This window comes from Leopardus geoffroyi, chromosome B2 (genome assembly GCF_018350155.1).
Source record: "Leopardus geoffroyi isolate Oge1 chromosome B2, O.geoffroyi_Oge1_pat1.0, whole genome shotgun sequence".
In the NCBI taxonomy this organism is placed as follows: Eukaryota; Metazoa; Chordata; class Mammalia; order Carnivora; family Felidae; genus Leopardus; species Leopardus geoffroyi.
In genome coordinates this window covers 17346730-17635087 of record NC_059332.1, presented here as the reverse complement: position 1 = coordinate 17635087, position 288358 = coordinate 17346730, and the positions used below count along the sequence as shown (strand labels likewise).

At 43.6% G+C, this 288358-nt stretch overlaps 2 protein-coding genes and 1 long non-coding RNA gene across 5 annotated transcripts; 1 reads left to right on the top strand and 2 right to left on the bottom strand.

Annotated features, from left to right (window-relative positions):
* Positions 1 to 26086: 26086 nt before the first annotated feature.
* On the top strand, positions 26087 to 51831 carry SMIM13 (small integral membrane protein 13). The gene is made up of 2 exons (XM_045497404.1): positions 26087 to 27941; positions 51483 to 51831. Exons 1-2 carry the CDS (start codon positions 27866 to 27868, stop codon positions 51668 to 51670), a joined length of 264 nt encoding a protein of 87 aa, XP_045353360.1. The 5' UTR covers positions 26087 to 27865; the 3' UTR covers positions 51671 to 51831.
* A 45815-nt stretch (positions 51832 to 97646) lies between these two features.
* NEDD9 (neural precursor cell expressed, developmentally down-regulated 9) lies at positions 97647 to 283957 on the bottom strand. 3 transcript variants are annotated; one of them, XM_045497402.1, is made up of 8 exons: positions 283784 to 283957; positions 217177 to 217362; positions 126835 to 127281; positions 106527 to 106628; positions 105672 to 105773; positions 103475 to 104710; positions 102061 to 102150; positions 97647 to 99979 (listed from the first exon to the last, which is right to left on the bottom strand). In XM_045497402.1, the coding sequence occupies exons 2-8, from the start codon at positions 217186 to 217188 to the stop codon at positions 99470 to 99472; spliced, it is 2499 nt and encodes an 832-aa protein (XP_045353358.1). In that variant the 5' UTR covers positions 217189 to 217362; positions 283784 to 283957; the 3' UTR covers positions 97647 to 99469. The 3 variants fall into 3 exon arrangements, with proteins under 3 accessions (XP_045353358.1, XP_045353357.1, XP_045353356.1); XM_045497401.1 differs by lacking the exons at positions 217177 to 217362; positions 283784 to 283957 and adding an exon at positions 147307 to 147494; XM_045497400.1 differs by lacking the exons at positions 217177 to 217362; positions 283784 to 283957 and adding an exon at positions 127460 to 127495.
* On the bottom strand, positions 210580 to 212908 carry LOC123608039. Its single transcript, XR_006717060.1, has 2 exons — positions 212208 to 212908; positions 210580 to 211967 (listed from the first exon to the last, which is right to left on the bottom strand). It is a non-coding gene; the product is annotated as an uncharacterized LOC123608039 (long non-coding RNA).
* Positions 283958 to 288358: the final 4401 nt, after the last annotated feature.

The window sequence follows — 288358 nt, the reverse complement described above, 5'->3', positions numbered from 1 at the left end:
GCTGAGAACTTCCCTAATCTGAGGAAGCAAACAGGCATCCATGACCTAGAGGCACAGAGAACTCCCTTCAAAATCAACAAAAACAGGTCAACACCATGACATATCACAGTGAAACTGGGAAAATACAAAGATAAAGAGAAAATTCTGAAAGCAGCTAGGGACAAAAGGTTCTTAACCTACAAGGTTAGACACATGAGGTTAGTAGGAGACCTGTCCACTGGAACTTGGCAGGCCAGAAGGGAGGTGGCAGGAAATATTCAATGTACTTAATAGGAAAAATGTGCAGCCAAGCATCCTTTATCCAGCAAGGCTGTCATTCAGAATAGAAGGAGAGATAAAGACCTTCCCAGACAAAGAAAAACTAGAGGAGTTCATGACCACTAAACCAGCCCTACAAGAGATTCTAAGGAAGACTCTGTGAGTAGAAAGCAGCAAAGACTACAAAGGACCAGAGAATATTACCACAAACATGAAATCTACAGATAACACAACAGCCCTAAATTCATAGCTTTCAATAATCATTCTGAATGTAAATGGACTAAATGCCCCAATCAAAAGATATAGCATATCAGAATGGATAACAATAACAAGATCCATCTATATGCTGCCTACAAGAGACTCATTTTAGACTTGAGGACACCTTCAGATTTAAAGTGAGGGGATGGAGAACCATCTCTCAAGCTAAAGGAGGTCAAAAGAAAGCTGGAGTAGCCATACTTACATCAGACAAACTATATTTCAAAGACTGTAACAAGAGATGAAGAAGGGAATTGTGTCATAATTAAGGGGTCTATCCATCAAGAAGAGCTAACACTTATAAATATTTATGCCCTCAACTTGATAACCCCAAATATATAAATCAATTAATCACAGACATAAGCAAGCTCATTGATAATAATAGCATTCTTGTAGGAGACTTTAACACTCCACTTACAACAATGGACAAATCATCTAAACAGAAAATAAACAAGGAAACAATGGCTTTGAATGACCCACTGGACCAGATGGACTTAACAGATGTATTCAGAACATTTCATCCTAAAGCAGAAGAATACACATTCTTCTCACGTGGACATGGGACATTCTCTAGAATAGATGACATACTGGGTCACGAATTAGCCCTCAACATCTACAAAAAGATTGAAATCATACCATGAATATTTTCAGACCACAACACTATGAAACTTGAAATCAACCACAAGAAAAAAAATTGGAAAGCTCCCAAATACATGGAGGTCAAAGAACATCCTACCAAGAATGAATGGGCTAACCAGAAAATTAAAGAAGAAATTAAAAAAATACATGGAAGCAAATGAAAATGAAAACACGACAGTCCAAACCCTTTGGGATGCAGCAAAGGCAGTCCTAAGAGGAAAATACATTACGATTCAGGCCAGCTCAAGAAGCAACCTAACCCGAACCCTACACCTAAAGGAGCTAGAAAGGCAGCAGCTAAGAAAGCCCAAAGCCAGAAAAAGAAGGGAAATAATAAAGATTAGAGCAGAAATAAATGATATAGAATCCAAAAACAAAACAAAACAAAACAAAACAAAAACAGATCAATGAAACTAAGAACTGTTTTTTTGAAAGAATAAACAAAATTGACAACCCCCTTGCCAGAATTCTCAACAAGAAAAGAGGACCCAAATAGATAAAATCACAAATGAAAGAGGACAGATCGTAATCAACACCACAGAAATACAAATAATTATTATAGAATACTATGGAAAATTACATGCCAACAAACTAGACAATCTGGAAGAAATGGACAAATTCCTAGACACTCACACACTACCAAAACTCAAACAGGAAGAAACAGAGTATTTGAACAGGCTCATAACCAGCAAAAAAATTAAATAAGTTATCAAAATTCTCCCAACAAATAAGAGTCCTGGCTCAGAGAACTTCCCAGGGAAATTCTACCAAACATTTAACGAAGAGTTAATACCTATTCTCCTCAAAGTGTTCCAAAAGGTAGAAATGGAAGGAAAACTTCCAAACTCATTCTGTGAACCCAGAATTACCTTGATTCCAAATTCTCTCACTAAAAAGGACAATTACAGGCCAATATCCCTGATGAAACTGGATGCAAAAATTCTCAATAAGATTCTAGCAAATTTAATTCAACAGTACATTGAAAGAATTATTCACCATAATCAATTGGGATTTATTCCTGGGTTTTAAGTCTGGTTCAGTATTTGCAAATCCATCAACGTGATACGCCACATTAATAAGAGGAAGGATAAGAACCATATGATCCTTTCAAGAGATACAAACAAAACATGGTATCCTTTCTTGGTAAAAACCCTCAAGAAAGTGGGGATAGAAGGAACATAACATGATAAAGGCCATTTATGAAAGGCCCACTGCTAATATCATCCTCAATGCAGAAAAACAGAGCTTTCCACCTAAGGGAATATGACAGGAATGTCCACTCTCACCACTGTTGCTCAAATAGTACTAGGAGTCCTAGCCTCAGAAATCAGACCACAAAAATAAATAAAAGGCATCCAAGCCAGCAAGGAAGAAGTCAAACTTTCACTCTTTGCAGATGATGTGGTACTGCACATGGACAACCCAAAAGATTCCACCAAAAAATTGCTACAGCTGATACCTGAACTCAGCAAAGTCACAGGATATAAAATCAACATACAGAAGTAGATTGTACTTCTAGACACCAGTAATGAGGCAGCATAAAGAGAAATCAAGGATTCGATCCCATTTACAATTGCGGCAAAAACCATAAGATACCTAGGAATAAACCTAACCAAAGAGGTAAAAGATCTGTATGCTCAAAACTATAGAAAGCTTACGAAAGAAATAGAAGAAGGCACAAAGAAATGGAAAAACATTCCATGTTCATGGATTGGAAGAACATACGTTGTTAAATGTTGATATTACCTGGGGCACATGGGTGGCTCAGTCGGTTAAGTGACAGACTTTGGCTTGGGTCATGATCTCACAGTTTGTGAGTTCAAGCCCCGTGTCGGGCTCTGTGCTCACAGCTGGAGCCTGGAGACTACTTCGGATTCTGTGTCTCCCTGTCTGCACCGTCCCTGTTTGTGCTCTCTCTCTCTCTCTCTCTCAAAAATAAATAAACAGTAAAAAATTTTTAAAAATGTTGATACTGCCCAAAGCAATCTACATATTCAATGCCATCCCTATCAAGATAACACCACCATTCTTCACAGAGCTAGAACAAGGAATCCTAAAATTTGTATGGAACCAGAAAAGACCCTGAATAGCCAAAGTAATGTTGAAAAAGAAAACCAAACCTGGAGGCATCACAATTCTGGACTTCAAGCTGTATTGCGAAGCTGTAGTCATCAAGATAGTATGGTATGGGCACAAAAACAGACACATAGATCAGTGGGTTAGAATAGAAAACCCAGAAATGGACCCGACAAATATATGGCCAACTAACCTTTGACAAAGCAGGAAAGAGTATCCAATGGGAAAAAGACAGCCTCTTCAGCAAATGGTGCTGGGGAAACTGGACGGCAACATGCAGAAGAATGAAAATGGCCCACTTTCTTATTCCATGTGTAAAAATAAATTCAAAATGGATGTGAGACAGGAAACCATCAAAATCCTACAGGAGAAAACAGAAAGTAACCTCTTTGACCTTGGCCACAGCAACTCCTTATTTGATACATCTCTAAAGGCAAGGGAAATAAAAGCAAAGATGAACTATTGGGACCTCATCAAGATAAAAAGCTTCTGCACTGCAAAGGAAGCAATCAACAAAACTAAGGCAACCAAGTGAATGGGAGAAGATATTTGCAAATGACATATTGGATAAGAGTTAGTATCCAAAATCTATAAAGAACTGACCAAACTCAACACCCAAAAAACAAATAATCCAGTGAAGAAATGGGCAGGAGACATTAATAGATGCTTTTCCAAAGAAGACATCCAGTTGGCTAACAGACACGTGAAAAGATGTTCAACATCACTCAACATCAGGGAAATAGAAATCAAAACCACAATGAGATACCACCTCACACCTGTCAGAATGGCAAACATTAACAACTCAGGAAACAGCAGATGTTGGTGAGGATGCAGAGAAAGCGGAACCCTTTCACACTGTTGGTGGGAATGCAAACTGGTGTAGCCATTCCAGAAAAGAGTATGGATGTTCCTCAAATAATTAAAAATAGAATTACCCTACAACCTAGTAATTGCACTACTCGGTATTTACCCAAAGGATACAAAAATGCTGATTTGAAGGGGCACATGCCCCCCAATGTTCATAGCAGTGTTCTCAACAATAGCCAAGTTATGGAAAGAGCCCAAATGTCTATCAACTGATGAGTGGATAAAGAAGATGTAGTATATACCTACAATGGAATATTACTCAGCAATGAAAAAGAATGAAATCGTGCCATTTGCAACAACATGGATGGAACTAGGGGGTATTATGCTAAGTGAAATAAGTCAGTCAGAGAAAGACAGATATCATATGATTGTACTCATATATGGAGTTGGAGAAACACAACAGATAAACATAGGGGAAGGGAAGGAAAAATAAGAGAAAAACAGAGAAGGAGGCAAGCCATAAGAGACTCTTAGATACAGAGAACAAATTGAGGGTTGCTGGTGGGGACGTGGGTGGGAGGATGGGTTAAATGGGTGATGGGTGTTAGGAGGGCACTTTTTGGGCTGAGCACTGGGTGTCATACGTACGAGATGAATCACCGGGTTCTACTCCTGAAGCCAAGACTACACTGTATGTCAACTAACTTGAATTTAAATAAAATAAAAAATTAAAAGAAATGAATGAATAAATAACAAAAAAAAAAAACCCAAAATGTCTTTTTTTTTTTTCAGTGACCTTGGCACCCAGTGCAGAGCCAACATGGGGCTTAAACTCACGCCTATGAGATCAAGAGTTGGACGCTCATCCAACTGAGCCACCCAGGTGCCCCAAAACAAAATATCTTTTATATTTTACTTTCAGTTTAATCACTTCTGGAGATTTTCATTTCTTTTCATAGATCCAACTTTCTGTTCCTTTGCCTGTGGAATTTCCTTGACCTTTCCTTTTGGGGGAGGTCTTCTGGTAGTTACTTCTCTCTTTTCATTTGTCCCATATTTATGTGACACTTTAAAATATTTTTCCTGAAGATGAATGCCATCAATCCCTTGTTTTTTCTCCTGTCAGCACAGCAAGAGGTAAAAATCTAGTTTCTGTCCCCTTGAACCTGGGCTGATCTTGTGACTTATGGTGACCAATGAATACGGCAGAAGTAATCGTGTGCCAGCTCTGAGCCTTGCCTATAAAAGGATTGGCCACTTCTGTATTTCTTGAGGAATCCAGCCACCCGGATGCAAAGAAGCTCAAGCACACACTGTATTATGGGACACCAAGTAAAGAGAAAAAAGTCACATGAACACCAGGCACCAGACGTGGAACTGAAACCATCTTGGACCTTCCATCCCAGCCCAGCTACCTGCTAAATTGAGCTGAGAAAGTGACTTCAGCTGATTCTACGCACAGCCAGAGAGCCACCCATCTTATCCCTGCCTGGCTCTCAACCCCTTCACATAGCGATGATAAAAGTCAGACAGATGTTTTAGTTCATTTAAAACATGTTATTACATTCTTGTCAGACTATACACCCCTTGTGGCTTGCACCCAGATAGAACTGCTCCCCCACTCCACTGACAGACCATTGAATAAGAGTGAAAAACCTAGGAGCGCCTGGGTGGCTCAGTCAGTTGGGAGCCCAGCTTCAGCTCAGGTCATGATCTCACGATTCGTGGGTTCAAACACCGCATGGGGCTCTGTGCTGATAGGCCGGAGCCTGGAGCCTGCTTCAGATTCTGCGTCTCCTTCTCTCCCTCTGCCCCTCCCCTGCTTGCACTCTGTCTCTCTGTCTCCCCCGCCAGAAAATAAACATTTAAAATTTTTTTTAAAAATATTGCAGCAGAAGAGAGGAAGGATTGCTTTATCCTTCGTTGAAACTGAGTCACTGCTCTCTGGCTGCAAGTTTTAGCTGGTTATGCACACAGAAGGGCTGGTTATGCACACACTTGCCCGGGCTTCAGCGAGAGAAGAGTCCCTAGTGAGATAAACCAGACATCTGCCACGCAGCCTTTGTGGAACACAAAACTGGCTGCAATAACGTGTTAACGAATGTGGCTCTCTAGGAGTTTTCTGTATTTTTATTTACCTTCTCTAGCTGCCTCTCGAAGGTGTCTGGAGGAAGCTACTCATCAGCCGGGAAGAAGCGTGTAAGTATCTCTTCTATGGAAGGACGGAAAGGTCTTCCTCGAGCTATAACTGGTAGACAGCGATGAAGAGAAAAACGACTTCCTGAAATATATACAGAAATAAAACGCCTGCTTTGAGGCAGTCTTTGTTGAGGATACGAAAGATGGAGATAATGTACTTGAAATGGAACAAAAAGGGGTCGGTTGGTTGGTTTGTCGCTACTGACCAATATTTATCCTTGTCCACGTTCGCTTACTCTCCCGGTTGCTGTGAGTGTTGGCTTCAGATAGTTGAGCGTGTTTCTGGACTTAGTCTAGGCCGGAGAACCTTGCTGCTTGGCTCAAAGTTGTAGCCTCTCTTTTGCCCAGGATACATCTAAGGGACCGGTCACGTGAGGATATAAGGGCTAGTTCCAATGATGTGCCATCCCGGCCTGAGCACCCATAGGATCAAGTGAATCCTCCTTCCACTGCCTGGGCTTCCTGCCTTCACTCCCTCACAGATGCTGATCCCAAGCGCATTCCCCAGAGAATTTTCTCCGTCTCTGAGACTGCTTCCCAGGGGAAACCCAACCCGTGACAAATATATTCAAGTAGCTGAGTATTTGTGGAAAACTTCAAAATTTCCAATGAATGGACTGCATGTACCCATCACCCAGCTTCAACAAGTATCAACCAACAGCCAATTTAATCTCATCTGAGCCTTTACTTGGTTCCCTTAATCCCACCCTAGCTATTTGTGAAGCAGATCCCAAATACTGTAAATTTTAACCTGTAAATGTATCACGCTTGGTCTCTAAAGGGTAAGGATTCTTCTTTTTAAAGACCATAAGTACAATACCATTGTCACATTGTAAAAAAATTAACAATAATTCCTTAATACCAATGAAGTCAGTGTTCCGTCAGATTCAGTTAGGATCTATAGAATAGACCCCCTACATTACACCTGATTGATATATCTTTTAATTCTCTTTTGGTCTATAGGTTCTCTTTTTCCCTCTTATCAGTTTTTATTATTTATTTATTTATTTATTTACTACTGATGAGTGGAAAAAAAAATTTTTGTTTTTAGTTTTCAAAAAAATTTAATTCCAGTGTAGCTAACATACAGTGTTCTATTAGTTTCAGGTGTACAATATAACGATTCTTATCAGTTTATAAACAATATACTTTTTTTAAAAGTTTATTTATTTTGAGAGAGACAGAGATAGCATGAGCAGGGGAGGGGCAGAGAGAGAGAGAGGGAGAGAATCCCAAGCAGACTCTGGGCTTCTAGTGCAGAGCCAGATGCGGGACTTGAACTCATGAACCATGAGATCATGACCTGAGCCAAAACCGGGAGTTGGATGCTTAACTGACTGAGCCACCCAGGCATGATGTTTGACCACTGCCTTCCAAATGCTCACAATCCAGAAGCTGGGGTAGAAGGCGACAGACACAAGTAGGTGCAATGACAAGGGGACTGTGGTGCACGGTATCACAGAGCTACGGGTGAAAAGTGATACAGAACAGAGAGAGAGAAAGAATTCTGCTTTGGGGGATTAGAAAAAGCTTTTGGAGAACCTGGGAGCTTCAGGGTCCCTGAATGATGAGTAGGACATCAGCAAACAAAGTTCAGGTGACTGGAGAGTGAAGATGATGAATATTGAAATATAATACTGCATTCTTACGAAGTTTACTTGGGGCGTCTGTTCCCCACTGTTGATTTTGCAGAAATGCACAAAGCATTCCTTGCAGCTTTCCCCACAACTCAGCAACTTGCACCTTAGGTAGGTGGGAGCTAACTCCTCACCTGCCTCCACCCCCTTTCCAGGCAGGATCTAGGTCGGGGTGGTGAGAGTAAGGGCATATTGATCATCCATATCCACTGCTAATCGTCTCTTTGCTGGTCCCTTTAAAAAAGCCGAGGATCGTGTTTGGATTGCCAGTGGCCGTGGTCCTTGTGGCCTGCTTCTGACCTAAAACTTCCTTCCACTTTGTTGAGGTCAGGCAACTTGCCAGCTCCATCTTGGCGGGAGAGCCTTGTTCCCCAGATAACAAGTTTTGTGCCTCTCTGATTACAACCTGATTACAACCCTGGATTGTTCCTGGTGAGCAGTGACAGCTGTCACTGCAGAAGGCGGTCAAACTCCCTGCTTACTGGCACAGCCACCTGAGATTCCTTTAAGTTTATTACATTAAGCAATGAAACTTGCGGCACCTGGGTGGCTCAGTCGGTTAAGTGCCTAGCTCTTGGTTTGGGCTTAGGTCATGATCACATGGTTCGTGGGTTTGAGCCCTGCGGCGGGTTCTCTGCTGTCAGCTCAGAGCCTGCTTGGGATTCTGTCTCTCTCCCCCTCTCTCTGCACCATCCCCAGACTCCACATGTGCTCTCTCTCTCTCTCTCTCTCAAAAATAAATGAGTAAAAACTTAAAAAATAAATAAATAAAAGGAAATGAAAACTCCTCTTTTCAGTACTTGGAAGGACTACTTCATTTTACAACTTTTTTTCTTTTTTTTGAGAGAGAGGGTGCAAGTGAGTGAGGGGCAGAGAGAGACAGAGAGGGAAGTGGGGCTCATCTGGGGTAGGTGTTTTACCTGAAGCAGGGCTCGTGCTCACTTGATGCGGTGCTTGAGCTCACCCGATGTAGGACTCGAACTCACGAACTGTGAGATTATGCCCTGAGCCAAAGTCAGATGCGTAAAGACTGAGCCACCCAGGCACCTCCATTTTACACCTTTATTAAAGAAACCTGTTTCTCTGACTTCATGAGGTTAAGCGAAAAGGGAATGCTGGCTAGCAAAGTTTCGTTTCTATTTTGTCACCCATCAGCAGCAAAAGGTTAGCTTCCAGCTGCTTGACCCTTTCTCCCCATCCTGGTTGTATCTCTTCCATCCTGTCACACCCACAGCAGCTATTGTGTGCTCAGAAAAGACAAGTCGGTTTCAACATTAATCAAAGCAAATCCTAAGTAAAGAAGTAAATCTACACTCCACCCCTCCCCTCCAAATCATATGTGGCAATGAATTTAAAAGCCAAAAGGAGAATAGCTTAATTATCCGTGCTAACAGTTCCTATCATTAAGGAAGAAAGTTAGCGATATAGCCTACAATCCCTTACTTGGAAGATAAAATAACTTCAAAGTCAATGCTGCTGTATTATTTCTGATGACTTTTAATTATTAGCGCATTTGTAGCATGTGGTAGTGACAAAGGCTATCAGCCAGATATTTCTGGCTTTCTTCCCCTATGCATGTGTTGTATTTCCTAAACTCTACATGTTAGGTGACACGGCCCCGTGATTTGCTTTAGTGAAGACAGTGTGAGCAAAGATGATGGATGCCACCTCCGGACAAGCCTTGAGAGCCGATGCCTGGCTGCCCGTGCTTTTCTTTCCCTCTGCCATGGTGACTGGCGACTTTCAAGATGGGGGCTACTCCGTCAACCTGATTCCCCTTGTGAGGACAACACTGGGCATTGCCCCCGGACAACGAATGATGTGATGGACACAAAGCATGAGCTAGAAAGAAATCTTTGTTGTTGAAATCACTGAAACTGAGAGTGTTATGGCAGCGTTACCCAGTCTTGCTTGACTGATCCTAGGGTTTCTTAAAAAGCTTCTGAGGAGTAAACAAATAGGCCTCCAGATAACCTTGAAGATAACCTCCGCAAAGCTTTTGGATTGATGAGTGTGATAACACGCCCTCTACAAAGTTGAGGGACTGATGATAATTTTGCCAACCTTTCCAAAAAGGCTCATCTTCCAATCTTCTGGTAACTTACCTGAGGTATACTATACATGTAATATATATTGTATTATTTGTATGGCACCCTACAACAAGTTTGACCCCCTTGAACGTTAAGTATTTTACAAAGTGACAAGATAGCACAGAGGAAATTACCTTTGTATTTCATTCAATATTGAAAAAAACCTTATAAAACTTTTATGAGCTCTTATATCCATATTCTACTAGACTAGTCCTTTTTAGATATGTTTGCTGTATCTGACCATTAGAACGGAATAGGCAAATCTATTATGCAACTAAACAAACTTATGTTAAGCAAGCTTCACTGTGCCAAAGTTACATTTTAGCACCCTCTGCTGAAGAAATTATGTGGCCCTCTTGATAAATATAGGTGATTCCTCCCTGTGTGAGATTTTTGACTTGTGCTTTTCAAATATAGGCCCTGGAGCATATATTTATACTCCATACTAAAAGAAGTTTCTCCTTTAAACAAATACCTTCTGATAAACTATTCATCGACCAATGGTATGTGTCTTCTATAGATGCTGTAGAAAAAAGAAATACGGATGCATATGTCATTAAAGTGTTTATAATTTACACATTTACAATGCAAATATATACCTGGTGAAAATTAGACATTTGTGATACTATACGTCTCTCTCTAGCAACACCCTTGCCTCCCATGCTCACACAGGGCTCTCGAGCCTCCAAACTCTCCTTATTGTCTTCTGAGTTTTTTTGCCAAAACCCAGTACAAATTATGACATTAGCAACTACTCATTCAACAGACTATGTGATAGGCATAGTGCTGAGGGCAGGAACTTCACGTTGAGCTCAACAGATGTGAAATCTGTCCTCTGGGAGTTGACAATCTTATTGTGGCGCTTTCGCCAAATGAGGAGATCAGCAAGCGTTTAATTATGAACTGTAACATGTGATTTGAAAGGATACAACTCTGTGAATATGTAGCAGGGAGACCTAACTTACATCCACTAAGTCAGAAAGCAGTGATTGAGTTGAGATGAACGGAAGTCGATGGACAGGTGCCGACCAGCTAAAGAGCAGGGTGGGCAGGAGGAGGAAGAGCATTCCAGGCACAGAAAGTAACAGTGTGGCACTCTGGCGCCTGGATGATTGCAGAAGCGAAAGGCAAACAAGGTTCCTGTAAAGAGATCAAGGGGGAGAGGGGAGGGAGGGGAGGCAGGGTCAGATCAAGGGCCTGTGGGTCATGGGTGGGAGATTTGCTCTTGGACTCAAGAATGCTGGGAGCTGGTGAAAGGGGTGGGGGTTAGAGTAGATGCTGCAGACAGGGCACCATCAGCTCTGTGTCTGAAAACAATATTACTCCTGTTGGGTTTTGGAGAAAGAATAACATTTGCTATAACAAGAGTGTTTTCCCTTAGACTCTAGAATTGAACCTAGTGCCTGAGCATGACATTAGAGTTCTCCATGACTAGGCACTGTCTATTTTTCCAGTCCCACCCATTCATAGGTGCTATGGTTGCTTATTGTTCCCTGAGAACGCCCACCATGCTCATTTGACATGCTCGTTCTTCTTCTTCTGTCTTCTCCACTTATAAAAATGCCAATCATTCTATTTTTTTTTTTTCAAGTTTATTTATTTAAGTAATCTCTACTCCTGACACTGGGCTCAAACTTACGACCCCAAGATCAAGAGCCACATGCTCTGCTGACTGAGCCAGCTAGGAGCCCTGAAATGTCAATCACTCTTAAAAGACCAATGCAAGGGCACCTGGGCGGCTCAATTGGTTAAGCCTCTGACTCTTGATCTCAGTTCAGGTCTTGATCTCAGGGTCACGAGTTCAAGCCCTGTGTTGGGTTCTGCGCTGCGTGTGAAGCTTACAAGGAAGAGAAAGAAAGAAAGAAAGAAAGAAAGAAAGAAAGAAAGAAAGAAAGAAAGAAAGAAAGAAAGAAAGAAAGAAGGAAAGAAAGAAAGAAGGAAAAAGGCCAATGCAAAACTACCTCTTGGGGAACGTTTCTCTGAGTGTCTCAAAATGAATTCTGCTTCTGCTTCCATAACATAGGATCTGCATTTCTATACAACACATTTCACACTTCTCTCTTCACAAGATTGTAAAAAATATGATAGGAACAAGATCCCCTTCATCTTTGTACCTCTTCCCCATATTTCCTAGATCATAAACTCAGTAAAAGCAATTTAAAACTGAAATTTCTTTATGCATTTCATTAGACCCCCTAATAAATTTTATTAAACCTACCATAGATATAAACGAATAAGGCTATACCTACGTACATAAAAAATTTAGGTGTGCAATCCTAAGAGCAAAGTGGACAAAATGTTAATGTTGTTCTTGGGTTGAGAGAGAACATAGTAGAAAGTAGCTAGAGAAAAGGAGAGGAGGTGGGAACGAATAGGGAGGTGAGTTAGAGCAGGTGGGCAAGCAGAGGAGATGGTGAGTAGTAAGTGAGGTGACCAGAGAATGAATGAGGACATAAATAACCATGCCTATTTGTAAAGCTATATATATATATATATATATATATATGTATATATATATATATATATATAATTTTATAAGTTACATCTTGCCATAAATACACACACACATACACACACACACACATGTATGTATATGTATATGTATATGTATATGTATATGTATATGTATATGTATATGTATATATATATATATATACATACATGTGTGTGTGTGTGTATGTGTGTGTGTATTTATGGCAAGATGTAACTTATAAAATTATAAATATGTGGCGAGAGGCAAGATATAACTTGTGCCTACTATTCTCTCTTGCTGTTTTCTAATTTTGGGAAAAGCTCTATTAGATCTAAATCGATGAACATTCTCCCTTGTAGTATCTAAAAGTCCCGATTTATAGAGAGGCAAAGGATGAGATTAGTGCATACCCATCAGCTGGGGGTCTTCCAGCTTCTGACTGAGGAGGCCTGAGGTTGGGCGTGAGATTCTTCTTCAGGTGATGCTAGTTCCAGGGGTCTATGGACCACACTTTGAATAGCAAAGAACTGGAAGTTCTTGGGCAGTTATTTTGTTGGAAAAACTCTCCACTTTTTGGAGGCATTTACCTATAAATCTCTTCTAGCTTAATCTATATAGTTTTAGGTAAAAACAAAATAGAACATTGCAAGGTTCAATTGCAAGATTCAAAGGTTAAACAACAGTCTTAAATATAACTCTAGAGTTATTCTTTTTTTTTTAAGTTTATTTATTTACTTTGAGAGAGAGAACACAAGCAGGGAGTGGGTGGGCAGAGAGAGAGAGAGGGACAGACGGAGAATCCCAAGCAAGTTCCATGCTGTCAGCACAGCACGAACCCTGAGATCATGACCTGAGCGGAAATCAAGAGTCGGACACTTAACCGATTAAGCCACCTAGGTGCTTGTAAATCTAGAGTTATTCTGAAGGCAATAAAAACTGCCCAAGTAAGTGGTAAGTGCTAGGCCTGAATTTTTAAGCGTGCGCTTCAGTTCAGATGGACAGCCACTGCTGAGTGAAGATCTGCTTCTAGTCTCTCGGGAAAGGGAATATATCAACTACTGGATCAGCAGATATCAAAGTTTTTTTGTTTGCAACCCACAGTAAGAGAGATCTATTTAGGCTGTGATTCTGTACAAAAATAAGTTTCATAAGTAAAATGATACCTTTACTCTATGAAACATACTCCGACATTGTTATTCTATTGCAATCCATTAAAAAAAAAAAAAAAAAAATGCTTCTCCCAACTTGTGAATGACTGGTGACCTGAAAGTTTGAACTGGAGGACACTTTCAGCTTTCTGTCTTTTTGGTTTTGATTACTATTCACCAACAAAATGTCAGAAGACTGTATTGCCTTTAGATTCCTAACGCATGTACTTTTTTTTTCTTTCTTACTGTGTGAGATGGAAAGTTGGAAGGTGGGACCGCAGCATAGCCTGAATGGCAGACAGGACCTGTCCCGTCTTTCAGGAGCAATTTTATATGATAGGTCCCAGTTTGATTTTCTTCTCCATCTACAACATGACTACATGTCTGATTCTTGGAATTTTATGGAGGCAAGCTGGAGTGTTCTTTCCGCCCATAACCAGACACCCCTCCTTTACACAGGCAGGGTAGTAGAGTGGTTAAGAGCTCAGACTTGGAGCTCACTGTCTGGCCTACACCTTGGCTCTTCCATTTATTGGCTGTGCAACTTTGGTCTAGCTAGACATTTAACCTTCCCTGCCTCAGCTTCCTCATCTATAAAATGGGAATCATAATAGTTTTTGCCTAGCAGAATAGAGGTGAAGATTAAATCTTAAACATCGTAAACAAGTACAATAGGAATGTTATCAGCTACTGTTAGACTTCAATTAAGTTACAGTGTAAAGAGTTTGAGCCTAATTTTACATTTTCACGATAGGGTAAAAAAGTACTGTACTGACAAGTGCTTTTTGTTTGTTTATTTGTTTTTTTTTTTTTTTTAATTTTTTTTTTCAATGTTTATTTATTTTTGGGACAGAGAGAGACAGAGCATGAACGGGGGAGGGGCAGAGAGAGAGGGAGACACAGAATCGGAAACAGGCTCCAGGCTCTGAACCATCAGCCCAGAGCCCGACGCGGGGCTCGAACTCACGGACCGCGAGATCGTGACCTGGCTGAAGTCGGACGCTTAACCGACTGCGCCACCCAGGCGCCCCTGACAAGTGCTTTTTGAACAATGGCTTGAAAATTGTGACGTGAGCTATAACAAGTCCAATAAAAGTGTCTTCGGTCATCACCAAAGGCAATTCTCCCTGGTCTTGATTCTAATGGACCTTCAAAAACTTCATCAACTGATGGACAAACTATCCTGGGGAAAAAATATTCTACTAGAAATGAAAATTTTTGTACTAGAAAAGAGAGATCCAGTAAAATGTCACATTTCTCTGGCAATGCAAGTGTTGGGACTTTATTGTTCAAATTGAAGAATGCAAACTCCATTCAGTGTATCACCAAGGAAAACAGCATGTGATTTAGGAATTCATTTCTTTTGTATTAGTGCCTCTCTCTGTTGTTGCCCATTTTTCTGATAGGCAGAAATAGCTGGGGTATTTATAAATAAGATAGGCTGAGCTGTTACAGGAAAGAAGCGTGATATGTTATGAACTGAATGTTTATGTCCTCCCAAAATTCATACCTTACAATCCTGCCCCCAGGGCACCCGGGTAGCTCAGTCGTTGAGCATCTGACTCTTGACTTCAGCTCAGGTCATGATCTCACGGTTCATGAGTTCCAGCCCCGTGTTGGGTTCTGCGCTGACAGTGCGGAGCCTGCTTGGGATTCTCTCTCTCTTCCTCTCTCTCTGCGCCTTCCCTGCTTGCTCTCTCCCTCTGTTTCTCCCTCTCTCCCTCTCTCTCAAAATAAATAAATAAACTTAAAAAAAATCCTAGCCCTCACTAAATGATGGTATTAGGAGATGGGGCTTTTTGAAGGTGATTATATCATGAGGCTGTAGCCCTCACCAATGGGATTAGTGCCCTTGTACAAGGGACCCCAGAGATCTCTCTCTCTCTTTTTTGGACATATGAGGACACAGTGAAAAGACAGGCTTCTATAAACCAGAAAGTGGTCCTTCACCAGACACTGAATGTCCTGATCCCTTGGTCTTGGACTTCCCAGCCTCCAGAACCGTGAGAAATAGATGTCTGTTATTTAAGCCAGCCGGTCTGTGGTATTTTTGTTACGGCAGCCCAAACAGATTAAGACAGTATCCATTACAAATGTTCAATCTATTACCTTGTGAAAGTGAGAGTATCTATCTTTAAATTTTTTTTAACGTTTATTTATTTTTGAGAGAGAGACAGAGAGCAGGTAAGGGAGGGGCAGAGAGAGAGGCAGACAGAGACTCCAAAGCAGGTTCCGGGTTCTGAGCTGTCAGCACCGAGCCCACCTCGGGGCTGGAACTCACCAACCCTGACATCATGACCTGAGCCGAAGTCAGACGCTCAACTGACTGAGCCACTCAGACGCCCCCTCTCTATCTTTTAAAGTTCTAAACTGTTTAGCCTATCCTTAAAAAAACCTAACAAATTGACCTAAACAGCTACAATATCATCTTTTCATCTGTACAACTGAATATTCTATTTGTCGTGGGAATGAGAAGACCAAGAAAGCAAGGATCAGCCACACGTACCCTCTTGCTAGTGACCAGCTGCTACAATCTGTATAGATAAAAATCTATTACTATAGTTAGCTAAGTTGCCATAGAGAAGCTGGTGTGTGTTCCATGCCTAACTATAACTTAAACCACTTCTAAAAATGGAAGCATGCTTATGTGGATTTCCATGAGGTCAGAATGAGAGGAGGAGACAGTGTATTCGAAATGAAGATATTTTTCCAAGGAAGGTCTAGAGGGAAAATTTGAACTCTTACCTCTCCCTGGTTCCCCACATTCACAGAGCTTGCCCTTCTTAGTGATAGCTCTTGATCCCATCCTCTCCGTTCCCTCCCTGCCTCCTCCCCATGCCCTCGCTTTGGACTTCATTAACCCAAAGCTGCACCTCTTTGGCCTCCTTGATGTCACCTTGAGGCTTGCAGGTGAGGTAAGATTCCTCCTCCACTCTCTTAGGGTCTCCAGATCGGCCTAAGAATTAAGCTGACAGGAGGCAGATTAACAGGAGAAAAGCATACAAGTTGTATTTAGAGATTTTACGTGTACATGGGAGCCTTCGCAAGAAAAACGAGGATCTCAAGAAACAGTCAGGGTCCATGCTTATAGTTTGGACAAAGGGCAGTCAATTGTGAAAACGGGACAAGACAAAGGCGCTGGTCCAGGGAAGTTGATGGTGGAGAAGTGGCTAGGAAGATAAGGGTTAGTTTAACCAGGTTTGTTTATACAGATCTCTCTTGACCTCAACTCTCCGCTCTGGTGGTAAGAATGCCTTCCTTCCTCCTGGTGCAGGGAGGGCATCTTTCCCATGGGAATTTTATCTTCTGCTTTCATGAAGAAAAGGAAGATCAGTGTGTCTTTCCTGTATATGCTGTCTCTCCTGCACCTTTAATTCGAAATACCAATATGATATGCTGGGGCGCCTGGGTGGCTCAGTTAAGTGTTGGACTCTTGATTTCGGCTCAGGTCAGGATCTCACAGTTCATGGAATCACGTCTTGCATGAGGCTGGGTGCTGACAGCACGGAGCCTGCTTGGAGTTCTCTTCCTCTCTCCCTCTCTCTCTACCCCTTCTCTGCTCACACTCTCTCCTTCTCAAAATAAATAAATAAACATTAAAAAAATATATATTAATATGCCAAAGTGGGCCTGCTGGGCCTAATCTTCCTCCCCCCCCCCCAAGATTTCCAGGTATAATCTTTTATTGTTTTAAAAATGTTTATTTATTTTTGAGAGAGACAGAGTGCAAGTGGGGGAGGGGCAGACAGAGAGAGAGAGGGAGACCCAGAATCTGAAGCAGGCTTCAGGCTCTGAGCTGTCAGCACAGAGGCCAACACAGGACTCAAACTCACAAACAGTGAGATCATGACCTGAGCCGAAGGCAGATGCTTAACCAACTAAGCCACCTAGGCGCCCCTCTAGGTGTAATCTTAAAAACGCTACTTTGATCCTGTCACCTTCTTTTCTTATACTTTCATCCCTTCCTTCGCTTTCACATTCCCAAAGTGGCCTGACTGCTCTCGTGAGCAAACTCCACACACCGCACCCCTCCCCGCCCCCCCCCCCCCCAGCCGGCCCTGGAGCTCCTCCTCTGAATGTCTTTATCTAGACGTCCTGCCATCACGATCCAAATCCAGCATGGCAAATGTCACCTTGTTCCCCAAGTCAAAGATTTCTGTTCAAGGTGCTGACTTTCATTAAGTCACTTGGGGTCACAATCTGGAAGTTATCATCAGCTCTTTGTGTGCCCTGAGCAGCACAGACAACTCATGGGTCCTGTCTCCATAGTGTTGGGCCCTTCTGCCCTTCCTTTGCTATATCCTCTGTTCAGTTCTTGTGGCTTTTTGCCCAGAGGAGTGGAATGTGAAATATAATACATTGAGAACGTAAAAGGAAAATATAAGAAAGTAAATATTTTTATTTGAAAAAGAGAGTAACCTTTCCTAATATTTACTACTATAAGGACGCTGAGGCCCTCACTTGTGCTTATGCTATGTGATCACATGTCAACTAGACAAACAGGCAGTAACCTGAGGGCATAGTAGGGGCTCCACTTTTGGCGATCACTGTGTGCTACGGTTTCTTTGCTACGAGTTGTTTCCGATGGGCTTCATTTTACTTAAAAACAAGACTTAAAAAGAACATGTCCTCATCAGAATGGCCGGCAAATATTTTGTACCACACAGGAGTTTTCTGATTTTCTCTTAGCAAAGAATTATGCATTATTTTCTCTTAGATGTTGGCGTCCAGGTTGGGTTCCTATGAAGGACATTCTGAGACACAGCCCGCAAGATGGTAATGAAGGGCATGCCCTCGGTTTGCAACATGAGTAGAAGGCAGAATAAGAAGGAAGCAGGACTGATCAGAAGGAGAAGTCAAGTTGCACCGCAGGCCAGTGACTTGGGCTGACCCCACAGGAGCTCTGGAGCTAGAACGGCTCTTTCAAGTTGTCTTGAGTTGTGCTCAGATGGCCAGATGTTTGTATTCGTGTGTGGATTCAGTCGCTGGTTGTGGACAGCCTAGGAAGGGGTGGGCAAGCCAACCCCTGAAGTGCTCCTTACAGCTGGAGCTACAGTGTGGCACCGTGAAGGGGGTACACACGGGTGGCAGGTCGGTGTCATCCAGAAGCCAACAATACAAAGTTTGCTGGTCTTTTCTGCAACGAAATGATAGAGTGGCTGTCTATAGTATAGTAGGTAGCTGACAGTTTGGAAAAACAGCCACATCTCATCTGTTTCCTCAAGATAAAGAGGATGTCTTAATAAAGAAGAAAGTAGTTACTTTGAAAAGAAGTGCGCATCATGGACAGAATATTTTGAAAACACGTCCACTGTTCTATGACTTACTTGTCAAAAACTACACAGTTGCATCACTCACAAACTTGAAACCAGAATTTTTTTCACTTGTCGCCAATTTTCCAGAGTCCTCACAGATTTTTAAGTTATTTATAAAAATAATAAAAATGCACCATCTCCCAATGAGTGCTCAAGAACAACTCACACGGGAAGGATGGAAATTTACTAACTGAATATTTACGGAACTCTTTGTATAATAAATGGATGGGGTTGACAAATGTGTATCCCCATTCAGAAAGTCAGTCAGAGATGCTCTGCTTTCATTTGGATCTCCAGATCTTTCTGAGGCATCTCTTACAATTATGAAAAACCATTAGAATGAATTATAAGGTGAACGGAACTTAGATCATTGAGCTGCTGAATCTAAAACATTAACCCTTTCAAAAGATCTTCTTTATTGTAATGAGGACTGGTGATTGTTAACGGGTTGAATTGTGGCCCACAAAGAGATGAGTTGAAATCCTCACCCTCGGTATCTCAAAATGATTTTATTTGGAAATTGGGTTGTTGAAGATAAACTTCAGTTAAATTAATGACTGGGTCCTTACAAGAGAAGACAGAAGCACAGAAGGAAAACAGCCTTGTAAAGAGGAGGCAGAGATTAGGTTTACACTTCCTTAAACCAATGCATGCCTGGGGCTGGAGGAGACACTAAAGGCGTCTGAAGGGGCATGGCCCAACCAACTCCCTGATTAGGCACTTCTAGCTTCCAGAACTGTGAGAGAATATATTTCTGTCATTTTAAGCTACCCAGTTTGTGGTACTTGGTCATGGTACTTGGTCATGGTACTTGGTTACTAAACAGTGGTGTTAAAATGTTTTCTTACCATTAGGCATAACATTTTGAAAATTTTAATATTTTTTTGGTCTCTATCATATTGTAAGCAAATAAATATGTATTAAAGGTGTGCTAATTTTTTTTTTTTTTTAATTAAGAATGGCAAACAACAATTTAAAAAAAGCTTGAGTATGTGCTGGAAATTGTGTTCGAAAATTTATTTGTAAAAATAACTTGAGGCCGAGAATGGTGAGTTTCTTAATTTGTTTCTGCCAGGCCTTGGGGCTGTAGTAATCCAGGATTTCCTTAATCCAATTTCAGGATTTGAACTTTTCTGGGTCAGCCAGATCAGGCAAAGCTGACCCAGGCTGCCCGTTTATTTTTGGTTCCCTCTCACTCCTGTGGTGTGGCTTTCTGATTTCTCAGCCCCACGGGCCTGGTAGTCCTCCAGCATCCTGAACCCGGGACTCCAGCTTTGCTCTTGTCCCCAGAGCTCTGGGAAGAACTGCTCAGCATTCTCTGCAGGACCTCCCCGTTGCATCTCTGGGTAAAAGAGCCCTTAAACGCCAGCTCTTGGTTCTGGATTTCCATTTCTGTCTCCTCTCTGATCTTGGACTGGTTATTCTTCATTATGTTATTAGTGTTTTTGACATTTAGAGTTTCTCTCAGTTCAGATTTTTAAGTTGTGTTCTGCTAGACGGTCGGCCCTATTGATCTTGTTGGAGAAATGAATAAAATACTGCACCAAAGATGGCCGATGGGACTAAAGCAAACTCTGGTCTCTAGCTTAGACACCCTTCCTCTGGTTCTTCCTTTGTTTGCTGTGCACCTGGAAACCCCCACAGATATGGACGCTAACAACTATAAATTACCCTCCCCACTTGCATTCGGTGCTCAGATCTTAGGAGAAATGGTCTCCTATGAGCCCGCCAGTGTTAAATAAATCTCTGATCCACCAAGATCTCCGAGTGCCCCTTGGTTTTTCCACCTGTGTTCCAGCCTGGTTCCGTAACATGCTGTCTACCATTACCAAAAGGACAATCAAAAAGAGTTTAGAGACCACTCTCCTAGACTATGCCCATGATCTCTTAACACCTTCAATCCCCTTCACCCCCAATCTCTCCTCCACTCGGCTGCCAGATCAAAGTTTTTAAGCCATTTCCATCAGGTTATTTCCCTGTTCGAGAAAAAAAAAATCCTCAATGACTTACTGTACTGTGGTTTAGCTAAGCTGGAATTTCCTAGAATTCCCTTTCCTGTACGGTTCTGGATCAGTGTTGGCCAACAGAGACATTTTTTTGTCCTTTTGTCAAATTGTATTTAAGTTCTAGTCATTTAGCATACAGTGCAGTATTGGTTTCTGGAGTAGAATTCAGTGATTCATCACTTACATACAACACCCAGTGCTCATCACCACAGTACCCCCCTTAATGCCCATCACCCACCTAGCCCATCCCCCACCCACATCCCTCCATGAACCCTTAGTTTGTTCTCTATCTTTAAGAGTCTCTTATGGTTTGGGGTGCCTGGGTGGCTCAGTTGGTTGAGCGACCGACTTTAGCTCAGGTCATGATCTCACAGTTCACGGGTTCGAGCCCCGTGTCGGGCTCTGTGCTGACAGCTTGGAGCCTGGAGCCTGCTTCGGATTCTGCGTCTCCCTCTATCTCTGCCCCTAACCCACTCGCATTCTGTCTCTGTTGCTCTCAAAAATAAACATTAAAAAAAAAAAAAAGTCCCTTATGGTTTGTTTCCTTTTCTCAACAGAGACATTTTGAATGCTGTTTGGGAGGAAGAAATGAAGCAGCTGCCACATTATTTTTTTAATGCTCTTATGGCTAGTGGTAGGTGCCAGGCACACTGTCTCTGACCTGCAGCTAACCCACCTATTGTCATGGGGAAACAACCAGCTGCAGTTCCTCCACCTGCACAGTTTAATGGTGTTGTCCCCTCTCCTCTCCCCAAATTCATGTCCACCTGGAATCTCAGAATGTGACCTTATTTGGAAAGAGGGTCTTTGCAAATATCATCATTTATACTAAGATGAGGCCCTTCCAGATCAGGCCCTGCATCTGATGACTAGTGTCCTTTTAAGAAAGCCACCTGAAGACCCAGAGAGACAGACACCTAGGGAAGAATGCCTTGTCCAACCCCTAGATGGCTTCTCTTACCATCATGGGTGGCCCTGAGGATGGAGGTAGGGAGAGGAGGATGTGGGTTCTTGTTAGTCCTTCTGGGTAATAGATGTCGGTCCCGGTTTGCCCTTGCCCTCATTCACATCCAATTTTCCTTCTCAACTGCTGGGCTAGCAACTGTAGGATCAACACTGGACATGGAGGCAACTGCCTGCACAGATGGTCTACCACTCACACAACTGCCTTTAATTCTTATAGTAGTTGCCTTATTCCATATCGCCACACATGGTGGTTCTGCTTCTCTGATCAAACCCTCTTCCAAATTAAGTAAAAATGAATTGGATGAAACCAATCGGGCTGCTCTGTTCCTTCTATTATATTAGAATACGTTAGGTTATTCATTAGAATTAATAGCTAACATTGACTGAAAACCTCCTAAGTGTAGGGCACTATGCTAAGTAAGCTCTTTGTAGCAACACATTCAATTCTCAAAACAACCCTATGAAGAAGGCACTGTTAATATGCCTATTTTACAAATGTTCACAAATATTACAATGTTTACCAACGTGGAAGTGGTTTAAACTTTTAGAGAGATGAACTAATCCAACCAAGTCAGATTTCATACCCAGAGTCTAATTACAGAACAGGAGTTCTCAGCCACCATATTATACCTCTACTCCCAGGTCATTAGAACTGAAAGGAAATGTATATTTTCCGTGGAATCTTAAGGACCCTGACCCTCCCCTGTATATACTCACAAAATGCATTTGAGTGACTTCAAGACTTTGCTCATGTCTTTTCCATCTTCCCCTCTTCCTGAGAACCTGCCTGATGTCATCTCAGTCTTGTGGTTCAATGGAAACAAAATTATCTTTTAAATCAGACTGACCTGAGTTTGGATGTCGGCTCTACCATTTACCTACTCCTACATTTTTGGATTCCCTGAGCCTTGATCTGATCTGTAAAATTCCTGTTACAGGTACAATAATATTTCATACAGTCACAAATATATATGTCTGGCTTCCTCTGCTAGACTGTAGGTCTTCAACTTTTTAAAAACTATAACCCACAGTAAGAATGTATTTTGCATTGTAATTCAGTTCACACACACACCCACATACATAGTTAACTAAAACAAGTTTCATGAGTAGTGCTTGCCCTTAGTACTTGTGATACACAGTGGTATCTTCTATTTTATTCTATTTTTTAAGGTACCTATCATGATTCATTAAACTGATTTCATGACGCACGGAAGGGTCAGTGTTGAAAAAGGCTGAGCCAGTTTCAGTTTTTTATGTAAGGGAGCATATTTTATCTATTTTTTAAAGTTTATTTATTTTGAGAGAGAGAGAAAAGGAGCAGGGGAGGAGCAAGGGTGGGGGGGAGAGGGAATCCCAAGCAGGCTCCACACTGTCAGCACATAGCCTGATGTTGGGCTTGATCTTACGAACCGTTAGACCATGACCTGAGCTGAAATCAAGAGTTAGAAGCTTAACCAACGGAGCCACCCAGGTGCCCCATACATTCTATTTTTGTATGGCTACTGGCAAGCACAGTACCTGGCACAAGGAAGTCTTTGGTAAACACTTAATTTAGAACTAGGTTTTCCTTGAGGGCAGGAATCTTAGTTTGTATCCATTGCACATTTAGCATAATCCTTTCCACAATACTTAGAAATCAAATGACTAAAATTCAGGCTTACTGCCATGCTTTAGAGATAAAAAATTTGGACCAATCAATATCTGACAAGCACCTACTAAGTGGTAATACATACATGCTGAATTCATGACTCCTTTTCTTAGTTATCTTAAAAACAGCATGGGATTGCTGAGACGGAACAATGAACAATGTGGTTCAACTGAGAAATTAGAAAAAACAAAAAACAAAAAACAAAAAAACAACAGTAAGACATGTGGAGGCCAAACGTCACCTTTACTAATAATAAAGACTAGGTCAGAGAACACATAATAATGTGAGAGCCGGTCAGGCCTGCTAATTAAACCCTAAGTCGAGGCAGTGCTGAACTAGTGTGGCCCTCCCTATGCTGAAAACCTACACAGTTATGAGGCTTAAGGCAGCTCACACCCTAGAGGAATGTGGGAGGAGCCAAGCTCAGCAAACCCACTTTATGTCTCCTAAATGCACCAATTAGATAAGTCACTTCTTCCTGGACCAGGGACACAGGGAATAAAAGAGCACAGAGAGACTGGACCTATTATTACCAATTGAGCTTCCTCCCGTATGGAAGGAAATGGCAGGGGAGGAGTAAGTGTTCTTTTCTAAGCATCAGAATGTATATATGCATATGTGAAATATTAAATACTATATATGTATACTTTAAATGCTAAATATATAATAATATAAACAATCCAAGGAATATCATAAGGTAAGTACTTAATGTATTTCTGAATATAGTTTATGCCAGTGTTTCTCAATGCTGACTGTGCATCAAAACGTAGAGGATGTTACACAGTTACAGACCCTCTGTATCTCCCTCCCCACCTTTCATATGCCTGACGTGAAACCAGAGAATCTGTTCTTAAAACTTCCTGGATAACTCCAACGTGTAAGTAAGGCTGAGAACCACTGGCTTAGAGGAGCTAGACGGACAAGTGACTGGAATAGGAAACCAGGAGGTCTTACTGCATAGACCTCCTCTTACTGAGGAGGAAAGTGGACCGACATCTAAGGATAAGTAGGTCAGAAAGGAAGGGGCGGAGCATTTTATACAGGGATGAGAACAGGAAGTAGGAGGGCTCCAGAAATGACTGTGGCTCAAGAGTAACCTCAAGACCCTATACCTGAAAATCCTTACAGAATTAATCCTTGAAAATACGAATCAATGCTAATATAGCAAATGAGGGATCCATGGCAGCATGATTTGGTGGAAAAGCCCTTGGATTTTTGAGAGTTAAGAGACTGGTTCTTGGTTGTGTGATTTTACCCAGTCACCAACTACAGCCTTTGCCCAGGCAGTTAAGGATTTTTGTAAAGACAAGAGTCTGTAAAGCATTCTGGGGAGATGGCTGCATTATCTGACCTTTCAAGAAAGGGCACAGACATTCACCTAGAAGCCCAGGCTACAAACCCAGAAATCATGTTTGATTTCTTTTCCTCACCTGTTTTCACATCTAATTAATGTATCAGCCAATCCCGATGCAGTTCTCCTTCTAAAACATATCCTAAATCTTTCCACTTTTCACTGACTCCATTGATTATGACCCTAATCCTATATATGTGTGTGTGTGTGTGTGTGTGTGTGTGTGTATATATACACACACATATATATATGTTTATTTTTTTTTCCCTGGGATTACCCCAGAGTTTTGGGTTAATAGGTCTGGCTGAAGTAGGTCCTGAGAACTTGGATTTCCAACAAGTTCCCAGGTGATGCTAATGCCGCTCTCATTCTTTGAGAGCTTTAGAGCAATGGTTAACCATGGGTGCACATTAGAGTCACTGGGGAGCTTTTAAAAAGTACTATGCTTGGCACTGACCTCTAGAAATTCTGAGTCATTTGGTCTGGCCATTTGTAAATTTTTTTTTTCCTTTTTTTTTTTTTTTTCAACGTTTATTTATTTTTGGGACAGAGAGAGACAGAGCATGAACGGGGGAGGGGCAGAGAGAGAGGGAGACACAGAATCGGAAACAGGCTCCAGGCTCTGAGCCATCAGCCCAGAGCCTGACGCGGGGCTCGAACTCACGGACCGCGAGATCGTGACCTGGCTGAAGTCAGACGCTTAACCGACTGCGCCACCCAGGCGCCCCTGGCCATTTGTAAATTTTAAATCTCCCTAGGTCATTCAGAATGTGCACCTGGGGTTGAGAAATACTACCAAGGTCTAGAGGAATGGCTGTTTGTTTGCTCCTTGTGGCTTCTGTACTAGTTGCTCCTGTTACCTAGTACACTCTAGGTATTTCCATAGCTGGATCTTTCTTGTCATTCAGGTCTCAGATTAAATGTCACTTACTCAGATAGGGCTTCTCTGATGCCCCCCCAATCTAAAATAACACCCTTATCTTTACCCCACTGTCCTGCTTGTTTTCATTATAAGAATTAGCGGTTTGAGATTTCCCTATTTATGCTTATTGTCTGTACCTTCCAATATAAGCATCTTGAGTATAAACACCTTGTCTCGTTCACTGCTGTGTTGCCAGCATTTACAAGAGTGTCTGGCATCTACTACATACGTATTCAATACACGGGAATGGAAAATAAAAAGCTTTAAATTCTTCCAGTTCTTGTGTTATTTTCAACTATTTAATTGGATTTTAACACATAAAATGTTTTATTTATGCAATAGAATTAGACCATCTATTTTTTTAAAAAAGCATTTTTTTTTTTTTTTTGGCAAATGCATAATTGCACTGGATTCATTTTCTTCATAGGAACCTTGTATTAAATCTTCCGCAAAGTCATTATCCCATAATGTATTTTCATATGCAGTATTTGTTCATAATACTGCTGCTTAGGGCATAGTTTACAGAGTGAGACAGCTAGGTTATGGCCAGGATATATATTTTTTTTTATTTTTTTGGCCAGGGTATATTTATTAAATCAAGAGATTTCTGCTCAGATTTTGTCGGCTTGTCTTTGGAGACAGAGAACAACAGGAAAGGAATTCGTGGAATGGAAAGGTACTGCAGGAAGCGACAGAGTGGCAGGAAAACAGGAAGGCTATTTACGGTACCCTCTAAAAGTGGGCTACGTATTTATCCTCTCCTCTTCGGGGGGCACCTCTTTAACGAGTGAATATAATGGGGCGGAATTGAGGAGTTTTGATTGCAGGCAGAGACAGAGTACTTGAGATGATTAAAAACTGTCTTGTTTCCCAGTGATTTGTTCAAGCCATTGCGGCAAAATCTTCAGCTCTGGGTCCTACGTCGCTTGGTTTCAAGGAAGCCCCTGAATTAAATTTACAACTCAGGTGAATTAAGGGCTAAGCAGATGTACTGAAGTCCCTCGCGGACCATTTTTGAATACATTACTCATGAAAACATAGACCAACATCTGTTACAGGAGGAAAAGGGAGATTCCGTTCTCTGGCTCGCCTGTCTGGCACTGACGCGGGTATTTCCTCAAAAGCCCAAGTATCCAACGTTTCCTCCCAGCACTAGGGCTAGGTCCACCTGCAACCAGTTTTCCAGGCAGCTGCCACCGCTTTCTTCCCTTCTTCGTGCTTTGTCGATCATGGCTTTAAGGAAAAACGATTTCACGTGTGGAGTAATGGTTGCGATGACCCTGGCGCTGCGCCGGAGAGGCAGCCAACTACTCGCATTCCGAGAACACCAACCCGCAGTCGGTAGACGGAGGCGGCGGCTCGAGAAAAACCGAAGGCAGAGGGGGCGGCAGGGAGGGTGAAGCGAAGCTGCCAAATGGGCGGTGCATTCTGGGAGTTGTAGTGTCCGCGGGGCGGCCTCCTTTAGCCTCCACCGGGCTCTGCACTCCATCTCCCAGCCGGCCCCGCGCCGCGGAGGAGACGAACGGTGGGCGTGCTCGCTGCTGGGCTGCTGCTGGGGGAGGGGACTGGGGTCGAGAAGCTGCAGCGGCCGCCTTCGGGAGACGTTAGGCACCGTCCGCGCCGGCTGAGGGATTCCCCCTCCCCCCACTCCTCTCGAACCACTCCCCGGGCGGGTGACGACGAGGGTCGTGTGTCCGCCGCGCGTCCCCGTGCTCACCCTCTCTCCTGTCCCTGGGCGCGCGGCGTCCGCCATGGAAGCACATCCGGCGGTCGCCGGAGTCTCCGGGCGCCGCGTCCTCGGCTCTCCCGAGCGATGAGAGGCTAGAGGCGCCTCTCCGCGCGCTCCGCGGGCCGGGGAGCGAAGGAGGGTCCGCCGGGCGGGCCGGCCGCTGTGCCCGCCCCCGCGCCGCCCCGCCCCGCCCCCTGGGGGCGCTGCCGAGGGGCGTCCGCCGCCCATGCCGCCCCGGCGCTCCGCCGCCCCCGGCGCCCGCCGCTGAAGCCCAGCACGCGCCGCCAGCCCGCCCGCGCCCGCCGCCCCGCAGCCCGCCTCCGACCGCCGTCCTCTCCCCAAGATGTGGCACAACGTCGGGCTGACCCTGCTGGTGTTCGTGGTCACGCTGCTGATCGTCCTGCTGCTGATGGTGTGCGGTGAGTGGGGCATCCGCCGCGGGGCAGTTCCACACGGCGGTACACACGCCCGCGCGACTCGGGGTGCTCGCTTGTTTTCTCTCTCCCTGTCTCTGTCTCTCTTTTTTTGGTTTTAAATGTCGTGGATGGACAAGTGTCTTAAAATCATCCGCTGCCCACGTCGCTCGGGGGAGATGTGCCCCTGACCCAGGACAGGCCCTCTGGCATCCTGGAGAGGGAAAGAACAGGTTCCAGGGCTGGGCATCCTGACTCGGGGTTAAACCAGATACTGCTTGCTTCTCGGGCAGCGTCTGCTCCTGATTGCCGTTCTTACCACTGTCTGCCCAGATTTTAACCTTGGCCTGCATTCGAAGGTGAAGTGATTGGTTATTCCTTGTCCTTTTTTTTTTTTTAGAGGTTCGGGCCCTGATGATAATGAGAACTTTCCGTTCTTCATTGAATCAGGGGGTGGGGACAGAGTTGGGTATGAAACCCTCCGTGAAATTGTTTACTTCGAGTTCAGGCTCAAACTAGATTCCCGACAGAAATGTCTAGGCTAGGCAGAACTTAAAAAAAACCCCGGCTATATTAAACTTCCAGGGTCAGGTAACCTAACTCTCAGTTTTGTAATAATGGTGTTTTGTTTGCTGTGATTTTTTGACTTTCTTGGGTTGAGACGACATAAAACTTTCTTCTCAGGGTAATATTAGCGTCGTTTTAGATCTTCTTGACTTCTGTATGTACAGTAACTGATAACCACAGGTCTCTGAGCAAAGTGGCTGAGCAGTTGTGAAAATTTGGGAAGTAATTGAGAACCAGATGTCAGTGAGCTTAATTTTTCATAATTCCAATATATTGAAGAATGGGTTCAGGTTGATGCAATAACTAAGCAGAAATAAAAATAAATACATTCATTACATGATGTACTAAATGCTCAGTATCAACTGTGTTCGGAGAAGATATGTGTGCACTTATGCAAATGCCTATATATGTATTTGTTTTTATATATGTGTGTGTATATTTTTAATTTTCTTGCTTTAGGAAGGAACCGGAGTTAACAGCCTTTCTTTTCTTTTTTTTTTTTTTTTTTTTTAATTTTTTTTTTTCAACGTTTATTTATTTTTGGGACAGAGAGAGACAGAGCATGACCGGGGGAGGGGCAGAGAGAGAGGGAGACACAGAATCGGAAACAGGCTCCAGGCTCTGAGCCATCAGCCCAGAGCCCGACGCGGGGCTCGAACTCACGGACCGCGAGATTGTGACCTGGCTGAAGTCGGACGCTTAACCGACTGCGCCACCCAGGCGCCCCCAGCCTTTCTTTTCTAATGATAAAACAATTGAAAAGCCTTTCTCGGTTTCCTGCTTGCGACGTCAGGATTTAGGGCTAATTGTAGATATGTGAGACTCTGGAAGTAAAGAAAAGCAGATCTGTGTGGTTTGTTTGCATGTGGGGAAGGAAGAAAGCATGTAAGCATATGCTTTCTTTTGCAGTCTGAAGATGTGAGCTGCCTGGAGGTGGGGATGTGACACATAGACTGTACAAAACCTTGGGTAGAATGTTTGCCCAACTGCGGGCATCAAAATTCCCGATTGTTACTACATCATACTTGCTCTCTCAGCTCCGGAGAGCTATTTAACTTTGATTTTACTCATTTTTCTGAAAATATCTTGCCTTTGGTTTCAGAAAATATTGTGGAATGAGAGGTGAGGTGTGGTAAGTAAAAAAGAACATCTTATTTTGATTGGAATGGTCCAGAACTAATAATAGCTTTATGAAGAAGTAATTCAAGCACTTTTTTTTTCTTGTTGTTGAGAGAGCTAATGATGCTCTAGCTTCATGGTTTGACTAGGATGGACCTGGGGGGCTTGGGGAGGGATGAGAGGTTGGGGGGAAGGATCTGACCAGATTTGAGGCTCGAGAATCTCAGGCCTTGTATTAGTTTGCAGGGATGCCATAGCAAAATACCACATACACTAAACAACAGAAATTTATGTTCTTACAGTTCTAGAGGCTAGAAGTCTGAGATCAAGGTGTCAGCAGGGTTGATTTCTTCTGAGGCCTCTGTCCTTGGCTTGTAGACGGCTGTCTTTTCCTGGCTGTCTTTTCCCGGTGTTCTCGCGTGGGCTTTTCTCTGTGTGTGTCTGTGCCCTAATCTTTTCTAGTAAGAAAGCCAGTCATATTGGATTAGGGCCTCACCCTTATGAATTCTTTTAACCTTAATTAAGTCTCTAAAGGCCCTATCTCCAAATACAGTCAACATTGGAGATTAGAAACCTGTGACTGTCCCAAGAAACTGGTAGCCTACTTTATTTTAAAACTCTGACTGGCTCTTTCACATAGTGAATTCTGATGTTCAAATTTCAGGTTCCTGGGGAGGTTTTCTTTCTCTTGTCTGTATTGGTTGTATGTACTTTTTTTCTTTTTTTTTTTTTTTATTGTTTTTATTTATTTTTGAGACAGAGAGAGACAGAGCATGAACGGGGGAGGGTCAGAGAGAGAGGGAGACACAGAATCGGAAGCAGGCTCCAGGCTCTGAGCCATCAGCCCAGAGCCTGACGCGGGGCTCGAACTCACGGACCGCGAGATCGTGACCTGGCTGAAGTCGGACGCTTAACCGACTGCGCCACCCAGGCGCCCCTATATGTACTTTTTTGCCTCTCATCCACGCTAAAGTGTTTTCCACTGCCACTGTTCACTGAAGTGGCCCTTGTCAAGGTCAGCAACAAATGGTCTCCATATTACCAAGCCCATGGTCACTGGTCACTTAGTCTTAATTGTATTTAACCTCTCATACTCATTCCATATAGGTGAGCATTTCTTCTACGAAGTATTTCTCTTGGCTTTTGTACACTGTACTTTCATAGTATTCTTCCGACCACAGCGCCTAATTGTTTACCTTTTTCCTGGCTTCTCATCCCCTAGAATTTCTTAAATATTTTGGATCACAGTCTCTGATAGGAAATACATTTTACATTATTCCCAGTACATTTATAAGTATACAAATTACATATACCAATCTGTTTATTTATATACATTTATCTCTCTCACTATCATCTTTCTGTCTCTGAAATAAAAATTTTATGGACTAGTACTTGCCCTTCCTCTGTGAAATAATGCATGCTATTTTCTATTATATTTCTGTATTATAATACAAGTATGTATTTCTATTCCTTTTTCCTTCTGGTCTTTCCCTCTGATAACCTTATCTAGTCCTGGAGATTTAAATATTAACTGTAGCTAATGATGAAAATTGATTATCTCCAGCTCTCACTTTTTCCCTGCACCCAAGGCTCATGCATCAAATAGTTTTTCTTAAAAAATTTTTTTTTTTTTAATTTTAGAGAGAGAGAGAGAGTGAGCTGGGGAAAAGGAAAGAGAGAGAGAGACTGAGAATCGCAAGCAGGCTCTATGCTTAGCGCTGAGCCTGATGTGGGGCCCCATCCCACGACCCGTCATGACCTGAGATGAAATCAAGAATCAGATGCTCAACCAACAGAGCCACTCAGGCACCTCAAGTATTTTTTCTTTTCTTTTTCTTTTTCTTTTCTCTCTTCTTTCTTTCTTTCTTTCTTTCTTTCTTTCTTTCTTTCTTTCTTTCTTTCTATTTTTGAAAGAGAGAGAGCAAGCATGAGCTGGGTAGGGGCAGAGAGAGAGAGAGAGGGAGACAGGATCCAAAGTCAGTCATGACCTGAGCCCAAGTCAGACTACGTGTAACCAACTGAGCCACCCAGGCGTCCTCCCCCCGCCCAAATGTCTTTTCTTAATAGCACACTTGGATGTCTAAAAAGAATCTCAAACTTAATACATCTAAAACAGAACCCTCCCCCCTTTTTTTTAAGTTTACTTTTGAGAGAGAGGGAGGGAGAGCATGCCAGGGAGAGAAGGAGAAAGGATCCAAAGCAGGCTCTGCGCTGTCAGCACAGAGCCCGATGTGGGGCTGGAATCCACAAACCATGAGATCATGACCTGAGCCGAAATCGAGAGTCAGCTGCTTAACTGATTGAGCCACCCAGGCACCCCTTCTCAAGTGTTTTTAACAAAAGAAGCAGTTTCAAAAATAGCACTAAAGGCATAAAGTAGTTCCCTTCAGTCCTCTGTTTCACTGTTTTGCCTATTTACTTTCATATTCGTAAATAATTTATTCATAGCTAGTTCTTGATTTTGCAACGTAGGCATTATTTATTAACCATGGTAGAGTCCCCACTTCTTTCCTTGCATGCCATTGGTAACGACAGCCTTTGGCTCATTTGAGAGTCAAGATTTATATTTTAACTGTGTAAATAGTCCCTGCTGGTCAAATGATGTAATATGACTTCACTTCCTTTCTTGTATGGTTCTTCATTTTTCCTGAAGTTAACAGTTGCCTTTTCAGTTTACCTCCTAGTCTTACTTTTTTCCTGTGTGCACACTGTTTTTGCCCCTTGGTCTCGCTCTGCCATCCAACCCCAGAGCTCTCCTTCCATCTCGCCTCCCCTTGACTTTCTCTGCTGGCACCCTTGTTTTCTGGATCTCATGTCATCATCATTCTCAATTTATAATCTTGTTTTGCAGGAGCACATTTTCTGGTCGCTTTCTGAGAAAAAAAAATGCATGGAAAATAACCTTTTTGAGCTAATAATGCCTGCCTGAACATATCTTTCATTGATGTCAAAATGTCTTTCATTGATGTCAAAATGTGTAGAAAAACTTCCCACCTTTATACGTGATTGATAATTTGAATAATTGTCAGGTGGTAGATAATTTTCATCCACATTTGCAAAATGATTACTTCATTGATTTCTAGCTTCTTAGGCCTGATTTTAAGAAATCGAATGCCCTCTGTGTCTTTGTCTTTATAAGTAACTTGGTTTCTGTCTCTAGATACTTTCTGGTAGTTTTTTCTATCATTGTTATTCTGAAATGTCATAATTATATGCCTTGGTATATTCTCTTCCTTCCATTTTTTCTGGGTCCTTTCAGTTAAAAACACTTTTGTTAGTTGCATGTTGGACCTCATGGGCTGGTTCTGTAGTGTTACCTGTTTATATCCTATTTTTTTATCATTTCTCCTTTCCCTTCTGGGATATGTTTTGGGTTTTATCTTCTATCTCTTATGTTTTTATTTCAGTTACCCAGTTTTTAATTTCTGAACTTGTTCTCTGATTGCTTCTCCAGAACCTCTTTTTGCTTTATGCTTTTATATTTTCTCTTTATAAGCATGTTAGTTATACAGTTGACTCTTGAACACGAACCCCCACACAGTTGAAAATCCACAGGTAACTCTTGACTCCTCAAAAACTTAACTAATAGTTCCCTGTCGACCAGAAGCCTTATTGAGAACATAAAGAGTCAATTAACACATATTTTGGGTATGTATTACAACTGTATTCTTTCAGTAAAGCAGAAAAGAAAATGTCATTAAGAAAATCATAAGGAAAATACATTTATAGTGCTGTATTTATTGAAAAAATTCTGTGTGTAAATGGACCCGCACAGCTCAAGCCTGTATTGCTCAAGGGTCAACTGTAGTTTTTAATGAAGTGTTTTTCTTCTCCCTGCATTGTCTTTGTTTCTTCCATATCTTTTCTTTTGGTTTGTTTGCTTTGGATTCTTTCTGCGATTGGAGATTTTTACAAATGTCTACTGCTCTGTTCTGTATTCATGTTTAAGGGTGAGGAAGTAAAAGTTGGTAATCAAGTCTTAGTGTCAGTTCTGGCAGCAAGTTCTTCTTCTCTAGGAGAGTCCCCAATTGTTGGTGGCTGGAGGTCTCTTCTCCATGGGTATTTCGTGTTTTCCGAGGAGCATCCTCTCGTTTTCTGCTTGGGTGCTTTACACTTGGCTGCCTGCGTGTCAGCTTTGCAAATAGACTTTCCGCCAGTCCTTTTTTCTTTCCTCCTCAACCCTCCCGTCTTCCCATCCCAAGTCCTGATCTTTTCCATAGTTCTTGAGTGAATTTTGGCTCCATTTGATATTCGTCTTTCCAGCCGTCCAGACTTTTGTTTCCTTTGCTCTGCCAGATCATTTTACCACCCTTTAGAAAATGTCACTCCTTGCTTAAAACCTATCCTCCTGTGGCTTCCCGTTACCCTTGGAATACAATCCAGATCCCTTACTGTGGCTACAAGGATCTGCCTGATGTGGCCCCTCCTGCTTCTCCACTCAACCTCTGTTCTCCTCCCCGCTGCTCTCACCTTTCTACCAACAGGCCAGCCTTGTACTCTCCCCAGGGCCTTTGCCCTCAATCTTCCTCTGTCTCTTCACGTGGCTGGTTCTTCATCCACGTTTCACATCCGCTGCTGTCTCAGAAGAGACCTGCCCCGTCCGCTTAGGGTAACTCACCCAGTTACTTTTTATCTCGGTGATCCTTGGTTTTCTGAGCTCTTAGCCCTTTCTGAGGTGAGCTGTTTTATGAGTTTGTTTTCCCCAATTAGGGTATAAGCTCCATGAAGACAGGGACCTTGTTTGGCTGGTTCACGGCTCTGTCCTTGGATTTGAGAGTAGTGCTTGGCCTGTAGTAGACCCTCCTATATTTGAAGAAAGAACAAAGAAAGATGCCCCAGTATAAATTATTAAAACTGTTAGCAACCAGTCTTCAGGGTAGTACAAACCAAGGTGGTCTCAAGATGGACAGCCCTCCTATTACTCAAAATGCACTGAAGGAACTCATTCATGTTCAGGTGCTGTGGCAGTGCTTATGGGTATCCACAAATTAATGAAGCATAATCCATGCTCTTGAGGGCCTTTTACTCCAACGGGGAAGACACTCATACAAGGTAACCATATTAGGGAAAGATAGGATAAAATAGGCAGAGAGGGAAAGGTCAGGTAGGACGTGAGGTCTCTGGCTGGGGAAAAACACAGATTTTGGGACAATTATGGGAGGGTCTGACCACAGCAAACTCCTTCGGGCATAAGGTTCCTCTGAAGAATGTAACAGACCACATACTCCCCCTACCAGGAATTTGACAAAAAGACCTAACTAAAGATAAGTAGTAGACCTTAAAACCTTATGACCCACAGGGAACAGGATGGCCACAGACCGCCCCTCATACAATAGAAAATAGCCAATCAAAAAGGAGTGAGTAGGCTTTTAGAGTTACCCAGGCAATAAAGGTGGCACCTGAGAAGAAACTCAGTGGCCTGAACAAAACCCTGTAAAACAAAGCCCCCTGCTATCGTCACAGGCATTCACTTTCAAATGCTCCTTCTCTTAGCTTTCATACTATTCTTACTTTCTTGCACCCTAATAAACTTTTCCCTGCTGTTCATTTTGTGTCCACCTCTTTATTCTTCGAAGTGGCAAGACCGTGAATCCCAGGTGTTGAAGTTACAAAAAAATCCTGCAGTGTAACTTGAGTAAGATCTAGGCTTCTGAGCTCCAAGTTCACATACATGACTCTGCTCCTTTTTCTTGTTATTTAATAGAGCCCAGAATCTTTACCCAAAACAACTCCTTATTTTCAGTTTATGCACAAAACCTTAGGCATTGTTTTTACCTTTCTCATTTATTCCCATTTATGGTCAGATGTCATATGCCCTTTCTTCCCTCAAATATTTGAACCTCTCTTATAAGCATGGTTCTGAGATACAAAGATAACTACCAAAAACCTGGTTCTACCACTAAATCACAAATTCTGGAAGAGGATACAAATTAGTTGTTACTTTCAGCAACAAATTTGTAAGAATCTAAGAAAAGGTCTAAGGTAGGCACAGTGTATTTTACATGAAATTCATCAAGTTGGGTGTGTGTACTTATTCCCTGTTGTTACCTGATTTTCAAAGAGAAACAAATGTTTTCTTTGTCCTGTGGCTTGAAGAGTAGTCATCAACTAAGGAGTTCAACTCCGTGGGATAATAATATATTTGGTCTTTGTCCTTGGTCTCTAGCAAAAAGTTCCCCAAACCCTTAGAATTTTGGGGGGATAAGAGCATCTTTCCTTATTCATAGCATCTTTGGACCATTGCAGGGGGGTGGCTCGGGGTGGGGCCTCTGGGTGGTTTGAGGCCAGGGGCTGGTCATTAAGAAGAACAAATGGGATTAGAGGGTGGCATGTTTCAGCTCCACCCCCTGACCTCCCCACCTCGAGGAGGGAGGGGGCCTGGAAATGGGGTCATAAAAACTCTCGAACAACGAGTATAACAAGCATATCTAAAAGCGCATTCTTGATCTGGGAGCCTTCTCCATCTCAGTAAATGGCAACTTTGTCACTGTCCTTCTAGTTGTCAGCGAGGCCTCCCTAACCTCTCTCTGTAAGATACCTGCCTTTCACACACCTGCCCCTTTCCCTCACAATACTTTATTTTTGCCTAGATTTCCTTATTGGGCCAATATGTTTCAGTAAAGATGGTATTTGGAACATGGCAGGTGTTTCACCAATATTCGAATGAATGAGTAAACGAATGAACGCTTAGTCCTTGAAGCACTGGCTAAGATGAGGTTGTAGATGGAGGCAGGAAGCACCCAGATTGTGGCATTTTATATGCATCGCCTGCAGAATTTATGCTTTCTGATAGACACTGGGGAGCTGAGAGTTTTTTAGCAGGAACTCAGAATTTTATAGGCTGTTCTAGCTACAGTGTGTGGGCTGGGGAGGCTAGAAGCAAGGAAAGCAGGTAGGTCAGTATTTAGGGTTGATGAGAGTTTGAAATCAGGAGGCCACGGTGTAGGGGCTGGGAGTGGTCGTGGCCTGACTGTGGCACGGCCTAACAACAGTGATGCCACTTCGTCTGCTCTGTCTGCCTGTGTCTGAAGAGCGTTTGAGATTTGTAGCCGTTAGGTCACGGGAGAGCCTCAGTGGGGGCCTGCAGGAGGAGAGAGAAGCAGCTGTCTGTCTCCGTGGGCACGTTCTCCCTTCCCTAGGGGTTGGCGTCCTTGTGCTTCGTGGTTGAACCTGGCTCAGCAGACCCCAGACGGACAAATCTGCAGGCCTGTCTAGTGCCCAGTCCCAGCTTCCTGCTGTGCTGTTCTCCCTCGTCAGGGAGCTAGTGAGCAGAGTTGGACTCTGGCTGATCCAGCTTTAAAGGCTACCAGCACTGCCACGTGCTTACTAGCTGTGACTTGAGCAGTGCACACAACCTCTGCTTTTAGCCGAGTGCAAGTAAATAGAATCTGGGAATACGAAGGATCGTATTCGTGAAGAAGTATGAATTAACTGATGTGTGGAAAATAGATTTTCAAAGGTTAAGTCTGGTCTTAGACAAACTGTCCTTAGATTGAGATGGATGATAATACACATTTCAAAGATAGTGAGAGAGTAAGGTAAAACATGTCCGTTGGTCACAGAAAAGGAAGGACAAAATTTGTTGAGTTTACAACAACAACATGTATACAGCAGTGTGACCACCACCACAACCAAGATACAGAACTTTTTGATCGCTCCAGAAGGTTCCCTCATGTCCTTTTGTGGTCAGTTCCTCAAGCCCCTGGGAACACTTGCACTGCTTTCCATAACCATAATTTTGCCTTTTCTAGAATTTAATGTAAATGGAATCATACAGCATGTCTTTTGTGTTTGACTTCTTTTCCCTTAGCACGATGCTTTTGAATCCATCTGTGGTGGTGTGTATATCAGTGATGCAGGTTTTCAATTGATGGATAATATTCCATTGTATGGATATACCACGATTTGTTTATCCTTTTGCTGATTGATGGATGTTAGGATTTCCAGTTTTGGTTGATGCAAGTATTACTATTATTATTAACATTCATTTACACGTTTTGGTGGGGTATATGTTTTCATTTCTCTGTGAGAAACTGCCAAACATTTTCCATTGCCAACAGCTATCTTGTCAAGTGTCTGTTTACATTTTTTGCCCATTTAAGAAGTTGCATTATCTTTTTATTATCAAGTTGTAACAATTCTTGTGTATTTGGGGGGACAGTCTTTTATCAGATACATGTTTTATAAATATTTTGATGTGTCTTGCCTTTTAATTTTTTTTTTTTTAACATTTATTTATTTTTGAGACAGAGAGAGACAGAGCATGAACGGGGGGAGGGCCAGAGAGAGAGGGAGACACAGAATCTGAAGCAGGCTCCAGGCTCTGAGCTGTCAGCACAGAGCCGGACGTGGGGCTTGAACTCACGGAGCGCGAGATCATGACCTGAGCCGAAGTGGGATGCTCAACTGACTGAGCCACCCAGGCACCCCACCTTTTCATTTTTAAGTATCATTAGAAGAGCAGATGTTTTGTATTTTAAGTTCCATTGATCAGTTTCTTTTATATTTCATGCTTTTTGAATCCTAAGAAGTCATTGCTTACCCCGGGGTCACAAATACTTTTTCCTATGAGTTTTATAGTTTAGGTTTTACCTGTTGGACTGTGATCTTTGAGGTGATTTTTTTGTATATGGTTTTTGAGTTAAGGATCAGGGCTCTTTTTTACATAAGGGTGTTTTAGCATCATTTGTTGAAAATGATGTTTCAGCGTCATTTATTGAAAAGGCAGTTGTTGACAATCAGTTGATCCTATATATGAGTTTATTTCTGGACTATTCTGTTTCAGTGACATATATGTATCTTTATACCAATTGTGTAGGTTATGCAGTGTTACTCTTTTCAAAATGTTTGCTATTTTAGATCCTTTGCATTTCCTTAAGCTTCGGAATCAGCTTGCCAGAATAGACCTATTGAATCTGTAGGTGAAGGTAGAGAGATTTGACATCTTAAGGTTGAGATCCATGACCATATTGTATCTCTCCCTCCTCCTCCTCCTCCTCCTTCTCCTCCTCCTCCTCCACCTCCTCCCCCCTCCTCCCCCCCTCCCCCCCTCCTCCCCCCTCCACCTCCTCCCTCCCCTCCTCCCCCCCTCCTCCCCCCTCCACCTCCTCCCTCCCCTCCTCCCCCCCTCCTCCCCCTCCACCTCCTCCCTCTCCTCCTCTTTCTCCCCCCCCCTTCTCCTTTTTCGGACTTTAATTTCTCTTTGCAACATTTTACATATTTCAATATATAATACAATTCTTGCATTACTTTTGTCAAATTTAACTGTGAAGGTTTCATATTTTTGGTGCTATTGTGTGTGGTACTCATTTAATATTTGCTGCTGATATGTAGAAATATAAATGATTTTCGTATATTGACAGTGTATTCTGCAATACTGCTAAATTCATTTAGTTTTTGTAAATTCCATAGGATTTTCTACCCAGAGATTCGTATTAAGTGCACATGAAGATTATTTTACCTATTCTTTCCAGTATCTGTGTCTTTTTTAGTTTTTGCTTCATCGTACCTCTCTAGTATAGCATTGGAAGAGCTGAGAGCAGATCTTTCTCCCTGATCTTTCGGAGATAAACATGTAGTCTTTCACTGTACAGTGTAATGTTAGCTGTAGGTTGTTTGTAGATATTCTTAACATTTTTTTTTAACATTTATTCAGTTTTGAGAGACAGAGACAGAGTGTGAGTGGGGGAGGGGCAGAGAGAGAGGGAGACACAGAATCCAAAGCAGGCGCCAGGCTCCGAGCTGTCAGCACAGAGCCTGACCCGGGGCTCAAACTTCCCGGACCGTGAGATCATGACCTGAGATAAAGTCAGCCACTTAACCAACTGAGCCACCCAGGCGCCCTGTTTGTAGATATTCTTTATCAGGTCGAAGAAGAAAACTTTCCTTCTTTTCCTAACCTGATGAAATGTTTTAGAAATCAGAAATGGATGTTGGATTTTTTTTCTGTGTTGAGATGATCATGTTCTTTAGTGTTTAAGTGTTTAAGTCTTAAGTCTTTAAGTGTTTAAGTCTTTAAGTGTTTACATGGTGTCTTACACTGAGTTTTGAATGTTAAAGCAACCCAACAGTTCCTCAGATAGACTCTTTTTATATGTTGATGGTTATCCTTTTCATACGTATCTTTTTTGTATATTGCAGAATTTGTTTCATGAGGAATATTTGTAGCTTTCTTAAATGCTTTTATCTGATTTTGTCCTGAGGGTTCTGCCAGACCTCATCAAAAGTGAGTGGGGAAGTGTTTCTCTTTTATTTCTTGGAAGGAAGAATTTACTTAGAATTAGGGTATTAGTTCTCTTTTGCTGCATAACACATTACCACAAACTTAACGGCTCACAAAAACATAATTATTTGTTCACAGTTGCTGCAGGTCAGGAGTGTGGGGATGGCTTAGCTGGGTCTTCTACTGTCCATGTCACAAGTGCAGTCAGGGTGTTAGCTTGCCTCTTACGGCTGTTGGCAGAGTTCAGTTCCTTGTGACTGTAGGACTTGTGGTGGCTTGCTTCTTTAAGCCAGTGGGCGAATCTCTCTGATACCAAGGAAAGGCTCAGTGTCTCTTTTAAAGACTTAACACTTAATTCAGTTGGGTCCTCCTAAGATAATTTCCCTTTTCAGTAACTCAGAATCAGTTGATGGGGACCTTAATTGTCCCTGCAGAATCCTTTTACATGTGTATTAAAACCTCATAAAAGGAGTAACTATCCCATCACCTTTGCTGTATTCCGTTGGAAGTAGGACACACGTTGTGGCCACACTCATGGGGACAGGTCACACAAGAGTTACACGGTGGCTTGACTTCTTTGAGGTTACTAAGCTGTGTGCCACAGTTCATACTTTCTTAAATGTTCCGTAGAATTAATCTGGGCCAGAACTTTTCTTTTGGGGAAGGGTTTAACTACAAAATCAATTTTTTAAATAGACATTGGGCTACTCTCGTTGTCTGTTTCTTCTCAAGTGAGCCTTTATAGATACAAAGTGGACATTCATAGAATGAGTATTCTCTCATTCTTTTAATATCTGTAGCATCTGTGATGATGTCTTCTCGTTCATTCCTGATATTGGTTATTTGTGTCCTTTCTCTCTTTTTTCACACGATTAGTTTGGCTAGAAGTTTATAAACGTTATTGATCTTTGCAGTGAATCAACTTTGGTTTCATTTTTTCTCCCTGCTATTAGTTGTCCATATTCTATTTCATTGCTTTATGCCGATATCTTTATTTTCTTCTACTTATCTTTTTTAAAAAGTCAATCAGACTTTTTTAAAAAAGTTTTTTATATATTAATTTTGAGAGAGAGTGAGAGAGTGTGTGTGGCATGAGTGGGGGAGGAGCAGAGAGAGAATCCTGACCGGGCTCTGCTCTGTCAGTGCAGAGCTCTACGTGGGGCTTGATCCCACAAACAATGATATCTTGACCTGAGCTGAAATCGAGTTGGGTGCTCAAAACTGAGCTACCCAGGTGCCTCTCTTCTACTTACTTTGAGTTTAATGTGTACTTCTTTTCCTAGTTTCTCATGGTGGAAGCTTAGATGATTGATTTTAGGCCTTCCTTTTTTTTTTTTAATCATGAAATAAATTTCTTTTTGGGTATTGCTTTTGATTAAAAAAAAGTATTCAGTTCAAACTAATTTTAGTTTCGCCTGTGAATTCTGGTTTGAATGGATAATATTTAGGAGTATGTTGCTTAAATTTTGAATATTTTGATTTTTTTCCATATATCATTTAGTCATCCATTTCTACTTTAATTTTTGTTATGGTCAGAAAATACATTTTGTATAATAAAATTTAAGAGAGTTTACTCTTGGGTGCCTGGGTGGCTCAGCCGGTTCAGGGTCTGACTTCTGCTCAGGTCATGGTCTCGCGGTTCGTGGGTTCAAGCCCCACGTTGGACTCTGTGCTGACAGCTCAGAACCTGGAGCCTGCTTTGGATTCTGTATCTCCTTCTCTCTCTACTCCCTGCTCGCGCTCTGTCTGTCTCTGTCTCTCAAAAATAAATAAATGTTAAACAAAAAATTTTTTAAGAGAGTTTACTCTTAAATTTATTGAGACTGATTAATGGTGTATTTCGGTGAATGTTCTACATACACTTGAAAAGAATGATTATTCTACAGTTATTGAATAGAATGTTCTGTGCGTGTTAGGTCAACTTGTTCGATAAGGTTGTTCAGTATCTTTAAGCAGTTCTGTCCACTTGTAACTACATTATGTAGTAGGCATCTTCAGAACCGTGAAATGGGTTGATTGGTGAAAGTCATTAAACCCTTAAACTCATGGGTGGTTTTGTCTGTGTGTTGGGTGCTGAGAGGATGGAGGCTGGTTGATTTGATTTGTGTATCTACTCTTTGCCAGACATGCTCAAGACATAGGGAATAGAGTGAAAGACACTGATAAACCATACCATTTCCTTGTCTTAAGAAACTTGTGTCTTGGGGGGAATGAGAGACAGTCAGTTATTAATGCAATGAGGACGGGAGTGAGCACCCAGTGTTAAAGCCATCACCCAAGATAGCACCACACTGAAGAGACAGTGCAGTAGAAAGGTTTAAAAGTTATGTATCAATGATGCTTAAAACCCTTAATAACAGTGGTAGTAGTCCTGTATCTATAGAGTTTGCCCTAGAGAGGAAGAGACTGGAGCCTAGGCAATAGTAACAATGGTAGTAACAATTCATATACGTTTGTTACGTGCCAGGCATCTTTTTAGCCTATTATATATATTCTTTTTATTATCAGTGTCACTCTCTGAGAGTAGGTACTGTTATCTCCACTTCACAGAAGAGGAAACTGAGGCACGTAGAGGTGAACTGGCCCAAGTTGCAAGTAAGTTGTTGAGTTAGGATTCATGGCCAAGCAGTGCGGCTCCAACATGCATATGAGCTATAGGAGATTATGCTGATAATCCAGTTGGCAGATAATAAGGTTTTGATCTGGGATAGAAAATGGCATTGGGAATGTAGAGAAGGAAACAGATGGAAGAGGGTTTATTGAGGTAGAATATTATATAGCACTGAGGTAAAGTAGAGGAGGGACAATGTGCTGAAAAGGAACTACTGCTCACCAGAGAGAGGGGGAGAGGATATAATACCCATTACAGAAAGAAGAAAATCAGAAGGAGCTGTTGTTCAAGCCAACCATTCCTCCCTCGGGTTCAAGAAAGGTGGAAGGCATGGAGGGAAAATTTGGTTATCATTTGTAATAGAGGTAATATTTGGATCTGTGAGAGTGTTGTGGTCACCAACGAAGAAAATAGGAAAGAGGAGAGGTTTTAAAAGGCAACTTTAAAAATGTTGTGTTTATTGGGTAAAAGAGTTTTGAATGTGGAGGTCTTGGTGGTTCAACCTTGTGTTGATTCAGTAGTGGTATTTCCAGGGGCTTATAACTTAGTGTTGCCCAGTGGGTCATTACCAAAGGGGCGGGCGGTAGAGGGAGTATTGTGGTAAGAGGTGGAAGAGCATGGCTCTATTTTTACTTAGCCTGTGTCCATGGCCTTGACTATATTCTCTTAGAAGTGAGCCTTAGCTACCTTCAGATTAAACTAAAAATCAGTCATAGGGTTGGAAGTGGAAAAAAGCTTTGTACAAATTGAGACTGGTATTGAGCCAGGTAGTTAACCACTTCGATACCATCACGAAGGTGAGATTATGTAACTCCATTGGAATGATTCCACCAAGACAAGAATTTGTGATTGTACTGTAGCTGGGCTTTTGACCTGAAAAGATCTTGGGTGGTGATATCAAATTCTCATTCTCTAATTGATGTTTTTGTGTTTAAATCTGAACTGGTGATTCTGTCCTTCAGCCATATTTTCACCACAAAAATCTGTGATATTTGATACACTTTTAAAATTCATTGCTCTCTTTTGCCTAGCTGGCTTTCTTCAGTGGTTGAGTCACTTTCTCTTATTTTCTTATCTGGAAAATAGGGATAATGATTCCTAGTCTCATTAATTCAGAGTGTAATTGGGAGGATTAGAGGAGACGTTGAATAGAAAAGCACTTTGTAAAGGGAGAACTCTATAATTACAACCGTCCCTTGGGTTTGTGGTGTGTTGATGGTGTTGGTTCATCACTCAGGTTCATCTGCTATCACCACCCTTCTGCTGCCAGCACGTTTATCTTGCACAGGAAAACAACGTACGATGTGTTTCATGAAATTCATCCTTTGAGCTAATAACGCTTAATTGTTGGCACACGCACGAGAGTGCTCATTTGCTTGTCCCAGAATATACACCCTGTGTTGCCAGCCAGTGTTTCTGACATACAGTGCTTACCAGTGTGAGACCAGCAAGGTGCAGACTTGCCTTTGAAACTGTGAAAAACTGCCGCACTCGTTTTAACATGTACACATCTAATTGTGGGCAATTCTCCTCCGCCTCTTCTTTTCTCCCTTCCTCCTTCCCATTTCTCTCTTACTAAATCCCAGGACAAGGCACAAGACACGCATCCCATAGAGTAAGGTTAGGGTAGGGAGTTTGTGGTACCTGCATATCAGGTCTCAGTGGGAGGGATTATATGAGCTGTACTCCCGGGAGACTTCCTGAGAGTTCCTGTCGGCTGTAGGTGTGCAGGGTACAAGGGTAAGTCCTTTTCAGTAAAAGATAGCCTTCGTAGTGATTATTCTTCCTTTTATCCCACTCCTCCACAAAGATACATACACGTATCTGGTAGAAGTTAGTCACTAGGGCCCAGAGTCCAAATTGAGCTGGTCTATTAATATGGAAAGTCACAGTCGTAAATCTGAACTGTCGATTCTGTCCTTTGTGTCTGTGATGCCTTTCCACCTCCCGGCACACACTCCCCTCTCCTATTCGATACTGTCTTACGTCAGTAACACGTAGATAGAGTGTGATGCTTCATTTTATGTTACGCAACTTCCCATTTGTTTTCTCTTATGTTCATAGTATACAACAGAATGAACTTCAGATTCGTAAGTGTTTCATTAAGTCATTCTGTTAACCGGGTCGTAACCGAATTCTACTTGGAGCAAAGGTATGATTGTTCTTTACGTCCAACTTCTGACCATCCGTTACATCCTTCATTACACATCCATCATCCTTCTGCAGCATCGCCCCCCTTACCAGCGATGCCTGGGAAAGTTTCTTTGTAGCTCCCCCTCCTACACTTACTTTGTCCTATTAACGGCTAATGTGGCTCTCGTGGCCTTTTCTCAAGTGGGATCTTCTCTGTTAGATGGCCTGGTCAGCTGGTTTCTTGCCTCCTCCCCACTGCTGATCCACTGCTCATCTTTTTTTTCCTTTTCCTCGGCTCATCTCCGTATTTGAGCTGCAGCAGCACTCGTGTGTCTTCTTCATTTCTTTTTTCCAAACCTGCATGTGCATCAGAATCATTTGGGGAGCTTTAAAAAAAATGAATAAGCACAGTCCTTGGAGTCTGATTTATTTGGCATGAGTCTTTGGGAAGCTGTCATTTCTCAAAGCTTCCTAGCAGAGTGTGATGAGTGGCCAGTTTGAGTGATTTTGTTGTGAATGGCTGTAACGTGGTAGTCACCTATCGTTAATGAGGCTCATCCCATTGTATAATGAATGCTTTTGAACTTGCCTTGCATTTACATGTGTTCTTTTCTGTAAAAGGGAGAATACGACTCCCAGCCTTCTCTGATCTCACTCACCCCTCCTTAGGTAAGTAGTTTCTCATTTCAAGAGGTTGAGGACTTCTTGCAGTGTGGACATTCATGAAAGGTTGCACCGTGTTGCAGTTTTGAAGGAATCAGGGTGAGGAGATTGAAGGTTTTGAAGGAATCAAGGCAAGACTATTGAAGGTTTTGGCTAGACTTTATCCATCAGAAGAATTGTCTGCCTAGCTCTGGGATGTTTTGTTTTGGAGTGACTCATTAGTGGAGACTGTCCTCCAGGACTCTGTTGCTAATGGAAGTAGAAGAGACAGCTTTACTGGCTTCTTTCTCCAGGCTATCCCATCACCCCCCGGCTGCCGCTAAGATCACACAAATTCTACGTGGTAGGCCCGACAGCCACATTCACAATACCCACCAGAGGAAATGTGCACTGGCCCTGGGGCTGGCATGTGACCCAAGTTGGGATAGAGATTCCAGGGTTTTATTTTATTTTCTTATTTTATTATTTATTTATTTATTTATTTTTCGAGTGTATGAACTGAGAAGTCTTTCATAGAACTGGGAAGAAGCAGCTATGTGCAAGATAAGCCGAGAAGAAAGTGAAGCAAGTGTGTAGAGGGAAACAGATAATGCTGTGAGAACTACCTCAGTTCACAAGAGTCTTCTTGTTCTGTCACCAGTAAGGGTGCTTCTTCCCATGCATTCTGAGGCTCTCCTGTAAGCTAACAATAAATTCCCTCTTTTTGGTTAACATAAGCCAAGGTTTCTGTTACTTCAAGGAAAAGCTGCTTTATTAACCTAAGAGGAGAGGAACGTGTATATGCCTTTCTACTTTGTATTTGTCACAAGATCAGTACAAGTAAGGTGCTATAGATGAATAGGTCAGGGCCCCGTTAATCAGCTACCAGGAATACGTGAAGAAACAGTTTAGTTAAATTGAGTGACAGTTTGGCCATTAAATATGTGCAAAGCGTTTCCTTATAGTACCTGTCCCCAAGTCGGACAAAAAAAAGTTAGCTAATATGATTTCCATGTCCAATTAACACAGTCAGTGACTGTCTTGTTAGTTTTATCTGGCACTGTGATAGTACCTCTCTTAGTTTTTTGTTTGCTAAGTCATGCTTTTCCTGGTATATACCCACTGGGGTTTTAATAATGGTTCTTTTTCTAAAATAAATTACAGCCTGTGTGATTGTTTTTTTGTTTTTGATCAAATTGCCTGGAATTTTTGGTGTCATCCTTTGTTCAGACTACTAATACTCTATGTAGAAGCATGAGATGTTACTATTCGTAAGTACTGTGATATGGAAACTCCCTTCCCCCACATCTGTCTTCAACAAATTCTATCTCTGTAAGAACGTACTCATTTTACTTGGAGAACAGCTTGTTGAACTTCCCTCACTTTAGTGAATACCACTGCAGTTCTTATCAACACTGCAATTTCTCTCTTAGCTTTGCATTCCTACCCTGTCATTATAGTAGCCCCTGAAAAACAGGCACGGTGAGTATTTGTTCTTTGTGGCCGGCCAGCAGAGGAACTCCGTATCTGGAATTCTCTACCTCACGATTTTTTTGTGGGAAGCAGTGTCACTACCCACATGCTCCCCCCTCCACTGCCAGCCCTTGCATATCTTCCACCCAGACCAGAGTGGGGAGTTTTCTTTTCTCCAGGTTGGGGGATAAACATTAGAGGTGTGAAGTTGGATGGCTTAGCTGGTGCGGGTGAGGAGGGGGTGCTGAGCCGTAACTTACTGCTGTGAACTCAAGCGTCTCGCTGGCAGCCACATTCTGAATTTTGACTCGAGATTGGATCCCTTACATAGGTTGTTGGCAGAGATTGAAAACATTTTTTTGTTTTCTTAAAGTTGAGTTTGTGATCTCGCTGAATGCTTTTGTAGCTTCCCGAACTGACTGTGACAGCTGTCTTCAATTCCTTATTTTGTAGATTTCTGTGCTAGGAGACTTTGCTTTGTCTTAACCGTCGCAAGGGCACTGTAGTGTTTCATGGTGGAGCTCCAGTCATGCCAGCCCTTCACTGTAGTCTCTTTTTAATAAAAAAACTTAAACCTCCCTTAACGTTTCTTTATGGTCGTTTTACACCTTGCAGCCACTGTTGGAATCTTTGTGTTTTATGAGGTCAAGACTGTCATCTTTGATAGTCACAACTAATCCAAGAGTTAGGGGTTTTCCTTAGTATTTATTGAAATGAACTGGCTCTGTGATGGGCATTGAGGAGGGCACTTGTTGGGATGAGCACTGGGTGTTGTATGTAAGCGATGAATCACGGGAATCTACTCCCCAAACCAAGAGAACACCGTATACACTGTATGTTAGCCAACTTGACAATAAATTAAATTAAAAAAACAGTTTAAAAAATATTGCAAATAAAAGAAATCAACTGGCTTTAATAACTTAGGCCAATTAATGGCATTGGCGTGTTTAAACCTACACATCTATAGAGTGTTCATGATTTACTTACAGTTTCTGACTTGTTTTTCCCCTGATTTTCCTGTTTGTCAAAACCCATGTGTGTCTGTTGTAGAAAAATTACGTTCAGTACAGGGAAGTATTAAAAAACTGTGTAGGGCCCCCATGTTAGTCTACAGATTCACTGTAACCCCTATTAAAATTCTCACGGCCTTTTTTGCAGAAATCAACAGTGCAATTCTAAATTCACATGGAAATGCAAAGAACTCAGAACAGCCAAAACGACCTTGAAAAGAACAAAGATGGTAGACTTTCACTCTCAATTTCAAAACTTAATACAAAGCTACTGTAATCAAGATGGTGTAGTACTAGCATAAAGATATTGTACATCAATCTGTGGCCGTTTGACTTTTTTTTTTTTTTACCACCCCACCTCCTTATGGTCATTTGATTTTTAACAAAGGTGCCAAACAATTTAATGGGGAAAAGAACAGCCTTTTCAGCAAATGGTTCTGGAACAACTTGGTATCCATATGAAGAATGAATGAATTTGAATCTCTCATACCAAAATGAACTAAAATGGATCGGACCTAAAACTAAAACTTTTAGAAGAACACGGGTGTAAATCTTTATGACCTTGGGTTAACCATTGGTTCCTTAGATAGGACACCAAAAATAGAAGCAAGCAAAGAAAAAATAAATAAGTTGGATTTCATCAAAGAAAAAAAATGATAAATTAGGCTTCATCATAATTGAAAACATTTGTACTTCAAATGATATTGTCAAGACCGTGAAAAGACAACCCACAGAGTGGGAGGAAATATTTGGAAATCGTATCTAATAAAGGCTAGTATCAAGAATACATAAAGAACTCTTACAAGCTAAAAAGACAAACAACCTGTTTGAAAAAGTAGGCAAAGGAATTGAATAGATATTTCTCCAAAGAAGATATGCAGATGGCCAGTAAACACGAAAAGATGCTCAACGTCTTAGTCACAAGGGACATGCAAGTAAAAGCCACAGTGCTACACCCACTAGGATGACCGTAATGGAAAAGGTGGACAATAAAAAGTCTTGGTGAGGATGTAGAGAAAGTGGCACCTCATGCGTTGCTGGTGGGGATATAAGGTGGCACAGCCACTTTTTGGAAGACGGTTTAGCAATTTCACAAACGGTTAAGCACAAAGTTACCATATGACCCAGTAGTTGTACTCCTAGTTGGACTGTTGGGTGTCCAAGAAAAATGAAAACACGTCTCTTCAAAAACTTGTACGCAAATGGTCCTTGCACCCAAAAGCAGAAACGCTTTTGTGTACCAGCCCCAAAGTAGAAGCTACCCAGATGTCCGTTCACTGTTGAGTGGTTAAACCTAGTGTGATGTGTCCATGCACTGGAATACTATTCAACAATAAAAAGGAATGGAATGATGATGCCTGTAACAACGTGGATGACGAACCTTGAAAGTATACGCGGACTGGAGGAAGCCAGACAGAAGGCTACATATTGTGATTCCATTTATATGAAATGTTCAGAATAGACAAATCCGTAGAGACAGGAAAAAGGAGACGAGTGGTTCAGAATAGACAAATCCGTAGAGACAGGAAAAAGGGCTGGAGGGAGAAGGACATGGGGAGTGACTGCTGATGGATACGGGGTTTCTTTTGGGGTCGACGAAAATGTTCTGGGCGGACACTGACCACGGTGATGGTCGCACAACCATGTGAATATACTATAAACCACTGAATTGTATACTTTTAGAAGAGGGAATTTTATGCTATGTGAAACATATCTCAATTAAAAAAAAAAGATAATTGACAAAATAGAAGGCACCTCAGATCCCACTGCCCAGGGCTTAGGTGCTACCACAGCTTGGTGCACGAAGCATTTTACAGAATGCTTAGTGCTGGACTCCTGAGCCCTGTATGTACCTTCTCATTTAGTTCTTACAGCAGCTTTGTGAGTCTTCTGTCAGAACTGGGACTCCTGACTCCAGAGTTTTTTCTGCTAATTCTCTGTGCCTGTGTTTACAAAGAATTTTGGGTAAAGACAAGAGCATGCTACTTTGGAATTTTATTAAAATACTGTTTTACAGAGTTCAGTGCTTAACTCACAGTTGGCCAGAATATATTTGTGGTGTGGTTTGGTTGGTTAGCATTCAGCAGTTTAGGAAAGCGAATACTTGGGAAATAGGGTTAAATCCCTGAAGTTATTAGTCTCTTAATACCAAGGAGCTTAGGTTGATCTTTTTTCTTTCTTTCTTTCTTTCTTTCTTTCTTTCTTTCTTTCTTTCTTTCTTTCTTTTTTTTTTTTTTTTTTTCCTTCAGAGATTGCAAGAAAGTAACAAGTAGAATTAGAAATTTCCTTCACTGGCCATTCATCCTGGTCTGGTGTAATGCTGGGGGTAGAAGAGGTGCTTGGATTTTGTTTTCATAAAATGCTCCTCATCAGGATATGCTGTGATCAATTGCTTTTCTGCTAGAGTGTATAAAGTGGAAGGCACAGTGAAAGGCACTCGCATGGAAAGCTTTGTTACAGTGGTTACTTTTGTTTGTTTTCATATACTCTTAACATTTCAGAGCAACTATCATGGGTTCACAGGTTTTATCCTGTGGACTCATTTATTGATTGATCCTTATTCGTGGGCACCTAAAACGTAGTGAACTTCAAACTTCTCGTAAAACAAACAAAACTTGGTTAGTGATTTTTTTTTTTTTTTATTTGTAAGTAGAGTTGTTCAGACTTTTTAATGACTCTGACATGAAAATGCCATGTTTTTAAAAACCTTGAGCCTCGGGGCGCCTGGGTGGCACAGTCGGTTAAGCGTCCGACTTCAGCCAGGTCACGATCTCGCGGTCCGTGAGTTCGAGCCCCGCGTCGGCTCTGGGCTGATGGCTCAGAGCCTGGAGCCTGTTTCCGATTCTGTGTCTCCCTCTCTCTGCCCCTCCCCCGTTCATGCTCTGTCTCTCTCTGTCCCAAAAATAAATAAACGTTGAAAAAAAAAAATTAAAAAAAACAACAACAAAAAAAAACCTTGAGCCTTGATAGTGGTGCTCTGGCTTTATTCTTTTGTCGTGTAATGAAAGAAAATGTATTAATTTTCTTTGAAAGTTTATTATTTCTAGAAACTTATGAATAGCTTGAGTCTGACGGAAGTTCATTTTTGTTTTATTTATTGATTTTGAGAGAGAGAGAGCAAGAGAATGAGCAGGACGGGGCAGAGAGAGAGAATCCCAAGCACACTCCCCGCTGTTTGTGCAGAGCCTGATGTGGGGCTGGAACTCATGAACTGTGAGATCGTGACCTGAGCCGGAACCCAGAGTCGGACGCTTAACCTACTGCTGAAGCCCCCAGCGCCCCTGACCAAAGTTCCTACTGAAGTGCGGGTGCCCCTGCCATGGCATGGCCTTCACCTTGCAGTTGAAGGAGACTTGGTTTTAGTAAATATTAGCACTGAGATATGAATGTCCAAGGAAACGCAGAGTGTATTCTTTTTTCCCCAGAAAAGTGCTCTCAGAAATTTGACTCTAATAAAATAAGCACTTGGACGTAGATATCATAATCTCATCATAATTTTAATGTAGATGGACCAAGCTTGGATTCTAAATTCCACGAAGGCAGACACTTTTTACCACCCTTGTATAATGTAAGAGTTTATTCTTACTCCTTGTCTGTAGTAAATGCTTAATAAATGTTTGTTATATAAAAACATATCTGTAATCACATATATATTGGTATTTTACATACTGTTTGGTGAAATACCCCCATGCCTATACAATTAACTAGAATGTTCTCAATTGATAAAATTGCTTGTAATAATTTTTCGTAATGTTTCTGTCTCTTTTTAGGTTGGTATTTTGTATGGCATCTTTTTCTATCGAAGTTCAAGTTTCTGCGGGAACTGGTGGGAGACACAGGATCTCAGGAGGGAGATCATGAGCCATCAGGCTCTGAAACAGAAGAAGACACTTTGTCATCCTCACACAGGATCAGATCCGCTCGCCAAAGGAGGGCACCTGCTGATGAAGGCCACTGACCCCCAGCCCTCGTCTTGTACTAGTGAATGATGAAAGGCAGTGAGGAGCCTCTGTCTTTAATGACTTGGCTTTGCATTTTTTTTTACTTGGATTTTAAGTCCAGTTGGAAAAAAAAAAAAAGATTTATATGTAAGCCATATGAAAATAAAGGGAATTAAAACCAAATCAGACCATTGCAAATTCCATCTGAAAGAATAATCTTATGCTTCACTAGCTTTCCACTTACATACTTACTACTCTTTGCCTCCTGGGCTTATTTTCTTGCACTGGTGTGAATCTGGTAAACATTACAGGCTTGAAAAACCATATTTTATTAGTTCTATAATGTACGTTGTGTTTTTGTTTCTGTTACCACATGTTAACCTTGTCTGAAATTGGGATGTAGCTCGTGAGTACCGTCAGCCAGGAGATGGTTATGATGGAGTTACCCAACCCGTGCATGTGTGCGCGTACTAATAGCTTGTCCTAGACAGCGTCATCACTGTATTATTGGTGTCAAATGCATCAGGTTTAAGAGGCATTTAAAAATGTCTTCAAAAAGATTGCACTATGATTCAGCATTGAAACGAAAAGTTATCGTGTACGCAGAAAAGCATGGAAACAGGGCAGCCGGGCGCACGTTCGGTATAAGCGAAGCCAACATCCGTCGCTGGAGGAACGACCGTGCTTCCATATTTACTTGTAAAGCGACAACAAAATGCTTCACGGGGCCTAAGAAAGGAAGATACCCACAAGTGGACGAAGCTGTACTATGTTTTGTTGGTGAGATGCGTGCAAAAGGATTGCCTGTCACGCGCCAGGCAATGCGATCGAAGGCGGGAGAAATTGCCAAAACCCTGGGAATAGATGAAACAAAATTCAAAGCAACGAGAGGCTGGTGTGATCGATTCATGCGCCGAGCAGGACTGTCTTTAAGGCGTCAAACATCGTTTTGCTCCAAGCTGTCTGCTGACGTGAAACAGAAGGCCACGGTGGAACACCCTTTCAAGAAACGCTGCCTCCCCAGTGCTCTGGGTGACACCAGGGGTGCTGTTCTGTGGAAGCGAGCAGACCTCCGCGGCTGTGGTTGGAGAAGTGATTCAGAAGAGTTGGACTCAGAATATGAAGTTATAGTTATAACTTAACCAGTTAATTCATACACTTTCTTCAGGTATGTGCAAGATTGGTGTGATAAAAACCCGTTTAACTCTAGAACAACGTTTCACTAAATACCAACATTCTACATGCTAGGAAGGCATTGTGTCGGTTTAATTGCCTGTTTTTTTGTAGTGGTACACATGGTGCCTCCTACAGTTGATGGTATCTTAGGTTAAAAATAGTTTGTAAAGTTATTTTTCTTTGTTGGATAGCGGTTATTTATTGGGGAACTTCGTCCTGACTCTGAGGCTGTTACAGTGGTCCTCTAGGAGATACAGTTTTTTTTTGCAACCGATTCAAGGTTTTAGAGTAGTAATTTAGGCATCTAAGAACTGTCTTCTACTTCAGGAAGAGGATTAGTTTCTCCCTTTTGTGTGGGAGGACTTCATGCTCAAGGCGTGCGTTGTGGAGAAAGTACTTCTTCACAAACGATTCAGTGACAAGACCTCAGAGGTCCTGGGCGGTGACCATGCCCGCCTCACTGGAAACTGATCTGCCGGGTGCCCGTGTTTGTCTTCACTGGACTTTGGACTGGGTGTTCACCAGGGAAGAGAGATAGGAATTCAAAGACCCTTCCTGGTCAGTGTTACCTGCTCTGTACAAGAATGAACTGCAAAGCCGGTGTCTTGTATTAATCCAAGTTCTTGTTAGGTTTTTCCCCTTTTTTTTCTCAAGAACTAGTCATCGTAGACGCTCCCCTCTATCTTACAACCGTGTGGAACCACGTCTGATACCTCATCTTTCGCGCCCATAGTTGGTTTGTTTAACAGGCACACTTGCTGCGCCCCAGCTTGTGTTCCTGAGGTTTGCCTCTGCCGTCATTGTAGCCCTTTGGATCAACTGAAAGGGAATCTACAGACCGTAAGTTTAGTTTTCAGTATTTGCTAGGGGAAGATCCCCAGCAACTGAGAAGGGGCACATACTCTTTCTGTCATTTCCTTATTGGATGTAGTTTTCTGTTGGTGACTGTGGTGATGAACAGAACCGTGACACAAGTTGCAAGCATTAATTTTTGTGCTTCATTCTAGCTGCACTATCACGTTAAAACGGTCATCAGCTAGAAAAGAATTAATGCCTAAAAGCTTCTTGGTTACTGGGAGGATATTTAAAATAGGTCTTTCATAGTCTAATATTTTGAGCTGTGGATTCTGCTTTCTGGTGTGTACCTTAGGTTTAGATACTAATCATAGTTGCTGACAAACATTAAGTAGCCAGTGAGCTTCTGTACTGTTTCAGTATTAAAGAACGATGGCTGGTGTAACTTCATAAAATCTGCAAGGGTCATCCACAGGTGACTACAAATGAATCCATGTGAAGGTGTACATGTTGGTATTATTTACATTTATGCTTCAGGGATATCTTTTTTAGTAGGATTTAGGGAAACGGTCTGTTGAACTTACTTAGGAAATACATCCAAAAGCATATTAAGTAGCTTACACCCTACCACCTTTTAACTCTTCGGAGTGCAAAAAGAAATCACTGATGCCAATATGAATGTTTTGCAAACCAATTCCTTTGTTTAAAGCTTTTATCTTTTCTTGCATTCCTTTTCCCCTCGATACACTCACCGTAGTACGTATTTCTAAGGCCGCCGCTAAGATAGGCGAGAGGAGTGTTAACACACAATTATTTGTGTGGGATAATGTTTCTGTTCCCATTTCTCTGTTAGTGCTTTTGTAGCTGTGCTTAACCATAACTTCATAAGTGCATTTTCATTTTCTCAGTGGGAGACTGACTAGCCTGTGGTTAATTTTGAAGCTTAGAAGGTTCCGAGCATTAAGAGTGCATTCAAGTATCCATCTGGTCTGAATACTCACAGAGATGGTGACCAACTATGCCATCTTTTGAGGATTAATTCTAAGATTGAGGACTCTGATAGGTTGTTTCATTTCCTTCCCAATCAACCATTCCCACATCTTTTTTGCCTCTGACACTTTTGTGAAAATTGCCTATATCAAGCGTACTGGTTTGCATTGCTCCGATTCCAATGCCAAAAAACACTAGATATTTGTGTGGCACTGTTCAGTGAGGTTTTTAATATTTACATCAAGCTAAAAATAGAATTCATCCGATGGATTTTGTAGTATTGTTTTCATGGTGGAAACATTAAATACCTAGTTTTTGGGTGGATAGCTAATTCACCTATGTGCTGACCCATTTCTTTAGATGACGCTAGACTTAAAAACAAGTTCAACTGTTATTTTGCTGAAAGGTGGGAATATATTTTGCTGGAAGATGGGTGAACCATATTAATGGCTTCACAAAATGTTACTTTAAACCAAAACGTGTTGAAAGATTTGAAAGTAGTGCTCTTTTATTTTTAGGAGCGACGTAGTTTGAAATTACTTTAAGTCAACAATGCAGTATTTTTTAAAGTCCGTTTTTCTTAAAAGTTGCGTTTTAGTGTAACATGTAACCAATGTAACATTAGATTTTTGACTGGTAAACTTCAGGTGCTTTTATATTTGAAGTTGACTTTTAAAAGCTAATGAGCAGTACTCAAAGGTTGTAGGCTTTGGAGCAACTGATAAGAGTCTAGAATTCAAGCACCTAGTATCGTCTGCTTTTAAAGTATCCTATAGCTTTTAACTTAAAGCATAAAGAATAGCATTTTATCTTATATTACTAAAACTTCCATTTTCCATTTCTTAATGTACATGGGCTGCCTGCCTTATGATCAGTGTTTAACAGTAAGTACCCTTCCAGGTCAGTTCTGTGCATAACCATCCACCAAATATGGCTTCTCTGGTTTCTTAAAGGAAACATTTTGTGCTGTGCTATGATGCATTGCCATCCTGCTGCTTGGCAAATAGGTCTACGTATAAGGAATTAGAAATGTGTGCATCAGTAGTACCATTATATAACGAGATGTAAAATTAGAGTTAAGGAATGTGTGTAAATGATCATTCACTGTTTTTGTTTCAAAACTGGTCAATACTATATACCTAAAGCTTCTGTGGTTTGTTTGATGTTTTAACTTTCACTTTAAACTGCAAAGAATAATATCGCTTCTCGGCCTTTTGGCTAAGATCAAGTGTAAACTGCAAAGAATAAATTAAACTGAAAACAAAAGTTTGGTATGTGTCATTGATAAAGTATAGTAAGTATGAAGGGTACCTGGGGCATGAAGGGAGTTGAAAGCAGTCATTTTTCCTAGTGGTCCACGCTTCACCACATTTTTCACACTCCAAGAGTCTGTAAGAATTAAAGTAACCACGGTCCTAGTGCCATGAAAATAACTGACGTAGAACCCAAAGGACATAGGGATTTGAGCTAAATTGCTTTGCCCATGTATAGCCTTTGGCTCTCTTCTCATATTTTATCCAACACCCTCAAGATTGTTTTGATATTCTGTTTACCGTAGGTCATGTCTCACATTTTTGTTGGTATTAACCACCCAGAGGACTGAGTGAGGACACGGACCAAAGCCCAGTAAAAAGATTGAGGAATGCCTTTGAAAACCAGTTTGAGATGGGAAATCATTAATTGTAGAGGCTAGGAGTCAGGTTTTTTTTTTTATTTTTCCTCAGTGATGCTTAGCTGCCAAGAAGGTAGAGTGGGGAAAAAGTGGATTTTGCCAGGGTCAGGCTTCATAAGGTAGGAGTGTCTGAAGGGCAGGGCCATTAGAGATTACTGTAGATTGGCTGTGGATTTGGGCTGGGTTGTAAGAGAAGTCTGATCAGTAAGACACTGATAAATTGGGTGAATGGGAAGGGGTAGAGATTGAAGATAAAATGAGTGTGACATTTGTGTATAATGGATAGAAGGAAGTTAGGGGTGGAGATCAGAATTTTAGAGGTGAAGCAGTTCTGAGCAGTGTCAATACAGCCATCGAAAGGGAATCAGAACTGGGACTCATTCTAGGGGTTCTGTGGACTGTCACCACGGTCACTGTTACGTGCTGGCTGGAGTTGGGATCGAGAAGAGGGCCATGAATTGGGGATTAGTTCAGAGACTTGGGGGACTGATCTCAAGGTCTAGGATGTTAGATGGCTCTCAAAATGTTTTTGGAGAGCTCTCAGAATGATTTCTCTTCACTCTGGCCCCCCCTGGCAGCTCCACAGGCCAGTATATGGTTGTTGCCTACAAGTTCAAGTGAGTACTTCAGTTATAAAAAATGATGCTATTTATGGAGAATATTAGAGGGTGGGGGAGGAGCATGGAGGAAAGGACAGCAAAAGCTTCTCTAAAGATCTTGGAGGAGTGGGAGTTTTCTGGGTAGAGGAGGAGACGAATTCCAGACAGAAGAAAGCATGTGCAAAGTCAGAGTTAGGGAAAGCTGCTTTGTTTGGAGAACTGGAGATGGTTGGTTATTCCTGGAGTAGAGAGTGGTTAATAGGGCACAGTGGTTTTTCCCACAGAAGTGGGAAAGGTCTAAGTCACAAAGAACCTTGTATGCCAGGGCAGGGGCTTTGAAGTGCATGCATTTGTGATGGACAACGTTGAAATACTTGGAATTGAGCGAGAGCATTGATTCACTTGTTTAATCGTGTATTGAGTGGCTATTTTTTTTTTTAATTTTTTTAATTAAAAAAAATTTTTTTAATGTTTATTTTTGAGAGAGAGAGAGACAGAGTGTGAATAGGGGAGGAGCAGAGAGACAGGGAGACAGAATCAGAAGCAGGCTCCAAGCACAGAGCCTGATGTGGGGCTCGAACTCACAAACCACAAGATCGTGACCTGGGATGAAGTCGGACGCTCAACCGGCTGAGCCCCCGCTTTTTTTTTTTTTTAATATGAAATTTATTGTCAAATTGGTTTCCGTACAACACCCGGTGCTCATCCCAACAGGTGCCCTCCTCCATACCCCTCACCCACCCTCCCTCCCTCCCACCCCCCATCAACCCTCAGTTTATTCTCAGTTTTTAAGTCTCTTATGGTTTGGCTCCCTCCCTCTCTCTTTTTTCCTTCCCCTCCCCCATGGTCTTCTGTTAAGTTTCTCAGGATCCACCTAAGAGTGAAAACATATGGTATCTGTCTTTCTCTGTATGACTTATTTCACTTAGCATAACAGTCTCCAGTTCCATCCACGTTGCTACAAAAGGCCAGATTTCATTCTTTCTCATTGCCACGTAGTACTCCATTTTTTGGAGTGTGTATATAAACCACAATTTCTTTATCCATTCATCAGTTGATGGATATTTAGGCTCTTTCCATAATTTGGCTATTGTTGAGAGTGCTGCTATAAACATTGGGGTACAAGTGCCCCTATGTATCAGTACTCCTGTATCCCTTGGGTAAATTCCTAGCAGTGCTACTGTTGGGTCATAGGGTAGGTCTATTTTTAATTTTTTGAGGAACCTCCACACTGTTTTCCAGAGTGGCTGCAACAATTTGCGTTCCCACCAACAGTGCAAGAGGGTTCCCGTTTCTCCACATCCTCGCCAGCATCTATAGTCTCCTGATTTGTTCATTTTAGCCATTGAGTGGCAGTTTTTCCAGGTACCTGGACTAAGTACAGATGACTCAGGAAGCTCATGCTAACTGTCAAGGAGGGCTACTCTGGAGGCGCAGTGGAAACGGCATATCTTACTGTAGTCCAAGTACGAAAATAGGAAGCTAGTGGAAAGAAGTGACAACCATGGGAGTCAACAGGACTTGAGATTGGACTGTGAAGACAGGTGAAGAAGAAAGGTAAGTAAAGGATGGTTTCAACGTTTGAGTTAGTTTGAGCCTGGTGACATTGAGGGACGCACATGGAAGGAGCAGGTCTGTGGTTGGCCACGGGGAGATCGAAGACGAGAGTCCTGTTTGGGGTGTCCGTACTTGAGTTTGATGTGCTTATGGGCCATTAGCTGGACAGCAATACTGAGCAGTTGTAAAAATGGCCTGAGGGGCTGGGTTGAAAACATAGGCTGTGATCATCAGTGTGAATGCAGTGAAAGCTGTAGGCAAAAATCGTATCTACTGGGGGAGGAGGCTAGCGTAAGCAGAGACAAAGAAGTGGCCCTTGAAGAGCACCGAGATTTAAGAGTCTGGCCGAAGAAAAAGAGACCATGAGGACATGGAGAAGGACTGGGGAGAAAACCAGGAAGCTAGCTGGAGGAAAGTAATGTGCTGGAAGCAAACCAAAGAAAGAACTGGAAAGTAGTGCAAGCGTTCAACTGATACATCTATGTAGAATGACATTGCTCAGATCTGCCTATTAAGAAATTGTGGCAACAGGAAACTTGCAGTAATCCACGCAAAAGATGATGTGAATCTGTGCAAGGCTGCTGGTAGTGGAGACAACTTGAACAAATACCCATGGGAGTTGATTTGCCTGGGGTCGGTATGTGAGTAGATATGGGAGGTGAAGGATAAGGATGAACCAGTGGTGGGTGGCTGATGGGGGATGTGGATGGGGCCCGTTTGGGGAAGAGTCCAGGTACATGTAAGTCCAGTGGAAATGGCCCATCTGGAACTTAGGGTACAGTCAGGAGAACTGACTTTCTACCCCAATGCTTTATCTTCATAGTTGGTAGTTTATTTAACCTATTTCCTGATCTGCTGAATAGGAATGATAACATCTAGGATTATTGTAAGGAGTACATTTTTAAAAAATCTGACTCTCTCTCTCAAAAGTAAATAAACATTAAAAAAAAAACAAACAATATTTGGGGCACCTGGGTGGTTCATCGGTTAAGTGTCCGACTTCAGCTCAGGTCATGGTCCCACGGTTCGTGGGTTCTAGCCCCGTGTCGGGCTCTGTGTTGACAGCTCAGAGCCTGAAGGCTGCTTCGGATTCTGTGTCTCCCTCTCTCTCTGCCCCTCTCCCACTTCTTCTCTGTCTCTCAAAAATAAATAAATGCTAAAAAATTAAAAAAAAAATCCAAGCGAAGCATATTCATTAATGTATAGTAAGCAACCCATAACTTAACCTCCCTCTCTTCTCCCTTCTTATTCATTTTGTAACCATAGAAACCTTCTGAATGTCAGCTTGGTCTAAGAGTTGGTCAGTCCATTGAAGAAGTGAGTTGAAACGGGAAATCATGAAAACATATACATTCATCCTACAGTGTATAGGGTAAGACTAAGGCGCTTTTTGTTTTGTTTTTGTTTTTTAGTGATTATTGATCCATTAGAGTTTCAAACTCATTTTCTTTCTTTTTTTAATGTTTATTTTTGAGAGAGAGAGAGAGAGAGAGCGCACAAGTGAGGGAGGGGCAGAGAGAGGGAGACAAGAATCTGAAGCAGGCTCCAGGCTCCGAGCTGTCAGCACAGAGCCCGATGTGGGCTTGAACCCACGAACTGTGAGATCGTAACCTGAGCTGAAGTGGGATGCTCAACTGACTGTGCCACCCAGGCTCCACAACCTCATTTTCTTTGTAAAATCTTAGCCTTAATAATTCTATGACTTCTCATTTTGTTCTCTTAAAATTGGAACAAGAACAGAACCTTGCAGAACAAAGATTTTTACTATATTTTCCCATCTTTTATAATTGCCTCTCTTGTTCTAGATGGACAGGATTTTTAGCATCTTGGCTTTATCAAATTTTCATAAAACATTCAACCAAGCTTACACAGAAATAGCAATCCTTCTTTTACACTTCTATTTCATTGCAGCATTTAATTATAGAATTACAATATCAGAGACAACTGAAATAAGCAGGTAGACCCCTCTACCTACCTGGAATAATCCCTCCTCCTGTGCTTTGGATCCTATTCTCCCCTTTTCAGCAAACGGACCCTGTAAATTACAGTTGACTCTGGAGCAATGTGGGAATATCCCCCCCCCCCCCCCGCCATGCAGTCAGAAACCTGCTTATAACTTTTGACTCCCCCAAAACTTAATAGCCAACTGTTGACGGGGAGCCTTACCAATAACAGAAATAGTTGATTAACATATGTTTTGTTAATATGTTATATGTATGCCATATTCTTATGATAAAGTAAGCTAAGGAAAAGAAAAGGTTGTTAAAATCATAAGGAAGGGCCACCCTCGGTGGCTCAGTCTCTTAAGCACCTGACTTCAGCTCAGGCCATGATCTCACGGTTCCTGAGTTTGAGCCCCACATGGGGCTCTCTGCCGTCAGGACAGAGCCCACTTAGGATCCTCTGTCCCCTCTCCCTCCCTCCCCTTCCCCCGCTTGCACTGTCTCTGTCAAAAAAATAAAACATTAAAAAAATTAAAATCATAAGGAAGAGGAAATACATTTACAGTATGGTACTGTATGTATTAAAGAAAATTCATGTGTAGGGACACCTGGGTGGCTCAGTTGGTTAAGCGTCCGTCTTCGGCTCAGGTCATGATCTCGCGGTCCGTGGGTTCGAGCCCCGCATCAGGTTCTGTGCTGACAGCTCAGAGCCTGGAGCCTGCTTCAGATTCTATGTCTCCGTCCCTCTCTGCCCCTCCCCCACTCATGCTGTCTGTCTCTCTCTCTCTCTGTCAAAAATAAATTAAAAAAAATTCCATGTGTAAGTTGACCCACGTAGTTCAAATTCATGTTGTTCAAGGGAAAACTATTTCTTCTGTATATTCAGTCACTTTGTCAACTGGATCATTCTCTTCAACATTTAAACTTACTCATTAAGCATATTATGTCTCGGGAGAAGAAAAAGCCTATTCTTTCTTCCCTCAGCTGCCAGCCACCCTTCCCTCTCAGCAACAGACTTCTCTGGGCAGTTACCTCTAGGACCCCTGACACAAAATCTGAAGGGCATTTTCCAGTCCTCAACTTTGCCTGACCTCCCAGGAGCATTTGTTGTGGCTGCTCATCCCTTCCTTGAAACATTCTTCTGGTTTCCATGATACTAAATTCTCCTGGCTTTACAGGTTTTAATACTGTCTGTCTGCCCCCACCCCCTTTACCTCGTTTGCAGTTAGTCTGCAATTAAATGTCCGCGTTCCCCAGGGCTAGGTTGTAGCCCTCTTTCCTTACCTGTGCTATTTCTTTACTTGTCACTTCAGTTATTATCTCTTCCACCAGTGGGACCACATTCCTGTCTCTTGAGCCAACTGCCTTCTCAGTATCTCCTCTTGATGGTCTTAAACACTGGTCAAACTCAACACCTGCAAGGTCAAATCTGTAGTCCCTTCTGAGCCTGTGTTTTTCCAGTGTCCCTCTACAGTTGCCCAAGTCTACAGCCTAGGTACACTGGAGCTCCCTTTCCGGCCCCCTATTTAGCACATCATGTCCTGTTGGTTTTACTTCTGAAATAGTCCTGAAACCATCTGTTTTTCTCCATTTTCTTTTTACCATCTGTAGGCATCATAGTGTATTGATCATCAGGATGGCTTCTGGAATTAGACTTCTCTGTGCCCCATTTTTTTAAAATCTGTAAAATGGGTGTACTCATAGTAACTATCTCATAGGGTCTTTGATAGGAATGAGTGAATCCACACGAAGCATTTAGAAAAGCTCCCAGCGTATACTGCGTGTTTCCTACCATTGTAATGGTCACATGGATCAGTGCACAGTGGTTGTCTTAAATCCATTATAACTCTTCACAAGTCTTTCCCCCTTGTCACCAGAATGATCTTTCTGAAACTCAAATATGACCCTGTAGTCTCCTTGCTTATAACGTGTAAATGGTTTCCCATGCCTCCTTCTAGAAAATGGGTTAAGAATCCTTAACACTCCCAGTGATATGTTGCAAGATCTCATTTACCAGCCTCGTCTCATAACACAGCCCCCTCACTCTCTATCCCTGTGGCAGTGTAGGCCAACCCCCAGTTGCACAAATACCCACCTCCACCCCCACTGTCACTGGACCCTTGTCAGGGCTCTTTGCCTTGACTTGAACACTTGCCTCACTTCCCCTTGTCCCCTCGTCATTCACCAGATTTCAGCTCACAGGTCACTTTCACAAGGAAGCTTCTCTGAACACCACCCTTCCCCTTTCCAGGCAGGTCATTTGATACATAGACCATCTTCCTCTCCTTCGGTGGCCCACGGAGAATTAAACATTCACTGGTGGATTGATTTGAGTAAGCAGCATCATCCTCACTGAGTTGAATTAGTATTTCAATATAAGGCAGAACCTCCATCGAAATACCATTCTAACCCACAGGCTGCATATCCCATCTTTTAGTTATAATCTGAGTCTAAAATCAGAGGCCTAATTCCTGCCTTATCTACATCTCCTGAAAATGGTAACTGTTTTCTTTCAGGGAGAGCACCAAAGTGTATGTTAATGAGATGCTTATTTCGCAAGCCCCTAATTCTTTCCCGGATTCTGTGTGGGTTTGCTCCACAGTCCCTTCTGAAAAGGTCAAAAGATCTTGTGGGTGGAATGGCTTTTGACCACAAGATGGCGACAGATTTCAAGCATTCGGTGAGTATTTTCTGTTCCTGTTAGGGGTGTGCTCCTTTAGACTAGTGTCCATGGGCTTGGTAATTATGTGACATCCTGTTTTACAGCACAGGTATTTTACTTAATCCTCTTTACCTAAAGCAGCCAGGGTGTGAACATAAATTAATCAAACTGGAACACTTTAGAGAGTGAAGGGGAGAGGGCAGTTTATTCATCATTGGGCCAGGACCACAGATACAAACCAGGACTGTTCTGGCCACACAGGGACATCTTTTCTCTCCATCTAAAGCTGAGGAAACAATATTTATAGTCCCTCTGATTCCTACTTATAAGGACTTGAAGTCAGAGAAAAAAAAGCGCTCACAAATTTGAACTTCATTTCCCAGTGTCTGACCCCAGAAATAGGACCATTTTAGAAAGCCAGTGATGGATTGGTGAGATGTTATGGAAACACTAAGCCTTTGTGTTCATGGTGCCTTCGATGCACACAATCCTTTTTTTATATTTTTGCTTTCCTCGAACCCCACAGCTTTGCGGGGCATGAGGAAGGCAGGGGAAATATTACCTTTACTTCACAGGTAAAGAAATTGAGGTTCAAAGTAGCTTGGCCATGGGCATGGTGAACACCACACCCCAGGCTTCTGCCTTGTTGCTTAGAGAAAGGAAACACAATTTCTTTGTTACATAAAGCACCGAAACAAAATGAAACAAAACAAAAACCGAACAAACAAACCCCAATCGCCTTAGGTCATTTACCACAAAGGGAAATGGATACATGTTTGAATGCAAACACTAGGTGAAGCCCTAATTTATGTGAGCATACATGGCGGGATAAATTGAGAAAGTCATGGTGTCTGTTTTCTCTGGTTACCTCCCCAACCCCCAGTAGCGCAACGGGCCCCTGTGTCCTATAGTGCTGGGTTTCCCTCGCTGTAGGAGGGATTCAACAGGTGTTGGCCCATGGGGGTTCCAAACCTGGATGGTCTGCTAGGGAGCAGCACTTTGCACAGGGTTGGTAGGGAAAAAGACATTTAGGGAAAGTGACCCAGGGGCCGGTGGAGAATGCAGTTGGATTGCCAAGGATTGGGAAGTAGAAATTTCACCCTCTTCTTCCAGGGCCCTGGGAGGTGGCTTGCAGCTACTTGGGATTTGATGGGGATGGCTTGCAGCTACTTGGGATCTGAGCTCTAAGCTCTGGCTTTGAAAAGTGCAGCCAGGTTTTCTGTGGTCCAGAGAGTGATGCAAGGGAGGCAAGGGAGGGGCAGAGACAGAGAGGGACAGAAGATCTGAAGCCGGCTCTGCGCTGACAGGAACCAGCCTGATGTGGGGCTCAAACTCACGAACTGTGAGATCAGGACCTGAGCCGAAATCGAGAGCCGGACTCTCAACTGACTGAGCCAACCAGGCACCCCAAGAATCTACATTAAAACAAAAAAATTTTTTTTTAACATTTCTTTTTGAGAGAGAGTGAGCGAGCAGGGGAGGGGCAGAGCGAGAGGGAGACACAGAATCCAAAGCAGGCTCCAGGCTCCAAGTTGTCAGCACAGAGCCTGATGTGGGGCTGGAACCCATGAACTGTGAGATCATGACCTGAGCCAAAGTTAGTTAAGTGTCTGACTTAACAGGCGCCCCAAGGATCTACATTTTTGACGGATTTTCCCTTTAGGGTTTTTTTAAACCCCCCTGTACGGGGTCAAATATTTCTTTCCAAAATTCCTGTCCACCTGGAGCGTGCACATGAGACCTTTTTTGGAAGTGGAGTGTTTGCAGATGTAATCGTGCCAAGATGAGGTCATACTAGATGAGGTCGGGGCCCTGGTTCAATGACTAGTGTCCATGTAAGAAGAGGGACATTCACACACGCAAAGGTGCAGAGGCAACACCATGGGAAGGTGGAGGCAGAGATTGGAGTGATGCATCTACAAGCTGAAGAACGCCTGGGATTGCCAGCAACCTCCAGAAGCTAGCAGAGAGGGAGGCATGGAACAGCTTCTCCCTCCGAGCCAACAAAATAAGAAATCAGGCCTGCTAACCACTTCCTTTCGGACTTGTAGCCTCCAGAACCTTGAGAGAATGCATTCCTGTTGTTTTGAGCCCTAGGAAATGAATAGCACCCTCCCCTTTCCTACCTTCCATTGTCTTGATGAAGTGGCCTCGCTTCCCCTTCCCCACCGCGGGAAGTTACACTTCTCACGCAAATGATTTTTGTGTTACGGTGCGCTTATGTGAGGTTGTTCATCGGGCCCGTGGGGGCATCTCTTGGGGGATCTCAAGAGCCCAAGTCTCTCTGTAAAAGTGAAAGAGCTCCCTGCCCCCTGTGCAGTTTTCCTGTGTAGCATCCTCACCACCGGGGTGGGAGCTCGTGGCCCCATGGAGCCCAGGAACCCCTCGCTCTGGGTCAGCGGTGTGACTCCCCCCGGAGCACCGGCAGGGGCTCCGGGGTGATGCAGGTGATGCCACAGTGAGGGCAGCAGTGTTCTCACCCGGCCGGCTCTGCCTGAGATCAATCTCTTTCCTGCTCTAGTCAGCCCCAGTTGGTTTAGGTGGGCATCTGTATTCTTCTTTCCTTTTCCTTTTTTTCAAAACAAGGATGTTTGTTCAACAGATTCTAAAGATAGACAGTAACATTCCCTCCCCAGGGGCACGACCTTGGTAAGTGTTCCGTCCCATCCGTCTTTCGTGTTATTGTGGTTGAGTAAATTACTATTAGCCACTCATTAATCATCATCGTTATTATTTTAGCTCGCAGCGTTTATGCGACTTTGGTTATACCGACATATTTACCGATTTCTTTAGTCTTCTTGTTCCTTGCAATCCATTCTTCTTTCTGGCTTCAGTCTTTTCACCCAAGACCTTACCTCCCTCAGAAGCTTCCTCGGTGAAGGTCTTTGCGTGGTGCACGCTCAGTCTTTGTCCGAATGTATCTTTATCTTGCCTTCTTTCATGACGTGAACTGGATATAGAATTTTAGATTGGAGGTATTTTCCCTGAGCACGTTCAAGTTATGATTCCATTGTCTTCTGGCCTGTATTGTTGCAGGTGAGAAATTAGGAAAGTTATCAGTGATCATCCCTTTATAAGTTATGTGTCCCCACCTCCCCCAAACACACACCAGTTACTGTGCTGTCTTAAGAGTTTTACCACCACGTTCCTAGGGGTAGATGTGTTTGATTCATGTTGCTTGGGAGTTATGGAGCTGCTTAGGGCTTTCTTATTTCTGGAAAATTCTCATCCACTGCCTTGAAATCATTTCTTCTCCATCCTCTCTCGTCTTTCCTGGGCCTCTAAGTAGACCGATGCTTGATCCTTCAAATTTTTCAACTCTTTATCTATGTGCTCCTTTTTACTGGATTTCTTCATAGTTCCCCGTGAGTTTATTAATTCTCTCTTCAGCTGTGTCCAATTGGTTTAACCTGTCAGTTGAGTTCCATTTAAGTTGGACTTCATTGTCTGTTTATATGCATACACAAAATTATATTTTATATAAATACATAAATGTGGCCTTGTCAAACGTATGTCTGTGTGTGTGTGTGTGTGTGTGTGTGTGTGTGTGTGTGTGTAATCTTTTTTCTTTCTCTCTTTTCTTTGGCTCTTTCTTCCAGTCTTCCACTTTCTTTATCCTCTCCCTATTCTATGTAACTCAGGTTAACAACGCAGTGTATATTCTCTCATGTTTTTGCCTTGGTTAAATCATCTTTTTAAAAAAAATTTTTTTAAATGTATATTGTTGAAAGAGAAAGAGAGAGACAGACAGAGTGTGAGCAGGGAAGGGTCAGAGAGGGAGAGGGAGATACAGAATCTGAAGCAGGCTTCAGGCTCTGAGCTGTCAGCACAGAGCCCGACATGGGGCTCAAACCACGAGCTGTGAGATCATGACCTGAGCCAAAGTCGGATGCTCAACCGACTGAGCCCCCCAGGCACCCGTCATCTTTTTTTTGTTTGTTTTTAGGGAGACAAAAGTTTATAGTTACATTACCTTAAACTAAGCCTTTATATACAAATATATATGACATATAGATTGGTTATTGTTTATTTCATGAAAGTAGAATTGTACGTATGCTTCTTGATATATTATTCAAAGATACCTCCTGGAAAACCTTACAAATCTACTGGTAAAATGTTAATTCGTGGTTTTATTTTTTTAAATATTCATACTGTTATCTAATAGGTTTTTAAAAATATTTATTTATTTATTTATTTATTTTGAGAGAGAGCAAAAGAGAGAGAGCACATGCACACAAGCAGGGAAGGGGGAGAGAGAGAGAGAAAGAGAGAGAGAGAATCCCAAGCAGGCTACGTGCTGTCAGCGTAGACGCGGGACTCTGCCTCATGAGCCATGAGATTGTGATATGATCTGAAATCAAGAGTCAGTTGTTTAACCGACTGAGCCACCCAGGCACCCCCAACTCATTGCTTTTAAGACTTACTATTCCATGGTATGGACATATTACAATTTATGCAGACACGTTCTAACAACGGACTTTCATTTTGCTTGTCCTTACAAGCGGTGTTCCAATATGCAATGCTGTACAAACAGCTCTATAGACTTGTGCTTTTATTTCCATGGGACGGAGCAAGGGTCAGCAAACTTGCCCTGAAAAAAGCCAGATAATAAATATTTTAGCCTTGATGGGTCATGCCGTCTTCTCTGACCCCTGCTTTTGCCCTGAAGCAGCCATAGACAATATGTAAACAAATGAGTGGCTGTGTTTCAATAAAACTTAATTTGTAAAACCTGGTAGTTGTTTGGATTTGGCCCACAGCCATAGTTTGTTGGCCCCAGGGATGGATTATCAGAAGTGAGATATGAAGTATAGTTTTAAAAATTGTAATAGTAACTGCCAGATTACTTTCCAATAAAGCTGTAATAATTCACATGTTCCTGAAATCATCTCTTTTCCTGAATCCCAGCAACAAATAGGTATTATGAATATTTAAAACTTTTGCCAGTCTGGAGTAAATAGCTCACCGTCAATTTAGTGGGCATTTCCAATGGTATTAGTAAGTTTGCCCATTTTTTCATACGTTTGTTGGCCATTTGAATTTTTGTCACCTGTCAGTTATCTCCATATTATGTGTCATTTTTCTAGTTTTTCTTCCGTTCTTGTTACTCAATAAGGAATGTTTGTATGCTGCAGTTACTAACCTTTTCTTCTCTGTATTGACAGAGTCTATTTTTGTTTATTAATTTTGTTTATGCTACCTTTTGTCATAAAGCATTTTAAAAGACTAGAGAGCCAACTGTATATCAGTCTTTATTAAGTAACTTGTGGGTTTCCAGTATTGGTTAAGAAGAAGATCTCTGCCATCCTTACTCTAAATGCATAGTTGCCTAGGATTTTTCTTTAATTTTTATATTTAAGCCTTTAATCCATTTTGAACTTATTTTTATATAGTCGAAGATAGTGCTATGGATTATGTTCTTTCATACCCACATATGGAAGATTCCTGAGGTTTTTGATTCCTCAGGGTACTATTTTCCCCTACCCAAGATGCATAAATGACCAAATTTCTTGTCTCTTTCCCGGGCTGATGTGCAAAAACTTCTAGTCCCCCTTTCAGAAATGAGGCTTAGTGATTCATGCCTCTGCTTGGTTCCAGTGCCTCTGCCCCCTGCCGTTTGGAGCCCACGTCTGCTGCCCACATTGTCAGGGTCCCAGGGTCTTTGTCAGGATCCTGTCGTTGGTGGGCCTCCATACCCCAGTGCTGCCTCAGCTCCTTCTCACTTCTCCAGTTTTGATTTCTGTCTTGGTTCCTGGCTCCTAGTTATCTCCCCTTCTTTCTTTGAGGCTGCATTATGAAATACCGCAATTAAAAACAACTATTACATCTGACTGTTCTATGTGTTTGCAGTGAAAAGGAAGGCTGGTCTGCATCACCTAGGTAGTCTTTTGTGTTGCCAGAAGAGATCCCTGGTGATGGGTGTACATTTTGAACCTTGGAAACCAAATGTGTAGCACCTCTGGGCCCTGCCTGAAATGGGTCCATCTCTCCTTCCCTCCCTAGGTTCCCTACGGTTGCTGCCTTCAAGGGCTGTTTTCTGCATTGCCAATTCTCATTCAGTGTCAGATCCTATGCCAACTATATTAGCCAACCTGCCCAAGAGACTCGTAATCTTCTGGATAGTTGCTTTTTAAACTGTTACAAAAGTATTTGGTTCAAATTCTTAAGTATGGTTGTTAAACCAATGAGTCATGCTTTTGAGCGCCTGAAAGAAATGAGATCGAGGAACTTGGGGATAGAGTCCCACCGAAGTACATGATCCAATCGAGAGATCTCACGTCACGTTGTATTTGGCGCAGTGGTAAAGGAGCAAAGAATTAGAAATGCCTTATGCTTTTTCTGTTGTTGTTTTTTGTTTGCTTATTTTTTTGCTTGTGCGTGGGAAGAGAGTGATTTCCATGGAAGAATTTGCTTAGGCAACAGATAAGAATCAAGGAAGAGCTCGGCATTTTCTTTCTTTCTTTTTTTAATGTTTATTTTTATTTTTGAGACAGAGAAGGAGCATGAATGAGGGAGGGTCAGAGAGAGAGGGAGACACAGAATCTGAAGCAGGCTCCAGGCTCTGAGCTGTCAGCACAGAGCCCAACGCGGGGCTCGAACTCACGGAGTGTGAGATCATGACCTGAGCCGAAGTCAGATGCTTAACCGACTGAGCCACCCAGGTGCGTTGAGCTCAGCATTTTCTGAGCATTAAATGTTTTATGACATCTCATGTGCCTTAAGATAAGCCTAGGAGAGCTTAGAGGATGTGTAAATTACATAAAATGTAAGGTATGACTATGAGGTTATGCTACTTTGGGGGGCATGTTGTGGACGTAAATTTTGTTGTTTTATTACTTCTTAGTCATAAAAGGATATCACAACTGTGAGATTGTGGCCTGAGCCGAAATCAAGAGTCAGATGCTTAACCACCTCAGCCACCCAGGTGCCCTTAAATTAATTTTTAAAAATCTTTTAATGTTTATTTATGTCTGAGAGAGAGACAGATCGCAAGTGGGAGAGGGGCAGAGAGAGGAAGACACAGAATCTGAAGCAGGCTCCAGGCTCTGAGCTGTCAACACAGAGCCCGACATGGGGCTCGAACCCACGAATCATGAGATCATGACCTGAGCCAAAGTTGGACGCTTAACCCACTGAGCCACCCAGGGTCCCCTAATTTTTAATTTGTTGTCATCAACTAGGTGCGCTGCTTTTGCTAACAGAGAATGAGGTGATTCAGACCAACCCTCTTGCTAAAGATAAAACTAAAGCTAGACAAAATATAAATTCAGTTTTAAAATCATCAAAGAATTAAGGTAGTGAAAAATTACTGGTTAGGATCTGGGAGAAGACAGAAATCAAGAGTGAGCTTAGTGTTGGGGCTACTCTTGTCTGGGGAACATTTGCAGATCTTGAACAGGGAACTGAAATATTGAGCTACACTTTTAAAAACTTCTTGAGGCTATGAGAAAGAGTTCTGGGTCCAGAGCTTGCCAAGGTTGGAGGCCTTGGGACATACCCTGTACTTTGGATCAGAGTCATGAAGAGCTGCCCCCTAAAAGTAGGGTGGACTAGAATTAAATGGCCCCCCTTATGGAACACAGCCTCTTTTCAAGACATTTGAAAGGGCTAGAAAATCGAAAACCTAAAATTAGAATAGGATTAGTCTGGATTATTAATAGTGGCCCAAATTATGGCATAAGCCACAAAAATTCTCTCTGGAGCAAACTATATCATCTTAGGCCTCATTTCTACAAATAATTTTTCAAATGCAAATGTCCAGCGTATAATGAAAAAAATAGCATGGCAATACTATTTTTAACCTAATAAAACTGTGTGTGTGTGTGTGTGTGTGTGTGTGTGTGTGTGCATGTGTGCGTGCATATCAGTCCAAAATCCAGCTTCCTATTTGATTGTCAAATGTCAAACACTTTAGGGAGGCATCTCCTCAAAGTCAGGAAGAAGAGGAGGATACCCACTACTTCTCCACTTGTTTAACATTGCATTGGAATGTTAGTGACTCCCATTAAATAAGAGAAAACAATTAGATTTCTGAGAACTGGAAAGGAAGAGGCAAACCCTTTGTTGGTAAAGTCTGGAAAAAAAACCAAAGGATACGAATCAATGGACAAGTGCTACCAACCATAAGATAATAAACTAGTACGATATAAAATGAGCATACTGGAATCAATAGCCTTCAAATATATGAATGATAAGCAGTTTGAAGATACAATGGAAGAGAAGACCCTGTATACAACAAAAATTTAAACACCTACACAGAAACCTAAGAAGAAATATGCAAAAATAGTAAAACTGTAAAACATCCTTGAAAGATATTAAAATAGCTTTGAACAAATTGAAAAAAATACCTATCCTTCAAAGGGAAACTTAAGATCCTAAAGATGCTATTGTCTCCCTAAGTTAGTTATTTAATTAATGCAACCTCAATAAAAATTTCCTCCAACTTTTTTTTTTCCAGAACTAGGTAAGTCGATTATGAAGTTTATGTGGAAGAATAAACAACTGAGAATAGCCAGGAAATAGTTGGAAAGAATATCTAATGCGTAGCTAATCCTCTTAGAATATACCGAGACACTTAAAATCCTCTAAATTAAAGCAGTAAGGTACTGGCTCAGGGAAAGACTTAAAAACTAACAGATTGCCCAGAAATGTAATTAAGAAAAATTTAGTGTATTACAAAAGAGGCTCTGAATCAGAGGGGAAAATTAACTTTAAATTGTGGTGGAGCAAAGAGGTAACAGCAAGGAAAAAGAAAAATATTGGATCTTTTTCTCATAAGTAGTCCAGGATAAATTACAACTGTGTTAAAGATCTAAGTGAAAACAAAACAAAAATGGGGAAAAAAAAAAACACCCAAGTACTGGAAGAAAACTATGGGTGAATCTTATTTTATAACCTGAATGGAAATTTCTAACTGAAAAAAAAACCAAAATAGATTCAATAAGAGAAGAAATTTGACAACAGTGCAAACAAAACAAAATAAGTGGAATCACAAGATAATTACAAATTGGGAAAAATTTTGTAACTTACACTAATATGCTCAATGTAATAAGGATTTCCTAAAAATTGAGAAGAAAAAGATACACAACCTGATTTTAAAAATAAGCAAATGTATGAATAGAGAGTTCACAGAAAAAGTACACTAATAGCCTTCATTCTCAATAAGAGAAATGCATGTCAGAACTACTGGGAAACTGTCTCTTATCTCTCAGGTTGAAACAAAATCTCCAAAGTTTGACAATGTAAATTTTGGCAAGGCTATGTGAAAACAGGTGCTTTCACACAGCGTCGGTAGGGACACAAGACAGTACAACTTCTGTGAGTGAAATTGGGAACAGCTAGCAAAATTTTATATGCATTTGTCAGATACTCAACTGCATATATATGGAGATATATGCAGAAGGCTATTCACTGTGAATATTTTGCTTATTTGTTATAGCAAAAGGCTGGGACAACGGAAGTGTTTTTCAACAGAGAACTGGTTCAGTAAACTACAGCATATCTACAAAGTGAAGTACCACACAGTTGTCAAAGGAAACGGAGGGGCAACTCCCATTTCCAGATATGATGGAGTAGGTGGCGGAAAACTGCTGATTTCCACTGAGAACAACTGACAAAGATGGACACAATTGAAATGGATCTTTTTGAGTTTTTCAGGGAGCCACTGGGACAGCCTGGAGTGGAAGGGTCAAAGGATCAGAGAGAGGGAACCACACTGAAGTAAGCCCAACATCCTGAAAGCTGCTTTTCTCCTCTTGGCATCGATGATCCTTGGCATTGAGAAAGAAGCCGAGAGATTTGGTCGAGGGGGGCCGCTAAGAGGCACAGAAGAGGCAGAGCCCTTGGCAGTCTCACAGGTCTGAGGAGCTAATGCTTGGAGTGGGTTCCCAAATCAACCAAGACTCTCCAAGCCCAGGTTCCAGAAAAAAGGGGAGGTGCAGAGAAGTGAGCCTGATATTTGGTGGTGTTCTCTTTGAAGGACTTGGGGATTCGTAGTCCATAAAGTGAAAGGCTATGAAGGCAAGAAAAGCAGCTGGAGTGCAGAGTGGAATTTTTAGGTTGTTGTGGAGATACAAACTGGAAATCAGGATCTAAGAGGCAGCAAGCATCTAGTAAATGCCCTATAGACCCTTATGAGGGGGCACATTAGGGTAGAGCAAACCTTGTTGCAACTCAGCCCCCCATCGCGTTGAGATAAACTGTCCGTACTCTAGCTGCCTGCCAGACCATAGATTGAATTCTTCCTGTAGGAAAATCACTTCATCTGGAGCCTCTACACTCTTTCAGGCACAGTGATTAGCGTTCAATCTAAAATTAGTAGGATCTAAGAAGTAGGGCCAAGAGGAAAACATAATAGAAATATACTCAGAGGTGTTCCAGATGATTACAGTTATCAGACACAGATTTAAAATAGTTCTAATTAATGTGATCAAGAAAATAAATGGAAAAGGGAAGAATTTTGTCAAAGGACAAGAATCTAGACATTTAATAATAATATAGAAATTTTAGAACTGAAAAATATAGTAATCAAAATTAGCATGTTGGTTTAACATGCATGTTGGACACAGCTGAAGAGAGAGCTGGCAAGCTGGAGAGAGGCTAGTAGAAAAATCTTGACCGAAGTACTAAAAGGATAGAAAATACAGAAAGGAGTATAAGAGACATGATCTATCATATGAAACATTCTAACACATGTAATTGGAATTCAAGAAGGGAAGAAGAGAATGTGGCAGAAGTAATATTTGAAGGGACAATAACCAAGACTTTCCCAAAAATGATAAAAGATTTTGAGTCACAGAATCAAAAGTTACTAAGAACCTTAAGCAGGATAAAGGCAAAGAAACTACACATTGGCACATCATAATCAAATTGTTAAAAATCAAAGGCAAAGAGGAAATGATAAAGGCAAGTAGAGAAAACAAGATGCATTATTTTCAAAGAAGCAACAAGACCGAAAGTTAACATCTCAACAGAAATTATGAAAACCAAATGATGGAATGACACCTTTAAAAGGCTGACAGGAAGTAATAGTCAGTCTAGAATTCTATATCTGGTGATAATAACCTTCTAAAGTAAATAAAGGTATTTCCAGAAAAACAAAAGCTGAGGGTATATATTACATATGTCACTGGTAGACTTAGAAGAAGTATTAAATGGAGTTTTCATGTACTGCATCACAATTGTGGTGGTGCATACACGAATCTATGTGTGCATTAAGACTCAGGGGCTCCTCAAGTGGCTCAGTCGGTTAAGTGTCTGACTTCGGCTCAGATCATGATCTTGTGGTTCGTGGGTTTGAGCCCTGTGTTGGGCTCTGTGCTGACAGCTTGGAGCCTGGAGCCTGCTTTGGATTCTGCGTCTCCCTCTATCTCTTGCCCTCCCCCGCTTGTTCTGTCTCTCTCTCTCTCTGTGTCTCTCAAAAATAAGTAAACATTAAAAAATTTTTTTAAAAGATTAATAGAAATATACATCAAAAAATCAATAATTATTTTTTAAAAAGAGTGCCTTCAGCACAAGGAGAAGAGTCCCAGATGGAAATGAAGATATGTGAAGGATTAAAGAGCAATAGAAAAGATATATAGGTAAATGAAAGTGACTATTGACTATACAGCAATAATAACATGACTTTAAAAATTTACATTGAATCAAAACATAATAAAACATAAAGAAGGATGGGGGTAAATAGAGAAAAGTGTTCTAAGGAATGAATATTTGGGGGGAGCGTGAATACTAATTTACATGTTGCAATCTTTAAGATACTCAGTATAAGTATAACCTGAGAAATACATTATGTAAGAATAGTAGAAGAAATGCTTAGTTTAAGAATAGTAAAAGAATGTATGACTGAAAAGCTAATGGAGAGGTAAAAGTAAATGATTCTTTAAAAGAAGGGAAGAAGGGAAAGAAAAAGAAACATAAAACAGGTAAACTACATAAACAACAAATAATTAGTGATTACAGTAAATATAAATGTACTAAACACTCCAGTTAAAAGACAAAGATTGTCAGAATAGGTTTAAGAACAAAACATAACTCTACGCTGTTTTGTTTGGGTTTATTCCACAAACAATGCTTGGTTATTATTTTTAAAATAATTAGTTTAATTCACCACATAAAAGGAATGAACAAAGAAGAAACACTCATGAACTCTTTTTATGAAGCGAGCATAATTTGGCAAGAAAATTGCAAGAAAGGAAAATTACAAGTCAGTCTGTCTTATGGATATGGATGCAAAAATTCTAAACAAAATTTTGGCAATTTGAACCTAGTGGTGTAGGAAAATGGTAATATAATGCAACCAGTCTATTGGGTTTAGACAAGAATGCAAGGTTGTTAACTATTGCCTTTTCTATACTGTGTGGGGATAATTTTCAAAGGAAAAAAAGTTACTTACAGGGGAGTGAGGGAGTAGGATAGAGGGGAGATGGATGGAAGCAAACCTTCTGTGAAAATATCTTCTTCAGTAGTTTTGATGTTGGAGAACTATAAATGTTCTATGAAATTAAAATACAAAAATTAAAAAGGAGTGAAAGCAAGCAATAAAAATAGTAAATGAGTGGAAACAAATAAACCTAAGTGTATATCAAGTTGGTACCATAATCACAAAGAGAAAAGAATCTCTAAGTGACTTTACATTATACTAATTTGTCTGTACATCTCTCATGGGATATATTCTAGCGACAAAAATAACTACCAAAAAACCTCAAAAACCTTGAATGGTATTCAGTATTTAATTTTCAGTAATACTATTGATGTTATTACTTGGAAGCTGTTATATTAATATTATAAGATAAAACAAATATCTAATTATATCACCCTTCAAAGGGATCAAGATTTTCAGTGTAAGTGAAATGAGATAAAAGTGTACAAAGAATTTAAGTAAAACCTTGGAATTTTATATTTAAATTAAAAATATAAATGTGAATTTGTGACTTTTTCCTTTATTACATAAAAAAATCTTATATCCTAGTTCTGTCAACTATAGGGACTAGAAGAAATGATGACTCATAGGAATAGTTACCCCTTATGCCCAGATTGTGGTCTCTAAATATCATTTCCCACTTAAAGGAGAGCATTTTTAGAAAACTTGATGATTCCAGGACCAGGGAAACACTAGTTGGATCCGGGACATCTTCTTATATCAGAAAGTGAGAAAGCAATCAAAGGCTAAAGCAATCGTATTAAAAGTTCACAGGAATTAAGTAGAAATAGACCCCCACTGACCAAAAATGGGAAAATTTTAGCTCAATAAGAGAATAATGGCTACAATTGACAGAAACACATCATATAAAAATGTGTAAGTTCAGAATAAGACAAGCTTGTCCACTCTTGCCTCTTCAGTATTGTACTAGAGATTCTAGCCAGGGCAAATGGTGGGGAAAAAAGAAAGAAGGAAGGAAGGGAGGAAGGGAGAGAGGGAGAGAGAGAGGAATGAAGGAAGGAAGAGAAAGAAAAAGAAGAAGGAAGGAAGGAAAGAGGGAGGGAGAGAGGGAAGGAGGGAAGAAAAAAAGGAAGGAAGGAGAAAAGCATTCCTGTTGGAGAGAAAGAAGTAAAACTATTTTTATTCACTGCTAAAAAATGTTAGAACTAATAATCAGGTTCAATATAAAAATGCATTTTTATATAGTAGCAATAAACAATCTGAAAATGAAATGAAGAAGATAATTTCCTTTACATCAGCTACAAAAACAACAAAATACTTAGGAATAAATGTAACAAAATGATGCAAGAATTGCACACTGAAAATTACAAAACAATGTTGGAAGAAATTAAAGAAGATTTAAATAAATGGGAAGACATCCTATGTTAACAGATTGGAAAAGTTAATATTGTTGAGATATCAATATACCCATTTTATCTATAGATTTGACACAATCCCTGTCAAAATTCCAGGTGGCTTTTTTTTTTTTTCCGGCAATTGATAAGCTGATCCTAAATTTGTATGGCTATGCAAGAGAATCAGAACAACCTGAACAATCTTGAAAAAGAACAAAACTTGTGCACCTACATTCCCAGATATTCTCAAATCATATATCTGATTAGGGACTTGTATTCGGAATGTATAAGGAATTCTTACAGCTCCATAATAATAGACAGCCCAATTAAAAAATGGGTGAAGATTTTGAGTAGACATTTCTCCAAAAGAGATAACGAATGGCTAAAAACATGTAAGACAATGCTCAATATCATTAGTTACTAGAAAGATTTAAATAAAATTCATAATGATATATCACTTCATACCCACTAGAATGGCTATAACAAAAAGGACAATGATAAGTTGATGAAAGTGGGGAATCTGGAAACTCATATGCTGCTAGTGTAAGTGTACAAAGTGCTGTCACTTTGGAAAAGAGTTTGACAGTTCCTCAAAATGTTAAACACAAAGTTACTGTATAACCCAGCAATTCCCTTAGGCAGTTATCTGCCCAAGAAAATTAAAACATACGTCCACATAACATCTTGTATGCAAATGCTCATACTAGCATTATTCATAGAGCTAAAAGTGAATACAACCCAATGTCCATCAACTGATGAATGGATCAGCAAAACGTGGTATATCCTTACAATAGAATATTATTCAGCAATAAAAGGACTGAAATACTGATACAGTATTGGATACAGTACATGGATGAAACTCAAAAATATGTTGCTAAGTGGAAGAAGCCAGTCACAAAAGACCACATATTGTATGATACCATTATATGAAATACCCTAAGTAGGCAAATCTATTGAGAAGAAAATATGTTAGTGGTTGCCTAAGGTTTGGTGGGCAGAGACCCAGCAGAATGTGAATGATTACTAATAGGTACAAGGTTTCTTTGGGTGATGATGAGAATATTTTACAATTAGATTATGGTGATGGTTGCACACCTCTGTAAATATACTAAACACCCTTGAATGTTGTAGTATAAATTGTGAACATTATGGCATATGAATTTGTCTCAAGCTGTTTCAAAATTTCGTGAGTGTATATAATGCTATACATTTAAAAACAATGATTAGCGTTGGAGATTGCTAGGGTATCAACTCTTACTCTAGGAAGAATAAAGCATTTTTCCTGTTTTTCCTTTCAAACTGAGTTTTTAGGTAACAAAATAGTTGGTGAAGGGAAAGTATTCATTATGGGAGAATTACAACTAATAAAGGCAGAAAGATACAGAAATAGAAAATCACCATATTGAAACTCTCATCAGCAATTTCAAGAACTGAGGGGCGCCTGGATGGGTCAGTTGGTTAAGTGTCCCACTCTTGATTTTGACTCTGGTCATGATCTCATGGTTCATGAGGTTGAGCCTGTCCTCAGGCTCTGTGCTGATAGTGCAGAGCTTGCTTGGGATCCTCTCTTTCTCCCTCTCTCTCTCTGCCCCTCCCCCACTCACATTCTCTCTCTCCCTCCCTCTCTCTCTCTCTCTCTCTTTCTCTCTCTCTCCCAAAAATAAACTTAAAAAAAATAAAGAAGGAACTGAAAAAATTAACCATATTTTAAATTCACAAGAAAAATTAATGGAAATTACAGAACTGAAAAATAAAATAACTAAAATTCAGAACTCAAAATAGTATAGATAACAGCTGAAGAGAGAATTAGCAAACTGAACAGCAAGGCAGAATGGTGCATAGAAAGACAAAAAAAAAAAAAAAAAAAAAAAAAAAAAAAAAAGAGAAGTACCTCCCAGAGGGTAAGAGACATATATGATCAAATGAGAAAGTCTAACAGACATTTAAATGGTGTTGCAGTAGGAGGGGAGAGAGAGAATGGTGCATAGCAATATTTTAAAAGATCATGGTTGAAAGGTCATACAGTTTTTAGTGCTGAGGCTGCCATTTGGAATAAGCATTGTGGATCATATAGAAGTAGATGAGGTAGTAGATTTTCTGAGGACGAAGAATGAATAAAATCTGGGATCATGCTGCTTCTAGAGAGACAGGCAGACATTTAAAGACAACAGTTCGGTACAGGGATTTTTTCAAGTCTTACTTTTAGTCCCTTGTGATGTCCATCTGTATTTCCTATTCTTTGGTTTCCTTAATCTTTATAATAAATCGCCTTTCACTTAAGCTTTTCTTGTTTAAAGTAAATTTTTAAACTCAAAACGAGTATCTTCTTCCTGCTTTATTGCACTGGTTAGACATCCTTCTCTTGTTTTGTACCTTTGTGGAAATGACACTATTGTTTTATTAACATGTATGCTCTTTGCTTTTGGTTTCAGATTATGGAAGCATCTTTCTAGTCCAATATACAAAGGGCTTTTGTATGTTAGGAATGGATGTGGGATTTTATTGGATATCTTTTTTGTCTTTATAGAAATGGTCATATGGATCTTTTTTTTTTTAACTTCAGCTTATTTTTATGGTGGTTTACACCGACAGATTCTCTACTGTTATAGTAGCCTTATCTAACTGGACTAAACCTTAGTTATGGCACATGATTCTTTTAATGCACTAAGGTATGCATGTCTTTCAATTTATGAATATCCTTTTAGGATCTGTGTCTGTTTCATTCGTTTGGACACTGGTCCTTATTTCTCTTTTTTTCTCTTGTTTTGGAATCAAGATTATGCAAACCTTGTAAGATGAATTAGAAACTCTTCATCTTTTTCTCTATTCAGCAATAGTTTTAATTCACATCAGGATTATATACGTCCTCCTCTGGACTCTGATAGGACTTTCTTCAAAATCTATCTGAATGCAGTGTCTTATTTTGGAAATAGTGCTTTGAAACTTTCTTATTTTGTTTCTCCGAAGGGTCATTTTTCATGAAGTTTTCTATCTCTTCCTGGTTTTGCTCTGATGATTAAAATTTCCAGGCACTGTCCTATTTCATCCAGATTTTCAAACCCACTCACATAGAATTGTATTTAGTAGTTTCTCCTCTATGCTATGATTATATATCTCTTTTCACTTCTAATGTTATAGACTCATGGTTCTTTTTTTTTTTTTTTCTTTTTTTCCTGCACACAGGCACTGGGAATTTGTGTTTTTTGCTGGACATTTGAAAGCCAAAAATCTTGATTTTACTTATCAATTCTACATTTTGTTTGTTGTTTAATTTTCATTGCTTTTTGCTTTTATCTCTATAGAGAGATGAAATCCTCTTTCTCCACTTCATTGTGGTTTATTTTGTTCTTTTCTTCTTATTTTTGAATGCAAATTTTAGCTTAGTTAGTTACTTAATTTCTAATTGCTTTATTTTGATGTTGTTCTTTATTTAAACATAAGTATGAAGACAGACACCTCCTCCAGAGAACTGAAAATTCTAGCAGTGGCTAACATAACTGTAGTATGTTATCTTATTCGAGGAATCAATCTGAGAGAATTCATATGAATATACAGTTAGGGGGCGCCTGGGTGGCTCAGTCGGTCAAGTGTCCGACTTCAGCTCAGGTCATGATCTCGCAGTCTGTGAGTTCAAGCTGTGCATCAGGCTCTGTGCTGACACCTCAGAGCCTGGAGCCTGCTTTGGATTCTGTCTCCCTCTGTCTCTAACAACCATCCCCCCACTTGCACTCGGTCTGTCTCTCTCAAATATAAATAACATTTAAAAAAATAAAACAAAATATGCGGTTAGATCTGCAAGAGAGAAAAGATTGGTGTTAGTCTCGTAAATTAAAAAGATGTCTTTCTATGAAAACATAAAGAAATTTGATGACCATGTTTCTCTTTCGTTTTTGCCACTTGAGCTTAGGATTATCCAAATTCCCATTTCCTAAAACTGCTAATTCAAAAAAGGTATGTTCCCCCAAGGAGCATCTTTCTTTTAAAAACCTCACCCTGCTTAACCAAAATCTTTATTATTAATATTACTTGACAGCTCTCATTCCTTTCTGACCAACCAGTTCTCCAAGTTCAACCAACTTTCTGCATAAACATTTAAAATTTTTCATAATGTGGAAAAGTGATTCATTTTAATTGAAGAGAGCTTGTTCAGAATTTCCAAAATGAAACTTGAGCTTACACAAAGAAAGCCTCAGACTGAAAGGCTAATTTTTCATAAACTACTGAAAAGCGGACACAGAATGGATGTCTGTCTGTGACCTTAGCATTTGTGGTTTCTGCTGCTGAGCTGAACAGCCATTCTTTATTGTTCTGTGACTCAGCCCTTGTGCATGAATACTTACATAAAACAGAGGCACACAGCAGGGGAGTTCTTCACTAGTTTAAATTGTTTATGGTTTCTTTTGTACCTATAATTCACAATTTAAGTATTCTAAAGTGCATTTGTTTATATGTTACTCAGGCTCAACAGTGAGGCTTTTGAGAAATTCCTATGCATTATTACCCTATGAAATGTCTACTTAGCATGGAAAAGAAGGCAGTGGGGGGATGGAGAATGTGACTTTATGCCCCCGGAACATGTTCAAGAAACTCAGACTGTTGATGGGAATCTGAGGAAAGAAATGATTCCTGGAAAAACTGAAAGAGAAGTGTGAAACAGGTGCTCCAGTAGTAGAGAAGATGTGCAGGAGGAAAGAGCCTGGGCTTAGGAATTGGACGGAGGCACGAGTAACTCCCGAGTAATGAAGAATGAGCCCAGTGAAGAAACGTGGCAGTTGTGTGCTTGGTGGAGAACTGGAGTGAGCAAAGTTAAGAAGGTGTAAAATGGCGTGAAGAAGGGCACGGCTGAGGCACGTGTGGGCAGGACAGGGTGCAGGAGACGAGGCTCCGGTCAAGGAGGACCTTGTATGCCACACCAGGAGGACACTGGGGTGTCCCCGAGAGATGACATAATCACACTGGAGTTGGAAGAAAGTTACCCTGAATGCAGGACGGAGCGTGGATAGGGACGGGCAGGGTGCACGCAGGCAGATCATTTAGGGGGCCCTTACCGCAGTCTAGCTCATCAAGATGGTACCTGGCAATGAAGGACTCGCCATAGGAGTGGCAATGAAAAGCAGACAGGTTCTACGATACTAGAGGCCAAATCACTGTTGGATCCGGAGCTTGAAAGAATGGAATGGTTTTTGGCTTCTGGCTTCACCAACAGGGTAGGTGGGAGGTAATGCCATCACTGAACAGACCGTGTCTACAGAGGCTGTCTGCAAAATGCAAGCTACGTAGTTACGCATCATGGAAGGCATGAGGCAAGTGGAGAAGGCCTGAGCTAGCCACCTGCACAGTGAGTGAGGAGGCTGGCCGGAGGCTTGTTAAGCAGTATTTGTGTCCACCTGCAGGTGGGAACCACGAAGGGAACTGTGTACGTGGTTGTATGATTTTTTTTTTCCCTGACCTTGTGAAAGAAATGAATGCTGACCAGTGCCCTGACGTGGTCAGATGTCCCTTAGACCAAAGCAGGGAACACGTAGGTGCAGAAGTGTCCCACCTGACGATAAGCAAGGGACGGAAGAAGCCCAACTGGCTTTACCAACGGATGAACAGATAAACAAAACATGGCATATACATACAATGGAATAATATCCAGCCTTATGAAGGAAGGGAATTCAGATGCATGCTACAACATGGCTGGACCTTGGGGACATGATGCTGAGTGAAATGAGCCGGCCACAAAAAAAGAGAAATTCTGCGCACTTCCATTGATAGGAGTTTCCTAGGGTAGACAGATTCATGGACAAAAAGCAGAAAGGTGGTTGCCGGAGGTTGGGAAAGCTTCAGTGTGAGAAGATAAAAAGGTTCTGCACAATGTGAATATACTTAGCACTAGTGAACTGTGCACTGAAAAATGGTTAAGTTGGTAAATTTTGTGTTATATGGTGTGTTTTGATGTGTGTGTGTGTGTGCGTTTGCCACAGTTAAAAAAAAAAAAAAGACATACCATAAGCAATAAAAACGTTTAGCCTGATTTACAATTTAAAAAAAAAAAAAAAAAAGGTTGCCTCATCTGATGAGGCTGAGCAGGGTCAACCCACCCGTTCCTGTCACCTCGTTCGTATCGCTGGTCCTGGGGCCAACTCAGCCTGGTGTCTGCTCCCTTAACACCTGGGAACTGACATCGGCCATGACCTGAGGATTCACACTGGCTTTCTGCAGCGCACTTTATTTTTCTCATGGCCTCCCCAGCACCGACTCAGTGAGGAAGGGTGTTGGGTTTTGTTCTCAGCAGCTTGTGGTTGGTGAATGACACAGGTGACTGATTCTTCTTGTTAACCACACAAACCTATCTTGTAACATTTAGCAGAAGTCCACCTCCACGGTTCATTTGCACACCACCACATTTTATTAGGGCTTGAGGGAAGCTTAGTGGTGCATGCAAGCCCTTGACACCTACTGTTTAAGATGAGCAAATTGGTGCCAGAGGAAAATGAGGAGAGAAGCATAAAGAAACTTCAGAGTTAAGGATGTTTCCCCGAAGCGCATGCCGGAAGGTCTGGTGCGGGTGGGAGTGCGCCTCGCCTTTGACTCTGAAAGTGCTGGGGATCCCAGCTGTGAGAAAAACACGTGGTCGCAAAGTCTACCGCGTTCCTAAGACTCTTTCAATAAATACTTATTGGCAATTATTGTGCTACAGCCGCCATTTGGCTCTGAGAACACAGCAGTGGACAAGATAGGAGGGGTTTCTTCTCCCAGGGGATCCCATTTTAGGTGGAATTAGAGAAAAAAAAAAGGCAAGAAATAGAAAAGCTAGTAATAAGGGTTCTGAGAGGGTTAAGAGAAGTGAATGTGCTAGAAGGTGGCTGGAAGGGAACATTCGTTTGGAAGGTTAAAGCCGCTGAGCTCTGGGCAACCACAAAAAGCCTGATCTCGACCATCCGGCAGGGAGCCTCAGGGCAGCAGGACCGATGGTACCAAGGAGTGACTTTAGCTTATTTGAGGAACAGAAAGGAGGCTCCTGTGGTTGGAACGTGGGAGGCGAGGGTGAGTGCGGTCTGAGCTGAGGTCAGAGGTCAGCACTGGTCATGAAGGGCTTTATAAGTCAAGGTTTGAATCAAAGGGCAAAGAGGAGGACTGCAGGGCACTGAGCAGGGGGAGGGGGTAACAGGATGTGATTTATGTTTCTAAGAGGCCGTCCTGGCTGCTGTGTGATAATTGCATTGTAAAAGGCGAGTATGAGAACAGGGAGGCGCATTCGGGGGGCATTTGCTACCATCTAAGAGAGAGAGGACTCTCGCCTGGATTAAATTGATGGGGCTGGGTCCAATCCCTTAGGGAGAAGGGTAGGGCATAGGACCAAACCCTTGGGCCCTCCAACAACCAATCCCTTATTCAGGAGACCTTAACCATTTCTAGGTCTGAGACCCAAGAGAGCAATTTCTCAGGGAGGCCTTATGAAAGGGACACTTGGGAACAGCAGAATTCTTCTCAAAAGCATCACTATGTTCTCCCTTCTTCCCCCGGCCACCCCCCGTCTGCCCCTCCTGGAGCCTCTCTTGTGCCACAGCGACTGGAGAGTGTCCAGCACCTGCCATGGCCGATGCAAAACCCAAGGCAGGGTCGAGACAGGGAACGGGGAGGCAATTAATTTAAGGAGGTGGGGCAGGTCGTTCTGTTGGGGATTACAAGGAGTGAGCACTAGCCAATGCATAAAAACCTGTGAATGACAGGGTTTGTCACTGAGGAAGGTCAAATTCCAATTTGATGGGCAATCCGCGAAACCAATGCACCTGTGCAGTGGAGACGAAGGATGACAATATTAAGTGATGTGCTACTTCCCTCCAGAACTCAGACGAGAAGCCGTTCTCAGTTGGAAAAGGGCAGTTCGATTCCACCACACCCTGACTTGTACTCGGTCCTTTTCCCATCTCCTTTCTTTTGTCCTACGTCAAGTAACTGGCTTTTGTGACCACCAGGTTTATTGTGCTATTATTATTTTTTTTACTAAAGGGTCATTGATGTATTCTGTTGACATCCAAAGGAAATGGAGGGGAGAAAAAGGTTTCTGTAAAAAGGCTCATTCAACTTTATTTATTTATTTATTTAGTGTTTTTTAGTGTTTATTTGTATTTATTTGGAGAGAGAGAGAGAGCAGGGCAGGGGCAGAGAGAGAGGGAGACAGAGAATCCCAAGCAAGTTTCATGCCCAGCTTGGCACCTGACGCGGGCTTGATCCCATGATCTCAAGATCATGACCTGAGCCAAAATCAAGAGTCAGATCCTTAACCAACTGAACCAGCAAGGAGCCCCACAACTTTTTTTTTTTTATTTTTTTTTAAACGTTTATTTATTTTTGAGACAGAGAGAGACAGAGCATGAACGGGGGAGGGTCAGGGAGAGAGGGAGACACAGAATCTGAAACAGGCTCCAGGCTCTGAGCCATCAGCACAGAGCCCGACGCGGGGCTTGAACTCACGAACCACGAGATTATGACCTGAGCTGAAGTCGGACGCTTAACCGACTGAGCCACCCAGGCGCCCCAACTTTTATTTTTATATGCCATTAAATTATTTTGCTTTCATTTTTTGACAAGCAACAACAACAACAAAATCCTTTGCATACTTTATCTGCTTAGAGAATTCCAATGGATTTCATTTATCATTGTAAAACCAAGGACAACTTAAACATTTTACAGTCTTTTGTACATAGCTGTTACATGCAGGGAATCTGTTTTTAAGTTGGAACACATTTCTCGGAAGGAAATGAATCCTGAGTAGCTTTTCTTTTAACTCAAGTGTCTTATTTAAATGAACTTTTTGTTGAAAATAATATTAAAAAGCCCATCATTGCAGCAGGAGAACGGTGAGGCTGTTTTATCCTGGCTTGACCAGGATAAAGTTTGGCAAAGTGGGAAGTGTGAATAAGCTGGTTATCTCTGGGGTAGCCCAAGTGAATATTCATCACCGTCTCCACGCTGCAATCACCTTGACCTGCTGGGTTGGAGGCACGCCATCCCTTGGTTGCTGTAGGTGATCATTGTTTTGGAACCCGGAGGATGAACCAGGTGGCCTTTTGAGGCACCCTGGAGCCCAGGGATGGTTGGAGAGAGAGCTCACTCGGGCCCTGTTGACACGAGGGCTTCCTGACAAGAGTCTTGAGGAACTTTGCAAAAAAGTCTCCTAGTTGCCCTAACTCTGCTGTCTTCCAGGAGAAACAACAGTAGAGGCTGAAAAGAGGAGATTTTTACCTTTCCTTCATTGGGTTTTTGGTGTAATAGGGCATTCTCCTATGAAGTTTGAAACAAGTCATGGCTGTGAGGAGACGATTTCTGACTTTCTGCTTACTTTGTGGCCCCGAACAAGGCTGGACCATCTAAATTCTTTTTTTTTTTTTTACATTTACTTATTTTTGAGAGACAGAGAAACAGCACACGTGGGGAGGGGCAGAGAGGGAAGAAGACAGAATCCAAAGCAGGCTCTGAGCTGTCAGCAGAGAGCCCGATGCAGGGCTTGAACTCACAAACTGTGAGATCATGACCTGAACCGAAGTCAGACGCTTAACCAACTGAACCACCCAGGCGCCCCAAGGCTGGACCATCTAGGATGTTATCGTATTTCCTCTTTATGTATTGGAATGTACATATGTACATTTATGTATTCCTCTTTATGTATCGTATTTTCCTCCCTTTATGTATTGGAAACTCAATATAATACTCAAATGTGTTCAGTTCAGTTCAATGAGTACTTATTTTCTCTGTTTATTTTATTTTATTTTATTTTATTTTATTTTATTTTATTTTATTTTATTCTATTTTATTGTATTTTATTTTTTCACTCTTTTAAATGTTTATTTTTGAGAGAGAGAGTGCAAGTGGAGGAGGGGCAGAGAGAGAGGGACAGAGGATCTGAAGCTGGCTGTGCACTGACAGCAGAGAGCCCGATATGGGGCTCGAACTCGCAAACCATGAGATCCTGACTAGAGTGGAAGTCAGACGCTCAACTGACTGAGTCACTCAGGTGCCCGTCTCTGTGTTTATTTTAACTGAATATCTGATTTGTAATATATTTCACTGTTCTTATAAAAGCACAGTTACACAAATAGCTTAAGCTCCCCCCACCTTTCTGACCTTACTCGATGAACCATATCTGTCTGATTGGCCACCTAGCAATTAACACACAGTTCGGGCTAAGTCGTTGAAAACACTGATGTATTAATTTAGTCAGTCAATGGATCCTAAGAGGGGATTTTTAGGTTTGGAAAAAGCTGTTTTGTGTGTTTGTTTTGTTTTTAACTTCAGAATTGTGGTGACACATTTTTCAACCAATTGCATGATGCGGACTGTATGCCACAACCTGTTCTAAATGCTTCATAAATTGGGGCGCCTGGGTGGCGCAGTCGGTTGGGCGTCCGACTTCAGCCAGGTCACGATCTCGCGGTCCGTGAGTTCGAGCCCCGCATCAGGCTCTGGGCTGATGGCTCAGAGCCTGGAGCCTGTTTCCGATTCTGTGTCTCTCTCTCTCTCTGCCCCTCCCCCGTTCATGCTCTGTCTCTCTCTGTCCCAAAAATGAATAAACGTTGAAAAAAAATTAAAAAAAAAAATAAATGCTTCATAAACATTAAGTTTTAATTTCAGCTTTGAAACAAGCCTCCTACACAGCAACTATTATTATGCCCATTTTACTGACGAGGAGATCAAGCTTTGCAGAGAGTAAGATCACCGAAGATCCCACAGCTAAGAGGCAGAGATAAGATTTAAACCCAGGTTCTTTTGCTGAGACCAAGATTGAGGTATTGTTGTTGTTTTTAAAGTGTTTTACTTGGAAATCATCCCAAATTTACAGAAAGGTTGTAAAGGAAGGTGCAACAAGGAATATCACGCTTCTTGAGATTCTTTGTTGTTAGCGTGTGTAACGTTCTTCTTCTGAGACGCAAATACCCACACGGTGGCCCTTTACCCTAGAATACGTCAGTGCGTATTTGCTAGGAATAGGGCCGTTCTTTCACGCAATCAGCGCATGTCTATCTTTAGTAAATGTAGGACTGACGAGATACTTCTATTCATTTGCTGTCTATATTTCAGTGTTGACAGTTAACCCAGTAATAAGGTCTTTTCTCATTTCCGCCAGGATGGGATCCAGACTAGTTCTAGGTATTCTTGTTGTCAAATCTCTCTTGCCTCCTTCATCTGGACACATTTCATCCCCTTCCCGTGTCTTGTGTGACCTTGATATTTTTTTTTGCTGAGTATGTTTCCCCTCCTGCCTTTAACAAGATAGAACAAGCGTTCTTCATCTTGTGTTTGATGCTTTGTCGTGATTAGGTAAGGAGATTCAGTCCTACATAGGAGACGTGGTGACCGGTTCAGGATCTTATCTCTGGAGACACACGATATCTGCCTGCCCCTCGCTGGTGGTGGTGGCTCGGATCACCATGCTCCATCAAGCGGTTGTCTGATTTCTCAGACAAAATAATTACTATTTTTCCCTTGCCGCTAATAAGCCGTCTGGGGGGGAGGCTGAAGGATGTTTCTCTGCCACTTGGAGGCACCAGTCATAGGGAGACGCGTATGTGTGCGAGGGTGGAAGCAAGTTCTTCCCTTCCCTTCCGCGGGAATGTTACAAGCGGGGAATACGTGCTCCTTCCACCTGCAGCTGGAAAGTCCGCACATCTTTTGTTGTGATTTCCAGTCGTCACAGGGCATTTCGTTAGGGCTGAGTTACTGCTCGCAGGTAGAGCTTTGGGGCTTTGATGTTTCTGGGCCCTGATGAGTCAAGCTTGCATCTGTGAAATGATAAAGCGGCTGAGATGCCTCCCGAGAGAACAAGGAATGGGATCCTCACCCGTAATGTCTGAGACCACATTTCAGGAAAGGGCACCGGTTCCTTGAGGGAAGGCAGACAGCAACAGAAATGGAAATCTGGACTGGCTTCACATCCAAACCTGGGAGACGTTGCAACGAAGGATTGATTTAGGGTGTCGGAAATCGCCAGTGGAACTGGTCCCAGCCCAGAACCCTGGGCAGTAGGCAGAATGGCTGTGAGCCCAGTAGGACTGACCCAGCCCATCCTCCTAGAGAACATCTTGACCCTGCGGAAGGAGAAGCAGAGCCCTGCTTCTTTACACACCCATGAGCATCTGAGCTCTTACACAGCCAAAATATTTCCCACGAATACATGTGATATTAAAGATAGTATGCTAAAAAGAGAGGACAGCGAATAATCTAGGTAGAGAAGATTAGGCGAAAAGTTAGAACCCATATACTCAAGCCGTAGGTTACTAAATAGTTACTAACACTGGCATCGAATTTGTCTCAGAACTTCTCTATGGGAAAGGCAAAAAGGAAAACGTGATCAATTAGTTACAAAAATCTCACTTCCATGACAAAAAACTGATCAGTTACTCAGAAGAGACAAAACATTCCCGATGCTTAAACGTGAATACGTCTGTCTTTGCTTTGCTTTGCTTTGCTTATTGGTAATAGAGCTTTTCTTGAACACTTAGCCTCTTGTCAGTTTTCTCTGTAATTGATTTTTACGTCCAGGTCCGTAAATGCTGTGATGTCTAAAGATCTGAGTATCAGGATGGGGAAGAAACAGAAGTGGCGAGTCCCATCGAGAGAGCACATAAGGTAACGTAACAACACAGTTAATCCAAAGCCACGGATTCTAAATCCAGGGACAGAAGGTTTGGCCTCATTACACCAACTTGCAAGGGAGTGCCCTGGAGCTGTGCCCGCAGGGAGCTAGGAAACAGGAAATCCCACCTCAGGAGGTTGCTGGCAGCGAAATGGCAGTCACCCAGCAACAACAACCACCACAACAAGAAGGCACTAAAAGGAATGATGGAAAATCACTTACATGAAGGGAAACAATGCAACCGGAACTTATGAGTACTCTAAATCCTGCCCTTTGGAGGGATTTCAGATTTTATTTGTTATCTTTAAGGATCCTGCAAAGTCCTTTTGGTTCAAAGGGCTTCTCCAATGTGGGATTGGTAGGAGACGTTCGGGGAATAGATTCATTCATGTGGTCAGTTAGCCAGTCAGCAAACATGACTTGAACTCCAGGCCATGAGATGGAGAAGAAGAACTCCAGATGCCCTATGTCTGAAATATACAATAGAATAGGGACAGGTGCAGGCAGAGAAATAATGGCAGTGCTATGTGTTTCTAGAGCACTGCAGAATTCTTTTAAAAGCTTTATATTTGTAGGGCGCCTGGGTGGCTCAGTCGGTTAAGCGTCCGACTTCAGCTCAGGGCATGATCTCCTGGTTTGTGCGTTCAAGCCCCGCATCGGGCTCTGTGCTGACAGCTCGGAGCCTGGAGCCTGCTTTGGATTCTGTGTCTCCTTCTCTGCCCCTTCCCTGCTTGCTCTCTCTCTCTCTCTCTCTCAAAAATAAATAATAAAAACATTAAAAAAAAGCTTATATGTGTAACATGGAGCGAGGTCTGCGTTAGCATCTCCTGCAAAAGCAGGGTGGTGGCAGAATCTGTCAGAAAAGCCAAATTGCCCTTCCGGACTTTTTGTTTTCCCAACTCACCACAGGGGGGTGCTGTGTGAGGCTACCCTGAGGGCTCCCGAGTGAACTCTGCTTTAGATCAGCAAAATGGTAGGCACTAAATGAAAAGCTTCAGAACCATCCTAGGTGGTGTCCAGATAAAGCCATTGTTACCTGGAGTGAATGAACGTAGGCCATTTGCAGTGGCAGGGACATAAAGGACTCTTGGAGGGCCCTTTCCAATAAGGGCGGCTGCCTGGGAAGTGTAAACACGCAAGTCTGGTCCCCTTTGCAAGGGACAGGACATGCTAACTTTTCTCCAGAACGCTTTCCTCCACACAACAGGCCCCCACAGGCCCTCTTCTGAAGGTTCTTTGCAGACCTTTTGTTTTCTTGCTTGTTGATTTTCCTTTTGCAAACAAGACCGGGGGACCTATTATTCAACTAAAACCTTCTTTTGTCAACTCTTAGGTTTTCTCCCTAGTGTTGATTGGATGTCTAGACAGATAGGTGGAAATAATTGCCCAGGGGGAAGGACAACCTTAACTCAAGCGGTCCATTTACATTTTTACATCCTCCTAAAAATACACCACACCAACCCCTTTGTCTTGGTAGTTCAACGTTGTGCAAGACTCTGGAATATGTTGCTTCTTTTTGCAGTGTTTAAAATGTCCCGTTCAGAACCATTGTTCTTCAAGACTTCAACTTCTTTGATAGGGATTTAAATCACAAAGGGCTCAGGCAGTTCTGAAAAAACCCTCTGTTATGCTCCCTGGGTCATAAAGGAGACTCATAAACTGCTTTTGCGTGGTAACTGCTGTGGGGGAAGGGTAGATAGTGTCTGATGTCTGATGGTATCCTAACTGCCAGGCGGGCCGGAGAAAATTAAGGGTATGTTTTCATTTAACATCATTCCTTGCTGACTCTTGTCTCCCTGGAAAATTGTCCACGAGGAGACAAACGAGGGTGCCCTTTCTGTTAACTCAGTTTTCTTAATTATAGTTGGTAGGAGATGGGCTTAAATCGTGTTGTGAGGTATGGGCTCTGTCTTCCCTCCAGGCGGTGGAGGAATTTGTGTCAGAGACTGGTAACAGTAAACCCTGAGATAAAAGTCAGCCTGCCCAACTTTTTCCGTTGCCCCTTTTAAAGGTTTCTCTCCGGTGTTCTGGCCTCTACTCATTAAAACCCTTTCAAGGTTGTTTTTTTCTTTTCTTTTCTTGCTTTCAAGCACAAAATAAGCGTGTGCCTACACGTTCAGGACCTGGGAGGAAAGAAGGGTGGGCTGAACGGAGTCTTCCCGTGGTACTGTTTGGGGTTTCTATGGCCTTGTTTATTCCCTCTTTTGCCTAGCCTCGGGGTTCGGTGCCAGGCTGGGATAGTGTTCACCCCAGGCTGCTTTCGTGGAGACGTCCAGAACTGTGGTGCTTCCTAGTTCAGAATGGGTCCACATCTGTCCCGATGCCCAAACCAGAAACCCTCAGCATAGCTACCCCTGCATCAGGCGCCATGTGCAATTCATCAATCGGGTTGATTCCCTCTCCTATACGCCTGGAGTCTGTCTGCTTCTCTCTCCTTTTTGGCCCAGGCTCCCTTCGCCCTTTCTCCTACAACGGACACGAGGGCTTCCTAACTGAGCTCTCAGGATCCTCGAGGCCCGTCCTCACCGCCTTCCACCCTACCAAGTGCTGTGTTCAGAACACAGCATTTGTTATCATGATGGCCGCCTTTTCGAGAAGACTTTCCAAGCTTTAAGCAAATGGGAATCCTTCGAGCAAATCCCCGGGCAGGCCAGGCAATCTTTGACCATTCTTTCTCTTTCTCTCTGTATGGATTTCATTGTCCTCTCACTTTCTTGGGTCCCATCTAAAACGTACTTGTATTTTAAAGCTCTTCATACAAGATTGACCTTCAGTTGGGCTTTTGTCTGTAATCTGCCTTAAATTGTTTCCAAAGCATGTTTACTTTTGGCTTCAAACAAAGCAAAGCAGAGAGCAGGACTTCCTTTCCTTCCTGCCCCCGCTGGGGCACCACACATTTGCTGAGCAGGTAGAGACCCTGGCTGGGAGGCTGGACGACTCCTCGGGCTGGGGCCGCCCTTGGCTTGATGGGCACAGCCGATCCGTGCTGTGGCGGCCAGGCAAGAAACGTTCAATGAATGCACGAATCCTTGTTTTTCATATCCTCTGGTGAATGGCAATTTCTTTTGTCATCCTTCCTCAAAAACTGTGAAGAATGTGGATGTGGTATGTGGGGAAACATCTAAAGCCCAGACAGATTTTAACTGACTAGGGGAGCAGGAAACTGTCTTTGTCTTCCTGGTGAGTCTTGAACTAGCCCGGGGTTGTCGCTAAAAAGCTGAACTTTCTGATTTGCCCTTTTTTTTATTTTTGGGGGGGGGGGTGGGGGGGCTGCCAGCGTTTCTGGTGAATTCATTGGCAGTATCGGTTTGACAAAAAAATGGAACATTAGAATCAGTTGGGAAATGCCTTACCTCTTTTGAAAATCAACTTTATTAAAAAAAAAAGAAAAGAAAAGAAAATCAACTTTATTGAGCTAGACGTACCTGTGATGACATGCACCCGTTTTGAGTAGATATTATAATTTTGACAGATTTCTGCACTTGCGTAATTAACCTAAGGCTCAAGATGTAGACACAGTACTGTCCACTACCATAGCCACTAACCACATATGGCTACTTAAAATGAACTAAAACGAACTGAAACTTAAAACGGTCCCTCGGTTGGGCTAGTTACCTCTCAGGTGCTCCGTAGCCGCAGGTGACTGTTGCCTACTATATTGGACAGCGCAAGTGATAAAACATTTCCATCGTAGAGTGCAGATATAACACATATGTATGGCCCTGAAATAAAACATGTCCGTCACACCAAAAAGTTCCCTCGTCCTCTTTTCCGAATTATTCCCAACTCCCACCCTTGCAGGAAATCACTGATTTGATGTCTGTTAACTGCCAAATAGATCTATGTTTTCTAGAACTTCGTATATATGTACTCTTTATTTGGGTGGCTTTTTCTCAGCAAAATGTTTCTAAGGTGGATCCATTCATGCTGTTACATGTGTCGTTAATTCACTCCTTTTTATTTATTTATTTTTGTTTTGGTTGCTTTCTTTTTCTAGAGTTAACATCGCACTATGTTAGTTTCGGGTGTACAATATGATGCGGCAATTCTGTACGTTACGCAGCGCTCATCATGATAAGTGTGCTCTTAATGTCCTTTGTCTGTGTCGCCCGTCCCCACACTCATCTCCCCTCTGGTAACCATCAGTTTTTTTGGCTCGTCTCGTTTTTGATTTGTTCATTTGTTTTGTTTCTTAAATTCCACATATGAGTGAAATCGTACGGTACTTGTCCTTCTGACAAGTTTCTGAAACTGAAACTTTGCTTCCCATCTTGCTCTCTAGCTCCATCCATGTTGTTGCAAATGGCAAGATGCCATTCTTTTTTATGGCTCAGTGATATTCCTTGTATGTATACCACCTTCTTTATCCATTCATCTATTGATGGACATTTGGGCTGCTTCCATAATTTGACTATTGTAAATAATGCTGCAATAAACATAGGGGTGTATATATCCTTTTGAGTTAGTGTTTTTGTATTCTTTGGGTAAATACCCAGGAGTGTGATTACTGGATACTATGGTAATTCTATTTTTAATTTTTTGAGGAACCTCCATACTGTTTTCCACGGTGGCTGTACCAGTTTGCATTCCCACCAACAGCGCACGAGGGTCCCTTTTTTTCCACATCCTCACCAACACTTGTTCCTTGTGTTTTTTATTTTAGCCATTCTGACAGATGTGAGCTGGTATCTCATTGTGGTTTGACTTGCATTTCCCTGATGAGAAGTGGTGTTGAGCATCTTTTCATGTATCAATTTGTCATCTGTATCTCTTCTTCAGGGAGATGTCTGTTCATGGCTTCTGCCCACTTTTTATTTGTTTTGAGAGAGAGAGAGAGGGAGCAGAGGAGAGGGACTGAGGGAGAGAGAGAATCTTAAGCAGGCTCCATACTCAGTGCAGAGCCTGACACAGGGCTCAATCCCACAACCCTGGGATCATGACCTGAGATGAAATCAACAGTCGGGCGCTCAGCCAGCTAAGCCACCCGGGCACCCCTTGTGCCCATTTTTAAATTGGATTATTTGGTTTTTGGTATTGAGTTGTATAAGTTCTTTATACATTTTGGATACTAACCCTTTATTGGATATGCCATTTGCAAATATCTTCTCCCCTTCTATAGGTTACCTTTTTGTTTTGTTGATTATTTCCTTCACTGTGCCGAGGCTTTATATATTTTTTTTTTTTTTGAATTTTTTTTTTCAACATTTTTATTTATTTTTGGGACAGAGAGAGACATAGCATGAACAGGGGAGGGGCAGAGAGAGAAGGAGACACAGAATTGGAAACAGGCTCCAGGCTCTGAGCCATCAGCCCAGAGCCTGACGCGGGGCTCGAACTCACGGACCGCGAGATCGTGACCTGGCTGAAGTCGGACGCTTAACCGACTGCGCCACCCAGGCGCCCCCCGAGGCTTTATATTTTGATGTAATCCCAATAGTTTATTTTTGCTTTTGTTTTCCTTGCCTCAGGAGACATAGCTAGAAAAATGTTGCTATGGCTGTTGTCAGAGAAATTACTGGTGTTCACTCCTTTTTATTAATGAACAGTGTTCCATTGTATGAATAGACCACAATTTATTTATCCACTCACCTGTGGATGCCATTGGATTGTTTTCCTTTGGGACTATGATGAATAAAGCAAGTTAGTTTTTTGTGTGGACATACATATTTTAATTTCTCTTGGGTAAATACCTATGATTGGAATTGCTGGGTTATATGGTAAGTGTATATTTAACTTTATAAGAGATTGCCAAACCATTTTCCAAAATGGTGGCACCATTTTACATTCCTACCAGCAGTGTAGGGAGTTCCAGATGCTCCCTGGAATAATCTTTAGCAGTTATTACTGGTAATTGTTTACTTGTTCTATTAATTACTGAGGCAGGAGTATCTAAATCTCCACCTTTAATTACAGATTTCCCATTTTCCCTTTCAGTTATATCAGTTTTTGCTTCATAAATTTTGAAACTTTGTGATTAGGTACATACAAAATAAATAATTTTTTTTTATGAGTTGACCCTTTTATCTTGCAGTGTCCTCCTTTGTCCTTGTTCTCAATTCTTTGTCTGCTTATGTAGCTGCTCCAGCTTTCTTTTTAAATCAGAATGTGCACGGTCCATCTCTTTCCATCCCTTTGCTTTTAAACTTATATGTATATTTTCATTTAGTGCAGGTGTCTTTTAAATAGTATATAGCTTAGTCTTGCTTTTAAAAAAAAATCCAGTTTGAGAATCTGACTTTTAATTGGTGCGTTTAGATCATTTAGTTTTAAAAAAGTCATAACTAACAAAAGAATAAATCGTATGTATTTCAGGTGTACAAACTGATGATTTGACAGGTGTATACCTGTGAAGCTATCACCATGGTCAATAAAATAGCCATTTTCATCATTTCCCCAAAGTTTCCCTGAGCTCCTTTGGAATCCCTGCCACCCCTCCTCTTTCTAGGACACCACTGAGTTGCTTCCTGTCACTATAATTTGCATTTTTAGAATTTTGTGTGATTGGAAACATACCGTATGTAGTCTGTTTTGTCTGTCTTCTTTTATATGTCACAATGGTTTTGAAATTCAATCATATTGTTTTTGTTTCAATTTTGTCGTTCCTTTTTATTTCTGTGTAGTATTCCACTGTGTAGATACACAATAGTGGTTTTATTCATTCACACAGATGGAGATTTGGGTTGTTTCTAGCTTTTGGCTATTACAAATAGAGCTGCTATAAGCACTCTTCTTCAAGTCTTTGTATGGACATATGCTTTTATTTCTCTTGAGTAAATACGTACGAGAGGGTTTCCTAAGTAATACATTAGGCATAAATTTAATTTTTTAAGGAACTGCCTATGTATTTTCCCAAGTGTTTGTAGCATTTTACACTCTCACCGATAGTGTATGAGGGTTCCATTTGCTCCCGTCTCGTCAACAGTTGGGATGGCTTGCCTGCTTAATTTTATTGACTCTGTTTGGTGTGTTTACATTTCATTTACTTATTGCCCATTCATATGTCTTCTTTTGTGAGGTTTCTGTTCACATTTTTTGCCCATTAAAAAAAATTTCATCATCTCTTCATTCTGATTAATGTCCCTGGTGGATTTATGTGATGCAAATATTTTCTCCTGCTTCGCGGGCTGCCTTTTTGTATTTTCAATGGTCTCCTTAGAAGAGCAGAGTTTTTAATTTTGGTAAAGTCCAAATTATCGATTTTTTTCTTTTATGATTTATTCATTTATTTAGTTATTTGATTACTTATTAATTTTTTTAACATTTATTTACTTTTGAGAGAGAGACAGAGACAGAGAGACAGAGCATGAGTTGGGGACGGGCAGAGAGAAAGGGAGACACAGAATCTGAAGCAGGCTGCAGGCTCTGAGCTGTCAGCACAGAACCCAAAGTGGGGCTCAAACTCATGAACCGGGAGATCATAACCTGAGCCAAAGTCGGACACTTAACCGACTCAGCCACCCAGGTACCCGTTATTTACTTACTTATTTATTTTTCTATCTAAGGAACTTTTATCTACCTGAAATCACAAAGATTTTCTCCTATGTTTTCTTCTAGAAGTATTACATGTAAGTCTATGCTCCATTTCAGTGTTGTGTAGGCTGTAAGGTAAGTCTTCGTTTTTTTCCATGGAGAGATCCAGTTGTTCCTGTACGATGTTTTCAAAAGACTTCATTCCCCATTGAAGTGTCTTGACACTTTTCTTAAAACTCAGCTCATGTTTATAGATATGGACAAAATGATACAAAATATATACAAATAACTTCATCTGTTAATCTCACAGTTAGGATACCTGTGTGAAAGAGGGGGCTAAACATTAAAAATAATTTATGTGCATATGAATGTCTAATTTTCATCAAATCTAGTTTTCTTTTAACTGTTTCTTTATGTCTCTTCCAAAATGAATTAAGCAATTCTCTTCGATTCTAAAACCTCACAAATGGTATCATCCGTATTATGATGGTAGAAATCATCGTACCCATGATTTAAATGGACAGGCTTTCTGGGGAAGCCAAGCCTTGTTCCAGATATTTGGGTTTGGCAATGTCCACAGATCGCAGAATTTTCTTCATATGTAAATACACTCTGAAGTGACACCAAGTGAAAAAATACACAACTCTCAATTCTCCTAAAAAAATCCAGATCTCTAGTATTGCTCTGTGACAAAGAGAAATATGGAAAAGAAAGCCCAGTGCCTTTGGAAATCGAGATCTAAAAATTTAATGTTTTAAAAATAACCTTTACATACAAGATGGGAAAGAGTAATACAGACTGAATGTTTTGGTTTCGAAAACGTGAAATGTCACCACGTAGCTTAGAACAAGTCTGTCATCTCCTAAGAAATACACATTATTATACAATGGAATCTATGGGGACACTTTTGAACTCCTGCTTAGTTGATTTTCAGCAGTCTCCTTCCTCCCTACAAGCTTACTTGTCATATAACCATACAACTTGTAATCATCTTTTGACAGAGATCTTGGAGAGCTACAATCACGGCTGTTTTCAAAAGCACCTTCTATGATGTTTCACTGATTTTTTTTTTTTTTTTTCCATCACACTTAGATCACGCATTCTTCTCTCTTAAATCCCTTCCTGTTCCAATGATTTGTTTTTTAAAACAAGCAAGCTTAATTAAGTCAAGGCATATATTGCAAAATAAAAACGTTTTCCAATAGGCTAGACTAGAACCATTAAATAAGAACGGGACCAAAAGCCCATAGATAACATGCTTCCTGACTTGGTAATGTGAGAATACCTTTACCCATTGGGTAGGAAAGGTCTCATCTGCCCCAAGATGAATCTGATGGCTTGTGTTGTGTCTGTACTGTGCCAACACCAACAGGTTTAAGGGGGAAGACTATGGAACGGACTTTGCTGAGCTGTGAGATGGCAATGGGCTGTTTACACAGGGCCATGGGCCAGACAGAAGACTGGATGGGCTCAGTGTTGGGTCAGCAGCTGGATGTTTGAAGAAGGGTGCGAGATCAAGCAATGGATTCTCATAGAATAGGATGTGGCCTGGAGGCTCTTAACCTTTAAGTGACTAAGAAACTGGTCAGTTTTCCTCAGGTACTGACAGTGGTAGCACCCAAGTGAATATTGAGAGTCCAAAAAGGCCTCTACTTAAACCTGACAGAACGGAACCATCCCTTCTTTTTGTGGACAATCATAGTCTGATATGTCTTTATGAATTCCTGCTGCAAATAATCTGGTCTTTGCAAATTTAAAACACCCTCTGGAAAGCCTCATGGCCAAATCACTCATAAACGCAGATGATCAAAAAGCCCCGGGGAAACATGTGCTCTCCTTTTATTGTGATGTCCTCTCTGTTTTGAAACAACCCAGCCCCAACTGGGGATATGGCCTTGAAATACTTCGGAAATATCGGTGCTTGAATCAACATACACTTCCTGAAACTTCTAACAGGGCTTCCTCCATCAGAAGTGTGGCATTTTGCCACAACGTGCCCGAGAAGGTCGACTTTGAAAGGGGCCTCAAAACAAGAACAAGTCACATCATGCCTCATTATTGGAAGGTGAACATTTGCATGTATACGTGCTTCCCAGACTTGGAAGTGACAGGCTCAGGATAATTGCTAGTATACATATAGCAATATTACAACTAGCTGGTATGTTTTCTAAAAAAAAAAAGAAAAAAAAGAAAAAAAATGCAGCATTAGGAGGTGGTTACTAAGGTGCTTCTTAATTCATGTTTTCTAATGGAATGTCTCGGACAGACGTCTACAAACGAACGTGCATACACAGGCATACACACGCACATGAACACGATTCTGTACAGCTGATGCCTTAGATGCTTACGTGTTTACATAAGAACCACACGGGAAAAAAAAAAAACTCCCCCTCGAGCTCCCTGAATTTCTGAATGTCATCTAACCCCATCAAATGTTAAAATATTTCATTTTCATATAAAATTATCTACAAAAATAGATAACATTTACAAAAACCAGATAGCATTTCCAGTTTTCCCTGGTGGCGCGCTCAGCTCCCCCTTCTTCCTGCCCTTCTCAGAAGGTTGCCATCTCCAGCAAAGAGCGCTTGAAGAGCTGGGCGTTCCTGGACAGGTCTGTCACATGGTGCACCATCTCCTGCAGGGCCGTGGTGCTGGGGTAATGGAGGGCGGCCATCTTGGTCGCCATCACTATAGTCTTGAGCTGTTCGCAGAGCTGGTTGCTGGAGTTCATCACTTTGTGGCGAATGTCCTGGGTGGCCACCTGCCTCGTCAGCGTGTCCCCAATGAACACCAGTTTGTGTGCGCTCAGGATGACGAACTTGCTGTGGGCCACGAAGATGCGCGGGGGCTGCGCGGAGCTGACGCAGCTGAAGAGGGCATCGATGGCATTGAGGAGGGAGATGTAATGGGTCTCACACTGGTCATAGTAGAAGTAGAGCAGCTGCCTGTCCTGAGAGCCCACGCTGCTGTTTGTGGTCGGGAGGCTCTGAGAGGGCTTCCACTTGGAGATGTCGTTCTCCACGGGCTTGGTAATTTCCTGTTCCAGCAGCTGGAACTGACTTAGCTGCAAGGAAGCAAAAAGCAGATTTCCTGAAGGGCAAGGCAAGTGCGCTGTGCCGGAAATGAACCCCGGGGCTTGGAGTTCAAGGACAGGGATTTTAATCCCCAACAAGAGTCAAGTGCTCATTAGATGGGAGGCCTCGGTCAGGTTGTCTGACTTTCCTAAAGTGTGAAACGTAGAGGATCCCTAAGGAATCGGCCAGCTCAGGCCCCTGTGACTGCGTTTTGGTCCCTTCTGCCCTAAGGCTGGAAGGCAGCTCGCGCTTAGACTCAGCTCTGTTACCTGCACCTTTATGAAGGTTAAATGAGTTAAGGTTTACAGAGTGCTTAGAATGGTGTTTGGTTTATTGTAGCCTCTGTGTAAATGTTTATTGAACGTTGAGTGGTGGCGAGGGAAACTGAGAGCTGGTTCCTTCTCTGGGAAAGCCTTGACTCTGTCCCTTCCAGACTCTTAGATAAATGACAGTCTGTGACCCCTTTCCATTTCTCCTACTCTTTCAGTCAAGATCCGTGAATGTTATTAGCCAGCACTGCAGGAGAGACTAATGCACGTAAATACATGTACATTGTGGAGAAGAGCGTCTCTAAGGGAATCTGAATAATTGTGCATCATACCATTTAGCTGCTCAGAGCTGTTGAAAGAAAAGCTCCTCACACACAGACTCAATGAGCGTTAGCTTTCTTCTTCCCTTCCTGCGTCCAGCTGGTGTATTATTTAAGCTGCGGTGATAATAATTTCATGCTATTTCACCAAATCTCAGGAAAGACCCTTCTTTTGCAGGTGAGGACTATTTGTGACCTTAGCTTAGGACTCAGTGATCTGCTCCAAGGTGGGGCTCAGTCAGAGTAGGGATAGCCTCGTCCAGCTTCCCCCACAAGAAATGCACACTGAGCTTTACTTTTCAACCGACTCTGCTTTCCTCTTAGGAATTGCTATGGTTTCAACAAGTTCCCCAAAGCCCTGCTGTCCTACTTGGCCAAATGCCAAAGCGGATATAACCAGGTACAACGTGATGTTTGAAGTTATCTCGTTTATGCTGTTGCAAATATGTTCATAAATGTATCATCTTATTAGATGGAGAGCTGGGGGTATCTTCTCATTTTATACATAAGTAACTGAAGTTCGTGGCGGTTAAGTGACTTGCCTGAGGTCACATAGTTGGCTGGTCCGAAAGCAAGGACATGTCTCTGCATGCCATTTCATTTCAATTTAAAAGGCTTATAAGTCCTCAATCCATTGCTTTTTTTTTTTTTTTTTGTGCCCAGTTACTAGCAATACCCATCATTATCAGCCCCCCTCATGCCCAACTGTTGAGTGAACCTGCCCTGCCCAAATCCCTTGTTTAAGAGCTTGCATATAATGTGAAAACATTTGATCCTGCCCTCGTTCTCTTCGATTGGACCAAGAACAAACAGCCAAGCCATAGGCTTGAGTTGTAGGAGAGAGAGAGAGATAGAGATGACCCAATTAGGCTCTTTTTTTTTTTTTTTTTCAAGGAATTTGATGAACCACAGTGGGAAACCATCAGCTGAGGAAGCTGAGACGAAAAGCCATCTGTAGAAAGGACTTTGAGTGGCCATTTATGGGTTCTGTAAAGTTAGAGGGGTGACAAATGAATAGATAAGCAAAGGAAACTGCTAGAAAATAGAGAAGGAAGCAGATTTAGAGAAAAGCAAAGGAAGTACAGAAGGAGAGAGAATTTATAGTCCTAGCTCTCATCAGACCTGGCTATATCTGCATTTTCTATTCTTGCATTCCCCTACTATAAAACCTGTTTGCTTGGGCTAGCTTGAGTGGGTCCTGCTCCTTGAGACCAACAGGTTTAACCCAAAGAGTCCTAATATGTTAGATATAAAGAATTAGCCCGGAAAAAAATGGCTGTTTGGACATAATCCAGGAACACCAGCTGGATTACCAACGCTATAAACTTTCTCTTTGTTCTTCTACCCTATTATATGCCTTAGAGCCTATTTATGCCAAAGTATGCTGGAAGGATCAAAACCATAATCTTTTGAAGTAACACCTTCCTTATTAAGTGGGAAATCTTTTCAATACCCAGTAGGTTTTGTTCTGAGTGAACTTACCTGATGATGTTCCAGCTGCATCTTGCTCTGTTTGATGATATTTTCCTTTTCCAGCAGCTCTTTCTGTTGCCTCTCAAACTCCTCCTTGCCCTGTTATTTTTCAACACAAAGAAAACATTACATCACCCCTGTGATTCACTTATGCTAACAATTTCATTGACAAACGTGTAAATACCCTTTCATTTTCCAATGCCTTGGCGATTTCCCACAGGCCCAGTTAGGCCCTGTGAACCCCAGGCCCTGGTGTGCTTCTTTGCCAGACTTCCAGAGTCACCATGGAGGTCAAGGCTGAAAAGTAAAGTCTGTGTCCATGTGAGAGGCCACCATCTCTGCTCTACTTCACCATTCCTGGAGATCCACAACCCCCTTCAAACCTCCTTAAGCAACGCTGTTTCTCGGCATTCTAACGGGATCCACACTGCGCTCCTGGTTTCGCTGAATCATCTATGACTCTACACCAAGTCGGTATTTCCAACAGACAGAGCTGGACAACCCACCATATGAATGGTGAATGCCCCCATCTACTCTCTCTCCACACCTTTCCTTAGCACTGGGAGATGGGGGAGGGAGGGTGGGCTCAGCTCTCTCCCTTCCCCAGTCTCTTGCACCCAAGGGAATTGTAGTAGTTCATCAGTTCTCAGGATAATCCATGCCTCTCAGTCAAGTGAAATAAGACAGCACACCAAATTCTAAATAATGGACCCTGGTAGAATGTCTGAATTCCCCAAAGTGAAAGGGATCCCAGGTCAGCTTGGTAGAATTTCCCACTTGTAGGAGGCCAACTGTGCCTGTCCAGCTTCCCATGTGCTGGTTAAGTTCTACGTCAATTGACAAATGCCCAGTGTTCCTTAAGGTAAGCCTGAGGTCGGGTTAAGTTTTTCTGTAGGTAATTAAACACACACACACATTATAGAGCTGAAGGGACCTTAGACATGCTTTAGTATAGAGGTTTGTGTTTTTTTTTTCCTTAACGGTGCCTCTCTCCTTTTTCAAATAAAATACCACGCAGAACTATATGACAGAATGCCAACAGAAGTGGAGAGGATATGATTATCTGGGGGCCCACTCTCCTACTTGGGGAGTCTCTTTCTGCTTGCCTGAGGCATATCAATGGATCACTCCAACTCTGTGCTTCACTCATGTTGCAAATGAAGAAATTACAACCCTGGCAGGTTTGAGAAGTCAATCACACTTACTTAGTGTCGGGGAAAGGTCTAGAGCCGGGGACTCAGGACTCTCCGGCCAGTGTTCTCCCAACAGTACGATATCGCCTCCATCCGTGAACTACTAATTTTGTTTGTGAACCAGTAATCATGTTCTCCCCTCTGGCAGTCCAGCCTACCAGTCGTATAGCTATCAATCCCAGGCTCTCTGGACACGAGTATAGGTGCTTTTATGGGTCTGGTTTCCTTACCTGTAGGTGGACATAATCATAATCATCCATCCAGCTCCTTTCAGACCCATCGCTGCTGCTACAGTCAGGAGGCTGGTCCTTGCCTAGGCTCGGGGGCAATGGCTTGGTGAGGGCTTGGGCCTTGTGGTCCCCGGGATGCAGCAGCTGCATCTGGGACGTGGCGTGTGGGTACTCAGCAGAGTTCATGATGTTCCCAGACCCACTCTTCACGTGTGAGCTGCCCGCGCCTGGTCTAAAGAGCGCCTCCGCGTTGGTGTTGATGGTTGTGGTGAGCTGCTTGGCATCGTCGGGCACTGTCTTCGCCACCATCACAAACCGGTCCAGATCATCGCACTTGTTCTGGGGCTTGTTGATGGCCAGAATGTTCAGGGACCAGCTGTGCTCGTTTAAGTCATGGCTGGTCTGGCTCAGAATCTGGTGGGAGTCTTCCACTCTTTGGAGCTCCCGCTTCATTTTGTTATGGAGGACGAGTTCGGGGAGGCAGGAAGCGTTTGCTACAGCTCCCTTGGCAAAATGGAGGTAGTCCCTCACGAACAGCTCCACCTTGTCCACCGCGGTGCGGATCTCATTGACGTGTCGTTCCATGTATCCGTAACACCGCCAGTCTGTGGTGACCAGCGCCATGAGGCTGGCGACGCCCGTCTCCAGGGTCTGCTGGAGCCGGTGAAGTCTCTCGATGGCTGTGTCTGGATCCAGTAAGAGCCTTTTGTCCTGAGACGGGGAGGCTGACAGCGAGGAGTCCTTGGAGGTGGTCGAAGACGTGGACATGTTACTCCTGGTGCTGCCCGTGCTGGAGAAAGATAACCGGTTGATACTGTCCACCACGTCCTGAGAGCCTTTGACATCTGGTGGGTTGTGCAGAGGGACGTCGTACACGCCGTCTCTTTCTTCGGGGTTTGCTTTCTCACTGCTTTCTGCCGCTGGCTCCAGAAACTGAACCCCTCGGGGGACATCATATGCATCGTTCTGGGCGCCCAGTGACTGTCCCAGCTGTGGGTGGTTCACCGAAACGCTTTGGTGTCTTCGTGTGGCCAGTTCAGCGGCTCCCGGAGCATCACAGTTATATTTTATGCGAAGGTCCTTCCCCATTGGCTTGGTGCTGGCTGGGGGGATGTCATAAACGCCCTCTGGTCTGACGTCCAGCCTTCCAGATTGCCTCACCGGAGGGGGGAAATCATACTCTTTTTCCCTCAGCCCTGCCTCGTCTCGGCAAGTAGAGGGTGAAATGGCATATACCTGAAAAGTAAAGGAAGCAGGAGCTGGTATTTGTTCGCTTGGCGCATACGAACATGCAGAAATGGAAAAGGACATTAAAATGAGGCTAGGATTCTCAGGCCGCCTCTCTGGCTCCTTGTTTTTCACCTTCCACCCACTTGACGGCCAGCGTTTCCCAAGGCTCTGCTCGGCTCCGTTCGTCCCTCATCCTTTGACAGGATCGTCCCGCCCCGCGGCCTCTGTGCCGCCTGTGTGTGAGTTGTGAGCCTGGCTGAGTTGCCCTCCCTGGGTCCCAGTCCCTCCCTGGGTCCCAGTCCCGCGTTTCTGACCACCTCCCGGGCCTCCTTCCTCGGCTGAGCCGGGCTGGGCAGCAGACTACGTGTTAACACACAGGACTGGGTGTCGGGAGACCCAAGGTCTCTCCCTGGACCTGTCGGCCGTGAAATGCTACGTAAGTTGCTTAAATTTTCTGACACACAGTTCCCCCATCTGTACTTCCTGTGCAGGCATACCCCAGCGGATAACAGAGTGCATCAAACGCACCGACCCCTGTCTATGGGCCGAGGAAGCTGTAACACTTTCCATAAATATGAGATGTGTTAGTTGCTTGCCACACTGAATTATCGTACCTTCTTACTGGCTCTCCTTTACGGACTACCTCGTTGTTAGCATAGTCCCCTAAATATGGAATCCTTAGACTTATCTTTGAGGTGTTTTTTTCCTTTCACTTTTTTTTTTTTTTTTTTTTTTTGAATAATCTCTATGTCCAGCACGGGGCTCGAACTCACGAGATCAAGAGTCAAGTGTTCTACCAACTAAGCCAGCCACGTGCCCCTGGAATCCTTAGACTTATCTTTAACTATCGCCTTTCCTTCCTCTCGTTCACTCTCTCAGAAAGACTAGTTTTTCCCCTTTGGTTTGCCCTTCTTGTTTTATTCCAAAAAACACACACACACCCCTTTTGGGCTGCTCTGTCACTTACCCCTTTTGTAGGAGGGATGTCATAGACGCCTTGAGGTTTTATTTCTCCCACTGGAACTGAAAACACAGGGACTTTGGCTGATGATGGAGGGATGTCATATACCTGAAGAGAAACACTTGAGTTACCCAGAACAGAAATGTCGCATACTTGTCATTTTTTACACTACTGAGCCTTTCCTTATGGATTTATTTGCCAGGTTATGTACACCCTGGCTCTTTAACTGCATTCTACGTGATAAGAGGTTGATGGAATTTTGCTTTTTATATTTCATAATTTTCGACCCAGACCGCATATAAAAATGACATTACGTGAAATATCGACACTGTACTTTCAACTGTGGTTTAAAATTTACACTTCCTGAAACAAAATGATAAGCAATAAAAGCTTTGTCGGGTAAAAGCCTATCAGGATTTCCTGATAAAGCAAATCCAGAAAACATATTTTATTAAAAAAAATTTTTTAATGTTTATTTTTGAGAAAAAGAGAGAGAGAGAGAGAGAGAGAGAGAGACAAGAATGTGAGCGGGGGAGGGGCAGAGAGAAAGGGAGACATAGAATTCCAAAGCAGGCTCCAGGCTCTGAGCTGTCTGCACAGAACCCGACGTGGGGCTTGAACTCACGAACTGTGAGATCATGACGTGAGCGGAAGTCAGATGCTTAAATGACTGAGCCACCCCGGCGCCCCCAGAAAACATAATTTACATAACATTGGCTAAAATGGCTTCTGGATGGGTGAGCTTAATAATTCTTCACGTGAAACACACCTAATCTGTGAACTTCCCTTTGCTCTGTAGCTTTGAAGGAATACCACCTTGAAGTGGTCCCCTCTGCAGGTGACCATGGCCCTGGTACATACCCCTTGAGTGGTGTGGGAAGGAGGGATGTCGTAGATATCCTTTTGGTATCTGGACGGGTACTCATACACGTAGCCTTGGCCTGTTCTCACGGGGGTTATCACCTGTGGGCAAGAAGACACAGAGGTGTAAACTTCCAAGCCCCCAAGCCCCCGTCCTAGTATATCCCTTAGCCTCCTAAGCAGGCACTCCTCCCTCACCTCTCCCCCATAAACAAAGAACGGAAGACAGAAAAGGAAGGAGACAAGGAGACATCAAGTCAGAACACTTTTAAATCCCCTCTTGAATCCCAGCAAAGAACAAATCCCTGAAATAGCTCCAACCCTCTTCCTCATGGTGACAAATCATCTCAAAGTAGGTCAAAGTCTCAATTCCCAGGATGCAACTTAAGGGAGAATCATTTTTTTTTTTTATTTTTTTTTTATTTTTTATAATATATGAAATTTATTGTCCAAATTGGTTTCCATAAAACACCCAGTGCTCATCCCAAAAGGTGCCCTCCTCAATACCCATCACCCACCCTCTCCTCCCTCCCACCCCCCATCAACCCTCAGTTTGTTCTCAGTTTTTAACAGTCTCTTATGCTTTGGCTCGGGAGAATCATTTTTAAATTATGAAGGTCCTAGATCATCCCTTTGGAGAACCAAAACCACAGATAATGGAAAAAAAAAAGGTGCACTTTTTTTTTTTTTTTAAAGGCTCTGAAACTATTTGTAAAGTGAATAATGCAAATAGCGAGTTCAGCTACTTAAAATTCCTCTCATACCTTCCCCAGGATGCCTTTTCATGTGACATTATTATGATTATAACTAAAATTCCATAGGTCACTAGAGCACTTTTATGAAAGTAACGCTCAGACAGTGGTGCTCTCAGAAGCCTCCAGGAACTTTCAATCTAACCTTTGAAACAAATGACAGATGGACCTGTGAGCCACTCGGAACAGAGGTCATGTCTCTAATCATTTTCTTGTTTCCACCAGGGAAGCAGCCATCCCAGACAGTACCTATGTCCAAGGGATGTGGGAAGTCAAACACACTGATCACAACTGTGGCATCTGGAACCAATGCCAGTGAGAGGAATCTCACCCGACAGGCTGGGATTTTCATATCTACAGCCTTCCGTGTGTCCTAAGCAAGGGTAGAGAAATTATTTTTGAACTTCAACTCATTTGGAAGCCTATTTAGTACCCCAAGGGCTTCTAAATTACCAGAGTCTTGTTTCTGCCTAACCGCGCACCCCCCCAACCCCGAATGACTAATAGCGCCCACCTTAGCATCACCCATGATGGTTTTTTTAGAACACTTTGTAAATTAGGATGAGTTGGTTCTTCCCTAAGAAACCATCATCTTTTATCCTTTCTCTAATGTGAACATTTCTGGCGTCAGGCTGCCTACAAAACTATGTGAAAAATGCTCGCGTTCATCTTATGCTGAAGTGGGTGGAACTCAGCCAAATGCATCAATACCCTTCTCCCCGGGGAGCTCTAAGACGCTTAAATCCTGGTGTTTGCAGTTGATTACTGCTCTCGATGAAGGTAAAGGGGATTAGTACACAGTCACCGTCCCATCAAATCTCTCCGCCGCCTTGGGTTTTAAAAAAGGAATCTATTGCTTTAAGGCTTGTTGGCATGGAGCATACAGAACCATTTATAGAGTGGCCACTGTATCGTGCATAGCAAATCTTCCTTTTAAAAGCGGCATGCCCTTTGCTCAAGAAAAACACACTGTGTTCCTAGTGCCCTGATATAATTTTTTCCCCCCACTCACTATTGTCCAGGAGAGAAATGAAGTATCTTCTTGGAGTCTATCTCATCAGCCTCTCTATTTATAGCTCTCTATTTTGGCTTTGTAATAGAACCTGTGCAACAACACAGCTTTTGTTCAGTCTGAAAGTTTCTCAGAGTGGATTCTGCCCAAGGTTGCCAAGATAGTAATAATGCTAATGGAAAACCAAGGCTGGTTATGCTGAAGGCCAGCTGAGTGGTTCCATCTTTAGTTTAAAGATGGGAAGGGGGAGCTGGGAGATAGAGGGGCGGGGGGTGGTGCCGGCGTCTGAAAATAGTCCTGGGTGAAATGTAAACGTATGGCAAGACGTCGGAAAGGCAGGGTCATAGACAAAGCTTTTCCTTGCCTCTGTGGATATTCCCTGGCAGTGAGCATTAGTGCTTCCCGGTATTTAACATCTCACTTCCTGACAAATGTCACAGAACCTCAACTCGCTCTCTCTTTCTCATTTAGAGGATGCCTGTGGTCATCTGGTTTTTAAAAACTTTGCATTCCAAACCAGTCATTTGCCTTGTTTATGCATTAAAAGAAACAGATGGTGAAAACCACAGGGGGAAGAAGCCAACAAAATACAATCTCTCCCCCCATTCCAGCATTCCCCATGGTACCATCTAATTCACACCGGTCCACAAATAGCCTTTAAATGGGACCCGCGTTCTGCATCTGGTCGGACACATCCACGGCATACCGCGACCCACTCTGTGACGTCTGCAGGAACGAGGAGCTGGAAGTCTTCTACTTTTGGACACTGTCCTCCTCAACCCATTGCTTGGGCGACTTTGATGCCAATTGTGTGTTCTCTCCTCGGAGGAAAGTGCTGACTGTTCTGTACCTTACAAAGTATCCAGTTTTGTGGTCATAAGACCTTTTCTTCCCGCTTGACACAGTACAAAAAAAAAAAAAAAAAAAAAAAAAAAAAAACCAACCTTTCTAGGGCCCCAGAGTTACTGAACCTCAGCCTAGGAGGAACACCAAGGTCTAGCTAAGAGGATGTGAATTTCGGACGCACGCTCCTGGGCATTTGCACGGCAAGGCTTTGATGGACAATGGGCACAAAGGGCACATCAAAACTACTTTCCTCAATGAAATTAAGTCAGGCTTTTCGTTTCCTTTTTTTCCTCCGTCAGTTTTTCTTCTGTGCATTCCTTTTCTTCTGCGCATTTATCTCTAGTTACAAGGGCTTAGCCTCAGGAGCTACCCAATCGACCCCTTAGTTCCTTAGAGTTGATGCAAACGGGGCTAAAAAGGGGAATCCTGGGGCTCTCTGACAATGGCTACCTCCACCCCTTTCCCGATGACCTTGGCAGAGGATTTGCATTTCCCAACTACGAATTTTCTGCCCCTTGAGGAATCTGACAGCTTCTCAGCTGTTAGTACTCCGTTCTCATCAACTAACTGAAGAGTCTGAAGGTGGACGCTTTGAGAAGAGTTCTGAGGCAGAGAAGAAGGGGCAGATGTAGACAGTTAGGAAAGGAATAGCCCGTTTAATAAATCTCCCAGGCCGGGTCCTAGCAGGGTGGTATCCAAAGTCCAGGGACTGGGGTTAGGGTCACTCTCCAATGAATGTGCTTTGCATAAAAACAAGCAAACACACAGGGCACACCCCACCCCACATTTTGACCCGTTGGATTCACACCGTTTTCAGCATCAGATCCTGGGCGCCAAGAGCTGCTTTCAGAGATGCTGTAAATACCTCCAGGTCTCATAATTTTGAGAGCCACGCATGCTGACGTTTTAGAGCAGAGGAGCCTGTGTTTGGGGTGGCAGCAAGGGCCAGGGAACACTAACAACCAGCACGTGTGAGTCAGCGAGCTGGAAGAGGGGTCCTTGGGCAGCGCCACTCACACCTGACAGCCTTTGGCGTGGGCTTATTACTACCCCTGTAGCCAACGAGGGCCTCACACTTAGATACCTGCGGGGCTGAGCAGGTGCGGTGAAGGAAGAAACGGGCTGGGATTCTGTGCTGGGGAGACAGAACTCACGCCCTCCGGATGGAAAGCGGCCATTGTTTGGCTCCCGCCAACCGCCACCCTGAAAAAACGCACCCCACGTTGCCGAGTCTCTCGAATTTTCAGGAGAAGCCGGAAATCTGGATTTTTTTTTTTTTTTTTTTAACGTGAAATCCGATTTCCAGAATTGGCTCAAATATTTCAAGCAGCGTCTTGGCCAAGTTAAACATATCTCTGGCCCCCAGGGGGCCGGTCTTGCCTTCATCTGTGTATTTCTGCCATCCTCCCTTTAATATCTTGAAAGCCTCTGAGCGCAGGGCCCAAAAAGCTCCTCACGGACTCCATGCCTCGGCAAGACGGAACCACACCGTTTCGTACACGTGCCCTGCGTGTCGAACCTCTGTGCCTTCACCCACGCTGTATCTCCGTGCCAGCTGTTCTCCTTCCTTTCCTCATGTTCAAATTTCATTCAACCTTCAAGGCTAAGCTGAGTGCCTCTCCCATCAGGGCTTTCCAGACGGACATAATACCTCCCTCCTGAGAACTCCCCAAGCATGTTATCCATGCCTCTCCTAATGGTACTTATCACTCGTGGTCTGTTTCATGGCACCTCATTTCCTCTCTCAGCACGGTGGAGACTGCAGGGCCTAGTACAGGGCCTTGACTACAGCAGGCCTTGGATAAATGCATTGGCTGAAGGTATTAACAAACTACAGGAACACTCGAGGCTTTTCTTAAGCAAGATGGTGTGGCACTGGCCAGGGCAGAAAACAAGGTCTGCCTGTATGGGATAAGGTTGGTGTCCAGGTGAGTCAGCTGGAGGATGAGTGGGACTCATGGGATAAGGGGCAGAGCTGGCTGGATCAGCCATGCAGTAACGTCAGGCAAGTGAAGAAGCCAAAAAAGCTGAGTGAATCTTAGATCCAATCGAGAAATCAGAAACCATGGAAGAATGATCGCCTACACCACTGCTTGGTACAAACCACAGCTGGAGGCCAACAAGGACTGCTAGCTGGTTTCCTTTTCCCCGGTCTAGAGCCCGAGTGTGACATGAATATCTGCGTTCTTCTCAGCCACATGCTAGAAACATATGGCGGGTGGAGGGGGGGGGGGTGGGGGAGGTCTGGCAAAAAGAAATCAAAACAAACTCTGCATTTTACCTTAATATTGGAAGGAAAATACAATGGAAAGGAATAGGACTTCTGACATGTGTCACGAGAAGCTGAGTGTCAAAGGCAATGGCCACGCTAGGTCTTTAGCTCCTTGAAAGAAGGATTAGATCTGATGGGGGGAGTGACTGAGAACATAAGCTGGACTCAGGCAGGCTGACTCTAGCACACGTGAGAGCATGACCAAGGCATCTGTCCATTTGAAGCCGGCTTCCTTATTAGTAGAATGGAAATAATAATACTTATAGCCTATTAGTGTATTAAATGCGATCAAGGACATAAGGTATCCAGCATAGAGTAAACCCCTTAAGCCTTAGTTGTTTTTATTATAATTGTCACCTGGATTATACAGATTCCACTTTTGGACTTAAATTGTGGACCAGGGAATTCAGATCAATCATCCTACTGAAGACAGCTTTTAAAAAAATGAGGAAAAGATACTAAAAATCTTCTTAATAGCATTAAAGCACTACAAGATAGTAAAGAGTTATCAGGTCCAAATTTGGGAGTAGAGAAGGAACTCATAGAGGTAAGCCCTGATTTTTTTTTTTAAGTTTATTTTTGAAAGAGGGAGAGAGTGCACGCATGTGTGTATGCACAAACCAGGGGAGGGCAGAGAGAGGCAGAGAGAGAATTCCAAGCAGGTTCTACGCTGTCCGTGAGGAGCCTGACGCAGGGCTCTATCTCACCAACAGTGAGATCGTGACCTGAGCCAAAATCAACCTTTGGATGCTGAAGTAGCCCCAGAGGTAAGCCCAAATTTTGAGGCTGCTTTTTTTTCCTGGTGGCATTTGTTGATCTGGGACAGGCGTCGGAGAGGCCACAGTGTGTCTTTTCACTGCTTCTTTGGGTGAGGGGGGTATCAGACTCTAGGGCTCACCAACGATGAGACTCTGATACCCATCCCCACTTTGGGTTGGGATCCTAAGGGCTGCATGTAAAAGTCAGAGTTAACCCAGAAGGGAACCCACCCTTGCACCAGCTAACGCCAGGTTTTCACTCACTGGGGTTGGTAAGAACATTTCAAAGCCTGAAATTAGATTTATGTGTGGCTGTGAGGCTGGCAGAAGGAAAGAAAATCCTGTCTGGAATTAGAGAACATCTTTCTGGGCTTTAAATTATCTCTTACAAATATTTAAAAATACAATATCTTTATGCAAAGATAACCAGGAATACAGGAGACGAGACAATGGAAGAAGAGAAACAACAGAGGATTCTTGCTTTCTTCCTTATATGATGAGGATGTGGTCTGTGTCTTAGTGATCACAGACTTCGAGGCTGTTTGCTTTCACAATGTTTTATGATTAAACCACGGGAGCAAACAAGGTTTAATCATTTAGATGTAAGTCAAATAGAAATAAATTAATCTTTACAAAGCATAGAGTGTTCCTAGTGAGGTCTATGAGGCAATGGGAATTTCAAATCAAAGCAGTAAGTGACAAGAGACTTTGGTTCTTGATGACCATCAGTAGATTTACTTGGGTGACCATTTTACTGTGGTCATATCAGTATTGTCATTGTCACAGTTATCACCGTAACAGCCCAAGACACTTCAGTGGAGAACCCCAGGAGAAAACACGCTTTATGAGACTTCGAAATAAACTTACTATCCAAGAGAAACATGGAGGTCCCAAGCCCAGGACACCTTATTGAATTTTTCTTCAGACAAGGTCTTTTCAGCGGAAGATCACAAGCCGGGTTTATCAAGAGGATCTCACCAAGAAGTAGGGCACATTCCCAACTGGAATGTCTAGAAGAAAACACTTTCTCTCAGAACAACTCCTGGTCTCAGCAAGTCTCCTTGGGCATCCACTCTACCCCCTGAAAGGGGAGCCAGCTGGCAGGTGCCTGGGAGTGGGGCGTAGCTGCTGTGGAGGCCCTGGGGTGAGGGAGATGTTAGCTTCTCAGCTGCAGGCCACCAGTTCATTGGCACGCCATGGGAGGCGGGAGGGAACAGGCTGTGCCAATCATGAAGGCAGACCCTCCTCTCCCTGAGAATCCTATGGGAGCCGATTAATAGGGTCTCAGTTCCTGCCATGTTCTGCCATGCTTCCTTCTGACGCCAGCCCTACCGCTCACCACTTATGACAACTTCTCATCTCTCTCCTCCAACACTCAACCCGGTTTTGTTTCCTTCCCTCCTGCCATGCTACCGGCAACCATAAGGAAGAACAGAAACAGTGCAAAGGAAGCGGAAAAATCCTACTGTTTGACAGAAAGAATTGGGTGGAACAGATGAGGGACTGAGATAGGATGGGGAGGAGCACAGGTGAACTGTTCTGGAGTATTATTACCAATATTATTGCTCATACTTCTACATTTGAGAGATGCCTGTTTCAAAAGTTACAAAAATCACAAAAATGTAATTTTGTATAGCTTTAACAGAATTTTCTTTTTCTTTTTCACCTTTTCTTTTTGAAATGTTTATTTATTTGAGACAGAGAGTGAGCATGGGAGGGCAGAGAGAGAGGGAGACACAGAATGAGAAGCAGGCTCTGAGCCGTCTGCACAGTCCAACGCGGGGCTCGAACTCACAGACCGTGAGATCATGACCTGAGCTGAAGTCGGATGCCTAACTGACTGAGCCACCCAGGTTCCCCAACTTTAACAGAATTTTTAAAGAATAACAGGAAATCCCACGTGGAAGGGGAGGGAGGCATCTTTTGTAACTGTCCTAGTTGCTGTGTCCCATGATTTAATTCTCTGGGTCTAAGTCTCTACATTCCAAAGCAACATCAGCAATGGCCAGAATGACACAATCCTGTCTCCTGATATCCAGATAATGCCTTGAAAATTGACCAGTGGAGTTTTCCCATCAATCTAGCAGAGAAGGAACGTGTGGAACGGGCTCCTGGTGTTCCGCCCCAGGGCCTAGTCAAGAACTAGGCAACCCAGGTGGTGCTCAGGAAATATAATGAGTAATCGAGGAGAAGTTAAAAAGTACCGCTGTGCCATAATAATTACACTACAGGTTTATAACTTCACCGTTAACAGTACCTGAGATTGTCTGAATTCAAAAGTAGGCCTCACCAATTAGCAGTCAGCCATTTGCATTTTGTCTCTTTGTTTTGGCTTAGGTGGAAAGTCAAATGAGATTGCTTCCTTTCGAGCCCTAATCTCCCCGAGCCCCCTGTTTTATTTATACTATCTCTGGGTTTCATGCATTAACGAGAGTATTTAGATTTCTAAGACTGCTTGCTGGAAAGGACTTCGTTCACGTAAATGCCCTTAAAAAGCATGAACAGAACCACCACAGTATTTATGAGATCTTATAACAACCTCTTTGTCTTAAAGCCCATGAACTGTGTGACCCTTTCCCTTTAAAGAAAACCCTTAGGAAGAGAAACATCACTATTATCACTGCCTGCCCATTAGAAGTTGGATCCAGGTTTCCGAAAGTGCAAAGTTATAGAGGTCTGTCTGTTGAAAATCCAAGATTACTAGTTTCTTTTCTATGACGGGAGGAAAGACCACATGTTGCCTACACTGGATTTATTAATGCTCTATAAATTCTCTCTGCCCAGCTTGGGTGTAGCAGTGAGCTCATTTATTATTCGCACAGCAACAATGTAACGAAAACGCAGTCTGGCCTTAAAACTACACCCTCATGGGCCAAGTGCACAGTTTACCCTTCCTCATGCTTCTCTTGTGCTCATGGAGGTTTCTCCCCCTCTGTATTTGGGCGGTGATTTACTTTCCTTTAAAGGCATCTCGACATCTGATTTTATGCGAGAACCAAGCCTTTTGCGAGCCAGTCTACATCACCGCCAGTCTCTTTTTCCAAATGAGGAGAAAGTCACAACCGAAGGCTCAGAAGTGGAACGGGGCTCTTGGGTCACTTTCATACAGCATTTAGGAGGCAAAACACTCAATGGAAACAGTGCCCCGATTGTCAAGCCTCTAGCATGCCTCCCCTGCTGCTTTCTGGAAGCTCTTTGTGCAGCAAGTGCTAAAGCAATATTTAGTTATGGAGGGACCAAGCGCCAAAGAGCAGCTAGAAGCATTTAACGTGAAAGGACATGGTGGGAAGTGACATCGGGGCTCCTCAGGGGCTGAGGTCTTCCTCTGGACAAAGCCGAACGTGACCCGTGACACAGCTGGGTGCCACGGTCATTTTTTATATGCCGCGGACCGAAATGCTCTTTGAGAACTGTAACGGCATGGGCATTCTGGTTCTTTTGATGTCCAAATAAATGCAACAGGCCACTGAGCACTAAATCTAGATTTTGAAATGCATTTTATTTTTTTTTATTTTATTTATTTTTTTTTTAATTTTTTTAAATATTTATTTATTTATTTTTGAGAGACAGAGTGAGACAAAGTGAGACTGGGGGACGGGCAGAGAGAGAGGGAGACACGGGATTGGAAATAGGCTCCAGGCTCTGAGCTGTCAGCACAGAGCCTGACGCGGGGCTCGAACCCACAGACTGTGAGATCATGACCTGAGCCGAAGTCGGATGCTCAACTGACTGAGCCACCCAGGCGCCCCTGAAATGCATTTTAGAGAGATGCTCATAGACCACCCTGAAGAGGATGTGATTATGGAAAGGGATCAAGGCATGAGAATTTCTAGACCCAAATGCCTAGCGCTCTCGGTTCCTCCCACGGCTTCACTGGGAGACAAGATGCAATGGCTGATGGAACAAACCACACACGTGGCAGAACTTGGTTCTGCGGCAGGGATGTCGCTTCGAGAGACACCTGACCCACCAAGGGCCTCTGCCTTATTCGAGAAGATTAAACACAGGAAAATGGGAAGAAAATGACAAGGTCTAGGATGAAACACTCTCTTAGCTTTTGGTAGCAAAGCAGGGAAGAGAGTTCTCCTTAACAAGACGCTCTCTGGAAATGTTCCCACGTAGGGGGACAGGGTGAGAACTCTGATTCTCCCTGGCTCAGCATACCCCGACCCTCCCTCCTATGTTCCACCTGTTCCCTGCCTTCTATCGCCACAGCTTAATCTTCTAGAGGTGACTGCGATTTCTGGATGGGAAGGTGGACTGCCTCCTACAGGAAGAGTAAAAAGATTGGCCAAAACGTAGGGAGTCAGCTCGAAATTTGTATCAGTGCCTGCGTGTCTTGTTTTTGTTGTTATTGTTTTGTGTTGTGTTTTAAAGAATCTTGAGGTCAAGTCATTTTATTAAACTTTTCAAGTGACTCTGGGAAAGAATCAGATAAGGATGTCTGGATCATAAAATTTTAGCAAAGACCATTAGAGACAATTCAACCCTACTCCCCATTTCACAGTTCAGGGAACTGAAGTTCAGAGAGGTTATTCAGACAGTTAATGACAGCAAAGTAAATGAGAAGCTGGTTGGCTGGGCACATACTACTTTTCTCAGTGTTCCTGTTGCTTACATTAGCAAGACAGATTAGAAATTTACTAGGAATTTAGTACTTTCCCAATTTCACAAAGAAACTCACTTCCTTGCTTGAGAAGCAAAACTTGAAATCTGGGTATCTTAAATTTTGGGGGGGGGGTCCCCTTTCCCTGGCAAGACCATTCTGGGAGATTTAACTATACAGCAGTCTCCCCTCAACCCTTGTGAATGTGTTCCAAGACTTCCCCCCCCCCCCCACTACCAGTGGGTGCCTGAAACCATGGTTAGTACCGAGCCCTATATATATACTATGTTTTTCCTGTACATACATATCTATGATAAAGTTTAATTTATCAATTTGGCATAGTCAGAGATTAACAACAACAATCACAAAATAGAACAATTATAATGATATAATAAATGCTTTAAATAAATAAAATGCTATAATAAAAGTTATGTGAGTGTGGTCTCCTTACGCACCCTTCTGAGAATGACGTGAGATGATAAAATGCCTACGTGAAGAGATGTCAGGTGAGGGGAATGTCAGTACGTGACAAGGAGGATCATTTACTTCTGGACTGTGATTGACCATGGGTAACAGAAATCGTGAGAGCAAAACAGTGGATAAATGGGGACAATTGTGTCTGGTTATGTGAAGTCCTCCATTTGGACCAATTTGAAGTCATGTGACAAGGTGGTATTTCCAATGAGAGAGAAAGCCAGCACAGCAATGTTCTCGGTGGTACCACGGTCTTTACATCCCCTTAATCATCTGCTCAGGACTTCTGGATCAGCCTGCCATGAAACTGACCACTATACCTGGGTGGTGGGAATTTCCCACCTTCCTAAACCCACATTCCCTCAGCACGGAGGCTACTCTCCCTGATCTGGAATGGGAGCCTTGCGAAGTGCCTTTCATTCTTCCTGGCCCAATGGGTGCTATTTAGCACCCAGGATTCTGATGAGCTGGAACCGCTGATAAAGTGTCCTAAACATGCCTTCCTATTTTAGGGCTGGGCAACATCAACCATTAGCTGGACAGATGTGAGTTCAAATATCAATGCTGCCTCTTACTAGAGGGATGTCCTTCAACAAGTTAACTAACCTCTCAGGCTTCAGATTCCTCCCTTGTAAAATGAGGTCGTAATGAACATCTTATGAGGCTATTGAGAAGATCAGATGAGATTATGGATATAAGGTCCCTAACATGGAGCCAGGGCTCCAGGGCACTTTTGGGTTACCCCCACTTTAGTTCTACAACTACCTTGAAAAATGAGCCACTTGATAGCATGCTGAAGGCCATGCAGTCAGTTGGTGGTGCATTTGAAAATAAATAGCTATTCTGATAAATAATTGGTTTAAGCACACTCTGCTTTAAGAAAACCAAATAAAATTTACTCCGATAAATCAGATGTGATTATGGCATTGCCGAAGATTCTTTGCTTCAAGAATGGACCTTCTCTGGAGTCCCTTTAAACAGAGGATTCCTTGGTACTCTACAGATATTACTGGAGTTACATAGAACCTTTAGAGGAGACACATTGTCCTAAGTGAGTCACACCCTGACTCCTTCAACAGGAGCAGCATACCTCTCTAGAAGTGTCCCTTGACAACTGGGTGGGTGGCATTCTTGAGAAGCAAGTGTACTTCTGATGGCATCTAGCTTTTTCCACAAGGCACCCACACAAGGCTGTTATTTTTTAAGTTTATTTATTTATTTTGAGAGAGAGAGAGAGAGAGAGCAGGGAAGGGGCAGAGAGAGAGGGAGAGAGAGAGAGAGAGAATCCCAAGCAAGTTCCTATCTGTACAGAGCCTGACACGGGCTTGATCTCGCGAACCATGAGATCATGACCTGAGCTGAAACCAAGAGTGGGACGCTTAACCGACTGAGCCACCGAGGCACCCCAACATAACCCTGCTTTTAAAGATGCATTCAACCAATATTGTCTCGGTTTTATCATCAAATCAAATAAACAAATGCATTCTTTCCTCTCCCTCACAAATACAGCATTATCCACTCAGCCAGACATCATACCACACACAACATCTGACCTAGTCACTGTGATAAGCACATTCACATAGCACGAAATCATTGAAAACGGAAGGAAAATTACCTTTGTTTGCTTTGGTGTGGGTTCATAAGAAGTTGCTAATGCATTCATAGAAATATATACTATCTCTAAGCTTTGTGACAAGCTGCAACTGAGTTAGAAGGCCTTGGCATTGACCAAACAAACAAAAAAAAAGACCTTTGTACATTTTTAGGGAGGTGTTACAGTTTGCTCATTCCCCTGGTGTGGGTGGCTCGGCTGGGAGGAGAGACTTCTCATTTTCAAAGTAAGCTCATGAAGTCCTGCCCCTAAGTGCTCAAGGACCTCCAGTTCTGTGTAACATTTAAAATTCATCTTGACCCTTGTGGGTAGGGATTTTAGATGAACGTTCACTCTTCCACACAGCCCCCGAAGCCATGTATTGAGGGGGAAAATCGTTTAAATTTGGATTATCTTTATATAGCGATGCACAATTCTGAAACATAGTCATACTTCATTGAGTTTATAAATGAAGAAACCAGATGTACCTAGTGCCCTGTCAAACTCTGATTCTCCCTGCTGTTTTTCAGGGTGTGTGTGTGTGTGTGTGTGTGTGTATAAGAAGGCAACAAAGGAAAGTGAGGTGAAGTCAGAGTTTATCTTCCTGGGGAGATTTCATTTCCTCTAAATCTATTTTTACTTGTTGGTAGACAAATCATACTGCTAATATATAGGAGTTAGTTGGCTGGTAACGGAGTGTTGCCGTGAGCAACCAGATTTCACAATGCTTCAAATCCCAATATGGGAAATCCTTGGTTCCCTAACCAATGGCTTTGGGTTAGAGAGAGTGTGTGTGTGTGTGTGTGTGTGTATGTGTGTGTAATTCATGATGACTCAGTGTCTAAGAAGGTACAAATATTGTAGTGAATCTATTTCTGGTTCTTATGTTACCTTTCAGGAATGGACCCGGAAGACCTGGCTAAAATCTTTTCATCATCTCCTGCCAACATTCAGCCATGTCCCATTTTGGAAGGTAAGAAATGGTTTTTAGAGATGATGTAATGGGGTCTAGATAAACCTTAATGTTACTTGAGTTTTCTTTAATTTTTTTAATGTTTATTTATTTTTGAGAGAGAGAGACAGAGACAGAGACACAGTGTGTGAGCAGGGGAGGGGCAGAGAGAGAGGGAGACACAGAATCTGAAACAGGCTCCAGGCTCTGAGCTGTCAGCACAGAGCCGAACGCGGGGCTCAAACCCACGAACTGCGAGATCATGACCTGAGCCTAAGTCGGACATTTAACCGACTGAGTCACTCAGGCGCCCTGTTACTTGAGTTTTCTGAGTGCTACCACCAATGCATCACTAGCTCCAGCCTGGCCCATCATACACATTGTGATGGCAGGCCATTAGTGTTTTGATGAACCCATGAGCTCCCTTGAGATTAAGTGAAAAGTACAACATATTCTGGGGACCACAGAAGAGGGAGAAAACTGCTGGGGTGCAGAGAGGACGCTCCGTAAGAGGAGATGAACATTGAAATGGGCTTTAAAGGATGAACAGGAGTTTACAGGTAGAATAGAGGAGGGAAGGCATTCTCAGTAAGTAACAGAATTATGCAAAGGCAGCTCTACTCCTCAGTAAAAAAAAAGTGTAGTTCTCCTCTTTAGGTGAGGACAGAAGGGTTAACTAATCTTGTCTCCGCTGGGCAAAATGTGTAAAAGCTAGGCTCTCAGACAAGCTGAACTTCACATCATTCATGCTTTGAATGCTCACTTGTTGTGTATAGATGGTTATAATTCCAGAAAAGAGACGGTGGCATTCTCCAAGACACTTCTAGGGGGAAAGCTACCATATGGAATCTGACACATAATCACCACAGATGGCAATGAGCTGGGTGATAAGACTTGAACGGTGCGTGATAGTCCGATGGGTGATAAGATCAGAACCGCTTTTCAGTTTACTTAAAAGTCAACTCAAATTAGACACTTAGTTTCTTGCTTCCGCCTTGTTCATTCGTTCGGTGGCTGTTAGCTGTGTGCTGACACTTGGCTATGAGCTCAGCCTATACCAGTAAATGCTGTATATGTAAATGACATAAGTAAATGGCAGCCTTGAACCCTGCCTGCCTTTATGGAGCTTATAATTTAGCTCAAAACTGATCTTCAGAAGGATGCAAAACAGACCTAATTCTATCAGTTGGGAATAAAAGCGACATGTCCAGAAAGTAATCAGAAACACACATAGTTCTCGATTCCGATCAAGTCACAGAATGGACCAACTCAGATGGCAGTTTAACTGATCTGTGAAGCAGAAAAACGAGGCTATTTTAGAGGCTTTTAGACGTGTGGGGGCTCCACTCCCAACCGTAGTCCCTTATTAAGTAGAACTGTCACTTGTAAAAAATTGAGAACATTAAAAAATACACACAGTTTAGCTTTCCAAATGATTGGACTATGAGTAACTCATTTAATTTAAAATTGCCTGTGAGTTCTTGGCAATCACGGGGCATATTTAGAAACGTTCGCAAAGCAAGAAGAATCTAACCTACAAATTGTTTTCAAATATAATAAAATAGCTATGAGCCGTAAATGTAACAATTAATGAGGTTGACCTTAAGTGGCTTTCTGCACATTTGTGTAAATGTTTATTGATTTACACTTTGCAGTCTTTGTGTGTCATACTTGGGAGTCAATTTTTTTTTTAAATCTGAGCTCTCAAACATTCTTGTAGGCCCTGGGCATTCTGCCCGTAATGCCTCATGGATAAAACGGCACTGCACACAAACGCAGAGTGAAAAAGGCCAGTGAAATTAAGAAAGGTGTCAGTGTATATGGTTTCCAGATAACTTTAAGCGTTCTTTTCTACTCTGTGCAAAATTCTTGTAGAACCAAAGAGAGAGCCACGCGCTCAAAGGAACAGCATATGTGCTAGCAATAAAGTACATGCCCATCTGATGTACATTCAGAAACACAAACAGGGCTGAGGCCCTTCGAAACAAAGTCTGAGAAAAGGAAAGACAAACAAGGAAGAGGAACTGATTTTTTTAAGCCCCCTGCTATGTTCAGCTCCAGGCCAGATCCTTTCTGTAGACTGTTGTATTCAATTCTCACAAGAACTCTGTGAGGCAGTTGTGATTGTTCCCATTTCACAGATGGAGAAACGAAAGCCTGGGGAAGTTGAGTAACTTGCCAAGGGATGGACAGCTACGAAGGAAGAGAGCCAGGGGTCAGTCTAACGCCAAAGACCACGCTCTTGGCACAACACGGATGCTGTCTTGTTTCGTAAAAGGGTGGGGATTATATCATCAGCCTTCTTTTTCTAACCCCTGATGTAGTAAGTGGTGCATGTCGCGTAACGTCGTTGGGATGGGTAGAGGCTGCAGGTTGCCAAAGAGCAAAGTTGAAGTGATAGAAGGCAGAATTTTGTCTTTCCTCTCAAAGGATTCATTAGTGGATAAAACTCCTGAAGCCCATATTCTGTAGCAACATCAAGGGAATCTTTAACTATGGAAAGTCCCGCATCACAATCAGATGGGAACACAGCCAACCGCCCTCATGGTCACTTCACAGAGTTTCTCAAAATGCAGTCCTGGATCCCCTCTCTCAGAACTAGTGGAGGAGCTCACCCCAGGGCAGATCCCAGGCCCCAGGAAGAGAATCTCTGGTGAGGATGGCCTGGAAATCTGCATTTCAACTCACCTTCCCTACCTCTCCAGATGATTCTTATGTTCCCCCAAAGCTCCCTTTAGTGGTTTAGAATAAGCCCCACTGCCCTCCTCTTTTTCTTCTGGAACAGCTGTTAGGGGCCATAGCTTAAACGACCAGAAACGTCTAGTGCTAGGCTCACCACCCTTTAAAAGATGGGAAAGTAAAGAGAAAACTTGTGGCGAGTCAGCTACAAGGAGAACTCAAAACAAAGACAAAACAAAAACAAAACCCAAGAAGCCTTCCTGATTCTTGCTGTACTCGGATTGACTCCTGGGGCCTTGGCTTAAGTCAGTACTGTGATTCTCACCCACTGATAAGATTCCTACAGAGAGGTGGATGTTGACAGAGGTTTTTCAAGCAGCTATTATTGCCTAGAAGGTTAAAATTATCTTTTTAGAGCAGCCAAGCCATCTCTGCCAGGAGGGAAGAAGGAAGGATGGAAAGATGGAAGGATGGAAGGAAGGAAGGGAGGGAGGAAGGAAGGAAGGAAGGGAGGAAGGAAGGAAGGGGGGGGGAGGAAGGAAGGGAGGAAGGAAGGAAGGAAGGGAGGAAGGAAGGAAGGGAGGGAGGAAGGAAGGAAGGAAGGGAGGAAGGAAGGAAGGAAGGAAGGGAGGAAGGAAGGAAGGAAGGGAGGAAGGAAGGAAGGAAGGAAGGGAGGGAGGAAGGAAGGGAGGAAGGAAGGAAGGAAGGAAGGAGGGAGGAAGGGAGGAAGGAAGGAAGGAAGGAAGGAAGGAAGGAAGGGAGGGAGGAAGGAAGGAAGGAAGGAAGGGAGGTAGGGAGGGAGGAAGGAAGGGAGGAAGGAAGGAAGGAAGGGAGGAAGGGAGGGAGGAAGGAAGGGAGGAAGGAAGGAAGGAAGGAAGGGAGGGAGGAAGGAAGGGAGGAAGGAAGGAAGGGAGGAAGGAAGGAAGGAAGGAAGGAAGAAAGGAAGGGAGGGAGGAGGGAAGGGAGGAAGGAAGGAAGGAAGGAAGGAAGGGAGGGAGGGAGGAAGGAAGGGAGGAAGGAAGGAAGGAAGGGAGGAAGGGAGGGAGGAAGGAAGGGAGGAAGGAAGGGAGGAAGGAAGGGAGGGAGGAAGGAAGGGAGGAAGGAAGGAAGGAAGGGAGGGAGGAAGGAAGGGAGGGAGGAGGGAAGGGAGGAAGGAAGGAAGGAAGGAAGGGAGGGAGGGAGGAAGGAAGAGAGGAAGGAAGGAAGGAAGGGAGGAAGGGAGGAAGGGAGGGAGGAAGGAAGGGAGGAAGGAAGGGAGGAAGGAAGGGAGGGAGGAAGGAAGGGAGGAAGGAAGGAAGGAAGGGAGGGAGGAAGGAAGGGAGGAAGGAAGGGAGGAAGGGAGGGAGGAAGGAAGGAAGGAAGGGAGGGAGGGAGGGAGGGAGGAAGGAAGGGAGGAAGGAAGGAAGGAAGGGAGGGAGGAAGGAAGGAAGGGAGGAAGGAAGGAAGGAAGGAAGGGAAGAAGGAAGGAAGGGAGGAAGGAAGGAAGGGAGGAAGGAAGGAAGGGAGGAAGGAAGGAAGGAAGGAAGGAAGGGAGGAAGGGAGGAAGGGAGGAAGGAAGGGAAAGAAAGGGAGAGAGAAACAGCAGGAGTGAGAGCGAGCAAGAGAGAGAAGGAAGGGGGAGGGAGGGAGAGAGGAGAGGAAGGAAGGAAGGAAGAGAAGGAGAGGAAAGGAAGGAAGAAGTTCTTCCTCCTCAAGCCCATGGGGCTTCACGCCAGTGGCCCAGTGGACAGGATGGAGGCAGGCAGTGTAGGGAACCAGAGGCACTAAAATGACTTTCAAGGTGAGGCCAGGATATTCTGTAGAACACTTGGTGTTTGGCAGGGAGAAGCCAGGACTAGTCCATCTGCGTGGCCACGTTACCACTTCAGACCCCCACTGCTCGAAGCTTAGCACTGCAGTCATCGTCTACTCCCCAGTTCTGGTAAGGTCTCCCCACCCCCCGTCTGGTTGCTCCCCCTATATGAACTAGCAGAGGTCCAATTCAGAAGCTGGCTTCCTCCTACCGGAATCGCCTACTTCTTGCTAAACATAAAATGTCCCACAGATTTTGGAATTAAGCAAACAAAACTCTGAGCTCAAGCGCACACCCCAGCATCAATCCAAGGGAAGGCGCGGTCAAAGTGTCTCCCCTTTAAAAGGATGCAGGGCCAGGGAGCAGGTCAGCAGTGCAGTTACAGCAAATAAAATGGGAAGAAGTCTGAAGGACTTTTCAGACTTGGAGCTAAAAAAGGTTGAGTCTAAAAAAGGAAAACATGTCACCTTCCTGCCAAAATAAACTGTGATGAAAGTTTAGACCCCACCACCTTTCAGCCAAGCATTTCCTGTTTCGGCCTCCCTTGTCCGCCTCAAGCTAGCTCAGATGAGGGAGAGCTATTTTTAAGGTGCAAACAACCAGGAATAAAAATGAGAGAAGCTATTTATTTAGAGTTACACCTTTCAACTGTTCTGTTTTTCCCTCTGGAGCTAGAGGCTTGGTTTGGCTTTCCCTTTGAATCTAAAGCTCCTGGGGTAAGAAGGATTTTGAAAGGTCATGGTGAAGTTGCCATGCCTCCAGACAGCGATCATTGTCTTGGAAAAGACAAGTGCCCACTTCTTGAGGAATTTCTCCTAATATACAGCTACTTGGCTTATGCAACACAGGTGCTCTTGAGCAGTGTTTTTGTTTTAATTTTTTTTTTTTACTGTTTATTCATTTTTTTTGAGAGAGACAGAGAGAGAGAGAGAGAGACAGAGCACGAGTGGGGGGAGGGGCAGAGAGAGAGGGAGACAGAGAATCTGAAGCAGGCTCCAGGCTCCGAGCCATCAGCAGCGTCTGACATGGGGCTCAAACTCATGAACTGTGAGATCATGACCTGAGCCCCGCCACTTAACTGACTGAGCCACCCAGGCGCCCTTCCTGAGCAGTGTTTTGTAATACATTCCTTTTGTATAAAAGGTGATTTGGAAATACACTCTTGGCTTTGTTATTTATGGAATCCAACAGTGATTCTCCCCCCTTTTTTGTCCAACAGAGCATTCCATTATCACGCAAATAGACATTCCATAATTTACAGGGGTTTTAAAATTCTTTGTATTAGATTTTCTTGAGGCAGGGGACATGTATACGTAGTGTTCTTGGAGCAGCAAGCTCGCTCTGCTATCTAACTGCGTCCTCCCTTATTTCTTATTCCATTAAATCAGTCCATTCTTAATACCAAACCTCAAAGGACCCATTGTAGACCCTTGGAATTTGCCAGTAAAAGAAAGAGAAAAGCCTCCCTTGTACTGTTTACATAGGCGTGGCCTTGGTATTGGCTATCACCCCCATAGTTCACCAACATTATTTTCTTTCCCATGTGTATTTCCACCTGACATTACAGTTTTTTTGTTTGTTTGTGTGTTTTGTTTTTTAATTTGGGCGCTACAATGTAAGCATCGTGAAGGCTTTGTTCACTTTTTAATTCACCAATGTATCACAAGCATCAAAAATATAGTAAATGAAAGGAGCATGTGACTCTTGATCTCGGGGTTGTGAGTTCAAGACCCACACTGGGTATAAAGATTACTTAAAAAAATAAAATCTTAAATACACACACACACACACACACATACACACACACACGCTAAATACTTAAAATTAATTCGGTTAACAAATTTCTATTTATCTCAAATTATTGTGGCATTTTGAATTATACAGAGTGCTGAAGAGGTCCTTCCTTCCTTCCTTTTTTTTTTTTTTTTTTTTTTACATGATGCTTTCCTAAAAATTCTAGCTCTCCTGTTTTCACCCACTGGCTCAAGCATTATCATAGGAATTACTTGAAGGACAAGAGGATGTCTCCTTTCTAAATTCACTGGCATTTCTGTGTTTTAAGTTAACAACTCTGTGGGACAAGTAGGTGGGTATGATCTACTTCCAGCTCCTTTGCTCCCTTTCCTTCTGGTGGGTTCTTTGTGCAGCCAAGCCAACAGGGTCATGATTCAGCTTTTGGTGAAAGGAGAGTCCTTTCTGCATCGTTGTACTTGTACAAAATGTGGTGCCTTGGACCACTCAAGGAAGAAACAGAAAAGACTGGAAACAAGTTGAGTGCAGAGCTTAAGTAGAAAAGCAGATCTATCAGAAAGAGAGAAACAACTGAATGATCCAGTATGATCTGGAATGACACATGAACTTATCACGACACAGGAACAAAGTTTAGCTGACCAATGAATGGAAAATGGTGCAAAGCTGGTGCCCGAGATCAGGCATTTAAGTCTGCTTACTCTTTGGAAGACATACTTCCTTCTTGGCAGTTTCAAGTTCTTGTTTTGGGAACATTTCAATTTCTCTGAGTGCAATGGAAACATAAATAAGTAGGAAGAAAAATCCAGTTGGTCGCTCACTCACCTTTTTGCTTAAGTGGGGGCCGTTAGCCCCCCCAATGCTTCTCTGCACGGATGACGGTAATTGATACACATCCTGTTCCTGGGTACCATGGCTAGTGGGGACTTGGTAAATCCCCTGATGTTGGTAGGAAGGTGGCACTTGGTAGATTGTGTCTCGAGGGCCACCATGTGGGTTTGGCGCTTGATAGAGCTTCTGTTGGCCAAAGGGCTGGTGCGTGAGTCCAGAAGTAGGCTGGTCCTGACTGGAGGGGGTCTCCTGAATGGGGCCAATCAGAAGCTTCACCCGGTTGCCGGGGACAATGCCTTGTCGACCATGTAAGGAGCAGAGCCACCACCCTTCCAGTCCTCCTGTGTTCTGTTCTATGACAGTCAGGATATCTCCCTTGCGGAAGGCCAGCTCCTCGGCACACTCTGGGACGTTGTCATATAAGGCCCTTGCCATGAGATTCTAGAAGAAGAGAACAGATGGACATCGTGTTAGAATTCTAGCTCGGTCCTTTTTCACACCTAAATCCCACACTTTTATGGAGAGGCACACTTCCTGGAAAGGAGAGAAGAATGAATGTGAACAATAGTCTGTAAGGAGAAGAACAGATGGTGCAGACAAAAGACAGATACATACGTACTGCGTCTGCCACCAATGACATCAGACTGCCTCCTCGGAAAAGCCCAGAACACCACAAGAGTTCTTTCCTCTAGCGGTAGCTGCTGTGCCAAGGAATTATGGGCAGCGCCGTTAAAGAGTTCACTATACAAAACATTTTTCTTCCTTTCTTAAAGCCAGCTTGCAGAATAAAATATTCCAAGTGCTACAGCGGACGCTTCTCATTTTTTTCCCTTCACATATTGGAGGCAGAAAGAGTCAAAGAAAAGTCCAAATAACAAGCAGTACGAGTGGCATTTCTTTTTTTTAAAAATTTTTTTTTTCAACGTTTATTTATTTTTGGGACAGAGAGAGACAGAGCATGAACAGGGGAGGGGCAGAGAGAGAGGGAGACACAGAATCGGAAATAGGCTCCAGGCTCTGAGCCATCAGCCCAGAGCCTGACGCGGGGCTCGAACTCACGGACCGCGAGATCGTGACCTGGCTGAAGTCGGACGCTTAACCGACTGCGCCACCCAGGCGCCCCACGAGTGGCATTTCTATTTGGTGTGAAAATGGAAACAAACGTACAGTTATATATGCCTTGCCAGCGCTTAAAAATTCTTACTCTTAGTTGATCAAGAAGTCCTTGGATACAGGGAGAATCTACAAGCAAGCGTTTTTGGGTTTTCTTTCCCCCCCGTGGAAATCGAGCCTGGTGCATGGCGTGACAGCAGTCTCCATCTCTATATTTGACGGCAGGGAGCAATGGCAGAATTTGCCACACGTAGGTGGATGCCATCCCTTTTCTTTTTTGGTCTTTTATTTGTACCTTTCCTGAAGGCCTCTCCTCACGCTGCCACTTTTCCCCCTACTTCTTGAATCTCGCCATTCACAACAGAAACGCTATGCCTTCCCCTTTCATGGGCCCAAAACACTCTCTCCCTTTGTAAGAAGGCCTGTCTGGCACATTCAGTACTAAGCAGACAGCCAAAGTAGGCATTCAGCAGAGAGCGGGCAGGCAGTACATGCTGACATTCTTGGAAGCCTTTCAAAGACTCCGAAGATTTCATTTCTTGGCGTCAGTAATGTTTCGCAGTACGATGGCAGCCATCGCCACATGCCTGCTCCTTCCCAGCACAGAGAGGAGTCGGGATGCTATAAATTCATCACAAGCACTTGGAAAACTAAAAGTGATCTCTCTGGTGCTTCCCTAAAGTGTCTGGATGCACTTGAGTCACTGCAGTGGTGATCCTTTGTGGGAGGAGGGACGGCCTATTGGGCGGATCATGTTTGGGACTTTACATATTCGTGGAATTTTTGGCAGTTGTTGTTTGGATTTCTGCCCCCTGTTTGCTTCTCTAGAAACATGGACTTGATCTTTCAGCCTCGTGCTTTTCATTCCTTTAGAACTGACATACATTAATCATCTCCCCCTGTACTATGCCTCATAACCACAGGCTTGTGCTGTATGCCGGTCCTCTCCTCTGGGGGGCAGGGGGGCTGCGTTATGTAAGGCACCTCCCCTCTGGTCAGTACCTGGGAAGGGGTCCTACTTTTGCTGTTAATCCTCTTAGTGCAACTATTTAACCTAAGAAAAGGAGATCAAGCCATACCCAGGAAGCTTGATGATGCTTTTTAAGAATAAGGTTGCAGGGGCGCCTGGGTGGCTCAGTTGGCTAAGCGTCCGACTTTGGCTCAGGTCACGATCTCATGGTTTGTGGGTTTGAGCCCCACATTGCGCTTGCTGCTGTCAGCACAGAACTTCTGTCCCCCTCTCTCTCTCTGGGCCTCTCCCACTCTCAAAAAGAAATAAACATTAAAAAGAAAAAAGAAGAAGGTTGAAGTTCTGGTTCTTGGATCAGTTTTGAGATCCAAGAAGTCTGTGGTGTGGACAGGTGAGCAGTCAGGGAAGCTCAAGGGAAACTGGGGGGGGTTGTGTTCTAGGTGAAGGTTTTACTTAGAATTTATACGCTAGGAAACTTTGGGATTTTTTCTAACAATTAGAAGTCCACATACATAGAGATAGAATCATGCAGCATTTTATCCTGGCTTGAGGAACCATTTAAGGATGTATCATAATCCCCAAATCTCTGTTTCTCTTCTTCCATCTTTGGGTGTTCTGTAACTTAGAAGAAAAGTCGTAGAGTTACAGATGATAAGATTCTGGTCCTTTGTACCAAAATAATCTGAAGGAGATCACTCCACCAGAGTTATATGGTGGTTATAGGGTAGGGAGAGAGCCGAGCGCTCTTGTCTCTGTCCCTTGCTCTGGGGACCATGCAATGATTGGGGATGGCTGGTACGAAAGCCCCAAGATGAAATCAGAAGTGATAGAGTTAGGACCAGTTCTGTGGGAGCTGAGGGTAGATAGCTGTATGATTCTAGCGGCTACAAAGAAGGGAAAGAAGAGAAACAGAAAACTGTCTCTACTGTATTCTGTAGAAAGGCAAAGGACTACAGACCTAATCAGCATAAATAAGCTCAAGGCATGTGGAGCTGGGTCACTGCCATGGGACTCCATGAAGCACTGAAGTGGAGCATTGGACCGTGCTTGATTAGAAGCAGATAGAAATCCCCGTGTGAGAGCTGTTCTGGATGTTCTTTGTCTCCTATCCCAGTGACTTTCCCACCACCTGGTAAGCACCATGCTAATGTTTCAGATGTGCCTCAAGAACAGTTTCTCTGGGGCAACTTTCAGGGACTGTTGTCTTCACCAACGGAGGCACCATGGGTGAGTTCTCCTGACTCTTTGTCCGTGATTCCCCAGCAGGCCTCCTGCTGCCCACACAGATGAGGATTTAGGAAGAAAGCTTGGCATGACCATTGACGGCATGCACCCCAGTGCTAGCCTGACATCTCACACACAGATATTCTCAGCCTTGGCTGAACAGGAGTGAGTTGCTTAATCTCTATACAAGCTATAGAGAGAGAATCAGTGTCTACACCCATCACTCTCCCATACAGAAGGTTACATATAGTTCCAGAGACCTTTAGCAATGACCTGAACCCAGTGTCCCTGTCTTATAGATAAAAAAACAGGTCTGGGAGGCCAGTTTATCATTTGCCCAAAGCCACAATATTGGTGTCAGAGATGGGAATGGAACTATGGTCTCTTGGCTCAATTCTCTTTCCAGAACTCTTAAGCCGCCTTAGCTCAACTACACGCTGTCCTCCGAACTGGGCTCAATTCCATCGTATAGTGAGTTCTGAAGATGACAATTCTTGTCATGTCTATAGAATAAGTAGATCATTTCCCTTTGTGCCCTAACTTCCTCATCTATAAAATGAGAGTGAGGGTAACACTACCCATCTCACCGGTTTGCTATGAGGATTAAAGAAGTGAATCCAAGTCAAATACCTTAACACTGCTGGAGACTTAGGAAGCCGTTATGACAACTTATTTAATTTGCTGGGTGGCACTTTGGTCTTGGCCTCTCTCCCCACTTGGCCTCCTGTCATCAAGGGTTGAGTTCTGCTCTAATGATGCTATTATATATATATTTATACATAGCCGATCTTCCTTTTGTTCAGTTATATATCAGGAGAACTGTATCTGTCAGTATTTCTCTGAGTTAATAATGAATTGTGGACACTTGCAGCCTCTTGTGGAACATTTGCCTGTATATAGCAATAATGAAACTATTGGTTGCCCTCAAGAGACCGAGACAAAATGTTATTATTATTACTACTACCCTGATTATTATTACTGAATGAATTATGGCTACATCTCTTTAGATTCCAACAGGGTACAATCCATCAGAGAGTGGGGGGGGAAATGGGTGAGGAGCTTGGCTTTTGAAAATACTTGGCATTTTGGGGTCAAGAGTTCATTCGAGAAGATAACAGCAAAATGAACGTCATCCAGAACACAAACCATCTCATGCGAAAGTGCACAGAGTTGATGGCAGATCAAGAGTTAATTCCTCTGCCTAAGAGAAGGTGGACAGACCGCCTCCTTCCGTGTGGGAGGTGTGATTCCTTAAGGCCACAAAGTCAGAAGAGTGATTATCTGAATATCTTAGAAAAACCCAGAAGAAGCAGTTTGTCTATTGAAGATCTCCTCTTTCCCCCACCCGCCCCAGGATATTTATCTCCCAGGCAGGAAAGGTCAACACAGAAACAAACCCAGGAGAGATAAGAGAGCTATGTCATTCTATAGCCCGTTGGATGGTTAGCCTCCGCAGGGTGGCAGTTAGAAATGCAGCTAGGGCTTGGCAAAGTGCCAGAGCAGTTGGGGCACTGAAGTTGAAAGCCAGAGGAACTTCAAAAGATTACACTCCAGCTCCTTCACCTTACAAATGAGAGAAATGAGGTTTGAGGAGTTAATGATTTGCCAAGACACCTGGCAAGAAGGTCATAGAGGTGGGGCAAGAATTTAGGTCTCTTGTCTCCAGCTCCAGAATTGGGACAGTATTTAACAAAGTCATACGTGCATGCTACCAAAACCGTGGTTCTCATTAGGATTGGAAATCAGCATTGAGAGTTATAAATCCCATTTGAGGGAACCCTAATTGTAACAGCCTCTAGCACTGACCCCCACCCCAATCCTTCTTGAAACTCTCTTTTGGCTTCCATGCTTTCATGATTTCCATGAACTTCACTTCCTGGTTTCTTCTCCACTGTTGTTCTCATGACCACTCATCTTCCTTGTTCTTCACAGACTAATCATGTTGCAAAGGGATCCCCCCTGTGTTCTTTGCTCTTCTTTACATGCTCGCTCTCTACGGAGAATCTCATCCAGACCAATGGCATCTGAACACACAGATAACAGATCCATAGCTCCAGCCTAGATAGGTCTTCTGCACTCCATTTCCGTATTTCCAACCGGCTAATGGGTATCTTCACCTCTAACGCAACAGGTGCAAAAACCCCTTTCTCCTGCTTTATCTCTCTTAGTTAACAGCACAGACACAGCTGCCCAAGGTAGGAAGAAGCCTCAGAGGTTTGCTGAGTCTCTTCACAATCTGGAACCCAATCAGCTTCGACCCCGCCTTTCGTCTCACTGCCTCTCCTAGTTCAGGCCCCTCAACAACCTTTTATTGGGAGTACACAACTGCTTCCCAATTGGTTCTCCTCCATTCACCCTCTTCCCCCTCAAAATCCATCCTCCATCTACCCAGAGGAGTTGTCTTTCCAAACCTATCCAGTTGTTTCCCTTTCCAGTTCTCCGTAATAGTATTTCTTACAGTATGACTTGTATTATCTCATTCACGATTGTCAACTCCTTAAGTTCAGAGAGGCTGCCCTATTTTTTTTTTTTTTTTTTTTTTTTAGCATTTCCAGAACTTCATTTCAGTGTCTGAAGCAAAATGCACATCATTAAATGTTCGCTAACCTAAAATGGGCTCCGGACTCTGTATTCCTGGTTCTCCTGGGTGAAACTGTTTTCTAGAGAATTGAGGAGGATATTTGGTTAAAATTTTATACGGACTTGGGAAGATGAACTAACGAAGCCTGAAAGATAAATAGCATGTCCAGACGTCACAGCCAGAGAATGTGGGAGATGGCAAGAGGGATAGTGCCTGCCCCTCCCTATTAAACAGGATAATGACGTAGACAGAGAGCTTGAATCTAGTGTCCACAACCACTGAGCAAACAGGAAGGCCAGGAGGAACTGACCATTAAATGATTAAATACAGTCATCTCTGGAAGAGCTTTTTCTTCCTTCAGTGCAGCGACCTCCATCTGGCAGCAGGTGACTGAACACCATTCATACTTTGCCAGGACGTTGGGTTCTGCTGTTCCTGGTTCCCAAACTATGTCTAAGGAGTGGGAATAAAATACTGGGCAACTAGCTAGTCACTGGGCACAGAGAGCTCTAAGTCATGTGACAGCTTCTACACCATCCCCCACTCTCCCCTGCCTTTTTTTTTTTTTTTTCCATTGCTATCAAAATGTCAAGAAAGCTTATTACTCCTACTGCCAGGGAAATGATCTGCTATTCCAAATACAGAGAGGTGTGACTTATAATTTCCATGACCATTCATGCTGTTCTTTGAAGAGAAATGCGACACAATGGCTGATGTGTCACCCCACTAGGACTGATAGCATCATCAATGGCCCAACTTCCTCTTATTATTTTTACTTCATTCTATATTTATCATGTAGGAGTTCCTGCCAAAGACCTTGGGGCGGCCACATGCTCAACAACATGCCTTTCCTGTACCCAAGTTCCCAAGCTTCAGCCCTGGACTCTGGTAGGGTGCATGCGTGCTCGTGTGCGTGCATGAACACACACACACACACATACACACACACACACTGGACAGATTCTGAAAAACAGACATGGTAAAGAAGGAAATGGTCATTGTCAAGGAAATCAGTCCTAAAGGAAGTAGCTAAGGAATGAGCATCATCACGGTCAGTCTCAGGACACACTGGGGAAGAGAAAGAAAGGCTCATGTGCTTTTGTGCCTGCTGACAAAAATCAGCTGAGGGCGATCAAACTGCTTCGGCTTTCCCCCATCGTCACGTTTGGGATATAGGGAAATGTGGGATTTCCTCAAAGCAGGTAATAGTCAGCCAACGTGGATATCTATCTACAAGTGTCTGGATTTCAATTCTTGGAATACTTGGTTTACACCTGGGTTTTTTTCATTGGATGATCTGGACTGTTGAATGTTTGGAGTTGAATTCCTGGAGGCTGTTAATTAACGTAGCAGACATAAGACTTTCAAGTTGAAGCATTAGAAGATATGATACATATCACTTCTGGGGTTTATTTCTCAGCAATATGTGTCGACTGCAGTCTGACATGGTGTTTGTTATGGGATTTGAACTACCCATGGCAACGCAGCAGCAGAATTTCCCTAGTTATGCTTCTGATACCTGGGGTGGGGTGACCAACATATGCCACAAAGATCCCTCTGGCACCAAGACCACATTTCATCCAATGATATTCATTTTCTGGGAAGTGCTTCTAAACCCCTATGGTGGTCACAAAGCTTCCATGAGTGTCTTGAGCTTTCTGAACATTCATGTCATTTACTCTGCCCCAAGTCCTCACATTTTCTTGGATTTTCTAGCCTTGTGAACTCTACCTATAGCATTCTCTTTTAAGCATTTCTGAATGGAAGATGCTTGAAGAAACCTGACATTCGATACCTGTTCTCCCAAAGGTACTCTTTGACATACAGCAACCCTGATAGGCACCTTGGGGCTGCACCCTGTGCGTGGTCACCCCAAGGCACCCAGATTTGGGAATCTTAACGTCTCTTCCTTCCATTATTGGTCTATTCCCATTTGATGAGGCATCATTTAGAACCCGTATTATTTTGGTGGTTCACATACCAGAGTGATACCAATTGATGATTGGTGAGAGAAAATGTGAGCTTCTTTGGCAATTTGGATATTTGGATCTCAGAAAGAACTTTCCATCTGACCAGATTTGGTCACATCATATGGACAGCATAGCTGTGATTTTAAATCAGTGTTTCTTCAGATGCTAGTTTCTCTTCCTTCCCTGCACTAGAATGAATGCTACCTATTTTCCCTTGATTTAAGGTTGATATAGGAGAGAAACATCCATAGGACAGGATTTGTTTATCATGAAGCCAACAAAAGCCTGGAGCAAATCCTTTGTTTCATCTAAGAAAAATTACAAATGGGTTGTTAGGGAGGCATGCATGTGTGTGTGTGTGTGTGTGTGTGAGAGAGAGAGAGAGAGAGAGAGAGAGAGAGCGAAAGAGTGAGAGAAACTTCATAGTCAACTTCTATTATTTCTTGGCCAACTGTGGAGGATGAATTTGAATCCTGAATCCTGACAGTTATTTGAGAAAAATAGTGAGAAAGGAGCATTTCCTCACAACTCTGATGATCATGAATAATACATGTGTCTTCAGGAGCTCAATTTTCCATCCTCCGTGGTCTTTGAGATTGTTTAAAGCAACTCCAGAGGGTCTTAAAGAAGGTGGAAGGGAACCTTCTATGTCTTAGAACCAGAAGTCACCCATAGCTTGACCAGAACCAATTAGACTAGAATTTTAGACTAATAAGATTCTAGAGATCATTCTAGAATCTTGTTTTACAGCCCCGGGGATCACCTATGATATTAGCAGCAGAGCCAGAACTAGCATCTGGTTCCCCTCTTAATCTAGGATTTTTTCCACTGGACCAGGATGTGCTTCCCGAGAACCTTCTCCATCTTAGAATTTAGTACTGTTGCTATTAAGCCTTGGACTTTATAAGCATTTGTCCCAGGTTGCCTGGTTTTGATAGATTTAAGTATAGTATATTGGCAAAGGATCAAAAACATGGGGCAGGCGCAAACTCTTTTCAGGGTTCTGTCCCTAGATAAATCTGACAGGCGCCATATAATGATGAAGGCCTGACACCCACTCACCCAAAACATAGGTTTTATTAACAATAAAACAACCATCTGGACTTCAGCCAACATTACAGTGTTGGCACGAGATCACATCTATCTGCCTGTCTAGACAAATCCGTTCAACATCCAGGTACTTGGGGGGAAGTGAAATGAGAATTAAGTTATAAAGGAGTAGGAGACGCCAGTCCACTATATTACCACTATTATAATACCACTATTATAGTAGTTGTTTATTTCCCCAAACAGGATCATTTCTTAAAAGTCAAAGCGCAAAAGCTATCACATCTAATAAATTATTTGAAAGAAGGGAAAGGTCTTACCATTTTTTACATTCTCACGTATCTTCCGGCACCAAGGGATGCAGCTCTTAAGGTATGATATCTAAACCCACCAATACAGGGGCGCCTGGGTGGCGCAGTCGGTTAAGCGTCCGACTTCAGCCAGGTCACGATCTCGCGGTCCGTGAGTTCGAGCCCCGCGTCCGGCTCTGGGCTGATGGCTCAGAGCCTGGAGCCTGTTTCCGATTCTGTTTCTCCCTCTCTCTCTGCCCCTCCCCCGTTCATGCTCTGTCTCTCTCTGTCCCAAAAATAAATAAACGTTGGAAAAAAAAAATTTAAACCCACCAATACAAATATGTACACATTCTGTCAACTCTGGTCTGTCTCCCAGCTAGAACCCAGCTGACACCTCGGATGCCCCTCTCAAATCTTTTAGATGTCACCTCACCTAGGTCAGCTGCCTGAATGCTATTATCCCACTTCACATGCAAGGTCCTCAAAGAGTTTTTAAAAATGGATCAGTATACTTGGCTGAAAGGGTATCTACAACCATATGCTGTCAGCATTGCACCTGCAGAGAGGTCTCCAGAAAGAAACTTCAGATGCTGTAGCTTCTCAGCTAGAACAGAGAGGAAAGATGGCAGGAGCAAATGGAATAGAAGAAAACCTCTAAATGAAATTATTCAGTGGCTAGGTATATAGACAAACACCTACATGTATGTATTATTTACCAGTTTATTAGAATAAGAGAGCTTTCTTCAAGGCTCAGTGCTAAATGCATGTTTATTATTATATATATGTCAACATAAAATTATATATATGCATTATATACACACACAGCAGAGGAAGGCTTCAGAGAACTAAAGTTGTCTTAGAGACAGTCTGATGGCTTTATATATGGCCCGAGTGAGACCCCGTGCTTCTTAGTATTTGATGGTATTCTCATGAACAGATTGGGGCTACGAATTTAAGAGGAAGCTTCCTCTTGCTTAGGACCTCTTACATGAAGCACAACCCCAATCATGGTAAAATTATGGCAAACAGTTCTAGGGCTGTCTTTTTGTGCTTCTGTCACATAAAACCAGTAGGGCAATTATTTTTAAGCAGAAGGGAGTAGGGGAGATTAGACTGGTGATTCCTAACTAGGGGGATTTGGGGATCTGGCAATGTTTGGCGACATTTTTGGTTGTCACAATGTGTGTGTGTGGCTGGTAACCAGTGGGTAGAGGCCAGATGCTGTTAGACATCCTGCAATGCACAGGGCAGTCTCCCATAACAAAAAATGATTGAGCTGTAAAAGTCAACCGTGCTGAACGGAGAGCCCTGGATAGAGGAAGGGACACTTACTGAACTGAAGGAATCTAGTCTCAGGCCTCATACTGTAAGATCAATGGCAAGGAAATCACACCTTTTGTGCTTCTGTCTCCCCACCTGCAAAATGGGGATAATGAACATGTTCTTGATATTATGAGAAGTCACGGAGTCATATACGCCAAGCGCTCTGATTTCTTCAGAAGAAAGGCTCTGTCTAAAATCAAAGCACAGTTATTATCACTGCATTATTATGAGCTCATGAAATTGTGTCTCAAGAACTGTAGTCCTCCCTCTCAGGGGAAAAAAAAAAAAAAAAAAAAGATTCCTCCGGGAAAAGAAAACAAACCAGAAATGATCTCATCATGATTACACCTGCCACACCAAAAAACAGACATAGTTCAGAGAAACTAAATTCTTTCCCTGCAGCAATGAAATAAGCTGCGTCTGTAATTAAGATCTTAATAAGGGAGGCAGGAGGATTGATGCAGACACTGCAGGCTATAAGGCACAGAGCTACCCTGCCAGGTTTAAAGCAAGAACAATTGAAATACAACACCCCTCACTGCTTAATGCTCCCAGGTGTTCTCAGTACAAGTCCATATTTCAAAAAGGGTTTTCCTTCATTTCTAGAGATGCCTGTTTCTGCAAGGAAAGAGAAAAGAACCAACCAATTATTTATAAGTAAATATTATTGATGGCTCTCTGTGAAAAAATGTGTCTGAATTCACTCTAAAAAAAAAAAAAGCACCTCTTAGATAATTTCCTGTCAAAGGGCTGGCATAAGGGAAAAGGGATAATGCCTTCAACAGTTGATTGATCTCTGGAACAGCCCATGTTGACTGTCTCGAGTGACCATGTGTTCCTGAACTTTCTAAGACAGTCCCAGTTTCAAATATCTTTCCCATTGTCAGACCATATGTCCCACGGTTGGGTGTGTGAAACATGGATGCACATCCACAGAAATTATATATATTTTAAACTAAAAATAAAAGATAGGCGTGCAAGTATATACTTTGCTAATGGGTCTGCCTTGGTTGAGTTTAGGATTTGGGAGGAAAAAAAAGGTGCCGATAAGAGGCTTTGATTCAGTCAATGGATATCTTCTGTAATTGACAAGCTGATCTTTATAAGGAAATGAGATATATTCCAAGGCCATCTGGGCCTCTGCGAGATTGTCTAGAAATCTGGCTTCCCAGCGAGTAGGGTTAAGAGAAGGAATGCCGTTGGGCTGACTGTATTCTTTTTGCTCCTTCCCCTGACTTCCATTTAAAGTCACGCTCAGGGCGCCTGGGTGGCTCAGTCGGTTGAGCGTCCGACTTCGGTTCAGGTCATGATCTTGCGGTTTGTGAGTTTGAGCCCCGCGTCGGGCTCTGTGCTGACAGCTCAGAGCTTGGAACCTGCTTCAGATTCTGTGCCTCCCTCTCTCTCTGCCTCTCCCCTGCTCACGCTCTGTCTCTGTCTCAAAAATAAATAAAAAACATTAAAAAAAATAAAGTCACGCTCAACACACTTAGCTGTGAGTGCAGAAGGCTGGAGAATCGGAGAAGAGCACGTAAGTTCTAGCCCAGAGGGGCACTCAAGGAAGAGAGGACTTCAAAATTTTGCTGTGCCAATGCCGTTGTCATTGGTAATGCAGTACTGATGGTCCACTATAGCCCATTTCTTGCCAAGCTTGGACCCATAACACAAACAAGTAGTAACCAAAAAACAAAAACAAAAAATCATCACTGACCTGTCCTGATAGACACTAAAGATTCTGAACTCCAAGAAGCCTGGAGTGTTTAGAAGTCTACTACACTAGCTTCCCAGTGTACTGGTCCTGCTTGTTATGGTGATTTGGGGGTCGGGTGGGGGGTTGCATTCCAGCTCATTCTTTTGGTAGAGTGCAGGGCCGGGCAACAGAGAAGCCTAGATGCGCCCTGAGATAGCCACATCCCCTGTGGGAGTGAGGTGCTAAGTTAAGAATAACGGACTGAGTACCACAAATCAATGAGAATAAGGCTAATTCATATAAGAGCATAAGGTTTCCACGTAACTAAAAAAAAAAAAAATCAGGAAAAATATTAAGGGCACATCATTGTGTCTAAATACATATTGCTTTAATAAATAGAACGATCTGGTTTAAATCTTAACCTTATATGCTTTTTGGTTGCCGCACCTTTCTGTCTAGCTTCACAAATAATCCCCCTTCAAACACACACACACACACACACACACGAGTAAAGAAAGGAATTAAACTCAAATTCAGAAGATCGTATCAAACATTTTTGTGCAATGTTTGCGCTTTTACGTATTCACAGTTGCTCAATCCTTATTTCTGGTAAGCATAGGCATCAACATGTCATTAAGGAACATTTCTGGTAACGTAACTATTACCTTGACATGTTAGAAATATCAGGAGGAATTTTCATTTTGCAACACACACACACCATGATTTACGAAGAGCTACGACGTCTCCAAAGCAAGGCTGAGTCCTTGGAATGAGGGTCCTGAACTGTCTATTTAAACACCATTTAGCACCATTAATGGTTAGGGAGGAGGTTGGGAGGAAAGAGATGAGCTCTTCTTTAAGAATAAACTGGTATTTAGTGGCCCATGACAGGGTCCAGGCGGATGTGTTGGAATGCACGTGACTGGCGATTTTAGTATCTCCACGGTCAGCTGCCCCAGTGCCAACTTCAGGTATGAAAAGTCACTGTCACACATTATCACAACTCACACCTCTTCCATTTCCCTCGGAGTATATGTCTCAGTTCACCTCAATCTCATTGTCTACTAAAACTACCTTCTAAAAGAATCACTCTTCCCAGTGGATGGTAGGCAAAGTTCACCACCAAGGCCATTGATCTTAAAACGAAGATTCTTCAGGAAGATAGTCTTGCAGCCAGGCCATAATGTTCCCCAGGCGTGCCTCGTCCTCATTAACCAGTAAGAATGACCGCGGGGAGATGACTGGAATGCTCCAAGTAAATACGACGGAGGGGATGCCATTGATGGAGTATGAACAGAGGGTTTTTTTGGGGGAGGGGAGAGGAGGGGAGGGGAGTCCCCTTCCATGCCCATATTCTTTGCAATCATCCATCACCTAGGAAACCAGCAGCTATTCTCCTGCACTTTAAGTGGGAAACACAGTACTTCTTCCCAGTGGCCCTTCTTTATCTTGGCAAAGAGGCTTGGTAATTAAGTCTATATGTTCCTGCGGGATAATGCCAGGGGCCCAGTGGTTGGCATTTCAAACCAATTTGTTTACGTTTCTTTCTAACCCTAAAATGATCCCAAAACAGATCACCGAGGCCTCTTACTTTACATCTACATCACTAAGTGGCTGCAGTGGGATGAAGGATATAGTGTCCCCTGAACTTCTGTGTCCCTCCAATCACCTCCTTCACATTCTACTGTTGATTTTGTACACTGATAACTTTCTCTTGTCCTGTGATATTTTTGGTATGGATAAGCAATTCTAGTAAATGCTTCCTCTTAAAATTTATCTATATAATGTTTCTATACCTATATATTACATATGTCTTATAATGCATATTATAATAGCTGCCATTTTCAAGTGCCTATCGGCTAAAAACTAATGATTTCCATATATCATATCCTTACCACTATCCGGTAAGATGCGTATTATTACTCCCATTTTATAAACAAGGAAACAGGCCTGAAGTAGCAAAAGTGGGATTTGCAGCAAAACCTGGGTTCTTTCCACTATGCCATATGGCATTAAGACTTTTTTTTTTAATGTTTATTTTTGAGACAGCACAAGCACGGGAGGGGCAGGGAGAGGGAGACAGAGCATCTGAAGCAGACTCTGTGCTGACAGCAGTGAGCCTGACGTGGGGCTTGAGCTTGTGATCTCATGACCCGAACCAAAGTCAGACGCTCAACCGACTGAGCCACTCAGGTGCCCTACATGAAGACTCTTTTCAGTGGCTCTTTGTATAAGTTTGTTAGGTCACTCAACATTCAGTTCAATGTTTCTAGAGTATTGACTATGAGCAAGGTCCTATGATCTCAGGAATATCAATCTTATGAATAACAATGACGATACCAAGTCCTTAATTAATTAATGTACAAGCAGGCACGTAAGTATGCTGGTAAATCCCTGTGGCTGGCATCTGTATTTCATGTAACATCTCCAGGCCCATGGAGCACTAAACAATGCTCAACCACCTTTACCTAGTAACTGGGGTTTTGACATAGTCTTGTCACCGAGTCTTGAGTCCACACTATCCTTTCAACATCCATCAGTGCAAAGAGAGCTGAGGCTGACTAGCACTGTCTACTTACTACATGCCAGGAGCCATGGTAGGTCCTTTACATCCATGTATTATCTTACTTAGGCCTTAGAACAATAGTATGAGACAGTTACTATCCCTGTTTTACAGATAAGAAAGCTGAGGCTCAGAGAGGTTAATTTGCCAGAGGCTATATAGAGCAATGAGTCACAAGAAACAGAAATGCCTTTCTCCAAAGCCCACATTCTATCTTGTATCTACCACAAGAACATAATAGATCAAGGCTGTGCCCCCTCCAGGCTGTAAGAGATCCTAGATCATACTTTTTATTCAAGGACTTACTTGTCTAACAGTCTCTCTCTACCCACAAATAAAGGGTGGGTCTCTCATTTTCAGTGGGGCTTACTGAAAACTAGACAGCCCCGGCGGGCAATCTATGGGAGTTAACAGCTATCGTTTAGATAGCGATTTGATTAAAAGGGGTTAATAAGTAAGGACGTGCTAACAGAGCAGGGCAGAGGTGGAAAACATAAAGCCTGTTGTAGGGATTATAGGACAGTCAAGGAGACGAAGGTGTAGGCTTTTGATGGTTTTACAGAGTGGATGGATGAGGAGACCCGGCTTGTGGGAAGTGACAGACTAACCAAGTCAGGTAGGCGCAAAGAGACAGGGGCAAACGAATGGGAGCAGCAAGAGACCAAGATTTCCCACGGCAGAGTCAAAAGAGAGGAGAGAGGTAGGGGGTACAGGGTGTGCTTAAGAGCATCATGTCTACGTGGGTTGGGGAGGCGAGCCATACACAAGTCTGGTGTTAGAGCAGCATAAAGACTGCTTAAATGAGAAAATGAAAGAAGATGAGGTCATGAGGGCACAAAAGGGGGAGGGAATTTGTAAAGGGGAAAAAGTGGAGAGGAAGTTTTTTCAGAAGTCTGGTGGGACGAGTAGGGGCAGCAGACAGGAAGCCACTGATGAACTCTGAGAAAAGGGCTGACGTATGTTACAGTAAGGGAAGGGTGCCACACAAATCCTTGGCATGTCCCACACTGTGCTAAATTTGGTATCATCGGAACATCCCCAGTTCTCCAAAGACCTTCAGCTCTGTGCAGATTGCCATTCAGCCCCCAAAATGGGTTTGCCCAATAAATACATGCATCCATAAACAATTAACATCTTTTGGTGTTTTTTAAATTCGTAGATCTCACCTAAGATTTAAAAAGGAGATACCGTATGTTTTCACTCTTTTGTGGATCCTGAGAAACTTGACAGAAGACCATGGGGGAGGGGAAGGGAAAAAAAAAAAGTTAGAGAGGGAGGGAAGCAAACCATAAGAGACTCTTAAAAACTGAGAATAAGCTGAGGGTTGATGGGGGGGTGGGAGAGAGGGAAAGTGGGTGATGGGCATGGAGGAGGGCACCCGTTGGGATGAGCACTGGGTGTTGTATGGAAACCAATTGGACAATAAATTTCATATTAGAAAAAAAAAAAAAAAAAGGAGCATGAGGCAGGGCACCCGGGTGGCTCAGTCAATTGGGTGTCTGACTCTTGATTTTGGCTCAGGTCCCGATCCCAGGGTCGTGGGATCAAGCTCCATGTCAGGTTCCACGCTGAGTATGAAGCCTGCTTAAGGTTTTCTCCCTCTGTCCCTCTCCCATGCTCTCTCTTAAAAAAAAAAAAACAAAAAAAAAAAAAACGGATCATGGGAGACAGGAGTCTCTGGTTTGGATTGAGCACAGCAAATCATATCCAAGGGAACAAATAACCTAAAACCAAAATGTCAAAGCAAGGCAAGAATTGGTAATTATACAAGTCACAAATGACCACGTTGATTTCACTGAAGTCCCTTGATCATCTCTTCTCAACCTAGCTTGGGAAAATAAAAGTATTTTCAAAGTCCTCCCAAAAGCTTTTAATAGGACACACTTTGTTTGCCTGCATCCAGCCAGAACACAGGGATCTGAATTTCAGCATGTAGGTTTCTTATTTGTATCATGGGTTCTACCTATTCTTTTATCTTCACTCAAAACGTTTAAGAATGAATTTGTTGTCAACCATGCTTCAATTAAAAAAAGAATTTGTTGAATGGGAGACTCGATTCATCATTTAGAATTTTCGTGTAGGCACACGGGGTTCAGAAATTTGGCAAAGCCACAAAAGCTGCTCAGCTCTTAGAGATCAGACAGGCAGTGCCTGCTGAGCTCTGACCAGGCCTGGGCCTGCACAAAGTGGGCGGGGTCTCAGGCTTCTGCTCAAACACAGCTGTGCACGGATCCTTCCATCACCCTCCTGGCAGACAGCGGCAACAATCTGCCTCCAGACCCCTCGGAAGGGGAGCCTTCACTGAGCAAGCCGCGGCCATTGAGGCACAAGCTCCTTCAACGACCCCCCAACCCCCAATTCAGGACATGCTTTTTGTATATTCTGAAGAGCTTGTGGAAAACTCTTAGTAAGTGAAGGGCCTATAATTTACTATCACAGAACCTCAAACTGAATGAAGCCTTTTAGGAGAAACGGAGCATTAAGTGCATAGGAGACAGCAGCCTTCCCATGAACAACAACCACAAAACATAAAATGAAATAAAGCTAGACTAGTCGTTGCTCACCAAAAAGTTTGTGAGGCATAGCTTACGCTCCCGGGCTCTCAAGATTATTATAAATGCATTAACTGGCTGGCCTGGAGCTATGTGTCTAAGTGCAAATGAGTGGAGGTTAGCCTGTCCTCTGGTTACGATTCCTGAAGTAGCCAAACCAGATAATCTGGTTAAAAAAATCTTATAGTGGCTGAATTATAAACCTCTCGGTGAACAGAAGTCTGACTGTGCTAGGTTTATAGTGTGTAGAGCAGCACAGTGTTTAAAAGATCATTCCTGACTCCAGGATTTTACAATCTAATAACTATCTGGTTTTATGCCCTAAGTGGCTCAGATTAAACAAAGAACTGCCAAACGTGCAATTCACTTTGCTTTGTAGAGTTTCTATGTTAAAAAAAAAAAAAAATCAATCCTGCAGGAATACTTGAGATGAAATTGTTTTAAACTTCCTGGGGGACAAAACCACCAGTCACACAGAGCATTTTAGGGAGGTCACAGATGATTCTTTCTTCAAGAGTGGCTTAAAGTCACAAGTTTTGGGGCCTGATCCCTTGGGTCAATTAACAGCTCCACCGTTTTTTTTTTCAGCTGTGTGGCTTTGGATAAATTACTTAGCCTCTCTGGGCCATAATTTCTACATGTGAAAAATGAGTATATGATAAAACCCACCTCAGAGTTTTTGGAAGAGTGAAATGTGACGATCTTGTATTATCATGGTAATTCTTAATTGATATTAGTTACCAGTCTTCTACCTTTGCATCATTTCCTCTACTTAAAATGACAAAATGGTCTCCTGAACTAGAGCTGTGCATTATTTTTTCAAATTTTTTTTTAACATTCATTTTTTTTTTAACATTTATTTATTTTTGGGACAGAGAGAGACAGAGCATGAACAGGGGAGGGGCAGAGAGAGAGGGAGACACAGAATCAGAAGCAGGCTCCAGGCTCCAAGCCATCAGCCCAGAGCCTGACGCGGGGCTCGAACTCACGGACTGTGAGATCGTGACCTGAGCTGAAGTCGGATGCTTAACTGACTGAGCCACCCAGGCGCCCCTAACATTCATTTATTTTTGAGAGAGAGAGAGAGACAGAGGGGGAGCGAGGAAGTGGCAGACAGAGAGGGAGACATAGAATACAAAGCAAGCTCTAGGCTCTGAGCTGTCAGCACAGAGCCGGATGCAGGGCTCGAACTCACAAACCATGAGATCATGACCTGAGCTGAAGTTGGGCGCTTAACCGACTGAGCCACCCAGGCGCCCCGAGCTGTGCATTATTAACTAGAGAGAACCCAGGCTTTCTAAGAAAGGGACAGCAGATTGCTTCAGCTACTGGTTTATTTTATAGTCACCACAAAGTGTCAATCTGACATTTGGTCGGTCAGAGAAGTCAGTATTTTTTCTGGTGAGCTAATAAAGACCCTATATTTACATCACTTGGTAAGGGTGTTCAACACTGGTAAGACCCAGCAAAACAGGAGAGTGAGGGTTTTTCCGTGAATGCCAATCGCAGTTTATTTCGTCCGTTGCCATGCTTTGTTTCCATAAGAGTAAAATCAAAACATAATGAGGTCACTGAATAAAAGTGACTTTAGACTTTGTCACTTCTGTCACTTTCTAGATTGCAGCGCTCAATATTGATTTCAGCCATTTATACTTTCCAATAATGAACGTATGAACCTATTTTCTCTTTTATTTTCTCCCTGCAAGCTGGTTATTATGAAACTAAAGGCATTCAGTAATAGGGACAGGAGGGAGCAAAGAACTACTACAGGTTAAGTAACCACTATTCTAAACAAGGGACTGTGGAAATATAGGGCGAGCCACTTCAAGAATGGGAACTTTGCTGCCAGGTAGAAGGATTTGTTTCTGGTCGCATCCTAAAGTCAAAAGCATTAGGAATCGTTAGGATTATTCATGCCTCTGATCTTCCCTCTTGAGGCAGATAATGGAAAGCTAACAGTACAGTGATAACAAATACCTGTGTCTTCAGACAGTTGTAACCTTTCCGAGGAGGACCAGAACTCATGCATTATAATAAAGACTTTCAGCATTTAGATTTAGAGCTTTTGAGCAAGATTTATAGCTTTCGAATAAAAGATTTATCACTGAGGTTAGCCAGTGGCTATTAGCTGGAACTGAGTATTTACAACCTCACATTAAAAAAGGATGGGCCAGAAGCTAGATAATTCAGAAAGGAAGCAAAATAACTCCCAGCTAGTACAATCCCAAAGGTCAGACAGGTAATACAAATTGTCAGTCCAAAGCATAGCCACCTTGCCAACATTCATTTTAATAATAGCACCGTTGTTTCAAATCATTAGGTCTCACGTCTCTTCTAGAAGTCACGCCCAACTCACTGCAATGTGCTTCTAAGTACAGTGTCTCTGGAAGCTGCTTGCCTGATTCGATGGGGGTGCCTTAAACAAATGGGATATGCCGAGCAAATTACGATCCTTTAGCCAAAAATACGTAAAAACAATGGTGCATAATGCATGGGAAAATAATGTATCCTGAGCCTCTGTACGCTTCGGGGACAATAAGCTGACTGGACAATTCAGACTCTCAGCCCATTCAAACGCCGCTAGAAGTGTTTTAAAGAAATGGCAAATGCTCATTCGTTCTTACATCCAGGATTCATTTAAGGACGTCAGTATGCTCCATCATGGGGTGCATAAGAGTACCTCGGGCTTTTAATTTCTCCCACCAAAAGTGCATAAGGCAACCCGCTTCTCTTACCAAATGCTTAAAGCAAAGGCTGAAAACTGCTTTAGGAGCCAGTCTGAGGGGACTCAGCAGTTCTGATTCCTCTCTCATTACGGCCCTCGGCCCGTGGAGGCCAGGCCTAGGGGAGCCGCAGAGTCTTAAACTCCGCTCCGAGTTAGACACCCTCTGAATGCCAGTGGCTCCAGTGGCGGCTCCCATCAGACTGATTCTTAGTCTTTCAGTGGAGATGGGCCCGGGTATGCTGTGCCCTCCCGGAGTGGGTCTCAGAGACTGGGTCTCTGCCTGCCGGCTTGTATGCCAACCTCGGTGACTGAGACCCCCTCTCTCTGGGGCACAGAAGGGGTCCCTGCAGAGGAGTTGTCACGGTGGGCGACACACACACGCGCGCGCGGAAACCTGACGGAAGAGGCACCCTCTTACCTTATACTTCATCTCGGCGGCGGTGGGTTGAGCCGTTTTCCTACCCTAGTCAGCCTGCATCAAGCGCTGGCGTGTCCGCGCCTCCATGGAGTGCAGTGCTAAATGAAAGTGAGAGCGTCCGGCCCCGGGCGGCTTTGCCAGTCGCAGCGCGCCAGCTCCCGCACAGCCTCTGAGCTCACTGTTTTGATGGAGCCCGGCCGAGCCCCGACCGTATTTGCATATCGCCAGCCATTGGCTGGCCGGCGAAGGTAATGTGGGGCCCCGCCCACCTCTTAACTTCGGAGAACTGACAAAGAACTTGTAATGTGGTCATTTCTTTTTTACAGGAGCCCAAAGGGTGGAAAATAAAACGAAGTGGGGAACCGTCTCGAACGTTACTCCCCATCCCCTCAGCCCCCCCTGACACCCCCCCCCAAAAAAAGCCCCGGGCAAAGGAGATTCTTTTTTAAGATTAACCTAAGTTTTAAAGAAATTGAATTCACAAAGCAGTCTGACAGTCGTGCTTCCTGTGACCTAGCAACTCCTTCATAAACCCATTTCATTTCAAAGCCATTCACCTCCCAATCTCTACATGAAACGAATTCGGGGAACAAAAGGTTTTCTGTCTCCGGGCCCCTTTTTACTAACTACCCCTGCTGATATCTCTCTCTCTTTCTCTCCTCCCTCCCCTCCCCTTTTTTGTGGCTGTTTGCTTTTTTTGTTCTTTTCAATGTTCAAAGTACTTGCAACGTCAGTCTGCGAGGAGCCAGAATACAATTCTCTCTGTGAAAAGGGACTCCGCTAGCACAGGCACCAGGGCTTTCCTAGCCGGCTTCTCCCCAGGGCCTCGGAGAGTTGAGTGTCAGCCACATTCAGTGATCTCCTCTGGCTTTGCTGAGGATAAAGGTTAGATGTGACCCCTTAGATGAGGCTGGCCGGTGCATGCCCTATACATCATGGCTGTCCACTGAGCAGTGTGTTCTTTGATGGCTGGCGTTGCCAGCTCCAGCTTTGAACACTGCAGTGTTTTCCTTCTGACCTCTCTCCTGAAGATGACCCATTAACCCACCAACACTTATTATCGGGGAAACAAAAAAAATGCCCACTGTTTGAGGAGCCTGGCTTAAAAGACCAGTCTCTCCACTGAAGCACAGAACATTCGGTTCAGCCTCGTGATTTCTATAGAGAAAGACATCACCCAGGAGAAGACAGAAAGCGTCACCTTTAGCGACTCTTCTAAAGGATGAAGCGGAGAGAGGGGAAAATTCCTTTTCACTGGGTCTCAGGATTGAGACTCGGTGATTTCAGACAATAGCTGTCCCTGAGTGGGATGGACTCCAAGCAGACTACACGACCTGGATGGAAAAATCATCTCTTTTTTTTTTTTTTTCCTGACCTAGTTGGATCAGAATCAGTTTGATTCCCCTGCCCCCAACATTCCCAGTGAATTAAACTTTTACTTTTATGATCCAAACAAATAGAACAGGCGAGCAGCTACCCTGCAAAAGTGGTTTCCAGATACAAGGCTCCAGATCACAGTTTAATAAGGCACCGATTCCTTGGACGTGACCCCCTCCCCCCACCCCACTGGTCATAATGAGGTTGATACACCCATTCAGGCCTCAGACTTGGACTTTGCTTTTCCTCATTTAGCCTTGGAGTGAAAATAAGCCCGAGTGATTTTGCAAGGTCTTTCTGAACACAAATTAAGCATGAAGCATATTGTACTACAAGGATCTTCCTAACAGTCCTACCGTCTTATGGGAGAGTCATTAGTTTGCAGGAAATTGTTTTTGGTGTCTGCCTGGATCAGTCAAAGTCCTTCCCATCTGCAAGATGAGTCTTGTGGCCTCCAGAAGATCTAGATAACATTCCTTTGGCTTCCTAAGCAGTAGGGCTGAATCTGCTTTCTGTTCTGTTTGATGAGTACCACTGAATAGGCCAACACTATCTCACCCCAAATGCTTTCAGTTTCCAAAGCATTTGCTAGGGCTTTTTGTCATTTCATTCTCTAGCTAGAAAGTTTAAATCGTACTAAGTGGCCCCCTTGCTTTCCTGCTTCTCTCCTCTTCAGTAGACACTTGGAATCTACCTGAAGTTCATTTCAGGGGAGTTTGGATCAGCGTTAGTCACACTGCAGTCGGGTATACTGTGATAGTCTCAACAAATGTCTTAACTTCTTGATTTTGGTGCCCTGAAGGATGACATGGAGAAAATAATAATGCCTACCTGCTAGGTTATAATGAGTATTAAATGAGATAGTGTGGACAGAAGTTAATACTACCCAGCACATAGTAAGATCTTAATAAATGTTCAGTTATTAATGTTCCATTATTAATTATTGTTTTAATATTTAAATGCATCATATATTATTTTATTACTATAGTATATGACATTATTATGATATGTTATGTAAGCATTAATATTCACTTAATTATTAATTGTAGCTGTTATTACTATTAGACTCTTGTCAATATTTAAAAAAAAAATTTTTTTTAACATTTACTTATTTTTGAGACAGAGAGAGACACCGCATGAACGGGGGAGGGGCAGAGAGAGAGGGAGACACAGAATTGGAAGCAGGCTCCAGGCTCTGAGCCATCAGCCCAGAGCCCGACGCGGGGCTCGAACTCGCGGACCGCGAGATCATGACCTGAGCTGAAGTTGGACGCCCAACCGACTGAGCCACCCAGGCGCCCCGACTCTTGTCAATATTTTAAGTGTGGCAGGCATTGAGAAAAAGGCAGACGGGTGCCCTCATCCGTGTGTCATTCTTTCGCAGGACACTTTGTAATTTAACAAATATCGATCGAGCACCTGCCACGTGCTGGGTACCGTTCCAGGTGGGGAAGATACAGGAGCCGCCCACACAAAGCTCCTACCTTCATGGAGCTTACGGCTTACTGGGAGTGGAGGGCAATAATTAAATGAATATGGAATACAGTTTGGAGTGATAAATGCCACGAATTAAAGTTAAGCAGGGAAAATTGCTAGAGGGAAACAGAGAAGGGTTAGCAGGTGTGTGTGGGGGCGTGTCTTAGTTTAGAGCGTGGTCACCTAAGCCCCTCTAAGGAGGTAATATTTCTGCCTCAATATGAAGGACGTGAGGGATCCATTCAAACATCTGGGGAAAGAACATTCCCGATAGAGGAAAGTGCCTGGAGTAGGAATGAGCTGGGTGTGTTCACGAACAGCAGAAAAGCCAGGGCGCTGGAGTTGGGCTCCTGGGGGGATTGGGAAATGGGTGGGTGAGACTCAGACAGGTAGGCGGTAGCACTTGAATTTTCTCCTGAATGCCACAGCAAGGCACTGGAGCGATTTGAGCAGAGAATGATGTGATCTGTTTCTCTGTTTTTACCCTTTGTTTAAACACTCAAGGGCAGCAGGCTATTAGTTAAAATATTGAGCTCTGGTCTTAACACAGCTTACATAATGCAGATAGTTGTCATGACTTTATTAGTATTTAGCTGCTTTATTAATACTTAGTTATTTAATATGTTTCCTTCAAAACCCTCTGGGGAAACACAAATTCTCTCACTGAATAGAAAAACAGCCCCATCCCCGCCTATTACCTGAGATTTTTGGGTGCCAAAATCACTGTTTAACCTATGCTGTGTAAACATTGCCGATTGGTTTCTGGGACCGCCCTCATACCCCCATGGGTAGCCTCCTAAAATGGGCCGGGATGCTGGGGCTCGGGTCCTACCCTGTGCTTGCCAATACTGTGTCCGCCCGTCAGCCTTGCCACCCGCCTGCTTGTCTGTCAAGGGCTCTATCTCCCCAGACACTGATATAGGCAGGAGCGAGAGGGAAGTGGCACCAGATGCTGTCCAAATGATTTTCCAGCCGCCATGGCCATGGGCATGGATATAGCAAAAAATCGTATGGATGCTAGAGAGAAGAGATTCTCCCATGCACAACTTGGGAGGAACCCATGTGGCTGCTCTCTAAAAGTAAGGGCAAAGTCAGAACAAGTGAGGGCAGGAAGTGACCTCGGGAATCTAGCACAGTCACCTCTAAAGCAGACGAAACTGCTGCTCTGAGGGCTGGGTGCCCCACACAGCGTGCCTCCAGGTTGGCTGGCTCGTAACAGCGATCAGCGTTTCAGGTCCATTCTCTGTCTCTCTTGTCTGATCTATTCCAGTCATTCCTTTGTAGTTTCCCTGGCCCGCCATCTCTCCCTGCCGGAATCTATATTCCACGTTGCTACCTGTTTACTTTCTAGAGTACAGAGCAGGACATGTTGCTACTATGGTTAAAAACCGCTGGGGATACTTCAGTGCCTTTACAAACAAAATCTGCAGACTTTTTGGCCTGGACTGTGATTTGGGCCCACCCTTCCTTTCTGGCCTCGTCTCCTCCCGTCCCCCCTACCCCACATCCCACACTCCAGCCAAACAGGGGGGACTCCCCAATTCCAAGACACCCTTGTACTCTCCTGAGTTTGCACAGATGGGTTCCTCTGCCTGGCATGTCCTCTCTTCTCACTTCAGCTGTCAGGCCGAGCCCCCACATGAACCCTTTTGTGCTTCCTTGCCAACCGCCCCCACTCTGCCCACGTCCTCCTTTCAGAACTAACTCCTCCCTCCCTTCGCTCTGCCCCCATTGTCCTTGGAACACAGTCCTCTTATAAGGCTTTTCCACATTGTGCCATAATGCTGGTTGATCTCTGTTGTCCCAGCTTCAAGGAGAACCCCCCAGGTACTTACATGCCTGCTGAGCGAATGAATGAATGAATGAATGAGAGGACAAAAGTAACATCAAAGGGTGTATGTTATCTTGAGGTTCTGTGTGATGCTCAGGAAAGGAATGGAGAAAACTCGAGTTTTGAGGGCAGTCGTGGGGTTTGCATTTGTAAGAAGTGGAGCTAAGATGCAACTTTCCAGAACGAATTCCAGGCCTATTGCCCATTCTGGCTCCCGGACATGTTTTGGTCTGAAAACTATAGCTTGTAGGCCTCCTGTCTTTGTACAACCAATGAGCGAAGAATAGTTTTTACATTTTTCTATGGTTGGAAAAAAAAATAAAAAGAAGAATGTTTCATGAGATGGGCAAATCATGTGAAATTCAAATTTCAGTGTCTATAAATAAAGTTTTATTGGAACGTGGGCACCCATTCCTTTACATGGTATCTTTTGAGCTCTAATGGCAGACTTGGGTGGTTGTAATAGAAGTGGTAAAGGCTTCAAAAGCAAAAAAACCCAAAAAACAAAAAAAACCCCACTATTATTTGGCTTTCCACAGGAAACGTTTATTGACTCATGCCCTAGAAAAGTACAAGATATATCTATCCTCGGGTTCAGACTAGAGTAGAGGTCCTTGTATATCCACAGAGAAACAATCTAGAAATACCCATTCTAGGGCCATGTTTCACCATTTCTAGTTTGCTATCGGTTAAAAAAAATTCTACAAAAAACAAAGTTATTTCCAAAAATAATTGGAGGCAGCAACTTTTCAATCCTGTAAATCTCCAGAAACCTTCCCAAACAAAGATGAGCCACGGAGAGTTTTCCAGCTGGCCCCTGCCACATTCAACCTTGATTGTTGAACCCCCACAGGTGCCGTGCCCTATGCTATATATCACAAACGTGATTTCATTCCATATTTATCTAATAGGGCAACCCTGCGAGGTGGGTTGGAGCATCCTAATTTTACACATAACGAAACCTGAGACCCAGAGAGGTCATACAACTTGCACAAAGTTACAGGCAGATGAGTGCAGGTCCTGTACATGGAGACAGGCTCTCGGGCTCCTGAGTCTGCAACCTGAACCACTGTGCATACTTCTCCCCAGCATCCTCTAACCCCATTTGTCAGTCAAGTCACTAAGGTAGCTTCTCCACCAGAGCGGGACTGAACCCAACCGAGGAACGATCTGTACATTCGAGCCCCACTTGTGTGGACTGTCCCCCTTTATCATTGTGTTTCTCTAGATCCCATCTTTACCCCGGCTTGTACCCTGTCTCCTTCATGAGACCTTTCCTTTCCAGTGTTGATCTCTTCCTCACCCCACTCTCTCTTCCCTCACCTGTGCCCTAGGTTGGTACTTCCCTAACCTGACCTCCCTGAAAAAGCAATTATGAAGGCTTATAGATTCAGTGGACCTGGGGTGGGGACTTGGAATCTATCCATTTAAAAAGATCCCCAGATGATTCTGATACATAGCTATATGGGTACCGCTTGTCATTTAGTGCTTAGGTACTGCCTTTACTGTTTCTCCTGCGAGGAGGTACCTCTTCTCCACAGTGAGATTTCAAGCAACTTGTAAAAGGGGATCCTGTCTTGTTTTTGCTGTCTCCCCTTCTGCATTTATGCAGGTAACTGAGTCTCATGGTACGTCTTCTCAAAGCCCTGAATCATTTCCATGCTCACAGCCTTTACTGACGTCAACGTGGAAAAAATAAGTCACTGTTCAGCAGGCAGAAGAAAGAACATCTCTCACTGCAGGCAATCGCCCTTTTTTTTTTTTATCTGTTGAGCTGGTCAAGCTCTTGGAATGAATGAAAGTCTATTATTAGAGAGATGTTCCAGATACAGTTTCTAACACTTGCTTCTTCGTGGGCTGGGGAAAGGAGATCTCATTCACTTTCTCTCCACTAATAGTCGGTAAAAGAGACTCACGAAGGCCATCCCATCCTAACCCTTCCCCCCCACTCCCCTTCTAACAATTATTAATATTATTGTTATTATTATTTGAAGTTTCTCTTCCTACCCCCCCTTTTAACAATAGTGTCTAAGAGATAAACTCTGATTTCTGCAAGAGTTGTTCAAAACATTATTTTACAACATTTGTAACGGAGGGTGGCGTTTCTTAAAAAGCCTTGTTGCCTCAGGATCCCCAAACTACTTCTGACTTGGTGCCTTCCTGACTTATTTCTTCTTCTCACTCAGTGACGAGCCACCTGGGATGGGGTGGGGCTCTAAACAACAGAGAATAGGAACGATTCCTCTAGATTTTCTCTTTATTGCATGACACGGCGGATGCCCACACTGTGACAGCTTTACGAGGTCTCACTGCCCCCTTTTATTCAGCCAAGTTTATAAGTGTGTCATTGTTATTGTCCTTTTAAAAATATACCATCCTTTCCCTCCCCCCCACCCCGCTTTTCCCACTGCCTTCTGCCCTCTATCACAGATTCTTTGAGGTGGCTTTTAATTTTCCCAAGGGGGAAGTGCTAAAATGGAGAGTGTCTTAGACCCCAATCAGTCCTTGATAAAGCATGAAAAAAAAAAAATACATGTAATACTGTGTCACTCACATGCTACTAAAAACCTACAGAGACCCCTGTATATTGCCCCTGGTGACTAGACTTTTGAAAAACTGTGTAATTGTGACGCTTTTGGTGTTTTATACATATAGACATAATAGTGTTATTATAACTTTGGAATCCTTAATTACTAACCCTCCCCCCCGCCGCAAAGAACTGAAAAACAAAACAGATTAAATTACATGTCAAGTCAACTTGCTCCACTGTAGTAAAATATGACGAGCAATGATGAGGCCCCACTTGAGCATTTAGCATTTTCTTTACTCGAAGGATTTGGGGGGTTAACTCGGGGGCGAAATTATGAGAAAACCAAGCGGGCAAAGGTTTACATTTCTACTATTTATATGTATCCCGCTGGGCACAGGAATGATGTTCGGCAGAACAAGAGGACTTTATTATTTAAGATTGTGCAGACTGCCTGGCACGGCGTTCTCCTGTTTTCTCTAGCTGCGAGGTATCCCCTTATCACAGGCTTTGGTTCGTCCGAATAAACAATTTGTTGTCTGAAACTGTCCCGCAAGTCTCTTCTGCTGGTAGAAACTGCAGACCGTGGATCTTTACAAAGGTCAAGGTGATCTGCCACGACCAAATAGACAGAAATCCCCTGCCCGCGGGGAGGATGGCCTGTTCTTCCTGAAGGCACCGCCAGACACAGTAACATTGCTCTGTAGTTCGTATTCAGTAAGACGGGACAAACGCACCAGGCTTCCTTCTTGCTCGCGTCTGTTCTTTCTTTGTTCTTAAGTTTGAAGTCTTCCTGTCCTCTCCTTGCATCTGTATCTAAGATGTGACGCGATGTGCTGGCGCTTTGCTGTCCCCTCTCCCCTCTCCACTTTCTGCTCCTGTCCAGGTGTGGTAAACAGAGGGGCTTATGGACCACGCGCCTGGATGAGGCCGGATGCTCTGTTTCCAGTCTACTCTTCCAGGCACACGGGCCATTAAGGTTCACCTTCCACATCCGGCATCCAGTGTGGCTCCAGGTGGAGGTGGGGGGTGGAGATGGAAGCCGAGGTGGGGGGGGGGGGGAAAGAATCAGGGAGCATGGTGGGAAGGAAGGTGTTTTAAAGACCAGATACCCGGTATTGAGGAGGGCACCTTTTGGGATGAGCACTGGGTGTTGTATGGAAACCAATTTGACAATAAACTTCATATATTGAAAATAAAAAATAAATAAATAAAATAAAAAATAAATAAAGACCAGATACCCACTTTCCTGGAGGCACAGGCGAAACTATTTCTTCAGGGTTTGGAGATGCATTCCGCCCCCCAACCCCGACCCAGCCCTCCAAGGAAGCCGGCCTCCTGTCCCTTGCTGCCCTCACCAGCTGAGGCCAGCAAGTGGCCAGTGGGCCCCGTCCCAGGGCATCGGGCCTGTCTGGCGAGCCCAGGCGGCCGCCAGCTGGCGCTGATGAGCGAGGGGAAGGAATCTGAGTAATGCAGGGCCTTGGGGGGTGGAGGGGGGAAGACAGGATAAGAGGAATGTGGTGTGGGGACACAGCTCACCCGGCACTGTTCAAGCCAAGCTTTTGAAGAGCTTGATTCATTTTAGAAAGCAAACAAACTCCTCCAGCTCTCAGCAATCTTTTATTTTGTCTGCAGGATGAATGCCTCTCCAGCGTGGGCGGGGCACCGGGTGGTGGTGGTGGAGACAAGGCGTCCACCCTTGCGTGTGGACAGCGCGTTCCTTTCTGCCCACTGGGGCTAAGAAATGCAGAGCGGCTCTCTTCCTCGTATGAAAAGCCGAGGGGGAGCCCTGCTAATCAATGAACATGTCCAAGACCTTAAGGCTCACTCGCTCGCACCACTGGGGTTTACAGATGTTGAGTGTAAGTTCCCTTAATTTGCTTGTGTCCTGGCACGCTGTGGCTTCCAACTAGGGAGTGGAGAAGAGGGGGTGTTGCAAAGGTTTTCTTGAACGCCGGTGCCTGCGGTTCTCACGATTCATGCTCTAACCAGCCTTAGGAGCTGCTGGTCTTCCGAAGGGTGGAGAGCCGGGGGACGAAGCAAGGCTTCTTCTGCTCTTTCTGCAGAACCGTTTCCCCCGCTTTAGATTTTGCGGTCTCAAAACCCCTCTGTATCTTCAAAAGCCATCTCCCGTGCAGTTCTGGTCGCCGGGAAGACAAGTATCTTTGCTCCTTACACAGACAGCGCTGGGCGTTTTCTTCTCTTCCAAGCCCACTCTGGGACTCAGCTTCCCGCTCTCCCTTCTCTCGTTTTTACCCCCAGTCTTTCACATCCTGCTCTCTACACACACGTTCAGGTCTTCCTCATCCCAAAGACAGATCCACAGTTCCTTGTTCAAAACCCTGGAGGTCAGACGAGTTTGTGGAATTCTGAATATTTCAGGTTTTAGAACCAGACTTACCTATCCCCCATGCTACGCAACTCCCGGTGAGACCTGGGCCAGCATCCAGTCTGCAAACTCGTTCATGTTCCAGCAGGAAGACGTACATATATTCATGCCAACTGGGGTAAATGAAGAATATGCACTGCCTCGGGCCGATCCAGGTCGGGTATTGCCACCAAATGAGTTATGAAAGAACTGTAGACCTTTATACCTGATAACGGTGGATAGGCGAGTGTGGATACAATCCAGTTCCTCCAAATCTTCCCTTTGGCACCTCTCCCTCCCCCAACATCAAGCCGGGCGCTCTCTCTCTTCCACCTGCCACGACCAGAGGGCCAGAGTGAGCAGTCTGAGGCCTGGCCTCCTGCCGGACCTCCTCCCCTCGGCCTCTGCCATCCATCCCACGGACCACCCTTCAAGCCGGGGCCTCTCAGGCCCTCCACACAGAAGCACCCGTGCCTCCCATGTCCCAGTCCATCACGGGTCAGTTGGACTGTAAAATACTTAACGCGTCATCAGAAAAACGGAGTACAAGAGACATAAGACGTACAAGCCTTGTCCGTTGTCTCTATAATTAAATCTAACGATATAAATGGCCCCCGTCTAAAAGCTGTCAGGGCTGTGAAGTACTCGCTGGCCGCCTCACCCTCGCTGTGGACCTGTGCAGCGTGCGGCCTGGCGGCTGGGGGTCTGCAGGTCACATTTGGAGGGCCCGTACGGGGGGGCCCTCCTGGGCCCTTGGCCTCCCCTAGCTCCCGACATTTCCCGCCCCCTCCCTCCCCCCACCTCTCTTTTTTTTTTTTTTTTTTCAACGTTTATTTATTTTTGGGACAGAGAGAGACAGAGCATGAACGGGGGAGGGGCAGAGAGAGAGGGAGACACAGAATCGGAAACAGGCTCCAGGCTCCGAGCCATCAGCCCAGAGCCCGACGCGGGGCTTGAACTCACGAGATCGTGACCTGGCTGAAGTCGGACGCTTAACCGACTGCGCCACCCAGGCGCCCCCAGCATCAACTCTTTAACTCTTCACTGGGTCTATAGCCTGTTGGCTTGCCCTGTAGATTTTGGACCTGTCAGCCTCCACAATCATGTGCCTGTTCCCTAAAATCCATCTCTCTCTCTCTTTCTCTGCACACACACACACGCGCGCGCACACACACACCCTATTGGTTTATTGGTTCTGTTTCTGTGGAGAACTCTGGCTAATATTCATATGAACTTGCTATTGAAACAATGTCCGTTTCTAGCTAATCTGCCTGTATTTATGATGCTGCTTTTGTCTAAGGTGCCTGGAATTGAAAGTTCAGACTGATTTTTTGACTTTTTTCCCCACCATCTTCCCGCATCCAATCAGCCCTGTCAGTTTTACATCCTCAATATTTATGGCATAAATACCCTCCTTTCCATTTGTCTGCTAATGAAGATTCCCCAACAACCACCCAGACCTGGTCTGTCATAGAAGATATCCTCCTTTCCACAATGACAGACCCAAGAAATTGGCATGTGATTCACAGAGTCAATCTGAGATCTTCTTTGAGATTTTGTAAATGAAGCTTGGGAGATAGGGGACCTCTCTTTCTTTGGATCATCGTCTGTAAACCTAGGTTTGGTAGTGAACTTCTTTTCCTCATTGTGCAGAGTGTCTATAGTAAGAGAGTGAGTCCACATGAAAAAAGAAGGAAAGATATTTGGAGTAGTGGAATAGAGAGAAGCCTGATGCTGTTGTCTCTGCCTCTGGATCAAGCCATAGCTGATGTCCATTCTTAGACAACCCAATTCATAAGGCAATAAACACATTTTCTCCCTAACCTAGTTGGAATTGAGCTTCTTTCATTTTCAATGACAGTGTCCCGATGAACCCTTTTGCCAGAAAGTATCCTCCTAAAGAGCAACGACTATACCTTATTCATGTGTATCCTCTAAATGTGGCACCACATTTAGGAACATCTTGGTCTCTGTGTTGCACTGAATTCCCAGCTTGTCCTTCTTAAGGTACCAGCTACGTTGTGAAATTGTGTGTGAGAGGAGAAATGACAGAAAGGAACATTTTCTGTGGCTCCTATGATGGCAGAAATAGAACAGAGACTTATAGATGAGGAACTTCCCAGGGTGATGGTAGCTGGGGGCGTGGTGGCCCAAATGAGAAGCAGATCCACCTTTTGATTTTAAATTCATTGATTGAGATGCACACATTTCACTATGAAAGGAGAAGCAAGACATATTTTTACTGTGAGGTGTGGGGTATCAGTGTTTTGTCTACCTACGGATCCGTATAAATATTTATTTTATATTGCCTTTCCAATTAACTTGTACTTGCTAATCACTGCTGAGATTTCACTCATCCGTCCACCAGTGCTTACTAATTGCTCAACAGAATGCTAGGCATCATGGGAATTACAACGATGAATAATACCCAGACGCTGCCCTTCCTTCTTAAATACCTATTACGGTAGCGGCCAAGGGAACTTCATGAAGATAAACTTGTGTAGAAAAAAAAAAATCACACCGTAAAGTTATGTAAGTTTCTATTTTAAAATCATCTGGTTCTAATTTACTAAATTTAATGCTTTAGAGTCAATGCCAAAGTGCTACATTTGATTTATGGAAATACTTTAGCACATTTTTCCATCGCGCTCTTGTACAATACATTTACCGCTCTTTTGTTATGGTTAGAAAGATTATGGATCTTAAAAAAAAAGCCCTCTTTATGAGCTTGCTGATATTTTATTATAAAATACCATAAGATAGAATAAGAAGTCTAGTAAATAATAATATTGACTTAGGAGCATTTCACATGGTTTAGCTTTATTTGTGTGTGTGTGTGTGTGTGTGTGTGCGTGTGTGTGTGTGTATATATATATATATATATATATATATATATATATATATATTTAACAGAGAGGTCTGGAAAATGGATGTTTAATAACTTTGACTTTATGCTAAACCACTTCTTTTCAGGGTATACAAGTACTTGGTGGGGGGGGGGGTAATATAAATGGCAGTCATACTCTTACTACACCACTAACAAAAAAATAATGTTAATACCGAAGGATACAGAATGTCATAGACTCAGACTTCTATCACCCCAAAGAAGGAGCTTACCAGATATCCCAGCCAAATGGAATTTAAGAATATGGACATAAACACCATTGGTGTCATTGACCCAGGGTCCCACACCTGCCAGCAGGGCAGTGGCGTGAGGTTTCAGGAGATGCCAGCTTTCTCTGTTTCGTCCGCCCTCTCTGACATGTTCCCCCACTGAAGAGGCAAAGATAGATCTGCCCCAGGTTCCGGAAATGAACCACCTCTATGTGGCCTTCTGGGCTCTGGGCTCGACCAGCTCATCCGGCATGGCAGTTTGGTGACTCCCCTGTGACATTTTGCTGAAAAACCAAGACTTCGTGTGTCAGCCTTTTCTCTGAAGCCTCCCAGACATGCCAGCGAAGGCTGCCCTGGGTCTTCAAGGTGGTATTTTTTAAAGCCTGGGTATATTCATTTTGTTCCTGCTTTACCCTGGCTTCTCTCGGCTTGCAAAAAATGAAGGTTTTTACACTTCACACCCACATAAAATAAGATGCCTGCCTAGGAATTCCCCCTGCACCCTGCAGCTTTGTATTTCTTTAAAACAAAGAAACCTCACTTCTCTCAGAGTTTAGTCACCTCTCGTAAATGAAGACTTGCAAAGGCCAGGCCAGTCAAAACGTTTCCTTTCCAACAGGCGATCTTTACGTCGTTATATGATGTGGGCCACAGGGGTTCCAATGAGTTGGAATGAATGACGGGTGAATGTCCAGCACGGCTCAAGGGCCTCGAGCTCTGTCCTGCATCCTCCCGTGTCCAGACAGAGCTCGACTAGCAAGAAACGATCGAGTGTGGCACTTCCCTGTCTGGCCAAGACCCGTTCTCCCCTGTCCTCTGCCCTGGAGTCAGTCTTCCCATCTCTCCTTGAAAACACTATCATGAGAAATGAAATGAAAAAGACAACAACGAAGCAAAGAGAACAGCGCGACCTCTGACTCCTTCTGGAGGCTTCTCTGGAGTGTGTCTTACTTCACCTCTTCAAGCCTATCGATTGCTCCCTGCACTAAGCTCAAGCCTCACCTTCTCCTTGAAATGTACTCCAGCCTCTACGGATGAGCCCTTTTCCAGGATCCGTGCTATGTTCGCAGGCGGGTGTGACGCATCCTGGCATCACTGGGTATCACTTGGGAATCCCTAGCCGTGCCTTGCTTGGTGGCAGGTGCCTCACGTCTGCATGACAGTTGACCTTGGAGGTAGCCAATCCCCTCTGTCACTTAGCCAATAGTCACAGGTTTTTACTGACACACAATTCACATACATATAATTCGCCATTTTGAAGTGTACCCTTCAGTGATCTGGGGTATATTCACGGAGTTGCAGCACCATGGTCACTGATTCCAGAAAATTTTTTATCGCCTCGAAGAGAAACCCTCTCCCCACCAGCAGTCACTCCCCATTTCTCTCTCGTCCAAATCCTGGCGACCACGACCAGCCATCTAATTTCCGTCTGGCAAGAGCAAGTGATAACTGACTTCATGCATTTTTTTTTTTTCCAGCACAATTCGGAAAGCTGGCACAAACACGAGATTGCTCATTAAAGTCTCTGTATGCATTTAAAAGGATTGCTTCGGTTGCGTGAACACATACATATTTAATACTTGCAAGGGAATGTGGAGTGATAACAACCAAAAAATGGTAATTAAATACAGAAAGGGAAAGCAGAAGTTGGGAGGGGGTGTTGGTGAGTCGAAGAGAGTTGGGGAGTGAAAGCTTTGGAGAGAGGAGAGAAATAGGTCTTGCAGAGACAGGGAGATTATTCTCTTTGTATTTACAACGTAGGGTCTGATCATGTGCCAGATGGAGCTAAGAACATTATCTAATGTCTGCAACGATCAGGCAGGAGTTCAGAATCCTAGGCTATCGATGAGGAAGGATCCTGATGTTCAGAGAGGTGAATGCTTTGCCCAGCACCACCCAGCAAGGGGTTCATCAAAGCTTGCTGGCTTCAACTCTCATGCTCTTAATACTTTGTTATTTCCTTTGAACACTGTGGGTCTACGGATCTTCCAACTGGTCCTAAAAAAGTACCCCGATGAGAAAATTGCTATGCTATGGAAAACAGCCAGAATCAGGGACAGGTATGCAAACATTTTCCCAGCCTGCACAGGAAAGGGCATCAGCTGTTCTCTTAGGCTGCCCAGGTCCTCAGGCTCTGTGGCCTCTGCAGAAAAGCCATCAGAGCTTCTGGCCTTCTGTATCCCTGAGGCCGCTCTCATCCGGAAGCAGCTTCTTCTGGGCCCCAAGACCAGCTCTCTGGTTGGCACTAAGCCTCCTGAGTGCCAGAGTTACTTGGATTTGCTCCAGCTCTGCTAACCTACTTGATGGGACACAGAGGTCCCAGCTTGCCCCTTGGGTGGCCCAGCTACCTGCACGTGGCTCTGCGATGGGTTGGTCTCTGAGGACTTGGTCAAGTGACATGGCGGTCTCTCCTGCCAGCTACCTGCTGTCACCTACACCTGGCCATTAAATAGTGATGCTCCTCAGGGCCCTGCCTTTCTCCCTTTGTTTTCTCTCCCCGGACAAATGCCACCCACTCACCATGCTTCCGTAGTCACCTAACCACACTCCAGTGACTCCCCAGTTCTTATCTCTGCGATGGGTAATTTTGTATGTGAACTTGGCCGGGCCACCTTGTCCAGATATTTGGTCAAACATTATTCTAGGTGTTTCTATGAGAGTGTTTACGGTTGTGGGTGGGGTTCATGTAATCATTTGAAGGCCTGAGTTGAATAGAAGGCCTCCGTTTCCTGAGCAAGAGGGATTTCTAAGACTGCCTTTGACTGCACTGGCTTTTCCTGGTTCTCAGCAGCTTGTCTTTGAACTTGAACTACAACTCATTTTCCTAAGTGTCTCCCATCAGATTGTGGCCTAGCCACCCGCCACAAACACGTAAACCAAGTCCTTCAAATAAGTCTCTTTCCGTGCATACACACATCCTATTGGTTCTGTTTCTCGGGAGAGCCCTGAGTAGTACAATCCCCTCGCACGTATCTTTCAAACTATTCACATCCCTTTGCACTGTCTGTCCCAGCCATACATCCCAGGCCACCGTTGTCACTCCCTGTCAGCTTCCCTGAGCCTCTGTGCATCCATTTAGGCCTTCTATGCATTCTCTTCACTGGGGCCACTGAGACTTTTTGAAATGGCAAATCCCACTATGCTTTTATGCTTAAAAGGGTCACATCCCAATTTTCTCAAGGAAATGTAACAACACAAAAATAAAACAGAACCTAAACCTCTAAGCTGGCCTGTAATAGTGCTTCTCAAAGTCTCTCAAGCACGCCTGTGTCCCGCAGCTCTTGTTTTAACGTTTATTTATTTTTGAGACAGAGAGAGACAGAGCATGAACGGGGGAGGGTCAGACAGAGAGGGAGACCCAGAATCCGAAACAGGCTCCAGGCTCTGAGCCGTCAGCACAGAGCCCGACGTGGGGCTCGAACTCACGGGCCGCGAGATCATGACCTGAGCCGAAGTCGGACGCCCAACCGACTGAACCACCCAGGCGCCCCCCGCAGCTCTTGTTAAAATGCAGCTCTGATTCCACAGTCTGGAGGAGGCCCAGGAATCTGCATCCCCCACAAGCTCCTGGAGGATGATGGAGCTGTTGGTCTATAGACCACTCTTAGAGTGTCGAGGGCTCAGAAGACACAACATGGTCGGGCCCCTGCCTGCCTCTTTTGTTCCCTCCCTGTGCCTCTCCTTGAAGGCAGGGCTATGGACATTGGCCGTTTTCAGTTCCTCCGGTGCCACACGCTGTCTCTCATTGCAAGGCTTGAAGCATTCCGTCTCCTGACTCGTGCTCAGAGTTCCGGATCCATATATATATGTATATATATATATATTAATATATATATATATTATACTTATATATAATATATATAATATATATATTATACTTATTATATATAAGTATATATATACATTATATATATATATATATATATATATATATATATATATATATATAAAGTGTGTATATATATATATATACTTAATCACCCAGTAGGTCAGTTGGTCACTCAGTGAGTATTTATTGAGTCCTATAGCACTAGGTTTGACTGTGAGTGACGGAAAACCCTAGAAGCACAGGCTTAAACAAAGTAGAAGTTACTTTTCTTCTCATTTATTAAAAGTCTGGGGGCGCCCGGGCAGCTCAGTTGGTTAAGTGTCTGACTCTTGATATCAGCTCAGGTCATGATCTCACGATTGTGAGAGTGAGCCTCATGTTGGGCTCTGTGCGGAGTGTGGAGCCTGCTTGGGATTCTCTCTCCCTCCCTCTCTCTCTGCCCCTCCTCTGCTGGTTCTCTCTCAAAATAAATAAATAAACTTAAAAAAAAAAAAAAAAGATCTGAAAGAAAGCAGCCCAGGGCTGGTTGAGGGCTTAAAGACTGCAGGGACTCAGGCTCTTCCTGTTTTGTGCTTTGCTGTCCTCAATAGAAGGTCCAAGCTTGCTCAGCTTCTAGCCATAGATCTGCACCCCAGTCAGCAGGAAGGGAGAAGGAGGTGAAGAAAATGTGCCTCTACTCTGGAAGATGCAAAGGGACCCTCAGCTCATATCCCATTAGCCAGACCCTGATCACGTGATAACAACTACCTGCAAGGGAAGCTGGGAAATGTAGTTTTCATATTGGGTGGTCATTCCATGACAAAGGAAGAGGAAAATGAGTATTAGAGAAAGACTGTTAGTGTCAGCCACAAGTACCTACTGTATAATTATGTATAGTAGGTGTTTAATAACTATTTGCTAAATGTGTATGCGTCAGGCTTTGTCTGCCTGTCAGGATAGCCCTCCGCTCATGACAGATAGTCATACTGGGTCAGTAGGTTGTATGTTGCATTTCTTTCCCCCTGCCCAGAGGTTGTGTTCTTTCTGCTGGCGTGGGCTTCCTCTCAGCTCCTACCACTGGGTCTGCCCTCCTCGTGCACAATGTGGTGAGTGTAGGCATCATGGTGAAGGGCCTGTCTGAGGCTCCAGCCAGGACTGGGTCTTTCCCAGCCTTTTTTCAACCTACAGTGGTGCCTGTGCCATGGCCAGCTGGGTCCTGATGCGGGCCATGAGCCCTTCCTCTTCCCCTCCTTCCACATGAAGAGAAGTACAAGTGGATTTGGTGTGACCAAAGAGTAGCCAAACATCCCACTCGTATGTGTTTCAGAGATAGGAAGGGAGGGAAAAGCCGGGACTTCAAGAGGAAAGGGCCCTTGCTGGTCTTTTCCCCAAATGGCCATTATTCTTGGAGGTCAAAGACCGTGTCAAGTTGTAAAATTTTGCAAAATGTTGGTTCTGGATGACAGGTAAAGCCCCGTGACAAGCATAGTACCCAAATCCTAAATTCAGTTTGACACACCATGAAAAGAAAGACAATTGTGTGCTATTCCTTGTTGGAATCTCCACCTGCCACCCACCATGAGTCTCCTTCTCATGGTGGGCTCCATCAGGTCCCCTTTTCCTTAGCACATCACGTGCGTCCTTAACACACTGAGGAGGAGGGAGGCTGCTAGTGCCTAGAATCATTCGGAATCTACCAGAGGGTTTTGCTGCCAGGCTTAGGCCCACAGTGCTCAGAAGCCTCCTCCCTAGCATGCTGACATTCACCCAGTGGTCGGCCCTCCTCCCCAGGTCCCCAACAGAGATCTGCTGCTGAATCCAGCCACAGTTCGTAAGTTTGACAATGATTATTCCCTGGGGGTAAGTGCATTGAGGAATTCATTGTGACTTTAGCTCCGAGATTCTAGAAGGTTCATTCCCACCTCTGCTCTCCCAATCCTCTGAGCACTGAAGCTTTTCTTTCTTTCTTTCTTTCTTTTTTTAATTTTTTTAATATGAAACTTATTGTCAAATTGGTTTCCATACAACACCCAGTGCTCATCCCAACAGGTGCCCTCCTCAATGCCCATCACCCACCCTCCCCTCCCTCCCACCCCCCATCAACTCTCAGTTTGTTCTCTGTTTTTAAGAGTGTCTTATGCTTTGGCTCTCTCCCTCTCTAACCTCTTTTTTTTTCCTTCCCCTCCCCTATAGACTTTTGTTAAGTTTCTCAGGATCCACATAAGAGTGAAAACATGGGGTATCTGTCTTTCTCTGTATGACTTATTTCACTTAACATAACACTCTCCACTTCCAACCACCTTGCTGCAAAGGGCCATATTTCATTCTTTCTCATTGCCACGTAGTATTCCATTGTGTATATAAACCACAATTTCTTTATCCATTTGTCAGTTGATAGACATTGAGGCTCTTTCCATAATTTGGCTATTGTTGAGAGTGCTGCTATATAAACATTGGGGTACAAGTGCCCCTATGCATCAGCACTCCTGTATCCCTTGGGTAAATTCCTAGCAGTGCTTTTGCTGGGTCATAGGGTAGGTCTATTTTTAATTTTTTGAGGAACCTCCACACTGTTTCCCAGAGCGGCTGCACCAATTTGCATTCCCACCAACAGTGCAAGAGGGTTCCCATTTCTCCACATCCTCACCAGCATCTATAGTCTCCGATTTGTTCATTTTAGCCACTCTGACTGGCGTGAGGTGATATCTAGGTGTGGTTTTGATTTCTATTTCCCTGATGAAGAGTGACATTGAACATCTTTTCATGTGCCTGTTGGCCATCTGGATGTCTTCTTTGGAGAAGTGTCTATTCATGTTTTCTGCCCATTTCTTCACTGGATTATTTGTTTTTCGGGTGTGGAGTTTGGTGAGCTCTTTATAGATTTTGGATACTAGCCCTTTGTCCGATATGTCATTTGCAAATACCTTTTCCCATTCCATTGGTTGCCTTTTAGAGTTTACCATCCCTCCACGTTTCAAAGTTCTCATTTGCAGATCAGTTTAATAAGGCCTTTGGTTCAGCCGCCTGGTTAACGACATTGAAATGGCCCTTCTTACTAGATTGAGGAATAAAACCACACACCTGCAAAACCACACACAAACTTTAACTCTGACTATAACTGTGAGTCCACGTGCTGTATTCTAATTCTCTAGGTACTGTGCCCAGATCTTCCACCTGCGGAAATGTCTCCAGAAATTTCCCGCTCTAAGGACATTTAAGGAGATGATGGGTTATATGATAAGTGTCTCTTTAACTTGGATTTTAAAGGAATATAACCTATGATGGGAAGAATAAATGAAATCCTGTAAAAAAAATAAAGCCCTACAAGAATTGTCTGGCTATTATTCCATTCTTTCAATCTGAATTCTGCCAATATGAAAAAGTTAATTCAAACTTAATTAATTAATTCAACCCAATTCGAATGTTTCGGGGAGGGGGGAAGGTTTTCAAGTCCAATAAAGGAGTTTTGCTGTTACGGTTGTTGTTTTGTTTAAATCACCTCTCTTGGTCTGTTGCCTTCTCTTAATGGGACACCTATGATGGGGACTGATACTGACATCAGGGTCCAGGGTAGTTAAATGAGGAGCTCAAGTCCATGCTGGAGAGGAAATAGCTTCCTTCCTTGTGAACAAGTTACGTCCGGAAGCACCTTCAGCTCTCCAGGTTCTGTCCTCCCTCCAACGTGGGCCAGACCCGTATCAGGAGCCCAATCAGGAGCTGTTTGAGGGGTCAAACAGCTGAAGGCTGCTCATCCTCTGTAGCATTGATTTCCGCAGGCAGCAAGGCCAGCTGGACCCTGACTCCACGCTTCCCGATTTGGGTCCAGTTCCCTCCTACTCAAGTAGGTTCCAGTGCCCCATGAAAGTACCGAGCCTCAGAGACAGGCATTCACCTCTGCAGGGATTCAGAAGCAGAGCTGCAAGGGGAAAACAAGGCAGAACTGGGAATAGGCCTGGTCTCATGGAAGAATATGGTCCTTTTCTCAGGCGTTTCCACAAAGGAATGACCCTTTGTATATTCTAGACGTCCCAGAGTCCCCCACTAATTTCTGTGACTCAATTCCAGGGGTATGTTTGCCATGGGCCCCACGATGCTTCCTGCCTCAACACCAGCATGCCGAGTGCGTGTGCGCATGCACAGGTTCATGCATCTGTTTGTGCAAATATGCATGTGTGTGTGTGTATGGGGGAGCGAGATGAGGGGCACAATTCTCTCCTTATCTCCTGCTCTCATTTCACACAAATGCCTTTCCCATATTGTGTGCTTCCGCTCTGCCCCTTGGTTTGAGGCTGTGTTATTTGATTCCTGTCAATCACAGGTTGCATTTCAATCTCCTGCCCTGAATTAGAGCCCCATCCGCTATCCTGGCCGTGGTAGGACCACCTCTGCCAGATCTTCATTTCAGGTCTGGCCTGGGAGCCTTGGCAGTGGCTGTCAAGGCCTCTCCAGAGACAACTGGTATTCTCATTTTCTACCAGCCCAAGCATGTCGTGAACTTTCCGGCCCGGTGGCAGCTGAGAATACAGATGAACACAAAAATCAAAAAAGGTCCTCGGAGGCTCTAAGAGGGTGCCAATCAAGTAAAGGGGCAGTTGGTTCCTTTTGAAATATCTGAGCCAGCTCTCTGGTCCCTACCTCGTGGTAGCTCATTATCTCTGTTTATTTGGAATGTCTCAGCAAACCTGTGCTAATACAATTCTTTGAGGGTCTGAGTGGGCCATTCTCTTCCTTTAAAGGGAGTGAAACAAATTAACACATGCACACAGGCGCCCCCTGCACCCCACCCCACCCCCACCCCAGCACACACACAATCACAGATACACACTAAAACATGATTCATTGCAAATTGGCGTTAAAGACCCTGGAAGTTATGGTTGACCTTTCCCAGGCCTCCTAAAAACACCCCCTCCATGGTCAAAGAAACTCTATAGAGAAATAGACATCTTAGTTCCATGCCACTTACACTGTTTAATTGTGCAGAACCTTCTACACATGCCAAGCATTGCTACCTTAATATGCAAAGTTGGAAGTGACAAATATTGAAGAGAAACTCATTCCTAGCCTGGCCAAGTTCTAATTTCCAAGAAAGAGCTCTGTTTCTCAAGTACATGTTTTGTTTTTGTGTGTAAATTGGTTTTGTACTCTAGGGTCAACATATGCTTGAAAGAAAGAAAAGAAGAAAGAAAGAAAGAAAGAAAGAAAGAAAGAAAGAAAGAAAGAAAAGAAAAGAGAGAAAGAGGGAGGGAGGAAAGAAGGAAGGGAAGAAGGAAGAAAGAAAAGCTAAAGACAGAGATGATAAGAAAGAAAAAAAAGACAGAGATGATAAGAATACATTTCCCCCCTCAATTTCAACACAGAAATCATTTTTTTTTTTTTTTTTTGGAAAACTGGGCTTTGAACTAGATGTTTTTAATGCTAGCTGATGGTCACCTAGGAGCATTATCTTCTGGGGAAACAGTAGGAACACAGGAATGTTTAAGATTGTCTTAACGATCTAAGATTCTTGCGCACAGCTGCGTCCCAAGGAAGCTGGGACATGTTCTTTCAAGAACCTGTAGACAAGGATCAGGTTATGGTCAAAGAAAATGCACCGACTTCAGTCCTAATAAATTCTCAGTTTCTCATCCAGGCAATGCCCTATTTTGGTTTTTGTCACATTCACACATGAGTATGGTCACTCAACTCACAAAAACTTGTCATATCAACCTGAGTTTTAAGTCTTGTTAATAATAATTTTAAAAATGTCTCACCTTGCAGGATCATAAGGGAGGAAAAGATAAGATGAAATCAAACAAACCTCCCCAGTTATAGGAACATGGCCTCCTCCACTGAGGTTGTGAGGTCCACTGTAGCAGTTGTCATTTCTGAAGGACAAATTTGATCAGGGTAGACGGCTCCTTCTTCACTCTTATTTCTTCCTCCCTGAGAAGTCTTAGGTCTCCAGGAAACTTACTGGAGAAATATGCTTTTTCATTTCCCTGCACAACCCCATGTTCTGGGACAAACACAAGTGATGGTGAGCTACATTGTGAATATTCGTGCTCACCGACCCAAAATTTTCAAAAGTGGCTTTTACTTTTCCACTTTTTTAATGTAAAACTTTGTGTATGGGAAACTACGGTATGATTTTGGAATTTAACTCTCCATCTTCTGGAGGAACATTGTAACAACAATCACCAAAGGCTATTCCCTCCTCTCAGACATAATAGGCAGTGACCTGAGTATGCATTGAGTGCATATGTAAATATGTCATTCCTGAGGATTGTATACAGAGAATAAAATAGGTCCACCCTCCATTTCAGACAATGGTGATTCAGGCAGTGATATGGCAGCCATGGTGAATAAACATTGAGAAGGATTACATTCATCTGATCACTTTGTACTGGTATTGATTTTTTTCGTGGATTGTCATTTGGAAGCACCCGCTAATACCATGGAATCTTCGACCGTATGTTAAAAGCATACAGTAAGGTTGTTAGATAAAATACAGGATGACCAGTTTCAGTGGAGTTTCTGATAAATTATGAACAATATTTTAAGTGTAAGTAGATCCCATTTAATATTTGGGACATATTTATGCAAGAAAGTATTTATTGTTTCAGACTAATTCAGACTAACTGGCAGTCCTGTATTTCTGTTTGCTAAATGTGACAAGCTTACATGCAGAGAACCAGTGCTCTGCCATGACAGCCATCTGAAACAAGAGGAGAAATCCCACGGGGGCCTCACAGATGATAGAAACTTCCTGGTAATCAGAAGACGCTCACAACATACCTAGTCTCTCTCCCGCCGCAGGGAAAGAACTTCTTCTCGTGTCTGTTCTATATCCTGTGTGAGTAGCTGAGTGCGTGGATCAGCACTGGCATTAATGTTAGAGTTGCTACTTGTGATTATTCCTGTCGCCAGAGCTTTGACAAGTGGCATTTCAGTTTACCGAATACTTACTGAGCACGTACAACTTTGCAGAACGGTGTGCTAGGAGGAGGCTCTTTTCTCAAGGAGTTTAGAATCCAAAATGAAGAGTAACATGTTGACAACTGATGCCAATTTAAAGCAACATGTGAGGAGATACAGAGGAAGTGTGATGGGGATGAATAAATTCTGTGAGGAGTGGGAGATGAGAGAGGGCTTCATGGAGGAGAGTAGGTGAACCGAGCTCATGGGGAAGGATGAATCTTGTGCAGGCAGATGTAAGCCAACAACCTCCAGTGCCGCGAAGATAGAACCACTAAAGAGACAGAAATAGGAATGTGTGGTCAGAGTCCCTATTCCACCCGAGGAGGGAATGAGTCATTCGTTGGTTGACTAGATCTTTATTAAACACCAATACATACATTAATGTAAAATTGCACTTGTGTAAAGAGCAACGAAGAAGAGACACACAGTCCCAGGAAAGGTAGTGTAGGAGGAATGACCCAGTGAGGGTGGTCGGACATAGTCTTTGTGAGGGAGACAGTGGTTGAGTTGAGCTCTGGGAGGAGAATAGAATTAGCCAGGTGACCAGGGGTGGTGAGAGCCTGGGAGGAAGAGGGTACACGACAGATAAAATAGTATGTGCAAAGGCCCCGTGACAGAAGGAAGCGAGAGACATTCAAAGGACTGAAAGAAAGCTGCTGTGTCTGGAGCATAGACAGCATGGTGGGATATCATGCCTGCCAGGGAGTAGGTAGCAGCTGGATCCATGCAAGGCATTTTGGAATCTTTTAGGGAATTCTATCACAACCCCCTGAGCCCTATAGAGTCATTCTATGCTTCAAGTAGGAGTGTAACATAACTGATGTTGAGTGGGAAAGAATGACTGGCTATTCTGGTGAGAAGAGACCGGAAGGAAACCAGATAGCTGTGAGGAGACCAGTTAGGAGGCTACTTTAGTAATTTGGGCAAGAGTTGAGGGGAACCCATATACCCCAGCTTTCCTGATGATTTTTTTCTGCCTCATTTTCAGAGGAATCAGAAATAGCAGCACGAGGCCTCCAGTCAGCATGGCCACAGAGCACCTGGGTCTTGATGGCCCAGCAAGGTGGGAAGAATTCCACAGGTCTCCATGTATCGTTACTGCTGGAGGTAGGGCGCGGGGTATCATAACTGACCAGCGGCAGTTCAGTGGAGTCCCGAGTGGATATTTTAGGCCTCAGAGGCATCGGGGAATGCAGGCCAACTCAAAAGGCAGTTGGCTGTCAGAACCACCTTTCCTAGGCCAAACACCTGCCAAGGTAGAGCCCCAGCTGCTTACGCTGTTGAGCCTCCTGTTGAGGCCTTCAGAGTCCTAGCACTTTGCCTCTCCCATTGGTTCCTCTCTTCCCAGGCGTGTCTGTGGCAGGAAAGCGGGATGGTTCTATGACTCTTGGAACCTCTCCGGCCAGTTCTAAAAGCACAGGGGCACCTCTGCTGTTCTTGGCCTTATTCACCAAACACTGGTGATGCAGGAGCATCTCTTTTGCAGCATCCTTGGATATATAATTCATACATTACATGCTTGTTACAAACTCTGGGAATTCAAAAGAACCCCTTGAAGTAACCTTTTAATATCCACAAGCATGAATTGATGTAGGTGACATCATGTGTTGTTCACACTCGGAGTGGCCCCCGTGTGGGTGACATATTTGCTGACCTCCCAACTTTACCACAGGCCAAACCTCCCTTTGAGTAGCACTGGCCAACCTCTGGGTATGTTGGACTTGTGTTCATGAATGCCAGGAAAGAAGGCAAAATTTGTTAGTACAGTGGGTCACATTGGCTCTCGGGCCTTTGGAGAAAATGCAAAGTATGGCTGTTAGACTCCTGGTTCCAGACAAGTCCTATTTTGGGGGTTCCATCAACCACGTGGATCTTACTAGAGGTTAACAGACCCTTCGAATGGTGCAGCCCAGAGTTTTTCAATGTTGACACTAGGACATCTGGGCTGGGTAACTCTTGGTGGTGGGGCTGTCCTGTGACTGTAGGGTGTTTGGTAGCATCCCTGGCTTCCTCCCAGTTCTGACAACCAAAACTGCCTCCAGACATCAGCAAATATTCCCGAGAAGGCAGAATTGCCCCTAGTTGAGAACCCCCGTGTACTCTACCTTCCTCATTTATGCCATGGGAAAATCAGGGCCTGGAAAGGGAAGGATAGCTTTGGAGGGTCCACCATTCCGTAGAAACAACCCTGGAACGAACCCACAGGTCTCTGGAATCCTAGGCGGGGTCTGTCTCCAGGGCCCCCCCAAACAGATGATTATTCTGAACAAGGTTGTGTCTTTCTGTCCATGTCCCCCCTCCGGACACTGCTCCTTTCCCCTTCCCTTTTGTCCGAAAATCTTCTTGTGTCCTCTTGCTCCTGAGGTCTTACTGGAAGCAATGAGACATTCGCTAAGTTGAATTTCAACCCAACAGAAGAGTAGGTCCCAAGTAACATTCCAAACAGGATGAGAACCGAATCCTTTCATCTCTGTCTTGCCAGCAGTCCAGCAGCCCACCAGGCACAACATGGTTGCCGGGTGTGTATTTAGTGTGTGTGTTTTGTGCGTGCGTGTGTGCGTGTTAATCGGCTAGCATGACAGGTTATCTTTATATTCCTTGTCTCGTATCCTGGTGAGTAAGATCTTGCTCGTGGACAAGTGTCCTTCTGTCCGTCTTTTGCTTTTAGAACTGATTCGTGTAGCCTTTGTTCACACGAATGTATAAATAACTGGCAATAACCGCAAGTGATCATTTTCTACAGAGTTGGCGTATCCCGAAAGAGGAAGCGTACAACTTCCAGTGGCGCACAACCGCGGACCTTTTCTAAATGAATCATGTCAGAGCAAAGCCCAGGGTGAAGGCCGACAAACTCAGACTGCACTGCAGCAAGCATGTTGCTGACACAACAGTCCATTTCTTTGTGTAACTGCATTTTTACAGGACTCAGGGCATGAGGCTATGAGGGTGCTATGTGCTGAGCAGGGAGGCTCAGGGGCTCGCCCTGGCCACTACTCCTCGCCTCTCGGCATTTTTCTCACATCGGGACCATGTGAGAAAGGGGCCCCGGCACCCCAGATGGGCCCTGCTCTAGAAGGTGTCATTGCTCTTCTCTGAATTTCACCAAAAGCAGGCCTCACTTAATAATCAAACACGTTTGCTATCCAGAAGTTGAAGGGAAGTGGTTTTGTGGCTTTTTGTGCATTCTTTACATTTAAGTGTTGTGTCACTTGGTTATTGACACAAAGAAGCGTTTTTGCTGTTTGACCTCTTTAGAAGCTCGTTCGCTCTCTGTGTGCTTCTCCCAGAATCTGGACCAAAGGTTGAAGGTTTGGAACCACCTGAAGCCATGCAGGCAACGTAGGACACCCCCTTGGTGACCGTGCCCACACTTCCCAACCAGGGTGAGTGTGAAGCCGACTGAGGTCATTAAACTCTCAGAAGGGGTAATGTCTATTCAGATCGCAGGACACAGAGTCATAAACCTTTCAGTGCTGATTGTGCCTCAAAGTAACGTAAAGCTGGTGACCGTCTGGGGGAAAGGTTATTTATTACTTCATAGGCTTCTGGCATCGCTGATGTTATTTCTAGAAGAGCTGCAATATGAAACCAGAAAACGCACACCTCATTTCTCTCTGTTGGCACTTGGTGCTGCTGCTGGTTTTTTTTTTTTTTTTTTTTTTTCTGGAGGGGGGTGTTCAGTGGAGTCTCTTTGTGCAGGATGGAGGGGGGGACCTGGAAACACGACCCAGATCTGGGCAGTTTGTGTGAAGGAGCCAGACACGGGAAGGAGGTCGGGAGGGAACCATGCTTGGCCTTTTGTGCTCCACCAGGTAGGTAGGGTGTCCCTTCCTCCCCTCTTCCCGTGTCCCCAGGCAAGCTGAGAAGCCTTACAAAATAGAACCCTCTGCCAGCCCGAGGGATCCTCCCATTACCTTTGCTCTGAGAGCCTTGCAGGGAGTGCTGTTTCTGCAGGGAAGGTATGTGTGGAAGGCGCTCTCTCCCTGGAACCCTGTTACTCAGAAACATTTCCCAGTTAACCCAAGTTTAATGACCTTTCTGCCCTGAAGGCCCCCCTGGAAGAGGGGCAGAAATGGCAAATCCCAAGCTTTTCAAAAAAGCAAATTATTGGGGCACCTGGGTGGCTCAGTGAGTTAAGCATCCGACTCGGTTTCGGCTCAGGTCATGATCCCACGGTTCGTGGGTTCGAGCCCCACATTGGGCTCTGTGCTGGCAGAGCAGAGCCTGCTTGGGATTCTCTCTCTCCCTTTCTCCCTCTGCCACCTCTCCCACTTGGGTGCTCCCTGTCTCTTTCAAAATAAATAAATAAACTTAAAAAAATTAAAAAAAAAAAAAGCAAATTACTTTTTCAGTTTCTTGTAATTCAAGTATCTGATCCTTGAAGACAACAGAAACCCATGAAAGCTCGGTGTGATAGGGCAGACTTTGAAGGTGAGTTTTTAGTCCTGTCCACCCCAAAACCAGCCTTATAAGGGAGTGCCTCTGTGAATAATGTTATGGGTACATACAGTAATTTAATATTAGAGCTGTAGGCATGCTTTACTATTAGCAAAATCCACTGTATATACAATGGAATTTTGTTTGCAAACCAAACCAAAAAAGATACCCCACAGAAATAACATGCAAACATGTGTGGTCTGAAACACATCCCCTCCCCTTTCCGTAACACTAGGAATAATCAACATAATTTCTGATTTGCTGAATAATAGGGGCAGATACTGTTTTAAGACATACTGAGCAAATATTAGCATTAGCCAGCCATTTTTACGTTTAGGATGGGGACATTGAAAGCAATACCAACACGTCAAAACTTTGAGAGGTCAGGTTGGATGGTCACCCAGAGGGTGTGGTGTTTAGGAGCAGGGTTGCAATGATGGCCCCTTTGAAACAAACAAAAACAAACAAAAAACCCCATAGAAACAAAGCTTCTTCCCTATCTGCTTGCCTTACTGTCAGGGATGGTACCATTAGGAACTCTTTCATTTAGCTCTTCTTTTATTTTTTATGTTTATTTATTTTTGAGAGAGAGGGAGAGAGAAGGAGCGAGAGAGAGACAGAGCGTGAGGAGGGGAGGGGCAGAGAGAGAGGGAGACACAGAATCTGAAGCAGCTCCAGGCTCTGAGCTGTCAGCACAGAGCCTGATGTGGGGCTCGAACTCCCAAACCATGAGATCATGACCTGAGCAGAAGTCAGACACTCAGCTGAGCCACCCAGGTGCCCCGATTTAGCTCCTCTTTTAAAACACAGGTAACCCAGGGGCGCCTGGGTGGCGCAGTCGGTTAAGCGTCCGACTTCGGCCAGGTCACGATCTCGCGGTCCGTGAGTTCGAGCCCCGCATCGGGCTCTGGGCTGATGGCTCAGAGCCTGGAGCCTGTTTCCGATTCTGTGTCTCCCTCTCTCTCTGCCCCTCCCCCGTTCATGCTCTGTCTCTCTCTGTCCCCAAAATAAATAAACGTTGAAAAAAAAAAATTTAAAAAAAAAAAAAAAAAAAAAACACAGGTAACCCAGGGTGCCTGGGTGGCTTGGTCGGTTGAGCATCAGACTCTCGATTTTGGCTGAGGTCATGGTCTCTCATGATCATGATCTCACGGTTATGAGACTGAGCCCCACAACAGGCTCCAGGCTGAGCATAGAGCCTACTTAAGATTCTCTCTCTCCCTCTGCCCCTCTCCCTCACACATGTGCTCTTTTCTCTCTCAAAAAATCGAAAGAACAACAACAACAACAACAAAACAAAGGTAACCCTATAAAAGGGCTAGTAGTCACTTATATTGTGGAAATACCGAGTTCTTTCTATTTCTCCAGGCCTAGCAGAGTCAGCCATATGTACCCAAGAGTTTAATACAAGGATTAATAGTCATGAACAGAGTGGAAGATGTACATTGAAGAGCTCCCCAAAGGCCTTCTTCCCCCTCGCAAATCTCTGCCTTAGCAGACCCCCAAACTGCCCTGTGGTAGAAACACCTGGGAAGGGAGTAGTAGAGCGAGGCGGGCTTAGAATCAGGTGGAACAAGTTTTCAATCCAGACTCTCTGCTTAAAAGCTGTGTGCCTTTGGGTAGAAGATGATGATCTCTTGCCCCACTCACTGCCTGCCCCACTCACTGCCCGCCCCGCTGCCGGCTTTGAGCAAAGGGCTTGCATCAACCAACTGACTGACAGACAGGACTGGGGCAGGTATGGGAACACGTCTGGAGGGTTCTTGACCCCTTGAGGACCTGGGCATCTGGAAGTGGGGACTGTGTTGAAGAGGAAGAAGATGCTGTTGGCTAGTCATGGAATATGAACTATTTCTCAGTGTTCCTGGGGGTGGGCCTTCTTCACACCTATCAGCAAACATTCTCAGTGCTGAAGGATATGTGGTATTGGGGTGTGTGTGTGTGTGTGTGTGTGTTGCTGAAGAATTCTTCCTGGAGTTGGTGCTGTATAATTTCCAGCATTTGTTTGTGCCCTGGTTGTCTCACTGCGGGGACAAAGCATGCAGCGTTATGAGTTATTTCTTCATTATTATAAAAACAAAGCCAATTGGAAAGTTCAGACACAGCCTGAGATTTGTTGGGGCTACTAGCCATGTTCTTTTGGACAAGATTTGAGAAGCTGAGCACCCCGAGGGTGTAGGACCATGATCACTAGTGACAATAATGATGAACAATGATAAAAATTTTTTAAACCCATGATAAAAAGTTTACATTTGCATTCGTCTTTTCAAGTCTCCTAGCATTTTCATTCAGTGTCTTGTTGGCTTGTATAACAACTCTGTAACATAAGCTCAGTAAAGGAAGTTAGTAGCTCCATTTTATAGATGGGAAAACTGAGTCTTTGGAAGGCTTAGTAACTTTCTCAGTAGTGCTTTGCAGGGCTAGGATCAGAAGCCAGATCTTTGGATGCTCAGTTTACGCTAAAAATCAGTCATCGAAGTAGAACAGCTTATTCATTTTTTAAATCACATGTTCATTCAACATATATTTTGTTTGCCACAGGTCATATAGGGCATTAGGAATACAAAGATAGGGGCGCCTGGTTGGCTCAGTCGGTTGAGCATCCAACTTTGGCTCAGGTCATGATCTCACTGTTTGTGAGTTCGAACCCTGCATGGGGCTCTGTGCTGACAGCTTGGAGCCTGGAGCCTGCTTCTGATTCTGTGTCTCCCTCTCTCTCTCTGTCCCTCCCCTGCTCGCTCTCTGTCCGTCCCCCTCTCACAAATAAATAAACATTAAAAATTTTTTTTAAAAACACAGAGATGAATGCGTCGCAATCACTGTCCTCAAAGAACGGTTAAATCGTATCCTCTCTTTCATAAACCGTACCTGGTCTATAACTTTAACTTTCCTAATTAAAAAAATGGAAGCCAACTACCTGGCAGGTTTGTCTATTTTGATGGGAATGACTGGAGAGATTACATGGACATAGGTCATGGAAGGTCCAGGATATATCGTGGTTGTTGATAACTCATACCTTGTTTTTATCTCAGTTTCCCTGCTTCACCTAATTCTTGCTCCACTCAAATCCCCAAATGGGCTAAGTGTGGGGAAGGAAATATCACACCGGCTCAGGGATGAGGCCTATAAACCACCACACAGCCACTGCTGTGATCTGTAAGACTCTTGTCTCGTCCTGAGGACGTCACATTGGGAGCTCATCTCCTTGGAAGAAACCTCCACCTTAACCACCTCCCCAATTCCTCAGCTTCATCTGATTTTGAAGCATTTCTTTTAAAGAAATAGACAAAGCAAAAACCTTCAGTATTCTGGAGAGTTCCCCAACATGGAAAATTGGCAGCAAATATTTGCCCGGACCAGATTTGCAAAGGGCTGTGGTTTAATGAGTCCCTTTGCCTTGCAGCCCGCTGGCCCCGATTCTGTTTGCTGTGAGTCCATGGTGCCTAAGCTCTGGCTCTCAGATGTCCAGGGTAGGGCAGGAGGAAATTAACGAGAAACTTCCCAGAAGAGAGAACCAAAGGGGCTTTGCTCTAAAGATTTACTTTTTCTGCCCCTTGAAAATTTCTGGCGGCTGCATCGCTGACAGGTTTGTGGCAACATTCTTTTGGCCCAGGTAAATGTTTGCTCTCTTTTTTTCTTCCTACTTTGTGCGTTCAAGAGCGTATCGGTCTTGATTCCCTCCCTGCCCTTAGGTGGAAACACGCAATCTACCCTCCTTGAGTGTAGAAGGAAAACATAGACTTTGTTCACTCCTCAGATTCTCTGCCTGAAGCAAGTTTAGGAATGTATGTGTGGTTAAGACTATTCTGGAACCTGGCTACCATTCCACAGTTCGAATTTGGCTTCAATTGTTATCTCAGGATAGCGTTCTTGGAGAAAAGCATTTCCATCCACACAGCCCAGAAAATCAAAATAGAAAACTGTTGAGCTAAACACAATATAGATTTGTTAAAATAATAAAATAATTTAAAGCCTAGCAAATACATGGAAAAGAGGTTTGTGGAGGAGCGAAGAAAAGCGACACTCCTGGACTTCAGATAGATGTGGTTTTGTAAATCATGACATCTGCTTTATCTGAAGGTCATAAATAAAATCAGGTGACATTTTAACATATAGAGTCATCCATTAAAGTGTAAACTCTGTGCCAGATTCTCATCCAATAAAATTAGAGGTAAATGATAATAGAAAAGAAGTTATTCCGTTTTTTCCCATTGTATTCCTGATGGTGAAAATCTTGGATAACTAATAGCGGAGCAGGAAATCTAAAGGAAATGAACAATAAGTCCTTGGCTAATTTTTAATTCTCATGATTGCATGATATGCACAGCGATTGCATTTTTGGTTTTGAGGCCATTTTAAAACGATTAAACATATGCTCAGCGTGGGGTATGTATTCCAGATAAACCATTGTTTCAATGTTTAAAATCATTTAAATCAGATAGGCAGGATTTTGTAGCTTTTTTTTCTTTTTCTTTTCTTTCTTTCTTTCTTTCTTTCTTTCTTTCTTTCTTTTTTTGCAGGGGGTGGTGGTGGTGGTTCTGATTAAATGTAAAACAATTCAAAGAAGTTCAAGAGTCTGGTCTGCATGATTAATAGTCTGCAGTGGATATTAGAAATCCAGACAGACTAAAGGCAAAATGCCTTCCTCTCGTAGACAGACTGTATTCTAACCTCCAAGGACCCTGCATATTTAGTCACTCTCTCAATTCAACTGCCTTTTGCCAGCCCGGGCTTCACTGGATTAGAGAGTAGTGGAAAAAACCCCTCCCAGGAGTGATCGTATCAAATTCCCCGAGTGTTTAATCTGTCTGGCACATGGATGGCCCTCTTGGGCTGTGGAGAATGCACAGCACAGAGCCGTCTTGGGCTGGCGTGCTTGTGCTTGGAAAGTGAAAGCAGGCTGTTATTTTCTCCTCCCCAACTCGCATTCCTGGCCTTCGACATCATGAGGCCATCGTTCGGTTGGAATGGAAGAGTGTGCGTTAAGGTCACACGTGGAAAGGTTCATTTCTGTCTGGGACATTTACACAGGAAGCCTCTAACCTCTCGTGGTAGATGGAGGCCTATCCTCTTCACAGAAAGGAAGCTCATTAGTTCTCACCAAAATTTGAATTTACGGTTCCTTACGCCTGTACCCTTGCAAACCATAGTCAAGATGAAGAGCAGCCCATTTTCCCCAAAATAGTCCACGTAGAGCATCTCCTACTTTTAATGGGTTCAGGTCTAGACTTTGCCGCTTATTAGCTCTGACCCTGGGCAAATACCTTGATTTCTCTGTGTCTCAGTTTCCTTATCTTTCAAACAGGGACAATAACAGGACCTCTGTCCTAGGGTTATTGTAGAAATTGGACAAGACCACTGTGGGTACAACTTAAAGCAGTTGCCGTGTACATAAGAAGCGCTCAGTTAATATTTATTACTATTATTATTAAAGCCCTATATCCTGATCTTTTACTTACTTTTGGTATTCCCTTATGCATCCTTTCTTTCGTGAGCCCTGGAACATATTAATAGAATTCTCAATATATCCCCTTTATCAATAAATATTTGCCAAATGCCATCATGCGTAGGGCGTTCTGTTTCGAGAGGCTTTTGGACACAATCTACCAAGTTAACTATTCATGCAGTCTGGCCTTTCTGTGTGTATAGTAGATTGAAAGACAGTCAAAATTTGCGGGGGAGGGAGACAGTAGGCAAGAGTAAACCGGGTGACACTTGAAGAAGTTGGGAGTTATCTGCCCTGAAGGAGAAGAGCTTAATACTGGAACGTCAGTATGGAATCATGGGATAAATAATCCTTGGTTATTTCATATGTACATATTGGGAATGAGTGGGGATGTTAAGAGTATACAGGGGGACCTTTTGGTACCCATTAGAGTAATTAGGTGCACCCAAAGGGCGAAACTCAATTACAGGTCCTGAGTGGGGAAATTAAGCAGAAGGAAGACTGGAAGAGACAGAAATGTTGGCTTATTCTAGGAAAGGGGAGGAAGAGATGGCCCTATGCCTTCTAGATTCCATGGGAAGAGAATGGGAAGAAGGGAAAGAGTGGTCACCAGTGTTCCTTGGAGGTGAACAAAGGGCGGTGGGAGAGGAACAACAGTCTGCTCCTGTTGTCACTGTCAGAGATGAAGAGGTGACTGTTCCTGGTACGGGGTAGAAAGGCAAGAAGAGACTGGCCCCAGAGCCTGCAGGCTTCCTACACCTTCTGAATGGCAGCAGTGACCACTAGGTGATCACAGCAGGTGTGGGCTCTGTAATTGACTCCCTGAGAGAAGGAACCAGCGTGCTGGGTGGAGCCATCCGGCCCCAGCATCCAGCATGGGCTCAGAGTAGGAACCAGCCATCTACTCCGGTAGTCATCACAGAATGGTGTCTGTAAAGCTTGAGGGCAAGAAACGGTCACCCAAGAATTGGATCTCTGGCCAAATTGTCCTTTGAGTATGAAAGCAGCAGGCAGAGATCATCAAGGGTTGAAAAGCTCAAGAAATACAGCATCTGTGGGTCCTTTCTGCAACTAAAAACTGTGTCTTGAAAACCAATCCAGCCAAATAAAAAAAAAAAAATGAATCAAAATAAAGAATTCAGGAACTGAGAGGCTGTGGATTCATTTAAAATAGAAGCGAGACCAAACAACCGTAGGAAGTATGGCTAAAGAATAGAACTAAAAGATCACAGGTAAATATTATAACTAATCCAATTGGGGATAGGAGGAAAGGGGTAGGAAAAAATATGGTAACATCTTTTCTCATCTTTTCTGTGAGGGAATCAGTAGGTGCGACTTCACGTTGGAAGGGACAGCTTAAAAATAACAATAACATCAGCTCTTAAAATTTTGCATAAACATTTTCTTAATTTAGGGAGCTCTTTTAAGATGGCAAAGAAACATTGATCTGAAATTCATCAGCCACTTCAGTTTTTAGTTTCTCATCTGAAAACTCAATCGAATCCTTTAATTTAAAACTGCGTAAGTATAATCTCATTTTTGTAAACGTCAATGTGGAATCATGGGATAATTTATCCTGGGTTATTTGGGACACGAACTCCCATATATTCATCTGGCTTTATACCTGTATAAGTACCTGGAAAGATGTCTGGAAGAATGCCCGCCAAATATCACTAATGGTGATTTCTGCCTGGTTAGATTTTGAGTGATTTTTAAATGTTACCAAAATTGTTTCCTACATTACTTGAATTTTTCAAGGGTATTTGCTGGACTTTAACTTGTATTTCATTCTTTCAACAAACCTCTACAGAGAGTTTTCAATTTCAGTTCTCTAGTGTGTGTGGATGGCAAAACTTTTGTCTTAGAGCTATATCCTGGGATAGTAATTTCAATCAATTAATGTGTTGTCCTTATGACCAGTCATGTTGGCGGGGAAGTTGTTTAAACTAAAGCTGGTCATCTGTTTGTAGAATAAGAGGCAATTCTTTTGGAGGGCTTAAGAATAAGAAATTGGGGGAGAGGTGTCATTGGTACAGATGAAATGTATTTACTAAATAATGCCCTAAACTAGGCATTGTTCTCAACTGGGTATGATTTTGCACTCTCTCCCCTCTGAGGAACATTTTAGATTGTCATAACTGAGGTGGGAGGAATGTATGGGGTCCAAGGATGCTACTAAACATAAATGCACAAGACAGCCCCCACAACAGAGAACTATCTGGCCCCAAGTGTCAATAAAGCCAGCATAGAGAAGAGCTACTCTAAAGTCTTAGAAAAGAAACCATTATATAGACAACTAATTCACGCACAAGAGTGAGCCCCGAGGCAAAGGATCCTATTTGAAGATGAAATCTCTCTAAGAAGCTAAGTTGATTCTTTCTGGCCACCAGAGTTTTTAGCCGAAGTACGTTTATTAAAAACAACTTCTCTGCTTTTTATTGGGCCCTAATTAATCCTTAATTACAGTATCAATTTGTCACCGAGGGATGAGAAATTGTCATCGTAATCACGGGAGTAAGTCTAACCAAGGGTCGATGTAGTTTTCAGTGGTACCTTCAGTACCAACTCGACTGAGCCGGTCTCCGATCTTAATCTTTACAAGCCGAGCAAGCCCAGCAAGGCTACTTGACATCTCTGTGAAAACAGCGGATGGTCCAGATGGGTTGCAGGAAGCAGGAAGTTAATGCAGGAAGACTGGACCCATTTTGATATACAAGCGTACCCTCTCCTCATTCGCCATAAGGACGGGCCATCAACAGATGGAAGCAGGTTGGCGTCAGTTGAGTAGAGATTCTGCTCTCAGCCCAACAGCTTTTACAGCACCCGTGCCAAAGAAAACCTCTACATGTTGGAATTACCTGTCTGGCTCGAGACTACAAACAGCCCTCACAGAAAAATCTCAGCATCTCTGGCTGCTGTTCTTGGGACCTCTTCCTGAAGTCAAGATTCCTTGAAGTCAATTCCTTTATTTGAGCCACAGTCATTTCTCTCTGGCCTCTCTCTCATCTGCTTCCTGCAGATGTGTCTTTTCAAGAAACTAACCCCGGAAATGGCTTGTGACATACCGTCTGACTCTAACGCGCAAAGAACAAATTGGCTCTCGGGCTCGTTAGATGCCAGATGAACTGATGAACTGAGTTTTTGGTCTGAAGCCTTGATAAGGTCAGACGTCTTTGCAAAAAATAAAAAGCTACCACTTCCTTGGCTTCAGGCAGGTGGTTTTCAAAGATCTTTTCATAATGCCTCCACACCTGTACATTGACTCAACTCTATCGTATGTAGCTTAAGAACATAGACTTGGCTTTATGATAATATAGAGTCCTTTGGTACTGGGGAGCAATGTGGGTATCCAGGGTTGTCAGAGTCATTGGCTTTCAGCTGCATATGCTGATTGCTACATACATTATCAATTTACAACAGAGGTCCTAGGGGGCAAGAGCATGGGGTGGGGGGGGGGTTGTGGGGGCAGCACTGAGGAGCTAGGACAACAAGAAAAACATGCAGCTATTATTATCAATGACTATTGAGATATGGGTCTTGTCTGGGGGGAGGATAATTGCTTTTTTTCAATTATCTTCCATAAACTGATCCTATCTGAATATTTTATCTGAGGCTTATGATAAAGCTTATTTCTAAGCATATGCCACAACCATAGATCGCATTTAAGTAGAGAAACGTAAGAAGGGTAAGGGGCTTTGCCTTACAGGAGTCAGTGCCCTCGATCACAGCAGTGAGCCTCAACTCTACAGTCCCTAAAAACATTCTCAGTTCACCCTGAGCCGATGAGGCTCAGAAGACAGACAGTTCCGAAGACAGAATGAAAATTAATTTAGAGCATGAAATATTATTGCGGAGGAAGTCAGGACTCTAATCACATCTGTGCTCTGCTAGTTCGTGGGTATGTGTAGCTGCGTTTGTTTCAAAACATTACTGTATGGGGGGGGTGGTTACTACAAGTGTATTTTGATGAGCCTTTACTATTCTACATTGTATTTTGGCCCTCTAAGTGGCCTTTTGGGCACGCCTTTTAGACATTGACTAGTACACCCCAAGCTACTGCATGAGGATGTTGCCTACCTCAGCTGTTCAGTTTTGGTGGTGTTGTCCTTTTGCAGTGATACTTGTGCAATTGTTTGACTTTTTTTTTCAGTTTCAATCTTACTATTTTACGAAAAGTGGAGAATGAAGTGATACATGACATTTGAAACTAGGAGCCAGACACATAGATGTCGTTAACCTAATGCAATGGAGTCTTTGGACCAAGTGGGCACAACTTAGGCTTCCAGTAGGCACTTGCCATGAGAAAGAATGAAAATAAAGAACATGTATGAAATGCTGAAAATATGCTGTCAACTACTGGGCTAGAGGATTTTCTTGGTAAACTTTAGCTCCTTGAGAACAACTTGCTCCTCATAAGACGGAAGTCTAATGTTGGGAATTTTGCAGGCAATTTTTAGGAACAATTATATTATGGGCAAATCTTAGAGCTTTCTAAGATCTAAACAAACAAACAAACAAACAAACAAAAAAAGCCCCTTCTCCCCTGAAAGTTTTCTCCCATACTCAAAAGATCTGAAAAACAGTGGGATAGTATCCCTCTAGTCATATTTCAGACAGAAACCTTAAGACAGATTCTTAGGGCATTCTTTTCTCTCCGTCCAGTATACTCCCTTGCCCCCATGAATGGACAGGGACACATTCTTCCACTCCCCGTATCCAGACCCATGAATTCTACCATTCTTTTGCAGACTGGCCTTTCCCCGGCAAGATGCAATGTAATTGCCAATAGTTGCAAAGTGATATTTCCTGGACAGACTTATGTATTTCCTACGTCTCCCTTAGCACACATTTACAGCCTCATGCAAAGATGGTTATTCCTGGTCATGGGTAAGTACAAGCATTTTGTGTTGGTTTTCACTAGATTTTCTTTCTTTCTTTCTTTCTTTCTTTCTTTCTTTCTTTCTTCCTTTCAAGTTTATTCATTTATTATTTCTGAGAGAGAGAGAGAAAGCACAAGCAGGGGAGAAAGAGAGAGACACAGAAATCGAAGCAGGCTCCAGGCTCCAGGCTCTGAGCTGTAAGCACGAGCCTGATGTGGGGCTTGAACTCAAAAGCCACGAGAGCATGACCTGAGCCAAGTTAGACACTTAACTGACTGAGCCATCCAGGCATCCCTTCACTACATTTTCTAAGAGCATCACCTTTCCTGACTTTATCCTTAATTTGGATTCATGTATCATTGTTCTCTCTGGCCTGACTAGTCCCGAAAGAAATGTTAGTTTCCTACTAAAGATGGAAAGTGCTTGTAACATTTGGAACCTCAGGTATTTTATATTATCACTAACAAAGACGTCAGTTATCACTAATTATATTACATTTGAGTAGCACTATATTATTTACAAATCATTTTTTAAAATTTATTTATTTATTTTGAAAGAGAGAGAGTGAGCGAGCAGGGGAGGGACAGAGACAGTAAGAGATGAGGGTCCTGCACCATCAGCATGGAGCCCCATGTGGGGCTCGAACTCACGAGCCCATGAGATCATGACCTGAGCGGAAACCAAGAGTCTGACACTTCACCGACCGAGCCACCCGGGCGCCCCACGAATCATTTTCACAGCCAGGCCTTCCTGCTCTCTGATTTTGTATCTGGGTACGAGGAAATGGGAAAGAGGCAAAATAATCCCACCATTCCCTCCAACAGTCCTGGTGTTCATAGCAGCAAATGCCCCTGCCCTCGGGTTAGGCAGTCATCCATCCCTCAGCCCCATCTAGCTCCTCTTCCAGCAGCGGGGGGGGGGGGGGGGGGGGGGGGGGTAGACAATCTTACATGGCATTTTTGAGCTATTCTGCTGAGTCTGGAGAACATAGAAATAAGCATACTTTCAAGTATTCTGGATTCTATGTATTGATCTTATCATTTAACTCTCAGGTGGAAACCTTCTTTTTCTGATTTTCCAATGAATCTAGGGCACATTTCAGGAGATCCCACATACTCGAGACATAAGCCAGTATGTCAATTTACTAATTTGCCATGTTTTTATTCCTTTCTCAGTGACTTGTCTATTGTTTGGGGGCATCCCTTTTTCAGAGTGGGGTATGTGTGTGGAAGAATCAGGTATCAGGGACATGTATGGAATTGGGGAAAACAGACTTGATTTCAGGCTCAGAGAGATATTTGACCTGAGCCTTTGAAAAACTTAACGGGAAACTCTTGAGCTGATAACATACCTCTCCAATGCAAAAACGCTTGAAAGAAATCTGTTCAGAGGGCCCCGTGAAGATGTTGATTAGTTTTAGAGACTTAGAAGAAGGACAATCAGAAGTGTGATCCCATGGGCTTGCCCACTGTCTGGGGGAAGAGGGGAGCAGCTGGGCACTCTGGGACTTTTCAATTGCAAAGAAATCCACAATGTAGAAACAGCTAATGGGAAGAGTATAGTTATTAGACTCTTATTTTTGCCACTGTTGGTAAAATTATTCCTATTATCAGATGGATGCCTTGGGATGTTTTGACCCAATATTAACCTTCCACTGATTGAGGCCTCTTGTTCTGATTCCCAGGACACCCATTCCCCTTCTGGTTAATACTTGGCTTTTCCCTGTAAGTTTTCAGGTAGGGATGATGTGAACGGCCAGCAACCTGTTTCTTACGGCAACAGTTTCTCAAGAGGAACCAACAGATCGGCTTCTGATTGTGGCAGAGCTTCCCATAGAGTCCAGGGAGATAATCACACCCGTGTGGTTGCTTATTCTGGTCCATTGTATTTTTAGTAAGTTTGTCATTCTAGAGGATACCCTAAACACATCTGCATTTTGGTTGATGTCACCCACGAACACAGATAGGAGCAAATTTCTGGGATTTCAAAGCAGAGCACCAGCTCTTTCTGGAGGTACCAACCATCCTGGGTTCTACCTGACTTTCCCACCTATTATTTTTCAACTGATTTCTACAGGTTGTGTGTCCGTCTCTTCCCCATTTGGTTAATCTCAGTAAATTCCTGAGGGTCGGGTTTGTCCTGGAACAAAGATGAAACTTTTTTTTTTTTTTTTTTGACTTGTAGGACTTATGGTCGAATGTGGTGACCACACCTGGAAACCCGAGGCCAGCAGCTGGGCTGGCTGGCCCCTCCCCCCTCATTAGCATCTCTGTTTCCTTGACCTCTAACCAAAACGTGGCAAATGAAAAAAAAAAATGAGAGGACATATTTTCTGGGACACACATGGCAACAGGAGTAACTTGTTTCGTTTGCTGAAACATGGCAGAAAATTAAACTGAATCTTCAATTAATTGGCATTGAATTATTTTCTGATTTATAAATTATCTGGTAGCAATTTTAATGTTGGTTATCTATCAGTGAAGGTAAAAGGTAGCAAATATACATATAAAAGGCATTCTGTTGTGAACACCAGAGAAATAAAAGATCATACATATAAAATAAGACTGGGTTAAAGCTGTTGCCTTTTAAGGGTAATAAAGAATTTTCCAGTATTTGGGAACGGGGGCTACATTTATATTTATTGCAGCTGGCCGAAATGGGAGTAGTTTATGGTATCTTAGTTCCTTAACATAGCTTCCTTTAAATCTACTTGAAATTAGGAAAAGAAATTTTACTTGTTTATAACAAAGTTCAGTGAAGTTGAAAATTGACATTAAAATTTACAGATTTAAAGTAAAGGCCCAAATTTCTGAAATTCCTTGTCACATGAAAGTGGTGCTCTCTCTTCTAGCTTTTTTTTTTTATGATGATGTTTTTTATTTTTATAGCATGTATTAGAAGTAATAGGACACAATGAACAACGCAAGGAGAAGTTCATTGTAAGATATAAATATAGGCCAGCTTTCCATTTCACCTTGGTGTCCTGAGTTACACAGACTAGGGATTTGGCTCAGTGACTGAAACAAAACAAAACAAAACAACACAATCCTAGCCAAATGTCTTCTAGCTTTTGAATGCTTTGTGTAAGCCTGGGCCTTTGAATTTCACTGCAGTTCAGCAAATCTAACCCACTCATTACCAAGGGTGTCCTTGGGAGGTTTTGGACCGGGATGGGGGACAGTCAGGAGGTGGGGGTGGGCATTAGTGATGACTTTGCAGGGTAGACCTTCTGGCTTCTAAACAGCCTTCAGTGGAACGCCCGTCCTGCAGTTCTGTCCTGTGCTCTGTCTGGTTAGGTCATGGGCATTCTTCTTGCTGTCGGGAACAGTATGGACAGTCAGTTTCTGACCTTTGATGTCTTAAGCTCTTTAGAGGGCTGGTGAGATCTTTGGGAAGAGGATGGAGAGAACTGTAGCTGTTCCAGTTATTTTGGTCCATTTTTATTCCCAGGGATACATTCAGATTATGATGGCAAAATGGATTACTTATTAATCGGTTTGGGCCAGGTTACATACTGAGATCATGCTCACGACAGATGACTGGAACTTTCCCCCAAGGACTTTCCTGAGAATAATGTCTTTGCTTTCTCTCATTGAAACCTAGGGTAAGCCATAAAGAAATAAACAAACACTCCCTATTGATAAACAAAGAGAAAATATGCCCCTGGCGTAAGGGGCGTGCCATGAGGCTCTTTCTAGCATTCTGTCAACTTCAATTAACAAGAAAAGCTACAGTGTTCATTACTCTTAGGTTACAAAATGGAAAGTGATTATTAACTGCTCTTAAGGGGAACTGTAATTACTGTATCACCAAATGCAGATAAGAGTATGCTGTTTCTCCTCCGCCTTCGCTTTAATGTGCTGGAGATTCCAACATATCTTCACACCGTTCTAGTTTAAAGAGTTTCCAGTGATCCACTATGCACCCAGGAACAAGAGCAGCACTTCTCTACCTAAAATAAACAAGTAGACACTCTTAGGAGTGGAGTGGAGACCTTGAAAGGTCTTGACCGAGGCTTAGTTGTTAGCGACCCAGTGGTGAAGCCAGGAAACTCTGGGGCACTTAACTTTATCCTGAATAGCAATCAGTGTCACGTCTGCATTCATGAGTTCAAATGGTCCTAGAGACTCAACGAGCTTAAGTGGTCTGACTAATCAGGTGACTGGGAAGGGTTCATTCACCCTGGCTGCGGTCCCCCTCGTTATTCATTTTGTGTGAGGGAGACACCGATGTCTGTATAACTGTGAACCGAGCACGTCAAGAGTGTGTTCAGTTCACATCAGCGTCTTTGCATTTTGTTGTCGCTGTTAACCAAGAAGGTATAATGTGTTTCTCTGCTGAATATCCCAGTTAAACTCAGGTAGTGAAATAACTGAATTTGGAGAAATCGCCAAAGTACTCCTGTGTTAACACCAACTTAACAGCCTACCAGACTCTTACTCGAAGGGCTACTGAGGAATCCAAAGAGGGAAGTCAATGCAAGAGGGCTGCTTGAGGATTTCAGGAAAGGCTTCTAGGAGGACGACAAAAATTAGGTAACAAAGGGGGGGTGGGGGGGGGTGAATGAGGGGGAGAAGTCATCCCGAGCCAAGGTGATGGTAGGAGGAAAGACAAGCTATTAAGAAACAGCAGTGGAGTAGTGCTCTTGGTTGACGTCATTTTAAGAGTTCAGAATCCTGGAGAGCCTGGGTGGCTTAGTTGGTGAAGCATCTGACTCTTGATTTCGGCTCAGGTCATGATCTCACGGTTGTTGGGTTTGACCCCTGCCTCAGGTTCCATGCTGACAGTAGGTAGCCTACTTGGGATTCTCTCTCTTTTTCTCTCTCTCCCTCTCTTTCTGCCCCTCCCGTACTAGCTCTCTATCACTCAAAAATAAATTAAGAAAAAAAAAAAAAAAGAGTTCAAAATCCTTTGCTGAACCATTTTCCCTGCTTTAGCAGCCTTTGGCAGGGCAGAAAGTCCTGCTCAGGCAGTGTGAGCCTGTTCCAGGTTGCAGAGGGATTTAGTAGCATGGCTGGATCTGGGTCATAGCAGGAAGCAGGTGCAATCTCAGCTCTTGCACTCCATGGGGGGCAAGTGTCCCCCAGGAGAAGAGTCAACGGATGCATTCTAAGCAGTTACAAGTTTGCACCTCTGAAATAAAACAAGGGCCCCATGGCGGGGGGGGGGGGCAAATACAGAACTTCAAGAAATCAAGGTAAAATGTTTTTTTAGCTTTATCTGCTTTATTTTCACCGTCCTGTTTTTTGTCCACCCTCACTCTGGGTTGAGAAGAAAAAAGGCAGAGCCAGGACACTTTGACAGCAATGACATATGACGGTATCTAGAGCTTCATTACCGAGGAAGTTAGTTATAGGTTGTCCATTCTGGTGTTTGGATTCCTCCCCATCCTCCTCCCCTCCCTCCCCCCCCATCTCACTTAACCGTTTTCTCCAGCTGTTGTTGGTAAGGAAATGATAAACACGTGCATAGCTTAAGTATGACAATATTATACAGAGTGCATTTTCGCTGCTGCTAGATAAACTAGGCTCATGTATTGTAAAACCACAATGGGCAAGACACATCCCTTCCCTGAAATCGCGTATTTCCGTCTGGCTCTCCTAGTGAGATGTTTCCTCCTGCACTTCTTAGGTGGCCCCACCACAGAAGGCGGTTGCCATATCAAAGGACAGTTCAGTGAAGAGCTGGCATGCAAAAATCCGGAAGACTGTCTCCTTCTGTGTTCTTCTGCTGGCCCTGAACCTGGGGACTCCGTCTACCCTTCTCTCTGGAAGCTGAGACAAAGGATCTCCGCAGCTCACGGATTGCTCGCTTCTTGCACGACACAAATCAGATCTAAGCACTCCGTCCACCCTCAGGTCTTTCTTCGGCCGTCACGCACTGTGGCTTCTCCCTTCCGCCAAAGCCAGGTGGAAGGAAGGCAAAGCTGGTACCAGGTGTCACAGTGACATTCAGCACTGAATAGAAGATACACTCGCTTTTGAAATTTCAACAAAACAAAACGATCCTCTCCTATCTTTCGGCCTTTTTGCTCCGTGCACAATTGAACGCAAGTTGATCTGGATTGGCCTTCTTGGTTTGCCTTTCACTGCCACGTTTCAGATTAAGGTTGGATGTATGAGCACGGGACCAAAAGAAGGAGAACACCGTTGCCCGAGGCGTTTACTTCAAGATGGTTAACTGGGCAAGTTCCATTCTTCACTAACGGCGGAAGGCGTGTTATCTCATCCCTTCCTATTTCTGGGCTGCTCGGATCCTTGCACTGGCCTGGCACCGGCCGTGGCTTCCCCTGGACACTGGAGGTGGGTGACCAAGGTGCAGAGCCTGAGGAATGAGGCTGTGGAGGGGGCTCCAAGTTCGGGAGAGAAAAGCCATGCCTGGAAACCGCAGTTGAGAGCACCATTTCTGTATTTCTGGCTTCACCCTCTTGCACATTCTTCAGCGTGCAAAGGGGAGCATTGTTTATCCACGCACATATTGGACTCTTGTCCTCTTATCTGGTCTTCGTAACTGTCTGCTCGATTTTCATTTCTCTTCCCCGTGGTTTGATTAATTGCTTCTCTCTTGACCCTGAAGCCATGGGCTTGTTCACGCCAAAACGCTGACCCCCACAGCGATGTGCCTGGCAGATGAATAGATCTGCCACACGGTCCTCCTTGTCTTGGTTAGCGACAGATCATCAGAGGGACTGTTGGCTCTGTGCTGTGGTGGGAACAAAAGACGTCTCTGTTGCTCAGTTGTTGTCTAGCTCGGTCAAGGAAGCAGTTTCTTTGGTGTAGGCAAGGTGAAGTTTTATTGAAAGAAGTATCCAAGATTACAATATTGTCAATTAAATAGTCATTTGATTGCTTATCTGCCTTTCTTTATAAACGTGTACTTGGTGATAGATGTATTCCTGAAAAATGTGTATTTTCGAACTTAAAAAAATTTGAGGCACCTGGGTGGCTCAGTCGGTTAAGCGTCTGGCTCTTGATTTCAGTTCAGGTCGTGATCTCGTGGTTTGTGAGTTCAAGCCCCACATCGGGCTCTGTGCCGGCAGTGTGGAACCTGCTTGGGATTCTCTCTCTCTCCCCCCCCGCCCCACTCTGTCTCTGCTCCTCCCCAACTCTCTCTCTCTCCCAAAGTAAATAAATAAACTTAAAAAAAATTATTATAACTACTAGCACAGAGGTGCTCTTTAAGACTGGTTAAATGAAAAAAATTTAAGTGAATAGTCCCTCTTTAATTTAGTTTCTAAAAAAAAAAACCCAAGTATACTAAAGGTTAAATTTGCTTAAAGCAAGGACAACCTGAATCGTGACACGTGTCACGTAGCATCACCAAAGCCGAGGTGCGAATACTCCATGGCTGTGCTTATCTGTGTCTATTTACTCAGGCTGCGTTTTACACAGTCTCTGAATGCGGTCAACCAGCTACTTCTGTCCTGCTGGCAGATTATCTCCTGCCAGTGACTCAGTATGACTTTATTTATTTGAGGTTTGGAGTAAATGTTATCAGGGTTCAAATGACTCGAGGCATTGTTCGCCCGACTGGAGGCAGAATCGACGCCCCGTGACCTTTAGCACACCTACCTGTGAGTAGTTCTTAGCACATCATTCAATACAAGGTTGTTCCCTGGAAAATGACTCTGTCCATTTAGACACACTTTATCTTCATGGATGTGACTCCTATGTCTGATGAGGGAGAAGTGCTGTGCACAGGGCACACTGTGGCTTGCTCATGTTGGATGGGTTCCTGCTTCATTAGCATTTTGCCAGGGTGAGCCAAGAGAGGAGGATGACAACATTAGTGACACTTCAACATCCAAATGCGCTTTGCCCCCTTTCTAATGATGGGATTTAGCCACGGGCTCCAATTAAATCGCAAAATGCTACGGCACTTATCGTCCTTGACGATTTTCTTGAAATGTGTTCCAAGCAAAATCCAAATGTCCCTTTGAGACTAAATTCTTTGTCTCTTCCTACGTCAAACCTGAGAACTAGGTTAGAATTGGAGTAACGATTTGTTAGGAACTTTTGAACCTACCCTAGTTTACGCATAACGTGGTCTTCCAGTTTTATGGGAGTAATGACAGAGAGTTTTATTAAAATGGGACGTGATAAAGGGGCTAAGTGATCTGGTCCTTGTCTAGGCTGCTCCATCATCTGGGAGGGTCTGTGCCGTGTGTTCTGAAGGGTGATGAAGACTGTGCCCCTGAGATCCTTCCCAGACCAGAATGGGACACCCCAACCACCAGCTCAGTCATCAACCCTCAGTGCAAATGGTGCTACACTCTGGGGTGTGATTTTGCCAAGGAAGGTGAGTGACCCCGTAGACAGTGCTTCCTGTCTCAGAATTACTCGTCGGTCCATTCCTGCTCTCCAGGAGTATGAATGCCTATGATTTCCCATTTTCCATTAGTTGGTTACTCAATCAATTCATTCATCCACATTTCCCTGGGCCTGCTGAGCCCAGAACACTGTGCTCCATGTTGGAAATGCCAAGCCGAACCCTGCATGTTCTCCAAGAGTGCACAGTCTAGCGGGATGAGGCATCTGTGTGTGCAGGCAGCAGGCACAGCCTCTTTGAGAAGTGCTGTGACAGAAATATGGACAGGGCATCAAAGCAAATAAAGCAGGTGTCAGTATGACGAAGTGATGGTTGATTTGTATGCCGACCACTATGGGCTAGAGCTGAGACATTCTTCAGAATCACTCATTGCTCAGGATTGGACTTTGCCTTTCCTATGCCAGTGACACCTGTGGACAGATGTGGACAGGAGGAGGCGGCTGTTCTTGGAGGTATTGGCTTTGTTATAGTGTCTACCTTGAAAAAAATGACTGAAGATATAAGGCATACACCTCATCCTACCTAAATGGGGAGTTAGTTTTAGACAATTTCTACTTTAAGGTATTTAAATCTTAAGGTGTCATCTCGGAGCACCTGGGTGGCTCAGTCGGTTAAGTGTCCAACTTCAGCTCAGGTCATGATCTCACAGTTCGTGAGTTCGAACCCCGCGTCGGGATCTGTGCTGATGGCTCAGAGCCTGGAACCTGCTTCGGATTCTGCGTCTCCCTCTCTCTCTGCTCCTCCCCCACTCATGCTCTGTATCTCCTTCTCAAAAATAAAATAAACATAAAAAAAAAGACATCATCCCAAGACATATCCTTAGATATGGACGGATAAATTGTTAGTAAATTTGTGGATGTGTCATGAAGTCAGGATGTCAAACAGTACAGCTGAGGATTTGGAAGTTGGAGAAATTTTTCAGCCACCAAAGTTATGCATATGGAAACAGAGACACACGAGGAAATATAGTAAAAATCCCACCAACATCAATTGAAATGGAAATCACCTGGGTAGAAAGCGTCTTAATTAAGGGAAATGCCTGCATTACAGATTAAGAAAAGTGTTTTTCACGTTTATTTATTTTTGAGAGAGAGACATAGAGTGTGAGCAGGGGAGGGGCAGAGAGAGAGAGAGAGAGACACAGAATCCGAAGCAGGCTGCAGGCTCTGAGCTGTCGGCACAGAGCCCAACACGGGCCTCGAACTCACAAACCGTGATATCGTGACCTGAGGCAAAGTCGGTGGCTTAACCGACTGAGCCACCCAGCTGCCCCTGCATTACAGATTTTAAAAACGAACCCAATTATTATTATTTACGTAGTACTGAATTGGCATTCATCCTTTGCCAGCCTACGTTATCGGGGTGGGAGCGTGTTGCACGTGTGTGTGTGCACATGCATGCACACTGTGTCCTCCCTCCTTATCTAAAATGCAAGCTCCTGCATAAGGAATACAGTCAATGATATCGTCACAGCCATGCAGTGGGACGGATGATGGCCATACTCCTGGTGAACAGGTCTAGACTTGTCCAGTCGCTAAGTTGTCCCCGTGAAGCTAACATAACCTTGTACATCTGCTATGTTAAGAAAAAGTGCAGACCTTAACAAAAACATACAAATAAATAAAAATAAAATGTAAGCTCCTCGAGGGCAGGGATTCATCAAATCCCTAGGACCTATGTGTTGAGCGAGTGCCACTGTTCCTGCTGCAGCTGCTTTTGGCCACTCTGAACCCAAATCAATGGTAAAAATCCTGCCAACTCAGACCTGAGAAGATGTCTCTTCACTTCCATCCCCAGCTCCTTCTGGGGACATTGGCACATCATTATGATGCTTTTGCTCACAGGCCCCTGAGTACTGGGAGGAGGACAGGAAGGGTTTCATCTTCTCTCTTGCCTCAGAAGAGCCCTGTAGTAACGTTTTCCAGGCTTCTGAAGGGGAACAGAGCCGGATGATGGCTGTTATGATAGCACAGTGTGTATGTGATGGAAAGCATGAATCCGAAGGAATTTGGAATGCACATAATGGAGTAATAAGGATGAATAGTTCAATTTAATCTGGTAAAGGAGCATCTAGTCAGAGGATCTGGAAAAGGCTTGCTGATGTCAATGAAGACAGGGTCACAGCAGGGTTCCCAGGGCAACCAAGTGCATGTATCAGCACAGTATGAAAAGTTGCCAGGGCACCCGGCCGTGAATCCAAAAGTTAATCATTTTCATTTGCAGTCAGGTGCAGTGACAAAACATAAAGTGCGGTCACACTGCCTAGATGTTTATGGGGAAAGCCACCAGTCCCCGTGAGTACTGCCTCTCACCCCTTACACTTAGAATGGAAGTTGTAGGAAGATAGGGGCTTCTGCTTACGTCACTCAGTACTTGACAGGTAGTGAGACTCCGAGGATTGGGGGGGGGGGTTGGTTTCGTAGGGCAAACGCAAACACAGCCGAGAAAGGGCCACTTGAGTAGAAAGTGGGAAGTTGGAAGACTGCTGTCTTTATTGGACAAAAGGTCAACATGCACGAGGGAGGGGAAAGAAGTGATGTTTGGGGGTGGGGAAGGGATGGAAGAAGAAATTCTTTAGCTGCAAATCAGGCTCAGGAATGTGGCTCAGGGAACAGAGGGAGTGAAGGAGGGGCTGTTTCTGACACTTTCAGGCAGGGGTGGGAAAGAAGCTGAGGAGAGCAAGTGAAGTGAGGGTTCGGAGGGCAACACTGGCAGCTCCACAGGACTGAGGGCAGAGCAAGACCCTGCAATTCCCATCAAGCTCATGCCAGTGCTCTGATTGGACTTTCACCCACAGCCATGTTGAGCCACCCCAGTTTGGTGCTGAAGGCCTGTGGTGATGGCACCTTTCTTTCGAAACGAGTGTGGCTTGAGGGGCGACCCTCTGGATTCTACAGCTGATGCATGCTGGGTAGATGCACCCCCCTCTAGGGCAAGGAGGACTCTCTCTGGTGACTTCCCAGCTCATACAATTAGTAACAGCAAATTGTGCTGGTTATTCTCTCTCGACCGCCCTGCCCATTCTGATTCATCTCCTTCCTTTTGTGCTTCGCTGTGTGCCGCAGGGTGCTGACCCCGCCCCGGAGGGCCTCTTCCCTTCCACTCTCTGGGGCTCAGCCAATGGAAGGCAGCGGGAGAGAGAGGTCGGGGTACTTCTTCCCTGTTCCCTCCCTGCTCCTTCGCCTCCTCTTCGGCAGTTACTCTGTGTCTCCACAGCCTTGGCTTGCACTGGATCCTGGCAACACCACTTCCTTCTCCCCTGCTGGCCTGGGCTGGTAACAGCTTCCTAGCATTGCCCTTCTCCGGGAGCTGCAACACCCCTGCTTTGTTCCCTTAGCCCCGCCCACACCTCCTTTCTCCACTTTGACTACCTGAATGCCGCGTCCCGAACTAACAGCACTAACTTTGTGAAGTGTTATTACGTGCCAGGCTCTAGGCTCAGTCCTCTGTGTGCACTAACCCCCTGCATCCTCACGACACTTTATTTTTTAAAATTTAAATCCAAGTTAGTTAACATATAGTGTAAAAATGCCGGCACTTTACTGATGAGGTTGAGGCCTGGAAAGATTAAGCCACTTACCCAAGGTCACAAGTAAATGGCACAGTCAAGGTCTGATCCTGTGCAGCTGCACACGAGACACCCAACGCTAACCCACCGATCCATTCTACCCCTTTCCCTCCTGAAATCACTTCCCCGGAGCACAGTTAAAAAGGAGAACACGAGACCCAAAGAGCTCCAAAACACATCACAGAAAGGTTCATGTACTAAAGCTTATTCATAGGAAAATCATTCGGATCATAATTCGCTCTTATTTTCTGCCTCATTCTAACAGGGTAGACTATTCCTGTTCCGGTGGGTCCCAGCTTTGGCCGCACAACAGACTCCCCTGGGGGAGTTTTAAACTATCCCCTGGCCCAGGCCATGCCCCAGACTAACGAAATCACAACTCTGGAGATGAGACTCAGACATGGACGATTTTTTTAAACACCCAGGGGATTTCAGCATGCTGCAAAAACGTAGCCCTCTGCAGCAAGTGCTAGAAAGCAAGGCCTATGGGTGAGCAGGCCTGGTTATATAAATAGAGTAATCACTGACAGCTGCCTGTAGGGAGGGCAAAGAGGAGCTATGGAGGGTTTGCACAAGAACCAAAGCAGGGCGGTGGGGTGGGGGAAAGCATGATCTGGGTTCATTTAATGCCTGGGCAAAGTGATCCAAGGTCTGAGAACATCTTATTTTCTTATTATTATATTAGAGTAATTGTCCTGAGTCACTTGAAAGGCTAGAATTATTGTCAATATGCTTTGTTTATCGAAGCAAGGAAAATGTATACCGTTTAGAAAGCTTTCCACCCCTGAATATGCCAGCAGTAAGGTTATTCTTAAACAGGGTAACTACAGGTATCTGGAAGACTCACTTAAAATACAATATTTTCGATTGATCTGTAGATGCCAAGTGAAAGAGGAATCGAGGTGTGACAGCACATGTCCATCAAAATACATCCACTGACCTTCAGCAGAGGCTAAGTTCACCTGCTCCTAATTCATGGTCCCGGCTGACATTTTCATGTGTTTGGGTCCTATCGTTGGTGATTGCATAGAGAGGAGGGCTCCTCAGGCCGTGGTAAGAACACAGGACGGGGCCAGTGGTTAGTCCCCTTGGAAATGGTCCTGGCACGGGGAAAATGCAGGCATCGTGTGGTTCAACGTCAGACGCGGTCTCCTAATTGTTATTGTTGGTTGTTCCTTTTGGACTGGGGTTAGGATATTCCAACAATCTGTTCCTGACGGCAGACCAAACAACTTTTATTTCTTTCTTATGTTCTCGCGGTTGGCTTTCTTGTTTATAGGCTTGCCTGCGAAGAGCGGGTGTTGGGGTGTGATACAGCTCGCATGCAGCCCCACAGCTGGTGGGGGTCCGGTGTGGCCCGTGGGCTCGCTGCTCCCCGCCATTGGCTGGGGGCTGTGCACTGACTGAGAGAAATTCAACAAGGGCCATTCCTCTGTGAGCACAGAGCCCCTCCTCTCTCTCCCGCCTCTCCCCCCCACCCCTGCAACTCTGCTGCCACCAACCCCTTCCCTCCCTGCCCTCAAAGAACCCTGGTACTGTTTTTGTATTAGCTCACCATGAAACCAAAGATTTCGGCCCAAGTGTAAGGGGAAACGTTGGGCTGTGGCCCCTCGGGAAGGTCTTACACCAGCTAAGTTTCTCATCTGTGGCACTATTGACATTTGGGGCCACGTCATTCCTTGTGGCGGCTACTGCGCTGTGCCTTGTGGGATGTTTAGTGACATGCCTGGTCTCTACCCCCTAGATGCCAGTAGCACTCCCTGAAGTTGTGACAATGGAATTGCCAGTGTCTCCCACTGAGCAAAACTGCCTCTGGCGGAGAGGCACCATGCTAAGGAAAAGATACATGGAGACCCCAACCTTCCATCTCCAGTGGACACTGGGGTCAAGGACTAAACTAATCTTAATGACTTTTGCCCTAACACCTGACTATGTCTTCCATCTCAACTTTTGTCACAGGGATGAGGAATTAGGCCTGTTCTATATAGATCCCCCCCACCCTTCCCTAGGTTGACTGGGATATTTCTAGAAGCCAGAGTTTCCCTAGGTGAAACGAGTGGCCTCAGAGTGGCTGATCTTCCCTATGGGGTAAGCCAGATATCTTCTGTTTGTTCTTCCAGAACCTTCTCCACTCTTTTCTGTTTTGTGCCTCAGGGTCTCACCTTTGTTTTCTGGTTGGAGGGAGAAAGGGGGTGAGGCAGAGCATTTATTCCCTAGCATCCTTCATCCTTCTAGGTGGCTGTGGGTTGGCTGGCTATGCCCCTGGACCAAAGGTCTCAGCTCCTATTGGGATGTGGGAAGGGAGGCATCTCTCATACTAGCCTGGACTGATGCACTATCCCGTGGTTTTGCTGTGTTCTGCTCTCACTCATAGCTGAGGCTGGCATCAGATCCTCTGAGTTCCTTCTAAATTAGGATAATTTGGATAGGTCCTATACTTCTCTCTGGAACCTTGTCTAATGCACAAAGTCATGAGGATTTGACATTGGAAATACATGAACTTTCCAGGTCTCTTCTACCCCCGGAGTCTATAATAGTATGGTTGCGTACGGCTAAGTGCTCCCTGCTAAGATTTGTGTAGGCGTGAGTTTGTGACCCATTCTGGTTTAGTTGAAGAGGGAATTCTGTGGGGAGCCTACTGGTAAAGTTTCCTCTTAAAAAGAGACGAAAAAGGTTGTTCTCTTTATCCCACCTGTGGACGGTGTGAGAGGATGTGACATCTGGAGCTACAGCAGCCATCTTGCTGTTAGGAGAATAGCAGAGTCCAAAGATGAAGGAACCTTGGTTCTTCTTTGTCTTTTAAGTTTTTATTTGCTTATTTTTGAGAGGGAGAGAGTGGAGAAGGGGCAGAGACAGAGGGAGACAGAGAATCCCGAGCAGGCCCTCCACTATCAGTACTGAGCCTGATGCGGGGCTCCAACCTGTGAACCATGAGGTCAGGACCTGAGCCGAAACCAAAAGAGCCTGGCTCTTAACCAACTGAGCCACCCTGAGGCTGAAGGGGTCTTGGTTCTTGATGACATCATTCAGCCAATGAATTAACCAAACTCAGAACTATTCTTCTCCCAGAATTCTATTATGCAATAAACGTTCTTATTGTTCAAGCTCATTTTACTTGAGATTTCTGGTACTTGGGGTGTACCCTGAAGTACTCCAATGCCCTGTTTTAGGTGTCCATCTCATTTAACCCACTAATAAACTGGAATCTTTTGTTTGGACCCCCCCTTTTCTTGTTGGAATTCTTTCCTTTTCTAGCAACAGTCACCACCCAGGTGACGCCACTCGCTGCTGTAAATTCCATTATCATGCAGACACTCATGACTCCAACCCCATATACACAACTGCCCACTTGACCTGCCCCTGGCATAGCTAATGGACGAGCGCAACTTAACATGTCCCCAGCAAACTACTGGTACGCCCTCTTCTTCCTCAGGCTTCTGTGTCTCAGTTAATGCCATCTTCTTCTCCAGGCCAAAATATTAGAGTCATCTGTTACTCTTTTCTTATTCCTTTGTTTGAAATGCTTCCCCTACATCTAAGTGTTTAATGTTATGTTCCAAACATTTGTTTCTTACCTGTCCTGAGCACGTCAGCCCGAGTGAGTGCTCGAAAACAAGTCAGATCTTGTGACTCCCCTGCTCCAAACCCTGCAGTGACTTCCGTGTCCCTTAGACCACACACACTCTCCAAAGTCATCATGCTGGCCTGCAATGCCCCATATGTGTTGTGCCCTAGACCCCTCTCCAGCTAACTCTTTACTGCAACCATATGGCCTCTTTATTTTCCTCAAACACGTCGAGCAAAATGACCTTCACACTTACCACTCCCCATTCTGGAATGTTCTTCTGCCAGCTTGCCTCACATCGCCTCACTTACTTCCTTTAGGCCTTTGCTGAATTGTCACTGCCCCCGAAAGAACTTCCTTTGCCACCACCTAAATTAGCATTCCTTTTCATTCTCTGCCTCTTTGCTCTGCTTTATTTTGATTCTTGCAATTCACCACCCCTTGACGATCTATTACATATGTGTTTACTGCTTATTATCCATCTCTCTGACTTGCATAGGAACTCCGTGGGAGCAGGGATTTCGTTTTGCTCACTGCTGTGTCTTCTGCACTTAAAACAATACGTGGCTGTGGTAAGATTTGCTGGGTGAATGAATGACTCAAATGGCACCATCCCCTTAGGGTACAGCAGAGAGCTTAAGTGGAATCTTAGGTTACAGAGAAGGGAGAAGAGCAGCTAAGATTAGAACCCAAGACTTGACTCTTCTGGTTTGGGGCTCTTTCCATGACGTCGCACTGTCACCTACATGAATAAGTTCATGATCATTTTTTTTTCTTCAAAGGTAATTTGCAATTTTACAGGGAACTGAGTCATCAAGTGCAGACATGGGTTTCCAATTAGGCAGCTTGTGTCAGCAAACTAGAAGGGGAGATTGTGTGTGTGTGTGTGTGTGTGTGTGTGTGTACAGGGGTGGAAAGTAGTGGTGGGGGGTGACGAGAGGTGCACGGGGCCTTCCTGGGTTTTGAAATCAGATCACATCATAAAACTACCCCATAGAACCAGTCTATATGTAACCTGGACACTTCTCTGCCCTATAGCAAGGGTCAGGGGTAGAGTAGGTGTATCATCAGGAAGGAGTCAGCTTTCTAAGGATGTTGGAAGTGATGAGAGAGAATGATTTATACAATCTCTTTCAGACTTCTAGATCACAAAATGGGTGGAAGAGAAATTAAGGAAGCTAATGGTAAAGCTAGCTGTGGGAGATTTGCCTACATGTTGAGATCCTGTGTTGGGTATGTCTGAGGCAAACTCTCAAATACGACATTCAAAGAGTAGAAAGGGGAGTCTGTGTTCAGTATCAGGGTCAGGTCTTTTAAGAACAAACCTCCTAGAGCACCTGGGTGGCTCAGTCAGTTAAGCATCTGATTCTCGACTTCGGCTCAGGTCATGATCTCACAATTCATGAGTTCGAGCCCTGCGTTGGGCTCTGTGCTGACACCATGGAGTTTGCTTGGGATTCTTTCTCTCCCCCTCCCCTGCTGCCTGTCTCTCTCTCTCTCTCAAAACAAACATGCTTAAAAAAAAGAACAAACATCCTTCCGGCAAATTCAATTCAGCCTGTGATAGTCAAATTGATGTGAAGCATATGTGAAGGTGTTAACCAGGTAGCCTAGTTTGTTATATAAGCTAATAATTAAATCTACCCTTTATTGGTTGCTTACTATGTTCCAGATGCTGTGTTAAGTGCCGTTAATGATAAAATCAACACCCATTGCTAACATTTATTTGTTGCTTAAAATGTGACAAGATATTTCTAACTGTTTAGCAAGCTCATCATACCCTCATGAGGGTCCTTATGAGGGAAGTACTAGTATTTTCTGCATTTTGCTGATCGAAAAGCTGAGTTGAATAGGGATTGTGTATTTCCGAAGATTGCTCAGCTCTAAATGGTGGACCTGGGATTTGAACCCAGGCAGTCGGAACCATGGCCTGTGCTATCTTAAACTGTATACTTGTGCTCTCTCATTTAATGCTCAAAATTCTAGGAAATAGGTACTATCATCCCCTCTCTATAGTCCCTGCATTGTATTGCTGTAAAACAATACTGGGGCTTAAGACTCTGGTGCCTTTAGCTTGTCAGTCTTGAAGAAACTGGTTGTTCTCCTTTATAGTTTGTGACTGAGAAATGTTTACAGTTCTCTATGCACTAAAAACTAAAAAAAAAATTCTGCCAAGAAAAATTAAAGAAGATCTAAATAAGTGGGGAGATAGAATTTATTCATGGATCAGAACACTCAATATTGGTAAGAGGTAGTTCTCCCCAGATTGATTTATAGAATCAGCACCATCCCAATCAAAATCTCAGTAAGCCTTTTTTGTAGAAATTGACAAGTGGATTATAAGCTTCGTATGGAGACACAAAGGACCTAGAATAGCAAAAGTAAAACAAAACAAAAGAAAAAAAGAAAAAAAAATTACAAAAGAAGAATGAAATTTGAACACTGGAGCTCAAGACTTATTAGAAAGCTACACGAATCAAGACAGTGTGTTATTGGCTTAAAGATAGGTCAAGGGAACGGAAATAACATATATGGACAATTGATTTTTGACAAAGGAGAAAGAAAATTTGGTGGGGAAACATGGTCCTTCCAACAAATGGTGCTGGTACAGCTGGATATCCATATAGAAATTAATGAATTTCAATCTATACCTTCCATCATGTAAATATTAACTCAAAATGCATCAGAGATAAATGTAAAACCTAAAGCTGTGAAACTTCTAGAAGAAAATATAGGAGAAAATGTTTGTAACCTTGGATTAAGTGAAGGTTTCTTAGCCACCACACTGAGAGGCATAGTCCATTAAAAAAAAGTTAATAAATAGGACTTCATTACAATTAAAAATGTCTACTCTTCCAAAGACAATGTTAAGAGAATAAAGACAAGCCAGACACTGGAAGAAAATATTCACAGTACATACATTTGACAAAGCAATTGCATCCAGAATAGATAAGAAACTCTTGACACTCAATGATAAGAGAACAACCCAATTAAAAAATAGACAAGATATATGAATAGTCATTTTATTAAAGAAGACTTCCAGATGTCAACTAAGCACATGAAGAGATGCTGAATAAAACCATAGGAAGGTATCACTGTACACCTATCACTGTACAACTATATGGATGGCTAAAATCAAAAGAAAAATCGAACCATACATAGTGTTGGCAGGGATGTGGAGGAACTAGACTAGAATTCTCATGTACCACTGATGGAAACATAAAATGGTACAACCACTTTGGAACACAGTTTGTCAGTTTCTTCGAAAGTTAGAGACACATCTACCACGGGGCCTACTCATCCATCCTAGGAATCTGTCCAAAAGAAAACAAAGCACACCCAAAAAACAAATAATCCAGTGAAGAAATGGGCAAAAGACATGAATAGACACTTTTCCAAAGAAGACATCCCGATGGCAAACAGACACATGAAAAGATGCTCAACATTGCGCATCATCAGGGAAATACAAATCAAAACCACAATGAGATACCACCTCACACCAGTCAGAATGGTTAAAATTAGCAACTCAGGAAACAACAGATGTTGGCAAGGATGTGGAGAAAGAGGAACACTTTTGCACTGTTGGTGGTAATGCAAACTGGTGCAGCCACTCTGGAAAACTGTATGGAGGTTCCTCAAAAAATTAAAAATAGAGCTACCCTATGACAGGGCAATTGCACTACTAGGAACTTACCCAAAAGATACAAAAATGCTGATTTGAAGGGGCATATGCTCCCCAACGTTTATATCAGCATTATCAACAACAGCCAAATTATGGAAAGAGCCGAAGTGTCCATCCACTGATGAATGGATAAAGAAGATGTGGTATATACATACAATGGAACACTCTCGGTGATGAAAAAGAATGAAATCTTGCCATTTGCAACAACATGGATTGAACTAGAGTGTATTTTGCTAAGTGAAATAAGCCAGTCAGAGAAAGACAAGTATCATATGATTTCACTCATATGTTGAATTTGAGAAACTCGGCAGATGAACATAGGGGAAAGGAAGGAAAAATAAGATAAAAACAGAGAGGGAGGAAAACCGTAGGAGACTCTTTTTTTTAATTTTTTTTTTCAACGTTTATTTATTTTTGGGACAGAGAGAGACAGAGCATGAACGGGGGAGGGGCAGAGAGAGAGGGAGACACAGAATCGGAAACAGGCTCCAGGCTCTGAGCCATCAGCCCAGAGCCCGACGCGGGGCTCGAACTCCCGGACCGCGAGATCGTGACCTGGCTGAAGTCGGACGCTTAACCGACTGCGCCACCCAGGCGCCCCCGTAGGAGACTCTTAAATACAGAGAACAAACTGAGGGTTGCTGGAAGGGGGGATAGAGGGTGATGGGCATTAAGGAGGGCACTTTTGGGGATGAGCACTAGTGTCACATATAAGAGATGAATCACTGGGTTCTACTCCTGAAGCCAAGACTATACTGTATGGTAACTAACTTGAAAATAAATTAATGAAAAAGAAAAGAAAAAAAAGCACGTGTCCATGCAAAAATGTTTCTGCAAATGTTTACAGAACTTTATTTCTAATTGCCTCCAACTGGGAACAATCCAGGTATCTATCAACAGGTGAATGGATAAACAAACACACTGCGGTCCACTCCTACAAGGACTACTACTCAGCAACAATGAGAAAATGAACTATTGATACGCACCACAACATGAATGAATATCAAAATAATTATGCTCTGCAAAAGAAGCCAGGAAGAAAGGGTATATATTGTATGTTTCATTTATATTAATATCTAGGAATTGCAAACTAATGTATAATGGCAGAAAGCAGATTGGTGGTTTCCTGGGGATGGGATGGGAGGTGGAAGGGGCAGAAGGTGGGATTATAAAGGAACACAAGAGGAGCACCTGGGTGGCCAGTCAGTTAAGCATCCAACTCTTGATTTGGGCTCAGGTCATGATCTCACTGTTCAAGAGATTAAGCCCCACATCCAGCTCTGTGCTGACAGCATGCAGCCTGCTTGGGATTCTCTCTCTCTGCTCCTCCTCCGTGCACTCTCTCTCTCTCTCTCTCTTTCTCTCTTTCTCTCGAAATAAACAAACATTAAAAAATAATTATTAAAAAATATAAAGGAGCACAAGAAAACTTTTGGGGATCATGGATATGTTTGTTATTTTGATAGTGATGATGGTTTTACAACTGTATATGTGTGTCAACATTATCAAAACGTACATCTTAAATATGTGTAGTTCATTGTATGCCAATAATACCTCAATAAAGCTGCCAAAAAAAAAAAAAAACCCAGAGAGTTAGCACTTACAGACTTAGGAATATACGTGTGAGGACACAAGAGTATACAAACCCTTCCCTAGGGAGAAGAAACCCACAGGGAGACACAGACACACACATGTGCACACACACACAAATCTAAAAACTCGAAGAGACTGCGGATAATGCTCTCAAGTTTTCAGGCCATATTCTTTATCCTCTTCATTCCTGCCCTCTGTGTATAGTTTTACACATAGTTTTATTCCTAGGTTCTGTAGTAGAGCCTTCTGACTTTATTTTCACTTCAAAAGGCTTTGTGTGAAATCTAATGCCTTGAGTGCACAAGACTGCAGACAGAACTGTGGGGTTGGGAGTGGAAAGGGACAGGGGTAAGATGCTAACCTATCACCCAGCAGGTGAGAGGTGCCACCTAACCTTTCAGCTTCTGGAAGCTGAGTTTTGTAATGAGCTGTCACTGTATTTATCACCTAACAATTACTGCAATTGGATAAGGTGCGAGAAAACCTGGAAAACATTACTCTGTCAACTATTCGGTATCTTTGATGAAGCTGTCTGTGGCAGGGTCCCAGATACAATAGAAAATCGGCATGCGGCCTGTTAAAGTGGTTTAGGTTCTTTCCTTCCCTTTATTCTGCAGGCTGCTTCTGGCTTACAATATGGCAATTGTTCTGTCAATTATTAGAACATCCTGATCTTGACTTTATGTATGGTTCCGTCAAAATTGCACGGGGCTGGTTCAGCGACAGTTCAAGAAGAGCAGAGTGAAGCCTGAGCTGTGGCTACGTAACAGTACTGTATGCCCAGGTGGACTCTAGAAGGTGGTGTTTACCTTGAAGAACACATCATGGTCTCAGGTCTCTCAGGTTCATAAAAGGGATTTGGTTGGCGTGCTTAGGGTGGGACCAGCTCATAGCCATCAGATACAATGACAGTAATTTAAAATAATAATTACCACTGGCAGATAGACGAGAAAGCATTGATACAGTTCTGTCATGAGGAACCAAATTATCACAGGGTTGCCTGGTGTCCACAGAATCAGAAGAAAAGGGCTCTTAATTGATCTTAGAATGTTGCTGTCAATGGCGTGGGCGCTCTTGCTCCTAACAGAGATAGTCTCATCAAGGGAACCATAATGCTTTGGCCAACACTGCCAAGACTGTGTCTTCTTTAGGTGCTTCCATGTTGATGGACTGTGCCATCCAGAGGGCCTCTATGACCCTCTGGCTCTTTTTCCTGCTCTTTTGGTTAACCAACTCCTTCATTCACATAGCCTTAATCCAAACAGTTACAATGCAGTTAGTAAGTTTTCTGCTTACTAACTTATAATCACATGTGCATCCTTCTCATTACTGTACCCCCAGATCAGTGGGGCTGAAGTCTGAGATGCTTTTACCTCTTCTATTTTTTTTATATATAAATGGATGGTTTCTTGGCTTCCTTCCACAATTGGCCAATTACATCCTTTCTGTTTTACTAGGTTTATGCACTTTATGTATGCCTTTTACTAGTTTAACTCTGAGAGCTGCCTCATTTCCAAGTTCTTTGGCAGTACCTAACAAGCCTGCCTCCATTTCTCTTGCTCACCATGCTGACCATTGATCTGAGTCCAAGCTTTGCCATAAACTATCATGGGATTCAGCAAATCCATTTGTCTCGCTGGCTTCATTGTGACTGTTAGTAACGTGGACACAATGTTCCCCCAACTCACAAGGATGAAAAATTTTTATAAAAAAGGGGAAGTATTGAGAATGAGGTAAAAAGATTGAAAAATAAAAGCACATGTAATTACATTCTGCACTATTTTTAATACCTTATCTGTGAATCTAGGAAATGTGATTGTGCTTTGGTTAAATGAAGTAATATAATTTGGCACTCACTCTATAAATCTAATTCTATTATTACTGTTATTTATGTATTTTATGTAATAAAATACATTATGTGTAATAATGTTTAGTTTAAATTTTTTTTTTCAACGTTTATTTATTTTTGGGACAGAGAGAGACAGAGCATGAACGGGGGAGGGGCAGAGAGAGAGGGAGACACAGAATCGGAAACAGGCTCCAGGCTCTGAGCCATCAGCCCAGAGCCTGACGCGGGGCTCGAACTCCCGGATTGCGAGATCGTGACCTGGCTGAAGTCGGACGCTTAACCGACTGCGCCACCCAGGCGCCCCAATAATGTTTAGTTTAAATCAGCACCTTAGTTTCCAGCCAAGTGGCATGTCTTATTTTTATTTCTTTTCCCTCCCTAAAACTGATGAAAACTAACATAAAGCCTTTAACGACTCAACATCAGAACTCCAGGTGAAAATTTTAAGATTCAGGCAAAAAATCCAGATATACAAACTTTGTGATGATAAAGTCAGACTTTAAAAAATAGGTATGTACCTGAGGGATCAATAGACATTGATATAGATGGTCAGAAGTGTGGCAAAGGTTCTGGGGTGTCTGGGTGGCTCAGTTGGGTAAGCATCTGCCTCTTGGTTTTGGCTCAGGTCGTTATCTCACAGTTCATGAGATTGAGCCCCACATCGGGCTTTGTGCTGCCAGTTCAGGGGCCTGCTTGGAATTCTCTCTCTCTTCCTCTCTCTCTGCCCCTCCCCCACTTGTGCACATGCTTAGTCTCTCTCTCAAAATAAATACACTTAAAAAAAAAAAAGAAAGAAATGTGGTTCATCCGGATTCCCACACAGGAGTTCTTTCCACTCGGGTTTTCCACTGTTCTCCAGATAGTGTTTAGAACCTGTCAAAGAGACCATGCCTGCACCCATTTCTTTATCCTCTATTAGGTATTTTCCAGAAGTCTCTGTCTCTTCTCATTTGAACTCAGCCATGGGGAGGACAATCTTTCAAGACATATCCTCCCTGAGCCAATGGTTACAAACCAGGCTGACCCCATCCAGACTTTCTCTCCCTATCAACTGTCTCCACCCTGTAAGCTATCTTGACAGAATCAAGAACAATATGCAAGGCTTACTAGGTGACTTTTGGCCTCTGAAGAAAGCTTTACAGTGTATTCTGTTTCTATTTTTCTTGACTTTCTGCAAAGTAATTTTATATCCTTAGGAGCCAAGAAGCATTTCCCATAATTAGGGTTTGCTACTGGCACTTCCTCCTTGAAACATTCATCTGTCCAGCTCTCAGATGGACAGGACTGCATCGGAACTGTGGGTTTTGGAGCAGGGTGGTCATAGTCCTCCTCACCCTGGAGTCCTGGATAGAAAGTTCTAGAAACAATGCTCCAACTGTATCTTGAGATTTTATGAGCCTTTTTATACATTAATTGGAACTAATAGGAATGGGCAAGAGGCCTTTTGGCCAGCACTGAATTGAGCTGTCACTGATTGGCTCTGTGTAACTCTGGGTCTCGGTTGCCTCAACTAGAAAACACTCGAAGGCATTGAAAGCAAAGGGGCATCTAAGGACTCTCTGAGACAAACACTATTAGCATCTGTGCACTTGTCAACATTTGTCAGCCATCTCTGGATCAGTGGAATGCTGGTGGACCAATTCTCCACTTTCCTGGCCTGCTTGCTAAAACATCCCATACCTTTTCTCTTTTTATCTATGCTGCTGGAAGGGAAGGACTCTGAGATGGTGGAGCCACATGGTGGAAGATGCCCAGATGCCTGAGGATAGCTGCCCAGGAGAGCCAGTGACTATCACAGGAGTGAGAACACAACTGTATTGTGCTGCAATGCCAAGATTATAGGGCTTGCTCATTACTGCAGCTCATTGTAATACTAACCTGACTAATGTGTTCTTCCAGCCCTAAACTTCTGTGTAGCTGAAGAATGGCAGAGTACAGGGCTGAGTCAGAAAGAGATGTGAATACAAGAAAGAAGCACTAGATGTAAACCTACTACTTAATTGGATGTTGTACTCAAAGATGCTTCTCTAAGTGAGCCAGGGAAAGAGCAAAGGACTCTAGGTAATATTTAAAGGTTAGGGGATGCATGGTTCCTCTAGTGTAACGAGGACTCAGTGTGTGTTACAAGGCCCTAGTCAAACCCAGAGGAATATTTTTTAAAAGAAAATAAAGGCAAGTTGTAGGGAACCCTCCTTCATTGATAAGAACTCAGAGTAGGTCTAAGGATAGAAGAAGCTCACCAACTCCCGGACTTGTGGTGTTAGTATGGAGACAATGAGCACAGAGCCATCTTGGACTTCTCGCTGATCGTAATGCTTCTGTTGTGCTACTTCTAGAATTTTTGTTGTTGCCATAGGGAAAGGGACCACTTCTGGGTGGCTGCTGATCATTTGGGAAAAACAGACCGTTTCTCTCATGTTCTCAGTTCAATCCATTTTCAGAATGGATTCCCACAGATAACGTTTTCGTCTTGACTTATTTTTACTGAGTGAAAGTACCATTTTCGAGAAACCCCCAAAGCTTCATATTTTAGAACAAATGAGGCCTCATTCTGTGGGAAAAGAAAGCCACAGAAGACACTGGGAAACCACATGGCCCCATGTTAAATCAGGGGAAGTCTGGTAGGGATGTGAAAGCCCGTCTGTGCTCAGGGGTCACTTTCTGTGTTCCAGCTCCTGTTTACTTTCTGGACCCCGGTCAGGTGTCTTTTTGACAGTATAATTTCTGCAGCACAGATGGGCTTTGTGATCCCTAATCAAACACAGAAAGCCTTTAACAATCCCATCCAGAGGAACTCCATTTACCTTGATTTAGATGAGAAAGTTAAATCTCTGTCCAGACGGAGCTTCTTTGCAGGACACGCAGCTCTTACACCTGCAACTCTGAATATGCTTCCCATTTTCCAGACAAGCTCAGGGGATCTGCATCCCCCAGTAAAATTCCTGTCTGCACTAAATTGCCTTGTAGTAGTGATTTATACCTCAATAAAACTACATCTTGAAAAGGAGAATTGGTTTGATTCTATAGCTGACATAATTTATGCATGTTTTAGCTTTGGAATGCACAGTATTTATACAAGGGGAGAAGTCTTTGTGATGAGATGTGTACATCTACATCCACAGAACTAAATGACAATGAAGACAGCGGAAATGTCCCCAGGCATCTAAGCACTGAACTCCCATTCTTACTGACACAACACCCACAGCCTCAAGCAGGGGGCCTCAAGATTTTCCAGGTATCAGAAACCCCCATGGGACTTGCTAAAATTACACATGCCTGGTCTTCACCTTAGACCTCCTGATTTAGATTCACTGTGAATGGGATCCAGGAATCTGTTTTGACAATCTTCACCGGTGATTCTGATCACACCAGAATTTGAGAAACATCATTTCTCAGCCTTTTGGCTAAGATCAAGTGCAGCATTTGAGAAACATTTTCCCTCATGTTAGGAGATCAAATGTCTATTTCTGGTTTGAAATTGGTTACCACCGATTAATTATTTGCTTAAAGAAAGGGAAGGAAACGTATGCTTTCGGAATGCCTTCTTTGTCAAGCATGTGCCCGACACCCTGAAGTGTATTTTTTTCTTTGAATCTTTCCAACAGTCTAACAAAGTTGGCTTACTTATCCTCATTTTGCAGAAGAGACATTGGAGATTTGGAGAGGGTAAAGAGTATTAGTGGGGAAGAGAGTTGAACCCAGATCTCTTTGTCTCCAAATAGCATACTCTTCTCATGAGGCCATACACCCTGACTATTCTGCTGGGCATTTTTGATGCACCCGGAATTGGGCCAAGTGTTTTAGGGTTCATAATAGGTCACCATTTAAACTACTGAGAGGTATTACGAGAAATTTCTTTTTTTTTTTTTTTTTTTTTTAATTTTTTTTTTCAACGTTTATTTATTTTTGGGACAGAGAGAGACAGAGCATGAACGGGGGAGGGGCAGAGAGAGAGGGAGACACAGAATCGGAAACAGGCTCCAGGCTCTGAGCCATCAGCCCAGAGCCCGACGCGGGGCTCGAACTCACGGACCGCGAGATCGCGACCTGGCTGAAGTCGGACGCTTAACCGACTGCGCCACCCAGGCGCCCCACGAGAAATTTCTTAAGAAGATGATGGTAAATCTTTTCATTCACGTGGGGAACCTCTGCTTCCTTATACTGTAGACACCCAGTGCACTGACCAGAGACTCCACTTGACTGAGCAATCCTCTCTCAGCTCCCAAAGACTGGGTGATTGGCAACTCCCAACTGAGTCTGCCTGAGACTGTCCTCAGCTGAAGAGAGCCTGTTCATGAATATCATGCCTCTTTCCTGGGGGCAGCCCACACCCCATGACTAGTCTTTGCAGGAGTAAAATGGCCTAGTGCCCTTGCTTCAATTCCAAACAACTCTCCACGTGCCTGGAGAGTTCTGTGGTCATCCTGGGCCTTGACCATGACTTCACTGCAGTCCCCTTATGCCTAATTCTGCTGCCTTCATTGCTTGTAGGTTTTCCTGAGAGCATCTACCATAAACCCCTGCAGGCCAATCTCCATCTCTTCAGAGTCTGCTTCCCTTAGGAACGTGACCTGTGATGTTGTTAGATCTAATTTTCCTTGTGGATAAATTATGGTTATGTTCAGGCAGTGTAATGGGCTTAATTGTGTCCCCCTCCAAATTTATACGTTCAAGTTCTAGCCCACAGTATCTCAGAATGTGACTATATTTGGTCTTTTAAGACGTGGTTTGGATATAGGGCCTTTAAAAGAGCATTTAAGGGGCGCCTGGGTGGCGCAGTCGGTTAAGTGTCCGACTTCAGCCAGGTCACGATCTCGCGGTCCGTGAGTTCGAGCCCCGCGTCAGGCTCTGGGCTGATGGCTCAGAGCCTGGAGCCTGTTTCCGATTCTGTGTCTCCCTCTCTCTCTGCCCCTCCCCCGTTCATGCTCTGTCTCTCTCTGTCCCAAAAATAAATAAAAACGTTGGAAAAAAAAATTAAAAGAGCATTTAAGGTAAAATGTGGGTGGGCCCCAATCCAATATGGCTGGTGTCCTTATAACAAGAAGAGATTAGGATGCAGACTCACATGGAGGGAAGACTGTGTGAGGACATAGGGAGAACTTGACCATCGACCATCTGTAAACCAAGAAGAGAAGCCTCAGGAAACCCAGACCTACTGACACCTTGATCTTGGATTTCCAGCCTCCAGAACCATGAGAAAATAAATTTCTGTTGTTTAAGTCATCAGTCTACAGTACTTGTTATGGCTAGCCGAGCAGACTAATAAAGGCAGATTTAGAGGTACTTCTTCATTTCAATCTCTATTCTTTCATCTTCACTCTCAAGGAACAACCTTGAAAATCTGAACAAGTTAAGCTGTCCTTTAAGTGTTGGGACATAAGATATTCATTCTCAGTACATAAAGTTTTCATATTCCTTAAAATATGTTAGAATAATCAAAATACTATTTTTAAGGGCTGAAAAAAGAGTATGTGAATTACTCCACTTCATTGCATCTCCCTTTTTGGGACTTTACAAACCTAGGGCAGGTGTAAATGCAGTTTGATGACTATTTTAGACCTGGGGTGAACGTGTATTTAATCGGAAAAAAAGGACAACATTTTCAAGTTCTGTCAATCGATACATTTTGACCATCCGTGAAGCAATAGTCCACCTGGATTTTTCTTCTTTAGATAAACCACAACAGACCACATCCAACTGCCAACTTCCTGCCCTAGTATAACGGGGAAGACTGAGGAATGTCAAAAGAAGACGTTTGCAGTTTAAAAGGTTTTTACTGCCAGTGTTCTTGTTTTTCTGAGCCAGCTTCTCTATCATCCCCAGTGGTGCACTGGGAAATATTAACCTACCAGTTCTCTGACAGTGAAACAAAACAAAATACCCTGAGTTATAGTCTGCCAGTTTCTGTGGTGTAAATACCCCCACTATGGCAACTGTTGAGTTACCTACATGAACTCACTGGGACGCATGGACACAGTGGGCTCCAGGAAGCTGGAACCAGCTGCCTCCAGCACACCACTGATTCATGTAGAGACACAAAGGAAGACTGCCCACTGCCCAGCCTCTCTGCAGCTCTCAGATGGCCCCCCAGGTGTGAGCACGGGCTCTCCACCTTCCCTCCACATTGGTATTTGCAGTCACCTCAGGGCTTGCTTTCGCTTGCTGAGCTTTTTGGTAAAGGGCTTGCTTTTAAGAGTATTTATAAGGTTAGCACAGGTTTCCGAAGGATGTTTCTGGCCATGACCTCACAGTGTCCTCATTGTGGCTCCCCAAACCAGAAAATCACAGCAGAGGGGGTTCAAAAGAGCAACCAAATCTAGTCTGACCCAGATTCCTAGAGGCTCAATCTCTCAAGGCCTTTTTTACACTCTGCTTCCCCCATCTTCTGCCTTTAGTGATTTCTTTGAGCTGTGTAGACTTTACTTCCTATGTGCCGTAGAACTCGGAGTTTCACTGGAAGTCTCTATTGAGGATTTAGTATGTGCCAAACACATTTGTAAACAATTTGCATGCTTACTCATCACAACAACCCCTCCCAAAAGGTGCTATTTTCACCCATTTTATAGATGAAGAAACTGACGCACAGAGAGGTTTAATAGTTTGTTAATAGTTTGTCCTACTCCTTATTCGTGACAAGGCTGGGATTCAAATCAGGCGGTATTGCTTCAGATCTGGATCTTTAGCCAGCACCCTGTCCCCCAAAGACCAGTAGGGATATATTTTTAGAAAGCATTGACGACAAGGAATCAATGCTCTTTTTTGCTATTAGGTGATACTAATAATTGCCAAATATTTCCATTCTACCTAGTCTAGTGTGAAGTTACATGTAAGTGTGTATGCGTGTATGTGTACATGTGTGTAATATTGAAATACAGTTCAATCATAAAAAAAAAAAAACAACCCACCCAGAAGTGATGGAATTAAGGATCCAAAAGGACCTTGGACTTTGAACAGATAGTTCTAAAGCAAATTAAAGACTTCAGGTGGTTGAATTATCTGGTTTTCAGATCTAGAATACCAAAAGTTGAGAATCAACATGTATTTGAAATACCACAGTGCTAATGTTCATTGCAGGGACTCAAAAGGAATGAAATACTGGCTTGCTTTAGAGAATTGCTAAGTTTTTTTTTTTTTTTTTTCATCTCAATTGAGTGAAACTGAGTAGGTCTAAAAAAATGAGGAGAAACTAGTTTTATTTCACTCTTCATTAAGAAATTATTTTTTTTTATTTAAAAAAATTTTTTTTAAGTTTATTTATTTTGAGAGACAGAGAGAGCAGACAAGGGGCAGAAAGAGAATCCCAGGCAGGCTCCATGCTGTCAGCACAGAGCCCGATACGGGGCTCAAACTCACGAACCGTGAAATCATGACCTGAACTGAAACAAAGAGTTGGACACTTAACCAACTGAGCCACCCAGGCACCCCAAGAAATTAATATTCATGCCTGTGACTTGAGGAATCACAAATAAGTGTAATTTGCTCCAGTTCGAATTCATACAGTAGTCTTCTCTTTATCCATAAAGAATACATGCCAAGACCCCCGGTGGATGCCGGAAAACACAGATAGCACTGAACCCAATATACACTATGCTTTTTCCCATACGTACAGGCCTATGATAAAGTTTAATATCTAAATTACGTACAACAAGAGATTCACAGCAGCAGTAGTAACACAGAACAATTATAATGATATACTGTAATAAAAATTATGTGAATGTGGTCCCTGTCTCTTACTGTCCCTTACTCACTCTTCTTATGATGATGTGAGATGATCAAATGCCTAAGTGAGATGCGGCGAGGTGAATGACGTAGGCATTGTGACAGGGGTAACTACTGACTTTCTGATGACACTCAGAAGGAGGGTCATCTGCTTCGAGAATGCATCATCTGCACTTGACCGTGGGTAGCTGAAATTATGCAGAGCCAAACCCCGGGTAAGGGGGGGACTACTGTAATTCAGTTTGGTTGACGCTTTTGAAATGTCCAATTCTGTGACAGAATTCTGTATCATAGGATCTTAGGACTAGAGGGACTTTTAAGAGATCGCTATTTTAAAAGCAATTACAGTGATATGGCCATTTGGTTTTTAAAGACTCCCCTGCAAATCCTTTTATTTCTCATCAAAATATTTTAAAGACACGTTTGTCATTTTACTTGACTCCTAGCCTTTCTCCTGCAAACGAAATACGGCACTTTTTGGATTGACATGACTGCCCAGTTGCCTTCTATTTTGTCCTGATGGTCAGTTCTCCATGTGATACGGACAGCAGATTGTGGATCCCAGCACATCAGGGAATTAACCTTTCTTCCTCTGAGCACACATTGCTTCATGTGCGTTTTCTCATTTAATCCTTAGGACAACCTTCCTATGTCCATTTTATAAATTCAGAGACAAAGATTAAAAAGAGTCAGGCAACTTGCTCCCGGTCACTCTACTGCTCAGCATAAGAGTGACATAAGTCCAGCTCTGCCTGACCCCAGGGCCACTGCATCATGCCATGCTGCCTGCTTCCAAGTCAATGAACAGATGTGCATCACACATCACTTCTTCGACTTAATTTCCCTAAAACTTTTAGGAAGCCTTGGTTAGATGGGTGAATCAACTATTTTAACCCTAACCTCCACCCCAGGCTGAATTTGTGGAATGACTGTATGGAAAGGGGATGGTTTAGCACTGATGGGCAGAGAGAGAATGGAGGCACCAGAGACCTGGCTAATCTAACCTAGGTGATCAACTTCTGAGTTGTCAGTGAGTGTAACTTTCAGACTTGCTTGGGAACTGGTTATACTAAGGGGGAATATTCTGCCTTTATTCCAGAAGACTGCCTCCCTCGAGATTTCTGAGTGGAAGAAGATTTCCTGTGGGCAAAAGATCCGTCTCAAAAGATTCACCTAACAGAGCAAAATCCGGTGACCTGAAATTAGCCCTTTAATTCCAAACATAAATTACAATCCTGAGTGAGGATGGAACACCATTTGGATTATTTTTCCACAGGAATGAGTCTGAGTTGAACTGGACAAAAAGGAAGTGCATGAAATGTACGTTGTTTCCAACACTACTCACCCTTGCCCACATTTTCGCAGGTGCTTCTCTCCGTGAAGCCAAGGAATGTTGGAGTTCCGGATCTTGAAAAGGACAATTCCTGTTTTAGTCTCCTGACCAGCTTCTTTCTTTTCATAACTCTGTTTAAAGAATACACGATATTCTCATGCCAGTGTGTGACATTACGGAATTCACAGCTTCTTGAATCTGAAAAGAAGTTAAAAATGCGAAAATGGGTAAACGTTGGCAGAGGCTGAGACACTTTTTATCACTTAAGGATTGCATCATAGCAGTTGGAAAAGCCAAATCCATACTCCCATGAATGAAATCCATCATTCATTCATTCATTCAATCACGCAACCAAGGAAAACATTTATGGGACCCTCACTACGTATTGGCTGGAACTGCAAAGAGGCATAAAATATGATCCTGTCCTCAATGACCCCACAGTCTAGTAGGACAAACCAAAAATATATAGTTCTATAAAATGCTACAGTTACTTTGATAGAATATGAAGTGGACCTGGTGAGGGCATAAAGGAGGGTGAAGGGAAACTTAGGGTGGAGTCTTGAGTGATGGGTAGATATTTGCCAGGTGTTTCATATTGGGACAGAATGGTAAGAGTGAGCCTTCATTGTCCGTTGTCTACAGTTTTAGTCCTGACATTGACTGACATTGACTTCACTTGTTCTTCCACCCCCCCACCCCCACCCACTGCTTCATTATCCCTCTTTATGTTGTTGCTTTTATCATATTGAAGCCACCACATGTCCCTGACTCTACCTCTCATCAACAGCTCAAGAAGGTCACTGCAGCCATATGCTTTTCTTGTTTCCCTAAAATGAGGAAAACTGGCGCTTTGGCAATGTGGCTTTTAAACAGCTTAGATGCAAAGCCCAGAATTTTGTTTTTTTGGGGAAAAAAGTTGACTGGGCTTTTGGTTGGTTAGTAGAGGCCAGATTTTCACTTCCCTTTCATCATCTCACTGCTATAAAGTTCAGTTTGGGGATGGTGTGTGTGTGTGTGTGTGTGTGTGTGTGTGTGTGTGTGTGAATGTGTGTGTATCCATATGGACCATAGTTGAAATATATATTCTTAGAAAAGTCCTGATATTTAAACCACATGGGCTACACAGAAATCTCTTTGAGAACCGGGAATCTGAATCTTTGTGAAAGGAAAGTGTTTTTCCTATCAAGGATGAAAAATCAAAACCAAATGGGTGTTTTGAAGTGTGGAGCAGAAAAATAAGGACAGTGTCTGGCACATAGTAGAAGCTTAGCAAACTAATGAATTTATCCAGCTGCCCTTATGGGGAAAGGAAGGCTTCTTAGAACTGCTTTCCAAACAGAGGATAATTGGGAGTTGGTCTCTTTTCACTTCTGCTAGGATGGGAATAGCTTCCTGTAATTTCGGTTTGATAAACACAGTATTTAAAATCTTGGTTAAGATGGGGAAAAGAGAATTTTCCTCTGAGGCGCTCTGCAGTGGCTAGGCAAGAGGACATGGCCCCATGACTCATGTGCACTGCCCGAGCCCATCCATGGTCACCGAAGTATCTGGGCCCCAGATGGTGAAGAAAACCAGCAGTGAGAGTTACTATGTTTCCAGAATTGTCTCCATTTCTCCCTGAGGTATTCCTGCCTTGAGGCATTTTAACTGTACAAGGTGTCTGAGCTTAAAGGCACGCATTCAGAGCTGATACAGAGGGATCTCATAAATGACAGTACCAGAAGCAATAGGTGAATAGATAGATAGACAGATAGATAGATGATAGACAGACAGATAGATAGATGATAGATAGATATATAGACAGATAGGTGATAGATAGATAGATAATAGATAGATAGATAGATAGATAGTAGACAGACAGATAGATTTCATTAATTCTTTATTGTGAAATATAACACACATACAGAAAACTATATAAAACAAACGTAGAGCTTAATAAATTGTCATAAATTGCCTTCCAGGTTAAGGCACAGCATACTGCCAGGACCCCAGAAATTTTTCAGGTCCTCTTCCCAATACAACCCCTTTCTTTAGAGGCAATACTACCCTAAACCCCATCCCGTGGACCTTATGTTGAGCCTTGTGCTTTTAGGCTTCTAGATTTCCTCCAGAAATATTGCTTTCCAAGGAGAGAGGAATCTTTGAGGTCAAGAGGCCGTGTCCACCTGGAACCTATGTCTCCCTTTCTAGACCATTCACCAAGCACTGGGACATTGGGATTCCCTGTCCAAATGATTCTGAGTCCACTTTCTGGTCTCTTCCTCAGGCCCATCTTCCCAAGAGGTGGCCTAGGGGCAAATATGTGCGGGAGGCTGCAGATGAACATACATGGACACAGGGGCCCTTCAGGTATGGGATGGGGCAGACATGGAAGAAGACGGACGGCCTGGGAGTCCGAGGGCCACCTCTTCTTGTGCCACACGTTCCAGTGGCAAGCTCTAAGCAGCCCAAGAATCCTAGGGTCCAGCCTGGTCTTCCAGATTGCCATGAAGATGTTATTTGTCGAGGTGGAGGATAAAGCAGCTTTTATTTCATATAGTGTTAGTTTAACTGACTTTAAAATATTTAGGCCTAGGACGATGATCTGCAGTTCTCTATTTAAGCCCCACAAATGTTAGAGGTGATCCTGCTTAAAGGTAACTATCCTGACTTTCATGGTAATCCCCTCCTTGCCTTTCTTTAGACTTTACCCCTTAAATTGGCATTCCTATACACGAGTCTCTTTTGCCTATATTTGAGCTCTGAAAAAATAGATCATACAGTATGTATTCTTTTATGTTAACTGCATCCGCTCAGCATTATGTTCACGGCATTCGTCCATGTTGTTGCCAACAGCTGTAGTTTGTAATTTTTATTGCCATATAGTATTCCAGTGTATAGATACCTATCCATTTTAATGTGGAGGGACAATTGAGTCATCTCCAGTATGAGGCCATTGTGGATAATACTGCTATGTAGACCTTTATCTATTTCTGTTGTCCATATACCTAAGAATGGAATTTTCTGGATGATAGATAGGCATTTATTTTATTTACTGGAAAATAGAAGTGGTTGTACTAATTTATATTCTCACCAGTGGGGTGTGAGGGACCCCACTGCTCCTGACAATGTTTGGCATTTCTTTTTATTTTTAACCTTTCCGTACTAGGAATATTTCAGTGTCCTACTCAAAAGTTTCTTTTTCTTTTTCTCCCCAGTGATTTGTTTCTGAAAATACTGAAGTGATTCTAGGAGCTTAGGGTTTCAAATTGAATGCTAATAACATCAGTAGAGGTATATAATAATACCAATGATATGTGTAGTAATAACCACAGTTTTTATTTGAACTATGGCAGCTAAGAGAAGATCTGTGCCCTTGGAAGGTTCACAGCAATGAAATCCAAACCAATAGGGATGACCCACTTTAAAATAGCACTGATTAGCAGACTGACCCAGGGGCTGAACCAATACACTAGATATGCCGTTGGTATTGACCTCTTCCTTCCATAGAGGCACACATGTCCCCAGAGCATGCTCTGACAGTTGTGGCAGCACTGGGCACAAATGACCCAGCTGGGGCCAGTTAGGACCACCCTAGAGGAGGAAGTTTAGCTGGGGGAGCCCATCAGCTTGTGGCTCGTTAGCATGTCACATCTGGCAACATCTGTTCCTCCAGGAGGCAGCAATAACCATGTGCTCTGGTCAACAGAAAGCAAGGGACATACACCAGCCTCTTGTGCAGAAATGAGCAGAGCCTCCTCACTGCACACTTTCTTCTTCACCTACTCGCGTCCCTGAGCTTTCTCAAGTCACCTTCCCCTTGCTCATATCCTCAACCTCCTTGCCCCTTTGTCCTTGTAATGCACCCTCCTGGACAAAGCCCAGCTCTGGATGTACTCAACTGTTTACTTTCTCTACATCAATCGCCCAGCTGTTGAGCATTGCTGAAAAAAACCACACACCCTGCAGATGGTGCCACTATAAACTTTGGTCACCCATACCATCTGGGCCCTTGTTACCGTCAGGCAGCCCCTTTCTGTTCCCCCTGGTTTGCTCACCCTCTCATTTCCCCACCTTTCTATTCTAGTAATAGATCCCTTCCTGTAATGATGCAGTGGGTGCATACTCTAGACACAGCTGGCTCTGGTCCATTATGCACAGGACTATTTCAAACTTTTCTCCACTCTCCTCAAGTCCCCGGTTTCAGTGCCAGTCCCTCTGCTGAACCCTCGTTCCTACTGAGCTGTAGTTCCCACCTCCATTGTCCGCCCCAGCCGGCAGTGTCTTCTCCTGCTTCATGAAGAAAGCTAGAACCACCTCAGGTGAACTCCCTCAACTTCTCTCCTCCTCATCTGCTGATTCATTTTGTATCCAGACTCATCCCTTTCTCCCGCCCGCCTCCTTGTGACAATAAAGGAAGTGTCTCTCCTCTTGTGCCAAAACGTATCTCTCCATCTGGCCTCAATGCCCACCCAGGGACATATCTCTATGTGCCTGACATATCTCTTTCCTGACTTCTTCCCAGTAGTTGTCAAATATGCTCACGTCTTTCCCTTAAGGACCAGGTATCAGAGACTTCCTTGTTTGGCCAAGAACATCCAAACAGGGCAAGAAGCAATGCTACGGATTGGATTGTGTCCCCCTCCCCTACCTTCCAAATTCATATGTGGAGGAACTAGTTCCCAGTATTTCAGAATGTGACTTTATTTGGAAATGGGGTCATTGAAGATGCAATCAGTTAAAATGAAGCCATGCTCTTTCTGGATCTCACTTTCCTCATCCGGGACAAGAGGAGTTGGTAGATTGTCATTTCTGTGGTGTGCAGAGATTGTCATTCTGTGGTGTGCTCCCAAAATCTGTGGGAGCAGAGGTGGCACATGAGAGGGGGAGATCAGAAGCAAGGGTCCTGAGCTCTGCACTTCTCCTTTGGCCACAGCCATTCCAGTTTTAACTGGTTTCAATTTGGGGCTCTTGGTGATATTTGGCTTAAAAAAAACCACTTTGCTGTTTAAAAAATGAAATACAAAATTTAAATCTGCTGGCTCAGGTGATATCTCAGATCCTTTCTCACCACAATAGACTATGATTATAAGATTTTGCAAGTCGTAGCTTATGGGTTCGACGAACGTATTGCACAGATTTTTGTCAAAAAGGCCTGATTTAATGAAATCTATCTCTTGTCAGTAAAAGAGACTTGATAAAAGACTTACTAATGCAATTTAATTTCTAAACCTTTTAAAGAGTTTCATCTAAAACTTTACACATTAGAAAAGCGATCTTGGGCCACCTGGGGGGCTTAGTAGGTTGAGTGTCTGACTTCGGCTCAGGTCATGATCTCACAGTCCATGAGTTTGAGCCCATATCAGGCTCTGCACTGTCAGCGTGGAGCCTACTTGGAATTCTCCTTCTCTCCCTCTCTTTCTGCCCTTCCCTCCATTCTCTCTCTCTCTCTCTCAAAAAAAAAAAAAATAGAAAAGCAATCTTATTTTGAGCACCGTGTGTTGGAATTTGGGGGTTAAAAATATGCCCACTGTCCACCTGGGACTGAGCCCTGTGTGCAAACAAGAGCCTGTGCACGAACAGGATGTGCAGCTAATGAGTTCTTGAGGGTAATAACTGTGGCTGCCCCATCTTTGTTTCCCCAGGACCTAGTTCGATATCTGGTGCACAGTAGGTGCTCAGTAAGTATTTGTTGACTGAGGCCATATCCTGAAGTAAACTCCCTGAAGCTCTGTGAGAAGTCTTGGTGATAAAAAACAACAACAACAACAAAAAACAGAACTTCTTTCTAAAGGAAGGAGGGGGTGAGGTGGAATCCACCAAGAGATTAAGAGGGGGCAGTGCTCTTGACCTAGGCCTGGGTAAAATGGCAGGGTTTCTGCTTGTAGGACAGTTACCTGCGGGATGGGGTAAGCACAGTGGAGGAAGGCAGTCCTGTGACTTCCTCAGACCAGTCTGTCTTAAGTTCCTCGTTTCCTGGCCAATAGTTTCATTTCCTATATGGAAGCCAGTGGACCCCCGAGTCTACATTTTTCTTATTTATCCTTGGATGTTTCTCTATGTGGTATCTGAACCTTATATTGAAGGACCTGAAATGGAATCCTTGAGGGGAAAGGACCTGGGGAGCTACTAGCATAAACCAGGTTCTCCAACCTTCTCTATCTCCCATGCCGCCATATACAGCTGGCATGTTGGTGGTAGGGAGTGCCTTGGAAGTCAGGAGACCTGGGCCCTAGTCCCCATTGTGTGTGACTTCGGGCAACTCAGCCATTTCTCTGCCTGTTTCCTCATGTGCAAGATGAAAAGCCAGAAAAGCGTGTGTCCTCAATTCCATTTGTCATAGAGGTTATCACCTGGACATGTAATTGGTCGGACACCAGGAAAGGCGTTATTGACCATAAACAGTATCTTTCTCTCTCCGTCTCTATGTCTCAGTCTATCTCTGACCCTGTCACCCTTGGTGATGTTTCTACTTTGCTGTGCCTTTTAGATAAGGCCTTGGAGGTGCCAGTGAAATTGCAGCACTATGTAATTAAAAGGCACAGAAGCTAAGCATTTATCAGTTGTGAACATCAAAGATGTTATGCCTTCACCACCTGGGGAGTATCCTGAGGTCAGGCTTGAGGGCAAACGTGTCAGAAAGACCCTCATCAGGAGACTGGGCAATGCTCCCCCAGAGGAGGAGACCTGGAGAAAGAGGAACAGAGCAGGGGCTAAAACCAGCCGGGTGCCCCTTCCATTTCAGCGTAAACGCGATTCTGGAACTGGGACGATGCACTCAGTGGAGCACACTGGCTTTCCACTGTCTGGCTGCTGACAGCACCTGAAATAGAGGCCTCTGGAAACTAAGCACTTACTAAGTTGTCTTCCTTGGGAGTTTTATGTCCCTGGGCTGTGGAACCTTTCTGAGATGTTGCTTGCCAGCTGATGGAGGCCTTCTACCATATTGGGATTCACATAGTTTATTTGGGTAGGTAACTAAGACAGAAAGAGTTAATTAAAACCCTTCATAAAACAGTCCATCAGCCACCTGCTTGCAGAGAAAAAGTCAGATTCTTTGCTCTGCTTTGGCAGAAAGATTGTGTGCCTCAGCTTGCCCTTGGGCCTCATTCAGGATTCTAACCAGGTTACCTAAGAAACTTCTTTTTAGTTACGGTATATATTTTTTTCCATTTGTGTCAAAACAGTAAATAAATACCAGTGATCTCGTCAGGCCATGCCAAAGAGGAATTTGTCGGGGATTTAATACCCCAATGCATCGGACACACTGGAATTTGGCTAAACATTCAAACTGGGTGGTTTGGCCCAGTTGCAGCCATTTAAATGTTGGGGTATAGCCTTTCAAGTGACCTCGGTTCTTTCAGAATGATCCCTGCAAGGGACTGGCTTTTAAGTGAGTTGGAAATTCCCAGGTGTGTTCTCGAGATCTATGAAACAAGCCTTCCCTTTGTTGCAAATGGGTAAGACTCAGTAAACAGTGGGACGAACAGGGCTGTGGGTTCATCCAAGGGCACATCCACATGTGCACCCTGGGGGCATAGCAATGAAGTAACACGTGTTTTAAGATTTTTTACAAACATCAAGATACTCCAAACTGCGGCCAAAACCCTGACCAAGAAAGAGGGCATGGCAATGATCGTGAAATAAACGAGGGTGGAAGTCGGAGTTATGAGGTCCTTTAAACCCTTCTGCGCTTAGGTAATGTCTTGCTGAGCTCACGGCCCTGATTCTTCTCCTGGTCTCTGCCAGCAAATTTTCAGGAATCTCTTAGCAGAAGAGAGGACATTGCTGCACCTTCCACTCCTGTGGAGTTCTTGGATGCTGTTTACAGGGACTTTCAACTGCCTTCTTTCCCCATCTGGTATTAATTTTTATTTCTTTTTCTTTACTAGGCTCTGACTCATCTCCACCCAAACTTTCAGGTTTCCTGAAGGCTTGGTTCCCCAGACGTTGGCGCCCCACCCAGGTAACGCAACTGGCCACGAAGAGAGAACAGTGTCTCTCCCCAGTCTCGGAGAACGGGACCGTGATTTATTCAGTCATCCAAGTCAGAAGCAGAGAGGTTTTCGTCAGTGCTTTCTTTATGGTCACTGCCCACATCGCCTCAGCAATGGGGTCTTGCCCTTTCTATCTCCTTAAGGTCTCCTTCTCCCTGCCCCCCGCTCCCCAACCTGCCATGCCAGCTCCCACTGTCTTAACTCTTGCTGCTGAACCACTGAAATTTTCTTGCCACTTTACCCTCAAGGCAAAGGGGAAGACTTTGAAAGCTTTTAACTGGGAAGTAATGCGATCACTTTTCTTTGTCATAAAAATCACACTGAATCCAGTGGATGAATTGGAAAGGCGGCTGGTGTGGAGGTGGCGAGAAATCCATCACAGAGCTTTGCTAAAATCCAGATGCAAAACCAGAGGGTCCCCATTAAGCTCAAGACAGAAACAATGACGAGCAAGTAGCTATTTAGGCAGTCGGGGGATAAAGTGTAATATCCGATTGGAATTCGAAGGTGAGGTTGGAGGGAGTGTTTGTAATAATTGTCTCCCAGATAGAAGTGGAGGAGATTGGGTGGATGATAGCATCATCCTGAGAAAGAAAATTCAGAATTAAGTCGGGGAGCAAATGATGAACTTAACAAGACATGTTAGGTTCCAGGGTCATGTGGGGAAGGTCATGTGGGGAGAAAACCCATAAGCAGTTATATATACAGCTGACTTTTGAACGGACTGCAGACCTTTGGATTTGTTCATCTTCATATTTATATGATTCACTTCCTTACACTAAATCATAATATCTATAGCTATATATCCATGCTACTACTGCTGTGTCTGTGGAGGACCCTGACTAATATAGCACAGAGTGGAGAAGAAAAGAAAAGGAACAAAATAGGAAATAAGGCAAGAAGGGAGAGTGAAAGGCAAGTGTTGGATGAATGAGGTCCACGGGAGCCTACGTGCTCTGAAAATGCAGGGAGAGGGCGGGTGACTGTCTAGTTGTCTGTAATATCTGATGGCATCGGTGACTCATGAATGTTATGTAACCAGAATTAGCCTTCAGACTTTGCTGCCTTGGAGGTTATGTCTCATAAATGCGGGACTGCCTAGCTTGGCTTGTTTTCATGTTACTAAGGAGCCGTTGCTAGCATAAGTTCATACTCAGAAAATGGAACCCTCAATAAGATTACTCAGAGTCTTGGCTGCCTTCTCCCTGGTCATTTTATCTTTAGGTTGAAAAAAGAAACAGCTCACTTTCCTAAAGTGACATTACACATCACTTTGAAATATGCCCTATAGGCGAGCCCTGAAATCTGTTGGGTTCTTTTTTTTTTTTTTTCCGATACTCATGAAAGAGACACTTTTGTTTTAAAAAATGTAAAAAACGTTTTCTGTTTGCTTTACTCTACAGATCTTCTTTGATACGCCAGTTTTTAGGAAACTACCTGCTGAAGAGAACCTGAGGCAGAGGTGAAGATTTGCCCAGCTCACCCCGTTTTATTTCTAACACAGCGATGGGATAACCTCAGAAGCCAGGGAGGTGATCTCAATGAGAGGTTTATTGGGCACAGAGAATTTATTTGGTTTCTGCTCTATTTTTATGATCTTTTTTGTTATTAAAGTAACGGTGGTCGGGGCACCTGGGTGGCTCAGTCGGTTGAGTGTCCGACTTGGGCTCAGGTCACGATCTCGAAGTTCGTGGATTTGAGCCCCGCGTCGGGCTCTGTGCTGACAGCTCGGAGCCTGGAGCCTGTTTCGGATTCTGTGTCTCCCTCTCTCTCTGCCCCTTCCCACTCACACTTTGTCTCTTTCTCTCTCTAAAATAAGTGAATATAAAATTTTTTTTTTAAATAATGATGATAAGCCATTTTGTTTTGGGGTTGTTGCACACGCCATTTGAAACATCTCCCCAGCTCAAATAGACGCCCTTGGTTGTCCTGTTCACTCAGAGAGGTCGGTTCCAGATTTCCGTTTGGGCAACATGGTTGCACATTACTGTGACAGCTGCCTGGACCTGGGATGAATGCCTGACCCAAGTTTAGACTCAAAAGTCCTTCATACACAAACACACACACACGCACACGCACTGAGTCACTCACACAGCCCCTCTCCACATGGGAACTTGGGAGCATAACCGCATTTCTGCTTCTGGTACCGTGAGATCTATTCTTGTCCTTACAATGACCACCTCCCTTCCTTCCCCACTATCCTGTGAAATATTATAAGAATGAGACTGGAAATTCCTTCCCTGTGATAAAGTCTACTATTCCTCAATATTCAGCAATGGAGAATAGGCCTAAAATGTTACCGTGTCTGAGGCAGATAGAAAACTATGACTCAAAACTCACACTAAGGTATAGAAACCTCAAATTGTGGGGCTCTTGGGAGGCTCAGTCGGTTAAGTGTCCGACTCTTGATTTGGCTCCTGATCTCATGTCAGAAACTCAAGTCTGCAAGTCTAACCTGCCTCCGCCATTTTTTTCCCCCTTAAACTAGATCTGAACCTTGGGAGATCCTCTGGAGCATTTGCTGAATTCTAATGGGAACTGAGCCCTCCAAATCTTCTTCTTCTTATGGTTTGCTAACATTTTTTTTCCTGGAAACACATCATACTGAGATGTCTTGTAACCCTTGTTTTCCAGACTATTTGAAAGCTAAAGTATGCAGACATCCAACTTCCGAGCTGATCCAGACTTTTCATGATCGAACCAGGGTAGGCAATGATTCCAGGGAAGGCCAAGGATTTAGACCACCTGCATTAGAATCACTGGGAGCACTTGTTTAAAGTCCTGGTTCTTGGCGGGGAGGGGTACCTGGCTGGCTCAGTTGGTTCAGCGGCCCACTCTTGATCTCAACTCAGGTCATACCTCATGGTCCATGAGTTGGAGCCTCCCCTTGGGTTCTGTGCTGACAGCATGGAGCCTCCTTGGGATTCTCTCTCCCCCTCCCCTGCTCACGCAAGCTCTCTTTCTCTCTCTGTCTCGCATATAAATAAACATTAAAATCCTGATTCTTGGGACCTGTCCTAAAACTATCTTCTGAGTCTCTGTGGGAGAAGGCCTGGGAATCTGCATTGTTCATGATCTCCACACCCCTCCCCTGCCCATTCCCGGTGATTCCCATGTGCAGTAAAGTTGAAAAGCATTGGTAGAAGTGAGAAGGTCTTAGATTAGCAGCCAAAAACCTGGAGTTCAAATCCATTTACTACTGGGGTGACTGGGGTGATGTTGGGCAAGTTACTTCGTAACTGCCAGCCTCATTTTCCCATCTGTAAAAATGTAAAAATGGATATGGCATTTTATAGGAGTTATCTATACTTTTTCCTTGAGGATTAAATGAGATAAGACATATGACAAGGCTAGCAAACAGAGGTCTTGCCAGGTATTCGTACACTATGCCCTAAGAGAGAGAGAAAAAAGGGATGGTGAGCTTCCGGTAATCTTTGCAGACCTTGAGATGTATGTTTTGCAGCAGTTTTCAACGGCTCATGTAACTCCTTTTGGATGGACAAGAACGAGAAGACTTATCCATTACGTGGCTTTACTACCAGCTAAGGCCCTATTAGCAGAGCCAAGAGGGGGGTGGATATTGTGCTCTCAGGAAGATGAGACCCAAAGAGACGCTTTCAGAAAAAAAGATGCAACTTAACAGACAAGTGGGATAAGTCAGGAGCACCGGGGTGGCTCCGTCGGTTAAGCGTCTGACTTCTGCTCAGACCATGATCTCATGGTTTGTCGGTTCGAGCCCCACCTTGGGCTCTGTGCTGATAGAGCGGGGAGCCTGCTTCAGATTCTGTATCTCCTTGCCCGCCCCTCCCCTGCTCACACACACACTCTCTCTCTCTCTTTCAAAAGTAAATAAGCATTATAAAAAAACGGTGGAGTAAGTCAGCTAAGAGCACATAGTGAAAGTGATGTCTTTGTAGGTGTGTTCCTCAGCAGGGGCCACATACTCTAAGTCACTGACTCACTGAGGGCGATTATGTGCCCTAGGGGACACGGGGCAATGTCTGGAGACATTTTTGATTGTCACAACTGGGAGACACCACTGGTATCCACTGGGCAGAGGTCAGGTGTGCTGCTAACCGTCTAATGGTGCATAGGACAGTTGCTGACACAGGGGATTATCTGGCTCAAAATGTGAATATTGCCAATGTTTAGAAACCCTGCTGTGAGTTAACACAGATGACTGAGTCATGAATGACAGAAGGAGGCCTGCAGGTGGCTTACACACCGCCCAAGTGACAGTCTCCAGCTGCTGTTATTGCAAAGTCTTATGGATGAACCACGGGACCCAGTGGCCTGCGAACTGACGGGTCACCATGACCGTGTTCCATGTCACACGTTCCACGGGGCCAGTTTCCAGCTCGTTTCCACAATGAAGCCATGGGGACAAGCATTCCTAGAGCTTTGGAGAAGGGGAAGGAACTGCTCTCTGCAGGAGCGAGAGAGTGATTGTCTCATTTTCTACCAGGAGGTTGGAGCGGTGGGAAGGATCTGGGAGGGAGGTTGCCAAACAGGGTTTGCCCCTCGCAGGCCCATGACAAGTACCTTCCACGCTTACAGGGATGCCACTGGGGCGCTCAGCATTCTGGGATGCGATCAGATCCAAATGGCCATTGGTTTATGATAACCTTTGCTGGTATCTTGCCCCTCAGTGTGATCCTTGGCTTGACTTCTCCCAGTGCCTCCAGGTTAGTGACTTGTGTCTTGGCTAACCAGAGCTCCGACTTTGTTCCCTTCACTTGATCCCTTGTCTCTTCTTGTCTCCTCTTTCCTGACATGCCTTGGGCTCTAGGGCTGTAACCTCTGAGAATCAATCTCTTTGGTTGTTCTGGACTCCTCCTGCACTAACTCCCCTGGGTGCAGGCCCAGCCTCCTAGTTTTCTTTCTCTGGGCTCCACCCATGTGCCCTGGGGTCTCTTTAGCATTTTCGTACATGCTGTCTTCCTGCTTGCCGGGTCACCGTCATGGTATGCGTGACCCTTCTCAGAAGGACCCCAGGCTGGGTTTAAAGGCTCTGTTGCCACCATATTAAAATTCTTAATAGTGTTTTTCTTTGAACTTGTATGTTGTAAGTGAACTCTGATGGGACAACAGAGCACGCACAAGAACACGAGAGATGCATACAATATGAGTGTCTGCCTTTTCTCATCACTCCGTGCTTGTAGCGTGTTCTCCGGGAACCGGGATTCCAGTGGACCCACATGTGCGGCCGTTCTTGGCGATTCAAAAGGAACACCACTGGTGGTCTTCCACTGGTTAAGCTGGGAGAGGGCGGGACACTGGCCGCCCCCAGAAGCCACACTTTCCTTCCGAACCAAAACTTGCTTCAAACACAGAAAGAAAGGAATGACATGCTAAGACATACCAATGACCAAAATACCCTTCGTCCATTCGTACTGACGTTACGTCCCTGTACTAGCTAACCCTGAGCTCCTTTCCTTCCTATCCTTCTTTACCTTCTAAGCCAAAGGTGGCGACTGTTAGTACAATGGGCGTGATCAAGAAATGACATAAAAGCAGCTGAGTTAGTTTTGCGCAGCTTTTCCACCCGGACGGTGAGAACAAAATATGCAAATTGGGTAATTTTGGCGATGAGCATATGAGTTAAACGCTCTTGTATTTGCATTTACAACCGGCATCACACAATGTAGAGATGAAAGGTAAAATTCACGCTAATAATTTAAAATTTAAATGTCCCTCTTCTTAGAGCAGCATGAAATAGCAAATTAAAAAAAAAAAAAAAAAAAAACACAAGCTGTGACAAGTGAAAAGAGAGACTGTGGATGAAAGGGAAACGCTTTTATTTCCGTACCACTAATGGCATCTTTTTCTTGCTTTAAAAAAAAATGGGTGCCTACATTTCCATTTTGCACTGAGCTCTGCCTGTGTGCTTTTATTTTCTAAGGCCAGAGCCAGTGTCTCTTCGTGGGGGGACTGTGCTAAGGCTGTAGGAATCCATTGGCCTGTGTGCGCGGACAGCAGGCAGGATGTTCCCTGGGAGCAGTGCTGACCCAATGGCTGAGGGATTCAGAGGTATAAATACGGCAGCTCGGGTGAACCCCTCCAGGACACTGAATCCAGGCTCCCCTGGGGGTTACCAAGCCAGCCGCTCTGTGACTTCCTTTGGTAGCACCCCTTTGCCTGCTCCTTACCTTCATGGTCCCACTGCCTGGCCAGTTTTTCCTGGGAAGATCTCTGAAACGGTCACTTTCATTCAACCGAAAACAGCATCTCTACGTCACCTGAAACCCAGGACCTCTCCAGCTGAAACATTTGAGTACGCTGTGGGCAAGCTCACCTATCCTTCCCAGTTCTATGATTCTCTCTGCCAAGGCCACGGGTTCGGGAAGGTGTCAATGATCACGTGCCTCTGATCAGGTGGTGGGGTAGAAAACAACACTACGGACATGGCCAAAGGAGCCCGCTGTATATGTTGGTTTCTGAGGTTTACACTGAAACGTTTGACACAAAAAAATCTTTCTGTGCCGGTCAGAGGGCATTTGGAAAGCACTTTGGAGAGCTGGCCCATCACAGACTACTCTGCCACCAAGCAATGCTCCGGGCAGATCTGGGCTGAGACCCAGAGGAGAGAAGACTGAATGGCTCGGACCTCAGGGGGATGTGCTCTTCTGACCTAATGATCTTCTCGGTGCCACAACGTCTCCAGCTCATCGTGTTTGCTGGGAGACAGGGGAGCAAAACTTACAAACAACAGGCTTTGTCCTACCTTTTTAAATTAGCCATAATCCACGCTGTGAAAATCAGGCTGAAACTAAAACAAACGTTTACCAGTGGAAAAAAGACAGTCTCTTTAACAAACGGTGCTGGGAAAACTGGACGGTGACGTGCAAAAGAATGAAATTGGACCACTTTCTTGCACCATACACGAAAATAAACTGCACGTGGATTAAAGACCTAAAGGTGAGACCTGACATCACAAAATTCCTAGAAGAAAACAGAGGCAGTAATTTCTTTGACATTAGCCATAGAAACATTTTTTCTAGATATGTCTCCTTGGCAAGGGAAATGAAAGCAAAAGTCAACTATTGGGGCTACATCCAAATAAACAGCTTTTGCACAGTGAAAGAAACCATCAAGCAATCTACAGAATGAACGATATTTGCAGATGATATATCTGATAAGGGGTTATTATCCAAAATACATAAAGGACTTTTACAGCTCCACAACCCCGAAACATGGGGAAAGGACCTGAACAGATGTTTTTCTGAAGAAGACATACACGTGGCCAACGGACACATGCAAAGATGCTCAACGTCACTCATCGCCAGGGAAATGCAAATTCAAGTCACAATGAGATATCACCTCACACCTGTCAGCATGGCTACACTCAACAACACACAAAACAACAGGTGTTGTTGAGGATGTGGAGCAAAAGGAACCCTCGTGCAAACTGGTGCAGCCGCTGCGGAAAAGAGTATGGGGTTTCCTCAAAAAACTAAAAATAGAACTACCATAGCATCCAATAATTCCAGTCTTGGGTATTTACTTAAAGAGAATGAAAGCACTAATTCGCTGATAGATGAATGGATAAAGAAGATGTGGAATCCATCTTGGAAGACATATTCCATACATACGTACAATGGAATATTATTCAGCCCCCCCTCAAAAAAAAAAGAAAGAGGGGCGCCTGGGTGGTGCAGTCGGTTAAGCGTCCGACTTCAGCCAGGTCGCGATCTCGCGGTCCGGTGAGTTCGAGCCCCGCGTCGGGCTCTGGGCTGATGGCTCGGAGCCTGGAGCCTGTTTCCGATTCTGTGTCTCCCTCTCTCTCTGCCCCTCCCCCGTTCATGTTCTGTCTCTCTCTGTCCCAAAAATAAATAAAAAACGTTGAAAAAAAAATTAAAAAAAAAGAAAGAAAGAAAAGAAAAGAAATCTTGCCATTTGCAGTGACCTGGATGGAGCTAGAGAGTATGATGCTAAGCAAAATAAGCCAGTCAGGAAAAAGACAAATACCGTATGATTTCTCTCATATGTGGAATTTAAGAAACAAAGCAAACAACCAAAGAAAAAAGAGACAAACAAAAACCAGGCTCTTAAATACAGAGAACAGCCTGGTGGTTGCCAGAGGGGAGGTGGGCGGGAGGATGGGTAAAACGGATGAAGGGGATTCAGAGCACACTTACCATGTTGAGCACTAAGAAATGGGTAGAACTGTTGAATCACTGTATTGTGTCCCTGAAACTAATGTAACACTGTATATTGACTATACTTCACAAAAAGTTATCGTTTTCTCCTCATCTAGGTACATGGTTACTTGAGCCATCTTGAGCCAACCTAGGCTCAAGGTTACTTGAGCCTTCTTACCCTCTCTGCCTGGAGAATTTTTATCCACCTTCGAGAATTCACCACAGATGCAAATAGCCTCTCCTTACGTGCCACTTAACGTCCCGATGTAAGTATTTGTGTGTATATTTACTACCCTTAAGTTAGAAAGACCTTGATTCCGAATCTTTATCTTATTAACTTTTGAAGTCCCACAGCCTTGTGCAGCACTTGGCCCGCGACTGATCTCAAAAGGGTCAGAATGGATAACCATAACGGCAGCTAATATGAGCCTGGCACTATGATAAGTACTTTATATGCATTATCGTCTTCCGCCTTTCACACCAACACAATTAGTATCTGTAAGGTGGAGGCTGGTATCCTTATTTCACAATTGGGGAAGCTGAGGCCAAGGAAGGTTAAGTAACGTGCCTGAGATCACACAGCCTCCTTAGGGATACAATGGAGTCAGACCGAGGTTTGCTAGCACGGGAGACTGCGTTGTTCACCGTGGAGTGAATGAAGTCCGTGAAGAGGTATTTCCAAGGCTGTCAGGAAAAGCACTCATTAGAAAGACTTGTCAGTACAACAGCCTCTTCATTAAACAGTACAGCCAACTTCCTTACGTTAAGAAGAAGCCATTTTGGGGCGCCTGGGTGGCACAGTCGGTTAGGCGTCCGACTTCAGCCAGGTCACGATCTCGCGGTCCGTGAGTTCGAGCCCCGCGTCGGGCTCTGGGCTGATGGCTCAGAGCCTGGAGCCTGTTTCCGATTCTGTGTTACCCTCTCTTGCTGCCCCTCCCCCGTTCATGCTCTGTCTCTCTCTGTCCCAAAAATAAATAAAGACGTTGAAAAAAAAATTAAAAAAAAAAAAAAGAAGCCATTTTTACGGCCTACCTCCGCATGGAGAAATTTTCATCGTATCTAGCTTCGCCCAAGTCCACCAAGCTTTGTTATCAGAAGGCCTTTTTTTTTTTTTTTTTTTTTTTTGCACGAGTATTTTTAGCTCCTGTGCAAGTTAAAAGTAATATAGTAAACCAAGCACAGCTGCAGAACGAGGCTGCCCTCAATTCATGATCACAGCTTGCTGCAGGACCCCACCAAAATTGCATTGTGTGCTTCCAGCACATAAGAAATTCCTGAGGGTGGTCCCGATATACCAATTAAAGACGCTGGTACTTTTGGCCCCGTGGGGCAGACGAGGAAAAGGGATTGATTTTGTTATGAGAAACACTTTCTCGATTCTTCCTAACTTTTATTGTTCACTAGGGTATTTCAAAGTGTTATCAAAGAATACGGATGCCATATTTGAGTTATCTGAACGTGCTGGACGTGCACAGCCTAATGGGTGGCGTTTTACAGTGTATTTCTTTTCAATCCAGTGTGGATTCATTTAAAGCAAAAGTCAAAAAAAATTCACCAGCTTCCCTGCTCCTGCCCCCCTCCAGCCTTTGTCATTGAGAATGTGGGAGCATGTGGGTAGCTGTCCATGGCTTGGTCAATATCAAGACTGTGGGCTCGCCTGGGCCTGGTTGATCCTATTCTTGGGGTGATTTGTTTCCTTGTCCACTCAGGAACAAAAGGCCCCAGAGTTCAGGCAGTCTGGACTTGACACTGTGATTTATACCCACCCAAACTTTGAGGATCACTAGATTGCAAGAACACAAGAAACGGACTCAGGAGGAAAGGTGTGTGAAAGCCACAAAAAAGAGAGAAAGAGGAAGGTTGTGTAGCAGAATAGTAATAAATTGATGGTTAGGAGACTTGAGTTTTAGGTAGGCTGACCACATCATTAATTATCCAAACGGGGACTTCTTTGAGAGTGAGAGGGATTACTGTTGATAAGTGTGCTAGGACAACAGACACAGATGGACACTGTCCTGGTGTGGTGTGGTCACAACCAATCTAGGCCACTGGCTAGCTGTGTAACCGGCAAGTCACTTAGTGTCAGTATCTCTGGGTCCCAACTTCTTGCAATGCACTCAGTGGTGGTAGAGATACCCCCTAACTGGTGCTGGGAAATGAGTGTGTTAGGAGGCACCTGGTTGTGACAGTGACTGAAGGCAGTCACCCCTAGAATTTTGTGCCCAGAATCTGGGAATGCTAATATGTCCTGTTATAACCCTTGAGATCACTGTCACGATGAACAGTCAGCCCACTCAAAGTGTTGAAAGTATCCCCACTGGGAAACACCAACAGAATGGCTTTTAATTCTTCTTAAAAAAAAATTTTTTTTAACATTTATTTATTTTTGAGACACAGAGAGAGAGAGACAAAGCATGAGCAGGAGAGGGGCATAGAGAGAGAGAGGGAGACACAGAATCTGAAGCAGGTCCCAGGCTCTGAGCTGTCAGCACAGAGCCCGATGTGGGGCTCGAACCCACAAACCGTGAGATCATGACCTGAGCCAAAGTCAGAGGCATAACCAACTGAGCCACCCAGGCGCCCCAGCTTTTAATTCTTCTATATAAAGAATTCTTAGACATGGAAGAGGGCTCAAGTCACACTGGACAAACTTCCATGGTGTCAAGCCATTGGGCAGAAGTTCCAGATGGAGCAGGTTAATTTTGATAGCCCCTGGATAAAAGCAAAGAGCATAGGTCACCCAAGAAGACACTGTGCAACTCATCCTCACCCCAAGATAAAGTATAAAAAGTATTCTATGGGGTGTTTTTTTTTTTTCTTTCCGTGTTGACAGAACTGTTGAATAATTGTCTTCATTTATTTATGAGATGGTTGACATTGTCCCTCAAAACAGAAAAACAATTGGAGCAACATTAAAGCCACAAGTAGGCAGCTGACGTAGTGGTCCTTTGTCTCTGCTTTGCCTTCTGTGATAAACTTGGACCTCTCCTGAGCTTGGTTCCATTCATTTCAGCTAGAAGTGTGTAGCAAACAAACTTTCCACCAGTCTTCCCGTGGAACGGTGGATTCAGCTTTGCTGTGAGTTAGTGGCCCCAAGGGGGAGAAGGCCGAGGACTCCCTCTCCAGAAGATGCCTCTTAAAAAGAAAGAGGTCATTGACAACTCACAAAGGAGGCTGTGGCCATAAATATTTCAGAATTTGGCTTCCTTAGTATCTTAAATAATGGAAAACATTTGCTTGCTTGAGACTTCTAAGTCCTCCAGTCTTTGGATTCCACCCTTAGTGTCTTGCTTCAGAATTCCATGGCGAGGCACAAGCATGCCATCGTGGTCAGGAGCAACGTGTACCACGTAAAGCATGGGTCAGAGAGAAGTGCTAAGGTCTCAAGAGGGCCCAAAGACAAACACATACAGGCGGCCTAGTGCATGTCAGAGATCTGCGTGAGGGCAAACATCTTTATGACTTTGGTCTTGGGAAGAGAGACCCGGCCTGGGATTAGAATTTACAGCTGACAAGCTGCTGATGAGGCAGTAATGGCCATTTAGTGCATGAATGGCCACTTTGGGAACAGGGGGCTTAGCACACCAGGCTGAAAATCTCAGAGTGAAGCCGGGGGCAACCCCATTCACCTTTGCTGGAATAAGTTAACTCACCCACAATCTGTCTCTTGGGCCTTTTCTCTGCCTTCCTTTGGATTTACAGCCTTCCCTGCAGTTCTTTAGAGCTTTGAAACACATGACAATTTAGCATCAAGGGAATTTCCAAGACCAGGGAAGAATATCTTTCTTGGCTATAAACGTCACTCTGACATTCTCCTCATCTGTAATGTTTCAAGAGCACTTGAAATGTGCACAGCCTGCCCCCTGCAGAGTCCCCACCCTCTAAGAGCTCACAACTTCCTGCTCACAACTTTCCTTCTTGCTCACAAGAGTGCTTACAGATGTCTCCCGCTCCCCAAAGCATCAGCCAACTTTAGTGCAGTCATTCTCAACAGAGAGCAGTTTTGTCCCCTAGGAGGGGACATTTGGCAATGTCTGGAGATATTTTTGATGGTCACAAGCAGGAGAAGGGTGCTACTAGCATGTAGGGGATGGAGGCCAGAGGTGTTTCTAAATACCCTACAATGTAAGGGATGGCCACCCACAACAAAAAAGGACCCAATCTACAATGTCAGTAGCGCTAAGGTTGAGAAATCCTGCATTAGGGCGGGAGTAGAACACCTCTGCATAGGCCAAGAAAGTAATTGTCTAAACTTGCACTATCCAGTGGAACTTTTGGGATAAGAGAAATGTTTAACATTGGTGCTGTCCAGCATGGTCACCACAAGACACGTGTGGTTCCTGAGCACTTGAAAGGTGGCCAATGTGGGTGAGGAATTGAATTTTAAATGTTATTTAATTTTAACTAATGAAATTGTAATTGTCCTATGCAGTTAATGATTACTATACTGGACAGTGCAGGTAGGTCCATATAATGGGGGCTTGGAAGCACTGAGAGATAGCCTGCCCTACCCAGTTATCTACTCTGCCGGTTTATAACTACAATTCTTCAGTTAGACACTCCTTTTTCAGCTAAGACTTTGACCCATACTGGTATCACGTTACCCTGGGAGGGAGATGACCTTTAACGTATAAAGAACTGGTGCTGAGTTTTAATATGACTAATGGACCTGCGAGATGTTTTGACAGGATCCCAGACAGCTGAAGGCTCTGACCTGAAGGAGGGGACACCATGAGACTGAGTGGCAGACTAAGAGGGAGATATCTAGAATAAACTGGAGGATGTGAAGTCATGGGCTAGAGGTAGCAAAAGTAACCTTTGCTCACTTTAATCATGTGCATTCTGTTGAGAAGAGAAGCCAAATACTCACCATTCCCATTCAGACACATGTTCTGTGAACACCAGGACCAAAGGGCAGTAGGAAAGACAAAGAATATGACAAAGACGAGCCTGTCTTCTGTTCTCCTACATGCTTTTAGTTCTTAGACCAAGTCTCCAAGTACTGAAGTAATATGGTGCCCCCTCCCATATGTAAGCCCAAACAAAAGCAATACTGAACCACAAAACACAACTTTTTTTTTTTTTTTTTGACCTGCTTACAAAATTCTGGATAAGTCCATCAAAACCATTTGTTTTGAATTCTGCTGGTGCCTTAAGCAAGCAAATCCCTTCTAGTTAATCTAGCCCTGCTTTGGGGATTGAGTTTTAGGGCCTATTTTTACATAATCCATTGAATGGCTAGCTTATGATACAATTTGCATACATGGAATATTGTGTACTCACTGTAAAAATTTCTACAGAAGTCACCGACCTCACTGGGTAAGCTACATCTATCTATATTTCTTGATATTGGGGGAAAATACTAAGTAAACTAAATCAGAGCGGCCAAACCAAACCCTGTCTTCCTAAATGTTCCTTAGGGCTCAAGCTGGAGCTCCTGGTGGCATCCGTTTTGGTGATTCCCACAGGGGAACAATGGGAATCAAACTGAAAGAGTAAGTCCACCAAAGTTATATCAGAGATATGGGGATTTTGGTATAAAAAGAGCTAAAACAACAACAACAACAACAACAACAAAACAATGAGAATTCCTCTGCTCAGAGAGACAGAGTTGAGAGAGGTGCATAACCCAGAGAACAGATCGTTGTGAGTACTGACTTGTTCACAAGTCTCTAGTTTGCCTGAACATGGCAGAGGAGAAAGTGGTATGGAGGGGAAGGTAGGTATATTTAAGACAGTGAAAGGAAGTTTTTTTGGTCCTAGTTCACATAGGTTATTATAACAAAAAATACCACAGTCTGTGTGCTTGTAAACAACAGAAAGTTATTTGTCACAATCCTGGAGTTTGAAAGTCCAAGATTAAAGCACTGGTAGATTTGGTATCTGGTGAGAACCTCTTTTTGGCTCATAGACATATTCTTTCTATGTCCTTGCGTGAAGGAAGGGACAAGAGATCTCTCTGGGGTCTCCTTTACAAGGGCACTCATCCCATTCATGCGGGCTTCATTTCATGACTTAACAACCTTCCAAAGGCTCCACCTCCAAATACCATCACACTGGGGATGAGTTTTCACTATATGAATGGGGAGGGTGCAGACATTCAGTCTTCAGCATTCTGCCCCTGTCCCCCTGAAATTTATATCCTCTTGTATATAAAATACCTCAACTGATTACAATAGCCTCAAAATCTTAACTTTATTCCAGCAGCAATTCAGAAGTCTAAACTCCAAAGTATTATCTAGATATCATCTAAATCAGATACAGGTAAGACTCAAAGTTCATCCTAAGGCAAATTCCTCTCCAGTTGTGAGTCTGTGAAATCAGATAAGTCTCCTGCTTTTCAAATACAGTGGTAGGGCAGGCATAGGATAGACACTGCCATTCCTATGGAGAAACAGGACAGAAGAAAGTGGTGTCGGGTCCCTTGTAAGCCCAAACTCTAATAGGACAAGCAGTATTAAACCTCAAGCCTCAAGGATAATAATCTTCAGCTTAGCGCTCTGCTTTTCAGCCCACTGGGGTGCCAACATCACTCCATGGTTCAGTGGGACAGCCCCTCAGTGGCTCTCAGCTAGGGCTCCGTCTCTGCTCCTGCCCCAGTTCTCTGCCGAGCCATGATCCACCATGGCTTTCTGCTGGATCCCAGCAGCTCTCCCCACATGGCCTTGTCCATGCCATGGCTCTACCGGATACAGCCCAAGTCTGGGCTCTCTGTGGCCCCACCCTTTGAAATCACTCTGTCCCCCAGGGCTGTGGTAGGAGTAGTATCCCCAGTGACCTCTGAATTGGCTTCAGGGTCATCCTTTCATTGTCTTAGAGAACTACCCCTGATGGCTGATCCATACTAACCTTATCAAACAGTCGCCTGGCCACACTTCCAGTGTTCTCATCTTTTTGCAATATAGATAGGCTGAGAGTTTTCTAAATCTTTAAGTCCTGCTTCCTTTTTGTTTAACCATCTCATCTTTAAATCTTTTCTCTCTTCTTGACTTTTACTATCAGCAGTCAGGAAGAGCCAAGCTGCACCTTCAACACTTTGCTTAGAAACAGTTCCTCTAAATATTTAATTCCATCACTCACTAGTAGTACGTTCCACAACACTAGAACAAGAACACAATTCAGCCACGTCCTTTGCCAGTAGGTAATAAGGATGGCCTTTCTTCTAGTTTCCAATAACATGTTCCTCATTTCCATCTGAGACCTCATCAGAATGGCCTTTACTGACCACATTTCTACTAACATTCTGCCCATGATTACTTAGGTATCCTCTAAGAAGATCAAGGCCTTCTCTGCAATTCTCCTTTTCTTTCTGAGCCCTCACCACAGTCACCCTTAGTGGGACATTCTTGGCAATATTTGCTTTTTCTAGCATGCACCCCAAAACTCTTCTACACTCCATCACCTGGTTCCAAAGCTTCCACATTTTAGCTGCATTTATAGCAGCACCCCACTGCTCAGTAGCAATTTCTGTGTTAGTCCATTGGGGGAGCAATAAGAAAAATCGTACATTTCTAGGGCATATGGGTGGCTCAGTCGGTTAAGCATCCAGCTTCGGCTCAGGTCATGATCTCACAGTTTGTGAGTGCCAGCCCTGCATCGGGCTCTGTGCTGACAGCTCAGAGCCCAGAGCCTGCTTCAGATTCTGTGTCTCCCTCTCTCTCTCTGCCCCTCCCTCACTCATGCGCTCTCTCTCTTTCTCAAAACTAAGTAAACATTAAAAAAATGGTTCATTTCTCACAGTCGTGGAGCCTGGGAAGTCCAGGATCAAGGCAGATTTGGTGTCGGGTGAGAACTCTCTTCCTGATTCATAGACATCTTCCCACTGTGTCCTTACATGCTGTAAAGGACAGGGGAGCTCTCTGGGGTCTCTTTTATGGGAGTACTAATCCCATTCATGAGGACTCCACCTTCATGATCTAATCACCTTCTAAAGGTCCACCTCCTAATACTATTACATTGAGGATTAGGCTTCAACACATGAATGGAGGGGGTGGAGGGACACAGACACTCATTCTATGGCAATTACTTAATATAGTGTAATAGTGGTGGTAGTGGGGGGGGGGGTGATTTAAGAGCTTTTTATCCCAGTACCAAAGGCTGCAGAAATAAAGAGCTCAAAAGATGTTTAAATATAAAATGGCAGTTCCATAATGAATCCTTGATTAGAGAAAACTACGGTACTTAAAGCTAATTTCTTGAGGCAAGCACACAAAGGGGCTTCATCTCTTTCCCATAACGACCCCTGTGCCATTCTTCAAAACAGAACACTGGGCCAATCTTGCCACTAGCCTTTGGGTTTGTCTCCTCTGGCCATACACGCTAAACATCATAACTGAGTTTGAAATTAAACCATACTTGACACAAACAGCGTTTACAGGCTGAGAAACATGATACCTCCCTGGGTGGAAGTGGGAGCTTCTTGGTGGAAGCAGCAAGCCCAGACATATGGGGTGGGGGGCTGCAGTTCAAATGCACTAATAGCTGTTTTTAAACTGATCCACTCTAAGTCTTGAGAGTGTAATGGCTGATTATTGGGTCAACAAACATGAAAAGCTTTGCCATTGGCCCATATTTGGACCAGAGGCGACATGTCTTTCATGAGCATTTAGGATGAAAGATAGAAGATTAAAAAAGAAAATGTTGGTAACAGTGAGCAGCACAGGAGGGTCTTTTTAATGTGTGTTTGCCTTCCGAGAAAAAACAGAGCAATAAGGTCTATGCAGTGTCCTTGATATTTTTTCATCTCAGGGTTATAAGCCCTGAGTTACCTTCCTGTTTCCATCACCAGACCTGTGGGGTAGTGTTTCCAATCAGACTTCCAGCTTTTAGCTACATGAGATGATGTCGTCACTCATATGGAGTGGTGCACTGAACACTGGTTCAAGGCATAGTCCACTGAGTATGAATTTGACCATATAATTCCCCTTTTTAAAATCTTTAAAATTCACCTGTGGTCTCCATTACCTCCAGACTGGAGAGGGGAGCTCACTGTCCACATGTATGCCTCTGACCTTTGCTCCCATCACACTGAGATCTTTCTGGTTCTCCAAGGACTCCATGGTCTCTTATAACTCCACCCTCTGGCACATGCACGTCCCTCAGACTCACTTGCATCTTCTCTGTGACAACCTCAACAGCCCTTGAATTAGATTCTCTTCTGCACTCCATGTTTAACCTCATTGTAGTGCACATCGTGTCCTATTGAAATTACCCCGCAACTTGACTATGAGATCCTGAAGGCCAGGGGTGATGCTACGATGCAGTCATCCTTGCTTCCCCAATGCCTAGCACAGTGCCGGGCACAAAGGTAATATCAGGTTAATAAATGCTTAATGATGGAATGGGTGAGTTTCAGTGAGTTATAAACAATAGAGACCTTTTCAACCTAGGCACATCCCATATTTTCTCTTTGGCAGAATAAATGCTATTAGAGAAGTTAATACTTCCCTCATATCAGCTCCACATAGTTAAAGATGTAGTTTAATCCCATCAAATAAAAAATGAAAGGAGAAAGTGAGAACAGAAGTAATTCATACATTGCAGTCAAGGAAGGAAGGAAGGAAGGATAGAAGGAAGGAAGGAAAGAAAGAAAGAAAGAAAGTTTTCCTTCTGAAAGTCCCTGTCAGATGCAAGAGAAGAAATTATTTATATTTTGTTCTGAGGCTTGGTCCATGAACCAAAAAAGAAAAAAAAAAAACCCAGAAAGTGACGGAATATATTATGTTCCATCCACGAGATTAGAAGAGGGATGTCTTTCAGCTCCCAATCCTTCAAAAGACACAAACTGTATTTCAACCAGAAACCTTTTCTAAAGCAGCCCAGGAGTGTGGGAGTTGCATTAGACAATGGAAAGCAAACTGAGCCTAACATGAAGTGCCTGATTAATTAGTCTGTTTATCTCCCAATACCTCCCCTTTTCATTCTTCAGAAATGAATAAGCTTCATTATTCACCTCCTTTGGACTTACGGTGTCTCACCTGCAGAGACGCCTCTCTTGCAAAAAGCCACTCCTTCTCTTCCCGTCTAGCTGTGGAAAGACCGAGGGAGTGGTAAGACAAACAACCCCTCCCAGGATGTGGGGAAGACATCAGGTGAGTGACAGGTGCAGAGGCTGGGCCAGGGCCACACAGCCTGGAGAAGTTTCCCCTCCTGGCAGAGAAGGCTGTCTCTACTTGCTTCTTCGCTCAGATTGCTCATCAAGTGAGGCAGGGATTTGGGCAGCCCGCAGCTGTGTTTAGGAGAACATTTGCTTTATCTACCACATCCTTTGAGGATTTCATTGCAGACCATTTCATCTACCTTAATGAATGCTCTGGCAGTTTCTGAACATGGGGCTGTGTCTGCATGCCCCGAGCGGTGGTTATTTTCACCACTGTTGAGATTGAATGGAACATACGCTCGCATATCCTTTTGCCATATCTTTTTCATGACATACCCTTCATTTCGGGCCACAACAAGCAGATAGCCAAAGAGAGAAAGGCTTTAGCTCAAAAGTTGGGGCTGTCCGGGTTTTCCTCCTTCCCCTCATACCCCATCAGCTAACCCGTCACTTCCTGCTGTTATTTAGAATTCTCTAACACTTTTCAAATCTGGCTAGATAAATATGGCACATCCATTAGAAATCAAGTTGTGCCCAGTCACTTCATGGAACAAGGAAATATATACAGAGTGGAGAAAGCGGGTTATAAAATAGTTTGAGGAAATGTTGACATATGTGTACATATATGTATGATTTGGAAAAGAACCTAATGGGATATACACATAAAAATCATAATGATTATTCCTGGAGTGGAGTTAAGGGTCATTTTAATTTTATTCCATCTACATTTAAAATTTGTTTTCCAAATTTTTTACATGGAGCGTGTGTAATCTGAAAAATTCATACAAAATGCTAAGAAAACAAAGATACATGCAAAGTAAGTAGTCCTTGTACTTTCTAGTCCTGTCACTCCTACCAGAGTTTATTGCTCTTTTTGTTTTCACCTAGAAATTTCTCCTTGCATGGCACCCTGTCTTTAGTCTCTCCCACCCTTAATTCACTCTCTCTCCTAAGGGTCTTCCTGAGAAGGAAAACTGACCAAGTGGCTTCCCCAAATCCTCCAGGGGATTCTGTAGGACAAAGGAGTCCAAAATCCTCAGGCTGAAGATTAAAACACTTCAGAAGCTTGTGTGCATCCAAGGTTCAAATGCGACTCCTGTGTCTCCATTCCAGGCCACCCGAAGGCTGTCTGGGCCTTCTCCTGCTATGAGCATCGAATCCCCTGGGACTCTGCTCTCCCTTCCTCCTCTCTGCTCTGCCCTCACCCGCATCATTTACTCTCTGACTCAGGCTTTCCCACAGGAAGCCGTCCTTGGCATCTCCAGGTAGAATTAGGGGTTTTCTGTCTTGTTCACATCTCCACCGTAGCATTTTCCATAGCAATATGATTATTATGTTATGAGCCTCTTTTCTCCACCTGAAGGGCAGGAGGGTCTCTGTCCATTCTTGTGATCAGATCTCAGGCAAGTGCCACACCCGAGTAGATGCTTCATAGACATTACAGAGTGAATAAACCCTTAGCTGGTGTGGACGGGGAGAGGGGAGGAGAAAGAATCTGAACTTATTTTCATTGATTTCCTGCTCTGGCTGTAGGAACTGTGATTTTTAGTTAATAAGTTTAGACTCTCTCTTTCCTCAGATGAGGAGGGTAAGCCATGCCCAAATTTTAAGGTATTCCAATTGGGCCAACATTTATCCACTTCCTCCATCTGGGGCATGTATCCCATTAGCTGTGCCTTAAAGACATACTGCAAAATGCTTCCCCTCTGTGAGCAATATAATTCTGGATAAGTGAAATGTCATTTGGTGTTGTGGGTTGCGTTGTGCCCCCACAAAATTCGTATGCTGAGGTCCTAAACCTCCAATGCCTCAGAATGTGACCTAATCTGGAAATAGGGTTGTTGCAGATGTCATTAGTTAAGTTAAAGTGAGGTCATTCGGGTGGGCCCCCTAATCCATTATGACTAATCCAATACAATGTTCTTGGGAAAGGGGGAAATTTGGGTAAAGAGACACACGCACACAGGGAGAGTGCTATGTGAAAATGAAGGTGGAGATCATGGTGGTGCTTCGATGAGCCAAGAAATGCCAAGAATTGCCAGCAAAGCACCAGAAGTTAGCAGAGAGGCATGAGTTCTTCCCCAGAGCACTAAGAAGGAACAAGCCCCATGGACACCTTGGTCTCAGACTATAAGCCTCCAGAACTGTGAGATAATAAACTTCTCTTGTTAAGCCACTCAGTTTGTGGTATTTTTTAATAGCAGTTCTAGTTAACGAATATAGCCAAGGGCCCTTAAGTGAAGTAATATCAGAGAGGAGGATGCTATCCTAAATGTCCTCTGTTGAACTACCATTGCGCTGGCCAGCATCTGGCATGATTCTGGCTCTTTTCGCAAATAAGAAAAAGAAGGTCCTATTCTAGCTGTTCTGACAATTAAATTGTGGGCATTATTTTCCTTTCTCCTATACTTTTTAATTTTTTCAACTGAAGAAAACAAATTGTCTGAATTTAGGTATATTTAGAACTAATTTCAAAAGACACAGGATAGACTGAACAATAAGTCTTCTGCTTCCTGTCAGCCCCTGCCATCCACTCCCCCTCTCCAGAGGCAACCTCTTTTACGTCTATGCATATGTATATTTCATTTTTTTACATAAGTGATCATACACTATAAACACTATTCTGCCTTGATTTTATCATACAATTATTAGAATATACAAACACGGCTTATTCTTTCTGATGACTGCATGGTATTTCTTTGATAGATATTTTCTGCTTGTTCTTAATAAATTTCTAGCTGACTTTTCTTAATCAATATAAGTAGGAAGCATTTCCAAAGTTCTCTTCACAGGCCAGACAGAGTTGATCCTGCCCACTGCTCTTATCCCATTAAAGAGATAGATACTCTCTTTGCCACCAAAGTTTGGTAAATATGCTTTAAACTCTGGGAAAGGCTGACTTTCCTTATGTTTTATACAGATGTCTCCAAAGCAAAGCAGCTTGTGTTTGGCATGGGACTGGCCCACACTGGCCCTGTAGGTCCTATGTCATCAAATGTTTCCCCTCCCATGGGTTATGCTAGAAAGCCTCACTTGGATACATGTTGGGCCAGATGAAATGTGAGGCCACATGCATTAATCAAAACCTTTGAGTAATGTGTCCATTTCCTTCCTGTGACCCATGCTACTGCACTGGGATTTCAGGAGTCACCTGAGTTCTCTCTGCTTGCATTTTTTTTGAACCTTACCTAAATTCTCACAGAGATAAATGATAAATGCTTCTGGTTCTGTAAAACTCTTCTTACACTTTTCACCTCATTTCCTAAAATTAGTTAATAGAGTGACTCATTTGTAGTATAACTATGTCCTACTTTATATGGTTGATTCTAACTGTGAACTTAAGGGGATAGTGACCATTTCTAACTCATTATTTTTCACGTTGAGTCTAAAAAACTCTTTAAAACATTAACCGTGGCCAAGATTCTAGTGACCTTCAGAAGCCATAACTTGCATGGAACCTCATCCCCAGTGGGTCTGTGACTTTCAAATAGGCCAGGCAGCACATATGTGTGAAATACATTCCATTCCTTTCCAGAATATCCATCCCATTTATCCTTCCAAGTCTAACTGACTGTCTTCCTGAAGTCTTCAAAGATCCCCCCAATGGAACGAATAGGTTTCCCTCTTCATTCAAGATCTGAAAATGTGTCTCTCTACTTAGGTTTTGTTTCCTTCAGCGTTGTTGTAAGATATTGTTTCCATGCCAGTTTCCTTTACTAAGCTGCACATATGCCTTTAGGACCAGAACTGGTCAGAGCAGGAAATCAGCCAATGTCTCCTGAGTGAAGAGATGATCATCACACATTCAAATTATCAGAGAGTATTAGTTATCACTTATGGAGCACTCACTTAATACACATAAGTCACCATTTAAAGAATTGTACATGTGTTACCTAATTTAATTGTCTTAACATCCTTTCTGTGATATTATTATCTCCACTTTATAGAAATAAAGAGAGACATTTTAAGCCACTTGCCTAAAGTCATACAGCTAATTTGGTAGTAGATGATATATTCTTAGGCCTTAAGATGTCTATCTTTTCGTGAGCCCTAAATTATACAAACTTGACAAAAATCTGGCCACGAAACTTGTATAATACAGTATTTTAATTCATTTGCAAGTTTAGTCACTTGATTATTTCAATGGTCTTCCAGTGAAGCTTCCTGTCTTTTCCCTTGTTCCCTTGCGTTTGTCCTATAAGGTCTATGCTCAACAGACAGTGTTATCCTGTGCTAACTCAAATTAGTTCTTGGGCCCAAAACTTCTCAATGGCTTTCATTTCACAAGAGTAAAAGCCAGAGTCCTAATAATGGCCTATTAGGCTAAACAAGTTCTTTCCCCATCCCACAGCCTCTCTGGCCCTATTTTCTACTCTCTCTTTTGCTCACTGTACTCCAGCCAAGTTGCTTCCTTGCTGTTCTACGAAGAAGTCAGTGTGCTTCTGCCTCACAGCCTTTCTCATAGGCTTTCCCCTCTCTCTGAAACTGTCTTCCCCCCAATACTCTTCATCTCCTTCAAATTGTTACTTAAGAGGAAATTTCTTGGGCTCCTGACCATGATGATGGAACTGATTTCAGACTAGCTCATTTCTTATGAATAATTCGGAAACTTGACAAGGTAGGTGAGGTAAGATCACTTTTAGATAATGGAAGATAAATAGCACAAGACTTCAGTACCTGGGAGAAAGGAGCACGAGGTGAGCCCCACAGTTTTTCAGCTTTCTACCTAGAGAGCTGAATTTGAGCAAAGCACATTAGTCCCACTGAGCTGAATAGGCAGGGATCAGAGTTCAAGCCAACTAAAAAAGCTGGAATCTCTGTAGAAAGAAAGCCCTAGAAGTCCAAGTATATCTGTGGGCAGGTCCTCCTTGAGTCCATGGCTTAGCACTGGATTGTACATGTGCAAACCATCCAAGGCTTACTAAATACCAGCTACTGTGGGCTTGATACTGATGCAAATACAATAAAGGTTGAGACATTCTGGGGGTAAATGTATGAGTATTTAACTTAAATGAACAAAAATTAAGTGAAATTTAAAACTCAGTTCTTCAGGGGCACCAGGGTTGTTCAGTTGGTTAAGCCTCCAACTTTGGCTCAGGTCATGATCTCATGGTTCATGAGTTTGAGCTTCACGTAAGGCTCTGTGCTGACAGGGTAGAGCCTGCTTGGATCCTCTGTCTCACTCTCTCTCTCTCTGCCCCTCTCCCCCGACCCTTTCAAAAATAAATAAACATTAAAAATTTTTTAAATTCAGTTGTTCAGTCATGCTCACGTGTTCAATAGTTGCTGCCATATTGCAAAGTGCAGACATAGACCACTTTCCTTAATTCAGAAAGTTCCACTGAGCAATGCTGATCTCGAGACTCTACAGTGTAAAATTCACAGTGTCCAGTAGTCAATCATAAATCACTAGACAGGCAAAAACACAAATTAATCAGGATCATGTCATTCACAGTAAAAAATAAAAGTAGTCAAAAGAAACTGATTCTACAATGGACCAAACGATGGACTTAGTAGATAAAGGCTTTAAAGTGTATATGTTTTATAATATATATTCAAAGAATTAAAAATATTTTCATTAATTTTTTTTAAGAAAAGATTCCAATGAGTGAATAAATAATGAATCTTAGCAGAGAAATGGAAACCATAAAAAGAGCCCCATGGAAATTTTAGAATTATGCAAGACCTAAAGTGAGTCACTCACCGAGGGACTTGAGATTGTAGAAGAAAGACACAGTGAGGTTGGAGACAGATCAGTAGAAATTATCAAAGAGAGAAAAAATATTAAGGAAAAATGAACAGCAGGTCAGGAACCTGTGGAATAGTATCAGTTTAACACATGTGTGATCGGTGTCTCAGAAAAAGAGAGTGAGAACAGAAAGAAATATCTGAAGAAACAGTGGCCAAGAACTTCCCAATTTTTTTTTTTGAAAAATGACTTATAGATCCAAGAAGTTCAGAAAGGATAAAGATAGAGCCCCACATAGGTACATCATAGTCAAACTACAGAACACTAAATATAAAGACAAAATCTTGAAATCAGTCACAGAAAAAAGACACATTACATACGGGTGCACAAAGTTAAGAATGGTTGTTACTTTTTCATCAGAAACAATAGAGGCTAGAAGACAATAAAACAACATCTTTAAAGTTTTGGATGAAAAGTCATGTCCCTCCAGAATTCTATAATGAAGAAAAATATTCTTCAAAATCAAAGGTGAAATAAAGTCGTTTTCAGGTAAACAAAATCTGAAAATTAATCACCGGCAGACCTGAACTGCAAGAGATACTAAGGGATGTCCTTTAGTCCATAGGGAAATAATACCAGATGGAAACTACAGAAAGAATGAAAAGTAACAGAAATATCAAATAATTGAGTAAGCTAGTTGTGGCACATGCATACAATGGACCAACAGTAATAAGAAAGAGTAACTACTAGTAAGTGAAATAACATGGATGGATCTGACTCAAAGAAGCCACACACAAACGATGTCATGCTGGGGGCCCCTGGGTGGCTCAGTCCGTTAAGCATCCAACTCTTGATTTCAGCTCAGGTCATGATCTCATAGTTTGTGAGTTCAAGTCGCACATCTGTGTCTGCACTGGCAGTGTGGAGCCTACTTGGGCTTCTTTCTCTCCCTCTCTCTCTCTGCCCCTCCCCTGCTCGCACGTGCTTTCTCTCTCAAAATAAATAGACATAAAAAAAATTAAAAAAAAACCAAAAGATGCCATGCCGTATGATTCCATTTGTACTGCATTCTAAAATAGGAAAAAATAGCAAATAATGATATGAATAATATCTGTGGTATCTTGGGGTGGGAGTATGAGATTGTGTATAAAAAGGTAAGTGGTAACTTTCTAAGGGGCTAGAAATTTCCTATAACTTGATTAGGTAGTAGACGTGTATACTAGTCAAAAGTCATCAATCTTTACACTTAAAATGTGTGAATTTTACAGCAAAAAATTATATCTTAATAAGGTGGGTTAAAAAAAATTTAAGTTACCTTCTCTGCAACCTTTCCCTGAGCACCCTATTTAAAACTGTACCCCACTGTTCCCCTTCATTAGTTTTCTCCTTAGTATGTATCACTAACATGCTACATATATATATATTTAATTTTTTAATGTTTATTTTTGAGAGAGAGAGAGAGAGAGAGAGTGAGAGAGAGAGACAGAATGCAAGTGGGGGAGGGACAGAGAGAGAGGGAAACACAAAATCCAGGGCTGACTCCAAGCTCAGCCGTTGGTATGGAGCCCGACGTGGGGCTCAAACCCACAACCTGCGAGATCATGACCTGCGCCAAAGTAGGATGCTTATCCGACTGAGCCCCCCAGGCACCCATATTTTTTAAATTTAATTTGAGTGTTTTTATTGAAGTATAGTTGACACTATATATTTTATTTGTCTTATCTTATCCTCCCTTCTGGAACGTAGCTGCCAGATGCGCAATGGCTTTTCTCATTTCTTTCATTGCTGAACATTGCCAACAACAGTACAAGGCACATAATACCTGCTCAATAAATGCTCCATGAATGATTGCATGAATCAACATATGAATAAATGAAGAAATGAGTTGACTTTCTTTACTGGTATCAAAAGTAAGATTGCATACGTACGCTAGAGTGATGCTACGCTAGTATGTCGTGAAACTCAAGACACCAGATTTTAGTCCAACTCAAAGAAAGAAGGGAGGAAACGTAAGTAAAGAAGGTGTTACATACCGACTAAGTACATGAGCAGGAGTTGGCTTGTCACATGAGATGCTTTACCCAGACTCTCCCATGACTATGGATGTTTACAACAAATACAACCACTAGACGATAGAGATGTATATAACCAGGGAGTCAGGATAATAAGGAGGAGGGGAGTGGGGTTGTAGTTGGCAGGGACATAGGCGAGTGGCCTGATATTTGTCACTCCAAGACCCACACCACCGCAAAGCTTCTTCCTGTTTTGCTTACTGGTTTGTTGTCATGGTGTTAGTAAGTGTAACTCTCCTAAGTGTATTGATCTTGCGATGGCTGGGCCTGTCCCATCTCTGGCTACTGACAAGTGCTGATAAGCACTTAGTGGACATAATATTAGAATATGAATACGGCCTCAATTCCAAAGATTAAGGCATCTCATTTAGCCTCAAACTTCAGACAAGTGAGAAAAATCCACCTCGTTCTCTTCCTATCGGAAGGTCCACCCTATTGAAGAGATTTACCTTGAAGAGAGAGACTTCCATCAAGGTGGACCAAAGTTCAGAAGGGGGTTTACACAAAATTCCAACAGCATCATTCTCCTCTCCTGAGCATCACACCCTTCCAAAGGAAAGGGAAAACTGGATTCCTAATTTCAGGTAAGGGTGTGTTTATGCCATAGTTGATGAAATAAGATTCCAATGTACAGAGCCATGTGGATGGCTCTGACAGGTGTGACCTCAGTGCCACTCCCTCCAAGGCAGACTCCAACCTCCTTCTGCACTGTTTCCTCTGCACTTAGATCACGTGGCACACAGTCCAGCACGTGACCACATTCTGCCTGGGCGCTGGCCAGTATTGCATCTCCTTTACCCACCCCAACGTGAATATCAGTCTCTCCAGCTCCAAAGTTCAGGAAACAGCTACCTTGTCTCCCCTACTTTGTTTATTCTTATCATTGAGCAACAGCAACACATTTCTTCTCTTCTTTTTTATCCCCCACTGTCCCCTACTCCTGTCCCTGCCCCCATTAGAGAATTAGTACTCAAAGAAACTGGGGAGAGGGACTCAGGGGTGGGGATCAGAGGGGCATATTCATACTTCTCATTCCGTGTCCTTCTGACTACTGGAATTATAAGTCCCAGGAGGCAGCCCTTTCAATGGAAAGAAATGGAATCTGAGGGCATTCTTGTGGGAATGGAGAAGATATCAGAGAAGAAAGTATTTTGTAAAAGATCCTGTCTGGAATAAGGTGACTGGGAAGGGGGCCTGAGAAAGGGGACCGAGGTGAGGCAGGATGGGAAGAGGGTAAGAGTGGGAGTGAAAATAAACATGAAGATACTGAGAAAAGAAAGAAGGAGAAAATATCCACCCAAGGGAATATTGGAGATTTGATAGGGAGCTGCTGGGGGAGGGGGGTGGGAGGTGGAGAAGATGAGCCCATGGGTGCTTTGAAATCAAGCCAAGAAAACCGAGTAACAAGAAGCCATGACATTTATGACTTATTTTGACAGTGTGAAGCTTTGGACAGTGTGAAGGAATTTCAGGGTTTTGTGTTACTTGTGTATGGAGTTATCTCGATTCAGGACAGCGGTGGATGTGATGGAGAACCAAGGACCAAGACAGCAGGTGTGTGCATGTGTGTGCGCGTGCACACGTGCTGCCTTTGGAGACCTTACAGGAGACTCTCTCCTTCTGCCAGCTTTAGCTCTGCACACTGAGTGAGGATCTGTCTCCCTCCCATACTGTCACAGTCACAGAGGGTGATGGCTCCATTTCCCAGTGAACTTCAGACCATGCAAGATTGAAGCTGCTCTTAGTCCCCTGTCCCCAGCTGCCGAGTTTCCAAAGAGGTTTTCCGAAGGAGAGATTATCTTCTGTTCAACTCCACAAACAGGTTTAGAAGATTTCTCTCTGAATAGGAAGTGCACAATGCACCATGTGTTAGTTGTAGGTACCAATACAGTGCCGAGCAAAGCAGCACTACCGAAAGGTATTTTTATCTGAGATCAAAAGGCCCAAGCCAGTGTGATGGATGAGGGCATAACCGATCTCCCAGCTCGTCTTGTACCACTGTCCCTGGCTCAAGCCCTCCAGCCCCACTGGCCTCTGGCTGTTTCTCAAGCACAACTTCTGCACCTGCTCTCTGCCTTAAGGCTCTGACCCCAGCTCTCAAGGGTATGGCTTCTGAGACCTCCATATCTAAAGTGTCTCCTACAATGCATCACCCACATTCAGTTTCCTTATGGCACTCCCCACCCTCTGATATCATCTAATATATCTATTTATTTGGCTGATTTGTGTCTGCATCATTAGAATATAAACTCCATGAGAACAGGAGCCTTGTCCATCTTTTCCAGTAGCAAAGATACTGTCTGGCACATGAAAAGTGCTCAATAAATGTTCATTGAATGAATAAAAATGCCCGTTAATATAATATTTTTTTAGTTTTTTTAATTACATAGAAGGCATTTTTTTTTTAATTACATAGAAGGCATTTTTTTCTGCACTGCATACTGATTCAGTAGACTCTCCCAGTCCTACTATTCTATTCCATGATGGGTACAGTCTTTAAAAGACGCAAGAATGAGGGGACCAGTTAGCTGTTAAGGACCCAGTGAAACAGCAATGCTCTTAATTAAAGAAGCAAATGTCTGTGGTTACTTTTGCTGTGTGGTCATAAGAAGGCTCAGAGACCCCCATGTGAGTTCAAATCCCTTCTGTTTACTTGGCAGAATCAATCTTATTAGGATGCACATATTAGGATTTGCAGGCAGAGAGGGCTTGACTCTCTTTGACTTATCTCTATAGTTTCTGTTTGTGGCCAGGGCAACTCTCCTTAAGGAACAAGGTTGGGGCTGGGAGCACTGGTATTGCAGAGGGGATCTGGCCTGTTTGCTAACTGAGCAGCTACCCACCTCAGCTTTTCAAGACTCCTCCACTTGCTTTGATCGCTCAACCCATTAGCTGCTGCAGGCAGCAGTTTGTGCTCAGTGGGGTCCCAGCTCTTGGGTCTTCATGTAGAGAAGGTGTGAAAACCTTTTTCCTCTGTGGGGCCCACACTCAGCCAGCTTCAGAGCCCAGAGCTACTGAGTCAGTGCTGACCCAAAGCTGAGTTGTGAAGGGTCAACTGATCTTTTCTATTCCCAGTCTTCACAGCTATATTTCCATGCCTCCACCCCTTCCTCTCACCCTTCAAAGATCCCTTTTTGGGTTAAGGGGCGCCCAGGGTATATTTTAGCCAGCCTGCCTTGCATATCCCAGCCCTACCTCCAGCCTCTGGCTTCAGTCCAGGGAATACCCCTCTCCGCCAAAAAAAACAGGGCTGAGAGGTACAGTGCGAGGAGGGGCACTGTGGAGACAAAGATGGGGACACCTGGCTACTTGTTTTCATCTTTCTGAGCTGCAACGCTGGGGCAATCCCTTCTTTCTGAGACTCAGTTCCTTTCTTTGTAGATCTGTGATGAAACTGCCAGTTTCCCTGCCTCAGAGTATCTCTAGATTCAAAAGAGGTAACAGATGGTGTACAGACTAAAAGTCTTACCCAACCTTGTAAACTGAGATCACACTAGAAACGTTTAGAAGTAAATGGTTCACAGCTCTTCAGGAGCTAGTCTGGGCAACACAGTTTGATCTACAAAACAACAAATTCATTTATAGTTGGGTTTTAATGGCAGTAAGGGTTACACCACGTAGGTAATATATTTTCATTTATATTCAATCTCTTCAAGTAAATGCAATCTTAAAGAAAAATCATTTAAGGTGAGGATTTCAGGTGTCAGGCTGACCTCTAGAGGCAATACCTTGAGGGAGAAGGGGCTTTTAAATACTCCTGTTCTAATTTTGATGGTTATCCTCTTGGCCCGTATGCAAAGCTGAGCATGCAAAGTCTCAGGTAATTTGGACAGACCAAAGATAGTCTCAGAGGTTGCCATCACCTTTACATAACTAGTTATTTTGCAACTCTTGCCTCATCAAAGCTATGTTTTTCTCTTGGTTTGGTTTCTTTTTCAACTGATTCCAAACTGCAAAGACCAGGTGGACCTGGGCAACACCAAGCAGAAGTCGCATCATCTGGCTTTGGCAATTTCCTCTCTGTGACTAACTGTGGGAGTAGAAATAGACTCACAGACTTTGGAGCAAATGGGAACTTAGAGGTCACTGTGTCTGGCCTCCCTCAATGTCACCAGTCAGTCAGTATGTCTACAGAACACCTACTCTGTGCCGGATGCTGGAGTCGGTACTGGAATGGGTAGGACCAAGGTGCTGAACTGGACACTGTGGCTAACCCCTCGGAGAAAAGCAGACAGGAAGATAAGAGACTGGGATGCACAGATAAATACAGTGAAGCTGAATGCTCAGGCTCATGGACTGAATGTCACCCAAGGTTGGGGAGTGGGGGGAATCAGAAAAGGCTTTTCAGAAGAGGTAGAGTCTTGAAGGAAGAAAAGGAATAAGCCCAAAGAAGATCAAAAGGTGGCGGGGAGGGAAGAAGTTCTAGGTAGTTTATAGCATGTTCAGGGCAGAGAGACCAGAAAGGAAAAGAGTTTGGAAGAAGAAAAAGAGAGATGGAAAGGGCAAGACGAAGACGTGGGAGAAGACCAGGCAAGATCAAGGGGATGTGACTGAGCTTGTTGCCCATTTAGGCAGCTGCCAAGAGCCCCGCTCCCCCCCCCACTGCAGTGTGAAGGTCCAGGTGGGGAACGGTGGCAGTTGAGGTTGGACCAGTAAGCAGGAGCCAGATCAGGAGGAGGCTTCTTGTCCTTGTGAAGGAGGTAGGAAGGTAGGACTTCATCCCAGAGATGACAAGGTAGTCTGAAGTTTTAAACAGCACAGTGCATTCTAAGTTTTCTTCGGTGGTCCCCCTGGCAGGCAGTTCATTCCACTGTGAGGCAGGTCAACTTGTTAATAAAATGTGTGTCCAAGTGGAGTCCAAAGATGGACTCCAGGAACATCAGCCTGGTTCTGTCTCACTGGTCTACCTGCCCTTCCTCCTGCAGTGGTCTCATACTGGAAGACTTTTTCTTCTCCCACTTGCGTCCCATATTTCCTCCTTTTCAGGGTTAACAAGCTGACCCCTCTACCTCTTCTCATAGATATAGAAGAGCTTCTCCTTGGAAACGTGGGGCTTGGAGACTCCGGTTTTTCCCCTCTTGCCTCTCTAAGTGGGTTGTCTACACCACAGATGCTCAATCAGCCATCCGGGCACAGATGACGCAGATGAGTCCTCTCCTGGTGGCAGTAGAGATGTCTACACAGACACTGGGCCTGGCTGCTTTGTCTTACAACACTCAATCTCTGGCACTGCTTCTTTGACTAGCTAACTCTCCCACTGCTGCTCACTTGGCTCACCACTTTCTCTTCACTCTTGCCAGTTTCCCCCCAAACGGACTCTTGGTGCTTTGTTTTGTTAAGCTTCACTTATAATGATTCAGTTTCTTCTTGCTGAGGGTAGATAAATCTTAATCGGGATGCCTTAGTGCTCCCCTGGCAACGTGGCATAATGGTAAGAACGGTCTTCAGAGTCAGAAGGATCTGAGTTTGAACTCTGGCTCAGCTGATTAACACCTGTGGGACTTACGGGCAAATGACCTAGCCTGTCTGAGCTTCGATTTCTTCATCTGTATAACGCTGACCGTATTTATCCTTCAGAACTATGAAGATCTGAGATCATTTAGGTAATGTCCTCTGCACAAAGTGGGTCCAGGCCTGCAAGAACTGACGGCTGTTAACAATAAAGAAAAACGGTGATCTGGCTCTTCCTCTCACAGCTAAATGCCCTGGGTCTACTGCCTTACTTGGAGCCTCAGTTTTCCCATCTATTAGATGAGGATATCAGCAATTCTTTGGTAGAGCTATTTGAGGCTCCAGTGTAATAAACATGTGCAAAGCACCCAGTAGGCCCTAGAGCGCAGATACCTGCTTTTTTCTCTCCAAGGGACCCCTTTCCTTTTAGCCATTATCTCCATCCTTAGGCACTCTTCCTTCCATCTTGGCTGTTCCTGTCAGGGGTCATAAGCTTTTTCTGGTTAAATAGTCTCTGAGAAGTGAGGCTTTCCTTTTTGTTTGCCTAACGTCAGAGTCGTTTTTCTGTCCCTTGTTTTTCTCTTTTTATCTCTTTCTGGCCTGTTATGGATTGAGTTCTGCATTCCCCACGTCTCCTGGGTCAGGGGGCGGAGGGAAGTATGTTGAGTACCAACCCTCAGTACCTGTGAATGTGACCTAATTTGGAAATTAGGTCTTTGCCGATTTAATTGAGTTAAGATGAGGTCATTAGGGTGGGCTCTCATCCAACATGACTGCTGTCCTGATAAGAGGAGAACACCATTTGGAGACACGAACACAGAAGACAGTCTGTGAAGACAGAGAGAGATTGGAGTTTTGCCATCACAAACCAAGGAAGCTGGGATTATAGAAACTGGAAGAGGCAAGGAAGGGTCCTCCCCTAGAGGTTTGGAATTAAGTATGGCCAATACCATGATTTCAGACATCTGGTCTCCAAAACTGTGACAGAATGCATATGTGTCATTTTAAGCCACCTGCTTTGTGATCCTTTGTTACAGCAGCCACAGGAAACTGACACCCTGGCCACATTGCTGGTTAGAGTCCACTTGACTGAGAGGTTCATCAATTTGTGAAATAAACATTCTTTAAATTTTTTTGATGTGTATTTATTTTTGAGAGAGAGAGAGAGACAGAGAGAGACAGAGCATGAGCAGAGGAGGGGCAGAGACACAAGGAGACACGGAATCCAGAGCTGTCAGCCCAGAGCCCAACATGGGGCTGAAACTGACGAACCGTGAGATCATGACCTGAGCTGAAGTCGGACGCTTAACTGACTGAGCCACCCAGGTGCTCCTGTGAGATAAACATTCTTAAAGCACACCTTTAGAACTGACAAGTTCTTTACCCAAATTTGGGATATATTATGCGATTACTTGTGAAATAAATCGATAAAATGGAACAGGGTTAGTCGGATCCAGAAGGAACAAAGAGTCACTTAAGAGTCAAAGCACCACCCTCTTGATGAATAAGACAAAGCGACTTGTAAAAGTAGGGAAGGTCTAAAATGGGGGCCAAAGTGGCCACAATTCATAGGTCTCAGGAGGGCTGGCGTTTTTGTGCCAATTTAATCTACGATTTCAACTTATCAAAGGATAAGGTTGACAGAGTAAAAATTAGCCACAGGGTGAAGCTTCACTCCTGGCTAAACAGAAGACTAAAGGCATAAAGCAAGTCGCTGTGTCAGAACTTGCAGGACAGTGTGAACTGTGGTTTGAACAAAGCTGAGTTGGCCTGAGTATGAATTACAGGAAGAAAGGAAGGAAGAAGAAGAAAGAGCTCTGGGCTATTTATTCCTTTTCTATGGGACACATTGAAGACAAGAATTGTCACATGTCACAGACCCAGCTGGAAGACGTGGGGCCAGAGAGGGCACAGGGGCATGAGTCACAGCTCCCAACTTTCAGAAGCTCCAAATTTGGAAACCCAGCAAAAGGCTCTTGATAGAGTCTATCTTGATAGAGTCCCCTTGGCTTGGAGGCTGCTGTGAGCTTCAGCCAAATGTTGTACAGGTCTTAAAAATTAGAACCTGTGATGATGGCCTTGGACTCATGCGGCATGATGTTTCAGGTAAAACAGTACTCAGATCTCAGCTGGGTTTGGGATGGAGGAAACCAGCTGACACTCTGTTGATGGGATAATCAGACCTGATGGGGGTGCGGTGGCTCTTGACTCAATTTTAAGACTACAGCGGACTTTCATCTGCCTAGTATGTGTTCCTCCCTTGCTTCTGGGAACCATGTTCTGGTGTTTCTTTGGGAACTCACTCTTCTCTCTTCTCAGTTCCTGCGACTAAGGGCTGATGAGTGCCCATGCTACAGCCAATTAGGATATTCTGTTGTCCTGGCCCCACAGTAATTGGTTTAGGAATGGGCGCATGTCAGCCCAAAGAGTCAATCCTAGGGTCTTTTACCAAAACGACTGAGAACAAGATGCAGTCAGCTGGGTTGCTGAGAGAAGATGTGCACCAGGAGCTTCTGGGGGCCATCTTGGTACCATGTTGGAAGGGCCTGAGTGAGCTCAGGGATGGAGAGAGAGTCCTGATGAGACTGAGCCCCTGTATCCAGCTGTGCCTAAAGCTCTTTTTTGTTATGCGAGCTAATAATTCTAGCCCTGTAGTTTCTCAGGCCACTAGAAGTTAGGTTTCTTGGAAACCTAAAGAGTTCTGACTAACACACAGACCTGAGCAAGGCAAAATAGGACAATAGAGAATGCCACCAAAATATGTAGAAGACAGAATATACAAGATGTAATGTATGGCATATTGGATCCAAGGGCTTCTAAGGTACAGATGTGAACATAGGAATAGCTTTGAAAGCATTTTAGATAATTTAAGAGTATTTCCAAATAGAAAATGATGGTATTACTCTTTTAAATTCTTCTGGAATTGGGAAATAAAAGTTAAAAAAAAACAGTAAACTGAATTCTTTTTGTAGTAATATGGAATCGTGATAATAATAAAATGACCATCCCAAAGGCAAGAAGTGTGGGTTTCATCTGGGCTCTGACCTAGGGCTACCAACTTGTCCTGGTTTGTCCAGTGGTACCGTCCCTGTTTTGAAATTGACAGTCTCCCATTCCCAGAATCACCTTGGCCCGGGCAAAACTGGATGGTCCATCAGGGAGTTCCAGGTTTTCATAAAGAGTTACAGCGGTCACTGCAAAAGGTAAAAGGGTGGCAAGCAATCTCTTCTGCTTTGGTCAGAGGAATCTTTCTTCTGCTCAAAAATAAAAATAAAAATAAAAATAGTCTGCCCATGGCAGTCGGTGGAGCTTCCAACTCTTGATTTCTGCTCAGTCACTAACCCAGGGTTGTGGGATCAAGCCCCATGTTGGACTCCATGCTGAGTGTGGAGCCTCAGCTTAAGATTCTCTCTCTCTCTCTCTCTCTCTCTGTCTCCCCCCCTCTCTCTCTGTCTCTCCCTCTTTCCCTCCCTCTCCCTCTGCCCCTCTCCCCTGCTCATGCTCTCTCTCTCACTAAAATAAAAAAAATTTAAATTAAAAAAATCAAATTAAAAATAATTTTTAAAAAGTTAAAATAATATGCCTGAGATTTGTTGGGGATCCGGAAACCTGCTCTTTGCAGGACCACCCTTTAGCATTCCACTTTAATATTCTTTGTTACAGGGCAAATGGCTCTTACAGACCATGGTTCCTGCACCTGGCTGATCATTGCAGTCACCTGGGGAACTTTAAAACTACATACATTCCTAGCCACCACACCCGGAGATTCCAACTCAGCCAGAATCGGGCAGAGCCAGAGATCTGTATTTTTTAAAAATCTTTGCAGGTGACATAGATATAAATTATTCACAAATGTTGGTATGTTAACTATCGTTAATAATAAATCACTTTCCACACACCTCACAAATGGCCAAGACGCACCATTGTTTGAGGTACTGTTTCCATTACATATTTAACTTTCCATGCATCAGGAGGGCTTGTTCAAACAGCTAGAGGGACCCCACCTGCAGGCTTCTGTTTCAAGTAGGGCTGGGGCAGAACGGGCACTTCGCATTTCTGACGCGCACAGGTAGGCGTCATTGTAGACCATAATAAACTTAGTTGAGTGTCTTCTCTGTTCTCTTGAATGTTCGTAATCATTGTAACATCCCCCTCTCACGTCCCCCTGGCATAGTACTGGGTAAATTATTGATGAAACAATGTGTGGGTAAAAGGTTTCATTGATGACAGTGACCTTCCCACCACTTTCCGAAGAATACCGTGACCTATCCCCCTTAGCACGTAAGAAAGATTTCTGTTGGTTATCTAAGGAACACTGCCTCATGGGACCTCTGCTGAGGAGAGGGTGGGGGAACAACAGGATTTCCTGCTCTGGGATTTAGGGGCTTTGTGCTAAATACAATGAGGTCACTGCCACATTCTGTCCTGGGGCCTCCAGCCATGCACATTGGACTCTTCCCAAGACTCCATTTTGCTTGCCTGTCACTCTCTTTCTGTGAGGCTGGCAGATTTGCTTTTCACCCACCAGCTTCTCTCTTTCTTTAGCTTATATGTAAATGTTTAATGTCTTTATATTTAAACCTGTAAATGGACTTGCCAGGACATTTCCTAAACATACTCTGACTGCTGTAACTCTTTCATTTCTGTGGGTAAACTTGTCATCATGTTGGAAGCCCAAGAATGACTACTCCAATCCCTGCTCGGGCTGTGCGGGGCCCCCGAATCATGCCTGCATCCTTCGGCTTGTGTTTCTTCTCTGTTGGTGCTGGACCAGCTGTGGGGCACTTGGCACCCATCCTCGTTAGTCTTCCCACCCATCCTCGTTAGTACAAGAAATGTTTCTTGTACTAAAGAGACCTACATGCGACCACAGTCCAGACCTCAATGCAGACACACCCCAAAGTTTGAAAAAAAAAAAAAAAGAAAGAAAGCCACTGACCACTATTAGCTGCTAAATACGGGAGCACACTGTCCAAGTTCTGCAGGAATATTCAGATCGTGTTTAAGTGGCTTTGTACCTTGTACGTAACTACTCAAAGCAAGAAACAGCGCCCAGAAACTCACAAATAGTAATAATAGTCAAATGTAAAGATTCCATCTCTTTATTTCAGACTCCTGCTACCATGATAATATTGCAGATAGCTGTTTAGTTAGTATACCTTCTAGTTACCCCAGAAAACAAGATATGTGCCCCCAAACGCAGGAAACAGAGGACCATCGCAGCTCCTCCCTGGAAACAGGGTTTGCTTTTGACCAGGGCATATCATTATGGAGAAATAGTCCCTTCTAGATCAGCTCTACAACAGCAGCCTGGCTAAATGGCCAAGTCTGGGGCAGTGAACAAAAGCGGCCTTCTCTGCCCATTACTCAGGCTGTCGCCATGGGCCTCAGCTCCAGAGGTGACTAGTCAGCAACTAAAAGGAGCAGTCACTCTGCTATTCCACATTGCCAACAGCATGATGGGAACATTGCCTTTCCCCCCAATGCCATGGTGGCAGAAATGCTTGCCGGTGTGGAACGGTTCTCTGGTGCAAACTGGTCTGGCTTGGCCATGTGTGATCTGGAAGGCTCCAAAACCCTTTCAGTGTGGTAATGACATGGGTGTTGCAGGAAAAACCTCTGAACCTGACTGACAGGAAAATATCGTGTTAGATAATAATAAATAAAACGGAGGGCTGAAAAAGTTTTGACTTTCCCTTTGAAGAGTCAAGTCAGTCTAGAGGGAAATGGGGTATTTTTCTTACAGGCTTTCAGAAACACGGTGGGTGGTGGTGGGGAGGGGTGTGGGAGGAGGGAGGAAACATGGCCTGCAATTCAATCTTCATAAGTGCCTCTTGACTTTGAATTGGGATGTTGATAGTTTTTCAGTTCACAAAGCGTGTGTGTGTGTGTGTGTGTGTGTGTGTGTGCGCGTGATGGTCAGGGAAGGGTGTCGCAAGGAGAAGTTGAAAACAACTCCCACCATTCATAGAGACTGAAGAGATTCAAATAGGAAGAAGTCAAGTTCACACCATTGCAGGCAACAGAGAAGGCAAAAGTATCTCGGCTTAATGTTGCATATTACCACTGCTAGGGGGGAAACTAGGCAGTCCTAAAAGTCCATCTTTTTTATGATGGGTCAGGACCAAATATTTTGTAAGAGACACACTAGTTTGTAAAGCTTTGAGGGACTTGAACAGGCTCCTGTAGATAACAGAGAGAATACAAAGTTCCTGCCATGTGGGAAGACAAGTCCTCAGCAACCTAAGTCAGATGAGTTACAGGAAGAAAGCCAGCAAGGATTTCTTTTGGGGTGGGGGTGGAAGAGCACAGGGAGAAGGAAATATACATATATCTTGATGTAGGAAATTGTTGAAGAAGCAGACTGAAGTTTCCAATAGAGCCTGTTTACCCCTGGAATCCAGAAGCAAATGAGCCTTTGCTCAGGAGTCTAAGAAGTCACCGATCATGTTCGGATTTCTCTGAGGAAGAGAGTGGAGGAAGTTTCTACCTAATGGTTCTGGCATTATGAAGACATACCCAATAGGCTTTACAGAACAAGTGACTGACTGTTTATATTTCATCACCGTCCATATTGGTGAGTTAATCTTTGGTAAATTCACATTAAAGAGATAACTGCATATAAGCCAGTTCAAAGTTATCTCATAAGTTCCCCTCATTCTCCTGCATGAACTTGACTTTTACCTCATGTCCTTCTGGACATATTCCTCCGTGTTGATGCTTGGTTGTCATTACAGCAGTTTCTCAAGAGCTGCTTCAACCATTGTTAGGCAGGGTTGAAAAATGTTCTGTTTCATAATATCCCAAATATTCCAAATAAATTGCCACATGCTGTTGACCCCAGGCTTTAGAGAGATCTATCATATAAGGTTGGCATCCAATCTGTTAAATACCATCTTTGTCATGAAGATCTCTAGTCAAGAGAGCTTACCATGTTGGTGTGCCATTTTGTTTCCAGATACCTACTCTGCTGAGACTTGTCTCATGCCACTGAGGGACAAACCACATCTTGAGGCAGTATGGGGGGGGGGGGAATAGGCCTTATGAAATAATTTTCTGAAACTTCTGCCTATATCATAACAAAGGGAGGATGCTCTTCTATCAGCAGAGATGGGTGTGAAATTCATAGTGAAACTGCCCATCACATGCTAGGATTCTGCCGGCTTCAGTTGCCAGTGTGTCACAGAGCAGGGCAACAGTAGTCCTTCCCAGCTCCAAGTTCTCTGGTTCCTGGGAACTGCTGTTGGAAGAAGCTTCAGTCTCCAGTGCCACCCAACAGAGAAGTATGGATAGATTAAGGAGACATCACGCAAAAGAAACCTTTCACTCCGGGTAAAGAGGGCATGACATATGAGAAAGGGTTAAACTACAATGCACACCAGATATCAGCAAAATAGCAGCCAAAGGAGAGCAGGATCGAGAGTCTGCTAATAATTTCAAGAGTCTGGGGAAGAGGAGGAAATGAAACAACCCTCACAAATCAGAATGGTGTGGTCACTGCTTAGCCAGGAAGGGGTACCACCCCATGCCTACGTGGATCTTTTGTGAGAAGCTGACATCTTCACAACAGGAGGGCAGTATGGCAGGAAGAGAAAGGGTACACAGCACAGTTTCCCACTCAAAGTCAAGAGACTGGCCAAATCCTACTGATGGGTAAGCTCGTTTGTGTGTACGCACATGAGGCACTTTTTCTTAGTGCCATTTACTTTTGGGGTACTCAAGCCTTATTCAATGAAAGTGGAGGCATGATCTCCCGAATCAAGCTTCTTGGTCTGGAAAAAAGCAAACCACCTTTAGCAAGCTTGGTTTTGGGTTTTGCTAAAGGAAACTTTTGTGCTTGGACGGCAGTACCATTGAGGTAGGAATTGGAGGAGAGGGGATCCTGGTTAAAGTCTGATCAAACCTTAGATGGTGCCCTCTTTTTACCCTCTTCACAGCAGATGGTTAAGAAATGCGTGTTGCTGCTGAGAAAGAAAAAAAAAACCTGTCAGTTTTTGTTAAGAAACTTAGGGGAACATTGTGTGTCAACTATACCTCAATTAAAAAGAAATTTCCAGGGGCGCCTGGGTGGCGCAGTCGGTTAAGCGTCCGACTTCAGCCAGGTCACGATCTTGCGGTCCGTGAGTTCGAGCCCCGCGTCGGACTCTGGGCTGATGGCTCAGAGCCTGGAGCCTGTTTCTGATTCTGTGTCTCCCTCTCTCTCTGCCCCTCCCCCGTTCATGCTCTGTCTCTCTCTGTCTCAAAAATAAATAAACGTTGAAAAAAAAAAATTTGAAAACCTTGAACCATGCTTTGAAGACCAGATCGGTTGCTGAATAGATGATGAGAAGTACATAGGCCATTTAAAAAAAAAAAAAAAAAAAAAGAAATTTCCAAATCTAAAAACAAGGAAAAAAAACCCATCATGTTTTAAATCACTATAAACAATTAATGATGTAAAAGTGAGGTACTTTGTTTCATATGTGATAATTAAATGTTATAGTCAAAGATTCATAATGTCAATTATATGAAAAGATTTTATTAAGGAAAGAATCTTTTGTTGCTATTAAAAAAAGAAACCTCGAAGTGTAGCAAAAAAATTTATATATATAAATTTTTATATCATCTCCACTGATAATTATATATGATCTAATTATATATGCATATATGTGACATAAATATATAAAAATATAGTTATATATAAATATATAAGAATATTTATATGTAACTATATAAAAATATAGTTATATATAAATGTTTAAAAATATGTTTATATATAAATATATAATCTCCACCGATAATTATATATGAGCTAATTATATATGCATACATGCATATATGCATTCATGCATATATGCATTCATGCATATATATGATCTAATTATATATTCATACATGTCTAATGTATGTATAATAGATTATACGTAATCTAAGTGTGGCCCTAAGAAGCAATATCTAATATCTGAGAAGTGTGGCCCTAAGAAGCCTAAGAAGTGTGGCAAGGGAAGCTGTACATTTGAAGGAGGGAGAAAGCACTGGGGGTTAGGGGCTGGAACATTCAAGAAAAGATGTTAAGAAAGAAGGAGTATCTGAGGTAAGTCTGGTACATGGGTAGAAAGCGGAAATTAGTCTGGACAATGGTGAAGACACAGATATTCAGGGGATAGTTGGGAGACTATATAGGAAGAAAAATGAAGTCTTGATGGATGGTCGTATGCTAACAGCCTCCCATTTCATCTCTCTTCCTGCTTTTGTGCTCTAGGTCTCCCTTCTTCTCTGCCTGTCTTAAGTCCTTGCCTGTCTTAAGGCACCCTTGGGCCTAGCTACTAGCAACCAGAGCTGCAATGAATACTTTGACCTCTATGTTCTCTGAGCTTTACTTCTTTTTTTCTGGGTCCCATGATTTATTCTTCAAATTATGAAACTGAACAACCCGGGTCACGTTATTCTTTCATTTTAGTTTCTTTCTCTTGCTTGCTTTTCTCACTGGAGGGAGAGATTGTGGAGATGTCAAAATTTCGCACTGGGCTGATGATAATCATCCAGGAAATACACACCTACACACTTGGGACATGTCATAAACCACCAAGTCAAAGGTGAACCTCTTTTATTAATAGCAATACACTAGGAATTGAATGTTAAAGGAACAGATCTTCACTGACCATTCACTATGTATAAATTCTGTGCAAAGCTTTATAAGGGACAGAAATGACTAAGACATTTACAAAAGCTTCATTTATTGGACGAGACAGATGCATAACAACTGTCCCAGTGTTGAAATAAACTACTGTGCCAAGACTCTTGGTTTCATCATACTCTCTGATGATATGGCAATCACCATTGATAGTGCACTTTTTTAACCGAAAATTCCTTCCTTACAAAGTTTCTGTCATAGAATCTAACTATTGAGGCAAAATTCAAAGGATTCAGCTAGCCCTGACCAATTTCCAAATCCTTTTTTTGACTAAAATTTCCCTCTCAATCGAGAGACTCTGTTTCAATACAGAGGTTTCTCTAGTTCAGCTGAATTAACTTGTGCCACAGCTGTTACACTGCATTCACAGCCACCTGTGGGATACTCTCCTGCTCATCCCATTTGCAGAGCCAAAGACATGAAAACCTGGGGAAAGATGAGGTAGAGGCAATTCTGTGATGTAGTGTCGTGATCAATTGCTTAGCCCTGGGAGGGGGTAGGCAGGGGAAGTTGCTTTGCCAGGATTTGTGTAAGCCTGAAAACGATGTACAATTGGATGACTTCAATTATCATGTGAAGATTCACCATCTAGAGGTCATGAAAGAAAATTCTTGGAGCTTTAAGAATACATATCCTGAAAAAATGAGGGACATCAACAAAGCATAGGGAATTGAGTAGGAGGAAAGGGCTGTGGTAAGTCCAAACTATGCTCGTTTGGGACATTAAAGTACTAGACTCTAGGAGTATGTTTGACCAAGAAGGGCTCCGCATCATAGTGTGGCATTGTGTGTATTTTGAGGAAATTATTTCTTCCAAACAGTCAGCTACACTTCAAGGCTCCAGCTTCTGTGGGCCTGAGAAGGGAGGAACTTATACCACCCCCATTTCTAGCTGGGGTTTGAAGGATACGCTTTGGCTTATGCTAGTGTGACGTGAATAAATGCATGAGTGTTTTCTGGTCGGGTAGAAGTGAATTAAGATTCCTAATGGAATAATCTTGGTTTCATAGTCATTCTAAATCTTAGCAACTTTTTTTTCCATTTAATAGTCATGGCTAAAAAATGTTTAGGGCTTCCCAAGTATAAGACAGTTGTGGGGCACCTGGGTGGCTCTGTAGGTTAAATGTCTGACTCTTGACTTCAGCTCAGGTCATGATCTCAAGATTTGTGAGTTCGAGCCCTGCGTTGGGCTCCTCACTGGCAGTGGGGAGCTGGCTTAGGTTTCTCTCTCTCCCTCTCTCTCTCTCTGTCTGCCCCTCCTCCACTCACTTATCTCTAAAATAAATAAACTAAAAAAAAGACACTGTTGTAAGCACTGAATGTATTTTACTTCATCTAAATTCACAACAATCCAATGAGATGATGTGCAGAGAAGACTTAACACAGCAGGTCTGGGGCTGCTATCCTTAGAAAGCCCTGTTGGAAAGGTTGGCCTTTGGCTCGCATCTGGGAACTTGGATTTCAGGAAGGTTTCCACCATTCCCTGATAAGAATGACTTACTGTAGCTGTTGGTAAAAACAATGTGGTTTGTGTTAACACCTGCTCCCCTTTCTGGGGTTTGAAATTCTGCTATGTTCCAGACAGAGAATGCCTAAGTGGCCAGCCCTCAATCAAAACTCTAGCCTTGAGTCTCTGATGAGCTTCCCTGGTAGACACCATTTCATACCTGTCGTGACTCATTGCTGGAGGAATTAAGCCTATCCCGTGTGACTCCTCTGGGAAAGGATTCTTGGTAGCTTGTACCTGGTTTCCTCTGGACTTTGCCCCATGTACTTTTCCCTTTGCTTATTTCAGATTGATTCCATTGGGCATAACAGGTCTTAGCTGTGGATATGACTATATGCTGAGTCCTCTGAGTCCCCCTAGTGAGTCATCACACGGGGTGGGCTTGGGGATCCATGGCACACGTGTGTGACATTATTATCATCTCAGTTTTAAAGGTGAGGAGGCGGTTTCATGGAGAGTTTAAGCAAACATCTTAAGGTCACACAGCAGGCACATGGCACCATCAGGGTTTGAAGACAGGCAGGATAGCTACAGAGCCCTTGTTTCCTCCTGGGGAGCCTCTAAACTTACAATAATAATACTTCCCTCATTGGTGGATTGCGAGTCAAAGGAGATATGTTTGCTCAGAACATACTAAATGCTCAATGAAACTATATCATATTATGAGGCACCAAGCCCTCTATCTCTTCTGCCCGCTACCCAGGAAAGCTACCATACGTTTCCCACAGCTCAATGACACATAGAATGTCTCCAAGAAATGGAAACATCCATGAGGAGGGAAAAGGAAGGGGAATGGTATGCAACTCCATGACTATCTTTTAAAATGTTTATTCTATTTTTGAGAGAGAGAGACAAAGAGAAAGAGAGAGAGGGAGAGAGAGCACAAACCAGGGAGGGGGCAGAGAGAGAGGGATACAGAGAATCCGAAGCAGGCTCTGTGCTGACAACAGACATCCCGATGTAGGGCTTGAACTCGCAAACTGCAAGATCACGACCAGAGCCAAAGTCAGACCCTTGACCAACTGAGCCATCCAGGTGACCCAATGACTATTTTTTAGACAAAAATGTTTATAACAAGGCTTTTGCTTTATATGCCAAATGGAGCCTCTATGCTTTCTCTCCTCTTCCCTTGCCTCTTCTCTCTCCTTGGGTCCAGCACGGAGGGGATGGACACTGTGGTGATAAATTCAGCAGAGCTGGCTGGGTGTTTAGGAGAACTGAAGCAAAAGAAGGAGAGAGGGGCTGGGCAGCTTGGGTTGAGCCCCTTTCATCATGGTCACCCTATTTTCTACCACCCGTCCCCCAGACGGGAACACATTGTCTTGCAGCAGAATACCTAACATTCTGGTTGCTAAAATTATTTCTCAATCACCCCTTCCTACGTTTCAACCCCCCTAGTTAATGTAGAAATATCCAGTCTCTTTCCACTTGAGGAAACGGAATGACCCTAGCATTCCACAGACTTATTCTTGCACTGCTTTTAAAGAAAAACCACTCTTTCTGTTCAATGCCTGTTGGCTATATGTCAGAGCGAATGTATGGCAACTTGCTGTGTTGCCCTAGTCGATAGATCCAGATGTCCTAGTTAGAGCTGAGTTGGCTAAAGCTCACTACACCTACATGGCAGATTTTGGACGGTAATGGAAGATGCCCTTGATGTAAAACCTCATCTTCTCCATCTCCTCCGAATCCCTTTCAGTAGGGAAACAAACTTCCTATTTCGTAGGAAGAAATATGACTTACAGTGTAAATGGTGGGTGAGCAGTGGCCTGGCGATGCCGAATCAGTGAGATCAAATCCTTCCCTGTGAGCACGTTTTGACAAAGTAAAATAGGAAGGAGCCCACGAATATTAGATAGCTGGAAAGAGGACTTGGTCACAACGAGTGCCAAAAGAAGGAGATGGGACCTACCTGTACAGCAGACGTTCCCATGGGAAATCTTGGCCCTTGCTGGTCAGCAGGATGTAAGCAATATGGAAGAGCTGTAAATAAAGACCAAAACCTCCTATCTTGAAATAAAGTGTATTTTCATCTAAGAAAAATCAATGTCCTCACACCAAAGGCAAGTACACTGTCAGGATCCACTGGGAAGAGTTGCCTGGTCATTGGATAAACTCTTTTAAGCCAATGACTCAGTGAAAAAACCCGAGTTTCAGTCCTAGCTATATCTGGTGCTCAACCTGCCCAAGTTTACATGAGTTACCTCATTGATTCTATCTCTATTTCAGTTTCATCATTGGTAGAGTGGGGGATATAATAATGCTCCCAGGACGCCAGTAGACATTGGGTAAGATGATGTGGGTCAATGTGCTGACTGAACTGTAAATTAGTACCTAAATGTTAGCTATGAATGTTTCACTCCGATAACGTTAGCTATCACCAAGACTGAAGAGAAAAATCAAATGTGAAATAAAAACCTAGTTTTCATTGTATTGAGCATTCAGAAAGGAGGGTAAGTTACCTCAAGCGTAGAGCCTTTTAATGCTAAATTACAAATGGAAAGGGTATTGCAATAAACTCAGTTGTATGACCAATCAAAATATTAACTTTTCCTCATTGTAGCAGCTTAATCCTTCCTCCTGGGTTGGTCTGCTAAAAGCCACACGCAGCGGTCTAAAAGGTGATTGGGCATCAATGAAGACTTAGGTCAGAGTCTCTGGAGTGGCCAGTGATTTAGTTTCTTGGATTAAGGAAGTCAACACCCTCACCAATGGCTGGATAAAAATAACATTCCTTTCTATTGTGATCATCCTACATCAAGGCAATGTTTGAGATTTAAGCAGCACAGTGTGATGTGCCTGCTACAGTTATTATGTGGTTGAACTTCTAAAACACATAGCAGCACAAATGTGTTTTATCAATCTTTGCTGTTGGTACGAATCTTGGAGAAAGCAAAGTTGCGTCACTTCCCAATGCAGCTCACTCTAAAATGGATCATTATTCTAAGGCATTCATCATGCCTGTTAGATTCAGATTCATCTGCTCGGAGCCCTTCACCCCCCTCCCCCACCCCACCCCCCATCCCCCCCACTCTGCTCCCCATCATTCAAACACTGTGCTCTCTTCAAAAATGCCGCATACAGACTCATTAAGTTCAGAGTAAGCTGCAATTAGTAAGCCTGTCAGCTTCTCTTACAAGGAACTTATTTTTCAGTGGAAATTTTTGTAATGGTTCCTGTCTGATCTTTAACTCTTCTCTGGAGACCAAACTCCCCAGCTCAATTCTTGGCAGTGCAATCCTGAGAGTGAGTGATACCCCTTTGGACCAATTAATTACTGCAATTTCTTAAATTTAGCCACTAGCTGTTTGGCACCTTCCACACAGCACCCCTTGCAAAGAAATCCTGCAGAGCTCTGAAATGCCTGGCCCCCCTGTCTGTACCCTCAGAGATTTGTAAGCCTGGATCCTGGTCCTCAAAATGCCTCCTCAAGTGTGGTCAGGGGTAGTAAGCAAAAAAAAAAAAAAAAAAAAAAAAAAAAAAGAAGCCTCCGTGTTTCAGGGACTCACCTGCATTTATTTTACTGGTTTAGGGTGATGAGGTGATTGCCAATGTCTCCCAGCTAAACGACCAAGGGACTGCTTAGAACGTCCTGCGTGTCACCTGGATGTTGCTTCTCCCCTGGGCCTATGGGGCCATTTGCAAGTTGAGAAGCGGGGATAGGAATGTAGGATAACTAGGAATCCCAAGAGATGGAGTAAGGTTTTCAACTTAGAAGGCAAAGCAATGACGATCTGTTTAACTTACAGATAAAATAAACATTATGTCATTTATCAGTTCCTGGGATTCCTCACAAGCCCAGAAAATCAAGGGTTGTCTATGTCTCTAAAGAGGTAAATACAACGATTTTGTTTTTCTATTTGAGTCACACGGGGGTAACTACTAAAACACTTGGGTATGTTACAAATCAACATACAATGAAAGAAATCATCCCAGTAGTTTTCTGACTTTAAGCCCACTTGAACAAAGTCTCATGCTGGCAGGGACTATTGGTACTATTTCCAACGTAGCTCAGCACGCTGTAGGGAATCCATAAATATTTGTTGACTGGTGACTGATATGCACGCTGATCTCCACGAGGACAAAGGATATCCTTCTTATATTTCATCTCAATACTTATACCTATGAGCTCATGTTTATCATCTAGGTAATGAAATATCATTTTGACCTTCTTTACAGAGGTGGAGATGAATTTAGTTGGGTTATTTTATTCATCCGAGAAGTGTTTGGGTTTTGTTTTTGCACGCTCTTCTCTTCTGGCATTCTTCTCTTGTCGAACCCTATTCGCTCTTTAGGCCCCTTCTCTTTTATGAAAACTTATTCTCTCTCCTCCTCTTCTTCCTCATACTTAGTACATACTGAGCATTTAATGTGTCAGACACAGCTCTAAGTGTTTTGCGTATATTGACTCATAGAACCCTCAAACCCATGTACTGACTCAAAAGAACCCCACCGAGTGAAGTATCACTGCTCTTACCTCCCTTCTGCAGATGAGAAATGGAGAAAGAGAAAGGTACGGTGGTAACCTCTTCAAGGCCACACAACAGGAAGGAGGTAGAGGTGGGATTCGAACCCAGGCCATTGGCTCCAGAGCTGCCCTCTTAAGTATTCCACTGGTTATCCAGTCTCCTGGATCTGCCCATGTCCTGAACTCTGATGATCCCTTTTGTTTGTTGTTGTTGTTGTTGTTGTTGTTTACAAGAAGATAGCTAATAATCCTCATTTTGTTAAAAATAGGCTAATACTCTCTGCTCTATTGTATCTGTTGCTTCGATTTTAGTCCACATTTTTTCGTATCTTTGTGGTATAGATCACCTTTATTCTTTTTTAACAGTAGCACAGGGACGCCTGGGTGACTCAGTCAGTGAAACATCCGACTCTTGATTTCAACTCAGGTCGTGATCTCATGGTTCCTGAGTTTGAGTCCCGAGTCAGGCTCCATGCTGACAGTGGGGAGCTTGCTTGGGATTCTCTCTCTTTCCCCCTCCCCCTCTCCCCCCTGCCCCCCTCTCAAAATAAATAAACTTAAAAACAATTCTTAAATAAACAACAACAACAACAACAACAAACCACACACAAAATCCCAGAAGCATAGTAATCCGTAAGTGTGGATTCCCAAATTATAATGAGGATCCTCCTGATGGACGTTGTGACAGTGTTCACACTTTCGATATCAGGCACAACTGCATTTCAAATCCCCGCAAAATGAAGAAACACATGCTAGGTTGAAGTCAAAGAGAGAGCGTTGGGTCAGGTAGCTCTCCCGTGCCATTAAGAAATAAATTATTCAGCAGAGAGAAAATAAGACAGAGATAAGGCCAGCACTTCTCTAAGGAATATTACTGCTGAGGATTCAACAATGAAGCTAATATTCTCTAAGGAATATTACTGCTGCGGGTATTAACTCAGGTATGTAAAACCCTTTTCTCTGCGCAACACTTCGTTTAACTGTGAGATAGACATTTCGCTGTCAAATCATGCTGGCAGGGACCCAGGAGGGCCAATCACCGGCCTGCTTGGAGGAAGGCATCGCACGAAACAATTCCTGAACTTTTCCTATGGCTGACGCAAGCAGCCAGCCATATTTTCTCTGAAGACTGCTCAGGCCCAAAACATTTTTTGCTCTGCTCTATCGAGATGAACTCTGCTTTTCAATCAGGCTGTTATTCAAATACTGGAACAGGTCCAAATTTGCTTTCCTGAGGAAAAGCCTGTCTCTGCCTCCAGCATGCGCAGTCCAAGAGGGCGGGCTCCTGGCCCCTCACCAGGGACAACCAGGCCTGTCCGCCATTCTTTCAGTGTGCGAGGGGGGGTGTCTCCTGCCTCTGCCCTCCCACTGTCTGCACGCAAGTCAAAGGGACCAGCTTGCAGGTCCCCCAGGAGCGTCCTGGTGCACAGCCACCTCGATCCGCTGCTCAGACCGCCTCTTATTGCCCCTCACAATCTCCTCATGCTTTTCCACATCTTTCCCACTCCGTGAGGCCGGCCATCTGAGCCTCAGCTCTCCCGAGCAGGCTTCCTGACTCAAAGAACTCTCCTTTTTCATGGTGACACTGACCTCTAACACTCACTTGGTGATCCACTCACTCCCTTACTCACTCCTTTGTTTATCCATGCATTCTTATGCGCCTATCAATGCCAGAGACACAGCAGTGAACAAAACTAAGTCCAGGGGATGGGGCGCCTGGGTGGCGCAGTCGGTTAAGCGTCCGACTTCAGCCAGGTCACGATCTCGCGGTCCGTGAGTCCGAGCCCCGCGTCAGGCTCTGGGCTGATGGCTCAGAGCCTGGAGCCTGTTTCCGATTCTGTGTCTCCCTCTCTCTCTGCCCCTCCCCCGTTCATGCTCTGTCTCTCTCTGTCCCAAAAATAAATAAACGTTGAAAAAAAAAAAATTTAAAAAAAAAAAAAAAAAAAAACTAAGTCCAGGGGAGTAAACACAAAATAAGCAAATATACAGGTATTTACAATAGCAGGTGGCCGTAAGTGCAGGTAATGGCGGGAGTGTTGGAGGCATATATATATATATATATGTATAAATAAATATATACTTATTATATATAAATAACATATATTTATAATATATAAATATATATAAATATACAATATATAATTTATTATTATATATTATGTTATATTATATTATATATTTTATTATTATTATATATTTATATGTATATAAATATATAATATATAATATATATAAATATATATTTATTATATATAAACATATATAAATTTATAAATATATAAATATATAAATATATAATATATATAATATATATATTATATATATTATATATAAATATATATATTTATTATATATATAATGGTCAGGGAAGACTAGCGTGATAAGGTGTGACCTGATTGTTGAGGGAAGTGGGGAGCCTGGCAAGTAAGACTCAGAAGGTCCTTCCAGTGCAGAAGTCCTGAGTCGGGTGCATAATTGGCCTTTTAGGGGAACATTAAGGAGGCCACTCAGCGGCCTTTTAAGTGTGGTCTTTGCTTTGCAAACAGATGTATGTTTTTTTCCTCAACTTGTGGGTAAGCTTCCTGGATAATCCGTGATAAAGTGTCACGATGCTTTCTTTCTTCAGTAAAACTCCACTGTCTGAAGTATACCAATCAAAGTTTTTGGTAAGGGCTGGAAAGAGCACAAGGATACTTGGATAGCGTTATAATCCCTAGCTTGTGGCCCTCGAATATCCCAGTAAAATACCAATGTTCTTAGAGTGTAAGTTATGCCTAGGCTCATAGGCCCAGAGCCACATACAGCACTTAGCAAGCAGGCACAGATAACCTCATCACTTTAAAAAAAAAAATGGATTCTCAGGGAGACTGGGGGCTCAGGAAGTTGAGTGTCTGACTCTTGATTTCTGCTCAGGTCATGATCTCATGGTTCGTGGGATCGAGCCCTGCATCAGGCTCTGTGTTGACAGCGGGGTGCCTGCTTGGGATTCTCTCTCTTTCTCTCTTTCTCTGTCCTTCCCCCACTTGCTCTCTCTCTCTCTCTTAAAATAAACCAACAATTAAAAAACCTTTTAATTAAAAAATGGATTCTCAGCTCTAAATAAAATGAACTAATCCCTTGATTTCTAATAACTGCCCTTGCTTCAGACAAAATACCAAGAGTGCAATGAAAACAGAGGCCAATAAAGTAAATAACTTAAAGCAAACAACCAAAGGAATATCATCAAACAGTCCTAGCTGAGCCTTTCCAAATCAGTGCTTCTCAAATCATAACACCTTTATTAAGTGGTTCTTTTATCCATCTTGCCATAAAAATAGAGAAATATGAAAAAAAAAAACTATGTACAAAATAGTTCGGTCACTTTATTTTAAATACAACTGTATGCAATTTGTTAATCCTCACTGTCATTTATAACTGAATTATATGTACTTTGGAAAGCTGTACAAAGGATAGCATGCTGTGTGTGATTGTTGAAATGTGTTTATGGTCGTTCTATAATTTACATCTGAGGTCCCTCCTCAACCAGGAATTCCATGAAGACACAACCTTATTATATCCCAGTACCGTATTATCAAGTAAATTGGATTTGATTGGCTCATGTTGTATTTGTAGTGCTTCTTGTAGGCATAAATCTTATAAGGGATTTTAATTCCTTGGGCATCTCTTCTGCATGATTTCCTTAAAGATGGGGATTTTTCTACTTAGCTTCATTGTTGAGTCCTCAGTACCCAGCACAGTGTCCGCCCATAGGGGGCCCTTCACTAATGTTGAGCAAATAACTAACTGATTTTCTGAAATGAGATATGGTATCTGTGATTGCTAATTTTATGTGTCAACTTGGCCAAGCCAAGAGATCCCCATATTTGATCAAACATTATTCTAGATGTTTCTATGAAGTTACTAGTCAGGTAAGATGAAAATTTAAATTAGTTGACTCTGAGGAAAGCAGATAGCCCTCTATGATGTGGGTGAGCCTCATCTAATCAGTTGAAAGCCTTAAGAGAAAAAGACTGATTGCCCCTGAGGAAGAATTCTGCCAGCCAACTCTGCCTTCACACTCAGCTGCAACATCACCTCTTCCTCGGGTCTCCGAGGAACTTGCCAGCTTCAATAGAAGCATAAGCCGATTCCTTAAAAGAAAGCTCTCTGTATCGTTACACATATACTCACATGCTATTGGTTCTGCTTGTCTAAAGAACCCTGGCTAATTCAGTATGCCTTACTCATTTACTCTCTCAATGAATCACTCAACACATGCTATTTACCAAGAATCATTCTCACTCACCGAGGCCCCACAGCCGCCAAAGCCAGACCAGTGACACAACCCAGATAGCTCGCTTTTTTTTTTTTAATTTGAGAGAGAGAGATAGAGAGAGAGAGTGCCCAAGTGGGAGAGGGGGGCAGAGGGAGAGAAAGAGAGTCTTAAGCAGGCACCATGTTCAGCGCAGAGCCCGACATGGGCCTCAATCCCACCATCATAGGATCCTGGGATCATGGCCTGAGCCAAAACTCAAGAGTTGGATGCTCAACTGGCTAAGCCACCCAGGTGTCTCCCCACCTCCTACAGCTTTTGACCTTAATTTCTCCACTCTGGTGGAGGACCAGAGAGCGTTGCCTCCTCAAAGTTTCATTTCTCTTGTGATGCAAAGCACCTGTACATCTCTCTAGAGAAACAGGTGCCAAGAGAACATTGTACTTGTCAAAGCTGTGTTGTGATGGTGTTATGGGAGGCACCGATCTACTACTGTAATTTTAGGGGAAAATACTTCCCAGGGCGATGCTGAGACATTAATAGTATCACTTCCTCTAAATATTTCCACTCTTTAGAGTGAAGCTGTGGGTGGGGAATTTCCGTCATGGAAACTAGCCAAAAGGTTACAAAAGGTTCACGGACACGGTACCACTTGATGTGTGGCAGATAATTGGTCCCTCCATAAGGCTAAGGAAAAGACACATCGAAAACTACATCAGCTGGAAGCCTCTAGGGGAGCACGACATGAAATCTGGTTCTCTTGGGGATCAAGCAATGAGATTAGCAGTCACGGAGTCTATCTGTGGACCCGAGGGAGGATGCTTCGGTAGAGTCCATATTCACATAGACCCTCCCACTGAGGGTTTGTGTGGTAGGGGAAGTGGACATTGAGAGTGAAAGCCTTCCTTAATGTGCCCGCAGGAAGCACAGTCCACCCCTGGGAGTAGGTTTTCTCTCTGGGAGTCATTTTTATCTCTTTCTTCCTTCCCCTTTAAGGCCCCTCCTCTCCTTTGATGTCTTTTTCCTTCTGGCTCTCGGTTCCCTAATTCATTTACCTCTTACCTCCAGTGGAAGCCTGTTTCTAGCATGAAGCCAGCCTCACGCCTCTGCTGGTAGTGTTTTGTGCATGAGAGAGGGAGAGATCTGGGGAGCATTCCTGAAATTACACCCTGAGCCTTCATCAGTGGCAATTACCTAGCACTGTCAATGGGGAGAAATGATAAATAGACTGTCATATGTCCACTTGATAGCAGGCTATACAGCCATCAAAATAACTCGTCAACACCTATTTGCATCGATGTGGATTAACCTTCAGAAACAATGTTGAGCCAATACGTTCCAGTTATGGAAGGATATATATGGTATGATCATATTTGCTTAAAGTTAACAAACAGGAAAAAAATAAACAGCATATACAATACACATAAATTACATATTAATTAATTTTTATATAAATAAATTTAGACATAACTTATAGTCCACATATGATATATCTGTACCTATAGACATATGAGGCATATCTAAAAAGAAAAGTAAGGGAGAATGATTAACACAAAATTTAAGAGAGCAGTTCCCTTTGTGGGGGGCATGGGTAGAAACTGATACAATTGGCTGGGGGCATGAATCAGGCCTCAAGGGTTGGTAAGGTTTATTTCTATTACTATTTAGAAGGTAGGCACGCGTAACATATGCTTCTTTGTAGTATGAAATGTTTTCCAATACCTAAAAATTTTTCCTAAAGTGAAATTTGTGCAGATTATTAATCCTCATTTATCATCTTCCTTGGAAAACGAAGGGAGGGGCTTGGGGGATAACAGCTGCTTATAAAAATCAAAGAGAACGTTAGCGGAGTTATAGACCTCCGTTAACCAAAGCTTCCAGTCGGAACCGAAGGTGAAAAAGAATTGTGGATGTACTGATACCTTCACTCGTTACCTCCCTTCACCATTGCTTGACTTACTTCTGACTCCCCAGGATGCTTCCTTAGGGCAGAACCACCATGTAATGGAGCCGGGAAGGGTGTCAATTTCAAGCTATCATCACTGCCTGGATATTTGGGAGCTATCGTGGGTGCAGTGTTGATTTGAATGATCAAAACAGTCTGCAGCAAAGGGTGGCTTGGACACCCCAGCCTAGGACGTCCCTGTCATTCGTGGCCCTGTGGCATGCACACATGGCAGGTGCTGGGTGGAATGAGACTCAGCTGTGGCCTTGAGGAGCTCCCACTCTAATGAAGCTCTGCCAGTCTTCTCTCAAAGTCCTGCCTCCCGGTGTCTACCATATCAGTTGTGCTCCCAGCACAATTAGTAACATGATTTTTTTTTCCTTTCAATCGACTCACTTTTTTTTTTTTTAACTTGAAGATATTTACTTATACTAAAAGAAAGTTTATACCACTCCTGCAGGTGAATAGCCAGTGCCGCTACAGTTAATAGAAGGTAATCATGGAAAACAGATGCAGGAAAACAAAATTATGCTGGTGAATTTTAGCTGGCTCTCGTTGACTGCTGATGGCTCATAGTCCAAGGCTCCCTTTCTCCTTGTTAAAAAGGTAAATGGCCAATGGTTAGAGAATGTTAAGATCAGGCCAATCTCAAACGATCAGGAGAGTGAAAATGGAAAAGTTTTCTGTGGCAAGGTCTAGTGACAGCATGATTATATGCTATATCTGTGTATTGTGTATATCCTGTGGTGCCCCACAGTTTGGAAACTTTGATCAAAGGAGTTGCCAGGAGACAGATAAGTGGGAGGAAAATGGAGGGTATTTGGAGTAAGGTGTGATACAGTTTTGCACAGAACATGTTACGTCTAAAGGAACTCTCCCTGGGGCGCCTGGCTGGCTCCATTGGAAGAGCATGTGACTCTTGATCTCGGGGTTGTGAGCCGGAGCCCCATGTTGGACATAGGGATTACTTAAAAATAAACTATTTTCATTACTTTTTAATGTTTATTTATTTTTGAGAGAGAGAGAGAGAGCAGGGGAGGGGCAGAGAGAGAAGGAGGCACAGTATCGGAAGCAGGCTCCAGGCTCTGAGCTGTCAGCACCGAGCCCAACGCGGGGCTCGAACTCATGAATTGCAAGATCATGACCTGAACAGAAGTCAGACGCTCAACCGACTAAGCCACCCAGGTGCCCTAAAAATAAGCTCTTTAAAAAAAATAAAGGATCTCTCCCCGTGTACCTGGGTCCTTTCTCTAAGCAGGATCTCATAAGGGGCTGAGGAGGATGTCCTCCATATGGCCCTGAATAGATATGAGGGATATCAAAATGCGGATGCCCAAGTAAACGGGGAACAGTGGGTGACATGACCTGAGTATGCACAGGGCTGTGTAGCAGCTTGAATTTCCCCAGAAGCAGACCCTGACTCATATTCGAGTGCATGTACTTTGTTTGTTTGTTTACTTTTAAAGTTTACTTATTTGTCCTGAGAGAGACAGAGACAGTGCAAGTTGGGGATGAAAAGAAAGAGAAGGAGAGAGAGAATCCCAAGCAGGCTCCTTACTGCCAGCACAGAGCCTGACACCGGGCTCAAACTCATGAAACCAGGAGATCAGGACCTGAGCCCAAACCAAGATGCTTAACTGACTGAGCCACCCAGGCCCCCTCAAGCGTGGGTAGTTTAACCGATGATCCCAGGACACCTTGCTGGAGGGCAGGAAGCCAGGGAAGAGTCGTGAGAAGGGACGGCACATAAAAGGTCAGTTATCAAGCCGGCTACCCCTGTGGCAACTGAGCTTAAGTTCACGTGGAAACTTTAGGGAATCGGTAAAACGTGTGTCTTAGAGTTATTCCACTCAGGCCTGAGGGAGCTGGGATGTTTACGGCCCACTCGAGGGTTGGATTCTGGGCCTTTTCATTTGCCTTTAAGCAATTACAGTGGCCCTACTTGGCTTGGAGAAAGCTCTCAGGTCCTGAGATAAAGACTCAGGCTGTTAGAAGTTAGCTCAGTCCCGATGAGGCCCAAAGGATGTAGGTAGGAAACTGTTTTCACTCCACCCTTCCTCTGCTAGAAACTTCAAAAACGTGTCATGCTTGACCCATACCACAGCATTCCAAGAGGGCTCTTTCCCCTCATTTACATACAGAGAAAGAGGCTCTATCATTTTAGGCATCATTTGCCCAAAGTCAGGCAGCTTGTGTTCTACACCCCTGGTTACGCCTTCCCGGTCGTCTTCTTTTTTAACGTCGAGGTGAAATTCACATGACATACATTAGACATTTGCAAGAGGACAATTCAGCGGCGTTCAATATGGTCACAATGCTGTGCTAACACCACCTGCATCTGGCTCCAAAATATTTTTATCACCCCCACAGGAAATCTCCTACTCAGTAATAGCCACTGGTAGCCACCAACCTGCATTCTGTCTCTACTGACTTACCCATTCTGGGTATTTCATATAAATGGAATCAAGTACTTCTTGTGCCTGGTGTCTTTCACTTTACACAGTGCCTTTGAGACTTAACCCTGCTGTGGGATGTATTAGTAGTTCATTTTTTCTTTGGTGGCTGCATAATATTCCATTGCGTATGGACATACCACAATTTGTCTCTCCACTCATCTGCTGATGGACATTTAAGCTGCTTGCCATCTCAGGCTGTTGTGAATAGTGCTGCTAGGAAAGTGTGCACCCATGTACATATTTGAGTCCCTGTCTTCAGTTCTCTTGGATGTTTAACTAGGAGCAGAATTGCTGGGTCACGTGACAATTTTGCATTTCTCTTTTCAAGGAACTGCGCTAGTCTTCTTGCGGGGGCTCCTTCTCCTCTAACTTCTATTTATTTATTTATTTATTTACTTATTAAAAAAACTTTTTTAACATTTATTTACTTATTGAGAGAGAGGGATGGAGCACGAGTAGGGGAAGGTCAGAGAGAGAGAGGAAGACACAGAATCTGAAGCAGGCTCCAGGCTCTGAGCTGTCAGCACAGAGCCCGGCGCGGGGCTTGAACTCATGGACCGCGAGATCATGACGTGAGCCAAAGTCGGATGCTTAACCGACTGGGCCACCCAGGCACCCCATCCCCTACCTCTATTTAAATGTTAGAATTTCTTGGGGCGCCTGGGTGGCTCAGTCGGTTAAGCATCCGACTTCGGCTCAGGTCATGATCTGGTGGTTCCTAAGTTCCAGCCCCATGTTGGGCTCCAGGCTGCCAGCTTTCTCTCTGCCCCTCTCCCACTCATGTTCCTTCTCTCTCTCTCTCTCTCTCTCAAAAACAAACATTAAAATAAAATAAAGGTTAGGATTTCTTGAGATTCGATTCTAAGCCACGCTCTCCTTTCCCATTTGATACTTTCCCTCAAGCATGTATCACCCACAATCATGGTTGCAATTACCAAATCTATGCCAAGGATCCCGAGACCTCTCCCCTGAGCTCTAGATATTGGCCAGTGTCAAATGCCTGACTGACATCTGCATTTGGATCAATTCTAGAACTGAACCAACCCAAGCCTGGTCCCCACCAGCTTCCCCAGTCTCAGTGACTGGCTATGACAGCATCAAGGTCCGTTTGAATGTACAAACCGGGAAACTGGGGGGTCATCTCTGACCCTTCCCCCCTCGCTCTCCTTTTCTGTCCACCACCAAGTGCCGTTGATTTTCCTTTCTAGCTGACTTTTAAATTTGTGTAATTCTGTCTCCACTGCGACCACTCTTGTCTGTATTCACGTAGACACACTTGCCTGGCTGACTTTCTCCACCTTCTGATCGGTCTCCCTGTCTCTAGATGTGGTCCCTTTCCATCCGTCCTCCACACCTATTCTAACAGCCGTGGAGGACCCCTCTACCTTCTCCGTGGCTTTTAGAATAAGCAGCATCTTTCATGCTGCACTTTGGGCTAATTTGACCCACTATCCCCTCGCCTCCCGCTGCACTGGCCTTGATTTTGCCAGATAATTCTGTGGTCTCCTACCTCAGGAAACGGTCTCTGCTGTTCTCTCTGCCTGGAGCATAGCCTTGTGAACTCCTACGCCTTTTTTTCAATTCTAGTCTCATTTTCTTTCTAGAAACCACCCTGCCTCCCAGACGAGATCAGCTTCCCCCACAATATGTTGTGATCCTTATCGCATTTGTGTAATTAGTAATTAACATCTGCTTCTCCCCTGCGCCTTAAACTTTTTGGAAGCAGGGCAATGTCCGTTTTCCTTCATCTTATGTAAGTTTTGACTTAAAAGCAGCTGCCCCATGAATGAACTAATTAATGAGAAATGGTGGAGCTCCAACCCAAAGCTGATTTCTCATCCCGCCCTTTCCACTGCTCCACTTTGCCCCATTCTTAAAACAAGGATGTCCTTGCAGATTGGAAGGAATTTATCCCAAACTGGAAGGAAGTAGAAACAAGGAGGAAAATCACTTGACTTGTTCCCAGGGTCCTGTCATGGGCTCTTCACACCCACTTCTGGTGGGAACCAACTCTCTGGGGGCGGGGGGGGGGGGAGAAGCTCCTCAAACAGGGGTTAAGAAGACCAGAGCACACACCCTCAGCTCTCATCATGGGCACACAGGGCAGAAAACCAGCCCGCCGACGTCCACACAGCTTTGAACAACATGCAACGCTTTTCGAATGGCATTCCCTTGAAAGTCGTCCGTGTTTTTCATTTTGAAATGATTTCAGCAAGATGAAAAGGTGCCTCATATCCTTTGTGGAAGAAACGCTACCGAATGAATGAATGACTCAAGGGAATTAGTAAATACAGAATAAAGAAAGGATGGAGAAGTTGAGGTGGCCCAGTGCGAACAGGTAGAACATAGTGTGGTTTGTCCCCAACCCCTTAGAGATGATGCTGATGGCCAGTTCTCTGCAGAGCCAATCAACCCTGAGTCCAATCCCCAATCACCATTTCCTACCCCTCCACGCTGAGTCCCAGAGGGACTGAAAATGACATTATGAATGATTTTAGTCCATCACAATGTGCAAGTGACAGCCCACACTTTGAAGTATTGAAATAAGTTAGGAGAAGCCAAGCTCAAGGTTATCACAGGTATGCTCTCTGCGGAGGGCAGCAAGGGGGAGGAGCCATCCAGCTTACACACCCGGAAGCACCTCCCCACGATGATTTCAAAAATAGAATCATGTAGGTTTCAGGTTGCTTTAAAGCCAGTGCCTGCGGGTCGACTGGAAAGAATCCTGGAGTCCCTCTTTCCACCTTTGGGACGTGTTGAGGCCCTCTCAGCTCCAGTTCAGGGGTGTCAACAGCGGGGAACACTAACAGATGTCTGATACCAACTCAGGAAGTCAGAGTCTGAGTGAGTCCCACCCCCCGTCAGGCCACAACAAGTGTCTGAGAACTTACCCAGGGCAGAGCCACTGCTGCTGGATCGTCTGGTCTCACTGGTATTCTCTCCCTCTCCCCAGTCACGCAGGTGGGAGCTGGGAGCTCAGTCCTGCCTCATCCCGATGCTTGTGTCTTGCCCCGGCCACCAGATTCGCTTCTAAAGGCAGCTGCAAGCATTTCCCTACTGAGCAACCACACACATAGACTGTGAACAGGGTTTGTGCGTGTTTTTCCTTCCGGTTGCTGCAAGTGATGTTGTCTCAGTTCATTTCCTCTCTGTGTCTTTTTTTTTTTTTTTCATACACTGGGGGCGATATGTAGTTTAGGGGCAGGTGAGAAATCTAGCTCTCATCGGTACTGCTTGCTCTTTTGAGAAAGAGAGGTGATCTTTAAATTATCATTGCAATGGCATTCTGCAGAGTGGCATAAACTCCTTTCTAGGCTGCCTGGAGGCAAACATTCGGCTATGTTAAGGCCAACCAAATCAGGGTTTTGTCGTTTTATGGACTTAATAGACTCTAAAGAATTCCACTATAAGTTGACACGAAGCAACTTTTCATTCGACCAGTATTTTTTGAGTCTGTGCATTGATAGGCACCCTCCTAGGTGCTAGGCACCCAGATGGAGCATCCCAGTGTGGAATGGAGGCCTAGACTGAGCATGTGGAAAGGACTTTGGAAGTTCCTTAGTCCCAAACCTTTGTCTTCTGGCTGTGCCTCTGGGTAGCCGACAAGTGGTCTGGTCTGAAGCTAACTACCTGGTGGTTACCCTTTAAGCGCCTTTGGTCTTTCTGGGCCACAACTTCCTCATCTGTAAAATGGGACAGTCATAGGATTGTTGCGAGAGTTAAATTAGTTACTATATGTAAAGCGCTCAAAGAGTGGCTGTCACAAGTCAGTAGTTAGGCAGGATATGAGCGTTTGCTATCATCACTAGTGGTGAGTTATATTATTATAAGCTCAGTCCTTTGGTTTTTCCTTCTCTTCCCACTTCCCATCCCTCGCTGGTGCCTAGGAAGGGACTGGGGGACAGAGAGGGTTGAGGAGAGAGGGAGATGGTTTGAAGGATCGATACTCCCCCGTGATCAGGTAGAGTTCCTGCTCCAGGGTCAACACAAAGAAAAGCACTGCCCTTGACCTTCCCCCTCATCTTTGATCTCCGCTCATAGTATCCACTGCGCTCTTGTGACTTCTGTTTCGTTGCCGTTTTGGGTGTCTTAATATCCTGTGATACTTTTCTGAAATTCAGATCCGTGTCATCTATTTTTAAGTGTTGGGCTGGCCTGAGTCATATGAAGGAAATACTTCACCCATAAGCAGATGCCATATTTAGTTTTTTTAACGTTTATTTATTATTGAGAGACACAGAGAGACAGAGCATGAGCGGGGGAGGGGCAGAGACACAGGGAGACACAGAATCCGAAGGAGGCTCCAGGCTCCGAGCTGTCCGCACAGAGAGCCAGATGCAGGGCTCGAACTCACGGACCGCGAGATCGTGACCTGAGCCAAAGTCAGACGCTCAGCCGATGGAAACACCCAGGCACCCCAGCAGATGCCATATTTAAGTAAAGAAACAAAACACTCTGCTCAATGCCTTGTGTAATTAGGACTTATAAATAAATCGATGACAAGAACATCCATGGTAATCCTTATATAAATATTGCATCCATAGGTGTAATTAGCAACATTCATGGTAAAAGTATCATCTATTTTTTCTTTCTCTCTTCTTTTCCTTAAAACACCACTCTCGCATACATGCTATATATCAGGAACGGTTCCAGATCTAAGATAGAATTATCCTATTCCCCAATTTTTATTTTCTAGTGCAGCATATCCATAACAAATCGAGCAGAGCGGAAGTCTAGACAGGACATATTTTTTCAAAATGTCCCTCCATGCATTTCCCGTTATCCCATATCATGTGCTATTTTCTCCACTAGATATTTAAGCAGCATAAATTTAAGTGTGTCAATTTCGGAAAAAATAATTTCCAGTTATCCATAATACCTTGAAGATGAATGCTATCGAGCTGTCTCCATAAGTCAGTGACACCTTAGATATATAAGAAGGCTAAGCTTGGCCTTCACTTACATCAAGCACTTGAGATGGGCAACTTGATTATCCTTAACTCTGTTCTTTTGTCTACATCCCCATGGCTTTCTTTCCCACTGCACGTCCCACAGCTAAGGCTTTAAAATGGAGAGAGAGCATGTCTGTCAAGACGAACTAAGGAGTTCAGACTTTTTCCAAACACAGATCACACTTGTTTTAAAAAAACAACTGAAATATTTTTTTTCCACTTGGAAAGATGAAGGTTTTCTATGTCTGTTTTCCTACTTACTGTCTTAGATGTTTTCCTTCTTCTTTTTTTGGGGTTTGTTTTCTTCTTTTTTGATTAGTGGCAGATTATGCCATGCGTCGAGATTTTGACAGGCCCCAGATGGCTCTGATAAAAACAAACACCTGTAATTTCTAATCACTCTATCCAATGAAGATCGTGTTTACATTTTCATCTTTATTTAAACAATCTTCTTGACTGCTCTAATTAACTTCTTCATGCCAGCTCAGTTCGCACCACTGCATGGTTTATAACTACCTGCTAAGCAGTAGCCAAACCCCAGGCAACTGTTTTGAATTTGTCATGGGTATTTGGTCCAAGGAGTGACTGTTGTATGGAGTGAAGTCTGAGGGACAGGCGGGAACGGGCGGGGGGGCGCAGAAGTGAGAATTTGAGAAGATAAAAAGTTTAAAAATCCATGGCCAACTTGTGTGTGTGTGTGTGTGTGTGTGTGTGTGTGTGTGTGTGTGTGTTTATGATTCCCTATGCGTGACTCATTTCCCTCCATGACTGAATACAGTATGAGCCATAGGGAATCAGCTACCCACAGAGGAATTTCAATGAACATGTCCCAGAGTTGGTTTGGCAAATTTCAAGAGCAAAGTTGTCTAGTATTATAATGTGCGCTTCATCCCTGCTCAAGAATGGCAGTCAGTCTTGTGGTTTTCATTTTTAGATGAAGAAATTAGAACTCAGAAAGATCCAGTTCGTTTGTCCGTTCAGTAGGTGCTGCGTTCCTACAAACTCCTATGAGCTTTCCTGGGCATGTTGGTACGTCAGTCCCCAAGACACGGGACCTGCCCTCAAGGTGACCCGGTGAGATAACTATTCCCATTAATGGGTTCACTCAGCCATCAAAATCATTTATTGAGCAAGTGCTATGAAAAATTAAAAATGAACGAGAATCAGCTCCTTCCCTAAGGGACATTACAGGCCAGTAGGCATGGCAAAACGAACCTTATCCACCTTCCTCTTTTGCCCTTACAACCCTCCTTTACCACTTGCAACCCTCCTTTTCTCTTGTTTCAGGACATCTTTGTCTTCCTCCTGTTCTCTCATCAGCCAAATCCCCAGTCCCGAATCCCAGAACCTCATGACCAGCTCTTTAAGCAACGCGCACGCGTTAATGTCGATTTCCTTGTTCTTGTTCTTTTGGGTGTTTTTGCATTTCCAGCCATGAGTGGAAGCACAGTCTACTTTCTCTCCTGCTCCACAGCTACCCAGTTAACCGAGGTGGATTTGTTTCCTTGCAAATTCTCCCCCAATCAGCTCAGCTAGGCCCCTCAGTCGCTCAGGAGTCTTCTCGTGCATCTCCCACGGACCGTCAAGTCTTCTTTCCATACTATTGCCCACCGTCCATCAACTGTGCGCCCAGCCCTCACCTTGCACCGCGCCCCGGGTAAGCGCTGACGTGAGCTTCTAGAGACTCCATAGTCTCTGCAGAACTCGGTTCTTCCATCCTCCTGCTCCTCATTCTCTGCGCATTCTCCAACCCTTTCAGCTGTAGCTTCTAGCATTGCTACTTGACCATAAGAGCAATTGCTACCATTTTTTGACGTTTATCCTTAGGAAGTAAGTGGCATTGGCAAAGATGAAACCATTCTTCTAGGTTACAGAACAGCTGTTTGAAGAAATGCAGGCACCTGGGAGGGCCAAAGGAAGAAAGGCCAAATTAGTTTTAAGAGAGCACTGACGGCAGCTTTTCAAGATTGTGATCTTGGGGAGCATCCGTTGCCTTTAGCCATCTGTCAAACACCACGCACTCACTTCTCCATAACTTGTATCCTGTTCACCTATCCCTCTGCTGCACGGTAACCGTTTTTGGATCCCTTCCTATAATAATTGGGAAAATCTTGTTAGTGTTAATTTTTCCATAATTTTTTTGACATTAATGTTTTAAAGGGGCACCTGGGTGGCTCAGTTGGTTGAGCGTCCCACTTTGGCTCAGGTCGTGATCTCACGGCTCATGTGCTCAAGCCCCGCATCCCGCTCTGTGCTGAAAGCTTAGAGCCCAGAGCCTGCTTCGGATTCTGTGTCTCCTTCTCTCTCTGCCCCTCCTCACTCATGCTCTGTCTCTCCCTCTCTCACAAAAATATATAAACATTAAAAAAAAATTATTTGTTTTAAATCTACAAGTAATAATTTTTTATATTGTAAAAAAAAAACAAAAACTAACAGTGCAGGTAAAACTAAAGTGCCTTTGACCATCAGCCTTAATTTCAATCCCCTCCCCTGCTTTGCCCACAGTGAACCCCT

Bases quoted from the DNA above. Each gene is read 5' to 3' on its own strand.
- SMIM13 (XM_045497404.1), top strand. From the start codon at position 27,866: ATGTGGCACAACGTCGGGCTGACCCTGCTGGTGTTCGTGGTCACGCTG. The intron at 27,942-51,482 runs GTGAGTGGGGCA...GTCTCTTTTTAG, and splicing joins CCTGCTGCTGATGGTGTGCG to GTTGGTATTTTGTATGGCAT.
- NEDD9 (XM_045497400.1), bottom strand. From the start codon at position 127,480: ATGTCATTGGTGGCAGACGCA. The intron at 127,282-127,459 runs GTACGTATGTAT...CTCTTCTTCTAG, and splicing joins TGTCATTGGTGGCAGACGCA to AATCTCATGGCAAGGGCCTT. The intron at 105,774-106,526 runs GTATGTACCAGG...GTTTCTCTTCAG, and splicing joins CTTCCCACACCACTCAAGGG to GTATATGACATCCCTCCATC.